Source organism: Chlamydotis macqueenii, chromosome 3 (assembly GCF_036417535.1).
Source record: "Chlamydotis macqueenii isolate bChlMac1 chromosome 3, bChlMac1.mat, whole genome shotgun sequence".
NCBI classification, from domain to species: domain Eukaryota; kingdom Metazoa; phylum Chordata; class Aves; order Otidiformes; family Otididae; genus Chlamydotis; species Chlamydotis macqueenii.
This window is the reverse complement of record NC_141558.1, coordinates 84675472-84963829: the sequence shown is the minus strand read 5'-3', so window position 1 is coordinate 84963829 and position 288358 is coordinate 84675472. Positions and strand designations below refer to the sequence as shown.

At 40.3% G+C, this 288358-nt stretch overlaps 1 protein-coding gene across 1 annotated transcript; it reads right to left on the bottom strand.

Annotated features, from left to right (window-relative positions):
• Positions 1 to 82132: 82132 nt before the first annotated feature.
• Positions 82133 to 243136, bottom strand: LRFN2 (leucine rich repeat and fibronectin type III domain containing 2). Its single transcript, XM_086745081.1, has 3 exons — positions 243043 to 243136; positions 124662 to 126054; positions 82133 to 83398 (listed from the first exon to the last, which is right to left on the bottom strand). The coding sequence occupies exons 2-3, from the start codon at positions 126032 to 126034 to the stop codon at positions 82480 to 82482; spliced, it is 2292 nt and encodes a 763-aa protein (XP_086601207.1). The 5' UTR covers positions 126035 to 126054; positions 243043 to 243136; the 3' UTR covers positions 82133 to 82479.
• Positions 243137 to 288358: the final 45222 nt, after the last annotated feature.

The following is a 288358-nucleotide window of genomic DNA, read 5'->3' as shown; positions in this document are numbered from 1 at the left end:
AATATATTACTCTTCTTATTTTTTATGCTTAAAGAAGGTGCTTAAAAAGGTATGGAGTGTCACAGCAAAGTCTTACCAGCACAATCAGTGCTAAGTTGTTGTGCTTTTTATTTGCATTTCCTTCATTCTGTTCTTTCTTTTCCTTGCAACAGACTGACTTGATTACCAACTTTGTTTTGATGAGTTCCATTTTTCCCTACAAAATCAAGATAGTAGTTTATGCCATGATTTTAAAATAAATTTTTGCTGCAAGTGTGGAGTCATCACTCTTCTTTGGTGAGACTTTCAATTTATACTTTAATAACATATGTCTTGTTATTTCAGAGGTGAAGAAAAATCAGTCCTAATTTTAGCCAGGCATGCTGGGCCCAGAAGATGAAAAATATGAGCTTTGGCCAGACTTGTGAATTCCCCTGAAAACACGCTAACTTACATATTCTTTGTCACATTCAAACTTTAGAGTAAAATTTCAGCCTTTGCACTGAGTTATGTACTTAAAAACATTTAAATCAGTTCATCTTTAATAAGCATCATTATTTCTACTACTTGTCTGGAAATCTAATTTCTTTTAAGTGTGAAAAGGTAGCATTAGTGTTTTCAGGTAATTCAGTCCTGGTAAAGGTTTCACAGAATCACAGAAGAGTGATTGAGGTTGGAAGGGACCCCTAGAGGTCATCTTGTCCAACCCCGATGCTCAAGCAGTGTCACCTAGAGCATGTTGCCCAATACAATGTCCAGAATGGCTTTTGAATATCTCCAAGGATGGAGACTCCACCACCTCACTGGTCAACCTGTGCCAGTGTCCAGTCACCATCATAGTGAAAGTGTTTTTCCTGATATTCAGAGGAAACCTCTTGAGTTTCACTTTGTGCCCAATCCCTCTGATCCTGCACTAGGCACGACTCAGAAGAGCCTGGCTCTATCCTCTTTGCACACTCACTTCAGGTATTGATAAGATCCCCCCATGAGCCTTCTCTTTTCTAGGCTTACCAGTTTCAGCTCTCTCAGCCTCTTCTCATAGAAGAGGTGCACTAGTCCCTGAATCATCTTTGTGACCCTCATTTGACAACTGTTTGGACCCCTATGTGCTAGATTTGCCTTTTTCTACTGCACACAGTCTTTCAGCATTACCTTAGCAGGCCTTGTACCCCCTCATTTCCCACACTCCTGCTTATGCCATGTCACACATGCTTGACATCATCGTATAAAACCCCCATATTTCGTGTGCCATGATGTTTCAGGCCCTTTGGACTGATAAGTCACACATACAAATAGTAATTATCCCAAGGGTGCCTATAGAGCTCCCATGAATGAATATGGGGTTTATAGTAGGTGATAAAAATAAGTTTAGGTTTCCCCAGAAGCTGACAGCGCTGTGCAGTCTGGATATGAACCACTATGCCTGGCTGCCTTTAGCAATGTGGGTATAGGTTGAAGGGAAAAAGTAGTCCTCAGAGATGTTAACTCAGAGCATGACCTCTCAGCAGATGGCACATGTTTTATAGCTGAGCTTTGGGTCATGTAGGAGTAGAAAAAATTAGCCATCCCTTGTGCTGATAACTGCTAAAGCTCCATCATCAGGGGTCCCCTCCATGGCAGCGTAAGGGAAGGCCAGATTTCTGTATGGTGTCAGCTGTGGGTCAAGGTCATAGTTATCATAGTTACATAACTTTGCCACTGAATTTTCCACAGCAGAGCAGCAATATTTGGAGGCCCTACATAAACACAGGCAATAGGAAGTTTAAATAAAGTTGCAGAAGGTGAAATGTATATTAAAATGTAAATAGAGAGAACATTTTGTGTAAGATTACGGTGAAAAATATATATGACGATTATAAAATCTGACATAATGAAACATGACAGGGTGGGGCCCTAGGGCTGAAATAAACTAGATTGCACTCTTTAAACTGCATTATGCAAGAGTGAAGATATAGAAAATGGGAAAAGTAATGCAGTAATAAAAATGTTTTAGAAAGTGAGACAGGGTGAACCAACACAGTCTTTTACCCCACATGAATCTCCTGCCAATATCATTGAATATGAGTTTCATCTTGGCCTTTTTTGTTTCAAGATTATTAAAAATTTGAAAGGATTTGTGGTTTCTTTTAACTGAGTGGAATATGTAAATAACCCCAACAAAGAAGAAATTATCATTAGCTAAAACACACACAGAGAATTTGTATTACACTGTGATCTGAGTGCTTGTGTTGCACTCCAGCCCCTTTGCAATCCACCCACGGATAAGTGTGCACCCTCATGCATAGCCATGCAGATGTGTTCCTGCTCGGATGACACAGCAGCAGTCTGATAGCAAGGAAAGAAATGCAGAGGTCTGCCCTGACATGGTACAAGGACATGTGCCCAACAGACCATGGCTTACCACCGACCACAAAGGTCCAGTCCCTCCACCTCACCACTCCTTCTGCTTTGCTCTGTAAACTTGATCACAGATGTGCTGTATTTATGACAGATCTGCTTATAAGCATGGCTGTGTTTATTGTACAGCCAAAATTTGCTGCCATGGAAAGGACTTAAAAGCTGATCTGGCCTACAGCCCAGTAATGAGCTGCATCAATCAGTTTCAATAACACTCTGGAATCGAATACATGGATCTCAGCGTGCAGGGCTAGCATTGGTGTGTTTATATGCCCATGAAAGAGGCACAGGCCTTTCCATTTTATTGACTGGGAAACTGAGTCAAAAGACAGCAGCAGCCTGGTTGTGTTGCCATGGAAGCCGATAGCAAAAATCCCTTTTACAGTCACAGAAAATGAGAGATTGAGTGAGAATTGATACATCTCAGTAGAAATGCCAAATCTGTTGGCTCTCAAGGTTTTACAACTAAGCCCATCTTTTGTTTCATTCCCTGTTAGGCACCAATAGCCTATTATGATCAGTACTTTCTCTCTGTTGCACATCTGTGATGCTTCAGAAGAAAGTGACTCTTATCTATAATGAACTGATATAAGTTTGAAATCCTGTATACTGGAGGAAAGGAAATAGAAGTCTTTAGTGAACAGAGTTTACCCTGGGGGAAGGATTTGGGTTACCTTAGTATATGCAGGCATTATTTGTAATGTGTTACCGGTGATAGAAGTATTAAACTTATGAAATGCTGTACAGTGTTTGGGTATGTGTTAGGTTACTACTCTTTAGCACAAGAGGTCAAACAGCACTCTGGAAAAAAATGTACCTTGCTTGGATTGGAAGTACTGTTCTTTAAAGTCTTGAAATCACATATTATTCATAAATTATAGGTAAAATTAAGGGCGTGAGAAGTCGTTATTCTACAGTACCTCTCTTCATCAGCAATTTCTTTCTGAACATAAAAGGATGGTGCTGTGTCAGAGCAGAAGAAACCTTTTGCTCTTTTTCCTCTTTGTATTGAGTACGGTGTTGGTATTGAGCATACAGTTGCTTGAACAGAGAGGATTAACCTTCTCCTGGGGCCAATTATAGAGCCCAGCTGTCTGCTGTCATTGCAGACCTGCCAAGGAGCCCAGCCAGGGACACATGTGGCAGGGTCCCACTGTAATGAGCATCTGTATTTCAGATGAGGGCTCCTGGCAGTTCCCAAGATGTGGATTTGGGTAGCTGAGAGCACTGGCTGGTGATTTCTGACTGCAGAGGCACACTCTTGGTCGCTCCGTACCAGCAGTCCATATGAGTGAGCCAGAGATCCAGATGTGGCGGGGTCCTGTTGTCTTTCACTGGGCTATGTGCATCAGTCCCATTATGGGTCGAGATGTGCATGTGAACACTGCTATGTGGGACTTTACCAAAATCCTAGGCATTTCTGGAGCCCTGGATCTTCAATCTCTGCTCTTAACTTTGGGATCTTGCAGACTGATGCTCTAATGAGCCCCTGACACCAGTGGTCTGAGCTCCAGTTTGTACGTTATGATTATCCCCACCACACTTCCTATGCCAGTGGTAGAAACATGGCAATGATAAAGAAAGAGTGATTATAGTCATGGCTGTAATCTCTGTATGTCTGATCAAAATTCACTTGAACTTCCTAGTGGTACAAGGCACTAAAATACAGTAATGTATAAAATCTGAAATAATGTTTACTTGACTAGCCACTGGTAAAAGTGCAAGCAAGAAATTTTGACCTGTTTGGGGAACAATCCCTACCTGACAAAAGACATAGACAGAAGGTGGACATTTCTGGAGATTTTCTGCCTGGCGGGAACCTCCCAAATCCATAGGGTTTGGTTGAAAAATCAGGGAAAGGCAGTGAACATCGTATTCCTTTCTCCGTATCTTTCCAGCTGAACACACCAAAACCATGAGTGACAAGTTCTCACAAAAATCAAAGTAGTTTAATTCTGTTGGCTGCAGATGGACATTTTAAAATCAGACATATATTCTTTGATTTTTTTTTTTTGAGTGTTGAGGGAGGGCAGAGAGTGATGAGAAGGATAAGGGAAACAATGCACTGAAAAATGTCTGTTTAATTGTGGGAATAAGTCCTTGAAAATTAAAAGGCAGTCTTGAAAGACATTGATATTAGGAAAATGATTTTGTTGCTTTAGAAATATTTCCCAGCTAAATTTCATATTCTATCAGGATATGGTGAAGCATGACTACAATACAATTCTCAAGTAACACCTTGAACCATAGCCACAGCTGTTACAGTGGACATTAACATAGTTCAAAAAGGACATTAAACATCAAGATTATTTGTAACCATCAGAGAGCAAGCTGAAACATAACAGAAGACTGCTCTCAAATCTGCTTGCAATGAGCTGCTTCTATACCTTCCAGACTCCTCTGTTAGGCAGAAGATTTGGGTCTGATTTAGTTCTTCTCTTCTTCTTAATGATGACAATGATTGGAAAAATCACTTTAAATTATGAGTGATCTGCATGCTTACATTTGAAGCACAAAGGAGTGTTTTTCCATGTGCATAAGTCTTGCTGACCCAGATCTCAATTTTTCCAGTGCTTTCCCCATGCATAGTAATAACAGGATATTCATGTTTATTTCTGGCATGTTTGAAAACTGGAAGACTGGCTCATGGTGATCTAAATGTAATAGAGCTGTCAACTGGGTTTTTTTCAGTCATTTCTCTAAACACTGTGAGAAAGAATGCCTCACTAAGAATATGGGGATTGTATGTATCAGCGCCCATGAAACATGGTGGTTGTGTTCCCACTGAAGAAGAGAAGTGCTAGTAAAAAAAAAAGATTCTTTATATAGGAACTGCATCAGAGGATTTAAAAGGGATTCTGTCTCAATTTCACTGCAATCATAAATTAAGAGTATGGATACCATGAAATGTTAAATCAGTCTGTTGACCACAGGTTGTTGATACGTAGAGTGGGGGTGAGTGTTATTTCTTCAGAGCTGAAATCTATTATGTATCTAGTCATGAGACCAGGGTTATGTAAAAAGAAAAGGCAAAGAGGAAAAAAAAAAAAGAGATGAAGGCAAACCAAAACACATACCACCGATCCTTTGAAACAGACGGGAATATTGCCTTTCCATTACTTGAATACTTCACCTGATGCATTTAGCCCACACTCCCATTTTTAATTTGTGAATCAGTGGCAAAAACGTCTCAGATTTAAAGTTGTTCACAGGTAACCTACAAATACGGTATTAAAGTCGCCCTAGAAGCTTCTAAACTTCTGAATCTTTTCACTGCTACTAACTCCATTACCAGTATATGCATCCAGAATGAAGAAAAGGGCTTTTTCTTAATGTGCCAAGCATCCAAACAATTAAGTTTACTGAGGCTTTTCTCACATACAACCAGTGGCTTGTAGAACATGATTGAGGAAGTACTTTCACAAGAAACGCTTGCCCATTGTTCTGTTAGACCACCTATGAAGTGTGATAGTTAGACAAACACCCAATTTTCTATGGCCTATTTCCTCAACTATTTCATTATCTATATAAAATTGTGATAACAGAAAAATACTTCCAGCTGCTACAAAAGTGCCTTGAAGATGGAATTTGTTGTATGAAAAACAGGTACATCCCTCTGCCAGATGCTGGTCCAGAAGAAGTAACAAATCATGCCAGTGACACAGATGGAGCTGGACAAATTCAGAACATGAATGGATGGTGCTTTGTAGCTTAGTATAGTTTAATGCCAGTATTATGAACAGGCACATGGATCAGAATAGAATTTTCACATCCTACATTTGTGAGGTTTGACTCCGAACTTGCATAAACCTAGCATAAAATAATGCTGATTGAAATTTTTATGTGGAGTTCCTAGTTACTTGCCTAGAATATGATTGCCATGTTACTATTTCACTTTCCTCTTCTTAAGGTGCTTTGCTTTACACTGGACAAAACGGACTAAGTATTCAACGTGACCATATTTTTCCTGTAAAATTTCTGAGGGAACCAAATATTTTCATAGAATCCTTCTTATAGCAGTTGTGCTTCTTCTGCTTTACTGTAGAAACCAGAAGCCCTCACAGCTGTGTGGGGGGGGAATAGGGCGTTTCCATATCATTGCCACTGAATGTACTGACAGTGCTGACTTAGTCTATCAGGACTTGAGCAGGCTAAATACCCAGACATACCTGTTAAGTCTCAAAGAAGGCAACAGAATATAAATGTATGCCTTTGTGTGGACTTATCTGCTCTGCTGAGCTGTACGCTTGCTGTAAAAATGTAGTTCCTATCCCTCTTGTGCTTGTGTTGTACTCGGTCGGATTCCAGACTAGTGTCTATTGATTATATTTTAAAATCATCATGATATTATGAAGAGAAAATAATAAGACAGAGTAATAATCATAATTAAAACCCTATTTTTTTCCTTAAGGTAGCTGAACTTACATTCAGTGGAGCTACACAGAGCGCAGTTGGGCCTATTATTTCCTATTAGATTTTCTGGCAGAGCTAGGATGTCATACAAACACTTGAAAACTGAAAAGAACACAATTACTACATGCCAGTTCTACGTTCTAGAGACAATTGAGGCAGGCACTCTGATTCGAGTATGTAACTAAGCACAGTAAAAGCAAAAGAGCCGCATCGAAGACTTAGTGGTTAATTTGCTATGTAGAAGTTAAAAGCAGCCAAGTCTTTGTCAAATTTACTGTCAAACAAAAATGGCATGTACTATACCGGAATGAACTGAAAGTGCAAGAAGTCTATAGAGTTGACACTGCAAAGACTTGCGGAGTTGTTGAGGAGGTATTTGAAGGTAGACACGAACAGAAATCCTCTCTGTATACACATTTTTTTTTCTGTATATTATACATGTGTTTGTTTAAAATGCATGTATATATATGTATCTATATGCATATATGAAAGTGTTTATATAGGTGTATATTTTGATTTCTTTATCTTCAAGCATTTTATGCCTTGCTGACTTACTCCAGTGAATTCACAAGCTCTGAGAGCAGACATGGGGCAGGAAGAAGCAAATTTATTACAATGTCCTCTGATTTCCATGCAGTTTCTTCTGCCTATGAATACAGTCATCAGAAGAAAAGTCTGCCTGAATTCATGACATACATTGCTGCTGACTGCAGCAAAAATCAGCCCTTGAGTGACTGCCAGCAAGACTATACACAGAATGAGCTTCCTGCCCATACCTACAGGTGATTGGGAGAGATGTTAAAAGCTTTTTGCATTAAATGTCTTCATTTAATTAAAACAAGTGGGGGGGGAGGAAAAGTTCTAACTAATAAAGTAGCTGCATCCTTTGTGCTTCCAGCAAGCCCAGCTGCTTGTACAGACAAGCATAAATTCCAAACCATTTTTTCATTAATGAAATTTTCCATTCCAGCTGCAGAGGTTTCCACTTTCAGCCCCCTTGCTGTGTTGCAGAGCTTATTATTATTAGTTATTATTCATCTGTCCTCAATTCAGCGATCGGATCTGTCTGTTGCTGCCTTAGGAGGCAGAGATTCTAGCCAGGCTTACTGATGGGAAAATATAAAGCAGGCAAACATTAACCATTGTGTGAAGTGCTTTTCCTGTGGGCTGTCAACCTCACCCTGGCATCAAGCAGATCAGGAATAATTTTCGAAAGACAAGGCCATTGTAGATGAAGCCCGAGAGAGACAGAATACAAAGTCATGCTGTCCTCATCCTCAGTTGAGCTGATCCTGAACACTTCTCAAAGATATGGGTGACTGCAAAGTACCACCTCATCAGAATCCCCACTAACATCCTTCATAAATTTTTCTCTCACTGTGAAAGCAGCTAAGAAGGTGCAAACACAAATATTAAGCTCTCAGCCAGACAGAGGGAACAGTCCCAGCAACTGCTATTTCCTGGCATGGAAAAACTAGCTACTACTGGTTACACTGAGAAAAAAGAAGAAAAGAGAGAGACATGGGTCAGTCTTGCATCTTCATATGTACTGCTTCCAGCTGACTGCTTCACAGTGAATAAGAAAGCTTATTCCTCATGCAGGCAATCTCTGTACAGCTTTGTAGGGCTTGAACAAGACTGGGTCCATGTGTCTGCTGCTTCTGCTGCAAGGATTGCCCTTTGTGGAAAGAAAAAGGAGAGTGCTAAGGTGCAAGTGGTGACAGAAGTGTGATGCACAACTGATTTTAGGAGTTTCTTGGCATTCTGTCTGGCCTTGGGAACAGGGTCATCTCTGCTCCCGTTCCTCTCTTCTCCCTGGGGAGCTGTTCAAAACACCCCACCATGAAACAGCATGGTTTCCAAGGCAGCTGGCTGGAAAACTGGACGGCAATCTGAAATAGGAGCCAGCTGCAGGTGACACACACAGAGATAAGGTCCTCTTGTATAATCTGGCTGATCTGGCCCATGCAAAGGGTGGAAATGCCCCCCTGCTTGAACTGCCTTTATCTGTATGTTTTATGATCTAGAAGTGCAGAGATCTGGCATTAATAACAGCAGAATTGTACTCAGTTTACATCTGGGTAAAAGCAGAGGAGATAGACAGATGAGTAAAGATATACTTATGTCACTAGACAGCTTGATTAGGTTAACGAAATGCAAACATAAATTTGATGCTTTTGAATGCCTAAAAAATGCCTGATTTGTACAGTAAACACTATGTCCTTTCCAGGTACTTGTCAAGAGTAGAGATTTGTACTAAATATCACAGTTAAAATTCATTAGAGGTAACCTGTAGACCTGAGAGAGCAAGTAATGTCTGCAGTTTTTTGGCTTGCCAAAAGCCACCTGAACCAGAAAAGAACATCCATTTGAGGATCTTAATAAGTTTTGGCATGTCAGCCAGAGACTGGTGATCACAGTCATGCTGATCCGTGTTGGCTCATACATCACCATTAATCTACTTTACTATTTATTTACTGGATTGTAAGATAACTTAGAAGCTTAAATTCCTTGTACAACCACACCTTGAAAAACTGTTCACTTATGGTCCTCTCAGCTGGAAATGGTACTTAGCAAAGCCAGGAAATGTTCAAAGAAGGACGACAGGAATGACTGAAGGGATGGCATGGCTCCTTTAATGGAAAACACTAATATTTGAGCCTGGAAAACGTGAAAACAAGCCTGCAGAACAACCCCTCATCACATTTGACATCACGTACCCATGTGTCAGTTCTACTGAAAGCCTTAGTGCTTGGCTTAGTATCCCTCAATTTAGATGTATAAAGAAACTTCCAGCGAAGTTCAAATGCACAGCCTGAAATGCCTTGTCATGAGGAACTGGACAGAAAAACACAGGCAAAAGCTCCTGTACATGGGAGGTAGATATGAAAGTAATTCTCTGCAGTTTTCAGCTAAGGGAGAGCTGGGTACCTGCCACTTTGCAAACCCACAGACTTCTGAGATTATCCTCTGATGAGCAGATGTTTTCTTTAAATAGCATGCTGCAAATTAACACTTCTCTGAAAACTCCTTTGACAAAGTCTCTGACAAAGTTTCTTCCTTAACCCTTAAGATGCTGAGTTGGAGCAATTAATGGAGTGATAGAAAATGGAGGGGCTAATGCAATGATTTCCCCTATAGTTAATAATCTCCCGTGGCAATGTGAGAGTGGGAGATAGTGTGCTTGTGATGTGGGAGCAGTGGATAAATTTTGAGCTCAGAAGCATCTGGTTGTAGCTATTTTCTCTGTTCCAAGGCAATTTTCAAGACAGTTTACATTTTTTTCTGTCCTGAATTATGATAAATATAACATCAGTCTGTGAGATAAAAATGAGGACCAACTCTTGTTTTTCTCCCCTCCTTTTCACAATGAATTCATTTAAATGTTAAAAGAAAAAAAAGAATATTCAGTGATGTAATTCACAAAAAAATCTCACATAATTTGACAAGTTTGTTTTCACTGTTTGTTTTAAAATTTTGAATTTTTCAGAATGGACCTGTCGTAGTTCAGCCCCGATCAGGACCAGACTACGCAGTCTGTCTCTCGCTCCCCCCACCCTCCGAGAGAATAGGAGGAGATGATATAAGAAAAAAAACAGCTCAAGGTTTGAGATAAGGACGGGGAGAAATCCTTAAAGTTACCGTCACGGGCAAAACAGACTCGACTTGGGGAAAACTATTCATTTATTTTCTAAAATTAGCAGGAGAATGAGACAGGGAACAAGATAACCTCCCCCCACCCCTCCCTCTTCCCGGGCTTAACATTATCTCTACTACCTTCCCCTCCCGAGCGGCACGGGGGGGGGAAAGGGAATGGGGGTCGCGGTCAGTTCATCACGCGTTGTTTTACGCCACTGTATCATCGTCAGGGGAAGAACTCCTCGCATTCCTCCTCTGCTCCAGCGTGGGGTCCCTCCCACGGGCCACAGTCCTCCGTGAAACTGCTCCGGCGTGGGTCATCTCTTCCACGGGGTGCAGTCCCTCTAGAACAGCTGTCCCAGCGGGCCCTCCACGGGCCACAGCCTCCTTCAGGCCTCCACCTGCTCTGGCGTGGGGTCCTCCACGGGCTGCAGGTGGATCTCTGCCCCTCCGTGGACCTCCATGGGCTGCAGGGGGACAACCCGCTCCACCATGGTCTTCACCACGAGTTGCAGAGGAATCTTGGCCAGGAGCCATATTAGTCCTCCCCCTCCTTCTTCACTGACCTTGGCGTCTGCAGCCGTTCCTCACAACAGGCTGGCAGACGTCTCTCAGGATCCTTTTTACATCTTATTCACTTCTCATCTCCTCTCCACTTCTTGCAACCGGGCCGGGCCGAGTCGGGCCCAGTCGGCTGCCCGGCGGGAGGCCAGAGGGTGAGGCCTGCAAGGCCCATGAGGCTCACGCCTCCCCCTCTCTGCCCCCCGCTCAGCTGCTTCACATCTTCCCTCCTCTTTTTTCCTGTTTTCCCCTACTTAAATACGTTATCGCAGAGGCGTTATCACGGGACATTCTGCCACCAATTGGCTCGGCCTTGGCCAGCAGCAGGTCCGCCCTAGGCCCGGCCGAGTCCACTGAACAAAGGGGAGCGACTTCTAGCAGTTTCCTACAGAAGCTACCACCTTAGGCCCCCCCTCACTAACAAAACCAGAACAGGACCTTTTCTGGTAAACAAGAATTAGTATTTCCCTGTGAAAAATGTCTCATTGAAAACTCCCTGACTGATACGCTACAATGCAGGAGAGACTAAACCAGCATTTTTTAATGGAAACAGTTGATATATTGCAGACCAAAGCACAGGTCACTTCCACGGTATGAAGCAAGACCTCTAGAGGTAAATCTGTGTACTTCCATGTCTTTCAATGAAGTAGTGTGAATAATGTTGGCAGCAAATATTGTCCCTGGTTTCTAAAGCAGAATTTCCTGTCACAAATAGGTTGGAGCCTAACTCTGTTAACATATCTTCTGTGTCTCCTTACACTTTTTCTGCATCAACCATTGCTATACATCTTTGTCCTGAACTGTAATAATCACGCACTTAATCAAAATATAGGTGCTGATGATTTCTCAATGTGTTTCAGAATAGTATTGATGATTTTCTTTAGCTAAACACCATTTAGCCTTTAAAAAAATTCTATGGGCACTTACCGTATCTGAGGAAGATCCATGCACCATCTTTTGTAGTATTGCCACAATGTGTTTCATTTACAATTAAATACAAACTAGACTAAGCTTTGTTCTTTTACTCCTTTTACTTCCTCCCATTTTGTTTATTTGCTCACTTGCATGACTGTTGGTGAGGGCTTCTTTGTTTTTTCATGGACCATTTTCCAATCTCCATGTCTCACAGAGCGGCATGAGTCCATAACCTACAAGACAAGAGTCACTGATGTGTAACACTGCAGTGCTATTATTCTTAACTCCCATGGACTGTATGTTCTGTATTCTCTCTTTCATCAGGTTCTTCTTCATAAAAGTAAATCACTTAAGTTCCGCTGTGCTGTTCCACTGAGTTTCGGAGGCTTTTACCGGCACAAATGGGAGCAGAACACTGCCCCTAATTGAAAGAGATACACACGTCTATCTGTTCTAATAGAAAGGCAAATAGATGAAGAGCTGCCATCAAATAATGTGTACTGTTGTGGTAGTTTAGCCCTAGTCATCACACAGTTTCTTGCTCACCCTCTTCTCTTGGGGGAGAGAATTGGGAAGAAAGGAAAACTCATGGGTTGAGATGAAGACAATTTACTAAAATAGCAAAGGAAAACTACAATAATAACAAAATGGAAGGATATTAATATATATAAAATGAGCAATGCACGATTTCTCACTATCCAATGTCCCGATGACCAATATGGCCTGTCCTGAGCAGCGATCACGGGAACGAAACTGAGCAGCAAGCAAAGGAGCAAAAGGGAGCCAGCAAGCCAGAGGGAATGATGCCAGTGAGCAAGAGAGAGCGATGGATGCCAGGAAGGCAGATAGCCCCTCCATAGGCAACCCCCACTTATATACTGAAGTTTATGGCATGGAATACTCTCTTTGGCCAGTTTGAATCAATTATTCTGTCTGTCTTTCTCCCAGCTTCCTGCAGCTGCACGTTAGCAAGACTTGGAAAGCTCAACAGTGTCCTTGGTCTGACAACAACTCATATCATCAGTGTGCTTATCTATATTCTTCACATACAAAATTGAGAACACACCAGCTACTGAGAGGAAAATTAACTCAGTCCCTGTTGGAACCAGGACAACTGTCCAAAGTCTGAGCTGTGTCAATAAATCTGCTCTTCCAAAGCTCTTTCCTTGATTATTCTCTCCCATGTTCAAACACATACATTATCAGTAGAAAAACAATGCAAGAATAACATTTTGTATAAGAAAATACTTTGGCAAAGGCATACCTCCTGTAGCAGGGTACTAGCATACTGGTAAGAACTGAAGGATCAAACTTTCTAGACGGGCTCTGCAGATGTCTTTGGCAGCTGGATTGTCAGAAGCTCTGAAGGCCTGTTGGGTCTGCAGCCTTCAGGATGTCCCTGGTGAATGTGCAGATAGAGTAACTACCTTAGGGTTGCAGGCTGTGGAGATGGGAGAGAGCAGAGGTAAGAGCAGTCATTTGCCCAGCTGCATTTCAGTCCAGGTGCCAAAGGCTGTGCTACATATGACACCCTGCTCCTTGGAAAATCCATTCCTCAACATAATAACAGAAACTGAGGAATTCTGAGAGCCTTGGGAATCTGTCTTGTGTTTTGGTACTTACAAGGATGCTGGCAGAATCCAAAGCCCTGCTTTCTCTGTGTAAGTGATGGATAAGGATCTGGCTTCATTCCTCACAACACTATTGCATCCCAGCTCAGCTCCTGGGCTCTTTTGTGCTAGCTTTTGTGTTCTGTAATATCTCCTGCTGTAACAATCACTACCTATTGATATTTTTTCCACCACATTCTCCAACAGGAAGTTTTCTTCAGGTTAGTTTATGTGCCTTTTAAATGTAAAAGCTGGGATGGGGAAATTCATTTTGCAATAGGTATACACTGGGGAGGTCTCAGATAGTCATAGCTAGCATCCAAAATAAAAAGAATCTGCGATGGAGAAAAGCGGGCAAAAAATGGAAAACAAAAGTTCTGTACTCACTGTATTTTACATCAGTTGTACTGCAGCTGTAATTATCCTCAACAGCACATTAAAAAGATTGGGACATTGAATTATAAATACATAATTCAGGTCATTCTTATAAGTGGGCCTTACTGTAATATTATGCATATTAATACTCCCAAGTCTCATCACAGCTTGAGTTTATTGAAAATAACTTGCTCTCTAGAAGTATAACTAGATGATATTTCCATGTAAATATTTATTCCAAGATGTATATCTTTTATATAGAGACCACCAAACTAAGATAGTACTTAGTAAATTTGCTAATGAAACTAGTAGAAGCAAAGTTTTGGCTTTTCCACTGAAATCAGAGTCCTGGGATCAGGACCTTCACTTGGTCTGCCTGCCTAATGTCACAGTTATTAAAAGCAAAGTGTACATTGCTGCCTCTCTCTTCCTGCTCAAAAAGAGTCACTCATTCAATACAATATATGGAAAATACTCTGCAGGTAAATGGTACTGAGCTACACCTTTGTCAAAAGCTTTTAAAAATATGCATCATCAGGACTTCAGAGACTCACTACATTGAACTTTGCTACAGTACCTAAAGAGAAACACGGACCTTTGTTTCCATTTCCAGGAAAGAAAGAACATGGGAATGCAAGGTAATTGTGTTCTTGAAGGCAATGAGAAAGTGGTGGTCAATTTAGCCTTAAGCCCAGACTTCAGCTGCCCCTTCACGCTGGTAAGGCCTGAGCCGATAAGACTCAGTCAATTCCAGCAGCATCCTCCACCAGACCTCTTGTACGTTATCTTTTAAAATAATATTAAAATAATGATCATGTATTGTAATGTACCTTTATTTTAATGAAAAGAACTGCAGAAGATTAATTTACCAGTGTACTAAAGATAGAGCAGAAAAACCTTAGGTACTACTAAGTTTTATTTCAATTAATAGCACAAACTCATCTTACTAATATGGGACACTGTGATCTCCTTTCTTTGCCTCGTGAATTTCATTGAGCTCCCAAATGAGCCAAGTTTATAGGAGCAGACACTATCTAAGTATTTTTTTTGCTATAAAGTATATTTTTATTCATTACTTTAATAACTCTTCTAAGTATTTCACATAGAAAAAATTTAGAAGACCTTAGAAGATTTTATTGTGAAGATCTTTTTCTTTGGATGACAGACATGATAGACAAATGCAAAACTGGTTTACTTTCCTGGCATGTGTGTAATTTCCCATTTTTTTCTTAGGTTTTTACCTATCCAACACAAGAGACCCCACTTTTGAAGGCTGAATTTTTTATCACAAAAGACTGTACAAACTTAACAATAAATTATCTAAAGCACTGTGCATGCAATCGCAAAACAGCATTGATAGCTATTCTGCAGCAAGCTAAGAGAAGGTCAAAGATGTGAAAGATTTATCTCAAGCTCACTTGAAATCTCTTTCCTTTGTCTGCAGTAATTTCAACTCTTTAGCTCTAATTATGCAGCTTTTTACTTTTAAAATACTTCATTATTTTCTTTGTGTACACCATTTTGTATTGTATTAAACAGAAGAAAGATGTGTTACACAGCAAAACTGCAGTGCTTAGTTTCAGTCTTGAGATATTGACATGTTCAGTGGAAATAAATTAATAATTTTCATCCTACTTGTAAAGCTCTAGTTGTCTGCCTGCCTGTTGGTGTATCTGCTTGTCCATCTATTTCAGTTTCAACTTGGACAAAACTTTTAGTTCATTCCAAAATGGAATTTTTTTTTTTAAATTACGAAGTAAGAATTTGGGAAAACTATCTGTGTCTGCATGATTCACTCAAGTCAGCGTGGACTGGTAGATCATTTGTATACATGATAACTTTCAGTATTTATAAATTAACATATATGTAGCAAGAACACAACTAATCTAAAAACAAACAAACAAACAAACAAACAAACATACAAACAAAGCAACCAACCACACTCAGCTCTGATAACAGGAAAAAACTTGTTATATTCATTCTTTTACTTCCATGAGCAACTCCCTTGGTAACCTGCAATTCAAGCCCCATGTTGCCCCATTACTCCACTTTAATATTTTATTACAGTGGTTTTAACATGTATTTTTCTCAGGTTGACCACAAAAAATCAATAAAGCAAATGTGTTCTTTACATACTAAGAGCTGAACCAGCCACAGAGCAGTCTCTGTTCATCAGATACACCTCTGTGCTTCATTAATTTTAAATTAACACACGTGCATCTCTGTGGGGAAAAAAAGGGTGAGAGAGAGTCAAGTAAAGGGAAAGAGAGAAAAATGTTGCCACAGAATCGCAACACATCAAAGCTTGCAGGAAAAAGTCACCTTGCTTTAAACTCTAGGGTTTCTTTTTCCTTTTCTTGCTCTAAAATTAGACACATCCATTTTAAAGGAGTCAAATGGGCAATCCTAAGGAAAGTAAGACAGACCAGACCTGACATTCTCTGAAGTTCAGTCAACCTGAGAGAAAAAAAAAATTATCTTCATTTTCCTTCTCTTTCTGATTTGATGAATTAAACAAAGCAAAACGAGACAAGAGAAACTCCTATTGTGAAGCACAATAGAGAATGTCATTGCAGATTTTCCTTAGATGATTCAAAGAGTTTGTTCTACCAGCATGTATCTGCATTTGTTTTATAACAGAGTGGCAGACAATAGGTTAAATACTTAACACAAAGCTATGATTCAGTAGGCTACCTCCATTCAGAAAAAATGAAGCTTAACCTCTGCTATGCTATTGGTCTCTCTGTTAGGTGTATATGCTCTCCTGAGCAGGAATCCTGAAGCCCAATACTGATTTTGTTTTACAGATCTCCCACACAAGTACAAAAATCACTTAACCATAGCTATCCTAAGGATGAAGGAACAATGAGTCATATTCTGCTATGTATTTCTGATGTGGACAGATTTCAGGGTATTTTTGTACCAGGGCACAAAATTTGTCCTCGAAGGACAAAAAGCCATGATAATTTTTTTCATATTCACTCTTGCCTCTCCTATTTATGTTAAAGACTAACTTTCTGTGATGAGTGCCATTGATTCCAGTGAGCAACCTGTGGAATGAAACAACACTCCAACTAAGTCAAAGAAGGCGAACCAAACCCTCTAGAAGGAAGTAGCTAAAGAGTTGGATGGAGGATGACAGGCAGCTACTGTGGAAAGCAATATGTAGGCTGGATATTAGAGACCATTTGTCTGAGAGATCTGACTTCCACAGGCGTAGATAGGACAAGCATGGAAGTTATTTTTGCTAGCATTTTTAGAAGTTAATTGATCTAACTTGTTGAGAACAGAGACTAGAGTGCCTATGGGAGATAATAAAATCAGAACGTACACAAAGTACCTCAGTTGGTTTTTGCCCAGTGAATATTGGTGCTCACAAAGTGGTACATTGATTGGTTTATCTGACATTGTGAAATGTAGGATTTGATTACCTTTACTATCTAACTACAACTATTGCTATTGGTTAACAACTTGTCTGGTCACTATTTGAAACAAATCACATTAATTGCCTTAGCTTCAGCAGCATTTTCACAGTTCTTCCCTGCTGTGCAAGTTTTGTGCTTGCTTATCTTCATCCATTTCTCTTTCTTTTGGTCTCTCAACTGTTCATGTTAAGGAGAAAGTAATTTATTTTTCATTTAATCCTTCAAAATTTTAAATGTTCCTTTTAAGTCTCCCTACACATATTTCAAGCAGCTCCCCTGCGGCATAAGTAATCTCTATTACCTACGAATCCAGCGAGGCCCCTAATCCCACCGCCCTCCCTTTTACTTTAAGTATCATTCCTGTTCTACAGTTCTTAAAGGTGAACTATCATAGAATCAGTTTCGTTGAAACGATTGAGTGAATTGTGTATTACAGTGTGCAAAACATACGAAATAAAATGTTCTTGGTTATTCTGTCTCCGTGGTTTAAGATACAAAATATACTGTTTGCACTCACGCTTACAGGAGATACCTGCGTGATGCTACATCTGACGTAAGTAATTTTAATTCTACTGATCATCTAGATTCTGAACTGCTTGTGCTGGCTCTTCCATCTCTTTCTTCACTAGAGTAGCTGGCTGCTGGGATTAGAGACTCTCAGTGACTTTGATTTTTTTTGTATTGTGTCAATATTTCCTGCTTATTCAAGATTAATTTAATCTACCATCACGCTACCCGAATCTCCAATGACTTTAAGTACAGCTGGGGAATTCCACAATCCTCTGCGGGCTATTATTAGCTGAAACAACTTAACTTTCTATTAGTTTTCAATAACTTGCTGTCTACTTCATTTGCTGGCTTAGTAATGCATTAAAAAACATTGGTCCCAATATTGACATTTAGGATATTTCTGTATTTACCATCTTTCAAGCTCAGAAACATTCATTTTATGGGTTCTTAGAATTTAATATACTACCTAATTTCCAACATTATATAGCCTTCTTAGTCTACTGATGTTACCTTTATTTTAAGTCTATACTAGTGTGGTGGGTTGACCCCAGCTGGACACCAGGTGCCCGCCAAAGCCACTCCATCACTCTCCCTCCTCATCTGAACAGGGGAGAGAAAGTGTAACAAAAGGCACATGGGTTGAAATGAGGACAAGGAGATCACTCAGCAATTACCATTGTGAGCAAAACAGACTTGACTTGGGGAAAATTAATTTAATTAATCCAAATTAGAGTAGGGTAATGAGAAATAAAGTCAAATCTTAAAACACCTCCCCCCCACCCTTGCTCTGTTATGGGCTCAATTTCACTCCTGATTTTCTCTGCCTCCTCCCCTGAGTGGTACAACAGGACAGGGAATGGGGGTTGCAGTCAGTTCATCACACCTTGGCTCTGCCACTGTTTTCTCCTCAAGGGGAGGATTCCTTACACTCTTCCCCTGCTCCAGGGTGGGGTGTCTCCCACAGGAGATATTCCTCCATGAATTTGAGGAGGAGGGAGGACTGAGTCCTTCCTAAGAGCTGCAGTTCTTTATGAACTGCCCCAGGGTAGTTCCCTTCTGCAGGGTTCAATCCTTCAGGAACAGACTCTTCCAGCATGGGTCTCCCATAGGGTTACTAGTCCTGCCAGCAAACCTGCTCCAGCCTGAGCTCCTCTCTCCATGGGTCCACAGATCCTGTCAGGAGCTTGCTCCAGTGCAGTCTTCCCACGGGGGTCACAGCTTCCTTTGGGCATCCTCCTGCTCTGACGTGGAGTCCTCCACAGGCAGGTGGATCTCTGCTCCTCCGTAGGCCTCCATGGGCTGCAAGGGAACAGGCTGCTTCACCATGGTCTGCACCACGGGCTACAGGGGAATCTCTGCTCTGGGGCCTGGACCACCTCTTCAGCCTCCTTCTTCACTGACCTTGGTGTCTGCAGAGTTGTTCCTCTCACATGTTCTCACTCCTTTCTCTGGCTGAAGTTGCTGTTGCACAGCAACTTTTCCCCTTTCTTAAATACATTATCACAGAGGTGCTACCACTGTTGCTGATGGACTCGGCCTTGGCCAGAAGCAGATCCATCTTTAAGTTGGCTGGCATTGGCTCTATGGGACACAGGGGAAGCTTCTAGCAGCTTCTCACAGAAGCCACCCCTGTAGCCCCCCTCATTAGCAAAACCAAATACACACAAACCAAATACAACCAGTATTTGTTTTACGGATGATCATTCTGATTGTCTGAAATGTCCTGAACCAGTATCTGTATTTAGTTTTTAACAGCTGAAGAAAAAACCACAACAATAAAACTCATAGTGCAAAAATATTATCATTATTGGAAGGATTACTTTTTTTTTTGTTACTTTTAGCATTTTGAATTGTAAGATTACAAAAAAAATTTAAGAAGGAAATAAAATACTGGCCATTAAAATTCACTGATGTGGAAACTGGTACATGGTGTACCTAAAACTGAATAGTTAGTGGCAGATTTCAGGGCTTTCAAATTCTAGTTGTCTCCCCACCCAGGCATACTGCCTCTCTTGCTGGCACATTACCAGCCTCCCTGTTACAGAACCTAGGCTGATTAAAGGCATAATTGTTATGAATGCATATGATTGCTTTGTGACAGTGAGTACAGAAAGGCAGCGCAAAGACATGGTGTGATGCACACAAAGAAAAGGTAACTGATGGCTTGGTTTAGAAGGCACTCAGCTCCTGTCTATGGTGAGGCTGAGCAGAAGAGAGACACTAGAAATAACAGGAGCTGAAAGAGGTGGGTTTCTTTTTCATTTTAAAAAATCACAATGAAGTAATTTTATTTACCTCTGGGTAATAGTTTGATTTGGTACAAGTGTGAAAGAAAGTGAAATTATCTGGGTGATTAGAATGGATTTGTAAATGAATGAATGACCTTTGGAAGTAAAATTGCAATTCACACAAAATGAACATTTCCATTTTCTTTTGTTTCAAAATGTTTCTCGTAATAGACTGTTTTGCAGAGATCAATTGCATTCAAGCAAATCTGCATATCCTCAAGAAAAAAAAAAGTGTGTCGAAAATAGGTGAAAGAATAGAAAAGAAGAGTTTGTAGGAACCAAACACATTTAGCTGTATAAAGCGCAACATGCATAAGATCCTGTTCCAATTTCTAGAACCATGAGATAACTCGAGTCATTTAGTATCCCACAAACACACTTTTATCACCACAGCTGGAAGAGAAGTGATTGGTGCTAACTACAGGCAGCGTGGCACACAGTTGGGCAGTTCTGATTCCAGGAGAGGTGTATGGTTTCTGTTCAGAGTGATCAAATGGCTTTTCCTAATGATATATGAGCAGATCCTTCATTTGATTCTCATGTACAGATTGTGTTCCAAACTCCTAATTCCTTCTGTAGGATGGGTTTGTTGTTTTTTTTTTGTTTAGTTCCCCTCCGTCAGCTGAGATTACAGATTTGGAACAGTGATAATTGCCCAGGGATGAGAGTGATGCTCACCATTTTGGGAAGCGACCAGGATCCATGGTGTCTAATGGAGAGACAGGATCACTCTAATGTCTTTAAAGGCTAATTGTAGAGACAGGAATCGCAATATTTCCTGTTTATCTTGTTCTTTGTATTTTCATGCAAAATGAATCACTGTTAGCTATACCAGCTAAAACCCAGTGCTAGCTGCCCTCTGAACTTGTTGAAGAAAAAGATACTTGTTTTCCCCTGCAAACAACATGGGGGATATATCTGACCAGTAAAAAGATGTTAGTATAAACTTGTTATCATGTCTGCGCTACTGTGACCTAGATAGTACGGGTAACGGTATTTGCAAAGATACAGCAATACAAGCATCAATGTATGTCAACAGGCAGCATATGAATGCTTTGGGGTCTTCTGGTTAAAGCCTGTGTTATAACTTGTGCTGACTTACATTTGTGACTACTGTCACTAAGGTCAGCTAAAGTAATTTTATACAAGGATGTTATTATGAGCTACTGCGAGTGCACCCTCACTGAACTCTGGAGCAAATGCACTGTGCTGGATTTATCTATATTTAGATGTCTGAAAGATAGATATCCAGTTGTGAACTAGTTACTCTGAGTGTGTGGTTAGTCTGACCCAATTTCGACTAATAGTTCAGGAGGGAATTAATGACAAATGTAGCCAGCTGCTTCTTGCAAGAAGAGTATACCTGGCTAGCTCATGCAAAAATGTCTTTGTGGGAAACATCTACATTTACTCAGATGATTCCCACCTAAGTTGTCTCTTTAAAGATTGCTTTGAATAACAATGAACAAACTCAGAGTAAAGGCACCAGGCTAGGGTAAAGGCCCAAACAAATCTTAAATTGAATTTGAGCATGTTTTGGTTTAAACATTCCTATCTGTTGCTGGCTTCTTTTTTTTTTTTTTTTTTGATATATTTTTAATCCCTATTTCTTACTTTATCTGAATTTTCAACAGAGAAAACAGAGGCAGATCAAGACAAAGGTACCAGGGAAAAGTCAGGCCAGAAGCAGCACTCTCAGCACTTATCTTCTGTAGCATTAATTCACAATAGTGCTGTCACCCCCTTAAATGTTAAAGCTAATCTAGGTTGAATCTCTATATCATCTACTGAGGCCTTGAAAGAAGGATGTAATGAGATTTTGAAAAGGAATTTCCCTTTTTTTTTCTGTTCTTGTAATAACTAGAAACTTTTCCTTCTCCTCTATCTCTTTTCTTTTGCAAAACCACACAAAAATCTGTTAATTAGTTATTGTTCCCAGACCAGAATATTTTATTTAGGTCTGTCTGTGCTGAAAGTTTCATTGTAAATCTTTAGTGGTGGTCGTATACTTGTGAACACTGCTCCAGATACATTTAATTACTGCAGAGCTGTGCTTGGTGCTTATTGGGGTTACCTGTAGTCCCTTGCCATTAAAGGTCAGACATGAAAAGCCCAGGTTTCACAGACAGAGGAACACTGCCTTGACTCTGCAAAGCTCTTCATGAGAATAAACTCGCTACAGAGATGAAAGTGACTTAGGTGGGCAGAGCACTCTAGCCGGGCTGCTGAAATGAACTTGTATCTAGCAACAAATTAAGGCCTCATGGTGGTAGTAGGACACCATCAGTAGCTGTGTTAAGGATGGTGTGCACTAGTACCATCTAATAGGCATGCAGTTCTCATGGTGTAGCATAAGAATTCGAGTGCACACAACATCATAACTTCTGAGTCACTGAGAGAGTAAAATTGCCTGTGTGTAAGCTACCTCAATCACGATCATTTTCCTGCTCCTGTGTTCTTTTACTCTTGGCTTTTAAATTGAATAAAGAGCCTTTGCAGTATAATTCTTTCCTGCTCAACAGATCTGTGTGGCAAATCATGTAAGTATGAGCTATTTTTCACAGCACAGACATCTAAGTGTTTTTATAAATTATCTCATTCTCGACTGGAATGATAAAACCTTATTAATGGCTTATTTGGGGAAATCGGTAGACCTGGAAGATATTGTCTTGTGGTACTTAGGACCAGAAGGGAGTGATTAGCGAAACTTTCTCATATAATCATGCTATCTTTACTTAGTCCTCTGTGCTATTACCATTCTCCTCAAGCCATTTTTTTAAACCTTTTTTCCCAACCAAAGAGAACAAATTGTACTTTACAAATAGCTTATACATAAACGGGAAAGGTCATTTGTGTACAGGGACTTTCCTGTTGTCACATTATCCATCACAACTTTCAGTTCAAGGCTCTGATATGCTTTTATTTTGTTGTTAGTGTGAAGCATGCCCCTTATTACTTCTGTGCTGTCTGAAGATCAGTTCCTGAACGAACAGTGAAGAGCTGAAAAACTCTGGCGTGGTAGTCAGTGTCAGAGATATTGCTGGTATCCTCTGCTTTCAGGAAAGGAAGTCACTCCCAAGTCATATAAGCTACAGCATCAAAAATGTTGGCTGTTGTACTTAAATATTAATAACACTCTCCTGTAGATTTGGGAGACAAATGCATTTGCATGACAAGGGAAGGAGTGAAAAAACTAAAAATGACACAATGGTTCACGTCCAAAATATTGCATATCCACATAGTTTCTTTGGAGCTTAGTGTGGAAAATATGGAAGTGGAAGGATGTCTGGCATGTCTAGAGCCCACTTGTTTTGCCAGTCACTGAATACTCTGACTATGTAAGAAAGGGAAATTTATCCCATTTCTGAAGTAGTGAGACATTAGGACTCTGGGCTGAGGCTGCCTTTTAGAGTAGATTTGCATAGTAATAATGTGATGGTAGCAGCGTCTGGTTTTGAGTGCAGGATCAGAAGTGTGGTTAATTTGACATCGTTTAGGAGACCTGTTCTACTGAAGCAGAGAAGATATGCATTAGCTTGAAGCTGCAGGGTGAATCGGTGTTGAAGACATGCCTAAAACTCCTGCCTGTTCCTGGTCTTACTTTGAACCACTGCATAGTTTCCTATATTTTCATTTTCCCTCCTAGCTGAAAGAAAAGGGGTAAGGGAAGGAAGACAATTTAAGATTGCTGAAAGATTATTGTGTGAAACCTCATTATCAGTCTGGGATTCCTTTCTAGGCAAAGGCACAGCTCAATTTTATTCCTAACCTTTCCAGAAGATACTCCCTCTTGTACCTGCAAACCACCTAAGAGAATTTCTTGCTCTCTAAATACTGTGCCTGCACCAACAGATTGGTAGTTGGAGAAAGACATTGCAGTGCCATTCTCATTATTAAGAAAAATGTCATAACAAACTACCTAACACATTCCTTGAATTACAAAAGCTAAGTGTACACACCATCTATAATGAATGAACCGTTTCCTGTGTAAATGCTAGGAAATTCAAGAGAGATTAGCCTGAGTAATGGAGTTAAAATCAAGCTAATTTATTTGTGAGATTATTGGCAAGTCAAAAGTCTCCTTCACAGCTTTGTTATGCGGAGGGGTGGAGAAAGTCTGTATGTTAGGCTCAGAGGCAATCAATGTAAATTTGTTTTTATCAATACACTTGGCTTTGCTGAATTAAATGAGCTATATTCCCAGCTGTGTGACTGAATCTGGATAGACCCCAATGCAACCAAAAGTCTGCAACAAAAACGTTTGGATCTGTGGAAGTGTAAGATGAGAGAGAGGAAGGAGGGCTGTGAACGTCTCTGAAACTTAATGGGGATACACTAAATATAGAAGGAAGAGCAGGATCCACACTGCTTCTTTACTTTGTTTGATGTGTGCCTGGCAACATAGGAAACGATGATCAGAACTGTGAGAAAATACTGATCCTAAGTTTGGATTTTTTTAACTTTATGCAAAATGTTAATGTCTTTACAGCTCCTTTTCTTTTGCTACCCATTCTATGCCCTTTCTTACATCTGCCTTCCTTTCAGACATTCTCCCCTCTTTCATAAATGCCCCTTCTTCTTTTCAGCCATGCTTTACAATTTCTGTTTCTTCATGCTATCCCCACTCATTGTATGTTTCCCATGACCAGTCCCACCTGTCCCCATCTCTCCCCTCTGCTATCCTCACTGCCTCATTCCCTCCCCTTTCCTTCATGGTAGCTTTGAGTGGAAAGCAAAATGACTGAATTCTTCATCCCCCAGAACCGACTTGTAGCTTTTCTGTTGACGTCAGGATTTGTAAGTAGAAGCAATTTAATGATACGTGGATACAGGATTCAGAGAACCTATATTTCATCCTTCTGACCTACTAAAATGTCCCTTAGTATACTTTCAGCTTCATAAGTAGGTAATAGGCTTTTCCACTTAAAATTTTCAAACCACTTGAAAAAGAAGTTTATTAAATTAAATTAAAATTCTGAAACAACATACATCTTTCCTTTCTTTTCAACTGAAAATATCTTATTAGTTAAGATTTTAGGTGTTAAAAAGCTGAAAAGCAATGGTATGTAGTAAAGAATGAAACAACTGGGAGAAGACTCATCTGACCAGTAGTAAGTGTCTCTGTTAGCTCTCCATTTGAGATAGTCTCTGTAGTCTCATAGTACAGTCTGTGGAGAGAGACAGTCATATTAAGATCATCATCCTTCTTAAAGCAGATATTTAAAATAGGTCAGATTAATCACACCTTAAATGTGCATATTTCTCTCCGTTGACTATAAAGGAAACCTTGAGTGACTAGCTCTGAGATTGACGCTTACACTATGGATGTCTAAAGTTAGGTAAAATGAATCCCACCCTAGCTATCGTCTTAAACACTCATCGTAACATGTAATTTCTTTTCCTTTTTCTTAAAACTAAAATTCCAAAGCAGAACAATATTTTAAGATAAAAAAAATATTTCAGCTTGACACTTCCCACAAAAATACCAATATTTGTATTGAATCTTTTATTTCCCTTAAAAATGTTCCAGTCTTGATAAAACTACTTTTTTTTTTTTTTTTTTTTATGAAGAAAGCTTTCTAAATGAAAGATGTGACCTGACTCTTCCTGGCACATAAAAAGCAGAAGAAGTATTCCACCCCACTTGTCCTTGGGCACTAGTGCTAATACAGCTTCATTGAGGCCAATTTGTGCCAGAAGTGGTGGTAATTTCATGGCCGAGTCATTAGGAGTTGGGCTAAGAACTACCAATTGATTTCACATGGATTTGGTTCTGTTGTCAGGTGGCAATAACTTCTGGTCACTATTAAACTAGACTGGATTTGCACCAGTGGCCTAAAAGAGAAAAAATAAATTTATTACCAGTTCTTTAAGCTGTCTAGTTCAGCAGAATAGCCTTGTATCAAAATATATCATTTATTTCCTTATACCTGCCTGGCAGGAGTGTAACTATAACAAACCACCCTGAACAGCAGTAGGACGTAGTAATACAGAGCAATTTAAGCATAATGGAGCTCAGAGCTTTCTAGTACCGTGAGACGACAGGTTTTGGAGGGCAAGATTAAGGTAAGGAACAATTGCTTGTCTCATCCCCAGCCAGCAGTCACTGTCTATAAACATCCTACCTCTTCGTGTTTGCTGGGTCAGGGGGGATTTTCAGAGCATTTTGAAACCTGCATTAAAACTGTCTTACACTCTGAAAAGGCCTAAGGTAATTTTTTCTGCCTGTTGTGACTCTTTTTTCCAAGTCTTAAAATTGCATGACTGATAGGTGGGTAATTTCTGAATTTCAACTTACATTCTTCATCTTGGCCAGTAATAAACCTGAAAAGAACATCTTCGTGTGGGGAGCTATTGCGGCTCTATGCATTAGTCTATGTGCTCCTTTTACATTTGTCTATTCAACACCTTTGCCATTTATCTTTCCCAAGTCAGATTGAATTAGTTGAGAGAAATCAATGTCTCCTTGTAACTTCTGAATATTTTTTCCCAGTAGAGTACTTCCCTAAAAAGCAGTTAAGTTGAACAGCAGGGAAGTCAGGAGTTGTTGTCACTAAGGTCAATAGGAAATTTTCAATTGGATTAGTCATTCAGTTTCTGTCACTTCACTTAGTAGTAGCCCAGGTGGTTTTGGAAGATTTTTTTTCATTCATTTCTCTTTCACTCCAGGTGAGGTCTCACAAGGGTGGAGTAGAGGGGGAGAATCACCTCCCTCGACCTGTTGGCCATGCTTCTTCTGATGCAGCTCATGATATGACTGGCTTTCTGGGCTGTAAGTGCACATTGCTAGCTCATGTTGAGCTTCTCATCCACCAGTACCCCCAAGTCCTTCTCCTCGGGGCTGCTCTCAATCCTTTCTCTGCCCAGTTTGTATTTGTGCCTGGGATTGCCCCAACCCACGTGCAGGACCTTGCACTTGGCTTTATGGAATTTCATGAGGTTTGCATGGTCTCACCTCTCACCCCTCCAGCCCCATCCATCCCTCTGGATGGCATCTCTCCCCTCTAGAGTGTTATTATTATTATTATTATTATTATTATTATTATTATTATTATTATTATTATCAAGATTGGAAAAGACCTAAAAGATCATCCAGTCCAACCATCACCAATACTTCTCAGCTAAATCATATCCCTCAACACAACATCTAAACGTTTCTTGAACACCCCCATGGTCGGTGACTCCACCACCTCCCTGGGCAGTGCATTCCAGTGCCTGACTACCCTTTCCGAGAAGTAATATTTCCTAATGTCCAGCCTGAATCTCCCCTGGCGCAGCTTGAAACCATTGCCTCTAGTTCTATCACTGTCTACACGAGAGAAAAGGCCGACCCCTAGCTCACTACAACCTCCCTTCAGGAAGTTATAGAGAGTGTCAACCACACCACACAGCTTGGCGTCATCGGTGAACTTGCTGAGGATGCACTCTATCCCACTGTCCATGGCTGGTGATGTCACAGATATTTTAATCTCTCCCTCCTTTGCTTATTTCATGATATCAATGATTTTCAACACTTGAGTTCTGCCAGGTGGGCTGACCTTCAGAGGAAGATGATACTGCAGAAATACAGCTGGTCTTGTTAACAGACCCATTGTCTTTCTCCCTTTTTTTTTTTTTTTTCCTGTGGAAGGTTAGTTGTTCTACTTAGTTTCTTATTTTATTTATTTCCTTAGTTTATTTATCTACTTCTGGCTCTGAGCTGTTCTTGAAATTAGACTTATTGTAACAACATAATGTGCAAACTGTCTGCTGACTGTGTCAGATCAAGCTTTATAATATTTTATGTGTATTGAAAGAGCACACACACTGCCAGTAATGAGTATGCACTGCCCTTGGGCCCAGCTCCTGCTATGTATTACAAATCTCAGAAATGCGGTCATTACTTTGTCTTAGCTGCAAAATTACTTTTATTGAATTGCAGTTAAGGTATCCTGTGGTTGTTTTTTTTTAAAGAGTTTTGCCATATTCCTTCTACTCCCTTTTCTCCTTCATTTGTGGAAATGTATTAATGCCATTTGATCCCAAGAATGCTCTGTGGCTGAATTTTCAACCAAGGTTCACAAATTATTTGACACCATACAATCTGTGAAAATGAAGACTAGTACTTACCTAACTACATTTCATATTTTTGCCAGTGTCTGAGTTAATATATCATTCATGAACTAATGTACATTTTTTCTATCATGTTTGTAATTTGTGGCTTTTCATTATTTTATGTGAATGAACCATTTGTAGCTCATACGTATTTTGCATTTGTATGACTGTTTTTTGAGTCACATATTTTGTGAGTGATCACATAGTGTATTGTAGTATTGTTTATACTCTATTATTGGTTGTTCCTTTGGGTTTAAATCAAAACCTCCTAATTCAAAGCTGACTAGTCTCCCAATAACAAATATTAACTCAAGTGTTTTGCAATTTATGTCTTACATTCATGACAAAACTTCCAAGAGCATGTGAGAACTGAATACTGCTATTTCATCTGGTCATGGCCAGTAAGTGTGCAAGTGTGACATAAGGGTAAAAAGCAAAACCAACCAACCAACCAAACAAAACAACCAAAAAAAGAGAAAACCCCAACAAACCCTTAGGCAACTGTTCATGGGAATGTTTTCCAAACTCTTCACCATACCCAACTTTCATCTATGGAGCAGATAGTTGTTTACAATAAAGGAGAAAAACAGTATCGAAAGTAGATATGTAAAGATCCTCTTTTCTATGTATGTCTAGTGAAATTCCCTTTTACACAGATTATAAGCCCAAACCTGTTTCTCATGCACTGAGATTTAAGTGATGGAAAAGTCTGTATGTATAGTTTAAGTATGAATTTAATCTATAAAAAGAGACATTGATGCAAGCCTTCACTTGAAAATAAATCCTTTCAGAATGTTAAATACTATGTCAAGAGCTTTCTAGCATTATGTTTTGAGTATGGCATCTTATTTGACCAATTATTATAGATGAATTCTTCATCCACTATATGGTTGTTTTAGGTTAATTATGATATAAATAATCCATCTTCCAATAGGCAAAATGTTTTTTATTTTCTTCTGTGACAAACAAAATAAATAAAGGAAAAATAAAAGGAAAAAATTCCTATTGTTAAAATAGAAAAGGTTGAATTTCAAATCACAATACAATGAGTTAGAAGGAATCTTGAGAGGACTTATCATCCATGCTGTTGCTCTGATGACATTAAATGTAGTTATCTGAAGCAAGTTTGTCCTTCTTGTTCTTAAAAATGTCTCATGATGGAGAATCTGTACCTACTTTGGTGAGTCATGAGCTCTATCACTAGAAGGCTTTTTAAAATGTCTTACTTGAATCTCCTTTATTGCATTTTAAACCTCTTTACTTCTTCTCTTAATCTCATGGACAAGAAAGAGAGATAATACCCTTTGTCTCTGGAGCATCCTCCTGCATATTTGCAGACTGTTTCCATATTTTCTCTCACTATTCCCTTACCTAGACAATCTTTCCTCTTAGTCTTTCCTTATAGGTTATTTTTTATAGACCTCTGGCAATTCCTGTTGCTTTCTCTGTCTCCATCCAATATGGCTATATCTCTTTTAAAGGACATTCTAAAACTGTAATCCATTTTTGTTTAACAGCTTCCATTATGAACTTTTAAAATTTACATTGAAGTATGTATTTCTTAATGACTGGAGCATAAGGGAGCTCCTATTAATAATATATCAAAGATTACAATTTTTCAGATTAGTATAGTAGTAAATAATTATTTTCTATGTCTATTGAATTCATGGGTCTTCAAAAGTTTTCTGGATTGTAAACTTGTTGCTGGAATAAAAATCAAAATAAATTAGAAGACAGATTTTCAGAGTTAACGAACAAGACTTTGATTATGATATAATTTATGTTAGGTTTGGACTAGCATGACACTAATAACATCATGGAAGTTTTTCAGTGGTGTGAAATGAACCTGAACTTCTGTTAATTTTAGGAACATCTCACCTGCTGTCCCCTAGCACCCAGTAGTGAAAGGTGCTTGTGTCAGTCAGCGTAACCGGGAGAACCCATGTGTAATTTAGCCACTGAGTGGGCTGGTGTTGGATTAGCAGGATAAATTTGTCTTTTTTATGAAGGGAAAAAAGGAATCAAGAAAGTTATTTATACAGGAAATCATACAAGTTCATTCCATTCTATGCTGCATTTGAAATCATCTCTAGTTCTCTGCTGGCACATCTTGTTTTTTTTTTTCCTCCTTTCCATTTGAGGACATTGGCTTACAAACAGTTGAGGGTCACAGCCTTGAAATAAAAAAAAAAAAAGAAGAATAGCTCTGTTTTTGTCCCTCTTGCTGTTATAATCTGTACATCGTCCTTTTAATGAGGCATAAACAGTATCTGTAGATTGTAATGGAGGGCTGCTCTGCTGCTGTACTTTGACCTCTTTTTTTAATTTATACCCAAGCGACTATGAATTTCAAGTTGTTTGCAATTCTGTTCCCCTTCCTGAGTGTTTATGGGCCATTCTACTTATTAAAAGCAAGAAAATAGCATAAGAGTCAGCCAGTTAAATGTCTAGTGCTCTTCTTAAACAGTATTTGTATTGTACTCAGTAGAATAAGTTTCTTGGAGTAAGCCATACTACAGGCACTTGATGGAGGTCCTACTTGCCCAGGTTACAATATAAAGCTCATGACCTCTTCAACTGAGGGCGGAAAAGACAGAGGCTTCCTGGGAGCATTGCTAATAATCAAAGAATCATAGAATAGTTTGAGTTGGGAGGGATCTTTAAAGGTCATGTAGTCCAACCTCCCTGCAAGGAGCAGGGACATCTCCAACTAAATCAGGATGCTCAGAGCCTCATCCAACCTAGTCTTGAATATTTCCAGGGATGGGGCATCTGCCACCTCTCTGGGCACCCTGTCCCAATGTTCCACCACCCTCATTGTAATTTTTTTTTCCTTATGTCCAGTCTGAATCTACTTCCTTCTATTTAAAAATTATCACCCCTCATCCCATCAAAATAGGGCCTGCTGAAGAGTTTCTCCTCATGTTTCCTATAAGCCCCCTTTAGGTACTGGAAGGCTGCTATAAGGTCTCATTGGAGCCTTATAATAGAATAACAGAATCACAGAATCTTAGGGTTGGAAGAGACCACCAAGATCATTAAGTCCAACCATCAGCCTAACACTACCATGCCTACTAAGCCGTGTCCTGGAGTGCCACGTCTACACGTTCTTTGAACACCTCCAGGGATGGTGACTCCACCACTTGGGCAGCCTGTTCCAGTGCCTGACTACTCTTTCAGTAAAGAAGTGTTTCCTAATATCCAAACTAAACCTCCCCTGCCACAACTTCAGGCCACTTCCTCTTGTCCTATCACAAGTTATTTGGAAGAAGAGAACAACACTCGCCTCCCTACAACATCCTTTCAGGCAGTTGTGGAGAGCAATGAGGTCTCCCCTCAGCCTCCTCTTCTCCAGACTAAATAATTCCAGTTCCCTCAGCTGCTCCTGATAAGACTTGTGCTTTAGACCCCTTACCAGCTTCGTTGCCCTTCTCTGGACACACTTCAGGAACTCAACGTCCTTCTTGTACTGAGGGGCCCAAAACTGAACACAGTACTCAAGATGCAGCCTCACCAGTGCTGAGTACAGGGGCACAATCACTATTCCTGATGCAAGCCAGAATGCTGTTGGCCTTCTTGGCCACCTGGGCACACTGCTGGCCTTCTCTTCTTCAGACTGAACAGCCCCAACTCTCTCAGTTTGTCTTCACAGGAGAGGTGCTCCAGCCCTCTAATAATCTTTGAGGTCCTCCTCTGGACTCACTCCAACAGGTCCATGTCCTTTTTCTGTTGGGGGCTCCAGAGTCAGACACAGTAATGGTGTACTGAATATAGTTTATATGCATGCCCCATTGTCCTACTGCTTACCAGCAACAGATTGCTCTTGGCCAGCTCTGTTCTTTGCTGCATTGTGTTTCTCAGAGGTGCTCCCATCCCAGGTTCTTGTAGATAAATCAAAATGGCATTAATAGAATCTATTTTGTTCATGTTTCAGGTTGCTGAAAGGGACTCATTCCTTAAAGCACATGGAGAAACAAAAATGAAATCATGCTTTGTGATGACCATGTCAGTCTAGGCATCATATCTTCATCAGAAGTGCACAAGAGGTATTTCTCCACTCTAACATATGATGGCTTTTGAGGGCAGATTGCTTGGACTTAGGTGTGTTATCCTGTGATGTTCAGTAAGATACGGAGTAAGGCCTGCGTTCTATGCCTTTTCTTCAGCTCTGGTAGTATGAAGTATTATGGCAGAGCATTATGGCTCCAATTTTGCAGAATTATGGCAAATTCTAACACAAAAGTGAAGGCATTTCTCCAGGAAATAAGGACTGCTGCATGGCTTCCCATGAGGGTAATTCACTCCTCTTCTGTTGTGGGGTAAGTGGGCATCTAGTGATCCAAGTGGAGGTAACACAAGCTCCTGCAACACTAGTTGTTTAACAAATACGATTTTCTTTTCCTTTCTAATCCACCAACTGCCTGTGGGCTGAGCTGGTCAAAAAAGTCCATGAATGTGTTCTCATTTGCTGGATTTCAAATAAACCTTTACTAGCTTGCCCTGATGAGTGCCAACACTGTTCTGGGTAGAGTGGTTGTCATTATGTGAGACCCTGGAGCACACTGGAGGTCAGGGACAGAGCCAGGGGTTTAGAATCATAGAATCATAGAATAGTTAGAGTTGGAAGGGACCTTCAACGGTCATCTAGTCCAACCCCCCTGCAAGAAGCAGGGACATCCCTGACTAGATCAGGTTGCTCAGAGCCCCATCCAGCCTGGCCTTGAACGATTCCAGGGATGGGGCTTCCACCACCTCTCTGGGCAACCTGTTCCAGTGCTCTACAACTCTCATTGTAAAAAATTTTTTTCTCATATCTAATCTAAACCCACCTCCTTCTAATTTAAACCCATTACCCCTTGTTCTATCACAACAGGCCCTACTGAACAGCTTCTCCCCATCTTTCCTGTAGGCCCCCTTGAGGTATTGGAAGACCGCTATCAGGTCTCCCCGGAGCCTCCTCTTCTCCAGGCTGAACAGCCCCAACTCTCTCAGCCTGTCCTCATAGGAGAGGTGCTCCAGCCCTCTGATCATCTTTGTGGCCCTCCTCTGGACCCTTTCCAACTGGTCCATGTCTTTCTTGTGCTGGGGACTCCAGAACTGGACGCAGTACTCCAGGTGGGTTCTCACCAGGGCAGAGTAGAGGGGCAGAATCACCTCCCTCGACCTGCTGGCCACGCTCCTCTTGATGCAGCCCAGGATGCGGTTGGCCTTCTGGGCCGCAAGGGTGCATTGCCCACTCATGTTGAACCTCTCGTCTACCAACACTCCCAGGTCTTTCTCCTCAGGGCTGCTCTCGATCCATTCTCCACCCAGCCTGTATTTGTGCTTGGGATTGCCACGACCCAGATGCAGGACCTTGCACTTGGCCTGGTTGAACTTCATGAGGTTGGCACGGGCCCACCTCTCCAGCCTGTCCAGGTCCCTCTGGATGGCATCCCTCCCTTCCAGCGAGTCGACGGCACTCCTTTACTTCCTGTCTATGTGCTAATCACGGAACTGGGATGTCTCTCTGAGACACAAATTGCTATGTACATAATCTCTTGCACTTTCACCTACACACTCTTCCTACTCCTCCTCCCCCTGTTTTCATGTATCTGCCTGGATAATGGATAATCCACTTCCTGTCACCTGACATTGCCTCTCAGTTGGTGACAGTATTGTTTAATTTAAAAAAAAAAAAATCTCCTTCTACAGCTTTTGTTTGGAAGGAAAGGTTTCTATGGTCTCCACGGCTCCTTTATCATATGCAGTGGTGATAAAATGTTCATACTTTTAAAAAGCTTTCTCCTTAGTATCTATTTTAGTCTCTTGCCAGAAGGACTGCAAATGCCTTTGTCCTCTTAGGATCATGCTTAATCTGCTGTTTGTTACCCACATTAGAATTGACCCAAGGGGCTTCTGTCTTAAAATGACTTGGGCATGATTTGTATATACATCAGCTTTGCATAACCAGTATGGAGGAATTATGTGACTTTCACAGGGATTTTGAGGGTTTTTTTAACCATCTTTATTTAGTATGATCTATTATTTTGTATAGATATTATAGATAGGGTTTTCTAGGATCCTAATACAGCTTTGTATTCCTTCCTGTGGCATAAAAAAAGAGAGGTAATGGAGTAGAAAAGAGATGAGGTAAGCAAGGAGTGAGTGGGTGGGTGGGAATAAAAGGATTAAAGAATGGAAAAATGATCTCTGCTTCCAAGAATTAGAACTACATTTTTATACCTTAGGGCTGCTCAAAAAATGATGAGTCAAAAATGTGATTCCTCTATCTCCATTTGAAGGAAATAGAGAAACAAACAACATGGTTTCACATCTATATGAAACAAAGCTGAGTCCTTTGCTAATGCATCAGCACCTGGATATTCTTACAATTATGATGAACTACATAGTGAACATCATACACTTGATGATTTAACTCAGATTCTCAAAAGTCCTAATCCAAGTGTCCCATTCTTCTTCCCAGTTGTAAATAGGAAAATTCACACAGAGCTGGACTGTTAATCACTGTACAGCGCCTTTACATTTCTTTCTTCAGTAAAAGACTCTTGAAATGGGCATAAACATAACTTAAGACAATTTTATTATCAATATATGCTCCCAAAGAACTATTAAAGGGTATTAGTATTCATTAATCACTACATTCAGACCTACTGACATGAATGAGAGTAGGTTTGAGGTTCCTTTCCAAGGAAATTTATTTTTCCTAGTTTTTTTCTACTTTTCTGTAAAGTTAATTAAAAAGATTTTTCTCCCCAGGAGCATTAATACCCTTTGCTTCCAACCAGAACATGTTTGTTGTTATTTTTCAGTTCTTCTGCCTCTTTGTCCTGATAAAAGATAAAGGTCAGGCTACTGCAACAAATAATAGAAGAGGGGCCACCCTTTCAGCAAGGAAGACCTACATCAAATGGAAAAGCCTCTGAGATATACAACTCTGAAACAGCTAGGAAGCTGACTGCATTATCTAGAAGCTCTTTGTCCTCTTTCCTAGTTTGCATGAAGAGAAAAAAGCAACCAATCTTTGGTCTTTTTTTTTTTGTCTTTTTTTTTTTTTTTAGCCTTAAAAGATAGTTTATCTGGAATGTTAAACCCAGATTAACATTATTTTATCTTCTCCAGATGGATTCATCTAACACATACTGACAGTCTGTAATTTCATGCAGCCAGTGATGGGTAGTAAGCTTTAGGTGTTTCTTACATGAAAGAATTCGTTAGAACTATTTGTTAGAACTAAATGGTCCTGGCTGCAGGCAACAACCAAGTGAAGGACAGGATAGTCATCTCTGAAACAATGTGTTGGATGAAATAAAATAGAGCTTACACAGGAATAAAAACCCAATTTCTCTGATTTGTCACAAACTTAGTGTTCTATGCACACTACAGATGAACACTGGAGAACATAGTTTTGAGAATTAGAACCTACAAGCTGAACTTCTATCCATTGACATATCAGTGTTCAGTGGACCTCTCATGGCTTTGGACTACTCTTCCATCTTCCATTGCCTCTAGAGTTTTCCCAGGTAGCACTTTCTTGGATATGCCACAAAACAGCAGTCACCGTGAAAGGGAAATGCTAGGAAGCTGAGTTAAAAGGCAGTATTTATCATTGGCCAGAAGCTGCAAACAAAGTAAAAATTTTAATTCTAGATTTTACTTATGCTTTACCATTATGACAGCCAGCATACAGCTATCACAGGTGCAAGAAATTCAGTTCCTCGGAAATATTATTTATTGCCTATAAGTTTTCCTGGCTTTCAGCCAAGGTGTTGGGGTGTCAGAGCAATTTGTTATGCATATTTAATTTTTTTTCTTTTCTTTTTTTTTTTTTTCTTTTCATAATCCTTTTCCTCAGCTAGCATGTAGGTGGCAGGAACACTGTTCAATACCTCCCTTTCCAGTATTGTACCACTGGGGTCTTTTCATCTGCCAATATTTTATCTATTCCCTTTATTTGGCTCATCCTTCACAGGAGCTCTTCAGTTCATCACAGACCATGCACTGAGACGTATCCCCTTGATAAAGCTGGAGGAGATCTATACATAATTTCACAAACATCTTGTCATTCTTGAGGAGAATCACAGTAGACCATCCTTAGGCCAAGCTAAGAACAGGAAAGCTGATCCCAAACTGCCAGGTGACTTTGGAGTACAGTCAATCCTTCTTCCAGTGGAGTGAGTAGGGGATGGTATATCCCTACACAATGGGAGTAAGATAAACGCTTGAAGAGATTCTTCCATTCCCCTTATGCTGAGTAGTTTACAGTGTCAATCTACATCAACTTGAGTCATATCAGTAACTCAGTGGGTAGCTGTATTTTTACGAATTTCAGTGCTTTGGGATAAGAAGTAGTGTGGACAAGTAAGATCGTAACTGGTTGACATGTAAGTTTTCCATTCCAAACAGCTTTGTTGCTGACAACTATCATTTGTCACTGACATCAGAGATGTATCATTAGGCAGTGGCATCATCTGACAGTGAGACTAATCCTAACATTTATTTAATTATTATAAATCACTGCTTCATGCAGGTGCCTGTTCAATGGATTTGCCCAAATGTCATTTTGCCTTTAGACCTTGGAAAAATAAGGATTTGTGGCAAGGTAGTCATTAAAGAAGAAAGGACAAAGGGTCATGTTAACGGTAAAAAACACCAGTAGTGTTATGATTATTGAAACATGTAGGTGGGCAAGGAGAGAGAACAGAGGGAGAGGTAGTTTGGAGCAGGCTGAGTTAATTTGTTTCCTGGCTTCAAATTAGATTTTGGTTCCTGAGATGCAGTGCCATTCACTAGCTAAGAAAGGAAATCTTCGCTGATAATACATCCTGTGCTATGTGGTAGGTACATACACTGCTTCTCACTTGGACAACATCAGATATCTGCTCTTGTGCTGCTTACTCTATAGTAATTCTAGACAGGGATAAGTATATACACATAGACGCACACACACTCATATATGTATAGACTATGTATATATCTTCCTTAAGAATGTATAAAATATATGAAGTCACAATGTGTGGGGACTATATTTGTCTACCAACATTTTTTCTCCTGTGGTGGTGCTTCTGGGACATCCTTTGTTGAACTATGGCAAAACACAGAGACACATATTTTAAGCTGTTTAATTGCCCTGCTAAATGGGAGCCCAGATGATTAAAGAAGTTGGGGAGGACTGTAAAAAAATACTGACTGTACTATCCTACAGTTCTCACCATGTTAATTTAAACTGCTTTCCTGGCCCTCCTTCAAACTCAAATCTCAACTCAGTGACTGATTAGAAGAAAAATTCTGTCACATACTTCTTGTCATGGCTAAGCATAGACGCTCTTTTAAAAAGCAGGCAAGATGGATGTTCATTTGAGATAATCATCAACTACATGTCTGAATTTTTTAAAAGGGACATTAGGTTTTGGATGCCTAAAGTTTTAGATGCCTGATGTTTTGGATGTCTGACTTTAAAAGTAATAAATGGAACTCATTTTCCATAACGTTCTGAGCCTGTCTTTTGAAAACTAACCTTCTGAAAGTGCCCTACCTGATTCTTGTAAAGGAAACAAACACAAGTCCCCAGATGTTTTTAAAAACTCTGGGCACGTCAAGTCTGTAATTAGAGAAATGTTGAGTTATCTCAGAACACCAAGCTACAGGCCTAAAATTAAAATGGAAGCTGAGGATGGAAGCTATTGCAGATGTAGACACTGAGATTCACATCACAGTGTCTTTACTGGGGAGTGCTGCAGGCTAGACTTGTGTAAATACATTTGCAAGCCCAGTCACAACCTGTCTTCTGTTGCATGGTTTCCCACACTACACAGATTTACTGTGTTAGTGCTAGAAGTGGCAGTGCTACCTAATAGGAGACAATGGTTTAAAACCTCCACCAGCTGACAAACTCTTCAGTTGCTATCTTGTACCAGGCTTCTTCCTTCTCCCTTAAGACATATCTGTGATAAAGCAGGTAAAGCTTGCCTCATAAGCTGTAAATCAAGGTTTTTGGAAGGACTAAGAGAACAAAACAGTAAAGAATTGCTTGAGTAGGGAAGTATTTGTGAAACACTGGCTTCTAGGTATTGCGCTGTGACATGGTAGGAGCCTCTGGTTTTCATTTGTAGTAAAATATAAATGGACAGTGGACTGTCAGAATGCCTTGCAGATACATTTTCTTTTTCTAAAATAAGTCTAAAGATAATAAGTAGATTTACTCAGAATTACAATGTCTTGGACATTGTCATAGAGCTGGTTTGGCTAGTTCCCTTCTTCCTGTGCTAGATGAGCCGTGGAGACAATGATTTACAAATTAAAATACGTTCTCATGAATAGATTTTCAACAAATCAGCATAAAGGGCCAGTGGAACCAGACAGGATGTTATTTGGTCCATGAGGAGCAGTACACTTTATAATTAGTTTCATTTACTTGTGTTCAGTGGCCACTGCACAAGTAATTTTTTATCCTTATCTCCAGAAATCATTCTCAAATAACTATCTGTATATGTGCAACACTGATGAAAATGGAATAATATGCTGCCAGTGATGGAGGACCTAGTAAATTATTCCACCCTCTGGAAGTCATCAAAGAAATTGCAAAGGCTGATATGTCGTTGTGATTATTTTCTTCCTTATAATGAAATGTCCAGCTTTCTCAGAGATTCAAAGAAATAAAGAGTTTTATAAGACAGAGTTTTAATTCTTGACAGATAAAGCTATTTTCTAAACCATTGCCATGCTGTCAGTGGAAAGGAACATGTTGATGAAACTGGAGGCTTTTGTGCTTCGTGCAGTACTCAGAACTCTGCAGAGCTCCCACTGGTTTGATCAGGTTACCGTGAGCAGATACAGGAAACTAAAATGAGATTTAAAAAAGCCTGTAGAGAAATGAAACTCGCTATTACATTACATTACATGAAAGCTACAGAAAGTTTATCTTCTCCTCTCACACACATGCATATACCTGACTTTTCTCTGTTCTACAGCCTTCCTCCTTCAGAAAGCCCCTGTATGGAAAAGTTCTTGCCCAGTCCACAGATCCTTGGCTATGTTTGTCATTTGGACCCCAGAAGGCTTGGAGGAATTTTCAAATCCTGCTGAAGTCACTGGAGGTACCTTACCATGGCACAAGATTAGCCTTTTGGGTACAGACATTGTCATTCCTTGCATGCTTTACAGTTTGAAACACAAAATGATCCACTTCTCAGCTGGCATTTAAGCATTACTGGAGTAAAAGAGAACAACAACAATAAAATGTTTTAATAAACCAGAACCAGTTACTTTCATTCATTTATTTTCTTGCAATGACAGTGAATAAAAATTTCCATTATTTGCATATCAGAATAAGTCTTTTTTTTTTTTTTTCTGAAGCTGAGAAAACTGTCATTACCATTTATTTCCTTGGATTATTTTTTCCTAGGGCATAAGCCTTTTGAGTTACCACTGCCAGGATGGAGCTTGAGTGACAAGAGACATGTTCTGTTCTTGTAAAGATAGAATCCAGGGAAATCCAGACAGAAAGGAACTTTTCAAAAGGTAACCTTCCCTCAAGATACTTTCAGTAGGATTTGGTGCATGTTTAAAAATAGTATTGAGTCCAGTAGTCTGTGCACTTTAAAGAAAAGTGCATTTTCAAAAATTGCCATTAGGGTACAAACGGAGAAAATTGGCCAAATGGAAAAAAGGATGACTGACAGCTCAGGGGCTCCCAATTTGTACACAAGATATGTAAGAGGGAAGAGGAAGTTGGATAAAAAATTTTAAATATGACCAATGATATACATGAAGACAAAGAGAAGACAGTTAATGGGAATAAGAGTTTAGAATCAGAACCCGAACTTCAGGGGAAACCAAACTCAAACACTTGAATGCTCTCAAGTGAAGAGGAGTAGATCGTCTCCATCCCAGAACCCTGAAAGGACTGGCAAATGAAATCTTCATTCAGAAAGGAAAGATTTTATAACTGCACTTCAAGTTGGCAATGGCACAAAACTGTAAAAAAGAAAATGCAATGTCTTTATGTATAAAGAGAAGAGAAGTGCACCGAGAAGGAAGAAATCCATGGGTCAGACCTTGGAAGTATGTTAAGAATTCAGAAAGAAAGAATCATTGAAGAGACCTAGGAATAGGATACTACAAGGGCTCATTAAGTGTAGATTCTGCCAGGATAATTTGACTTCTTTCTGTGATTTTTTTTTCCTATACAAAGGAAACATATCTGATCTTGTCTAGTCAGAATTATGTAAGAGACTTCAGTTATGAAGCTATGTGAGGAGTTGCCAGTTCTGTGCAGGAAGATGAAGATTAGCAAAAAGCGTGAAATCGTTAAGAAGATGGTGAAAGTCAGACCAAAAAAAAGAAGAGTACTGTTAGAAGAATTGTTGGGCTCTAAAAAAAATCACTGGTGGATTTTCTAAAAAATTTGTCTTAGGAGTAATCTGATACATTGTTTTTGTGAATGATCCTGATCCTGGAACAGAAAAAAGAGGAACAGATGACACAAACACAAGAGATATCAGCTATAGCAATTAGCTTTGGAATATTACATATGAAGAATTAGATGTCAGAAGATTCAGGGTAAAAGGAAAGTGGTAAAATGAACTACTGTTTAAGTTTAACATTATGCACCCAGGGACAAATTACAAGAATTTCTGCAGTGCCCTGGGATCTCACTGGCCAGACCAGAAAGAGAAGGAAAACTATCTGAATATATCTGTCAGTCCCAAAATGACTGTGAGCCACTGGTATGATGCCATCATTAAAAAGTTGAATGTTCTTTTTAGATGTATCTGGAAACATATGGGAGTGTTAATAGAAAAGTCGTGAGGAGGTGTTGTTTACAATACTGCAAGTGAGTATCACCACCTGCAAGAAAGATGAATCAAGATGAGAGCAAAAGAAAAAGGAAGATTGGTAAAATGATTAAGAAAATGGATACGCAGTTGTGAAAGAATAGTGAAAGAGTGTAGGCTGCTCAGCCTAGTAAAACACAAGCTGAGGAGTCAGATGATTGCTACCTAGGAATAAAACAGAAGGATAAACACCAGTAAAGGAAGAGAGCTATTTAAACTAAAGGACAGTGTTGACAAAAGGATAAAATAGATACTCATTTTCCACAATTAAATATATGCCAGATGTGGGAAACTTTCCAATCATACCAGTAATAATGTTCTACAACACTGACAATTCTGGAAAGCCGTAGTCAAGAAAGATTAAATCAACCCGAAACAGGTGCAAAAAGCAGCTACTAGATGAATAGCAGAATAATGAATTTGTTGCTGAAGTGACACTAGCAGAAATCTTGCCTTACCCATTCTAGCAAAATAAAGAGAGAGAGGGAATATTGCTATTATTTATAAATATGCCAAGAGAATAAAGATCAGGGAAGAAGAGCCATTTTAAGCTAAAAGAAAATATCAGTATGAGAATACATAGATATGAACTGTTTATTATAAATAAATTATAAATTATAAATAAATAAATTATAAATTTAATCTGAAAATGAGAAAAAACTCCTAAAGATTGAAGTAGCAATGATAAGAACAGCAAAATGAGTGAAATTATTAGTGAAATTTAGAGAAATTATCGGGGGACAAAAAAAAAATACTGCTGTTTGCTAGTTATAAGAGATTACTCTCTCTGACATCTTCAGGAGTCAGTGACCTAGGTGACCTAAATGGGCAACTTAGATGAATCTATTTTCAATAAATTCAACCATAAAGGTCAATTAGAAGAAAGAGACATTAATTTGACATTCTTCTATATGTTGTATTTTCTCGATCTTCACTTGTGCTAAGTTTCCATTTTAATTTTCATTCCATATACAGTTAGTAAAGAATCTGAAGAGTCTGCAGAATCAGCTGGAGGACAGATAATGGTTTTCTACAAGTATATAGGTCTTACACAAACTGCATAACTCCATTGTATCTACTAGAAACTACCTTGAAGGTCCAAAGCAAATGTTTTTCTTTACTTTTCTGACTCCAGAGAAGGCAATAAATTTTAGGTCACTTTTACTTCTTTCTCTGCATCATCTACTTTGGCTTAAAAAAATGATTAGAGAAGAGGTAGAAAGGAGGATAAGAGCAGAATCCATCTTATGTTTTACCACTATCTGCTCTTCTGATGGTTCATGACACAAAATTGTACAACAAAATTAGCAGATTTTTTATGCTGACATGATATACAAAGTTTAATTATGAAACTCGCAATGTTCACAAATAACTATGGATCCTCTTTTACATCATTGCCATATTTGCATGGCAAAAGCTTTTCATATATCAATTCTAATCCAGCAGGGTTGAGATTGGAAAAACACACAGGAGCAGGGTATTTCCATTCATTTCTTGAATGTCTGGAAATATTGCTAAAGTTGTCTTTCTCTGAGATTTCCAGACATTTGTGAGTTAGCTCAAGCTATAAATACACAGAGATTTTCTCCTGGTGGTTGGACACTTTGTGGAAGCTAGAACAGCACCTTAAAAATAACTATGAAGAGAAAGAAATATTTTCAATATTTTAAAAAGTAGTGTTCTGATGCCATGTTAAATTTTCAGATAGATGTTCATGTAGATCTCATTCTTGTTACTGATTTTCTCTTTACAGGCTTAGTGGATATGATGATAAGTTTATCTTTCAGTTGCTTACAATTGCTATACTTTATTTACCTTAAGAAGCAAGGGAAAAAGACTGCTTCATGAAAGCGCAAGGCCCACAGCTCTGTTATTGCCAGCTATTGGATGTGTAGAAAGAGACTTGAGGAGACAATCAAGTGATGTCAGTGGCAGGATGATTCACTGGGAACCAGTGTTTTTAAAGGTCAGGCAATAGCCTGATTATTTCCCTTTTCTTGAGTGATAAGTTGGAGTGAATAAACTGAATAGAAAACCGTTGCTCTAATCACTGTACAGTGGCACAATTGTTCATTGGGGCCATACTTGAGGCATATTTTTTTCTTATGATTGACCTTTTCCTGTGCTTTTTTTTTTCTTTTTGATTCATTCTTCAGCGATAGTAGTAAATTATAATTATCCCATTCAAGTCACTAGCATTGTTCCCCTGTGAATTCTCAGAAATTTCTGTTGATCTTTCTCTTTTCTTTGTTTCAATGGGAGTTTTTACTGTTTTGCTAGTACTCAGTTATACATGGAAGTATAGTCCCAGATATATCTTTCATCCTAAAAACGCCAGGAACCCAAGGAATCATTTTATCTGTTCCCAAATTCAGTAATCTCTGGAATGTCATGTACTGTCCAAGCATGCTTGGTGCAGTCTTCCTACACCTATGGGCAGGAGTGGAAGGACATTATCCATCCTAACTTCTACTTAAGATCTATCTAGAATTGCTTTTTTTTTTTTTTTTCATAAGGGTTTTTTTTTGCCCCTGCAAACTTGAGTCTGCTTTTCATGCTACTTTTAGTCCTTTTCAGATTATTTTAGGGTGTTTCTTTCAAAACATCAGGCATGCTTACTGTTGTCCTTTTCTTTAAGCAGTCTAAACTTGTTGTCTTGTAATCACTAGAGCACTGGAAGAAGTCAGACTCAAGATTTATGTATCCTTTTAATCAGGGGTACACTGAACAAGAGCTGTTTGTACCCAGATTATGCTTGGGCTGGATCATGTCAAGGTTTTAAGTTTAACAGAAATTGCATGATGTTGATTCATCCCTTCAAATATTTACTTACAAAAAGGGAAAGGTAAATATTTGTAAACTGATCTCTGCCATCTCCTTCCACAGACTGTTTTGAAAATAGTCTGTTCTGTAGGACTGTTATTCCTTGGCTGAGGAATAAAAGATGCATCTTCTTCACTTTTTCAGCTGAGTTACCCTGAATAGGGGACAGAAATGTTGAAGATACAGTTGTCAAAATGAATTTTGATGCTAGCACATTGTGTAAGTAGTGACTTGTTGAACCCCTACACCATTTCTGGTCTTATGACTTTCTCTGGAGAGCCTGGTGAGTTCTGTCAAGTTCACTACAGTCCGTAGCCTTGCAACAGAAATTAGGATTTATGATGCAATGTACTGCAGAATTGCTTCTAACGTTTTCCTGCAGGAAATAAAGACTGGAGTGAAATGAAAATTGCATTCATCGTTTGATTAAAACCTCTCACAGCCCATGTAATCCAAATGGCTTTATGAATTAGTGTCATTGGGACTGAAGTTTGGAGGAGGGATTACCAGAAGTTAAAAAAAGTAAGAATAAAATAAAGAGAGAGAATCAATGGTAACTCTAATGCTTACATTAAAAAAAAAAATCAATTTATCATTGCACTTAGAAACAGTTGTGTTTTGAAAAAAAAAATTCTGTTCTATGAGCAGAAAATGGCAGTACCTGTGAGAATTTTTCAACTTGCAAGTTTTTTCCCTTTACTTTCTTAAAACATTTAGTGTTAGCAAAAAATGCTAAAATTAAAGCCTTGAACGTTAAAATCTATTCTACTCCAGAGCAGCTACTGTATAGACAGCAGTAGGTTGTAAAAGTTCTTCAGATTTAACCTATCTTCTTCCCAGGCTGAAGGTTCCTCTTCTTAGGATCTGTGAGGTGTTCAGTCCTATTTATCTGTTAGGCTTTTTTCAGTTTTGCTGAAGCTTCCAACATAAAGAGGCTAATAGTGCTGGTGAAGTTTTCCTGAAGACACAAAAAAGCAGACAATATCAGTGTGCCCGGTTGTTACCTCTTTCAGCAAGCGCACACATCCAATATAATTAAAGTGGGAATTTACCTTTGCAGTCAAGGTCTTGAGGACTTCCCATTGTTATGCTTGTGTGAATCGAATATGTAACTCTCAACTATAACAGTTGCTAGAGTTTTGAGTCAATTCTTGGAAGCTCACCATAATCTGTGAGCCCTTCTCAGCATTAGCCTCCTAGCTCTGGAGAGCACAAGCAGCCTACACATTTATTTGGGAGAGCACTGTCAGGACCTTGACCTGATTATGAGTGATTTGTATTCAAAATCCCTCCTTTCTGTCTCCTGGGTGACTTTAGCCAGGCATCTTCACCTTCTTTGCCTTTGTCTATATTGCTTTACTAAGATGTCAGGTCTTCAGAGAAGGGACTGCCTGTTTTATCCAATATATATTTCTTACCTATCACCAGAATACCTAGTTAGGAATTTAAGAAAGGAAGAGATAGAAAAGTACACAAGGTCACAGAAGAAGTATTTCATGGGATCAGGAATAAAGCTATGAGCCCACAGAGCTCAATTCTGTCCTGCAAGTGTGACACTATTTCCTGATATTCCCTCCGGTGCTAAAAATTGTACAAAAAAAAAATATATGACAAAACCAGACATTTGTGAAAAAATATGGAAGCTTAATGCCATAATCCCCAAGCCATATACATCGGCCTTGATTCATATGCATTGATGTCTTCTCTCTTCTAATGTAGAGCATTGTTTTGCAAAGCAGGTACACTTCTGTCCCTTTAATGTTCAGAATTTGTATATGTAAGATCATCTACATTACAGAGATTTCTTTTTTTTTTGTTCCCAAAATCTTTCACCTCTCATGAAATGCTATTTTGCCTCCACACCAAAAAAACACTTTCATCTATTGGCACATTTAAAACTCAAGCACCACAGTCGTCAGATACTGAGAATCCCAGCTGACTGGAAGCCAACCTTAATATGATTTCGGCTATGACCATATGGCATCTAGCAAGCCTTATATTTTATGTGAAATCTAAGCCATGTCTTGAACCTCACTGGTATCCAATGACTTCTCTCTTCATACAGTGCTACACAAACTCATGGCTACTGATTTAAAAGCAAGCAGGACTTAGGTTACTTCTTTATATTTGTTTAGTATCTTAAGACTTAAGTGAATTAACGCTGTCATTGGTAATGGAAATGGCCTCACTTTAGGAATCACTTCAGTATTGTCTCATAATCAGAAAAAGTAAGACTGTGAAGCAGATGGTCTAGGTTATAGTGATGCTACTGCCAGTAGCTTGTTTGGGAAAAGTCACAAAATTTTCTCATGCTTCAGTTTTCTTTTTGCAACAGTTTTCTTTTTCCTCCATGTGTACTTAGAGATTCACTGTTTATGAAAAGACCGCTATTAGGGATTGTTTTATTATTTGCAATATCTTTCATTTTTAATAACAATCCTCAGCTAGGAGAGTCTCTCCAGATGCCATGAAAATAATTAAAAAGCACAATACAATAAAGATAAAAACTTCTTTAATTATTTTTAACAGGGCTTTGGTTGGATTACAGAATGTCACTGAAATAATAACAATATGAAATAAAAGATTTCATTTTCCAAAGTAAATGATGTGTAACTGCCTCTTAGCTGTTACACAATCATGTCTCTAGGTATGCATTTAATACGTTAAATATACCCTTGATTATATGAAAGCTTGATTATTCCAACATCTTTCAGGTTCTGCATGATAATCAAGGCTGTGCTGGAAGGACCTGTTCTAATGCCAACTGATGTCAAAGCAAATCCTAGCACTACATACTGCAGGCAATATTATGGATCTTCTAAGTCAGTTTTTCCTGAAGGGAAGCTGTGCAGCACCAAATTGGACAGCAGTGGGCTTCTCCCACAGTCTTTCTTTGATGTTTTCCATTGTAAAGAAGAATTTCTTCAACTTCTATGGTTGCAAAGAGCTATTTGGAAAATTTAAAGCAGGTGTAACTGGCCTCATGACAGAAACAGTGTGTTGAAACTTCCCCTTAGCTCATTCCTACTGTTTAAACTCTCAATAATGGCCTTGTCTCCTCATGGTTCACTTGTCATATGGTCTGCAGGACAGAATCATGGGAGTTAGCATGAGAGATTCCTTTAAAATCCTCTGCATATGGAAATATACAAATAGATAAATATTAGATAACTAGATAGATAAGTAGATAGACAGTGGATGAATAAGCATGTAGGCAAACAGTAGTAAAGATCTATTATGCCATCCTTATTTCCCTGCCAATGCAGAATAGTTTTCTTAAAGATTTTTTTTCTAATGTTTGTGCCATTCTCAATTTAAAGTACCAATCAGGAGGACCTGTATGACAATTGTCATCAAGCACTCTGTGTTACCATCAACAGTTACAAAACTTCTGCCTCTCAATTGTTTCCTACCCTCTGGACAAAGTCTGCATGATCATGTCTTTTTTCCCTCTTGTATTTCCCCAGTACTGGATTCAGCTGTGTTATTATTGGGTGTATGTAATTAAAAACAGCCTGAACAGACACATGGAGAATTGGGAGAGGAGTAGGGTGCTGATATCGTAATCCAAATACAGATCAGAGCATCTCACCTAGAATTTAATTTTCACTATCCAGTGCTTGAGGCACTCCTCTTATCTCATGGATATCTGCAGAATAAGTGTCTGAAGTAATATCTGAACTAATCCCACTACGTTCCTTTTGTGGACAATGAGAGAAAAGAAACTTCAGTAACATCCGTCCTCTGATCTGAGTTAGACATCTGCTTTAGTGGAAGTTGAATCACATTCTATATTTCCCTATTGGATAGAAAGCTCAAGTAATCAGTGAAATGGTCACACTGTAGATAAGTGCAGTCAGATGAGATAAATCCCATCCTCATATGCTCCAACTTCAGGTAGGACTACAGGCTCAAAGTTTAACTAAATGTGTATGGAAGACAAGGATCATGGTACCTAATCCAGCAGTGGTAAAAACTAAGATATTTTATTCTTGGAATTAATTGTGTTTCAGATTTGATTTTGTAGTCAAGATTCCATTACAGAATCCTATATTCCCCTCCTCCACAATAAATGCTTTCAGTTGGTCATCAGTGTTATAGGTGATTATACAAAACTCATCTACCCCATTCTCTTCCTTTAAAATGGGTATAACACTTTCCTCTAATTGTCCTGTTGTGAGGGTAAGTATTTTATGTTGGAGTATTTTATACTGTAAATGGAAATCCGCCTATAGTTCCAAGTTCTAAAAACTAGTTGCATCAATAATTCTATTTGAAGTGGGGATTTTTCCTCAAATAAACCCAATTTGACATTTTTTTTATTATTTATCATCAAAGAGCTCATCTTTATATGAGGCCTCTGCTTCAATTTCTTATTTTCTCCCCTTCTTCCTCTGTCTCTGAATACATTTAAAAGTCTAATTTAGGCTCCCAACACCATACTCAATGTTATCTGTTCCTTTAGATCCTTATTTAACAGTTCTTGTCTTAATTTCATCTCTTGCAATTGTAACTCATTATTTAGGTTATTTCTCACAAGATTGATTTGAGTATTAGGGGATCACTTACTTTTGCATTATAACAGCCACTTCAGGTTATAAATTCTGACTGTAAGGAGAAAATGTGCTTATCATTTTTGTCAGTATTTGTGTGAAACAAGACTGGGCTTGTGTTGTAAAGACTTTCAGAACTGATACAATGTTTATCTTCGTATTTTCTGCAGATAATCTTGCTGTTAAATCTCCTACATGTTGAAGTGCAGAGGAAAAAACTTGATTTTTATTGCCATTTTCCAATGTGAATTGAGCATATGTCTGAAGTGAGAGGATCTTTCAATCTCATGCCTTTGTCAAGAGCTGCTACTTGGGGGAACAGATGGTTCAGGTGATTGCTAGCTATGGCTTATATTGCTACTGTTGGGAACAATTATGGCTTCATTTTCTATGTGTTGCATCTTTAAACTTCCAAATGTTTGCTGGAGGCTGTTGCCATTTTCTGTTTATTTCAGATAGTGTATGTTACTGAAGATCCTCTGCTCTCCACCATGAGGGCTTTTGTTCTTCCTTTTTATTTGGCTTTCCCTTCACCCAAATTAAATTACTGACAGAATGAAGCATGAACTGATCTTTGTCCATGTAACAGGAATGTCTACGAAGCCTCCTAAGCTAGGTTTCTAGCTTGAATCTGGCTAGATTCATAGCAATCAGTAGCAAACACTAAAGCTCCTTCCCAATCTGGGGAGACAGACTTAGAAAATTACGATGTAAATTGCTTCCCTGCCCATTACATGTCTTACTGGTTATTTTAGGAACCATTTCAAGCAATGTGTTGAATGTTGTTTGTCTGATACTCAGTCTTCTAGATCTGGCATTCTTGTAAGCACTAGCAGAAGGGCTTTGCAGGGGTTTGGTTTGATATCAGCATTGGATTTCAGGGGAGGATCCCCAAATAAATGAATGGAGTCAACTTTGACTCCAGGATTATTAACATTGCAGCTGTTATTCGACTAGACTCTTGGCTGAAGTCAGTGTAATTGCATCAATTTTTACTACCAAGGAAATACAGGCTTTGGCCTAGCCTTGCAACAGCTTTGTAGCAGCACTGAGATGTTTACCTGTCTGAGTTATGGATAGAAAATTTGTTTTTAACATCAAGAACTCCCACACTATAAGAGTCTTCCGCAATTTCCAGAGCAGTCCACTCTTATCTGTCAGGCACCTGGGGGCACTGCCAGCCCTGGCTGCCTTCCTTCAGTCTTCCAGGACTCCCCCAACCCTGTCCATGGCCCAGGACCCCATGTCAGCCCCTGGGGAGAGTCAGCCTCTGTCCCAGCGACTCCACAGCAGGACCGGGCTCCAGCTGCCCATAGCCTGGTTTGCCTAGCCATGGGCCACCCCATGCCAGACCCACCCACAGACTCGTGTCCTGGCCTGGCCTTGGCCTGCCCAATCCCTAGGGAGGTGCCTGATGCCCAGAGATTGGGCTTCCCTGGTGCACCTCAGGCTGTCCTGCTCCCTCCCTGCCAGCCCGAAGATCCCCCGCAGCTCCCGGCACCCCTAGTCCTGGGGAGCTGTTGGCCTGCACAGCGCCATGGCACTGCCCGCTCTGGTCTTAATGGAAAAGCTGCTTACTGCTTACGTGGTCCTCACTCACGTGCCACGACAGTTAGGTTTTAGTGCTGGTTTTATATGAGTGATTGCTGGGAAACAGCTGGCACTCACAAAACGGAACACAGAAGATCTTGTTAATGAGTTGTCACCATTTTTCTTCCTTGCTTTATGGGAGGAGGGAAGGCAAACAGCCACTCAAGTCTGCGCAGAAGGGCCCGACAGCCTTCCCTGGCTTCCAGATGCTGAAATTATATTGATTAACCGCAGTGCCTTAAACTGAAACTATGCAGAGTGTGTTTACACTGTGGAAATCCACTGAGTAAGAAATGTGACATATCTGGAGGGGAATGGAAAAGTGGTAGAAAAGAATTTACCAACGAATATGTCTCTTGTCAATTATTTACCAGGCCTAAGCCTGCTCAGAGCAAGTCTCGTCTGTGCAGCCCTCAAAAGGCCAGCAGCAGCACAGAGGCTTGAAGGGCTCCCCATACTGCAAATGCTGCAAGACTTGGACTGCTGTTAGCACTGGGGTGAAAATACTTCAAGGTGTCCCCAAAACAGACAAAGTGTAAAAATGGCAGTTTCTGAAGTGACAGGATTTTTTTTTTTTTTGCAAATGCTCCATATTAGCTTCTTTGCTACTAATCTGCTGTTTTCTCAGAGAAAGTTCCTATCTGTACTAAGCCTCCTTGATGCTGAACTCGAAATATCAGCTGCTTTAAATTACAAACTGAACATGATTCTCAGATTAAAAGCACTTTACTCCTATGTAACGTAAAAGGAAGAGAAACAAGTACCCACAGGCAGCTGTGCATGAAAAGGCTAAGTTGAGGTAGGAGTGCATCAGGTTTAACAGGCAAGATTTGGTGGCTTTTGATCAATTTGTGTCAAAACCTGAATATTCTCTCATTCCAGTCTGAATATTAAGAGACTGTAAAATTTCTGGATTGGCATCTCTAGGGAATAGAAATCTTCTATTTTTTCAGCAAGTGGGAAAAAGGAGACTGTAAAGATTGCTTGCTTGGCTCACTAGCAGCAAACTTCAGCACTGCAACACACACCACTACCTCAAGTCAAATGAGCTTAGTTAGTCCCTAATTCGGGAGGAACGGGAGCATTCAGAGCATCTCTTCAAACCAGATATTCAAGTCAGTAGAGGAAAAAAGGGATGTGTATTATGCCATCTCCTCTCCCTACCATCAAAAGACCTTCTTTAGAGATGTATCTATCTTTGATTATTGGAAAATCTTCCCAAATTAGTGATGTAGGAGAGAAAACCTGTGGCCTGAACTCAGAAGTGCAGTTTATGTCCTAGTTCACCCGTTCATAATCTAATCGAAGACAAATGTCCGGAGGCATTAGGTACCTAAATAAATTTGTGGATCTGAGTTCTTCTTCCTTTTATTAGTACACTGACTCTTCATAGTTATCTAGTTTATTAAGAAAAACAGGCTTCACATGGAATATTATAAAACTAGTATATTGTTTAAATATTAAATTGGAGCAACACCTGAGGAGCCATTCTATTCTCTTGGGTGTAAAGAGGCATTCAGACAGCTACTTAAAACCACATCATGCACTCAATTCAGAGCTGTTCCAAGCTATCAGTTGCATCTGCATTCATATGTACAGCATATGGTATTTAACTACTACATTTGAACTGTTGCTATGTTATTGAGATGAGTTCCTGAGATTGTTTCCACCCTGTGGCAAATGAAGGATATGCAGGGTTCAGAGCATAACTCCATCCCAGATTCAGAGGTGTCTTCTGTCAAGCCAATCTTTCTTATTCAGCAATTATACTTTACACTCCCATTTGTACTGAGATGATAAGTTAATAAATGCATGAGCCTTGTTTGGTGCAACTAATACATTGATGATCCAGGAAAATAAAGCATCTTTTAAACTAAGAATGTTCAAGTAAACCGACGCATCGAATCTGTGGATACTAAGGCTTGATATAAAGCCAAATGGGCCCATTCGATACCCTGTCAGCTGAGATGGGCATTTAAGACCAATTCTTAATCACCATCACCATGGATGGGATTTAGCTACCTAAACAGGGATGTCTATTATTGTTTTAGATACGCAGCTGTATCTAAATTAACTGCACAACTGAAGGGCATGGGAGGCAAACAGGCTTACTTTGTTTTCCAGTTGCCAATCCAGAAAGGCCTGGTATCACATAAAACTCACATCTTGTCTGCCAGCCCCATATAAACACTTTATATGCAGCTGGGCATTCAAAACAGAGTTAGACATCTCTGTTATCTGAACCTCAAGGTCTAGGAGATACTACTGCTGCACAAGGAAGGAAAGAAAAAAACATTTCTAAGGTACCAACTCTAACAATGCTCCCTGAATTACCCGTTTTCTTGCTGACCTCATGAACAGTGAATAAATATAAAATCTTCAAAGGGGTTAGAGAAGGGAAGGGGAGGTGATGTGCATGATGCTTGCCATTTCAGAATAACAAATTGCCTAAAAGTGGAGAGTTACTTTCCAAAAGCTTTGTGTCAGGTGCAGAAGGTCAGGAGAAGACTGGAATGTAAATGTCTTCTCAGAGCTTCGCAGTTGTTTTCTATGGAGAGATTCTTAACCCCTGAGACACTTGATTCTCTTCATCTACTACTGAGACAGCATTATTGCCATATTTAGGGGAAAGCCAGATGTTTGCTTCAGCATTAGCTCTACAATATCTGATTTCTAGTCAGATGTTTTTAACTATTTGATTCCACGTTTCGTATCTGTTGAAATATTATTGAGTTATACAGTGAATATACATATATGGTATGAACTTATAGTGTATATATTGTGGGTTTGTATACACAGTGTGTATCTATAAATAGTGTGCTTATATATTGGTGTATAAAGAGAAAAAGAGAGCTATACAGCAATGATTGCATATATATTAATGATGATGTAATGGGTTACAGCCCACTGTGATTTGTATTTGTTGACACATTCCTTTCTTAGCATGTGAGATAAAGCAACTTTAATTTCCTTAGACTCCACAAACAACATTCACAAGTCAGAAAACAAGTGTTTGGAAGTCAGAATATCATCCTAAGTGCATCTGTCTCTAAAACTCAGACCAGATTCCTATATCCTGCAGAATGTACCATCACTGAGAGCAGAGATTCTTTTTAGCAGCAAGGTCGTTATTTCCTCACAGTTTTGACATGTTCAGGGTTGTTCTTTTCACCTTCTCTTTCTGGACAATCCTGTTTGGGAACTATGTCAAAAGGTCAAGAACTTTGACAAGACAGACTCTTCTTAGATGATCTTCAAGGTCGTTTCTGATATCAGAGCTTCACATTAGGTTCTCTGAGGTGGCTGGAGTGCTTTCCCAAATGGTACATAATTTTCTGAAGTTCATATATTTTGATCTGTCTGTGAAATTATATTGCAGTTATTGCAATATTTGAGTTTTGAGCCACCAATAGCTAATTACCAGGGCAATAAATTGTCACAGTATGACTTCATTATTGATTTTAATGAAAATATATGATACTGACCAAGTAAACAAAACAATACTGACTCACACAGAACTCAAGAGTTATTCTGTTCCTGCATGTAAAGCATTAGTCAGTACCTTATTGAAATGCCCAATCTGTAGGATTATCCCTGAATTAAAAGTGATAAGATGAAAACAAGCAAGCAATTAAAATGTCCAATAGGAAATTTGTGTTAGTAAAACATATGATGACTTACTAGTGCTATTACTGTCTCTAGCAAAATCTAGTTTTTGCTTTTAAAACTTTAAAAGACAGAGTCCTATGTTTAAAAATTAAGATATGTGAGTCATATAAAGACTTCTTATTTTCAGTCTCTAAGATATTTACTTTGCAATAGCCCTGAGGGTATCAATGTGTTTGAAGTCTACAGTGATAACAGAAAACCATTGGTTCCACTTTTTGGAAATATCTATGGACAGTAGCCTCCAATTGTGAGTAAGGGGCCTGTGATGTGGACCAAGGTAAATGCAAAGAATTCTACAAAACTTTTATCAAACTTGTTGTTTGGAGGAGATATATCTATCATGGCTTTTCAATGCATGGAACATAACATTTGTGCCAGCTTAGTCCAAAAGATATTACTGTGCTAAATCAAGTGGTGAGATTGTGGTTCCATCTGGTTACCAGATTTGTTTCTCTAACAGCAAGGCTAGATGTAGGAACCACTGAATTGAAACCTATGACAGGTTTGAGGGTTTGTGTATATGTATTTGTCTTTTGGTTTTGTATTTTTTCTTTGTTTTGTTTTGTGGTGGTATGGTGTTTTTCTTTTTTTAGGAGACCAGAGCAGGTAAATTCTGATGTTTCCTTTTCTCCTTAAAAAACTCTCTACTTCTTCCTTCTTGTCTTTTTGGAAGATATCCATAATGTTTGGTATTCTTCCAGTAATTAGACACCTCCCTCAACTGCCACAACTCTTCAAAGATGATAGAGATTGACCTTGCACTGCCAGCCCCTTCAGTACCATATTGATGTTCATCAGCAACAAATAAATGAGAAGGATCCCTGTCAGAGTAACAGAGTATGGGACTGGATGCTCCAATTTAGACATCTCTTGGATTCTGCCTATCTTTACTCCACAGTTTGTGAGAACCTGAGATTGACACTTCAGTGCTTTCTCAGAATATAAAACTCAGTAAATGGATGTCAAAATAAACCAGATATTAATATTTGAATGAAACAAATTTAAGTGTTGTGTGGCTTGCAAACCTCACAGATGTTATGTCAATGCACTTGAAAAGGTGCATTGCCCATAGCAAACCCTGGCTTGGTTTCAAGACAAATCAAGATGTGCATTGAAGAGGACTACTGAGGGAAAGATTACTTGAGTCCTCTGTCCAGGACCTGTGATCAGGGTTAGTTAAAATCAAGGAGGTAGATTTTAGCTGTCTGGGAGAGAGCTAGCGTGACTGTATTGAAATACACTGATGTGACCATGTGTGTTCATAATGTGCTAAAAATATGGGTCACTGGTCTAGACAAGAGTGTGGTCAAAAGTAAGAAACTGACTGGTGTTCAGAGCATCCCATTTTATGCATACCATGAGTGAGATAAATCTTATCTTAGAGGAGCTGGCCTCAGTTGTATTCCAGCTGTATCTCTCTGTCTTCCCTCTCTACTCCCCCTTCTCCTCCTCATTGAAAGTTTTCACTTAGATTTCTTAGTTAAATCTGAAAATTAACTGCGACAAGCCCAGGCTTGTGTCACTATGAGAAGTTATCAGGGCTACGTTCTTGCTCATCTGTGTTGTTGTGTGTGTCTCTGGATGCTGTTTTCCCATCTGTGAAATGAAAGTCATACTTGCACAGCTTCCGAGGTATTTGATGCTATGTGGTGAAAAGTGCAGTGCTGTCAAATGTTGTGACTGCACAGTAACATTTATGCTTGTGGAACAATGACTACATAAAAATTTAGAGCCTCACCATCATCATGCAAGATAATATGTATGAAGCACAAGGAATATAAAGTATTTGCTTGGCTGCGAACATTTGCTAATGTAACAGTTCAGATAATCCAAATGTTCTCTTTGGGCAGATGCAAAGGATATTTTGTCTATCACTTTTCTGCAGAAACAAATATTTGACTGATAAAATAATTGATTTTTTAATGAGTTCTGATAGAATTTATGGGGCTTTTTTTAAAAGAATGAAGGACTAAGCAGGGCTGAACTACGACAATGTTCTATTTTTTTCTAGTATTCTCATTTACGTTCATAGTTTAAACCTTTCATAAGAAAGACTCAGGAAGCTGAAAAAAATTAAAGACCTGAAAGATTACTTTGCAAACAAATTATAGACTGAGAAGGTTTCATTCTTAGCAGAATTCAGTGAATCAATTACACTTATTTCCTCTACCTGAAAAATAAGGTTAATCAGTATTTAACTATCTCACAAGTATATTGGGAAAATTTAACATTTATTAATTTTTCAAAAGCTTTCTGAAATTTCTTAATTAGAATACTTCAAATTGCAAAACCTTGTATTATCATAAGAATTATTTATGGTGAAGGAATTCTTCAATTTTAGATGTCCTATTCCTGTGTGTCTTTTCTAGTTTTGGTTTTCTTTAAACTTCCTGAACACAGAGGGGCAGATCTATGCATGTTTTATGAATACTGCTAGTTTCTCAACTCTTGTGATGTAAATAAATCCCAGGTATTGTGATATCATAAATGTGACCATTTTTCTGTGATTTGCACCTTTGCGTCTCTAGGAGTTTGCTGTCAATTGGAGGAGATGACATTTGATGTTAATTTTAGATGTAGCGTGTTACAGAGGAGAGGCATGTGCTGTGCCTTTTCATAAGAGATTTGTTTTTGTTTCTCCTTTTTTTTTTGTCTTTTTGTCTTACCCCAAAAAAGTCATTCAGAATATGAAAAGAAAAAGACAATTCTTTGTTTATGGCAAACACACCATTAATGTGTATCTTTGTCTTTTTCATTTTCTTTCTGATCTTGCAGTGAGCAGAGCAATTTACCTGCTAATTCATTTAAGGCTGCTTTTGTGAGCCTTTCTGAACACCTCGTAGAATAGGAAAATTTGCAAGCATAAAAATGCAAAGTGTTTCCTACACTAGCTGTTTGGAATGATAAAGTAGGCATCTCCAGCAGAAGAGTTACACACATGTGTATCACTGTGACAGTGGCTGAGCAAGGGTCTCATGAGATCCTTTTGCTGCTCAGAGTTGAAATTGTGGACAAGATCACATGTGTCCTTTTGGCTGCACCAGATCACCTGGAGACATCCTTCCCCAACATTAAAACCTTTCCTTCTTCCCTTCACCTCTTGTAGCTGTGTGTTGAGCTACTGGTTGCTAGTTTCTAACCTCTCCTAGCCAAAGTGATTATTTCTATGGCTGCCCTTTGCTGATCTTCATGGTTTTGCCTTACAGGAGCAGGTGAGACAATATATCTGGTGACAATCTCTGGGGTGAAGAATCTGTTCTTCTAGTATATCTGTGAGTGAGAAAAACAACTGAGCAAGCTGCCACCATGGGGCAGAGACTAATCATACAAACTCACACTGAGACCTCAGTACAGGCACGACCCAAATTGTGGTACGTTATCCTGCAACATGCAAAACTCTGCCAAGAGGTACCAGTTTGCTCTGCGTTTTCTAGGATGTAATACACCTATGTACTACCAGCAGGAGAGACAGTAACCTTATAGATGAATCAGACTTCTCTATTGTCATACTGTAGGTGTATAGACAAATTCTTCTTAATTTGGTACCACTGTCCTCATATACTTGTAGGCACTTCTCATTCACATTCTCTGCTGGTGGTTTCCCTGCAGGTTTATTTTCCTTCTTGCTCCAGGCAGTGATGATTGATTCATAAAGAACATAGCTGTTCTTCGCAAGGTCTGCATCAGCAATGCTATTACTGTGTGCATAGTTTATAATCCCAACAAACTTATTTAAAACATTAAGCACAAAGGGATACAGCATCTGTTAATTGGAAATCTACAGTTTGTTTTTTTTTTTTAAAAATGTATTACTAAAAACTAAGCATTCCTTCTTCTATAAGCTGAGAGGCAGGCTTTATTTGCATTATACCTTCACAAAGGATTATGGCCAGTCAAGCTGAATCATGACTGATAATGATTGATTGTTTTTTGTAGGAGTAGAAACACAGTTAATGTCTGCTCATACTCAGAGCCCAGCAAAAAGAATTTGGAGAAATGTGATTGAATATTTATGAACTAACATGGAACAAAAAGCTGTTCTGGAAATGTGTGATCTTGAGCCTCATCCATGGGTTGGTTTTCAGCCCTTTGTGAACAGAGTTTAACTGGCAAAGAGTACATGTCATGCAATCTACTCAAACTCAAACTGTGCCATTGAGTTTGAACTCTCTCACTGTACAAAATGGAATTTCTCATTCTGTGAAGTGTCCAAGAACTTAATTGTTCAATGAGTGTCAGAATAAATTGATTCAGTTATGATTTTCTGACCTACTAACCAATGCAACCTCTCTCTTCTCTGTCTAGGGATGTTCTAGGGAGAAAATCTGAAATGTTCAGGGGAAGAACATACTTTTGCCACTTTTAGCTTCTGAAGGAAGACAGTAGGTCTCATGACCTTAGCTCTGTACTGAGTGAGACACAAGAAATTTATTCCTGTGAGCCAAAACATTGCATTGAGCAGCATATTGCTCAAGGGGACTGCTCAGATTTCTCGTGGAAATTAGAAAGTCCTGATAGACCCCTATCACCATGACACATGTAGGTAGCCTTTTCTGAATTATATATTCCAAGTGTTTTGCCTTGGCCATGTGGAAAAAGAGAAGAAGAGGGTGAGAGAACAACAAAGAAGGGAAAAGATACTTGACAAGAAGGTAGGAAATGAAGGAAACAGGACATTATTAGAAGAAAAAGAATAACAGTAAAACCCAAGGTGTGTATATGTGAAGGTGCAAGTCTGAAGGTCTAATGCAGGTGGTTAGAGGGAAGCATGAAGTTAAAAATGTTAAAATGGGTTGCAAGACAAAAATTTATGCAGAATAAGTTGAAATGGATCTTTCAATATTTTCACATTATAATATATCTTTACAGAAAATGTTGTTTCATTAAAGCTGATTTCAGCTCAATGATTTGATTTATAAATGTAGAAAAATACTTTTCCAGTTTTCATTTCTCTCTAAACAAACAGAAAGTGTTGTAAAAATATTTTTAAAATTTAATTTTGAGTGAAAGAAAATATGACATTTTTGTCAATTTAATTTCGTTGAAAATATAAACATTTGGTGTTTGGAAACTTTTGAAGCCAGATTGCAGCATTTTTCATAATTGTAAAACACAGTGCGTTTGGTACAGTGTTGGGTTTGTTTTTTTTTTTTGCTCCAACTTGAAGGAAAAGTAATTCTGGAATATAGAAATCTCCAGCCAAAAGACATTCTCTTCTTGCACAGTGCCTTAGGTGCTGCAATCACTGTGAGGCTGAGCACTTTCAATTTGCTGCTCTGCAAGCTACCTTTGCTCAAAGCTTGCTGTAACTGTTCACTTGGGCTCTTGTGGCAGGGCTTTCCTGAGCTGCCAGGGTAGTATTTTTACCCTTGTTGTTTCATCCTGTTAGCCTCAAATGGTTTCCCTTGTGGCATTCTATCTGCAAGCCCACATGCCAAGTGCAGAGATGGTTCTTAAGGGATGCAACTGCCATTGTCATGGAGAATTGTTCTTCCTGCTTCTTTCCTACAGCTCATCTTATGGCTTTTAGTTTATATTGAGGAAACTCAGACCTTAGAGCATAACAAAGTAGACAGTGGTCATCTAGATACCTGGACAGGATTATCCAATGAAACATGCACAGAAGCTTAGTGTCAGACTGTGTGCAAGGCCTGTGTCTGACTAAGTGTGCTATAGTCAGCATGAAGAACATCATGAATGGAAACAGCTGATAGGATCTAGAGCAGGTCCTTATGGAAGGTACAAAGTGGTGGGGGACAAGGATGATGATGGCTACCATCATTATAATAACCTGCTGTACTGGAGACACCACAGAGGAGGATGCTTGTCTGGCTATAAATGACAGAATCTCAGAATACTTTGGGTTGGAAAGGACCTTGAAAGGCCATCTAGTCCATCTAGCACAACCTGCAAGTAGCAGGGATATCTTCAACTAGATCAGGTTGCTCAGAGCCTCATCCAACTTGGACTTGAGTGTTTCCAGGGATGGGGTATCCACCACCTCTCTGGGCAACCTGTTCCAGTGTTTCTTCACCGTTATTGTAAAAAAAAAATTCCTTATGTTTGGTCTGAATCTACCTTCTTCTATTTTAAAATCATTACCCCTTGTCCTATTACAACAAGTCCTGCTAAAGAGTTTCTCCCCATCTTTCTTATAAGCCCCCATTAGGTACTGGAAGACCAATAGAATCAAAGAATAGTTTGGATTGTAGGGTTAACTCCCAGTCAGTCACAGAGAGAGGCTTTCCTTTCCTTCTATTTTTTTGTTTCTCTTTTTCTTTTCCTGTTGTTTTTAATACCTTTGGTAAATTTGAAGTTGGTGTGTATGCCTTCACCTCCAGACCCCACTAATAAAGCTTTGTGCATTAAGCCTGTCTCAACGTCCTTCATGGAATACTTTTTCAAACACCTATACTATTCAGTAAAGGTTGACTGTTGGTAAATATGATTTATTGTAAGGGCCACTTACTTTGAATAAGACAAACACATCTCTGTCAAACTCTTCCTGACTTGACAAAAAAAAAAGTTTTTTTCTCGTAGGATGTAATAGGCACCCAAGAATTTATCTATGTCCTTATGTGGATTCTGTGTCTGTTGTTTTCTCACAAGTACACAGAGTGTGTTTCAGCTTGAGAGGAGGATTGGGCAGATCTGCACAGTCCCAGCATCAAGTGCCAACAGGTAGATTGCCAGGAAAGATCAAAGCTGAAACAGAGAGCCAAAAAAGCAAGCTGTTTCTTACTCTCCTCTTATCATTGCTTGCTTGCCCCCATACATTTCCACAGTATCTTCAGGTTTAAACATATTTTGCATAAAGTAATCTTTCCAGGTCCTCTGACAGTGTTAATGTATTCCTTAGCTAATATGGACTGATATATAACCAGTTAAAGGCCATGGAAAGGCTACGGTGGCTGTTGACTGGAGCCAGATTTTGGGTCATGCCCAAAATTATTTCACTGTCTTTGTTGCTGGTGGTCACGCAGAGAGTTTATTTGACCTGTTTATGGGAGACTACATCATCCCACCTCTGTGAAAGACATCCTTACATGCTGCTGGTGGAGTGAAAAGGATTGATCAGCTGCTTGAAGTGCATCCCTCTCCCTGCACAAAGACTGCAGAGGGGGCCTAAATGACTAATATACGCTAGGTACTTAAGTTTTAGATGGCTAAAATTAGGTAAGATGAATCGCAGCCTAAGTGCTCTGCTCCTCTTTATTGTCTGCTTTTTCTAACAGTGCTCCTTCTCTAGCCTTATCTAAAGAGCATATAACAGCACTCTGTCGTGGCAAAGCACTTGCTCTGCTCTCCCTGAAGTCAGTGGGAGTTTTTAATTGCTTTTTATAACTGCAAATTCAAGTGTAATGCCCCTTCTTATCTTGTACAAATAAGTACTAAATAGCAAAGACAGATGCTGCTATCCCAGCAGCAGAGCACAATAAAAGGCCCAGCCCATGGATCTCCCCATGCTTCTCTTGGCTGCCCAGTTGCCTCCCCACCTCAACTGTGCAGGAGATCATACAGGGTAATTATGCACGTTTATTTCCACTTCTTAACCTAACCAAGAATTGATCACTCTTACAAAGTAATTACCACCCAGGGGATGGAAATGGAGCTGCATTTTTCTCCTGATTGGATGCACCTCATTAGGGCCACGACAGCCTTCGGCTGAACTCCCTGCCAGGGTAATTGGTAGTGACAATGGTATCATTTTGCCACATAGCAGTCAGCATCGTCAGGAACAGCCAGATCAGAGAAATATGCAGGAGGACCCAAATAAAAAAGATTACGGATATCACAAGATTAGTAATCAAGTAAGACCTCCAGAAAGGCATGTCTTAATATTATTAAGAGCTATCGAGAACAATCATCTGTCTTAAGTAACAGATGACTAAGCATATAACTATGAAGTGCCAGTTAACAGAATTAGCAGCAGACCACAGAAATTTCCAATACTGGATGTAAACAGAGCTCAATGGAAGAGACAATCTGGTCTTCCCTTTGTTTTCCTCCTATATATCAGCCAGAGAAAGTTGCATGTGTGGGCTTTTTTCTTCACTGTAAATGAAATTCAGTATGCTGTTTACTTGTGACTTCAGCTAGGCCTGTAAGACCTGTTTGATAGCACTTATTGTGAAACAGAAGAAGGGGGGTACATTTAGCTTATAATGCCAGAGCTACTGTGAAACCACTGTTAAAATTGTCAGAGATGATATAGTGAGGATAGATTGACATTGCTCTTATCCCGTCTGATGTCTACTGTACTCTAAAAGCAATCTCATTTGACCTCACTTGTGCCACTTATATATGACCTTGGTGACATATAGGCAATTAAAATATCACAATGGGCAAATTGTTCACTTCTTTGCATTAAATATGGGACATTTTCTAAAAAAAAAAACCTTTATTGTTTGATTTACAAGGAGAGATGCCAAGTGTGCATAGAATCTAGGAATATTTTGATAATAATTTCCAGGATTATTCTAAGAATTTGTTTGGAATGTGATAACAACATTTTCTCCAAATTCCGTAAAGTAATACAGTTAATTCTATTCCAGTAATGGACAGGAAAATCTGTATAGTAACATTAGTAGGGCCCATACAGAGGTAAAACAGAAGATAATGCCTGTCACAAGGATCATAAAATCTGAACATCGTACTTAAAGCATTTGCCTGCACAACTTTTTACTAGTTTAATTATATTATATACAGAACTGTTCAAACAATGTGTGGACCAGCCAAAACATATGCTAAATATATGGTTTCTATTAAAGCTTTGCAGCATAAACAAACCACATAGCACAGCACACTGTCTGCCAAAAGCTGTCATGTGGCTGATATAGTCTTAAGGGACATATAATATTAGAGCTTTTGGAAGTACAGCATTTTTTTATGTCACAGATGATGGGATTGAAGCAAATAAGATTGATTAGCCGTATAGATGTCTTTATTAATACTTCATAGGAAGCAGATTTCTTCTTCTATGAAAGTTTAATATTGAAAAATAAAACATTCCTTTTCAACTAGAATACAAATAAAAACCATTCTTTAATTTATTTTTCATTGTTGAATTGTATTTTAATTCATTTCATAACAGAAAAAAAACCAAACAAATATTTTAAAAGGAAAACTACGCCTTTTACTTCTGAAAATTAGCTGAAATGCTCTGTTTTGACAGTTCTGCAATATTTTCCTGAAAAAAAAATGTGTAAAAAAAACCTCAGGAGCACGGTATACTCACATAAATTGTTTTTTATTAATCAGTAATTTCTGACAAATATAAAAAAATTCTGTCAGTTCTAGTCAATATAATTTATGTAAGTCCAGTATAATTCAATTGTCTTTAATCGCTTGTAATTGTCACTACTGTAAAAGAACTCAGTATCATGTCTTTCAAAATTTCATTGAAACTGTATAAATCATTTAACCTTCTTGATATAACATTGATGTATCTTCTCTGATAAAGGTCTATTTTTGCCCAGAATTTGGAAAGAAAAAACATTTTTCCTTCTTTTTATGACATTTTCTGAAACTTTAGTCTCTGCCTTTGTCTCTAGTGTTTCTGTTCTCCCTTTTAATTTTTTTTTTATTCTAAGTTCCCTCTCTTTGCATGGCACTGGGTCCACCATTCCCACTCCTTTGCTTCCAAATATTAGAAAGGCAAGAAAAACTTTCATTTTAAGAGATTTGAACTGTGAGTGCAAGTAACATGGAAAAGCATGCTCCCCTCTCTGTATAATTTGAGGAGGCAGGTACAGGGCTTGACTTCATGTGGAACTGTATTTTTTTTAGTTTCTCTAAACTAAACGTAATGACCAACACGTTTGTTAGATAAACATTGTTTGAGTGTTCCCTTGTGTATTCCAGTGTGCTTGATTCACAAGGGAAAGTGGGCAACTTTAAGGCAGAGCTAGCAGCTGTTTATAGAAAGAACAAGCAAAGATCACCTCCATCAAAGGGCCATTATATAGATGTAGAAGGCAGAAGTAAGGACACCTACTGCCTCACAAACTTGAGTGCTGGGCAGCCATGGTGGATAATGACAATTGGATTCAGGACAGCCTGTCAGAGATCAGCATGTATGTAGAAATAAATCAAAATAGTGATGAACTGGACAAAAAGTACAGGCCCCTGAAACCTTCTTAACAACAGGCCTGCTCTACAGCTTTTTTTTTCAGTTGCTCCCATGCCAAGGCAACAACCTAGGAAAGTTGAGAAGGAAACAGATATTTACCTTCTTTAGAGATGTGATGGGAATAGTGCTTAAGAACATATTGCCTCAGATTTGCCCATTCCCCTTCTGTACCCTTCCTCTCTGTAAAGCGATTATGAATCCAGTGCTATTTGTACTGACTGCTTTGCCTGCTTCTGTCTTTCCTTGCCTGCAGAGAATCTCACATAGAACTTTCGATATCTGCCCTGACTTTTTTTTTTTTGTGCTGGGACTATCAAAACAAAGACTGCCTGCCAAAGTGTCATCTCTCATTTAGGAGGGTGTTTCTTTTACCTGGCTTTAGAAGCTCTTCTTTCCCTAGCATGTAAGAAAAGCAACCCTTTCCTCTAAGCCATATTTCCGATGAGATAAATCTATGTCACACGAACAGCAAGGAGGGATTTGCCTATGCTGTGTCTTTAATCCAATCTAATTCAAAGCAGATGGCTCTGAGAGCTGTGCTTGAGGGCAACTGCATACAAGCCCGATCCTCCCCATTCCAGCAGCTGCTCACCTTCAGCGTGGCAGTCCTCAGCCGCCCATGCAACCAGAGGGACAGGAGGCTCCCCTGCTCTATTCCCCGCTTGCAGGAGTCCAGAGTGTCTTTTCATATACCTGCCTCATCTTATTATTTGTAATCCTCTAGAAGAGGTTAGTTACCTTAAACCTTCTTCTGTCCCTTAAAATCCCATGACCTGGAGGACATGGAGGAGGGATGCTATCTGGTTAGTGGCTTAGGGTGTACGGAGGCTGGAGACCTTAGGAAGGCAAGGAGCTGCAGGTGCAACACGTGATGCTCAGCTGAGAGGTGACATCAAAGTGACAGTGAGAAGTAAACTTACAGATTTTCTCTCTCAGAATTGGATATAATGCATCCTTGGAAAATAGTTGGTGATGAGTTTCCCTAGCAGGCCCTGAGAAGGACTGACTGCCCTAGTGGGTGTCTTGAAATCTCTAGTTTCAGTGTCCTATCACTGGCCATCAACTCTGGCAGGTTCTGTAAAAGATGAAGTCAACAGTCTCTACCAAAATTAGGCTTTATTCTGAAAGGAGAAATGATGTGGTTTCCTTCTGACTCAGTCTGGTACACAGGATGGATGGCCTCAAGTTTTCAAAAATCATGAGCAAAACTCACTCCAACCCAGACACAAGATATTATGGTGCTGAAATGATAACTTTAGCATTTGAAGTACCTTCTGATTTTCAAATTTAGTAAAGAAGTTATTTGCCTCAGTCAGGAAGGGTAAAAATGTTTGGTTTTTAATGGAAGCTGACAATCTGTCAGAATAATATAAGGATAGGACCTTTATGAAAGAACGAAATATAGCAATGTCGTGATAAAAATTACTGGCATTGGATCTATTTTTTGCTCTGAAGCATGCAGAGTGACAGCCCTTAGAATTTTTATGCCAGTAAGGGTAGGTGCACATCCTATCATTATTTACCTAAATGAAATGTATAATCCTTTTACTGAAACATTTTCAACTAGAAATCAGACCTAATGATTTAGTGGATTCAGCCCAGATACTTAGTCTGTCCCCATCAATCCAGTATCTGAACAGCTTGTAAAATTAAAATGCACTAAGAAATTCAAGGTCACTGCCTTTTGGCAGTAATTAAAGTAGTCTATCTTTCCCATTAAGAACTAATTGCTCTTTTTTTTTTTGTTTGTTTACATATGATTCTGCACTTGGTTTTGCATGTGGTCTATCAATGCTAGAAGATTATGGGATGATCGTGTTCAAAGAGATCAGATTTGAACCTGAAATCAGACTAGTTTGTGATTTTGGTCATTAATTGTTCAGAGTAATGTCAGCTATTACACAAAATTTAAATGTGTTTATGATCTCTGTCTTGGAGGGAAAAATAAATCACTTGCTCCAACAGAACAGGAATGCAAGCAGTGGCCAAAGACTAGGGAGACAAGACAGTTTTTTTAAGTGTCCTACTCCTATAGCATTGAGGACATGAAAAATGACACCAGGAGACAGATACATCTGAACAATGAGATGTCTAAACTGTTAAATAAATACTTCGTGGATCATCGTCTGAATTTAGAGATTTGAAAAGCAACCAGACTCAATAATCTCGATACTTTCATAAATCTTATTCTTTATTTGTCTTCACAGTTAGGTGGCCTAGATAACTTTGGAAAGACTGTCTCTGTCCTAACAATAATGTGATCATAATGCAAAGTTGAAAAAACATGAATCAAGTTTGATTAGAGAGTCCCTTCTCTTAAGACAGTGGGCTTCTTGATTCATGCACCAGGTCTAGCTTTTCTGACAGGTCTAAATATGCCAAATTCAGTACTATGGGATCACAAATATGACACGATAACATGGTCATTAACCCAAAGAACAAGGTAGTCAGTGTTTTGTGATACTCTGGACAAAGAAATCTTGATATTTCTGCATGAATGGCTACTCCTGCATTAAATACAAGCTGTAAATACATATCCTCTGTCACTAGCATGATGCATTGCTGGACACGGGCCATCACACTGTGTTTGTTCTCTTTCCTCAGCTAACCACTCTTGTGGTGTTACGGACTGAAGCAGAGAAAATAAGTGCATCTTATGTCACCTCCACCAGGTGTCCCTCCCTACGCGTCACCCAAATATCACTGTATTCAACTGCTGTTCCAACAATGGCAAAGAGAGTTTGTGCGTAAGGGTTTAACAACCCTTCAAATTCCCAGAGGCTGAGCAAATTAATCTTTCCCTGCTCTAGGAATCAACTCCCACTGATTCCCTGTGAGGGTAATTTGCAGGTGATTGTGTTGGACAAACCTACTTTGTTTCCCTTGATTCAGAGATGAAAGTCAGGAGTACAATTCTTTGCTATTTCATACATAAATCCCTCCCACTTCAGAGTCATCCACTTAAAAGAATACATTGGCCATATATATGTAGAAGTATATATCAAAGAGTTTACATTTCCCACACAACAGAGGCACTGAAGAGCAGAATATAATATTAAAATATGCGTCTGAGAAAAGGATAAACTCAATAATTAAATATTCAAATTCCAGTACACTAGGTGGGGAAGAACTTAGAGACTCAACACTGATGCAGTGTGTTTATTGCTATTGAGTTTAATTTCACTTTTCTTCCCCACAGCATGGAAGGGAATGAAGTAATGGGAAAATCATTTAAACCAAGCACATCACACAAACAGGCTCTTACTCATACCTCTATGAAACACTCTCCAAAGCTGAAAAGAATGTAACCTGGGTAGATGCTTCATGGCTGCATAGCAGGAGAGCTATCAGGGAGCAGATGTCCTAAAAGGCATCCCTGATACTCAAGGCACTCAATTTTAGTTGAACATAGCAGAAAACCTCATTCCCTCCCTTCAGCATCTTGGTTATGCAGTGGAGGAAACTGCATTGAGGAGCTTGAGACTTATACACTTTATAGGCAGTGTTTGTTTGATGTGCTGAATGCATATTATGTATGCAGAAGTTAAAAATCTTGTGCTATGCAGTGAACTGCAAAAAAAAAAAAAAAAAAAAAGAAAGCCCCCTTTATACCTGCCTCCTCCTACTCCTCACAAATCAAGGAATTTCCACCTACTCTCACTCCAGGTTTTTCTGCCAAGACCAATGCTGCCAGGCCATTGGCACCCTGGCAGATCACGGTGGCAGGGACCCCAAAAAAACGCAGAGTATCTCCCAGAAATCTGGGTGTTGTCCTGCTTCCGAGGCCGGGGAAAGGTTCTAACAAAATTTATATGGTTTGAACTCACTTAAAAGGCTCCTATTTGAGATGTATTTTTCTAAGTGTCGTAGACTGTCTGTAGTGATTTTTAAGCACTGAGACTAGATGTCTCATGCAGCTCAAGAGAGGTCAAAATGTTGTGAATAGGAGACCAGGTCAATATACATGTAGTGATTTGGTTTGTCTGCTCACTAGAGCAAATGAGTTTTTCTAGGCCAGCAACTTTATTTGTAGGCACCTGTGAGAGACTGTGCCGAATGTTTGTCTCAACATTGTCGAAGCATCAAAGCATCACCTAAACAATGGTCCATCAGTCAAACCATAGGACTGGAGTCTTCCTGTTTTCCTGCAAGATGATTCCCTTATCTTACACGCCAGTCAAGACACAAGACTGGAAGCTTCCTGTTTTTTCCTGCTATTTTCCCATGAACCTGAATGCAGAGCTGATTCTGCAAAATTTAGTCTTACCCCTACGTTTGCGCCCAGACCCAGGCCAGAAAAACAGAGGGGCCCAGAGACGGTATTGGGCATGCGTATTACCGCCAGGTGAGGGGTGTGGCCAAGCAAACCCGCTTTTGGAATATGTGACATGGATAAGATGAACAATAAAAGGACAGAAATGACCAACATCGGACAGAACGTTTCCCCCACCGAGTCAACTGGACTGTCGGGACGCCGCAGCTCCGTGGTGGTAGCTATTGCAACTGAAACTCTTCTCCCTCTTTCCTTTCTTTCTCTCCTTTCTCTTGCATTTGTGAACTTCTTGTCGGGTTAATAAAGTTACCTGGCACTTGACTCCGTTTTGAGTCTTAATTCTGTTCCCGAGCAATACGAACAAAACCATGCTCCGGTGTGTGTGAGGTTGGTCTAGCCACCTCTAGCCTCCCATACTTGTCTGAGGTCGGCTAGAACGCAAGGGGGCCTTCCTCCCACCCGAAATCGGAGCATGACAGCACCCTAGGCCAGATTCTTCAGTTAGGATAAATTGGCAGAAGTGTCCTTGAGATTATACCCATATACAAAAACTGAGAAGCAGCCCTGATGCCTCAAGCATTTCTTCACTATGTTTTAAGTGAACTCTGCCTTTGAGGGAGATGACAAAACAGCCAGAAAAAAAAAAGTGAGAGTTAAGTAAAACTTGAATACAGACTAATTTGGATGTTTTTATAAAGTCTTGTAGACTTCTTTTCACAAACCATTAGGTCCTAATTGCCACACTAACGTTATTTTACAGTGTAAGTGCAGCTCCCAACTCCTGATATTACGGCACCCAGCGGAATTAAAGCAGGCACTTAGCTTTACCACCTTCTCCACTGTAACCTTTTCAATTGGTGATTATTATTCTGTCAATGCACGCTTGTTCGTTATTACTTAAAGGTGTCGTCCCTTCCACCAGGACGACATGCTGCCGTGTAAATTAGGGCCGTAACTAACCCGGTTCGCTGCTGAAGCAAGCACCTTTCTTCTGACAAGCCATGACTTAAGGGCTTCTTTCCTCCCAGTGGAAAAAGCCTCTCTCTTTTGTTCCTAATAAGGGCAATGCTGAGGTGGATTTAAAAGGTTCTTTTCTGTTAAAGGGGTTTGATTGGTGATAATCTCCCATAATCTGGAGACTAGGAGCAAACTCAGCATTAGACCTCGATTGCAAATCCGCTCTCAGCCTTTTGAAATGTATTTATTTATTTCAAAACTCATTTAAATACAGTACTTTCCTTTTCCGTTTCATAAGGGACAGTAAGGAAATGTCTTTCCAATTAGGCTTCAAATTTAATTAATTATTATTAGTTAATGCTGGTTCTGGTAATTGCATTCCTCCTTCAGGAATTTCACAGCCTTTTTAGAAATCATACATTGTTGAGTTGCAAACTGCATGCTATAACTCTATGTTAGCCTCGGATTTTGTTTTCTTACTGTGCCTGTATGTGAAGTATATGCTGTGTAGTTCAGGAAACATCATCATTTTCATTTTAACTCATCTTTAAAGCTCTTAGACTTACATTCTCTAAATAAATCATCTAATGAATTTGATTTGGTTTGTTCTTGTTGTGTTTTCATCCATGAATTGATTCTGACCTACTCTAATGTTAGCAAATCTTAGTCTCATTTGCACATAATTTTGGAGAAAAATATTTTATTCTAGGATTTGTGATTATATTGCTAATTTCAGCTGTTACATTCCCTATATAGCTATTGTGGTAGATCAAATGTTATTACTTCTAGTCCCTTGACAGAAAATAATAACTTTTTCTATGGCCAAGTAATGAAGAATACATGATGAACAGTAAATAATGAATGGAGAACACTTGTACTCATGCAGGACTACTGTATGCTAACACAGGCAGTGGTAGAAGGACCATTCCCCATGCAGTTATATGAATGAAAAATAACTGACGTAAATATTTATGAGTTGAAGATAACACGGGATAGACAAGCCACACTGGTACCAAACACATTTTGAGTCCAACTGGGTTTTCACTAACAGAGGTGGTAAAGAGAGACTCATTCTCTCATCAGTTGCTTTGTACCAGGTAAAAAAAAATAACAGGGAACAAAACAACCACGGGAGACTCTTACCAGTGCAGGAAAAGACTATCCCCCAGCTGTCTTGGGAAGGGCTGCTAAACAAATCCTGCTGGGTGTGCTGAGGATGGCAGAAAGAGACAAAAATTTAGACCTGGAGAACTGCTATAATTTATACAGGTCTCTAGCACTGGCTGCATTATACTGGGGGTTATGAGGTAGGTTAAGACCAAAGGAATGCAGATCCACCTCTGTTCAGCACATTGGGGATTGAAGTTTTATGCAGAAAGCATATGTGAATATTAATGTCGAGAGTTATTTCATATTTATCTCTACTTGTCCCACTCCAGTTTTTGCTTGGGGTATAAATCCGAAATAAATCTCTACTTGAAAGACTAGAGATTTACCCTGGTGGATTTTGAAGGAGATTTGGTCTAGTGTACAGGACTTCATTCTGAACAGTAGTATGGCACATCTACACTCATCAGAAGTAGTACAGATGATGGGAACACATCACACTGCACTCTTTATATTTACAGGGATGAAGTTATGTAGATATATAAAATAAGTATATGCAGTAATTAGCTCATTAAACAGATAGAGCAGATTCTCAAAAAAATCTAGGAGAGGATGAGGCCTCTGAAGGGTATGACATCCTCTCCTCACTAAAATGAGATCCAGGTCTCTCTCCTAGAGATTAATTCTGAAGCTCTTCACCAGGTGTAATCCATATTAATGTCAGAAACAATTTAAACATAGTGGCATTAACAGTAAATCTAGCATACCTGACATAGTAATACCTTTTAGCTGTTTGAAAATTGGGTCACCAGTTTGATATTCTTAAGGTCTATACTTGGTCTCTCGCTGGAACCATGACAAACAAATGGGTCTGTTTAGTCAGTGTATTTATGGTCAATTAGTTTGTTAGTTTTGTGGTTGTTCTGAAGAAATAATCCTTAAATGGTCATCCTTGAACTACCAGTCAGGAGTAAAAAGGTAGCAAGGTCCCCAATACTGAATTGTGCTCATGCCACAAATTGTGAGAACACTGAAGGATGACAGATCCCTCTCAGGAAATTCGGGTCCTCAGTTTGTCAGTGATGAAGGAGTTCAGTTCATCTGATTGTCTTGTTGCATGGAATAATTCAAACAACTATAATTGTAATCATCAGTCACTGCAGTCAAAAGAGAAGTTGTTGCTGAGAAAAGAGTATGGCCAGAAAGTGGCCATATTCAGCTGGCCCATTCTTCTACGGTGTGCAGTTACTTCATAGCACCAGGTAACTACAGGCCGGTCAGCCCCACCTCTGTGCCTGGCAAGGTCATGGAGCAGATTCTCCTGGAAACCATGCTAAGGCACATGGAGAGCAAGGACGTGGTTGGTGACAGCCAACATGGCTTCACCAAGGGCAGATCGTGCCTGACCAATTTGGTGGCCTTCTATGATGGGGTGACGGCATCGGTGGACAAGGGACGAGCAACTGACATCATCTACCTGGACTTGTGCAAAGCTTTTGACACTGTCCCGCACGACATCCTTCTCTCTAAACTAGAGAGACATGGGTTTGATGGACGGACCACTCGGTGGATAAGGAGTTGGCTGGATGGCCGCACTCAGAGAGTGGTGGTCAATGGCTCGATGTCCATGTGGAGACCGGTCACGAGTGGTGTCCCTCAGGGGTCCGTGTTGGGCCCGGCCCTGTTCAACATCTTTGTCGGCAACATGGACAGTGGGATAGAGTGCACCCTCAGCAAGTTCGCCGACGACACCAAGTTGTGTGGTGCCGTCGACACGCTGGAAGGGAGGGATGCCATCCAGAGGGACCTTGACAGGCTGGAGAGGTGGGCCTGTGCCAACCTCATGAAGTTCAACCAGGCCAAGTGCAAGGTCCTGCACCTGGGTCATGGCAATCCCAGGCACAAATACAGGCTGGGCGGGGAATGGATTGAGAGCAGCCCTGAGGAGAAGGACTTGGGAGTGCTGGTGGACGAGAAGCTCAACATGAGCAGGCAATGCGCCCTTGCGGCCCAGAAGGCCAACCGCATCCTGGGTTGCATCAAGAGAAGCGTGGCCAGCAGGTCGAGGGAGGTGATTCTGCCCCTCTACTCTGCCCTGGTGAGACCCCACCTGGAGTACTGTGTCCAGTTCTGGAGCCCCCAGCACAAGAAGGACATGGACCAGTTGGAGAAGGTCCAGAGGAGGGCCACGAAGATGATAAAAGGGCTGGAGCACCTCTCTTATGAGGACAGGCTGAGAGAGTTGGGGCTGTTCAGCCTGCAGAAGAGGAGGCTCCGGGGAGACCTGATAGCGGTCTTCCAATACCTCAAGGGGGCCTACAAGAAAGATGGGGATAGACTGTTTAGTAGGGCCTGTTGCGATAGGACGAGGGATAATGGTTTTAAAATAGAGGGGGGTAGATTTAGATTAGAAATTAGGAAAAAATTTTTTACGATGCAGGTTATAGAACACTGGAACAGGTTGCCCAGAAAGGTGGTGGAGGCCCCATCTCTGGAATCGTTCAAGGCCAGGCTGGATGGGGCTCTGAGCAACCTGACCTAGTCAGGGATGTCCCTGCTCCTTGCAGGGGGGTTGGACTAGATGACCTTTGAAGGTCCCTTCCAACCCTAACCATTCTATGATTCTATGATTCTCTAGCACCAGATGGGCTGAGACTGTACAGTAGGTAAAAATTAACATCTTACCTGAAATCAAATGATAAATCAGTGAAGAAAGGGAACAGAGGAGGTATGAAACTTGCAGTGAGGGGGAAGGTGGTGGGTCCTGGCTAGAGATGTACAATCCTTCCCTCTCAAATAAACTCAGGCTGTCATGAGCTGATCTAGATGGCAGAAGTGGGGAACCTCCTTCTTGACTAAGATCCCGGAGGGATGTGTAACCTACATTCCCCAAGGAGGGACAAATTCCTCAACCTCACTGAAGATCATACTCGGTGGTCTTTGTGGAGAAAGTCCAATCCGGGTGGCTCTGACCTTCACGGTCCGGTGGGCCAAAGCCAGTAGCAGTACAGTGATTTGCGCACTAAGCAGCATGCAGATAACTGCAGCCCAGAAGTTGCATCCAAAACTGTATTGCTTTCATCTGTGTTCATGACTTCTAACCAATGCTAACCATTAGCCAACACTCAGTGTATTATAGGCAGTTACATTTCAATCATTTGAGTCTGTGTAGTTGTTTTGGGTATGTTTGTGTAGCAGCCCAACTATATAGCAAGCTGAGGCTCTCTGGCAGCTGTTAAAAGCGTTTGTACTAATGGCACCAGAATTGATTGCATTTTTATGCTCCTACTGAGGTTTGCACTGGCCTCACAACCTGACTTTAAAGGTCCACAATCCCACTGGGGTTTCTTTAATAAAAAGTCATCGTCTTACATCTTGTATTAAACATTACATCCTCTACTAACCTTAAATCTAGGGACATCTGTTTCTTAGGATCAAATTGGTGCCATACTGAGTGCTTCCTGTCTCATCTCCAAATGTTAGTACACAACCTGGTACTGTGCAATGGTCTTCTGGAACATGAGATCATTTTTTAGTGATGGTTAAAACCATTCAGGTGATGATGGAGTTTTTTGGCACTGTGGCCCAGTTTCATATTTGATATGCTACTGGTTTTAATGTTGTTGCTGTGCACTTTGGTCTGTGTTTAGCAACAGTGAGACACATAGGAGGTGCACTCTGGACTTCTTGCAAATGAGGAGTGCTCTTCTCTGTAAATACTCACCTGTCCATCTCCAAGCTCCTTGGGCAACCTAGACTCAGATGACAAGGACTATCTTCTTTTTTTTTAAAAATCAGACTTACAGGCTCAGAGGCAGAAACACCAAAACAGGAGGAGTCGTTCAAAGCTAGTTCTTATCCCAGTTTTAGTTCTAAATTTTGCTTTAATTGTCAGGGCCTGAATTTCGGAAATCTTTACTTCCTTATGGAGAACAGGGTAAGGACTCCCAGCCCATCAGGCTTTGGGACAGAGCTCTCTAAAGTTTTCCCAAAGCTACTTTCTCTGAAGTAACCAATGTTTAATGCTATCATAGGATACGAACTATTTATTGGACTAGCCAGGTCTAACATGTTCCTACATTGCCATGCCTCCTGTCTGTTCTGTGACCTGCAAAGTGGTCCCCTCCTGGGCATCCCATTTCACCAGGCCCAGCCTTTGTGCGTGGCACCAATTCCATCAGTGACTGGCACACATCTATCTGTGCAACAACATTTGGATCACAGCAGTCCAATGAGTGCCATTTTTCTGTCTGTACATCAGATTTATTAGCCTAATTATCTGAAGTTTCACATCTCTGAGTTGTGTTCAAAGGCAGAAATATTAACACATCCACTTTCTGAATTTCTCTTTAAGCCTCTTTACCACAAGGTAGAAAGTAAATATTTAAACATGTGCCACCCTGCCTATGCCTTCTCAGATCCTACGTTTCATATTGGTGTACCAAGAACATTGGCAAAGAGGACAAATTTCCCTTAAACAACAGTCTTTTTTTTTCTGTGCAGACACCAGTCTTGTGATTTGACTCATAAATGGTACAGGTGGCAATTAACTGCTCAGTATTAAAATATTCCTGCATTGTTCATTGCAGAGAAGGGGATAGGAATATTAATACTTTTAAAATAAACTAGTCTCACAGAAGGAACTTGAAAAGTATCACAAAAGACATCCATTCAATTTCTCATTGCATGAAAAATATTATGGGCAAACATGGCTGAGTAACTTTAACCATAATTTGACACCCATCTCTGTAACTGTATAGGTAACCAATGGAACGTTCTTCTCACCTATTTCCAAAGTAAGTTTTATGAATTTTAAAGTCAGGATTTACTTTCTCCTAGTACAGGGCATTCACTTTCAATGTTTCTCTCTCCCATCAGTTTCTCTAGCTTTGTGTCCAGGCTCCTCATACGACTAAGTATAACATGTGATGCTGCCCTCTCCTCAAAAAAATAAACCAGCACAACATTGTCAGCACATTTAAGAGCACAAACAGGGACAATGAATACAGAATAGTAGCTCCCTATGGCTGCTTGCCTCCTTGCAAAACGTGAGATTTATCTGCAGCATGTGACAGGAGAATCAGGTGAATAAATGCCCTAATATAGGAGTTGAGGCTTTGCTGTGGTCATAGGAAGTGAATGAATTCTAGCACCTTCAGTTGAGTTAATTTGAAGTAGTGAAATCTCCCAGCTGGAATGAGATGCAGATTATCAACTAATTTGCTTCCTAGAAAGAGGAGGTTTCTGTTCTCTTTCTACTATCAGTATTTTGTAAAAAATGTAAACTTTTTAAATTACCAAACTGGGAAATCTGTACATCACACGCCATACAGTTAAAAAGCACAAGATGTACGTGTGTGCATGTGTTCACGTGGATATGTATGCATTAATACAAATGCATGCAATTGCTGATATATCTGTATCTGGATATATATTTTTATCTCTGACATTTGCCATCTGTTGGGAGTGTAATACCGGGAATAAGCATCTGGCACTGTTTCGTACAGCAGGGCCTTTTGACAGCTGATGCTAGGAAATGCTGTACCTTTGGGGATTAAGAAGTAATTAATTAGGACAATGAAAACACACTGCAGAACATAAAATTCCTATATTGAAAGCAAGAGTTTCAAGGTACTCTTTGATTTAGTTTTCATCTGGCCTACAGCCTAAAACAGGGGAGGGCCCAGACGACTGGAGGGTTGCCAATGTGATGCCCATCTACAAGAAGGGCCAGAAGGAGGATCTGGGGAACTACAGGCCTGTCACCCTGACCTTGGTGCTGGGAAAGATGATGGAGTGGTTCATCTTGAGTGCGCTCACCAGGCATGTGCAGGGCACTCAGAGGATCAGGCCCAGCCAGCATGGGTTCATGAAAGGTAGATTCCTCTTAGAATCATAGAGTCATAGAATGGTTAGGGTTGGAAGGGACCTTCAAAGGTCATCTAGTCCAACCCCCCTGCAAGAAGCAGGGACATCCCCAACTAGATCAGGTTGCCGACAAAGATGTTGAACAGGGCCGGGCCCAGCACGGACCCCTGAGGGACGCCACTCGTGACTGGTCTCCACCTGGACATCGAGCCATTGACCACCACTCTCTGAGTGCGGCCATCCAGCCAACTCCTTATCCACCGAGTGGTCCGTCCATCAAACCCATGACCAACCTGATCTCCTTCTATGACCAGGTGACCTGCCTAGTGGATGAGGACAAGGCTGTGGATGTTATCTACCTGGACTTTAGTAAAGCCTTTGACACTGTCTCCCACAGCATTCTCCTAGAGGATCTGGTAACTGATGGCTTAGACAGGTGTACTCTTTGCTGGGTAAAAAACTGTCTGGATGCCTGAGTGCAAAGAGTTGTGAATGGAGTTAAATCCAGTTGGTGGCTGCTCATAAGTGGTGTTCCCCTGGGCTAAATCTTGGGGCCAGTTCTGTTTAATAACTTTGTCAATCACCTGGACAAGGAGATTGAGTGGTCCCTCAGTAGGTTTACAGATGACACCAAATTGGGCAGGAGTGTCAATCTGCTCAAGGGTAGAAAGGCTCTGCAGAAGGATCTGGACAGGCTGGATCAATGGGCTGAGGTCAACTGTATGAGGTTTAACAAGTCCAAGTGTCAGGTCCTGTACTTTGGTCACAACAACCTCATGCAATGATGCAGGCTTGGGGAAGAGTGACTGGAAAGCTGCCCACTGGGAAAGGACCTGGGGGTGCTGGTTGACAACCAGCTGAACATGAGCCAGCAGTGTGCCCAGGTGGCCAAAAAGACCAACAGCATCCTGGCTTGTATTAGGAACAGTGTGGCCAGCAGGAGTAGGGAAGTGATTGTGCCCCTGTACTCAGCGCTGGTGAGGCCACACCTTGAGTACTGTGTTCAGTTTTGGGCCCCTCAGTACAAGAAGTACGTTGAGTTGCTGAAGTGTGTCCAGAGAAGGGCAATGAGGCTGGTGAGGGGTCTGGAGCACAAGTCTTATGAGGAGCAGCTGAGAGAACTGGGATTATTTAGTCTGGAGAAGAGCAGACTGAGGGGAGACCTCATTGCTTTCTACAGCTTCCCGAAAGGAGGTTGTAGAGAGGTGGGTTTTGTTCTCTTCTCCCAGATAACTAGTGACAGGACAAGAGGAAATGGCCTCAAGTTGCATCAGGGCAAGTTTAGATTGAATATTAGGAAAAATTTCTTCACTGAAAGAGTGATCAGGCACCAGAACAGGCTGCCCAGGGAAGTGGTGGAGTCACTGTCCCAGGAGGTGTTCAAAGAATGTGTAGACATGGCACTTCAGGACATGGTTTAGTAGGCATGGTGGTGTTGGGCTGATGATTGGACTTGATCTTAGAGGTCTTTTCCAACCTTAATGGTTGAATTCTATTCTATTCTATTCTATTCTATTCTATTCTATTCTATTCTATTCTAAAACCAAACCTAATGTAATGTTTTTGGAGGGGTCCCCTCATTGTGTTTAGGGGAATTTAAAGGTGAAACATGTAAGATGTTAGTAATGTCACTTGTTAATTCCACATCCAGAATATTATTACATATCCAAAATAGCCCAAGTATGGAATTACAAACACTGAACAAGGAAAGGGGAGAGTTACTGAGGAAAGTTTCCAGAGAAATAAGCTGCAAGGGGTAGAGGGGGGTGCTGCATGCACCATATGGTGTGCTGTGGGTTACCCACGGGTTAATGGGTACAAAGCACTGCAAACAGATGTGACATTCAAGCTATTTAAAGACAAAAGAAGTTTTCTTGGTTATCAGGTGGGATTATTCATTGGCCTCCAGCTTAGAAAGTGCGTGTATCGTTGCTGCATTTATTGCACTCACTCAGAGACCTCCAAAGGCTCTTTTTGGTTATCTATTTTTGCAACTCTTTTCTAGGTGAAGAGAGAGAATGAAACAAGCAGAGTCTTTTTGAATATTATTTCCTTCTGTTTCCAGAGTAGATCAGTCCCATGGTGTGGGATATGAACAGGTTTAGCAAAGAAAAAGCTACCACCTTTTCAGTCTTGCATCGTGCAGGGCAGAGGTACCTTTCATCGTTTTGTTGTTATGCATTGCTTTACAAGTGAATTAATTCAAGTTGTAACCAAGTACTGCGTGTAGGTTGGAGGCATATGAAAGGTTATCTTCCTCTAAGGATAAGGGGAAAGCAAATCAGTCACTGTTCTTCAGAGCTGGCAAACTCAGAAAATACATTTGAAACCAGAAATATATTCCAATTCATGAAGTCTTTAAGGAGGGTATAAATTGTAAGCAAATAGTATGGTCTGCTTTGCCCCTCATATGTACGTACGCAGACATACACAAGCACACAAACTTTTATTTTCATTTCATACAACCATTTGGTTCCTAGCAGACATCAAGTGAAATCCACATCATCACTAATTTCAGAAATTTCCATTTAATTTTTTTTTTTTTTTAATAGTTTCTTGGATGATATTTTAGGGATTTGGGTTGTTTTTTTTTTTAGAAGGACTAACTTCACAGTGGAATTATATTCTGTTCTTTCAAGAAAGTGGCATATATTTTTAGAAAAAGAAAGCTTATTTTACTGTTATAAAACATGTCCAAAAATTAACTTACAGGGGTTACATACACATATGAAGTTGTCTTTAATTATTCCCACAGATTAATTTTATATTCTGTAGCACCTTTAATTTCCCAGGCTTCTCTTTCAGCAGGCTTTTGTTGATCTGTGTTGTCCTCCTTATTATCTGCTCTACCTGACACTTGCATCTAAAGCACAGTTGGTGCAGCTGCACGTGACGCTACCACACTTTAATTGTGAGACAGAGCTGCTACTCGAGATCTGTATAAATTTCTCAGTGTAGGGTTCTGAGACCAGGGGACTAGGCCATTGGAGCTAGCTCAGCTCCTCAATGATGTGTGAAAATATTTATTACTCTCAGATAGGTGGGTATCTATATATAATTTCACCAGCTACTGACATGCAGTTGCGCCTAGAAGTGGAACAAGGAAGAATCCCTACCAAGCAGCAGCACTACAGAAAAATAATCAAATCCAGAGATGCTGAATGAGGTGCACACATGAAAATGGAGGCAAAACAAAGTCAAGGTAGAGATTGGTCAGATTGTGTGTGGAGGACCCTGGGGTCACACTTGTGCATTAGCTATTAAGGCATGGATTCAGGATGTAACCCAAAAGGTACAGCTGTCTTCAGCAGCTGTCAAAGTGGTAAAGGGGACACCACAGGCTAATTTCAGAGCTCTGCTTGGCCAGCTATGTAAGCAGGGCAGTGGCTGGTGGCACCTGAAGGATGATCACAACCCAGCAGGTGCACAGGCACCAGCACCACCACGCCAGGCTGCCTCCATCTCTCTCTCAGGGCTGGCTACTTGCTGACACACCGTGGGGCTCCCTGCCTCACCTCTGAGTCCCTGAGTCCTCTTCCTCTCAAATACTGTGATCACCAAAGCTAATTGCTGGGCACTCATTTCATTTTGCTCAGTATTTACAAATTTGCTGATGTGGATTGAGCCTCACTCATTAAAGTTAAATTAATTAAAATAATTATTAACTGTAATAAATGCAGCTGTTAGATTGTGGACTTTATTACCTGGGTTCTTCTGCAACTATCCATTATTTTAAAACAGCATCGATTGGCTTACTTCCTCTAGTCTTGTATGAGAAAGTGAAAGAAATGTTTCCCTTTTTAACAAAGAAAATACTGTAGGCTATTGCTTCTGAAAATTCACAGCTGCATATGCTACTAATATTGATGATGAACTCAATCGCTAAATTAAAAACAACCCAGACGCCATGTTCAAAGCGAAGTAGCAGCATAATAAAAAAGTCCAACCAACCATGCCACAGTGTAACAAGGGAAATAAAATAATTACATGAACATCTTTAAGAGTCTTCAGTACAACATAAATGTAAATGTCATTAATAGTTAATATGAAGGTGCCATCTGGATATTTGGATGATGTAGATTCTGGCACTAGAGGTGTCATTCCTCTTGGAAAGCATGAGAAAACCAGAGATTTTGAAAGATGTTGCAAATAAAGTTTGACTGGATCTCTTTTGAATGTATCAATGTTGACAGTGAGAAATAATCTGAGCAAAAACCTAAAAAGTCAGGCCCTAACCCTAAAAAAGCTTCCTGTTATTTCTGCAGAGTTTAGATCAAGGTTTAAAGTACATTAGTGATATAGATCTGTGCAAATGCAACCACAGAAACGGAGGTGAAATGCCTTTTTACCAGATCTTTCCTCATGCATTCCAAAAAGGTCTGTATTTCATGATTTGTACTTTATACCTAAAATCCTGAGGTCAAAAATACTTTGAGGGAAAGAGAAAGCAAACATCTAAATCTTTAAGATAATTTTTAAAATAATTACTGCTCCTTACTTAGGTTTCAAAGCATACCACAGAATAGCAAATAAATGAAAAGCAGGTACTTTTCTTTTTTTCACTTTTTCTTTTTTTTTACTTTTTTCCCCAGGAATGTTTTTTACTGTACATTTTGTAGTAAAAATAAAAGAAAATAAAGGAAAAATATTCTGATCACAGGGACGTAATTTTCTAAAAATCCAAGTAGGAAACGTGACGAATACAAGATCAAGTACACAACCATGTCACAATGTATCTCTGCACCTTTAAAAAAAATACACATAGGGTTTTTTCTTTTGTTATTTTCTCTTTGCCTTGCACTCTTTCTCCATGTGTCTTTTACAAAATCATAGTAGCAATGTGCAATTTCAGGATAGTTCCCAGTAACTGATCATTGGGAGCCAACAAATAAATGAACAAATAAAAAGACAGTTGCAGTAGCCACCAGAATGCTGGAAATCACAATAAAGTTATTAAGGACAATGAAGTTAGCTGGTTGGGCCATGTGCATTTCCACAACCATAGCAATGCTCTCCAAAAACTAATTTAAGAGTCGGTTTATAAGCCCTAAAGAGCTCCTGTTCTTAGTCAGCAAGTACCTAAGTAAGGGTGAGAGCCAGGGGGACAGGAGTACCCAGAGGACTGAGGAATGGCTGTTTGTAATGCAGGGGACACATGGGAGACCCCCTGCTCCGAAACACCTGAATTTAACTCAGTTTCCTTAGCTAATTGGGAACATACTCAATCCCCTCAAACACACAAAAACTTACATTTCCTGTGATGCTACTGATACAGTCAAGCCACGTCCTGGCGACTGTACAGACAAAGAGCTTCTGTCATAATAGGGTGAGAGTCTGTGTTTGTCAGTTGAAGGGAGTGGCAGTGCGACCTTTGCCAGAAGCCATTGGTATTAATAATGTGGAGAGTCCATGGCAACTGCTTTTATCTTCCCTTTCTTTGTCCTTTAACAGAAAGTCTTGACTACTATTTTCCCATCTTTGATAGGAACACCCCTACAGATATCAATAGCTGCTGCAATCTGCCTTGAGGATTGACAGAGACTATGAAGAAGATGGAAGAAGGAGGATGATTTTTTTTTTAATTTATTAGCCCCTAGATTTAATTCTTCCTGGGACATAAAGAGGTGGTATTGGAGGTGGGTTATACAGTACATCAGAAATTTGACCTTTGTACATATCTTCCTTTTCATCTGGGGGATTTGATGAGACTGAAAACAGAAAAAAAATGCATGGAAACATACTTTCTGCTGTGGAAAAAAACAAACTCAAAAGCAGTAAGAAGGCAAAACAGAACAGAAATCATTAAATTCCTATCAAAAGCCCACTCAACAACAAGTACCGTTTTCCCAGATATCACAGTTAACACCGTGAGATTACACTGAACAATTTGCTCTGATCTGTCCCTGTGGATGCCCTGTCTGCACTTTTGAGAAAGTCATTTGCAAGGAGATCCAGATATATCCTAGCACCAGTCTTATATCCACAGAAATGTATTTCTGTGGTTAAAAGAAAAGAAAGAGGTGCCCTTTGCAAAAAAAAAACAAACAAAACCCACACAACCAATAAACAACACCCCTGCACAAAAAATAAATAATAAAAAAAAGATAAACTTGTAAAATAAAATTTGTGCTGTTAAACCCCTTTTCATCCTCTCTGTTTAATCTTCTGTGATGGTTCCACCAAGAGTCTGAGTAACTTTTGGAAAGCAATGCTAAGTACAACTAGGAAATTCCTTGAAACATTCACACATGGTTTAGTTTGGGCCAGACAAGAATGGTGCCAAATGTGCCTATTCACATTTCACGACCCTCTTTCTTTTTTAGTATCCCTGTTACTTATTTGTTTACCTATCTTTTTGGCCAGTACAACTGAAAGCTTTTTCTCCCCTCTTTTTCCAAATGCAAGGCCCTGCAGCAAACCTTTATAACACATGTGGGGAGAAGAGAATGGGGGAGACACTGGTATTTACACTGTGCTTTCCATTACCCACTCTGAGCTCCCAAAAGTCCCTTTTGCCCCTGTTAGGTCATTATCATCGTACTGCAAAAGCATGCCATTCACCGAGAGGCTCCTCTTTGTCCAAATGTTTGTTATCTTTTTAGGGTAGGTGCAACACTGAGATGTGGCGAAGTCCCCCATGTCAAAAGAATGGCTACGTTTAGTTTTGCCCTCCAGAGGCAACGTGAGGAGGCTGCGAAATTTGGACTCTGGCTGGCCCAGCAGTGGCTCTTTGTCCGAGTGGCGGGCCACTGTGGAAGTTCTGGAGTCTGACATCTCCTCCTTTTTCTGACATTTCAGTTCCAGGGAGGCAAAAGCTCCCATTAGCCGGTCAATATTGTGTTTTGACCTGGAAGGAGGCCTCCACTTACTGGACAATGTGCCCTGTTCACTTTGGAGGCTGTAGTCATCACAGTCGCGGCTATTTGCAGAGCTGGAGGAAGAGGAGATGCTGCTCCGTGCAGACTGACAGTTGAACTCCATAAGTTCATTTCTCACCACCACTTTGGGGTTGACTTGGGGCAAGACTCCGTTCTGAACTGGTTGTGCTCCATTTGTCTGTGAGTAGACATTACTGACATTAGACATCTTCCCCTGGGAATTGTTGCAGACCTTATAGCGGACCATGAGTATTACAATGAATACCAAGAGAGTTGCCACAATGATGCCTCCAATGATCAGAATCATGGTCCCACCCAGGAATTGGCTGTGCATCGACTGGCACTGAGGGTAGTCTTCTTTGGTGAAGAACTGGGCGCATCCCACGATATTGGTGGCAGTAAGTGTTGTGGCCGTATCATCCCACATTGCCAGGACACAGAGGTCATAGCCTGTTCCAGAAACAAGGTTGTTTACAACAAAGGCTTTGTTTGTAGCTGGAATCATCCTTAAAAAAAAAAAAGAAAAAAAGAAGAAAATAAATCGGTTACTGTAGACACTAAAGGAAAAGAGAGGATAACAGACAGAAGAAGAGTGTGCTGTTTACTGTGCTGGGTACTGGCTGAGAGCAGTCAGAGCCATAAAATTTAAAAAAGCATTCAAGCTTCCCAGTTCCTGTGTGTCCAACATTCCAGCATTCAGTAACACACAAGTTTTGATGGCTATCTCTCAAATGTGCAATAAAGGAAATGAGAAAAAGCAGATCAAACTAGTCTGGGTTTTTTTTTTTTTTGTTCCTCACTTGCATCTATCCTAATCTTAAATATATTAAAACCTGAACAATACCTCAGCGTGAAAATACGTGCCTACAAATATCATTTCTCTCCGAGTGTGTGAATGACCCTTGCACTTGCTGAGTCTCAACTTGGCAGTTGTCACATCACTTCATGGGTGGCTGAACATTTACTGTGTAACATCAGCAGGTTGCTTGCCTTGTGAAGACAAGGAGCTACATTTAGTTTTCTCATTCCCTGAGAATGTAAGGCAGGAAGCCACTTCTCTCCTTTTCTCCACACCCCACATACTTTCCCCATCCTCCTACTCCCCACTGTGGAAAATATCTCCTAGAAATGCAGCTATCATCTTCTTTGCCAGAAATTTCTCCCTGCAACCACCTTCCTCAGTGTGAGTGAAAAAGAAATACTGGCACTGGCAGTATGGGTTGTGGAAGTGTGAGGAGAGGTAGGAAGATGCAGGGGTGGAAACAAGAAGATTTCTTTAAAATAAAAAAAAAAATTATACTCAAATACAAATCCATTTTCAAAAAAACAAATAGCTAGGCCCAAGCTGTGCTCCAAGTTTGGTCATTTATGGATATTATTCTTTGCTGCCACAAAACCTAAGCAGTCGTTTGAACTCATGAAATATTAAGCATCACTAGCATTCAAAATTAGCAGATATGAATGAACATGGTCTACCCCCACTTCAAACTGGTGAAAATTGCAGCACATTAGTGGAATACCATGGAGAACTCCAGATTGGGTATCTGTTGGGTAGCCAAGAATAAAACACAGGAGATACCCCATGCATGTTTCTCTTTAGTGCCACATAACAGACCTGAGTGAGAGAAAAAAGATGAAATTAAAAAGAGCTCATTCTGAGTTACAGCTGCAGATCTTCAGCACCAGCAACAAGGGAGTCTTACAGGCACTTACACCAGAGCGCAAGCTGTTGTGACTGCAATTGGGATGGTAAGGCCTGGCCAGAGGAAAAAGGCATACTCTTTGTGGGAGTGCCAGGCTTTCTCAGCCTCAAATTGTCATCACAGCCAGCATAAATGACAGCTCTGCAGAGGCCCTTCTGTGCAGTGAGTGGGAACAGCCCTGCACAGAGAAGCAGCAATGTCAAGGTACTGCAAAGATGAGCTGCTGATCATCTTTGCATTTATGCATTCATGCCACTTACACAACCCTTCAGTCTGGCCACAGGCGAGGATGTGGCTCCTTTTTAAAAAGCAAACAAACACACACAAAAAAATTCTGTAAGGAAAAGAAATATCGGTGACAGATACCTGGAATATAAACATCACCTGGTAGGTTTACTCAATATTATATTTGAGATTCTTGGCACGTTTATCACCCTAATTGAGATGTTCTGCACAGACATAGATGAGCTGTTCAGAATGAGATGAGGGGTCATAAAGCAGTCCTACTGGAATACTCCACAGTTGCTGAAATGGTTTCTAAGAGTCGAAATGATTGGTCTCGAGTTATTTCTCATAGTTCTCTTCTCCCTGTGGCTCTGAGAACAGCACACTGAGGCACCTGAGGTAATGCCTACACTGTTGAATTGTTCAAGGAATTTCATATGCACACACCAAGGATGATATATAGAATAACTTAATACTATTGATCTTCAAATATATGATCTTCAAACTCTTGAACAGTTTCACCAATTACTTAATATCTCCTTCTGTGTCATCTAGTGTTATACTCCGCTTTCCACCATCACTTCCATCCATGTGCTTAAAAAATTCTGCAGTGCGTAAGTCCTTCAGAAATTATTTTGCTGTGAAACTTCATTACAAACAAGTAGCACTGTTAGCAGAAAGAACAGTCAGCTCTATAAACTGGGTCTTGGACTTGGGTCATAACTCTCAAAAAACAGAGCTATAGTACCATCTGCTAGAGTGGTTCTTTTTCCTTTGCACTGATGAAATGCAGATAGACCTCCCTACTCTCTCCAAGCAAATATCAAAGGACTGAGTTTACACAGTATATAGCTTTGCATATATTTTAAGCATATAGAAATACAGTCTTTCAGCCTAACACTATGCCAATTTAGATAGAGTGAACACTGATCACTTCAATAATTTACAACTTGTTTTCTTCAAATACAATTACACACAAGCTTCCAAGGAAATGTAACCATCTGGATTATTTCAAGGACTGGCAGTTAGCGATAGTGCCATGAAATGTAAAGCCAGTCCATAAAGCCAGCAGTGAGGTCACAAGCAGTCCTAAAGCCTGGTCAGGTTAAATGTATTGAAACTTGCCATAAAAGCTCATCTTAGCCTTTATGAGAAACTGAGTCATTTCAAAACTCAATCCGTCCTGGAAGCTACAGCTGTGATAATATTGGGACTAATAATAGCTTTATAAAAGATCACAGTTGCAATCCCAACTACGGAAAAAGCAATCAACTCTCCATATACATCTAAAATGAAGAATTTTGGATGTTTCCATAAATAAACTTCAAATGTTCTTGTAAAATATTCCAATTAATGTTATTGTAAGAGAACAGCTGAACACAGGAGTAAGCACCAAGTTCAAGCATACTAGGAGTTAAGTAATTAATCTCAGACTCAGTTTTCTAGCTTGCAGGAAAGATGATCTTGTTTTCATTAAGTTGCCAAGTTGTAAGATTATTTTGGCACTCTCTCTGTGCTTTAGCCCACCCTTTACAAACATACTGCCAGTCAGCTATGATGGATGACATCTCTTAATATTCCCCACACCTAAAATCGATGAAGATATACTTTCTCTCCTGGATATTGATGACTCCTTAATTGTCCCCACCATCGGTAGCTGCAAGATGCCACTTCAATCTTTGCTTTGCTGCCTAACAGAATGAGTCTTTTCATGGCTGCTCTGTATGTCTAGTACCATTAATCACAGACCAGTGTGCCCTGCCATTGGGACTCAATAGCTAGGAGCTGCCACAAAACTAAAAGAGGTCTTTAAAACTACAGGTCCTGCAAGGGTTTGTTCAGTCAGCTCATCAGCTAAACACAGAAGGTTGGTTTCAGGTAGCAAGAATCTATAGCCTTGTTCACTGGAGATCAAAAAGAGATTTTGAAAGTTGTTAGCTTTTGAAACTCGGAACATCCTCATGCTCACTTGTCAGCCCTCAGATAGCAAACATACTGAATTGCAGCAGTATCTTGAGGCAAGGAGCCTGGTATTGTCCACCTACTCTCCATGGCAGTTTGATCTTGCAGAGATGCTTCTTATCACAGGAATGGAGATCTAAATTTGATACTAACCCTTCCTTAGGAGAAAAAAAAAAAAGACTAACACTTGAATAACTGCAGGAGGAGATCAACTAGCAAAACACATGCTTATTTTTAAACTAACGATATGTTATGATAGGTTTTAATGTGTACAGTTTAAGGACACACCACATTGGTGCCAGGATTTTGTTATCTGATTCTTAAGGTAGTTTCTGAATCCTATCTGAAGATCAAAATACCCCAAGGAAAACTATTCATATAAGAACATGATTCTGACCTCTCTGAAAATCTTGCCTCTGAGGAATGAAACGATCATAGAGGCCTTACAACTGACCTTCTTAATTTTCAAAAAAGCCCTCTTCTCTCCCCCTTTAGCACAATAACATAACTTACTGGAAAAGGAGGAGACTTATGGCCAGGATTGGGGCATGGTATAAGAGTCTGAAATAGGAGAGCAACAGACAGATGCTCCTATGAGAGTTCATGTACAATGAAGAGCTATGAAGCTGAGATGAAAGTTTGCAGGGCTTTTGCAAACAATACATTCCCTTCAATCCATGGAGATTTACATCTCTTTTTTGTGAAAACAACAAGATGAGATCATAAGACCCTTTATTAAAAAGGAAGCCTAGTGCTAGCACCCTTTTTTTGAAGTCAACCTTATTTTCTACTATCACTGTTAAAAAATCCTTGTTGTGTCCTTGTAGACACAACAGACAGAAAGTAAGCAATTTACTCACTTCAGTGTGTGGTGATATTAAGAAAATTAGAAAATAAATTACTTAGAAATGCAGGAGAAAAATGTTTGCTGCAGACTTCACTCATAATCCCAGATGCAAGAGAGCACTGAATCTTGCAGGGAGTGAACTGTGGTGAGAATTTAGGAGACCTGAGTTTTATTCTCTATTTTATTAGTTAAACTGATATCAAGCTCTACTTTATCAGTAACTCTCAGTTCCTGAGAAATCATTTTGCTGTACTGTAAGTCTCCTCTTCTAAAAATGGGGATAATGCTAGCAATCTCCTTTCAAAAGAGGCCTGTAGTGTATGGAAGGAAATTAGTAGATATTATGATTACACTGTAATATACAAATTGGTTCTTTTCTTCTCTGTAGCACTGGGGATTAGCAGGAGTGAACTGCTGGATAATACTGTGGTTACGCAAAACAGACAAATTAGAGAAAAGACAGATTAGGCTAATTGGCTAGGCAATTCTGTTCTTTTTCTCCATCGCAAGAGGGGTATGATACCATCTAGTTTTAGCCTGAAACTGCTTTAATCATAGAACTTGCAGGGAGCTGTCAAGGCAGTTCCTCCGGGAAGGCACTTGCAAATCCCAAGACTCAGTTCTATACTGACCTGCTAGATTAGGTTGCTTTTCTCATGGTCCTTTTTTTGTATTATCCAGGGCTATGTATTATCTATACTGCAATATTATTTCTCCTTTTGAAGTGAATGCTAGGAGTTTGACATGGAAAGTCATGCTAATTTATTAAATACTTCTATTTGAGAAAATAAAAAATATTTTAAAATGTCTAATTGCTTAGGTGTGAATTTTCTGTGCCTATGTTGCTCAACCCAAACTCTTCCTTAAGATTCTCTGTCTATGTGTTGTGTCTCAGGTCAGATACCTCACAAAAAATGGTCCATATCTCTGATGGCAATTTCTCTTTTCCTCTAGAGTGGCTTCAGAAAGCTGTATATCAAAAATAGCCCTTGGAATATTAACTCCTAAACCATGCTGGAAAAATCATGCAAGGAACTACATCAAGACACTAACAATATAGATTATGAGGTTCTGGTGCATAGAAATGTTTCTGGGCCCTCATTAATTTACCAGTGCATCTGTAAGAACTGATTATGAAGTAATCGTTAAACAGTAATATTGTCACTACTCACTGTAAGTGTGTAATGAAGAGAGGAAAAGGAAGAGGAATGCCTGGGTGAAATAGCTAGGGTTCTGTAAAATTATATTCCAGATAGTTAATACAGTACTTTTCCTGTATAATAATGCCTTATCTTGAAAATGTCAATCTCACAGTGCCTTCCTATTCTTAAAATTCCCCTTACACAAAACTGAATTCACATAAGTTCAAAATATTATCCTGATTGCTCTCAGAACTAGAAAATGATCTAGACAACACTGGAATCTGATCAATTTTCATTTTTTTTTCAGTGAAAATCTCAAGGCACAAATGTTTACTCATTTCTTCAATAATTTTGTCCCCTATTTTAAAATCTTTGGGTTTTTTTTCTTTGCTCCAGCTTAACAGGTAGCTTTGAAAAAATGATGATTCCAGCTAATCCTCCCTTAAAGTATTGTAGAAGGGTCTGGTAGAGTTCCTAGCTTTCAAGTGATATGTCCACCTTCAGTCCCAGTGGAATTAAAGTCAGATGGTAGCTAAAGGGGAGAGGGAAAGTATCAGTGGTGACATACTGGAGAAAGCTGGCTAAAGAGCATATAATAGGAGTGAGTAATCGGAGGATGAAATTCACTACCTGAAGAAGGACCACACAAAGGATCCTTTAAAGCCTGGTAAATGCAGCTCAGTGGCACACAGATCTTGCTTCTCATTAGGTAGAGATAGTAATGATGTGTATTTCATTAAGGACACATAAGGAAAGAAGAAAGAAGGAAAGGTTGTAGTGAGAGAGGATTCAAGAAGAAAAGAGGATATACGAAAGTCAGTGGCTCTGGCAGTGTCAGAGAAGCTTCAAATGACTGGAAGACAAACACGTTTACACTAGTCATTGGCAGGGTGCTATCAGGCACATGGCCTTCCATGTAAATGATGGAAGAAGTCCAACTGATCACTGAATGGGCACCAAGATCACAAAACCAGCTCAATATGATTGCAATCAAAATAGGTGAAGATGTTTCAGCAAAGACAAGACAATTAGAAAGATAATGAAGTGAATCAGGGCACTGGAAAGAGTCCAGATGGCGGATAGATACTAAGAAGGCTGGAGAAAAGGGAAAAAAAAAGATCAGAGGAAGACTAGAAGGATCTAAATTGTCATGTAAATATATTGCCTGAGAGTAAGAGCAAGTAACCGACAAATTTGAACTGCACAGTTGGCATTCTTCTCTGCTGTCAACATTTTTAGTTTCCTTGAAAGTTTTATAGTGTATATTGTCATTTTTGCTGCATTTTTGTGCCAGAAAGCTCAGTTTCTGGAGCCATGGAATGCAGGAAGAATCTAAAATGTTACTAAAAAATAAGTAGGCTAACAATGAAGATTAATTTTTGAACCCTTAAAACTGCCAAAAAAGCCCTTGAATATATATCTTCAGATCATCCTAAGTCCTCAGGAATCAAAAACCAACTACAAAGTACCAAGTGTATTACCGTGTGAAATCTGACAGTCTCTTTGGTGCTTGATTCAAGATTTTTTTTTAATCTAAAAATCTGAGAAAGACAGAAGCCTACTGTGACCTATATCTTGAAAAAATGACAGTTGTATTTCTGGTGTCCTGGGAAAAAAGATAGTTGTTGCTATTAGCAACAGGGCGTAATTCCTCTGTCAGTCATGTCAACATAAGGAAGCATCAGATAATACCAGGAGGTAGCCAGACTTGTTCAGTAAACACTAACTCAACCTAGCATGAATAATTTCCTGCATTTTTTATTTTATTAGTTTTTGGGGGGGGTTTATGACATACAATCATAATTTTGCCTTCAGGTGGAACATTTGTTATTAAACACAAATCCCTTCCTGCTTTTCTGAATCTTGTCTCTTCATCACTCATGCATCCAGCTGCCCTTCAGAGAATCTGTCTTGTCAAATGAAACATATAGTACATATCATTTCATTATTATTTCCTAAGTTGCTTGTACTTTTTTCTACTCATTTGGAAAAGTGGGGTGGAAGGTGGGGAAGAGACAAGAGAGCCAAAAGCAATTGATATGTCTGTCACAAAATGGTGATCCAGAGAGATACTGATAATGAATATATCCCCTGTGCTACAGGGGAAAGGAAAAAAAAAACAAATCCAAACATTAAACTACTAGCTCAGAGAATATAAATTTCTGGTGATATCTGATAGGCTGCTGACCGATGTTCCCTGGGGATGCACTGAAGTAATTCAGCAGGTGACAGAACAAAGCATAAGCTTCTAGGGGACATTACTACACAAGACTGAGAAAGAAGAACTGTGGTACAATGTATTCTGCTCCCCTCCATTAGCCACTGATCTAAAAGGAAATACTCTTTTCTCTATTATTCCCAACCAAATTCTTGCAAAAAATAGGAAGCCACAGGCAGATAGAACTGATAAGGCACTTATGGATGAATGAAGACCACCAGAACCATCCCATAATGCCCTGAATCAATGAAGGCGCTCAGTTCAACTGTCCAGGTGCAAGCTACTGCACTGGGACAACCTCATTTTGGTTAATGTTGGTATGACACCACAGAATCAGACTTGCAAGTTCAGTGATCTATGCTATCACTTCTTTCACGTGGACATGAAAGTAGCAGGCATTTACTGCCCTGATTATTAAGTTTTATCTTTAAAGGGAATGCAGACATATGCTAGGAACATTTGACAGTACAAAAGATAAATCCAGTCACACTCAAGCTATTCAGCTACACACAGAACACCTTTCACCTCAATATGTCTGAGATACTAATTGCCTCAGAAAAAAAAATCCTCACACTAATTCAAATTCAACTAAAACATATTTAAGCTCATTAGCAGAGTAACTGAAAGCCCACACAATATTTCTGTTAGTAAATGTGAAGCTGAAGTATTTATGGAAACAATGCATAGCCGCACTAATAAATTCACTGTGTATCATGTTAATGTAGAGTTAGAAAGCTATCATAATTCACAGCAATGTTTCAAAAAGTCAGACAGTAAATTTGAGACTAATAAACAAAATATCTAAAGTCAGTAATGTATTCTACTGATAGTCACAACAGCATGCTACAAGTCCCTCATTTCTGAAGACAAGAAAAGATAAAACTTATCCACAAAAGACGTGTTCAAGTTATCAAGCAGAGTGTGGGACCTGGGCCACCTTTTTTTCCAGATTTTTACAGCCAAATGGCCTGTCCATTTGGCTGAAATGTCATGCTTATTCTCTCTGACTGAAGTAATTTTAAACTCTTATGCAGAGTTGCACGGTTGAACCAGAAAAGGTCATCCTACCGTACCAACAGAGGTTCCCAAAGACAAGCAACATTAGAAGTAATGAGCACATTTAGAAGCTCAGAGGAAATTAATTTGCCAAAGGGATTCTGCTGTTTTCCTGTCAGAACACACCTGTGAGATTCTGCTATATGCTGTCCTTTCTTGAGAGTTACAAGTGGGGTTTTCCACTGATTTCCAGGCAGTGAAATCTGTGCAAATTAAAATGATAGGATCAAAGAGAGTTGACTGGGATCCTATAGTGGTTGATAGCTGCCCTTCTTTTTTTTTTTTTTTTTCTGTAAGAGCTCATGTCAGATGAGGTGAAGAGGAGGATCTTCAGTAACTTCCTAGCAATTTCATTCATGCTTACTATGCAGAGCACTTATGCTAGATTGCAACTCATATGTCCTGCAGAAACTCTGTGTCCTACCACACAGGCTAATTTTATCTCCAGAAGTTTGTGCTGGAATGACAGAAAACCCAGGCACTGTTTGAAGTTATGTTTGCCCATGTTTTATAAATAACTGGTCAAAGCAAACTCCAGCATGCTGTTTCAAGCTCCTCTGTCACAAATTCTTTGTGCACTATTTGGAGAAGTGTGGTGCCAGCTAACAGCTGACAGGACTATTCTAACTACTGCAACCAAAAGAAAGAGTCTTCTCTTCTTGTAAATTAAGAAAATTTATTGAAAAACAATAAGGGAAAGTTTGAATGGCAAACTTAGTATCAACCAGCAAGCTTTTAGTTTCTAAGTTAGAAGAGGGAGAAAATCCTTTGAAACAAAAAATCTTTGTGAAACATGCACAGTAATGCACAAGGGAAAGAGAATCAGGATGATTCAGGGCGACTTTTGCAATAACATTGGGGAAAAAAAAAGACAGAGGAAAAAAAGCAGTGTAGATATGTAATAAAGGCATTTCCTAAAGCAGAGGTTTGACATTTTTCCACTTTCTGAGTATTGCATACAAAGCAAAGGAAAAAGAAGGCTAGAAGGACTAGACAGGCTAGAATGACATAGAGATGTTGAATTTTGGAATGCTCTACAAAAGGACAGAACACAGTTACATCCTTTCAGTTTGTAATATCAAAATTAGATAAAAGTATTTCTCAGCAACCAGAGACACCCTGCTTCTTTCAAAGCTGAGCCTGGACTGAAACCATACTGTGTGAAGAGTGACAAACACATTACTGAAAAGGAAAGTAAAATCCACTCAGCAAGAAAATAAATTTTAATTTATAATGACCCCAGGATGAAGAAAAGGAGAAGTCAATCACAGATTCCAACAGCAGCATGATATTATTTCCTAGAAATATGTTTATCTGCTGAAGGATACTAAGCAAGTGCCACAGATTTCTAGTACATGAACAAAGTGTACTAAAAAGTAGCCTACTAATTCCTTACCTGTTACAAATGAGACCTAGAAAACTGAAGGAAGCTGACATGAGTCATCTGATAGGCTAATGGTTTGACCCAAAAACTGAATATAAGCAGTCCAGAATCCCAGGCAGTACAGCCCAATAGTGAATCCATGGCAAAGAGGAAAGCATAAGCAATGTGTATTGGATTTTCTTCTTCCAGGTACTAGCCATATACTTTGCAAACAAGTATTTGGCCCTCCTCATGTTACTTCTTACTCACAGAAAGTATACAGAAGGTTTGGAAGTACTTGGAAAGGAATTAAATCCTGCTTTTAAGCAAGGTTATCTTTTAAACGACTTTACAAATGTAAGACTGCTCAAATTTTATGTCTTCTTTTTGTTTACAGAGAACTTCAACTAATCTGTTTAGGTTTGATGGTGTAATATTAAGAAGAAACTAGAATTTCTTCTCACATTTCATCTTCTTCAATAGATTAAAGTTTTACTTGGCTGCTTAGATTTACCTGCTTACAGCTTAAATTACACAATTTTGCTGAATATGGTTTTAGGATCGAATAGATTCAAACAACAATTAGCTGATCAGCAAGTTAGCAAGCTTTCACGTGCAAACTAAGTACAACAAATAGTAGGTATGCCATCAGTTTGTTGATATAGCTACATCCAGATCTGCTAGATTTATTACTTCTTTACCGTGATTACTTATTCAGCATCATATCTGAAGGTTTTTGCAGTCATGGATATTTCATTGTCCACCAGTGGAACAAAAGCTTCTACATGTTGTAGGCATCTGTATGAGGTCATTACAGGTAATGGAAAGCAGCTTGTGAATAATTTAATTGAAAAATTGTATAAGTACTGTGGAGTCGTATTTGTGAGAGCATACTGTTGAAAGTGAAAAGAAAGAATGGATTTGTCTTTATCTTTTCTTGAAAATCTTTCAAAGCAGTGAGTAATGAAGGAAGAGACTGGTAGATTGCTCTGCTTTGCAGAGTTTCAAATGTAAAGCCTGCAAAACTCTCCTTCACTCTGTGAAATCTTCTCTGAGCTTTTCTGCTGTAACTCCAGATAGTACAAGTGAATAGGACATGCAAAAATGACCCTGAGAGTTAAAAAAGGAGTGTGGAATAAAATGCAAATCAAAAATACTTAATGATACTAAACCCACAATTTTTACCTACTTGGAGAATACAGAGTAATTTGTCACCTCTGCTATCAGACAAGGGAATGCTGTCCTCATCCTGTCAAAATGAGTAGTAGTGGAAATTTGCCAAATGTTAATTGATATTTAGGAGCAATGAATATTGATTCATAACATCAAACAACATCAAAACCTCAGTGTGACCGCTCCAAAAAGACCAAGGAATAAAAAGTCAGACTCTATTATTCCTAGAAAGGACAGCAAAATAAATACTCTAAAAAAAAAAAATCATTACGTAGAAATATAAGATTCCAGGGTTCTTGGAGAGTGCAGAGAACACTGCATTCTAAGATAAGCTAGTCCTGTGACTGTTTTCCCATACATATATATATCATGAGTATTTATCAACAAGGGGATGTAACTCAGCATTTCTAATAGCCAATGTAATTCTTCAGAGGAAACTTAAGCACGTCTCTCCTTAACCACTATATGGGCTGAGTTACTTACATCTGCAGTTAAGAAAGAACAAAATCTGCTCCCCTCAGTAAAGTGTTTTTCGTTTTAACCTCAATAAACAATCACCTCAGAAGAACTGGAGTTCAGCTCAGAGTATATGAGCAAGGGAATAATGTAGACAAGAAATTTGCTCCCTTATAACGTCCTGTAAAGCTGTACTCTACCAGCAGAACTGTTGATTTTGGCTTCTCTGCAGTGGGCTGGGTTGGGAGGAGTCCTAAGCTTGCCTCTGCACCAATTAATACATGGCTGCTGGGCTCTAAGTTCCCTTCTTAAATGATGACTGAGTCCCCTTTCTAGGTCACACTAAGACAGTGCTGTCCACTTGATGTGTGGAATTTGGGTAGGCACTACCATCAGCAGGCAGGACTTCAGCAAGGCACAGTGTCTGTCTTTTTGCTTGAGAAGCGAATGAGGGCTAGACTTGAGCATCTTGACTGATGAGATGGCCTTTTCTACATTCTTGCTGGGGAAGTCAGTCAGCTTTGGAGAGAAGAGATTTATATATATATATTTAAGTTTAATTTCCTTCCTTCTTTATTTCTCTGCCTCACCAAAATGACAGAAGGAGGGAGAGTCAGAAGCAGAAGAAACGAAGCTGCAAACCTGAACAGCAACTCTAAACAAGAGTGGAGGATGTGTCCTATACCCAGGTGTCTGTAAGAGGAATGCCTACATTTCCTCAAAAAGATGCAGCAAAAAAAAAGTAGCAAAAGAAGCAAAATGGGAATGGTCTCACAAGAGCTATCTTTTGTCCTTAAAATCTGCTTTGGAGCTATCTTTGTTTCCACAGTCTCTGGAGACATCTCAAGCACAATACACCCCTGTTTCTTTCCTGATACCTTTCCCAGTGGATAGTAACATTAAGAAAAAGCATGTGTCCAAGAACCTCAAGAGCTTTTTTTCCACTTTAAGATTCAGGATTGCCTTCAGAAGAGACATTTAGTGTGTAGTCCTTTCCTGGCTATGTGTCTTTGCAGGTGTGTATTTGTACTACACACCCATGTTCAGTGCGAGTCTTTCCTAGACCTGCATTGGGAAATATTAGACTTATTGTGATGGTGCCACAAATCAGTATTTGGTGATTGAAAAAATCTACATTCAGGGATGAAGTGGAGATAGCTGTCTCACTGCAGAAAACTTCTCTGAGCTACTGCCTTTTACATAACTTGTAGAAGTTACTATCTAGTGTGCCTCATGGACAGATTAAAATTAACTTACTTCAGCCAACAGAAACTACAGACAGAGACAAAGATTTCCCACAATACATGTGTTTCTCTCTTCCACATTAGCCTGACTATAAGCCACAAGTCACAGAGTCTTGTCCTAAATTCATCTGGCTATGCACCTAATGAAGGTATAACTCTGACTCACAGTGATTAAATTCCAATAAAATGTTGAAGAATGCCTAATTGGTTTTAACACCTCAGCAGTAGAAAATAATTTATTCTCTCATGACTAAACTTCATAACTGCGCTTCAGAAAATTAGTTGCTTTTTAATGACCATGCTGGCAACTTGTTGCAGTGCCATACAAAAGGTGAATAGATGGAAATATTTTTGTAACCACCAGCACAATTTCTTGCTCCATAGTGTAAATGCACAGTGGCCTGCCATAGGTTTCACCTAGGTCTTGTTTTCTCCTGTGCACTCTGGGTTTGTATGCAATACTGGCCTCTTTATTCTCTGATGTCCCAGAATATTCCTAGAAATATTTAAATATTTCTGAATCCACTGCTCTGTGGATTTTATTTTTTTTTTTAACTTGCTCTGGAATGAATCACTTCACCCTCCCTCCCGCATGAAGACAAATGTGATTGCTGCTCCTGAACATATGGTACAGGCTAAAAAAAAGTGTTATCTTGTAGGAGTGTATCTGTATGGATCACTCATCACCACTGTCCCAATGGACAGTTTATGAGATAGCATCTTTTCTTCTTTCTCAAACTGCCCAAATTCTGTCTACTGCTTTCCAACACGCTTATGATTCATCAAGACAGAAAAGCCCACTCCCACTACAACCGGCCTTTTATATATTGCTCAGCAAACTGTGATCCACTCTACTGCCAGATACTTGTTGCACAAGATGCAAAAAAAAAAAAAAAAAAAAACCACAAAAGTTTTCCTCCTTTCTGTGTTCACCATCCTAGATTTGACTAGATTCATTCCCCATGAGAATGAAATTCAGATTCTGCAGTATTTGGTGACATTTTGTCACAATTTTTTGTCTCTGGAGAGAGCAACCTGTAATCATGTGAAAAGACATTTTGAAAGTTACAAATTTCTATGCTGCTCTGACTTTTATGAGAGATGTTAGCATGATATTTTATCCCAAAGCAGTCTTCTCAGATTACAAGCTTCGTCTCCCTCAAGAACCTATAAACATCTAAAGAGAGGCCCATGTGACAAAAACAAAGGGTCATTACTTCATGGGTGTTGTAGTTCAGCCCTGATCAGGACCAGACTACGCAGTCTCTCTCTCACTCCCCCCACCCTAAGAGAGAACAGGGAGAGAAAATATAAGGAAAAACGGCTCGAGGTTTGAGATAAGGACAGGGAGAAATCCTTAAAGTTACCGTCACGGGCAAAACAGACTCGACTTGGGGAAAACTATCCATTTATTACTACAAACAGCAGGATAATGAGACAGAGAACAAGATAACCTCCCTCCACCCCTCCCTCTTGCCAAGCTTAACATTATCTCTACCACCTTCCCCTCCTGAGCAGCACAGGGGGGAAGAGGGAATGGGGGTCGCGGTCAGTTCATCATATGTTGTTTCATGCCGCTGCTTCATGGTCGGGAGAAGAACTCCTCACATTCCTCCCCTGCTCCGTTGTGGGGTCCCACCCCTCTGCCACAGTCCTTCGTGGAACTGCTCCGGCATGGATCATCTCTTCCACGAGGTGCAGTCCCTTCAGAACAGCTGTCCCAGTGGGCCCTCCACGGGCCACAGACGCCTTCAGGCATCCACCTCCCCCGGTGTGGGGTCCTTAATGGGCTCCAAGTGGATCTCTGCTCCTCCGTGGACCTCCATGGGCTGCAGGGGGACAACCTGCTCCACCATGGTCGTCACCACAGGCTGCAGGGGAATCTTGGCCAGGAGCCGCATTACTCCTCCCCCTCCTTCTGAACTGACCTTGGCGTCTGCAGCCGTTCCTCACAACAGGCTGGTAGATGTCTCTCAGGATCTTTTTTTACATCTTATTCACTTCTCATCTCCTTTCCACTTCTTGCAGCCGGGCTGGACCGAGTCGGGCCCAGTTGGCTGCCTGGTGAGAGGCCAGAGGGTGAGGCCTGCAAGGCACATGAGGCCTGCGCCTCCCCCTCTGCGCCTCTGCCCCCGCTCAGCTTCTTCACATCTTCTCTTCTCTCTCTTTTTTTCTGTTTTCCCCTTCTTAAATACGTTATCGCAGAGGCGTTATCATGGGACATTCTGCTACCAATCGGCTCGGCCTTGGCCAGCAGCAGGTCCGCCCTAGGCCTGGCCAAGTCCCCTGAACAAAGGGTAGCGACTTCTAGCAGTTTCCTACAGAAGCTACCACCTTAGGCCCCCCCCGCTAAACAAAACCACGACAATGGGAATTCACTACAATTTTAGGCAAATACTTTGAGGACTTCAGAATGCTTTAACCAATATCCAAAAGTATCTAACTAGAACAGTCTGTAAAGGAAACATTTTATAAAATCCAGGAGACAGCTACTCTGAGTCGAGGAAATACCAGGCTCTATTCTTGGCTATAAGACAATGCTCTACAGGTGGATCTAGCTCCTCCAGAGTTTCTATGCATTAGTTAATATAGACTGAAGCCTTGGTAGAGCAATGACTACTGCAGTTGCCCACATAAAAGTTTACTAAGTCATGACAAAAGTGAACCTAGCTAGGAAACCTGAAGCAGAAACCCCTTACCTAAGCAGAAATTGCCTGTTCAATGATTGCTGGTGTGAGGAGCGCACACTTTTAAGGATGGAAGGAAGAAAAGTTCACCATGGCTGCAGGATGACTCAGACAAAGGTGAATTGGAAGTATACAGGAATGTATGTCCATAAAAGATGATACAGCAAAAATGCAAATGCATCAGCTGGTTTCATCTTGGTTTAAAGTAGAGTCATGGGGATATGCACAGTGGCCCTGGGGAGACTTTTGGTACTGAGACAGTTCGCCCATTCACCAGCACACTATGCCTTAACTCTTCTTTCAGTGACTATCAGCAGAAGTCTTTTAAGGCTCTGCTTGTGCTCACTAAACCTGGTCAAACTTGCCCAACTGTACTATCTGTGAATATTTTTAAAGAGACATCTAATACTGCAATCTCTCAACTGCAGTCCTGCTAGCATTGAGGTACCTGAAACCTTGACACTGGCTTATCAATATCACCGGCAGAAGCAGCAAAGAGGAAGACACTGATGAAAGACTCTGGTTACCACTAACCATCCCAGATAGCAATACACCCAAAAAGACAGACCTAGATCAAGCCTCTTCCACAATGACTAACTAACAGACTGAAAGGCAGAGAGGTGTCTGCAGTGCTCAAAAGATTCTTAGGTGCAACTGTCCAAGGGACTGGCTAGCAAAGAGCATCCCTATGGCCAAGTAAGAAAGAGGTATACATTTTCATATTTTTCCCTCTAACTTGCAGCCCATGCGAAGTATCATGGCACCCTCTTCTCGGTTTACTCACAAGCACAACTGTTTCTTACAAGCTGGATCCTACTGACATAAAATCCATGGAAAAGATTCCAGAGGAACAGGGTAGGAGAGGTTTAATGGATCATAGCTTAATAGCTTTCTCAGGGAATAAAGAAGGATAGAGAGAGACTTTGATCTGACCATATGCTTTCTGCACCTCTAGATATTGTTAAAGGTTTGGTAGGTTCTTTCCTACTGGAATTCCAGACCAGGAGTCTCCAAAATGATCAGTATCTGTTGTTTCCATCAACCCAACTTTCAGAACTGCAAGGGGAGGCTTGGTACTTGGAGACAAGCACTGACTGAAAGCTTGGCAGCCTTCAACCATGTCAGGTAAAGTTTTCAAAGAAGACAAGGTCATGTAATACCTATTTTTAATAGAGTCTAAGAAGATCCATTCAGTATATGACTGCTGTGACATGACTGCCAGTTAAAGTAATGAGTATTCACACTTACAAAAGTTAAGGCAATTGAAATCTTAATGCATACAACTGTAGTAGTGTACACAGAGATGTTGAGTTTATTGAACCTGCTGATTTTACCAGAAGACTTTGATTGACAGTTTGACTGCTTTTACATTCTTTCCTTTGCAGGTGGCTGGTTCACAAACATTGAGAGCACTTTGAGTAGTCATGATCGTCTAGTCCGACCTTCTGGACAGCAGAGTCCAGCATAGGCTGAAGCGATTATCCAGGGATTTTTCCACTGTGCCCAGACATAACAGTTTACTGGACATATGGTCTTAAGGATTTCTCAGAGGATGAGGAGTTAGTTACTTCACCTCCTCCTACTCATTCATATCACAAGGTTAAAATGTCACAGCTTGTTTCCAATTTGAATGTATAGGTCTTCACTTCAGCCTGAGAAATATACAATATGGTTTACATATCTGCATATTAAGCCAAACCAATAAGCAAAAAGCAGAGTTTGAGGCAGGATGAGGCAAAGTCAGCCTATCTAAAGTTGTTGTGATTTATTAAAAGAATGGATTTTGCTTTTGGAAGAGTTGGAGGATGGTATGAACTTCTATATTTGAGGGAGCAGGGCAGAGGTTGAGGAGATATGGAATATAAAGAATAATGTCATGGGTGACAGATGGTCTGTTATTGGCCAAAGTAACTGGCTAAATAGTCAATGGCTCCTCATAAAATGATTGAAGGATAGGCTTGAGAAAGTCCAAGTGGCCACAGGCAATCTACCCAAGTCCATGATAAATATGAAGACAAGTATCCGGAGTTTATTTATGGGAAAAGACCTAAGGCAACTTGTTGAAATTGAAGATACAATAGAAAAAGGAAGACTATGATATTTCATGTGTAAATGGAAAAAGAATACAGTCTCAGGTATTTAAAGACGGCTCTAAGGTGTTCAGAGGTAAGTCATTTGTTTTGTAGGTACTAACTTCCACTTGAAATGTGCCTGTGACTGTGAGGTACTTGTGTGTTATTATCACTCTTAAGAGACATAAAAAAAAAATCCCAAACATTGAGATTTTTCTGAAGGATCACATGAACACAGAAGAACATAAAACCAGTCTCTTTTCAGCTTAACATGTTAGTTACAGTTTCTACAGTACTACTTAGTTCTAAGGTGCCTCTACTATCACTTTGATCATCAGAAAGTCTGTGGGGGAATTCAGCTCAAGGGTTTTGTGCAGCAGATCTTGAATGCTTTCACAACAAGCCGTTTTCAAAACTTTTGTTGTGTAGATGAAATAAAGATAACCTTTATCCTTTGCTTTTCTTCACTCAAGGTCAACAGCAGTTCTGTGATCTACTGACAATGGCACATGATGCCCATGAAGAATATCTCATTGCTGCCAATGATTAATAGTTGCATTTCATTCTCCTCAGGGCCATAACTCACTCAAAGCTTCAGCATTTGAGAATGATGGAACATCCTTGGAACAGATAAATTCAGAAATCCTTCCAAGCCAACAAAAAATTGCCAGCTCTCTAGGAGATTCTTCACAAGTGAAGCTATAGTTTTCAGGCTAATATGTGCATGTAACACAAGAGGGAGGAAACCAGATCACTTATAGGAGAAATCGGAGAAGTAATTTAAGGATGCTTATTGTCACTTTCTACACTCTGTTCACTGTTGTTCACTTTGCAGAAAGAATCATAGAATGGTTTGGGTTGGAAGGAACCTTCAAGATCATCTACTTACAAGGGAGCAGGGACCCCTTCCACAAGAACAGGTCACTCAAAGTCCCATCCAGCCTGGCCTGGAACACTTCCAGGGATGGGACATCCACAGTTCCTCTGGGCAACCTATTCCAGTGCCCCACCACCCTCACAGTAAAGAATTTCTTCCTTACCTGTTGTCCTATCACTACATGCTCTTGTCAAAAGTCCATCTCCAGTTTTCTTATAAGCCCTGTTTAGGTACTGGAAGGCTGCTATAAGGTCTCTCCGGAGCCTTCTCTTCTCCAGGCTGAACAGCCCCAACTCTCTCAGCCTCTCCTCATAGGAGAGGTGCTCCAGCCCTCTGATCATCTTCATGACCCTCCTCTGGACTCACTCTAACAAGTCAATCAATGTCTTTCCTGTGCTGGGAACTCCAGAGCTGAACATAGTACTCCAGGTGGGGACTCATGAGAGAGGAGTAGAGGAGGAGAATCACCTCCCTTGACCTGCTGGCTGCACTTCTTTCAATGCAGCCCAGGATGTGGCTGGCTTTCTAGGTTGCAAGCACACATTGCTGGGATATATTGAGCTTTTCATCAACCATCACTCCCAAGTACTTCTCGTCAGGGCTGCTCTCAATTCATTCTCCGCCTAGCCTGTATTTGTGTTTCAGATTGCCCCGACCCATGTGCAAGACCTAGTGCTTGGCCTTGTTGGACTTCATGAGGTTTGTACAGGGCCACCTCTCCAGCCTGTCAAGGTCCCTCTGGATGGCATCCCTCCCCTCCAGTGTGTCGACTGCACCACACAGCTTGGTGTCATCAGCAAACTTACTGAGGGTGCACTCTATCCCACTATCCACATCACCCACAAAGATGTTAAACAGCGTTCGTCCCAGTACAGACCCCTGAGGAATACCACTTATCACTGGTCTCTACATGGACATCGAGCCATTGACCATAACTCTTTGAGTGTGACCATCCAGCCAGTTCCTTATCCACTGAGTTGTCCGTCCATCAAATCCATGTCTCTCCAGTTTAGAGACAGGGATGTTGTGCGGGACAGTGTCAAATGCTTTGCACAAGTCCAGGTAGATGGACTTCAGGTTCCTTAGATGGTCTTGAACCTGGTCTTCTACAGTGGGCAGTTCTTCATTCCCCCAGTCCCTGACTTTGCCTTCTACGACTTGAGCGGTGTGGCTAGAGCACTTACTGGTAAAGATTGAGGCAAAAAAGTCATTGAGTACCTCAACCTTCACCATATCCCTGGTAACCAGGTCTCCCGTTTCCTTCCAGAGAGGGCCCACATTTTCCCTAGTCTTCCTTTTATCACCGATGTACCTATAGAAGCCGTTCTTGTTGTCCTTGATGTCCCTGGCCAGATTTAATTCTGTTAGGATTTTAGCTTTCCTAACTTGATCCCCAGCTGCTTGAACAATTTCTCTGTATTCCTCCCAGGCTACTGTCCTTGCTTCCATGCTCTGTAGGCTTCCTTTTGTGTTTGAGTTTGTTTAGGAGCTCCTTGTTCATCCATGCAGGCCTCCTGGCGTTTTTGCCTGATTTCTTCTTTGTTGGGATACACTGCTCCTGAGCTTGGAGGAGGTCATCCTTGAATATCAACCAGCTTTCTTGGAACCTTCTTCCCTCCAGGCTTTATCCCATGGTACCCTACCAAACAGACCCCTGAAGAGGCCAAAGCCAACTCTACTGAATCCAGGGTAGTGAGCTTGCTGTGCACACTCCTCACTGCCCTAAGTACCTTGAACTCCACCATCTCATGGTCACTGCAGCCGAGGCTGCCCTTAAGCTTCACATTCCCCATCAGCCACTCCTTGTTGGTGAGAACAAGGTCCAGCATAGCACCTCTCCTTGTTGGTTCCTCTATCACTTGCACAAGGAAGTTATCATCAATGCATTCCAGGAACCTCCTGGATTGCTTGTGGCCTGCTGTGTTGTCCCTCGAAAAGATATTGGGGTGCTTAAGTCCCTGATGACCAGGGCTTGTGAATGTCAGGCTGCACCTGTCTGTTTATAAAGGGCCTCATCTACTCAGTCTTCCTGGTTGGATGGCCTGTAGTAGACCCCCACTATAATGTCACCTGTCCCTGCCGTCCCTTTAATCTTGAGCCATAAGCTCTCAGTCAGCTCCTCATCCAAGAAGACATCAGACAGGCAGAAGTCACTTGTTGTCCACAGTATTTGCATCTGCAGTAGTCATTTCATTTGCAGTTGTGCTGGGAAGTGCATTCTCAAGCACATGACTTATCCCAAAAGCAGCTGTATAATAACATCACGAACCAGGCTTCAAAAGGACTGCCTGTGGGAGTAGTGTATCAGTCACGTCATTTGGAGACATATCTGCCAATTTTAGCCACCAAAAGTTTTTATTTCTGATAGCTCTGTAGAACAAATTGATGTATCAGATAGAGCTGGACTATATTTAGGCTAGTGCATCATCTACAAATGGCTCAGACACTAAAAGCTCCACTTCTCCACTTTTCTGGCTGGCCAGAGCTCAAAATCTACCACTATGGAGACACAGAGTCTTGCTCCTGTCCTGGCAACATGGGGGGCCAGCCCTGCTGTCCGGGGCTGTGGTGAGTCCAGCTCACGGGTCCGTCTGAGATGTGACCCCCAAGGAAAGGGACAGCGGCTGGAGCTGGTGAGAGGAGGAAGGGCAGCCCTCCTTGAGATGCCACTGCAATCACTGTCTAAACTAGATGCTGGAGCTTAGTGGTATGTAAACCTCTCCTGGGGAGCCAGGCAGTCCCTCAACTACACCCTGCTTTTTCATAAACAAAACAGAAGGTGTGTCAGATTGCCAAAATGCTAACTGTAGGAACTCTCAGTTACACGCTGTAAAGTTCTGCTTTGAAGTTTAACAAGGCTTTTCTGGACTCATAACAGGAAAGTCTCCTGTAGTTCTCAGAAGCTGTGGTTTATTGAAAAATAAATAAATAAATAAAATGAAGTAGTTTCATTTGCATCTTTTATGTTTGATAAGAGTGTTCACAGGTTCAGGAAAAAAAATCAGCCTTTTCAGCTATCCATTTTCAAAAGCAGAGCTTAGGAAGATTTTTATTTTACTGCTTGTTTTTCAGTGAAAACCTTTAAAATTTTAATGGAATAGAATATTATTTCCTACATGTTTTTCATATGTGTTGTATAATTTCACTTTTCATCTGGGTGAAAAAGATTTACAATTTTTTGAGTTGTTCTACCTACAGATATTTGGAATTAGCAATGGCCTAATTAAGAAGAGCTTGAATGTTTCTTTGAATAGTCAGTCTCTGCATAGTTTTGGTGTTTATCCAAATCTGACTGAACAGCAGTGAAATTTCCATAGCTTCTGAGCATGCAAAATAGGACTAAAACCCACAGAAAAGTCTGTTCTTCTGCTTCCATTCCTTGCCTGCTGTACAGCAGAAGAAAATACCTCATGTTACCCCTGTGCTGGAGTAGAGAAAATACTGAATGTTTAGAGAAGTGTGTGTGTTAATCCATGTTTGGAAGCAATATTGCATTTATTATCTCTGAGACCTCATGGCAGGTTGCTTCCACCTTTGATTATCTCAAGTGTAGTTGCCATTATGCATATGACAGATACATGTGTCAGGAACATCCCATGTTGACTGACAAAACCACATCCTAAGTACATATTAATCTACCTATACTCAGTAAAATAATTGTTATCATAAAAGGTATCTCAAAATAGTGAGGTGAGAAGAGAAAGCATAAGGATAAGCAGACAGTCAGATTGTACAACACAGTCCCAAATGATTTATTTAACAAAAAATTTAAACAAAAATCTCTGCACAGAAAAGTCAAAAGTCATAGCGCTCACAATTACACTAATTAGCAGAGAGTGCCACGAAACCTCCAGCTTGATAATTATGAACAGAATAAACAGCTGAAGAAATGTAAGTTTGGTAATGGATTAAATCACACGTGGAAAAAGAGGATCTAGCCCTGACAAGTGGTCTGTGGTGACTTACTAGCTTAGCTCTATTCAACTCTTGATTTGTAGCAAGATCCATAGTGGAACAAAATTAAATGAAACAGGGATTGCATTAAGTAAAGTTACCCTTAATTCATATTTGGGAAGGGAGAAGGGGAGGAAAAATAAAGATTTTTTTTTTCCTCCAAATTGATCCCTCTGCCTTGATGCACATTTTTATGTATTCACATATGTCACCTTTATTCACATATGTCACCTGTCTCATATTGTATCTTCCACCTTCATTCCCCTGCCTTTAGGTAAATGTCATGCAGCTCTTTGCCTTTTTGAACTGTCATTAAAACAACATGTAAGAGACAGCACTGCAGATAAACAGCAACGCTTGTCACCTGATAAGTTATGCTGTCACTGTGAAGGAAAAAGCCAAAACATCATGCACTCAAAACTGAGCAAAACATCTGAAAATGTTCCTTATTGTTTCCCTGAAGTGCAACCTTCGTAAGGAGGGTGCAGCTGGGATGGGACAAGCGTGGTGTCTGTTGCTAGCATTGGAGAACGACTGAAAAATGCGATGGCTCCCAGGACACGGACCGCAGACGGAGATTTTCAGCTCCTGCAGCTGCGTTTGTGTCAGGCAGAGCTGTACAGGTTTCTGTTCGCCAGAGGGATGTGTTATCCACACCAAATCATCCCCTCCCTGAGGGGGGCTCACGTAACGTGAACAAATATTTTGCATTAGTTGGGTGTCTCTCAGACCACGTGTTCAGAGCTCTTACAGGCTAGATGCATCTTACACTAGATGCATCTAGCAAAACTGGTATTCAGATGGCAAAGCTGGTCAGATACCTCAAATGAAACATATTTTTAGTGTTAAAATATGGATTTTGGCTAGATCAATTTTTTTTTCTTGTCTCTGTCAGGAAAATGAAAGCTAAAGCTGTGGGGAGCCACAATGATCTTTGTCTCCCTGACACCTGTAAGGGGTGCTCTGCTTCCAGCTCTTGCTCTGCTCCCCCACCACATCCTTCTCTCCTTTCCCACAGACAGCCACCCCTTCTCCTTGTACACTCCCACCATCCCTTTGCCACTGCTGGGCCTGAAAGCAGGGAAGGAAGACCTCTGTGGTGAGGGAAGAGAGAGCAAAGGGAACGTGATAAATTTAGGGAGCACTGCTTCTAGGAGAATAACTCCTCAAGGGGCACCATGTATGGTGGGGATGGGGCTGTCACTCCCAAAGCTGTAACATCCACAAAGAGATTGATAGCAAAGGTTGCACATTTCCAAATGAAATATTTCAATGTTTTCTTTCCATAAGCAAACAAAGCAACTACTGTGGAGAATTTTCAGCCTGATTCTTGACAGAAACAGATGTTGCAATATTGGAATTTCCCATAGGACAGATATTCCATGGTTTATTCCATTTTAAACAGGGCTAGAAAATAAAACTAAGCTGATATATAGTTTGCTTCTTCATAGCCATTACAGAAGCTGGTTGGAGGGTCTGCTACACAGATGTTGCATGTTGCTGCAATGACTGTGAGATCAATTAGTGTGGATCTTTTTCTTTTTTTTTTTTTTAATTAGTTTTTAAATATGCTCCTTGTTCAATGTAAGAAGCAATCAATTACTTTGTGGTTCTGCCACATTAAATGACAGATTAAGGTTTGCTTTTGGTAAATTGAGGCACTAGCTTCAAAATTTCCCCCAGATAACATCTCTTGTTTGAGAACTAGTAAACGTGAGCTTGCAGCTCTTTTGAGTATATGCCTCTCTGTCATCAACAAGAAGAAGAGTTAAGCAGAAGAGAGGAAAATGGCAGAAGCTAGGAAAACACTCTCATTTGAAGACTCTTACAGATCTTGTCCTCAGGAACTTTCTCTAAGTAGGAAGAAGGACTCTGCTTCTATTCCTTTTCCTGGACTCCTTTTGCTTCCCTAGAAACGTGGGAAGGTTCTAGACTGAAATAATGTAAAGAGGGGTAGAAAACAGGTTTTAAGCTAGTGCAGAAATATACAGTTTCACTAACTGATAGACATAAAACTCGGCAAGCATGTTAATCCAGTCTTAACCGGGGAGGTATGGGGACCGGCAAATTGTCAGGAAGTGGGTCCTCGTGGTGACTACCAAAGCTGGAAACGTCTCAGCACCATGCAGCTGTAAGGTCACAGGTTGGCCACCTTAAGCTAGAGCGTGGTCCTAAGTTCATAGTAAATGCAGGTTCTTAAATGTGTTGTCAAAGTCCTGGCCTTGTTACTGTGACTAGCCACACCCAAGGGGTGCCAAGAAAGAAGAAAATTGTCTACAGCACAATCCCACATACACACAATGAAAGCAGTGGCATGGCAAAAAGTCTTACTAAGACTTTGCTTAACACCACTTTCCATAGCTGAACATCACCTAGTGACTCTAAATGGACAGCTATGAAATAGCAAAGAATGGAGAAGTGTGATGGGCTGTGTGGATTTGGACAAGAAGTTGTGGAACTTTGCTGGAGTTAAGCACCACTTGAAAAATCACACATTACAATTCCATGTTACATCAACATAAACCTTACCACTACGTGTGCTAATCAGGTCAAGGAGCAGCTATCCTTGTCTGCTTCTTGTTTTCTTTGGGTTTTTCAAGAAACACTAGACAGCTTTGATTCCATGCACCTGTAACCTCTAGTTCAGCACCTCAGCAAGCACCTAAATATTTGCCTACAGTACAGCTAGCAACAGCAGCAAGATTTATATACTGACAGACTAACCTTCTAAGGAAAAGGAAATTCTTTTTATTTTGGAGATGCAAAGGCCAAATTCAGAAAGCCTTATACTTGCTAGATAAAAATATGTTCTTTAAAGGTGTTAATATGAAGGTTAAAATAACTTTTTCTGGAGTAAAGCTATATCATTAATTTTTTTTTTCACAAAAGCCAAAATACCAACTACATTTTGCAGGAAGTTTTATGTCAGTGTGCTACTCCCAGGAGTATGCCACCTCTGCCCTCCAAAGTGCTATTCCTTTCAATCCACTTGGGTAACCAGCATATTCATAAACCCCAACGAAACCAGTTATAAACACCTCTGCTACCACACAATGAAATACAAAGAAAATTCTAGAGGAAACCCAAATGGAAGCTGCTTAAGAACTACTAAATAAAAGGAGTTACTCTGAAAAATACTTCAGCTTTGGCATAATTAGCTAATTAAGCCACAGCCAGGATAATTACCTACTATGAGAGAGCCTGAATGGGGAAAACAAAGAGAAAAGGTGAAACAAACAACAATATTATGTTTTAGCGGGGAAAAAACACCAAACAGCTAAAACCTCCTATGCTTCCATTAGGCAGAGTTTGTACAGCACAAGGTCTTGCCACCTTTTCATTCCTCTCCAACCCAGTGTTGTACAGAGGTGCAATACTCAGCCCTGAAATGGGACTGTTGCTGTCTCTCAGGCTCTTGTTAACACTCTTCACAGGCGTGAATTTTGCTCCCAGTGATTATTTCATCCTTCCCCTTGCAAACTGTCCTTCACCTTATAAAAAGTGTTAGTGTCCCCAGAGGAAAAAAACCCAGAATTTAAGCTACTAGTCATATGTACAGCCTTGTGTCCTCAATGTGGTTCATCTCCCTAAGCAAATGATACAAGAGCCAATCTTCCATCAGAGGTGCTTCTGCACTTTTTTTTTTTTCTGGCAGAGAGATTGCGGCTTCTTTAGTGCCACTGAGGGTGCAGGAGGTTTGTCTGACACTGCCCAGAGAAGACGGGGCTGTCACTGCTCTCTGCTCAGCCAGCAGCCTGTGACAGCAGCCACCCCAGGCATTACAAGGCCCTGGACTTCCATGGTGGCCATTCCTCCTTCTGCCTGCTCAGAGAGCAAGGCACTGTCATGTTGTTGTCTGAAACAGCAAGCAGAGGAGGCTGCAAAGATCAAGTGGTGAAGAAGAGAAGCAAGGATCCCCTTGGCTCCCTTCCCTGATCAGCTTCAGTGAACATTTGACTCCCTTTTAAGAAGGAAAGGGAAGAGACACAGAGAGATGAGCGAGTTTCAAACCATTTACCTTCATTCCTCCTTGCCTCTCCCATTGCCAAATCTCGGCAGCGCTGCCAGATTCCTCCCCATGACACTCTCAGGCTGTGAACCTCTACACACAGAGAAGAGTGGGCACCAGTGACCCATCCCTGCACCAGAGTAACTAAGCTGAAATTCTGCCTCTTCATACTCAAATTAGCAAGATTCAAGTTCGCTTGGACACTGCCACCCCAACTCTGCAGTACAACATGCAGGGAGGCTCAGCAGTCACTGCTGCGCATCTTTCTCATTTCGCAGCAGCCTTCTGGAGAAGAGGCACAGACGTCCCCCACCCTCGCAGCACTGGCAGAAGGACTGATTCATCAAGCCTGACTCTCTGAGGCAAGCTGCCAGACGACAGAGCTGCTGGTGGGGTGCCTTGATGCTGTCAGCTGCCCATATGTCTATTGGGCAGCTACTGCCTATGCAACCCCCACTCTGAGAAGAATTCAGAGCACGGTTTGATATATCTATATAAGAACTAATTCCACAATCCAAGTCAATTAAATAAACGAATAGATAATTAAGAAAAAAAATTCAGTTGAGCACACAGCTCTTTTATTTGTTTTCTTGTCAAAATTAAGTAAATTATGAGGTAATAAATACATTACAAAATAGAAACCTAGGGAAATTCAAAATGATGCAAGGGGAAGAGGAGGGAGGACAGATGGGCAAATTCAGCACAAATTCACACCTAAGGCTGGCTATCTCAAATTGTTCATCTCTGCAAATAAACTAATCTGTAAACCAGGAGCAGCTGAACAGGAGGGGGTTACAACACAGCCTTATCTTGCTGTCTACATGGATTTTTCAGCCAGCATAAAGAATGGCTGTAGCCTCTAGAGGATGAACCCTTTCTCCTCAGAGAACGCCAGGCTAGGTATCTCTCTTGCCCAGCGCCAGTGCAGCCCTCTCTGTTGCTGTGGCACACACAGGTGATTTTGCTTCCACTCCTCAGTGCCCTCTGCCAAAGGCTGAAGCCAATTCCTGTTTCTTTTCTAGGCAGCATTGATAACTCAAGAGTTAACTAATAATAAATGAATGCATTATATAAACCTGCATACTTTACTGATCACATTCCCTTGAAGAGGAACCTAAAAGAATAACAAAAGAAACATCTTACCCCAGTAAGGTCACAAGATTAATGGACTACCAACAAGGCATGCAATCAGGAACATGCAAGAGTAACCAGGGTAAAGGTAAATGCAGCAGGGGGAGATCGCAACCACCAACTTATTTCAAGACCAAGAACACTTACCCACCCCCCCAACCTGTAAGGAGCATGGATGTTAATTTACACACAAGTGAGGCTAATTTAAATATAACTAACCAATGGCAAATGATGTGCTAAATACTAACCAATCAGTTATTTTATTGTGATTTTCTTCCTTGTTATTATTTTGTATGAAAGACCCCTTGTATTTCTAAAAGGTGTGCTAGATTTGTGGAATGCCACCCATCTTTGTGCAAACATGAAATAAAACAATATCCCCACTCTGTGTGTGGATTGGCTTTTTGCACACTGGGTGACAAACCCGAGATTTGGAACAACAGCGGCACTTTGTGGGATTCTTGTCAAATGTTCTAGGACCTCATACGATCATGCTGTGACTCCAAGACAATAGAAGAGCTGCGGCAATAGGGCCGACCAGGTTGCTGGCTGGGCTGCTTTTTCTCTGCTATGAAAACCAGAACACTTCATTTTAAACACAGAGAATTCTCAATTGCATTATATTTTCAAGGTTTCTTTCATTTGCAGTACCAGACTGTTATCTTCAGCTAGGACTGGATTACCTTTGTACTTGGCCTTATTACAGATTATTATGGATTACAGGGTACACATCTGTACTGCCCTTATATTAAACTGTAAAACAAGACATATGTAGGGGAAAAGGGTAATATGACAATGAAATAACCCATATCATGTTTTCAAAAACATCCATTACCTCACATTTTCTTTCTTTACCACTGCAAATTTGAGCTACATTTCTCCTGTGCCCTTTTAAGAACAAAAAAAAGGATAAATTACTTTCTTGTAGTACAAGACTCCATTGAAAACCTACAAGTACAACACTCAAAAAATTACATGGAGTATGAATCTGAATTCTGCCTTGAGTTTTAAGTTCCTCAGCCTGTCTGAAATCCTCCTCTTTCATACTTCTGTGACCAAAGCATTAACACAAGGACTACTCACCACCAGCTTCTCAATTAAAGCCTCAAAATGGGTTTAAATGAGAAACAAATGTTGCATTCTCCTTGAACTGGATCACCTGAAAAGAATGATTTTTCCTCACTCTGAGTGCATTTATTTTGCTCAGAAAACCTGTCTATTACAGGAAAATCCAAAAATAACCAGGCTTGTAAGAGCTAAAGCTCATGAAGACTTATCTATTATTTATTTAGTATTGGGTTTGTTTTTTTTTTTCCAGTGCTGTCTTTTTCAGTTCTGTGTTTTTCAAATGACGAATCTTAAGTAATTTCTCTGAGGAAACAAGCTGTATCTACAGTTAACCATTGCAACCATTGTAAAAAAAAAAAAAAGTATAGTTTTTATGAAAACAACTTGAGGATACAAGCAGAAAGTCTGGTACGAAGAAGAAAAGGTATAATAGGAAATTCAGAGCAAGCCAATCTAGATAGGTGAGTCTGCAGCTACAGCAGTGAAATAAGACACTAGATTTTGACTATGTTTATAAATTGAGTTATTCTACCCTAGCCATATTCCTTGTCCTGCCTCATGGATTTCATAGATAAAATAGTCCTGCATGAAAAATTAAATGTAAAACAATGCCTGCAGTCAGAACTCCACTGGTCAGCACTGGAGAGGCAGGGAGTATCAGGAACCTGCTGTAGGAGGAGTAAGTGCCCTCCTACCAAAAATCTGAAACAAAGACAGCTTTGAAACTGGTAAAAAGGCTTTCTGCAACTTCAGAGTGGAGCTGTATGGAGTAGGGTGTCAGATGGCTGGGGAGGAAGAAGCTGTCATGGCACCCTGTCTCACCTACCCACGGCCTGGAGCCTGCGTGAGAACAAGTGGGAGCTAGGTTAAGCATAATGATCTCAAACTGGCAGGGAACATTGTAGGAACTCAATACGTTTTAGGAATGTAATATGCTTCTAAGCTTTTATTTTGTACTTATAATTCTCTTGTAAAACACCTGTGAATAAAAATAAATCATCCTCTCTTTCAAGCAGGTAGTTTTCAGCCACTACTTTTACTGTAGAGTACATCACTCTTGAAGGAGATTTCATAGTAGTCTCGGGATTACCTGGATTGCTGATGTCCTAGTTAAAATGAAGGGTGACACGAGGGGAGAGAGGAAGTTCTTAGAGACATATTTAGAAAGGCTAGGAGTAGTTGTCATGGTCTGTAATCACTGGTACTTTTTCCATGTCTCCTAAAAGGACCCAGATGTCGGTAGCTGTGACCCAAAATGAGGAAGGGATTAGAGTGGATCTTTGACGCCACCTGGAACTCAATGGATTAGCACTGGAGAGAAAATAAGTATTGGGAACCTGCTGCAGGCACTACCCAAAGCAGTGAAAACTGGGACATCAAGTGGAGCATCCTGGGTGCTTAAATGTGCATTACATATACAAACTATGGAGGTGTCCTGGTTCTGGCTAGGATGGAGTTAATTTTCACCTGAGCTCAGAGAAGAACTGGAGCTGGTGGCACCTGTGGCTGAGGGATGCAGCTGGGAGAGTTTACTCTTTAGCCAATAGCTGAGACACTTTACCCAAACTGGCCAAAGGGCTGTTCTCTACCCTGTGATATCGTCCTCAGTGTACAAAGTGGGCACCGTGCTAAGGGGAGGCTCTTGCTATTCAGGAGAGATCAGGGCATCAGCATCCACTGTGAGCCATGTAAATGACATGCTTAAGTAGCTGCTGTTGTTGGTTGGTTTGTTTTCCATCTCTTGGTATGTTTTTTTTTGTTTTTTTTTTTTTCTTTCTCTCCTTCTGTTGTTCTCTTAAACTTTTTTCTTTTTTAAAAATCCCAATCCATGAGTTTTGTTGCTTTCTCTTTACCAATTCTCCTTCCCCATCCCACTGAGGGTGGGGGAGTGAGTGAAATTGTGAGTAACTTGGTCCTGAGTGGGGCTCAGGAGATCAAGCCTCATTGCTTTCATTATTCCTTTAAGGAGAAGACACATCTCTGTTGTACGGGTACATATTTACAGTGAAGCCCTGATCAGAGTTTGATATTATTGAAGATGCCTTTCCCAAGTCAAACAACCTATTTAACAACAGTAGAAACACCAAGAATACTTTATTTTCTCCTAAAATCATGACATTATGAGGGGAAATTATCAGATTTGAAATGTGATGAAGGACTTTATTAGGAACATGTTGAAAACTAAATTAGGACTACTCCTGGCTGTGATTCTGTAGGCATGTTGTTTCTTCCACTGACTCACTAAATTACCTTGAGCAAACTGTAACCACCTTATTCCTCCAGCTGCCTCTCTGGAAAATAGTGGTAATCCCTAAAATGCAAGATTTTCAGGCTGAAACAAAGCCTGTCACAGTCAATGGTGACTACTCATTTCTGAGGGCTTTGCCTTCAGTCAAGCATTTGATCAGCTAACATTTGTATCTATCAGTGCTATTATTACTTCGCATGACTATAAATGACATGGGAGGTTGTTACTGTTAATCAGTCAGCAAGTGGCAACAGTTGTTTTTTTTTTTTTTTTTGCACAGGGCAGCACATGAACTGCTATAGGTCTGCCCTGGATTTAAAAATAGGAAAGGTAATGCTAACCGTGCAGCTGTGTGCTGGCTTCTTAACATTCAGGAATGGTATGAATCTGAATACATTAAAACTTTTCATTTAGATACCAAATTGTTGACTCACCTGAAGCTCAATCAAAATTGTATTTTAATAGTTCATTTTGGCATCAGATGTGTAGCTAGTTATTGCAATGATGAGTGGGGACAGGTCCTGGCACTTGGATTGGGAGTAGCTAAGAGAGGGGATGTGGCAGATGTTATGGGCAAGCACTAGCTCATCCCAAATTCCCCTCAAGTAAAAATGCTGAGCCTTTGATGAGCTAAATAAATAATTAGCAGCAGAGATAAAATGGGAGTACTGCTGTCTTATCCTGAAAACTGATTCTAATTTCCTTTCCACCCCGTGCAACACCCCTGGCTGTGCTGGGGTTACTTCCAACAGGGGCTGAGATGAGAATCAGGCTCTTTGCTTTTGTATTCAGCTCTTGAGGCAGAGCTCGGAGGTAGAGAGCTTTAGCATACAAACTCTCCATGCACCTCACTAAATGTTGTTTGACAGCTGCTAAACTTTGAAGGAAACGGGAATGCCTCCAAGCTAGAGAAAGGTGCTGTCCTGCCTTTCTCTCCTTGCCCTTCTCTGCTCTGCTGGGGCACTGCGGCATGGGCAGCAGTAACAGGAGCAGCCTCTCACATACTCACATAGAAGGACATATCTCCTGTATGGATAAATGGCTGTTTAGTGTTTTGCCTTTCTGTGGCAGTTATCAAACAAGAAAACATGGGTCTGGCTAGCGTCTGCATGGTCTGCCTCTGCTTATGTTGAACTGGACTGGCTCTGACCAATGGATTTCCCATCAGTTTCTGTACAAGCATCAGCTGGATGGCAGTTTGTCACAACAATCAAGGATTACTTTAGTGACAATACTAAGATGTACATCTATTTTTCTTAAATTCTTACTTATTTTCATACTTTTTAATATTTAGTTTATATTTTGTGTTTCTGTTTACCACTTCATTATCTGGTGATACATGTAATTTTTGTCATGTTCACCACGTTTCCTTTCTTATTCTTCAAAGATTTCTCATATTGCAAAGGGAAAAAGAAGAAGAAAAAAAAACAAACAAAAAACATCCCTAAAATACCCTTTGTCCCTGTACTTCTCCCATTAACAGAAACAAAATAAAAGGAAAAGGCTAGATGAAAATTTTTTCAGCAGAAGCAAATAAAACCCCATATTCCCAGAACACATGCGTCTGTGAAGCAGCTTCTTCATTAAGTTTGATGCCTTTCAGCAAGCCTGTACTTGCCGAGGTTCCTCAGGAAGTCAACGCACGCTACTGCTGCAAACTACTCTCAAATGACCTGCAGTACCAAACATCCATGTCAGACTTTCCTCTGCTCTGCTTAAATAAATTTTTCTTCCTGTTGGTTCTGTGACTTCACTTTTTTTTTTTTTAATTTTTATATAGTTGTTGTCTCAACCTGTCAAATACAAATGATTAATACATGATGATTAATGTCCTTTCTCCCTGTGGTTGTTTTATTCAGTGTTTAACTATATAAATGCTTTGACCAAATGAAGCTTTGTATCCTTCAATGCAATGCAAGGAGAATAGCTCAGCTCAGCTGTTGAAGCTGAGGAGGGGGTTTTGTGCCAGCTGTGAGCCAAGGAGGAAGGTCAGTGCCTAGCCAGGTTGGAGACAAGGGTGAAACTCAAAAAGCGGTGGAAAAGTGGCAGGTATTTACCCATAAGTCTTTATTTGTATGTACCCACTGTCCACATCATAAGTAAGGATAGGTATTCTGGCCTTTTGGAATAAATTAATCCTCTGTCTTTCCTAAAATTAACAGAACTATGTGTTTCTAACTTTCTTCAGAGAAAATAGTGTACTTTGCTACAGCATCAGGCTGTTGAGATTATTTGCCCCAACAACAACAACAGGGCAGGGCTTCCTCTGTTTTCAATCTTTAGCTGGTAGACCTCCACACAACAGGCCTTCATTTCAAGAAGCATTAGCAATATAGACAGCGGCATTCCCTCTGATGCATGGCTTGGTGCTCAGTGTGGCACTGCTGTTAGAGAGAACATTATCACACAACTTAGATGCTTCTGAAGTTTGCAACACCTTAGTCATACACTATTTTTTTATTGATATGCAACTGACAAGAAGAGTGCATGGGTATATCTATCCCAATATGCCGTGTGAAATTCAAACTCAGTTAATTACTTCATACCTAGGTTAAAGTACCCACAACTGCAAATGCTGAAGTTATTTTTTGCTCATAAAATGGAGCTGCACTACCAGCTGACTGCCAAACTGCAGCTAAGATTTAACTGAGAGGTGACAGGATAGCAGTGCTTGGGGGAGTGATCTCTTTTCAGCCAGTCTGTAAAGCACTCGCAGTAAAAGTAGCTGTGTAAATGTAAATCATTATTATATTGTTTAAGTAATCAAATCCATGGCACCATTGTTTAAATAGACTGCAGATGTGGAGCCATTTATTCATATTTTAATGCTTAGACTGCCTGCTACATAAAATATATATGGAAAAAAATACACTTTCAGAAATATATAAAATACTTCTTTTTATTTCAGTGCTGAATTTACAAGCTAGGGAGACTATAGCGCTACAGTAATTCTTAATTTGTATAGTTGTTTTAATCACTCCTAGTATGAAATACCACAAAATAAAACAGACCTAAATCTCGCATAAACCTAATGGCAGTGTCGCAGTTCAGATGCACATTTTTAAGTGGCTGCATCATTGCTTTTATTCAAAACACAGCCAGCAGGCTCAGTATGACCTAAGAAGTTCTACAAAACACTTGCAGATTTATTCATCATTTGAAATAGCGGTGAATTTATATATTACACCAATGCCCAAAACTGAGATTTGGTCCCACATCATATAGGGTGCTCTACATATTAAAAAAAGACACAGTCTCTTACCCCAGATGCCTTACTTGAACTCAAGTGTTGCAGTTATGTAATGCTCCATCTTAATCTTTCATGACTGTTCCTGTTGCTGCAGACCACACAATGACTTCAAAGAAACAGTCTCCCTATTCAGTTATGTGGGTTCCTGGTTCCACAATATTTTCTAAGGTATTTATAGCTATGAGGCAAGGCAGTGCTGTCACCCAGGTTACAGATATGAAACTGAGGCCCAAAGATAATATTTTCCATTTTTTAATATTTCAGTTCAATTCCTTATTCAAAATGAATTAAGTATGCTGGTGCCTAAGTTGCACTGACCATAAGCCTGATGCTCTTAAATGTCTTTCCCAGGAGCAGGTAGGATTTCTATGATAAATTTGGTCTCCTAGTGTTTGCTCATTAACCCTGAGTCTAAAGACAGACATGGCTTTGCATACCTCTGGTCATCTTCCATCTCTTTGTTGGACATTTGTTACTCATCCTGCATGTTTTTCCTTCAAATAAGAAGTGATTTTCAGTTGCATATTTTGCAAGAAACTTCTGGTCTTGGCTAAACGTGACGGGTACAATACACATATACTATCATTAGTGTGTGTGTAAGGGAGATCTGTACTACAGGAAAGGAGGAAAGAATGGAGAAGTTGCTGCATTTAAACCTACATAACTGTCTAAGCATATTCAAATTCACTTGGCTCTGACTTTTGCAGATTGTACTGTACTTTTCTAGAGGGACAGTTACAAATATCTTTTCTTCAGTGATTAGCTCACAGTGTCAAAGGAAGTACCCATCTGAGTGTCACTCAGGATTACAGAATCACAGAATGGTGGAGGTTATAAGGAACCTCTGGAGGTCATCTTGTTCAATCCCTCTGCTCAAGCAAGGCCACCTAGACTGAATTACCCAAGACCATGTCCAGACGGCTTTTGAGTATTTCCAAGAATGGAGACTCTACCACCTCTCTGGGCCACCTGAGCCAATGCTCAGTCACCATCACAGTAAAAAAGTATTTCGTGATGTTCAGATGGAACCTCCTGTGCACCTTCAGGTGGTGCATGCCTCTTGTTCTGGCTCTGGGCACCACCGAAAAAAAAAGCCTGACTGTCTTCTTACACCCTCCCTTCAGATATTTGTACACATTTATGAGTTTCTGAGCTTTTTATTCTCCAAGCTGAACAGTCACAGGGCTTTCAGCCTTTCCTCATATGTGACGTGCTCCAGTCCCTTAATCATCTTAGTGACTCTTTGCTGGACTCTTTGCAGTAAGCCTATGTCTCTCGTGTACTGAGGAGCCAGAACTGGATGCAGTATTAGAGGTGTGTCCTCACCAGTGCTGAGTGGAGGGGAAGGATCACTGTTCTCAACCTTCTCGCAACACTCCTCCTAATACAGCCCAGGATACTGCTAGCCTTTTCTATGGCAAGGGTATATTACTGGATCATGTTCAATCTCATATCCACCAAGACCCCCAGGTCCTTTTCTGCAAAGTTGCTTTCTAGCCAGGTGGCCCCAGCATATCTGATGCATGGGGTTATTCCCCCTCAGGGGCAGGAATTGGGATTTCCTTCTGTTGAGTATGATGGAGTTCCTCTCAGCCCATTTCTCCCGTCTGTTGAGGTCCCTCTGGATATCAGCACAACACTAGTCTCCTCACAGTTTTGTGTCACTGGTAAAATTGTTGATGGTACACTCTGTGCCATCACACAGGTCATTAATGAACATATTAAATAGTGAGACAGAGGGATTAAGTGCACCCTAAGCAAATTTGCCGATGACACCAAGCTGTGTGGTGCGGTTAATATGCTGGAGGGAAGGGATGCCATCCAGAAGGACCTTGACAGGCTGGAGAGGTGGGTGTGTGAGGAACTCGTGAAGTTCAACCAGGCCAAGTGCAAGGTCCTGCACCTGGATCAGGGCAATTCCAAGCACAAATACAGGCTGGGCAGAGAATGGATTGAGAGCAGCCCTGAGGAAAAGGACTTGGGGGTGCTCTTGGACGAGAAGCTCAACATAAGCCGGCAATGTGCACTTGCAGCCCAGAAAGCCAACCACATCCTGGGCTGCATCAAAAGAAGTGTGGCCAGCAGGTTGAGGGAGCTGATTCTCCCCCTCTACTCTACTCTCGCAGAGTAGGAGTTCTGTGTCCAGTTCTGGAGTCCCCAGCACAGGAAAGACATGGATCTGTTGGAGCAAGCCCAAAGGAGGGCCACAAAGATGATGAGAGGGCTGGAGCACAACTACTATGAAGACAGGCTGAAAGAGTTGGGGCTCTTCAGCTTGGAGAATAGAAGGCTCCAGGGAGACCTTGTTGCAGCCTTTCAGTTCTTAAAGGGGGTTTATAAGAAAGATGGGGACAGTATTTTTGGCAAGGCCTGTTGGGATAGAACAAGGGGTAATAGTTTTAAACTAAAAAAAGGATAGACTTAGACTAGATATAAAAAAAGAATTTTTTTTCTTTTAAATGAGGGTGGTGGAACACTGGAACATGTTGCCCAGAGAGGTGGTGGATGCCCCATCCCTGGAAACATTCAAGGCCAGGTTGGATGGGACTCTGAGCAACCTGATCTAGTTGGAGATATCCCTGCTCCTTGCATGGCAGTCAGACTAGGTGACCTTTAAAGGTCCCCTGCAACCCAAAATATTCTATGATTCTAGTCTTACTGTGGCATCTACTGCCCATAATGTGGCTTCATAAGAACCAACAAGTTCCATTTTCTCCATCCGGGGTAGCACAAGCTTGAATGGCACAAAGATGAATAGAACAGTTAAGGAGAGTGAAGAGGAAAGAAAAGTTAGAATGAATAAGCAACACAAATCAGAAAAGGGAAAAAATACAAAACAAGAAAGTAAAACAAGAAAAGTAAGTAAAAAAGAAAAATTCAAACCAATAAGCAAAAACAAGCCTTCCTCTAACTCTGCCTAGAAAGAGATGAAACCTTGGTTTTTTTCAGATGAAACAATTTCATTTTCTTGACAGCAGGATTACTAAAAACAGTGCAGGGACAAGTCACAGAGAAAGAAAGAGCTCTTTGGGAGCACACACCAATCAGTAGAGCAATGGTGTTCACCTGTGTGTGACACATGACTCGAGCACAGGCCCCTGTTGTGGGATCTTTTTCAATAGGAGCACAGGTCAATGCACAGAAAGGAAGCTCTGAGATATCACTAAGAGGTAAGTGCATGCTCCAATAAAGAGGGAACGTTCCCTTCTGCCAGTGATGTGGTAAAGGTAATATAGCATGTCACCTCTGAGCAGCTTCAGGTTATTGATTTGGTGCCAATGTTAGGGGTAGTCCTTGTCTTTGTAAGTTGACATTGACCAAGTTGCCTCTTTGAGACATTTGTACAAGTTATCACTCCCTTCCCCGCAGCTTCTCATTCTCACTCTGGGAAGCCATGTGGAACAGAGTGCTGATCCAGGACCATCCTCGTTAGATCATTATCAGAAACATGCATCCTGAATCCACTGAAAGAGATAAAAACCTGCTGCCAGCTTCAGCAATGGCCTTAAGACAGCAGATACAAGGGAAGGTCAGATGGGGGAAGCAGACAAACAGTGTTCCTCCTGCCAATCCTCCTTATGATGGCACTGGTGTATTCAGAACCAAACTTTAGATTCTGATACTGTTCCAGCTCAGTAAAATCAGAAGGCCCAACAGAAAACACTTGCCACTTTCTCCCACACCTTTGAATTTTCATGGGGCTGTTGCACCCCACTGAGGTCCCCTTTGCACCATCTGCAGCTTCTGCAAGAGGAAGACCACAGCTGGGATGGAAGCGAAAATGGGACTGGTGTCCTGCATAGTGATCAGAAGAGATGTCAATATCAATGGGTAGGCAAGGACTTGTGCTTTCATTCTTTCACTACCAGTACAACGTTCATGAAAAATTCTTAGCAGAGAATGCAGTAAACTTTTGTCTTTTGTGCACACAACATTTCTTACTCCTGAGGCAGGATTCCTTGAATCTGAGCACAGCCAGTGTGCCTCAGTCCTGGCACACCGATGTATCTTAACATATATTAAGTGCTCATCATTTTAGCAGCCAAGCAGTACCACATCCCATTTAGCACATACACAGCATTTTATAGAGCAGAGCACTGTATGAATCTTTTTCTCTTAGGTTTTTCTACACGCTTATTGCAGTGACATGCATCTGATCAATTAAAGCAAAACAGCTTTATTTAATTAACTCTAAGGGATTGAGAGGTTCCCTGGCTGAAAGTCCTAAGAGCTGGTTTTGATATTATAAGTGCTACTGATTAACTTTTGATGCTGGACAATTCTGTTCATCTTCCTATGCTTTAGTTTTCCCCAGTGCAAAATGTAGAGAAATAAAATTTGTTTTCCATGGTGAAGTGCTTCTGAGAGCAGTGAATGAAAAAAGCTATGCATCATCAATGAATCCTCAAAAAGCCCTGATGGGAGATTTATGGAAATAGCACTGTCCTCACTTTGCTTCTGGAAAACTGAGCCACAACCAAGTAAAGCACAAAGGGCCAGAACCTCACTGACAGGCAACAGTGGGGACAGGATAAGAATTTAGTGTTGCCTGACACCTTGACAGCCACTTGTTCTTCCAGAGCAGGCTAGCAAGTTGGCATCTTTCTCTCATTTCTGCCCATGCCACAGGATTCTCACCCCTCCATCTCCTAGACTGCACGTTTTCGCTTCTGCATTGTTCGTTTTATTTACCCTGGCCATCCTCCTCCTCAGCAAATCAACACATCCAGTCACTTCCAACACCTGACAACCTCCATGAACATCTCTTTCTGGTTGCAGGGATATTCCTGTTCACCTGGCCATATTCACTATATGGTATCATACAACTGTACACATCCTTCAGAGTATTTTTTCAGACTTCCACTGGGCTCAAGTTCTTAAATACTGTTGATTTTTTTTTTTGCCAAAAGCTTTGCCTCAGGAAAAACTGACACTAGCATTTTTTTTCTGTCATTCTATTCCTATTAGTCTATCATTACTTAGTTTTATCTTATCCTTTCATTTTACCTAACTCTACACTGTCGCAAGTCCCAAAGCTAACAGACCAGTTGCACAGTACATTAGCCAGAGCAAAACAAATTATTTGCACCAGCTAATTGATTTGATTATTTCAACATATTTTTATAATTAAGGAATGGAAGTGAATAGAACTTAATTTCCTCAGATTTTTTTTTTTCAGTATTAGAATAAATATCCTTTAAAACACTGTTCTTTGGACTTGCTTGTCAATATTTCTTCTTTTGGCAAAGAGTGACTAAGTTTGGAGCAGTTAAATAAACAACTTTGTTATTTTTGTTCTACATCTGATTGAGATAAAAGTATTTCTGGCACAATTTTTAGTCCATGACAAATATTCAGTTCCAAAACCAATTTTTAAATTAGATTTCATTGTAGGAGAAGAGTGGCTGAAAAACATTACATGAGTATTTACTACTGTAGTGGTTTTGTTTAGTAGGGGGGGGGCCTAAGGTGGTAGCTTCTGTAGGAAACTGCTAGAAGTCGCTCCCCTTTGTTCAGGGGACTTGGCCAGGCCTAGGGCGGACCCGCTGCTGGCCAAGGCCGAGCCAATTGGTAGCAGAATTTCCCGTGATAACGACTCTGCGATAACGTATTTAAGAATGGGAAAACAGAAAAAAAGAGAGAGAGAAGAGAAGATGTGAAGAAGCTGAGCGGGGGCAGAGGCGCAGAGGGGGAGGCGCAGGCCTCATGGGGGGAGTGAGAGAGACACTGCGTAGTCTGGTCCGATCGGGGCTGAACTACGACAACTACCTCTTGTTTTCACTTTCTCAGGTTAAAGAAAACTATACTATGGAAAAGAAGAAAAGATCTGGGATCTAGAGGCTGAGTACCATGACCTGACTGTGCCTCAGCTCTCGCTGCAGGCAGTAGGAGAAAGACATAGCAGTTCACAGGCCAGTAGATAGTAACCTCAAGCCTACCGAGGAAATCAATGGCTTTGACTATGTTTTGGCTAGAGATTGGTCTCAAACAACAGTCAAAACCAAAATCCCATTATTCCTCTACCAGATCAAATTTTCCTTCACTGGCTTCAGGATTCTTGTAAAGCTATAGGAGTTTATGTGTTAGGTTCTGCTTTGCCCTGAGTTCTGCCGGTAGCTCACATATAGCTAAAAGCAGACTTCAGCTCAATGCGTCTGATACTGCTGCCTCTGCAATAAAAAGGCAGGAAAGGGTGGTTTCTAGGGATTAGCATGAACATAGTTTCTAGGGATCATTAGCATGAATGTACTACGTCAATCATCCTTCCAAGACAGAAGCAAAAAGCAGTTACACTGCTTTCCTGTAATGTTTAGCAGTTTCCTGCCCATTTTTAATCCCTAACATTCATTGCTTCTTTCTTTTTCACAGTTAGGTTCACTGCAAGAGTGACTCTTGCTTTACATGATTAAAAGTCGGAGGAGTTGGAGAACTGGAGGAGCGTAATGAACATTCAGGGCTTGCTTTTGAAATTATCTCTATGTCTTCTTGCATTTAGCATGATATAAAACATTAAATACTCCAAAGTTGTCAGCCATTACAGTTGTGTAAAACAGATGTTAGTGAAGTAAGAAATAAGCTTTTTCATATAGGTGAAAAATCTTTTGCTAACAACCCTGAACCTTGAATCACAGAATAATTAGAGCCTGTGTTATGGGTAGACAGCACAAACTTACTCCCACGTATCTTCCTTTCTCACTAGTATGTTTCAATCCCACCTACAGGAGGTGGAAAAGGAAACTTCTTACTTCTAGCCTGTCAAGTTTTTCTCTTTTTGTTAAGCCTAGTAAGGAGGCTACCAGCTGCGGTACTATTGTTTCCTAAATTGGGAATTTTGCTGAAAATAACTGTTGTTAGAGAATGACTACTATAAAGATTTGTAATGTATGACTTAGAAAAGTGACGAACAGACCAACAGATAAACCAACAGACACAATACAAATTTATCAGACGCTGCTAATGCTACCAGCGGCAGTGGCAATGCTACCTCAGTTCAAAGTCAAATCAGTGACCTAAGAGTAAAAGATTTCATATTGTGCTTTTCTCCTCCTGTCATCATCAGAGACAAAACAGCAATTGCATTTACCTGTAGATCAGGACTTCATCATCTGAGCAATTATACTGCAGCTGATACATTTTTACCCGAGGGGCCGACTTGCTCACCGTCCACTTGACCAAGGCTGAGGTAGTGGTCACATCTGACACCAGGACAGACCTTTCTGGTGGGCTTTTTGATTCTCCACGATTAGACTTGCTGGAGCTGGTAATGTCCGAAAGCCTGGATTTTGGTGGGGCTGCTCGGCCTGTGCCGTTGCTGAGATGGGGGAGCTGAACAATTGAGAGCTCAATCGTTGCGGTTGATTCCCCAGCAGCATTGGCTGCTATGCATGTGAAAGTCCCATAATCCTTGGAGGTGGTGATGAGTATATCTAAGGTGCCATTATCATAGACAGCTGTCCTTGAAGAGTTCCCGATGAGACGGTCATCAGGGGCCACCCAATGAATGATGGGAGTGGGATCCCCAATGGCTTTGCATTTCAGTGTGGCAGTTTGCCCTTCTAAAACCAGCAACTTGTGAGTATGTTGTGTAATAAGAGGAGGCTCACAAACAAATTCTTCCTCTCGTACATACCAGAAGTACCTTCCCTTTAAACCTGGAGGAGAAGCACAAGTTTCCATATCGTCATCTCTGTCAAGTCGCCTTAACCACAGCAGCTCACAATTGCAATGCAGTGGGTTGCCCCCAAAGCTGAGAGACAAAGGTGGAGAAAATGGGGTAACTGCTAATGGAATTACTTGAGATCTGGCAAATATAGGGTCAGGGGGGAGCTTCTGAAGTCTGTTGGATGTTAGATCCAATCTGGCCAATTTCTGAAGATCTGCAAACGTTCCCTCTGTAATATAATCTATCAGGTTATGATCCAAACTGAGCTGGTGCAAGTTTATCATCTTCCTTATAGATTCCCAGGGAATACTTCGGAGGTTATTGTAGGAAAGGTCTAAGTCTTCCAATGTCAGCAAAAAATCCTCAAAGGCTTCATCAGAGATGCTGCTTAGCTGGTTGTTGTTTAAAATCAAATGCTGAAGGTTAATTAAGCCTCTCAAAATATCCTCTCCAATGTCAGGCAGCCTGTTGCTGTCCAGATGTAAAGACCGAAGACTCTCCAAGTCAGTGAAAGAGTAGGGCTGTATGTAACTGATGGTGTTTCTGGACAAAGTAAGGTCAACAAGTCCAGACATATTAGCAAAATCTTGTCTGCTGATATTAATAATGAAGTTGCCCCCAAGTCGGAGTTCAACAGTCCTTCGATCTATGTCTAGTGGTACAAATAGGAGACCCTTGGAGGGACACAAAGTCCCCAGAGACTCAGACAGGTTCTGACAGACACAATATTTGGGACAAGCGTTGACCATGACAGCCATTCCAAACACCAGGATGCTGCAGAGCAATTTTTCCATGGTAAATCACACAACAGTACCTGCAAGAAATTAAAAGAGTTACAAGGAACATCAGCAGTTATAACATAGCTACTTTTCCTCTCATGTTTTACCTAATATCTACCTCCAGAGAGACTGAGCAGTGTCTCCTGTCAGGAGTCACACCTAAGCAACCAGCACTCTGGGATGGAAAGATTAAATATTATAGCAACATGTTTCTTTACATAATGCATTTCTTTCTGAAAAAAAGAAAAAAAAAAGAAAAAGAAAAAGCAAAAGTGGTTTTGATTCCAAATCTGAATGGGATAGGAATTGTTAGTGCTTATGCCTGGCAATAGGGTCTTGTGATTACCTATTTTCTAGTTAGATTTTTATAATTTGTATTACAAAAATTATAATAAATAAAATTATAATAAATAATAATTATAATTTTTATTAGCTGGTGGAGGACAAATCCTACCATCAGATTGCATGGCTTACTTAAAACTCTGAAAGATTTCATTTGGAATAGTACCTGCTTCTTTGAGGGTAGAAGCTGTCTTATAGTAATTACATACTGCTGCATAATAATGTGGAATTAGTCTTAGGGTTGAAAGAGCTGATTTTATGGATAAAAATAACTGCATATTTACCCTTCAGTAATGTGCTTAGTAATGACCATGTAATTATCTGACCAGTCCTGGGGCGAATCAGTTCACTTGCCCACCCATAATAAAATTCATGATGGACAGCAAAGGAAGCAGAAATCACTTGCATAATCATCACCTAAATTCACCCTGCGCTCAGCCAGCCTAAGGGAAGGATGACATTGTCTAGCTCCAAAGAGAAGAGATGCAGGGGAAACTTGTGCTACCTGAGGCTCCTGGGAACCTTTCTGAGTCTCTCATGCTCTCACGCTGCAATTCTTTGTTGTAGTGACATTGGGGTTCTGTCCTGCATCTAGGGCGCTCTCTTGCATCCTGACCATTTGTCTTTGTACCATTATCTCCCTTTCTTTTCAGCTCTCACATGCTTTTCCAGCTTGAGCTGTAACATATGTGACTATATAAATAAATAAAATAAATAAAAAGTAAAATAAATAAAATAAATAAAATGTATTTACAGGCTGACTCAGAGGGCCAATGGTGCCTGGGAAAAGTTGCAGTTGCTGCTTCAGGTTTGGGTATATCTTACACAGGTTTGCTGACATTCTTCCCACACATGCAGGACTCAGGTAAACTTGTTTTCTTTCTGTCTCTCCCTTGCCCAGACTCTGCAATCAAGGAGGGCTGAGGAATAGGCAGATCATTAATATTTAATCCTCATTCTCCCACTGAGGAAAGAAGCAGGTTGACTAAGAGCTCTATTTTTGCAAGTGATCTCCCAGGCTTTTTGCCAAGATGGTGTGCTCTAGTCTCCAAGCCCATCACTTGTGGCAGTAGCTACAGGCACAACTCAGACTATAATTTTCAACATGGCCATTTCGCCTCAATTTAACCTACATTACCTCACCACATAACTTTGCATCACTGTCCTCGGTACTTGATATATGCCTTATCTCTTCTCAATCATTCAGGTGCTCATATGCTTAGGAATTTTTGGCACCCAAGTTTCAAGAGCAATCAGGGCACAATAAGAGAGGAGACACTCCCGTGCTTCATCAATTGCTCTTCCAGCGCCTAAGCAGTGGATGGCAGACAGTCACCTGTGCCTAAGCTGGGTCTCCTAGTGCTGTACACATGATGGGGTAATATGCAGTGTCTCATAATGACACCAATAATTAGTACTACAAGGCCACTCAAACTTTAGTAAACACATGACACAAGAAACATATTTCACAAAAAAGTCACATCGCAATCATTTACACATCATCACACAGCTGAAATGACAATTACTCAGATGTCTTACTATAATTGAAAGAAATTATAAAGGTTAGTTATTAATCCCCCAGTAAAACACACCAAACACAAAATAAAATCTATTAATTCAGTAAATTTTTTAACTCTTTATACAGGTCTTGCTCCACCTCCTTGTGAAAGGATGTTGTGGTTTTGTTAGTGAGGGGGGGCCTAAGGTGGTAGCTTCTGTAGGAAACTGCTAGAAGTCGCTCCCCTTTGTTCAGTGGATTTGGCCAGGCCTAGGGCAGATCTGCTGCTGGCCAAGGCTGAGCCGATTGGTAGCAGAATGTTCCGTGATAACGCCTCTGCGATAACGTATTTAAGAAGGGGAAAACAAAAAAAAAAAAAAAAAGAAGAAAAGATGTGAAGAAGCTGAGTGGGGGCAGAGGCGCAGAGGGGGAGGTACAGGCCTCATGGGCCTTGCAGGCCTCACCCTCTGGCCTCTTGCCAGGCGGCCGACTGGGCCCGACTCGGCCTGGCCTGGCTGCAAGAAGTGGAGAGGAGATGAAATGGATGATGTGAAGAGATTCTGAGAGGCGTCTGCCAGCCTGTTGTGAAGAACTTTTCTTGTGAGAGGAATGGCTGCAGACGCCAAGGTCAGTGAAGAAGGAGGGGGAGGAGTGATGCGGCTCCTGGCCAAGATTCCCCTGCAGCCTGTGGTGACGAACATGGTGGAGCAGGTTGTCCCCCTGCAGCCCATGGAGGTCCACGGAGGAGCAGAGATCCACTTGGAGCCCATGAAGGACCCCACACCGGGGGAGGTGGATGCCTGAAGGCGGCTGTGGCCCGTGGATGGCCCGCTGGGGCAGCCATTCTGGAGAGACTGAACTCTGTGGAAGAGATGACCCACGCTGGAGCAGTTTCAAGGACTGTGGTGTATGGGTGGGACCCCACAACAGAGGAGGGGAGGAATGTGAGGACTTCTTCCCCCGACCATGAAGTAGTGGCATAAAACAACGCGTGATGAACTGACCGCGACCCCCATTCCCTCTTCCCCCCTATGCCGCTTGGGGGGGGATGGTAGTAGAGATAATGTTAAGTTTGGGAAGAGGGAGGGGTGGAGGGAGGTTATCTTGTTCTCTGTCTCATTATCCTGCTGTTTGTAGTAATAAATGAATAGTTTTCCCCAAGTCGAGTCTGTTTTGCCCGAAACGGTAACTTTAAGGATTTCTCCCTGTCCTTATCTCAAACCTCGAGCCGTTTTCCCTTATATTATCTCTCCCTATTCTCTCTTAGGGTGGGGGGAGTGAGAGAGAGACTGCGTAGTCTGGTCCCGATCAGGGCTGAACTACGACAAAGGATCAAAAACTAGAGCCCTATGTTTGGGGCTCTGCCCAAATGTGGCTGATTCCTCTCCTGGGTAAGGTGGTTTGTTTTCTTCTCTGTAGAATATTCAAGATGACTCAGAAAGAAGAGGCTGCAGAAATGCAAGATGAGTGCTGAACTATGTATAGTATGCTCTTTATGGCAAGGTTTTCTGCATGGTGTGACGTTAGTAATTATATGCCATTATTACTGTTTCATAGGAGAGGAAAGGACTGAAGCATCTGTGTTTGCTGAACTCTGCAAACAAGATGAAAGGATGGCTTGAGAAGAGTAATCTTACCTTCAATAGTAAATAAAAGGCTACTGAATAAAATGTTTAGAGATTAGCAAGTATGTCACTGATGGAAATCTGGGCAAACTTAGCAGAGGGGTATAAATACCACTTACATTATTATCAATTGGTAGTTTACTAACAGGCAATTGGCTTTTTGAATCTTAATTATAATTGTGTTCTGCAGCTTTAATTTAGTATATTACTCTAGCAGCTGAAATGATAAACAAAAAGCAGTTTAAAAGGGGAAGAAATAGATACAGTTAATTAGTAATAAGCCCTTTCATAGCTTCTCCCTCATCTACATTCCCACCCTCTGAATATCTATTCAAAAATGTGAATGCACACTTACGAGAGCAGTGTCTCCTTTAAGTGTCCCAATTCTCTAACCACATTTTTCCCGGATGCTGTTAAATATCACAGTGCTTTGGGGAGACAGTTGACTCTAAGCATCAGAGTGAAAAGCGTTTGTAAAACAGAAAAAAACGGGGGGAGGAACAGAAGTTAATTACAGAAAATAGGGACTGCAACGCTGAGAGGAGGCTGTGAAGCAGGAGATCTAAACGGCAAAGTAAACCCTAATGGGGAAACCATCTGTGGATGGGCTTGAAAGCTCATCATCTGCCTGTGTGTGCTTGCATGTGTGCATGAAAAAGACACAGAGAGTGCAATATGTGCTTTTACCAGCAGGAGGACAAACCAGTCACAGCCGTACTAGGATGGAAATACCATGGCTGCTGTCATTCCAGTTATTGAATGTATTAATACTGAAAGTATTAATGTAAATGTTGTTTGTTTGCAGAGGAAATTTCTAGCCTTTGTGATCCGTTGCATCAGTATTTCAAGCCTCTGAGCCTTAGGTTTCTTTACAGTGTAATGCCTAAGTGACCAGTTCATGACACAACAAATAGGGTATGAACCCAAAGGAACATCGGACATTGAGAGAACAGAGGTGGGCAGGGCTCCTTAAGGAGACCATCTGGGATTTCCATAGGGTAGCTGGTTTCGCTTTTTCTCTGCAGACAGACAAAGCACCTAGGCCACAAATGAGGTGAGAATTAGTGAGTTTGCAGAATCTTAATAGTATTTTCTAAAATCTAGACTCTCCCAGGAAGTCACAGTAATTGCTAGTTGCCAAGGGGATGGATGTATAATATAAATTGTTTTGATTTCATTTCTAGTAACTTTCATATAAGACTTAAAATGAAGTGTCAAGTTTAGGGTCTGTTTTTGCTGATCAGTTTGCTCACCTTGTTACCAAAATCTGTTGTGACCTGCAACACCAAACATTTTATGAGCTACTAATAGTAGCCTTGTGATAAGCTCACCATTCTGATTTACATTTTAAAGATGTCTATCAGCCGATAAAGTAGATTTCTCACAGCAAGTCAGTAAATCTGGCAGAGTTCCTGTCTCAGTCCAAGATGAAAAATAACCCCTTTAGTCTTCTTATAACATGGATTGGTATGAATTAATATGTGCAAGAGTCATAAACCTTGGTGTTTTGTATTCAAATTTTCCTCATAAAGATACAACTTCTGAGATTTGGCATCTCATTTCAGGAATGTCTCTGAGGCATTTTTTAATTCTATATTCTTTGAGCTTTGCATATAAATTCCAATAACCTTTGCATACCACAGCACCAAGTACAAGGTAACTGTCAGACAAATAAGCTATAGCTGCAGCATACAGGCTGGGAAAAAAAAAAGAAAGACAAAAAAAAAGGAGAGGCGGATAGGTATCGACTATGATTTTACTGTCTCCAAGTGCCCTGGGACCCAACTTCCAGGGACTGTATGAATGAGTTAATACACTTTTCTTCAGCTTTGTAGGTGCTGTGGAGGAATTGGATTTTCTTTTCTGAGAGCTGGCCTTTTCATTTTTCTTAACCGTCCCTTACCTCTGTTTCCAGTGACTAGGAAATTTACTCCACCAGCTGAAAAGTTTGAAGGACTGCAGTGATGGGTGAAGTTTCCTGGGATCATGTCAGGACAAAAGTTACTCCTTAATCCCTTGCTTTGCCAAAACCTGTGTGGGAAAGGTAAGTCTCATGTTCTCCCTGATCCATGCAGATAGTTTATGCCTAACTCAGCAAGCAACGACAATAGTGGTAAGGAAAGTAAATGCCTCTGCATCTGAATCTGCCCTCAGTACTACATACATTGAAAGATGGGCTGGGTGTTAAGCCACGGCTAGCTTTGTGAGGTGTTCAGGTATTTAAAGTCAGTTATGGTATCTATGTGCTTATCAGCTCAAACCCGGGATAACTAACACTACTTTCGTTTAACTTTTGTCTTTTGTGTTTGCCTAGGCTTCTGCACTCCTTGTGTGTAAAGTTGTCCATCACCAGGTGTGCATATGTACAGTGCAACTTAGACTTTGGCTGTGCCTTTTTAGGAGGTAGTTTTACTGAAAAGAATTAATAGCTCTAATATGTGAAGTGATTGTTTTCTCCAGTCACCTTACATTTTACAAATTGTAGAGGAGGAACAGTTACAAGCACACATTTCTCCAGGTATTTGTGGCTGTCTTTACTAAGCTCCATCCATATGAATTTGACTGATATTTTTTCCATTGTAACAGAGAAAAAAAAGGAACTCTGGGTGAAGTGTAACAAATTTGTGACCCTCTGTACACCTTTTTCTTGAATACTGAAGCCATAGCAATGTTGCAAAAAAAAATTTTACTATTCCTGTACCTTTGTGAGGTTAATTTATGTGATTTGCTTCATTTGAGTGCTATTCTCTTGTTTTCACCTTTTGAAATAGTTGGGGGTCCGTCCTACCTGCTCTGTGCTCCCCAGCCCTGAAAGCAGTCCTAGTTTGGCAGTATTCAGGAACAGCTAGGCTAAAGAGGTGTATGCCTCCAAATGAAACTGACTCATAGGATGGTCTTAAAGGTAAGAACATTTCTGTTATCATTGCAGTCTTTAAAGAACTGGTTGTAACTGGATCCAGAACAGAGGTAAGGATAATCCATAAAACCCAATTTTCAAGAGAACTCACTCTGTGAAGGCTGATTTAATCTATGCAACAGATCCCCAAGGAAATAACTCAGTATTTTATTAGGCAGGGCTGTCTCACACGGGAAGATATTGGTCCCTTTCAGTCTTCCATCAGTAAAACTTGTGTCTATTTGTGTGCATTTTGTGGGAAGCTTTTATTTATTTTTCTTAATGCTTTCCTGATCTTTCCCCGACACTAGTAATGTTATTTCTTTTTCTAAGCCATTTCCAGGAAAGCAGGGCTCCACCACGCCTAACAGTTACTTGTAAAGACAAATGCTGCAACTTCAAGTGTCCCTCCCTTCCTTTTTCCTCTCCCAGCTTTATATGCTGACCATATCATATAGTATGGAATATCCCTTTGATCAGTTGGGGTCAGCTGTCCCTACTGTGTCCCCTCCCAACTTCTTCTGCACCCCCAGCCTACTTGCTGGTGGGCTGGTGTGAGAGGCAGAAAAGGCTTTGACTCTGTCAAAGCACTGCTCAGCAGTAACTAAAATATCCCTGTATTATCAACGTTGTTTTCAGTACAAATCCAAAACATAGCCCCATACTAACTAGTATGAAGAAAATTAGCTCTACCCTGGTCAAAACGAGCACATAACTTACCTAATTCCTTCACTGTTCCCAAGACCGAAGCAATGCATTTATCAAAAGCCCAGATTATCAATGCAGCTAGTCAGGTGCAGAGCTAGGTCAGGTGTAATTAACTTATAACCCGAGCATCCTTGCATCACCAGGCTATGAGCATAGTGGAACATGCATTGCTTTACATGCAGATAGATGTTTTCATCCTTTCATGTCTCCCAGTTTGCTAAGGCATCTAATTTCTTCCATTAAAAGCGGTACTTTCCATACATCCTAAAAGAACAAATCCATATGCTAATGTTCCAGCACAATTAACCCCTGCAATTAGTCACCTTTTCACATTTCAGGCTACTTAGGCCAAAAAAAAAAACCAAAAAAAAACCAGCCTTGGACACTTCTATGAAGGTTTAGCATCTGTAATACTTAAAGGACAATAGTAACCTCAAATCTTATCAGATAAATTTCAGAGTCAGACAAAAATATCAGCACCTTGATTCTCTTTGACATAGTTAAACTACTAGCAAATGCCGCTTAGGTGAGCTCTGGAAACGCACGGTGCACATTCCCTTCCTCGAGTCACTGTCTTGCAATATATAGGCACCACCTGCAAAGGGCATTTTGAGCACTAATGGAAAAAATGTATGTGCTGACGTATGTGTGTACGTAAGGATTTTCATTTTTCACAGTGGTTTTGATCCAGGAGAACCGTAATATATGTGTATATTTGTAGATTCTCTGCCAAAGATACGGACCCCTGGGTGCTGGACAGTATGTGTGCCTAATAGCCTTAGTGACCCTAGAGCACTCACATCCTAGGATGTGCTTACATTCTAGTTCCTAGGAAATGTATCAAGAGATCTTAAGTCAAGAGGAAACCAGGTGTAAGCGTATAAGATTCCACCTCACTTTTGCTAGCTTTGGTGAAACGAAGAAATCATTATAAACCATTCAGTTTTAAGATATGTGCAAAATTAGTCAAGCTTTTGAGATTCATTTGTGAGAAAGTAAAACTTAGCGAACACATTTTATGTACTTCTGAGCACCTGCCTGTCTGGCACTTCCCCACAATACATTTGGGACATTTTCATCACTTTAGATAAAATCTGAAGTGCAGAAACCTCAGAAGTATTTACTACTCACACATTTCAAGAATATAGAGTAAGTTTCATGAAAGCAAAGGAGAGGGACTTCATTAGCTTTACAAGACTTATGCAAAGGAAATAATGCATCGTGAGTCCACCTTTTGTGGGCTAACAGAGAGTCCACATGGAAGAGAGATATTATTCATATCCTGGCTGCTGAAAAGGCTTTAACCTGAGTTCAGCCTTTTTAGACAAAAGTCAGCCTGCTCTGTTGACACATGGTGCAAATCTGAGTATTATTTATTAATCTAGTTAACAAAATACGAGTTTCCACCCAAAGGGTACAGGTGGCAGTACTTCATTACAGCTTCTCTGGACTTTGATCTGGCATCATACTGCTTGAAGCTTGGACTGAAAAGACTTCATGCACACATAGAGAACAGAGTAAAAGAAATCTGTCTTAAAACTGCACTTAGCAATTAGCCTGAATTTCTTGTGCTGCAGAAGCTGGAAAATTTTACTCTAGAACAATGTTCGCCTTCAATGCCAAGGTCAGTTTCATTTGTGTGGGGTAACGTTAGAAGGGATGCACATACGCTGGAGGGGCGGTCCATGGCGACTCACGCACTGGACGCGGATGAATCCATCAGTGCAGGGGTTAGGTGCGTCCACGTACGTGGTAGGCATGGATAAGTCCATGAATGTAGGGGTAGGTGCGTGGCGGGCATGGATGGGTCTATGGGTGCAAGGGGGCGGGTGCGTTCGCGTGTGTAGTGGGTGTACGGGTATTTAACCCTGTGTTGCGCAGCATTAAATTGAAGGCTTGGCTTGACGGTATCCGTGTGATGCCCTGCTTTCCCCGGAGCGGGGCTCCGGTGCGTGCGGGGTAGGTTAGCTGGCAAGAGAGCCGGCAATTTGTATCTATTATGAAGCTTATGGTTCAATTTTTAATTCCTGGATGCTGATTGTAATAAATGGATTAATTCACTCATGTAGCATGAATCCAATAGGCATGTTTGATTTATTCACTCATTAAAAATCGTGCTACTTTAGGCAAATACCTACACAAAACACATCATTCCCAAATAAAAGCATTATATCTCAGAAACACTAGAAAAAATATTTTGAATGCTTCATTTGATATCTTTCCTAAAGTGGTATTATGAAATCTGAATAATCACACAAATAGGTTTTGTCAACATGGACTGAAACGTATCAGTGGGTAAAACTTCTGGACAAACAGAAAAAATTATCTAGCTCTAGCCAGAACTGTTGAGTGGTACATTATAACTTTAATAATAGCCAGATTTTGCTGACTAGTGGGATTTTAACTGTGAAAATAGCTGCACTTGCATTTTTCTACCTTCAGTGACTGGAAAGCACAGGCTTTATCTGCCTGATTTGTTGGGACAAAAAACCTACCTAACAACCTGCGTGTTTCTTGAATATGCACAAAATTTAAACATACAGTTACTGGTAAGCAAATGAAAACAAACTGAAGACAAATGGGCCATTTAGAAAATTCAGGTGTAGACATTTGGTAAACAGGCAGACAAGTAATACCACTTGATACCTGCAGGTGCATCTGTATTTACTTCAGATGCATGTGATGTTGCATTTCTTCAGCAGCAAGACATTAACCCTGAGTTGCCTGAGCCAACTCGTGAGAAGCTGCAGGCGGAGGGTAAGAGAAGACCTGAAGCAGCTGAGCAGTTACCTGGTGGCTCTTGCCCAGGGGAAGAAATAGTCTCTTCCCCCCAGGCATGGGGTTATGTTGCATCTATAACATGTCCATTTAACCTCTTTCCTAGAGCTCTCCAGTGCAGCCATATCTGTGGAGGGTGGTGATTTCCCAATGACAGGGACACAGGAAATGCAGAACAGCATTTTCAGCCGCACTAATTAGAAATTGCTTGGTTTGTTTTATTCCTCCAGGACTTTTGCAGTTCCATTCATTTTTTTTTGTTGTTGTTCATTTAATGCCCCCCAACATTTACCTTTGCCTCCTATTTTAATGCTGTGTGCCAGTCTCCATCAGATTTCATCTACAAACTCATGAGTCAGCTAAACTGAGCCCCTTTGCTACTTTTAGCCATCCAGTTAATTTATTTATCTGGTTCCTCACAGCAATCCTGTATTTTGCTTTATCAGCACAATAGAGGAGTTACCAGTTATTCTGTCTCTTACTCGTTTTGAACACATACGGAAGCTGTACAGGTACTAAGGAGCAGTTCTCAGAGATATTGCCTCTGGTATGAAACCTAAATGTCTATCAACAGACCATATTACTTTCAGCAAAAAGAATTGAAGGCCTGTTCTCATCAACTGCATTCAAATTCCCCGCAGCTGTGAGCCATAACAGCTACTCCTCAGGTAGCTCTTTATCCCTAGTTTATTCTAATTCTTATAAAAGCCTTTGTATATTCTTATTTCCTTCCACATCAAAGGAAAAGGGGAAAATTAAAATCATGTTTCTCTTCTTCATCTGGGCTTGTTACCTTTTTTTTTTTATTGACCCTTCATTTAGCCCTAGAGACAAACTCTGTCCAATGTTCCTTAGGAAATATTCTTTATTTGCAATACAGACTGCAGTTTTCCTTTCATGTACAATCTACACTCAAAGAAGTCCTGGTAGGAAAAACAAGGCATGCATATATAAAGATCTTTTTCTGCTGTTTCTCATTTAATTAAAATGGGTACATTTAATTGGGTACAGAATGGGGTACATTTAATTGGGTACAGCTCATATGCAAAGCTTTGGAGATGGTATGAAACACGGGCAAGGCAAACTGAAGTCCACATTAAAAAAAAAAAAAAATTGCTTAATGTCCCATATTAGGATTCCTAAGTATGTTAGGATGGGCGTTGGGTGCAGAAATCCCCCATTACAGGGATGCAACCCCAATGGTTTCTCATTGTGGTTGTCTTATAGTTTGACAAGAAATTAGCAGAAGTCTGAGAAGGAAACATGTGACCCCTGCTATGCCATTGCATGACAAAACACACAGTCTCTGCAGCCTCTGGCGTCTTCCTTCAGCATGGCAAACTTTTTACAGTAATTTCTTGGTTTTCATTTAGTTTGGACAGAAATAGATTTGTCAGTTAAATCTTCTTTTTTTAAGTCACTCTCAATTTCCAGTTCCCATGCAGGAGGATAATTTACTGTTTTCTCTGGAGGACTTAACACTCTCATTTTTTCTATTGTGTGAATATTGGGTTTTTAAAGCTGTAGACCATATCACATCTGGTTATGCAGTTATGTATTTCCAAACTGCTGTGTCACTGGACAGAAAAGAGAAAGAAGGTATGGGTAATACTTGTTCTTTCGTATTAGGTTCTTAATGCACTGTACAGAAGAGACTACTACTACTACCTCATTTTTACAAGTAAGAGGCTGAAATACCTTGCCCAAGGCTATCACCGAGTCCTTCCTGGAAAATCCAGCATTCTCAACTCTCATACCTTCTCTTTGCACAGTGATGTTTCAAAACGTAAGACATGTCATTGTGTGATTTGTTAATACAAATCTAATGTTTTAGATAGAGTTTGCACAATTATGGAGAAAGGAGAGACTGTAAGCTTGCGTCTCTGGGGGAGAAATTTGACCTTAATGATAACTCCTGGATTTCTTTACCACTTTCTTGATACATAGCCTCGAATGAGTTTCACTTTTCTTTCTCCCCTGTAAGATAAAGATGAATACGGCTATTGACTTCTACTAATCAGTTGTTTGCAAGGTACCTAGAGACTGTGCCTGTGTAAAGATAGTTTATGGGGAAGTCTGTTGTCATGGTGCAGAAAGGGAGACTGCAGATAAGAGGTGGCTTTTACAGCCCTTTCTCTCACTTAGTCACTGGTTCATTATCATCCCAAGGCTGACAGTCAACAGAAGTCAGAGGCGGTGGATGTCTGTGCAGATGAAGTGACTTCAGTCTCTGGTGCCCTGCCTGCTGCCTGGAGTACCTGCAGCACAGAAGCCCCTGAAAGAAGCTTTGCTCGCTTTCCTGACATATCACATTCTTCTACTTCAATGACTTAACCATAGCTCAGAGTCTCAGCTTTCACCAGTAGTAAGTTCATATGCAGCGGAGTATGTTTCTAACTCCCTTGGCTGTGGAGAATACTAGTGCAAAAGAGTACATAGGGAAACATCACCATGAAAGCAAATGAAAGGTAAACAAAAAGCATCTCTAGTCTATTACTTTATAAATAACAACAGTACAAGCGTATCATGATGTTTTAGTCATGCTGATGAGACTGAAGGACGTGAAAACATACAAGGTACTGCTATTTTCTTGTCCAACATTGATTAGTCTGCAGAGACCCTTTCCCAGGAAAGACACAAAATCTTCCAGGTGAGGTTAGAGGAAGGTGAGTGGAAGGCAAGATGAGGATAGCTGCTTTTCTGCTACACTTGCTATGTTTATTTATGAGGAAATAAAAGCCTTCGGTCCCCAGGGCTCTCCATACAGCACCTTCACTGGCACTAAGTCAGCAAAAATAACAAGTCTTTTAAAATTAAAATGGGAAAACATGTGATAAAATAAAACACATAAGCCACAAATATTTCAAATATATATTCTGCTTCACTTCGCAGTTTCTGCTTACCAACTACTCACAGAATGACAGTCTTATCAGATAAGAACGGCCAGCTGCTATATGCTGCATTTAAATTTATATTGCAAACAACAGGCTCCATTACCCAAGGATTTTCTCTTTGCATTCCTAATATTGCCTTTCTGCATACTTTATTGTTCCTCGTTTCTTACATGCTCTTTGCTTTCTAGTGTGTGCCAACACATCCTGGTATTTGTTTCAAAAGTTTTGGGTTTTTTCCTTAATCTCCCTTTGACTAAATTTCCTTTTTTATGCCTCTAAACACTCTCTGCTTCTCAAACACCATCTCTAAAGCTCGTGTCTCATACGTTCTTTGCTATTCCTTTCTCTCTTTCTGTTGCCCCTTCTTTTCATCCCCTGATCATTTGATCACTGCAGTTCTTTGATGTGTGAATCTTCCAGTTCAGGCCCAATTTGATTACGATTTTCAGAAGACTGACCTCTGTGGTCCCAACTTGTTCAAAACATTTCCTTCATTGATCCAGGCCCAGATCCCTGTACTGCCTGTTCTAAACTAGATGCCTGATATTAGAAGCAGCCATGTATTAGCTCTCAAGGTCAGTTTGCATATATCAGTAGTTAATTGCACTGATTCATTTGCAGTAGATACAATACACTCTTCCCTGCCCTTAGGTCTAGACGCATTAACACAAAATCAAAGTGAAACAATTAGAGGTATTCTTATACTACAACAGACACACTTGCTTCACTATTCATAAGCATCCTCAAAGAACAGATTGCAATTTTCAGTAAATTCCAACACATCTCAAAGGTCTGTATATTTAATTTCTGTTGGGTTATTATGAAAACAACATCCAACACATCAAACTTTCCCTTCTTAAATTCTTCTCCTGTCATCCACCATTCAGGAAATAATCAGAAATATGTTTCAAGCTTTAAGGTGGAAAGGCAAATGTGTGATTTCAAGAAAGAACAAGAGTCTTGTAGAACATTTACAAAGTAAAACACACTGTCTTGATGGCACCCAGAGTGTGCAGAACCTAGCTGTCTTCATAAAATGCCAGTCTGATATACATGAAAAACTTCCCTATATAGGTAAACAAACAGCTGCATTCTTCAGTAGAACAGTACAAGCTTCCTATCTGCAGAAGAAAGTTATGAAAAAGTGAAATATAATTCTTTATCCCAGAGAGGGGAAAGTGCAATATTCCAGATAAGAAAAGGGGAAAAAATGCCCTTGGTGATTGCTGCTATTCATTGCTTCTATAGAGTCTGCAGTTAGTGGAGATCCAGAAGGATGCAGAGCTCGGTGACAACTGCACAGTAATGGCACTGTGCCTGTGAGCAGTGTGTGTTCAGTGAGCATGAGGTGTGGCAAAGGTCTCTCTGAATTAGATTGAGCTAATTAAATACAGCTCTGTGCTTGACAGGATCTACAGATGCCTCAATCTACTTTGTCCAGTTCTACCCAAGGATGATGTCAGATCTAAGTAGACCAGGAAGAACATGTTATCCTTGCCTGCTGCCAAAAGCTAACAGCCTGAATGAGATCAGCACAACCATTACGCTTGACCCTGACTGAAAAGTGTCAAGGAAACTGAGCCTCTGGATAAAACCAGAGCTGCTTCAGGACCACAATATCCATTCCCCAAAGAAGGCAGCTAAAACTAGGACGGCGTATCTGCTATGGAGAGAGAAGAGGTGCTGGCTTCCTGGACTTCAATGTGAGAGGCGCTGAAATCCTTCCTTCCTCACCATGATCATTGCAAGATGTCACCTTTCATGCTGATGGAAGATTTTTTGGTTGGGTTGAGTTTTTCAGTTTAAACATGGGTGAAAATTACTCTCACCTCCCTTATGCTATCTGTATATTTATAAGCACATGGCATGAGAAATCACAAAACTCTTCCCAGAAGAAGGATGTTCATATAAAAGAAGAGATTAAAACAATCAGATAATCATAATTCAGACATAAATAAAAAATAACTCTTGGATTATTCACCCACAGTTCACACTGATTTTCCCACATATGTTCAAATGGCCCAAGAAGCACATCTCTTACCTCAAGCAAGAACTCCATAGCATAACTCCTTTCAGTCACAGAAATATTTTATAACACCCCAGCTCAACCCGGCTTCCTGATGAAACTTATTTACCCAACACACACCCAACTTGTTCTCTCACTTCTGAGTTCACTCACAGCAATGTCTGCAACACACATGCATCCTTGTAACAACTAATGAAATGGGAGGGGGAGAGAAGTGTACATCCTGCAGGGATCAGTTCTGGTTTGATATTTTCCCAGTCATGCTGCCTTAGGCCAGTTGGCTCATGGAGGATGTTCTGTCTGTCTGAATTCTGGAGATTGATCTGTCCCCTCCTTTTTCCAGATTAAGTTCTGAAGTCTCCGTTCTCAGAACCTGTGGGAGGTTTGCCCAAGTAAAAGGTGAGTGAGGATTTCAATACATGGACTTCTGAGCCACAGACTCCTTGAAAAAGACTCCAAAAATGGAAAAAAAAACCAAAAAACCAAACCTGTATAATGTACATGTGAACTAAATGATCTCAAGGGGTGTCTTCCAAACTCAACTATTCTGTGATTCTGTGGTGTAAACTTGTTGTATATTTTTATGCTACTTCTCTGAAGGACATTCTTGAACTCAGTGCAGAGCCAGGACAGCTTCTGCCCTTGTGCTGTCTGCAACGTTACCTCTCCCATACACAACTGTGAATATGATAGAGATGAGTAGCTACACTAATGGATTCTACAATAATGAAATCTATTCATAAGAAAACTAATTTCTAGTGAAGATGATTCTGTCAAAATGGCTCTTAAAGAAAATGTCTCTCTCCAGAACAGAAGCTAACAATTTCCCCCATCCATCACACTTTGTAGTCATGGCTCAGGTACCAGGCAGAGCTTAGAAGAGTCAACTTTCATGGATCAATATTCCAGACACAAAAAGGAGTCAAATTGCACTGGTGATAAACTATGATAAAGCCATTGCTAGAAATAAATCCTTTGTTAAAATGACTGAGAATGATTGCAACCAAATGATGGTCAGGTAAGCTAGAGTCCTAGACTTCTCCTTTTGAGATTATTGCCCACTTCAGAAATCAACTTAAATTGCACAATTTTTTTTTTTTTCCAGTTTAGGTAAATTGTGGTAGCAAATGAAGTCATCATCTCACTTTTTTCCTTAACCTATTGTAGGAGAGGGAGTACAATGGGTGGGGAGGAGCAGGAAAGTAGACTTATGCTCAACAGCCTAAGGAGGGATAGTGAGAACACTGATAAAATAGGCTTTGTTATGGCACGGAGATGAATGAAGGGTAGGCAATTCAGTCTCTCTGGCTTGTCCCAGACTTCCCGTCTTCCCAGCCTTGATGGTTCAGTCCATGTGGTTCATTGCAGTAATGCTTCTTGCCTGAACATGCAAATTTTCTCTGGCAAAAGGTGAACAGTAAAGATCATCTGGAGTTAATAATGTCTTGCCAGAAAAAAAAATTCTGAATACTTGTGAATACAATCTAAGGAATTGCAACATTTAAAGGAAAGCTCCATCTCCAGAAATACAAATGCATGTCTGGCGCAAAGTAGAGAGACAAAGAACACAGAGATGACACAGTCTGTTCAGAAAACAGACTGAACTTAACCAGATATATGGAAATATTTTCCTCAAGTACTGTATCTCATGCTGGAGAATGTGGTCAGACACTGCAATAAAAAATTATAGAGGAGAGCCACAGCCAAAACCTGCAACCAGAAAGGCACACCCTACATCAGTGAGCTTGCAGGAATACCTGTGAATTGCTTTACTGCTCTCCTGTACATGAGGGCCTGAGAACAAAACAAGTTTAGTTGCTACCTCTGGAACTGTGTATTTCATCGCTGCAGTGACATACAAGCCCAAAGTATTTACAGTATCTTTCATCTCATATACAGAAAGCTTGCAGCTCTGTGTCAAAGCCATCTTACAGCCAAAATAATTCCTGTCAAACTGCTTGTAACCTGACAACCACAGCTGTTTTGTTGAAGCATGAAAGAAATCTAACTTCTCTTCATAAAGTGTCTATTGCTTAAGAGCCTTTGGTTTCTAGGAGCTTACAATCCTTAAAATACAGTAAAAGTATGAGTTACTTCTTTACCAAGATGAGTCAGGAAGCATCTGGGAGCTGCTTCCCATATGATGCAATATACTGAAATATGTGATGATCTCTCAAAGAGCTGTGAGAAAATGTAAAAGGTCCCGTCTCATTTCAGGTACCTAATTCACTGTTTTCCAGCATTTCCAGACTACTACATTTGTATCACTTCCATGTAAGAAGTTGTCATTTCTGCAAGAGATTGCTGGCCTAGGGAGAATATTAACGACAAGGCTGATTTTACCAAGCTGCCCTCCACTCTCTTTGTATAGAAAGGAGTTGAATGAGAGGTTTGACAGAACATACATATAGAAAAAAAATGCAAAGAACTAGGGACTCTGTGATTCTATTTATACCTCAATTGCAGGTGTACTGTAACTGGAATCAGTTAAAATCTTCAGCATTTGACTCCTTATTTATCATTCTACGTCTAAAATGGATGCCAGCCACATCCTGGGCTGCATCAAGAGGAGCGTGGCCAGCAGGTCGAGGGAGGTGATTCTCCCCCTCTACTCTGCCCTGGTGAGACCCCACCTGGAGTACTGTGTCCAGTTCTGGAGCCCCCAACATAAGAAGGACATGGACCAGTTGGAGAAGGTCCAGAGGAGGGCCATGAAGATGATAAAAGGGCTGGAGCACCTCTCTTATGAGGACAGGCTGAGAGAGTTGGGGCTGTTCAGCCTGGAGAGGAGGAGGCTCCGGGGAGACCTGATAGCAGTCTTCCTGTACCTCAAGGGGGCCTACAAGAAAGATGGGGAGAGGCTGTTCAGTAGGGCCTGTTGCAATAGGACAAGGAGTAATGGTTTTAAAATAGTGGGGAGTAGATCTAGATTGGAAATTAGGAAAAAATTTTTTACAATGCGAGCTATAGAACACTGGAACAGGTTGCCCAGAAAGGTGGTGGAAGCCCCATCCCTGGAAACATTCAAGGCCAGGCTGGATGAGGCTCTGAGCAACCTGATCTAGTCAGGGATGTCCCTACTCCTTGCAGGGGGGTTGGATTAGATGACCTTTGAAGGTCGCTTCCAACCCTAACCATTCTATGATTCTATGATTCTATCATTCTATGAAAATAATCAGTAAAAAAATAATGTGTACTGGTTCCACCACTCTAAGAAAATTTGGTCATCAGAATTAAGCTCAGATGAGATTCCTAGCTGAGTGTCCCAATCACGTATGAAATTTTAAATGGTTTTTCCATTATTAGAAGAATAATTATAGAAGGAAGGTGAAAGCTAACTCCAGGGCTTTAAAAGCATGGTTTACAGTGGTCGCAAGTTAATAAAACATATAGGAATTATACAAGACTTGTTATTTTCTCCTATAGGATTTTTTCACTCTCTCATAACAGCAATTGTTTAAAATTACATTACTTCAAGAGTTTATTTATTTCAGGAGCTTCCTGATACCTGGTACTAGGAATCCTGGAGTGATGAGGCATGCATTTGGCTTGTGATAGCCTTGCTTTTGCAAGGTATTCATGGAAATTTCCATGGCTGGAAATTGGAAGAAAGGTAGGAGACTGGTGGCTGCTGCCAGTGGCACAGCTGCATGCCTGGAGCTTCACCTTGCCATCGCATCCCACCCTGGCTGCTGAAAACTGCACTCAGAGTGCATGCCACTAAGGAGGCAGCACATCACTGGTACATAGCCTTTAAATGTTTCACAGGGTATAATTTCACAGATGGATGCCGGGATGTTTTAGCAAAATTATTTTTTTTTTCTTTAGGAGGACAGATTGGAATAAAAAAAAAAACAAAACAAAAATGAAATATATATGTAGCAATGACTGTCTACAAATGGTTGAAACATCTGAGTGTTAAAGATGAAAAATAATTGTTTAAGACATTGCAGAGGTATATAAATAATCAGAATTTGGTGTATATAAAACAGCTGAAGATGAAGATGAAAAAGAAAGATGATCTTGTCATGCATATGTACATAATTTCACTGCTTTGTCACAGACAACTGGTCTTTGTCCTTTGTAAAGTCTCTAAATGTTCTTCTATGTGAGTTCTCTGTGCTTACAATGAAAGCAAAGACTTTCACCTTTCATTGTTTTTCTGTCCTGTCAACACATTTGAAAGCAGTTTGGGCTGAAATTCTTTCTTTTTTTTTTCTATGCATTTACACAGTATATGCAAATTTTAAACCCAATTGCTTTTGAGGTCTCTCAGCACTGCCTTAATTAAATAATTATACTAGCACAAAAAGTGCCTTATAAATGTTAAATGTCATATTCCACCTATTCTAACTATATTATGTACTTAGTGCTATAATGTATAATAAATTACTGTTTTCAAAAGATAATTTAATCTGAATATCAGCAGCCTCATTAAAGGCAAAGGCTACAATTTCAAAGAATCTTAGTGGTCTAAGAACTACAGGTATATTTCCAAAAGCAACTGAGGCACCCACAGGCTCCCTGTATCATTGAGAACCGTTGGGAATTTCACCTTTGGGGAACTAAGTAATTTTTGAAATTTTTATTTAGGTGTGAGACAGTTAAGGACTTCTGAAATTTTGATCTCAGAAGTCTTCACTGTGAAACAGTCTCCCAGGAAAGCAACGGAAATTGCATTGCTAAAAAGCGTTTTTGAAAGGTCTGGACAAAACACTCACAATTTGTTGCAAGGAAAATCCTAGAGTAATGAACAGAGACCCCATGGTAGAAGAAAGGTAGATCACTATGAGCTAACAGGTCTTCTTTTGATCTCTATCTTCAATAAGTCTTTTGTAGAGCATTCTTTTTTCCTAGTGGCAAAACTAATAGAAGAAACCTTTCTTCAGTACAGCCTTACACTCACTCTGTTAATTTACTGGAGAATAAAGCTCCTTTATTAATATACTCCACACTTTCACACACATATCAAATAATATGTCAAAAGATAAGAAAGGAGAGCAAAGAACCTGGGTGACATTTGTTGACATTTCCAACAGAGAGGAAACAAACCAGTTATGCTGTTGCTGAATGTTAAAAAGGCCGCAGAGAGTGAGTTTCCCTCACCAATACGGCCCTTGGGGCATTTTTAACGCAGTCTGATGTTGTGTTCCCTAGCAGGAGGTATTCCTGCAACACTAGGAGACAGGGATGGTTCCTCTCAGCTCTTCGGAGACCTCAATAAAAAGGTCACCAGATCTTTTATTTTAATTTACATTTTTAAAAGATCACGGTCATTTTTAAAAGAGAGTAATCAAGATACTCAGCCTGCATCTTAACAAAACATCAGCTCTGAACAGAAATCAAAATCAAAATACAAGCATTTTCATTTTTATATAAAATTTAAAAAGAGATTGAAGGTTCTTTGTTTTTCTTCTTTCTTTTCCTGCAATCATGTTAAGATCCCTTTAGAGGCTGCAACCATGAAACATCAAAAACCTTAATGTGGCCTGAGGGTGGCTCACTACAAAGCCATGTGCTAATAATACCTTACATTTACAGCTCTTTTCATCCAGAAGAACTGGATCCCCAGGCAGTGTAGATACTGTGCATGCAAGAATAATAACTGAGCCCCCTTACTGACATGCAACTGCTCCTGTGGGTCCTCAACATCCAGCCCCTAAAATGCCCCATGTCTTTAGGGCTGTGGGAGCACCTTCTGTTATGGAAACTGCATGGAGAATTTCAGTAGAAATTTCAGAAAGCAAATAAATGAGCTGGAATTCACTCGAACATGGGAACTGTGAGCCCTACCCTTGTAGAATGTGTCTTGGGCTCAACAAAGAAACAGCCACTGCTGCAGGAGGTGCCTTGGAGCCTTTTGGGGGCTCTGGCTCAGCCCTCGTGCGTATGGGGGCTCCCACCTGCCATCCTGGCAGCATCCTTCCTGGCGCAGCATCCCTCTCCCTGCAAGGCTTCCTGTATAAGGAGGAGCAGCTCTCTGACCAAGTCTGATCAACAATCTCAAAACCACAGCACAAGCCACATAATTCACATGGAAAATCAAAACTGCTTTTTCATATAACAAAGACAAATCTCATGCTACCATTATCTTTGCTTTACAGAGCACCAGCTCATCAGGCAGGAAAAGCTGATATAATGAAATATAATAATAAAACACCAGGATTACTCTGAATTCATTTTTACCATCTGCTTATCTTTGAATTTATTTTAACTTAATGCTTGGTATTTTAGAGGTAAATATCTGTTTCATTGTACACATTTTAAAAGTGGTAAAGGAAAAGGTGGTATACTAGTACACCTCAGGTAAAAGATAAACACATTTCCTCTATATGTAGGAAGCTGGCCTTACATAGATGTCCAAATACTGAACTACTCCTCGGTGATGCACATTGGCATGACCAAATTAAAAGTCAACAGAGCAGTGCTAATTTACGTCTGATGTGTCTACTTCTAGAGCTTTACTACAACAGTAATAAAATAATGATTAATAATCATCACAGCTCACATTATTTAGTGGCAGTAATAATGGAATATTTCAAAGCATTTGTAAGTTATTTGCACTGGGAATTGCACCCACAATTACATACACACATAGAAGAATCACATCAGTTATTTAGACTTTCTATTGTATGTCTCATAGGTCCAGGATCAAATACTGATTTAATCCTGTCAGTTCTAGCGTCTACACTTTCATGCTATGACTTTTCAAGTGTTTATCTATCATAACAATCCCTATATTTAACATCACACAAGCAATGCCCTTTTTCAGCCTTTCTGAAAATAATACTACCACCACTGGTACTGCTTCTATTTCAATTCTTCTTCATTTATCACTGTACCATGGCTCATGCAAATGTTTGAATTGCTCATTTTTAGGTTTAATAAACACTTTCTAAAGACCAAAGCTTTATATGTTGGATATTGAAAAAAAACCCAGATAATTTAAACTGCAGAAAAAAAAAAAGATTGTCAATCATACTTTCCTGTCATCTTCCTGAGTAAGCTGGAATGTTGGCACTCATTCTATAGCTCTAGTGTCATTTACATGTTTAATAAAGTAGCTTATTTACTGAAGTATACCCTTCCCCTTGCAGTTGTTCTATGGATTATGTCTTCTTGTACAAATTCTGTGTGTGCCAGATTTCACAGATGCTCATTCCTTTTCTTTCTGTTCTTTTCTGTATATGTGCATAACCGGAAATTTCCAGTCCATTTGTCTCAACCGGTATTGATCGTTGCCCCCGACTATGCACAGCACAATTCAGTCCAAAATTCAGCCTTATGCAAAGTCCAAGGAAACTTTCACCTAAGGAAGGCAATTGACTCACAGCTGGGTGATGTGGAGAAAATAGGGCATGACTGTCACTCACCATTTAATGCTATTTACCACCGTCTCTATCGCTGCACAGCAGAACACCTCACAAAGCCTCTCTCTTAGGTGGGGCCAGCTAAGTCTGTATCTCTCTGTGAGCACTTGATGACAAAATACACCCAAGAGACAAGCTGCTGCCAGGTTTGGTTTCTACAGTTACTTTGATCAATTCTATTTGATACTGGCTTTCACGTTCATAAGCCACCTAGCATGAAAGTACATCATCTCAGATATGACTTTATAGCTTTTAAAAGAAAGGAGGACATGGTAAATACAGAGGCTCCTCTTGAGCCTGCAGTCACTGTGAGAGCTTAGCTTGTTTCAGGGTCTGGCAGCAGTCTCTGGTGTGGACAGTGCCACATCAGTTTCTAATGGTCATGGTGGGGGCAAGGGGAGAGGAAAACACCCTGCCCTCTCCCCAGATAGATATTGTCACCACTTATTGGTACGCTAGGATCAACATTGCTCCATGTTATCACTGAGTCTTCCAGAAGGTGCAGACACCAGTCCCACGGCGGTGTCTCACAGTAGCTGCCATCTCTCCGTAGCTCCAATCTCCAGCACATCAGATACCTGTCTAAAAAACATCACCTCCTCAGTTTCCCACTTTTGCAAATGATCACTGCATTCCTCCTGTGATGGACCTGCAGCTGTGTTTCCTTTTGTCCTCATATGCCACCAGTATTGATTCTGACTGGCTGATGTATTGCAACTTCTCAACAATTAATATTTGTGTTGTGGTTTCAGATTACCGAACACCAGGCCTTTATTATTATTAGTTCTTTACTTTATGAGTTCTCACCTTTACTGAAGATTGGTCAGCTCTGTTCCTGCAGTTTTAAATAGCAAATAGCTGTCTGAGGGAAAGAATCATTATACTCTTAATAAAAATAATGGTTTGTTTATCTGTTTCATTAGTTCAGTCGAGGTTCACAATGGTTTTCCATCACATCTTATTCCAAATACACACTTCCTGTGTGTTTTTGTTTAAATGTTTGGCTTCTCTTTCTCCTTTTCTCCCCTTTCAGCCTTTTTCTGAAGTGCAGATAACATGGAGCACCTCTAATTCATGGAATTCATGGTCAGAACTAAAACATTCTCCCATCTTTTTTCCAGCTCATGTAATCAAAGCAATTGAACATCTAGAAACAAAACAATTTGTTTTATTCTTATCACCAGGTGAAATTTCAGTTTGCTTTGATCTATGTAACTCCATCTAACTCTTGGAACTTTGAGGAAATCAGGTTGAGCGTGCAGTAAGTCTAAGGTTACTGCCAGCGGTCAGTGGAATGAGATGGGTTTTTCATCATACCTCAAAACTGAATTATCATCTGGAGGTATTTATCTCCATCCTTTGACAGCAGATGTAGGCTCAAATGACTATTATGCTCTCAGCTGCAGAAGTTAGATAGGCTTGACTGTTTCGTCCTAGTAAAGGGGAGTAACAGGTAAACAGGCATTTCCCTAGGAAATAAATTTTTAAATTTTATTCTTACAGCAGCAACACTAATATTGGCCTTCTAATTGCCTCACCTTCCATCTTAAAAAGTTGTAGGTCCATATGCCAGTTTTAATTGTAGAAGTTGAAATTAATTTTAATTTGTTTGGTTTATACTATTGCCTAAAACTTTACCAGGAGTGGCCTTCTGCTTCAGGGAGCTTGGTGAACAGAGACACTAGCTGCAGGACAGTCTTCTGTGGCCTTCTATGACGGGGTGACAGCATCGGTGGACAAGGGACGAGCAACAGACATCATCTACCTGGACTTGTGCAAAGCTTTTGACACTGTCCCGCACGACATCCTTCTCTCTAAACTAGAGAGACATGGCTTTGATGGACAGACCACTCAGTGGATAAGGAGTTGGCTGGATGGCTGCACTCAGAGAGTGGTGGTCAATGGCTCAATGTCCATGTGGAGACCGGTCACGAGTGGTGTCCCTCAGGGGTCCGTGCTGGGCCCGGCCCTGTTCAACATCTTTGTCAGCGACATGGACAGTGAGATAGAGTGCACCCTCAGCAAGTTCACCGATGACACCAAGCTGTGTGGTGCCGTTGACAAGCTGGAAGGGAGGGATGCCATCCAGAGGGACTTTGACAGGCTGGAGAGGTGGGCCCATGCCAACATCATGAAGTTCAACCAGGCCAAGTGCAAGGTCCTGCACCTGGGTCGTGGCAATCCCAGGCACAAATACAGGCTGGGCAGAGAGTGAATTGAGAGCAGCCCTGAGGAGAAGGACTTGGGAATGGTGATGGATGAGAAGTTTAACATGAGCAGGCAATGCGCCCTTGCGGCCCAGAAAGCCAACCGCATCCTGGGCTGCATCAAGAGAAGCGTGGCCAGCAGGTCGAGGGAGGTGATTCTTCCCCTCTACTCTGCCCTGGTGAGAACCCACCAGTTCTGGAGCCCCCAACATAAGAAGGACATGGACCAGTTGGAGAAGGTCCAGAGGAGGGCCATGAAGATGATAAAAGGGCTGGAGCACCTCTCTTATGAGGACAGGCTGAGAGAGTTGGGGCTGTTCAGCCTGGAGAGGAGGAGGCTCCGGGGAGACCTGATAGCGGTCTTCCAGTACCTCAAGGGGGCCTACAAGAAAGATGGGGAGAGGCTGTTCAGTAGGGCCTGTTGCAATAGGACAAGGAGTAATGGTTTTAAAATAGTGGGGAGTAGATCTAGATTGGAAATTAGGAAAAAATTTTTTACAATGCGAGCTATAGAACACTGGAACAGGTTGCCCAGAAAGGTGGTGGAAGCCCCATCCCTGGAAACATTCAAGGCCAGGCTGGATGAGGCTCTGAGCAACCTGATCTAGTTGGGGGTGTCCCTGCTCCTTGCAGGGGGGTTGGACTAGATGACCTTTGAAGGTCCCTTCCAACCCTAACCATTCTATGATTCTATGATTCTATGATTCTAATATAAAAATGGGCTTTGTAGATCTTCCCTGTGTAGCTGCCTGAATATAACTGCCTGACTTTGAGAAAAGAAGCAGGAGGTGTGTATATTTGACTTAAGTATTAACAGATAGGAACTGGCCAGTGAATCATTCAAAAGTCCACTAAAAAGCAACAGAAATTCAATGTAAAAGGAAAGCTGTGACCTTTATATTTAAATCTCCTGAAGTTTCTAGGGAAAAGAACTGTGGCTCCTCTTTAACTTTAGTCAAAAGTACTGTCCACTTCAGATGCAAAGGGATCCTCTATCCCCTACTGGGACATAAAACAAGTAGAAAAAGGCCAAATCCTTCATAAATTACTCTGCTCTCCCCAAGAGTATGAGCAAATATCAACCGGCTGCCCTAAAGTACAATCTTTATCCATTAAAATAAATGTTAGCACATTATCACTTAGGTCAGTACGGGATGAGGCACAGAATTTGCTCCAGCAGCGAGCTTTTAATCTTTGGGCTTGATTCATTCAACTAGCTCTGGAGGTCTCAAATCACCTATTCCACTGATCTGCAGGAAGTAATATACCCATGAAGGGATTTAGTTCCAGGGACATTACCAGCAAGAAGCACACTGAGTTTTCTATAATTAGTATTTTGCTAGTGAAAGTTTGACAATCTGAATAGCAGTTCATAAAAAACTTTGTGAATTGTTGACTGAATACATTTCCTGGTTACTTTGGGTACTCTTCACTCCTAGTCACACTGCACAGTTTTGAGGTTGCACAAACAGTAGGACTGCAGGTAAATTCTGTGACTCTTTGGTTGAAATCTAGACATACAAAGGGTTAACTCTATTCATTCATAGTTACTCACATCACAGAAGAGGCCAAGAGGGCTGTAATGACAACACTCAGCAAAAAGTGAAAGAGATTTAATTTTCTTTTTTTTTTCCCACCTGACACTATATTTCACAAAATTACTATGATCCTCTCCCAAAAGTCTTGTAGAAACACAGTTACATGCAGCACACTGAAATAATGACATGCGCAAGGTTGATTTCCACCGTAACCTTAAGCCAAAGCTTTTTAAAACTCATGCAGAATTTCAGAGGGAAAAAGAATGAGTGCTTTATGTTAGACAAAAAATCCTCAAAAAACAGGCAACTCCACTGTTCCTTACTTTGCATTCAGATCTGTCACTCTGCCTGATAACAAAGGAGAGGTTGTCTCCTGTACAAGTATTGCCACCCAGAGCTCAATTCGAGCATGAAGACCTGGTAGATAGGAGCTCAACATATTGCTCCTCAGTTAGTTTAAGATCTCTAGGACCTACTTAGTGACAGTTCTAAAAATTAAGTAAGTCAGGTGAACAGAACCATCATTTGCTTCTTGAATTCACTATAGTGCTGTTTACGCCTTCTTGAAGTGATGGCTGAATGGGTGGATTTATTTCAGAGTGGCTGACGGCCAGTGCTCTTTCTATAAGACCTTTATATAAGAACTTGGCATTAAATCTTGCTTTAAAGTACTTAAGGAAAAAGCAAAGAGGAAAATACATATGTTCACTTTTCCACCCTTCTTCAACTTGTTTCCTGCCATCATATTGGAGCTGTACCTGACGCAGTCAGGTGAAAAAAGAGGGCTATTCATCAAGCTGTAAATTGATATGTTATTTTTCTCTGAAACTAAGCTAAGACCAATTGTTATTTCTAAGTGTGAGGGAAAAGATCAAGTGCTGCAATGTTTACAAGATAAAATTTCCCCAATGAATTTGGTGTACTGGCATCTGATGAGCCAGTTACCTCATAGAAAACTGAAATAACCAATCAAAAATCCGATTAAAACCAGCCTGCTGTGTTACAGCTTTTTCTAGTTGTCCCAGCCAATGTGTCACAACTTAAAGTTGTAGTACTTGCTTGAAACCGAAGCACTCTCTGCTTTTCAGCAAACATATTATATCTAACATGCAGCATTACCGATACTGCAATGCTGGCTCCTCTCCTTCACCCTCCCCTCCTGCCACCCCAGCCAAAGCTGTGTTACTGCTGTAACCTACGGTATCCACCAGTATTTGTGGCCTTCGCATTTAAACAAAGCTTTGTGCATTGCATTTATGATGTCCTAACTTGAATTCCCTCTACATGCTTTCCATTGTGCAGCATCAAAATGTGACATGATTTGGAGGCTGAGGAAACGGACTAGAGGTACTAGGAAGTGAAGGAAACTCATACTACCCTCCCCATACACCTGTATTTCACCTTACTGTCTCTAAGCTAAGACAAGACTTAGAATCACAGAATGGTTTGGGTTGGAAGGACCTTTAAAGGTCATCTAGTCCAACCCCCCTGGCAAGAAGCAGGGACATTTTCAACTAGATCAGGTTGCTCAGAGCCCCTTCCAACCTGGCCTTGAACGTTTCCAGGGATGGGGCATCTAGCACCTCTCTGGGTGAACTGTTCCAATTTCTATTTTCTAAAGTTAGTCCATAGGCACCTTACAAGCAATCCTATGAACTAAAACAAAAAAAGACTTAATGTATTTTATAAATCTATCAATGCAAAAAGGAATATGACAGCTGTCTACACGAGCTTGAAGAATCAGAGCTAGAGAACTTGTAATAAGAGGTCCAACGAAGAAGTGAAAATAATAAAATTAATAAGAAATTTCATTAAAATTCTAAAATGAAACTATGAATTATGGAAATCTTTTCAGGGAAAGGAAGAAGTCGGTCACATGCAACAAGAAAAAATATGTTTTCACTGACTAGTCAGAAATAGTCCTACTCTAACAAGGGATGGAGAAGAAGACTTACTGGTAACACATTTTTTGGCTTGTGCTTCTCTGGTTCCACTGCCCAGCTACTGGATTAGATTTTGAACATGAGGGATCCCACAAAGCATGTGTTATGTTCATACTCATGCACAGCCAAGTAGACTAAGGATTAAAACCTTTCTTAACTCTCCATAAATCAACGTAGTAAGATTTCTGGTATTATTTTTTTTTAAAGTTGTTTCTATTATTAAGACTAAACTGATGGGAGAAACAGATAAGTGTTGAACTTTAACTTTAAAAGGCTTTTTCAGAAGTGCATAAATTTTGATTCTTTATTTTTGCTCTTTCATTGTATGCTCAGCCTTCCTTTTCTTTTTAGTTCATAATTCTGATCAACGGTTTCAGGATTTTTTTTTTTTTTTATCTTAGGAAATGTCCATTCTTGAAATCTCTGGGAATCCTTTAAACATTGATTTCTCTGAATACATAAACATTCACTCTCAGCATTGTATAGAAGATGTAAGCTCCTTAACTCAAACAGGAAGGACCAATCTAAAATAAGGGAACATTAGCTGCAGAGTTCTGATGCACCAAAACAACCCTATAAATTTTAATACAAACTTTGAAATATTCACTTTGTATAAAATTAAAAGCTTTTTAAGGTAAAAAAAATCCACCAAATAACCAAAGACAAGAACAAGACTTTTCATGGCAGGTGAAAGGAAACAGCTGAGAAAGGAATGTGTTGCAATAAATTAAGTGATCCCTATCAATAAACTCATTCAGTTTAGGTTTTCTAGATAATTTTTTTTCTGTTCCTCAACTAAGATGTGGCATTTACTCCCCTGTGAAGCAGAAGTCTCCTTCTGTCACTTGAACAGGAACACCTCAGACAAAGCAAATCTTTTGTACAACCTACATCAACTTTGGCCAGGGAAGGTGAATATTGCTTCTGTATGTCATTATTACAAATGTTGGTGATTATATTGTGAACTAGGGGCAGGAATTATGTAACCTAATTTTAATCGCCTAAAAGTAAAGCATCTGGTTTAGAGCTGATTGTCTAAGGTGTTTTTATAGGCAAAGGGCAAACAGGCATTTCCGATAAATAATTCAGCTCATATTAAAGTAAAAAAAGGCAGAACGGATGAAGCTTTGTCGTGCCTGTCTTGCAGTATCAAGGAAATTCTAACAATATACTTTCAGCTGACATTTAACATGTTGATATCTAGGCACAATAAAACTAGCTGGACTGAGTGGTTTTTCTCTGAGACACCGCCTTCATTCGCCTAAGTATCACTTTCAAGTTAAAAGCAGCCAATGAAGTAACAAATGCCAAAGATCTAAGTTAAGAAAAACATCAAAATAAATAGCAAATAATTATGTAGTCTGGAAAGGCATAACGCAAATTATTTTGAATACATCTCTTACCTTTTTATGTAAACCAGTTAGTAAAAAAAAAAAAAATCAGTATCTAAAGTCATACATACTTATAGCTTTTATTACTTTATTATTTCACTTGGAAAAGAGGACAGTTCTGAGTTTGATGGCTACACCTCTAACCCCTGGGTGTCTCACACATATTATACAGGGAAATAACTGAAGGCAAAGAACACTCTCAGGGCACTTGAAAGCTGACAGCTATTACCTGCAATTCCAGAAAGGTCAAGACTTTCGGGAATGAGCTTTTTATTTGTTAGCAAATAAACTAGTTTCTATTTACTGGTTTAGTAGAGCCTGTTCATTGTACTTAGTGGTGTATAGACATGTTATGAGTTGCAATCATCTGAGGGAAATTAGAAGGCACATGATGTGATCACTTGCAATTTAAAGAGGGAATCATTCTGGTGAACCTGATAGCAGGGCATTAGGATGCTTAGGCTATGGGTCCTTCAGGAGATGTTACTGTCAAATGGATGCTTGACAGCTTACAGGCCATAAGTTGAAGGATTCTCATCATCATTCACAGAGCTCTAGACAAATCTCTTTTATACCAATGAGGAGTTGTCCATCCATGGCAGTGAGTTTTGGGAGCAGGCCTCAATTCAACGTATGCGCTCAATGCGCACACAAAAATCATCAATAAAATTTACTACCCTGAAAGCAGTCTTAATAGCAAATAAAGAAAATGAAAAATATTGTAAGTAAGCAGTGTCACCACCCTGAAAGTTTTCAGGAAGAGCAAGAATATACTCTTGCTGTTCATACAGTACCTGCTCTTTGACAAACAAAAGGAGTCCTGGCTCAAGGACCTCCAATCTGCCACTTTTCAGCAGCACTAAAATTCTCTTCAGAAAGTGAATGAGCTGATGATTTCTAGCTTGATAGCTCAATTATTTTTCTTTAATGTCATATCATAAATGGTGAAAATCTGACCTGCACCTCTGTTACTCCTCCTCTGAGGCACATCAGCATCACTTGGCTGCCCGTTCACGCTGCTGCCTGTTTCCTGTCCAGAGCCATAAACTTCAATACTACATAAAATGCTGGTATCACCAGCCATAAGGCCGTGAGAGGCAGTTTGCTCAGCATGCCATCTGGGAAAAAGCTTCTTTACTGTTCTTCAAGACAGCCTACAGGAACCACCCACTTGCTGCCACTGACCTTGAGTTTGATTTATATGGATATTGTAAATACTTTTAACATGTTTCTAATAGGAGGTGCAGAAGATGCTGTCTCAAATTCTTCAAGAAAGCTCTTGCATTCATTCTGATCTGAGAACTGAGCCTCATGACTACAGCACAGTGCAAATAGACCTTTGGGAGATGTTTTGAGAAAATGTCTCATCAACAAAATGTGCTGGTTTATCATAGCTGAAATCCCTGATGGAAACACTGGGAAAATGTTGGCAGGCAGATTTATGAGGTTCTACTTCAGTTGTGAGGAAAGAACAGAAGAAATCCAGGTTGGCCTTCTGGAAGGAGATCCCACTCCACAAACCTCCTGAGCTCCTGTACCACTTGGGCTTGGGTGTTCAGAAAAGTTATTTCAAAGCCCTAGAAGCTGTTCCAGAATTAAATGCTAGTTGGGATTCCTCTATTCTTTCCTGCCTTTTCCTCTGACCTTAAGGAAATAATTTAATTCCCTCTGCATCAATTTTCCCTGAAAATAAGAAAGCGATAAGAGTGTCTGTCATATCCACCTTTAAGTGATGACATAATTTTTAGCTGATCAGTGTTTGCCAAGAGAATTGAAACCTGTGAAGAAAAATGCCAACCCCTGATGGTGTGCCAAGAGGGGTAGAAGAAAAATGCTGGAGTCATAGTAGCTTTCCCTCAGTGGAAAGTTCCTGGGTTTACACAAACAAAAATTTTCCTATCAGCATTTATCACTAACTATTTGAATAATTTGCATTGCATTTTCACAGCTAAGCTCTTTAAAAATAAACTCTACATCTCCTATGAACAGTATTTTAAAGGGATTTAAAAGTGTCTCTTACAGTAGTGCCCAAGACCATATTCTGCTACATTGACTTCGGATACAGACTGTTGCAGTGTGCTGAGATAACACTGCTTCCAGATAGGGCGGTAAAAGCCATATTTTGTACCAAAAGACGAAAACAGTTTTTCAAAATTAGTTTGAATGTTACAACTAAAAGGCATTCTGGAGAGAACTTTTTCTTTCTGCTACGGCCATTAAGAATATAAGAACAGCTACACTGGTTCACACTTGATGTCCATATAGTCCATCCTCTCTACAGTGCTGCTCATGAGCAGATGCTTAAGACAGCCACATATGACATTTCTCTCAAGTTTCTCCCATTGTGCTGTATCTTGTTTATTGCATATTCCTTCCAGTAAAGATAAAAAAAAACCCCATGCTTTTCCAAACTACTCATAGCCAGGTGTCTTGCTGAACCATCAAACTGGCAGCATTTACCAGAACAATACACATGCAAAAGAGGAAATTATCTATTTTAGAATGGATGGCTATGAATGAGTCTGTGTAAGGCATTAACCTATCACCTATCATTGTTAGTGTAAGAATTTTTAAGTTGAGTATGATTATTAATTCTATAGTTCTATTATCTTGCATTAAATCATCTATTTATGTTTGGCTCCAGAGGGGACTAAATAACGTCACCCATACCACTTAGCAACAATCCCTGGCATAGTTCTTCCAAAGAATTCATATCAGACCCAGGTTCAGGACATGAAGATGCTAAAACTTTTGCAAGATTGCTCAAAGGGAAAGTAACACAAGGAGTTTCCCCATCATTCTTTAATCTGTCTGTAGCATTCCTTAATATGTCTCGAGTCTGGTCTACACTTCGGTATATACTATTGGACAAATTCCCTTGCAGGGGAACTGTTTTCACTTCAGATTTCCTCTCAAAAAACGATGCTTTCTCACCCAGGCTCTGAGAGAGTTTTTCACTACTGATTGCATGTATTTAAATAAACAACAAGCAACCTGCCAACACATGCATAGCAAGATTTTCTTCTCTTTTCTCTTTAAGGATTCTAGATTTCTTTTTTAAAAAACCAAAGATTACAAAAGAGGTTGGGGTAAAATTAAAAAAAAAAAAAGTTAAATATCAAGATAAAGTGTTTCACATCTAAGAGGACAGAAATAATTCATCTCAACCCTGAGAAAAACAACTATGTTTAATTTATCACAGAAACTGCAAGATGCTATTGACTACTGTACAGTATGTACAATTTCTGGAACAAGCTGTGGATATTTTGATCTCATTCATTCTTTCCACACTGCCACAATTTAATAATAATAATAATAATAATAATAATAATAATAATAATAATAATAATAATAATAATAATAATAATAAAAAGATCAGATGATCAGGACAATGGAGACTATCCAAAACAGGCATGAATAGCATTTGGTTGCGTTACAATAAACTTTCAGTTCTCTCGAATTGAGATGCAACTTTTGCAAACGTGGAAATGGGCTGTCTTTTATCCTAGAAAGACATAACAACAGAAGCTAGTATTGTGCTCTTTCACTGGGGCAGTTCTCCCACTCTGCTTCATCTGGGGAAACTGACGCACATTCCCAAGTTCCCAGTGGTGTGGAGTTTCATTGCAGAAAATGATAAAGCAGTGGATGCCATGAAGCCAGAAAATATGGCATGCCCTAACATGAGGTCATTGTAACTCTCATGAGATTTGGGTCTCTTCTCTTCTTAGCTATTCATCTGCCCAGTGTGTTCACTGGTTACTCTGGACCATTCTCTCTTCTCCCAGCCCTATTTTGCCTTGGGTAACTAGACTGAAAAGTTTAGCAGCATTGGTTCTCTTTCTGCATGCAAACCAGAACACAGGCAAGAGTCTCAGTTGCAACTGGGACCTCTCAATACTGCTGATAAGTAGTACAGCTTCAATTACACAGACCACACACTTATTCTAGTCTCAGTTACTCACCTGTGCAGATGCAAAATTTCTCAAAAGAAAACCTCCAGTGTCAGCCTGATAAAGTACAACAAATACTCTGTCCAAAAATTGCTTTGGAGGGGGTTAGTTGCCAGGGCAGATAGCTCTGGGCTAACTCTTTTCTTCTTTGCACTAGTGATTTTTTTCCCTGTGAAAGAAAATCCTTCTGACATTATTTTCCTGGTTTTTCTAACAACAAGCTTGTTTTGAAACATCTTAGTACCACATCCTTGTAAGCAAACTGAATACACAGAATAATCCAAGGTTTATGCAAAGGCAGCCAATGACAGTAGTAGCTGAACCTCACTCCATCAAGGACATTGTCTTCTTGTGTTATTATGAAAAATTACAAGGCGTAGCCAAGAAAACAAGCCGTGCTACAGGAGACTGACTTGCAGCACTCTGAGGGTGGAACGCTTTTCTGGCTTATCCTGCTCCTGGCTTTAAACATCTGGGACCAACACGAAGAAATTGTATATTTTCTCCTTGCTAACTGTGAAGTAGCTGACTGATTGCTTATGATTGACAAGTGTCTGATAACAGGAAACGGCAGCACGGCAGGAGTTCGATGGGTTAAGAAGAATGAGACAGGAAAGTAAATTATACGATTCTTCATTTAAATGTGTGTGCATACTGACTGAGGAATTTCAGCTTCACAATTGTCAGAAGGGCCTGGATACAGGAATTGCTGAGCACCAACTGTTATTACTATCAGTGTTTGCACTGCTGTAGCTGTTCTGAGCTGTAGTCACAAACCAGCTTCTCACTGGGTGAATGAAGCACAGAGCAGTAGCCCAATGGGCCTATTTCTCATCTGCCTGAAATCACCTTTTCACAACAGTAATGCAGCCGCACAGTTCACAGAATCATAGAATGGTTCAGGTTGGAAGGGTCCTTTAAAGGTCATCTAGTCCAAGCCCCCTGCAAGGACCAGAGACATCTACAACTAGATCAGGTTGCTCAGAGCCTCATCCAACCTGGCCTTGAATGTTTCCAGGGATGGGGCATTCAACACCTCTCTGGGCAACCTGTTCCAGTGTTCCACCACCCTCAGTGTAAAAAAACTTTTCCTAATATCTAATCTAAATCTACCTCCCTCTATTTTAAAACCATTACCCCTTATCCTGTCACAACAGGCCATACTGAACAGCCTCTCCCCATCTTTCCTGTAGGCCCCCTTGAGGTACTGGAAGACCGCTATCAGGTCTCCCCGGAGCCTCCTCCTCTCCAGGCTGAAAAGCCCCAACTCTCTCAGCCTGTCCTCATAGGAGAGGTGCTCCAGCCCTCTGCTGATCTTTATGACCCTCTGGACTTGCTCCAACAGGTCCATGTCCTTCTTATGTTGGGGGCATCAGAGCTGGACGCAGTACTCCAGGTGGGGGTCTCATGAGAGTGGAGTAGAGGGGGAGAATCTCCTCCCTCGACCTGCTGGCCATGCTTCTTTTGATGCAGCCCAGGATGCAGTTGGCTTTCTCGGCTGCAAGCACACATTGCTGGCTCATGTTGAGCTTCTTGTCCACCAGCACTCCCAAGTCCTTCTCCTCAGGGCTCTTGACAATCAAAAATTCAGACTGTACTTGTGCTTAGGATTGCCTCGCTCCATATGCAGGACCTTGCACTTGGCCTGGTTGAACTTCATGAGGTTGGCACAGGCCCACTTCTCCAGCCTGTCAAGGTCCCTCTGGATGGCATCCCTTCTGACCAGCATGTCGACAGCACCACACAGCTTGGTGTCATTGACTAACTTGCTGAGGGTGCACTCTATCCGAGTGTCCATGTCGCTGACAAAGATGTTAAACAGCGCTGATCCCAATATCAACCCCTCAGGAATGCCACAACAGTTATTCTCAGGGACCCTCATGCACAACAGAGATAGTCTTTGGAAAGCCCCATGTCAGATCTGTTGGCTCTGTTTGATCCCCTACAACTAGGCACTAAGCACTCTGAGGCAAGCTGATGATGAGAACGCATGTGGCTGGGGTGACTCCATTGGTTGGTGTTTCTAGTATTCCAGCGACAGTTTAGCCCTATGGAGACCAAATCAGCTCTCAGTAGCATCAGAGCTGGAAATGCACAATGTTCTCTCCCCTAGTCCTTATGCTGCTGGTGGTGGCATCAGAGAGATGAGCCAGGGGCCAACAGCAGGCTTTTTAGAAAGGACTCCAACAGATAAGGCCCCAAGTGAAACGTTTATTTGAAATAGATGTACCATGGCTGAGGTATATTAGGAATTAATTTTTCAAGACAAAGAGCAAGGTTGTGAAGAAAAGCTGATGAAAGTAACTGCTCTGACTCTGAAGCATCCATCATTGAACTGAAAACAGGAAAGTGAGGTTGATTGAAAATCCAAAGTGAAGCAGAAAAGTCCACTTTCAGGACCAGCAAACAGAAGGATGAAAGTAAACAAGTAACCTGGAAGGTTGCTATTATTTTATTAATGTGAATTAGATGTTAAAATGTCAAGTCCAAAATATTATTTATAGCATAGATAAAAATTTCTACTTTCCAATAAACAGTCCTAAAATGAATATTTTGTACTGAATCCTGCTCAAACTGCTCAAGCATATCATGGTATCGAAGTCATTAGGACTGTACAAATGAGTAATGGCCTTTTATTGGCATGAATTTGAAATGGCTGCCTTACTCAAGCATGCCCATAAAACACTCTTGCTACACCATCATGTATTCCATTTACTCCCTATTTAAGAGACAGGGGGAAAGGTTATTTTAGAAATACTTTTGAGTAATAAAATCTTTATTGCTACAATTTTTGTGTCTCTTATGCCTGTGAAGCCAGTTGATTTAGTTATGTCCACACTTCTGGAAGCGATAGAAAGCCAGTACTTATGCATTTTGCATACCTCTAAATATTACTTAAGTTGGAGTGTTTACAAATCGTGGGGGTGCAGTTTTAAAATCATATAGTTCACGATTTGACATGAATAAAAAACCACATGCTGGGTATATCACAGCCTCATAGTCCCTCCTTCCAATGGCACACAGCAGGTGTTTCCAGCTCTGATGACTTGCAAGGTAAGAAAACTAAACAGCCTGGGATTGAATTGAAGCCTGTTACTGTAAATTTGAAAGTTTGGGAAGGAAAATCTGCCAGAAGCAGGGAAGAACATAAAAACAGACAGATGTAGGTTTGAGATTTTTTTAAATCTACATTAGGATCACAGACACTTTCTAAGCATTATTAATATATAAATATATTACTTCGTATTTGGAACAGCAATTTCTTCTATTAAATTGAAAACAAGTACTATCATCCGGTTTATCTATTTACTGTACAATGAGCCAAATAAATATCTGCCATACTGGCTGAAAGGTTCTTATTGCTTAAAACAATACTGTGCATTGTTGGAGAAGTACTGCATTCCTTCTGTCACTCCTATCTTCCACTTCTACTGGCACTCTACTCTACTAGGTGAGTCACTATTGTTAAAAGAAGTGAGCAAAACCCTGTTCTTCTTTGCTTATCAACAAACTTGCCAGCTATATGGTGATTGTGGTACCTCCTCTGGCAGTGGCACAAGATAAACTGAGAAATCAGAAATCTTGGTGCAATTTTCTAAGTCTGAGGTTGCAATGCTGGCAGTTAGAAAAATCATTGTGTGACTTACAAATGGAACAAATTTGTTCAAGAAGTCATAGAGAGAAAAAATATGGAACCCCACACTGCCATTTTGACAATTGCTTTCCTTCTGTAACTGCACTTTAAAAGAGAAGCCAGCATCATTTGGAATAAGATATCTGCTTTTTCAGCCGACACCAGTCTGCTGAATAGCAGAATGACAAATACCTCTGTGGTTATTTAATTATTTAGGGTATAACATGCTATTTTATTTGGCAATCTGTTTGCTCTGTGGATAAACTGTAATGCTGAGTAATTTTTCCTTATGAAGGAACAAGATTATCTGCTCATTAAATAGCCTCATTGGCCCAATAGCAACATTGCACTACAAATAGAAATGATGCTATGAAAAGAATGGAGCAGAGATGCCTGGAAGTTACAGAAAATACAACACAGAACTCAGTCGCTGCACTGAGTGAGAGGACTGAAAGCACTGGGGCCTTGCAGCAGCAGCTCTGCCTGTATTGGCAGAGGAAGTTGGGCTGCCAGGGAGCTACTGAGGTCAAGATCAACTTTCCCCTTTTGGGTGGTTGGGTACGTTGGCCTGCAGACCCCTGGGTGACACTTGCGAGGACCCTGCAGGGCCAAGATCAACAAGCCTTGCTATAATTTCCTCTGGCTTCTTTACCAGTTGGTGGTTTGATTCAGAACCCCAAACAGACACGGAAGATTCATTTTCCGTAACTTATTTCCATCTATGTGCATCTTCGGATGGAAATGCTCTGGAGTTCACAGAGTAAGTTACATAAACGAGGACAGCAGGCATTTCATGATGCTCTGATTTTGCAGGGTCTGCATTATGCATGGAGATAATAAAAAGCTCTAAGCTAACAAACAGCATTTTCCATTTTAATATGGCCAAATGGTTTCACAGAGCTCTGTCATCATCATCATCATTTTACAGATGAAAAAGCACAGAGAAGTATTTTGCTTGGGGCTGTATTAGAAATCAGTAACATATCTGAAACTAATACCTAGCTTTCCAACCTCCTAGTCTAATGCTTTAACTACTATTTTACCCTAGAAAGATAAGAACATGGATAAAAAGATTTATCATTACACAAGCAGCATAGTTTACACCACCTATATAAGAAAGCAATAATGATGAGAGAGCATTTTAATAACTAACTGTTCTGGGCAGCCAGAGATTTTCTCTGAGCAGTGCTATGTCAAATGGCAAACCTTTAGAGCTAATGGACACATGAGAGTTAGACCTTACATCCTGGCTCAGATGAAAGGTCCAGACGAAAGAGCCATCTCACCCATTTTCTGCCTCTGACCTTGGCCAAAAGGAAATGTTTAGGGAAGACCTGAGCAAAAATTTATCAACATTCCTCTAGAATATTCTCAGAAGCTCCAAACATTTGCAGATGAGGGACTTTCTGAGACAGAAGATGTGGTTTGTATTTAATAGCCCAATGGAAAGGAGTGCCACAGCTTGCCTGAAAGCTGAAGAAGGATCTCCATTAGTTTACTCTGAACACAAAACAAAAAAGTTATGGTTGATGCCTCATAATATTTCTGTAAGAAGAAACAGATCAGTGATTTCCCATTCACCTTCTCTGTGAACTTCTTCTTCATTGTCACCCAAGGTTAAATGCAAAGTAAAGACACCGAAAGCAAGTTTGGTCCATTCTGGCTGCTGCTAGTGCTGGTGGAGCTCCACAAACAGTCCTGTGAAAGGAGGGACTATGTCCCTCAGATATTCAGTAAAATATCACAGGCCTTGTCCTTATATACCTTGCAACAAAAAAAACCTCACCTCTTCTTTACTCAATTTACTCAGGCTTTGAAATTGCTACTAGAATGAATCATAGAATCATAGAATCATAGAATAGTTAGAGTTGGAAGGGACCTTCAGCGGTCATCTAGTCCAACCCCCCTGCAAGAAGCAGGGACATCCCTGACTAGATCAGGTTGCTCAGAGCCTCATCCAGCCTGGCCTTGAACGATTCCAGGGATGGGGCATCCACCACCTCTCTGGGCAACCTGTTCCAGTGCTCTACAACTCTCATTGTAAAAAATTTTTTTCTAATATCTAATCTAAACCTACCTCCTTCTAATTTAAACCCATTACCCCTTGTTCTATCACAACAGGCCCTACTGAACAGCTTCTCCCCATCTTTCCTGTAGGCCCCCTTGAGGTATTGGAAGACCGCTATCAGGTCTCCCCGGAGCCTCCTCTTCTCCAGGCTGAACACCCCCAACTCTCTCAGCCTGTCCTCATAGGAGAGGTGCTCCAGCCCTCTGATCATCTTTGTGGCCCTCCTCTGGACCCTTTCCAACTGGTCCATGTCCTTCTTGTGCTGGGGACTCCAGAACTGGACGCAGTACTCCAGGTGGGTTCTCACCAGGGCAGAGTAGAGGGGCAGAATCACCTCCCTCGACCTGCTGGCCACGCTTCTCTTGATGCAGCCCAGGATGCGGTTGGCCTTCTGGGCCGCAAGGGCGCATTGCCCACTCATGTTGAACCTCTCGTCTACCAACACTCCCAGGTCTTTCTCCTCAGGGCTGCTCTCGATCCAGTCCCCGCCCAGCCTGTATTTGTGCTTGGGATTGCCACGACCCAGATGCAGGACCTTGCACATGAAGCAATGAAGCTTCCAAGATTTGGAGGGAAAGGTGGATTTTAGCCTTAAATAAGTCAATAGCTGTATAGAAACAGCATACTTTAAACTGAAATGTTTGTGTTAGGAAAGGAAAGTACCTGGCATCAGGTCTATTCCAGGCCATGCCACTGTCCCCCTACTATGCAGTGCTGTTCATAAGCAGCCAAGCTCAGGCTCAGGAATAAGGGCATCATAGTGTTTTGTACAGGCTAATGCACCTGTGATTAGAAGTGTATTCAACCAGATAAAACACTGTGCTAGCCCAGTGGGACTGTTCCTAGCCTGTGGTCAGAGTTAGTCTGATCATCTCTGCATTTCTTGGTTGTTTCTTGGTATGGACCACCAAGACCATCCTGAGGCCTTTGATGTGTCAATTTATCTAATACTGCTTAACTAAGCTCCTGTCTAGATTAAAAACAAAATTTGTTTTTCTGCAGCCCGTGCAGGTTTTCCAGGCTTCCATTTGCCGCTCTTCACTGAAGTGCCAAAATAATGCTATGTGTATGCTTTAGTATAGAAAGGATTTCTAAGTATATAATCCCATTGGTTATAATTAGCAATATAATGCCTAATGATCATTAGTCAAAAGAGGTCTTGAACTACCTGATTTTCATCCAAAACCTGTTGATTAGTAATCCCCTGTAGCTGGGCCATAACACTCTGCTGAAGAGAAACTTGCCTTGAATGTAATCATTTGATTAGCATTCATCCAAGCAAAATATCTCTTCTGTAGAAAGCAAGCATATTTCTACCTTTTGCTAGCTTTTGACAAGTGGCAGGTGTATTAAACATAGGAAATGTATACGGTACAGAGTGTTCTTCGACCAGGCACATGGAAAAATACATTCTGCCTTGACAACAGTGACACTTTCTAGTATACTGGTAAGGTATCACTGAGCTGTCATCAGCTACGCTGTCAGATGGGAAAGAGGTGATGCATACATAGAAACATAGAAAAAAAAGAGGAAGATATGCAAACCACTTTAAAAATAATTACAGATATGTTATCTGAAATTAATCACAGGATTATTGTTGCTGTGATGTTGCATTTTGTCTGCAATAAGCAAGCAGATGGCAACCTTAAATTGTGTTGTTTCTTCAAGAGAACATAGATCAACATAACAGCTACAGAAATATTTATTTTGTTCCTGTGCCTTCCCTACTGAAACCCTGGGAACCTCTTGGAGTGCATTGTATCTACTCAGGCCTGTGTAAATTAGTCAGTGTCAGCTACTATCTGTAACTACTAATGCAGACAAACTCCTAGAAGCAGTTGTATATTTCAGAAGTTGGATCAGCACATGCATGTACAGGGCATTGGACAGTGAAATAACGTATGCCAAGAGCATACAAATTCCCTTTCATTTTAAACACACTGAAATGTTACTTTCCACTGCAGATCACATTGACAGCTTACCCTTGATGGGGCTTACAGTGAATATGTTGACCCCTGTGCACTAGTCTGAGTTGCACTGAACAAGATGCATCTCATTTTCTGCTCCCTTCAACAGCTCTCTTTCCTGCCCAGCCTTACAGTGCTTTAGCTTAGCCTCTCCAGTACCTACTTCTAGCCATCCTTTTATGCCATACAGCATAATATTACTACTCCTGTCTCCCAGCTAATTATTGCTTTTCAGTCATGACATATTCACGTATCTTCTCACTCTGTTGGGAGTATTTGGAGAAAGCAGAAGTAAAGTTGGAGGTTGGGTGAATTTCCCACCTTCTATCACCTACTCCAGGCTCTGGCAACTTTTAGATCTGTTCTTGACATTCCCTGGGTATTTCAAATACATCTCTGAATCCACAAGGCAAGGCTAAAAATGTACTCGGCAACTAAACATGCAAGGAGCTACTTCCACTCCAGGCAGTAGCTACTTCTATCTGTATAAAAGTTTTCATTTCTTCTGTATCTTCTGTCTGATGGGTTAGGAGGGAATTTCTTACTCTGATGTTCATGAGGGAGCACAACCCGTGAAGCTGCCCGGCTAGGAACAGATATGTTGTGCTGTCACCAGATTACAGGACAGGAGGTTTCTTGTTTGGCAGTGCTAAATCCCTTCCGTCTACAAAAGGAGGTGACAGCAAGAACTAGGAAGAAAAGGAAGATTAATCAGTAGAAATAAGAAACAGTAGAAATAAGAAATTATCACACTCTACAGAAAGGAGCTTTCCAGAGGAAATAGGTCGAGGGAGGTGTAGGTAGGAGCCAGTAACATCTGTAACTAGTAATTTAGCCAGTTTATGCAACTGCGTGATAAACTTCATGCAGTCCCATGATAATAGTTATCTTCTAACACGAATGCCGCGCAAAGCAAGGGGATCATGATCAATGTCTGGAAGGCACAGGGTCCTTGTTACCAAGCAACATGACTTCTTTTGCAGAGCCAGATTTCTACTTTGATTCATTTCCATTTGTTTTCTGCAATTTATACATTAGCAATTGAAAGGAACAGGTACAATAAATATCAATGAAGCATCTGTTAACTCTCTAATGTTAATTAACATTCAGATCAGTGCTAACTGACACAAACAGAGAAATTAATACATAATTCACCCATAAAATTAACTCTTTCACAGATAAAACCTTTCAGAGAGAAACTTCGTTGCCTAGGCTAAGATTTAGTTCCCTAGATCTTGTGGACTATGTGGATGCTTTCTAGAGTTTTGATGCTCAAAGAGGATCCTGCCCTTTTTTTCACAGAGATGTACACATAACATGGAGACACTGCTATTAGAAAGGAAGGTGTGATGGCAAAGACAATGAAGAAGCTACTATATGTTAAAATAAAAAAAAAAATCACTACATGTCGTAGTTTCCAAATAAAACTAGACCTGTAGCCACTCCTCACTAAAATAAAACCAGGACACTACGTTATAACCTTTACTAATGGGAAAACAACTTTATCAGTGGGATTGACCATGATGCAATCTCCTTACAGTAGAGCTACTAATTAAGTTGAGAACTGTTATATGCATTACTTATCTTTTCCAGTAACCTTCTGTGAAAAAGCATAAGCTTCAGAAGGACTGTGGGTGGTTGCCTGATTTTGGAGAGTTAAACACTGTTCTGGACACCTGTGCTCAAGTTATGCCTGTGCCAATGAATTCTTAGGTGATGTTCAGCACATTTCCTAATAAAGATTTGCATGAGTGCTCACAGTGGTTTTAACATTTTCTGATCGTTCAACATGACATTTGATGATGCAGTTTCTAGAAGTGCTGACATCTTCTGTCTGCAACTGAAAACAATGGAACTGTGCCTCGAGACAACAAATTTATATAAAACATTGAAGTGACAAACTGAAAACAAAGTGTCCCAAAAGTTAAGAGATGCCTGTAACAATTTTAATTGTCATTGCCATAACTCAATTCCTAAATGCTAAAAGGAGAGTAATGGCGGATGGCAATGTGGATTGGATTTGGGTCAAATAGTTTTGCTACCTAGGGGGATCTGGAGGGTCCAGTTCAGTCCTTTTCTGTACTGTTCATCTCCTACCCCTCTCTGACAAAATCTGGTGATGTATCACATAAGCTAGAAGACAGCAGAGCTCCAGAAGGGAGAAAAGTGTGAATAAACTCACCTTTGCTGTGCTAAATGAATAGCTGGTGAAGATATAACCATGACATTTGAGAGATCAGGAAACATACCTGGAACAGCTTTTCAGCTCTGATCACGGACCTGATGTCCAGAGTGTGAAGAGATGCTCCTTAATAGCCATGAACCAAAAGAAAAAGGCAAGAGAAATATCTCACCTTCCTCAACCACGGAGTAAAAGTCGCTTGCCAGGAAGAACAATTTCCCCAGTGTGGCCTCATGGTGTCAAGAGGTCATAAAAAAGAAAGAGCAGTCTTCGCTGAAGTTCACTAGGGTCTATAGAAATCTTTCTATGGCTGTTTCTGAATCAGCTGTTAGCAGTCATGATCACTGGTGAAGGTGTGTTCTCCAGTGAGCATTACATGCAGTTGTTGCAGTGTATCCTCCTTAACAATTGACAAATGAGGGCATTTTCATATGACCGTCTCTTCTTTCAGATACTTTGGATTAATGTGTCTCCACCGATAACTATGTCTTCCTCTCAAATGAAAGGATTTTTCCCCCTCCACAGACACCAAGAAACATCTGTAAATTTTATGAGATGCAACTGTTTTTATAAATAAGCAAAACAATTCATCTTCTAAGTAGCCTTCTTGGATTATTTTTATTTTCTGATCTTCTGCATCTCCCAGTGGCTATTCTTTCATCCTTATGAGCCAGCTTGTGGTCTTCAGCACTCTGTGAAATAGAAATGCACCCCACCTACACAACTATCTAAATATACAAGACACATACATAATTTTGGGCCTTTCTTCCAGCAATAGAGTTTGTGCTGATTTGCTACACAGGACAGAGTCCTCTCAAGTCCTGGAATCACTTAAAAGAAGGAATGCCCTGTCTCAAGAAGGGAAAAATTTCATGATCAAAAAAGGACAATCATGTGTCCTCAATTCCTTTGAAAACCTAGCCACTCATGGAAGGTGTTGCCTCTATAGCCATAGGTAAGTTTAGGTTTTGTGAAGGAGATGTTGTCTGAAGATTTAAATGCATGGAAATGGATCAGTCTTATTTCTCTAGGTGTAAATGTCATCACTAAGTTTTTAAACACCCAGAGTCCATAGAAATTTACTGTTGATCTCAAAGAGGCCAGTAGTTTTTCCCTCATTCCCAACTTTGGAAGAAAGTGTTCGAAAATCTGAAAAAAACCCCACCTGAGAACATGAAAATGTTTGCTAAAAATGGCCAAAGACAGTATATAACTTTGCACATGTATTTAGTGGAAATATTGTGTGTCCTTTACACTCGCTTTCAGCATATCTTCTTGAAAATTAACTCTCAGTACAAAAAAAAAAATTATCTGAGTTAAATACTTCTTGTCATCTCAGCACCTCCTTCAGTTATTCTTGTTTATGATGATATCTTTGATTAAATCCCTAGGTTAATTTTTAGGAACAACACAGCAAACCTGTCAGCCATAATCCCTTTAGTAGTTCAATATGTTTATGAGGGTTGAAGAATGTTCAATGTGGCAGTTTAAATGTTAAGCTGAGTAATCAGTTCATTAAGAATTCGCTCGTTATGTTTGCCATCTGCAGCTGAAGCATGCAAAACTGGACTCAGATAATTTACCAGACAGCTTAATATATAAACAAGATAAACTCCTCAAACATTGATTGACAAACCCTGGGATTTTGTTCTCAGAGATAAGCGCAAATATTCACACTCATACCCATGGTAACTTACCCACTTCCAATATAGAGTAACATACATATTAGAGTATTACAATTGTACATCATATATTACTTATGTAGTATGTATACAATATGTATTACAGTATACAATATTGCATTCTGTAATGCAACCGCATTTAGTAGCCAGGGCAGGTGTGCACAACTGCACCTCCAAGATCCTGACCCAGGACAGCCTCAGCCAGTAAAGCCAGGCTTCAAGGGGTTGGGAAGGAATCTGGGGAGCTCCACCACAGCCACGAAAATCTTTGTGCTGATTACTATGGAGACCACACCACATCTGTGTGGTGGACCTGCAGACACTGACGTACACAACCCATGTCTCTATGGTGGCTTATCTTTTTGTCTGGAGGAACTGCGTCTCTCATTGCAGCAAAAATCTGTTGCCTTCTCGAAGCTATCTCAGCCTTTTGAAATCAAACTTCATTTTATGCTGTCCTGTTCTTCCCCTCCACTTTAGCCTGATGAATATCCATCCTGTATACTGAATGTTGTTAGTTGTTTTCATTTTTCCCGCCATACAAATAATTCCTCTCTTTGACCCTTATCTCACTCTCCACAGCTAACCTTATCTCTGCTAATGTTACAAAACAGCCACAACCATCAATAATTCAACAAAGCCCAGAAACAAATGACCAAAATTTCACCCAAGTCCTCAAGCTAATATTTTTCTCTGACTGAGTTTATACCTTCAGACATTTCTAACCCCTAAGATGCATGGAATATAGCAATTTAGGGAGAGTTCAAATCTCTGGTTACCTGTCTGATCTGATAGTCTCCAGACAGACCATACAGCCCCAATATGACAAATACCCTTGCCTAGACAGCAAGATAAATTTGCTTAGATCAGTTACAGTGTGAAGAAAATGGCCAGAAAAAGCGGAACCATCCCAGACTCCATAGTTTCCTCAGCATCTACCCCTTTCTTCCAGTAAAGGAAGATGTCTCTGTCACAGTAGTGAGTTAAAGACTTTTTCTGTCTGTGCTTCAGACACTTCTGAGGATAAACCTAAAACCTGAAGCAGGACCTCCTCCTCCAGCACTCCATTAGCATTCACTCAGTTCCTTGCTAGTGTTGTACTAAATGCAGAGTTCATTTAGACCTAGAAGCAGTTCTGAAGCCCTGAGTATTTCACTGATCAAAATCTCTTGAGGGTCTACTTCTGCAATAAAAATTTATGTAAGGAGAGAAAGGGGGCCAGGGGAGAAACAGAAGAGCAAAACCCCGCATCACGGCTCAGCGTGATAATCAAGCATGTGAAGGAAGGGTGTACTATGGGGAGAAGGAGGAGAGAAGCGATTATGTGGCAGAGAATGATCTTCCTCCTCAAAATGCCTCTGGGAAGGAAGAAGCAAGAAACCATGAGAATCCTGCCAGTACGCACAATGACCCTTCAAAGCACCATGGGGAACCCACTGATGAAGAGCTTCTCTCTAATGCCTCCTGCCAACTCGATGTTTGCCAAATCCCATTTGCCTCTAATCACTCACAGACAGTTGCTTGGCTGGAATCTGCTCCCTCTTTTTCTGGTGCAAAGCTGGAGTTAGGCTGCAGAAGCTAGCTTGGTGCTGCTGTATGCGAGAGTAGACCCATGACTATCTTTACGGTCCACAGAGAAATGAAAATGCTGACCGACCTGGCTTAGAAGCTGGCTCGGACAAGTCCTGGAGAAGAAGGCAAGTAGTAGGGTGGGTATGTGGACCTGCATGATATTTTAAGGGTTATCCTTGTAGGAAGAGAGAGTACACAGCTAGGATATTCCTAGTAGGTGCTCTGGGAAGAAATGGTTAATCAGAGACACAATTACTTTTCTGACAGCTCAGGAAAGAGAAACTGCTTGCTGAAGGCCGTATTAACATTCATCTCACTACAATTTCTTCCATTACTCTACCCCAAAAACAGATTTACCCTTTCTTACTCATCCAGTGACTTTTGCAAGATACAACGCACAAGGTCTGGCTGCCTTTTGGAGGAATGCCCAGTTTTCTGAAATATCCTTCATGGCACAGCAAAAACAAAGAGAAAAGGGAGTCCTTGTTAGGTGCCAGTCACTCAGACAAAGCACCAAAGCAAACCTAACCTGAATCTTAGCAATATATGTCGTTCTCTATAAGACCAGCGGTTCATCACGTCCACCTTCCTTCAATCCTTAAATTATAGCAATATATAAGGACAAGAAACTGCTTTCTGACCCTCCTCTACATACCTTCAGTGACAGAAGCAATCAGCTGACATCCTGAAGCACAACATCTGATTGCATTTTGCATGCATAAAGGTGGCTGTTATTATTGGTAAGAACAACAGTTGTTACAGTTCAACAAATGTATCTTAATCATCTTCTGCTTATGTAACACAGCATATACAAGTATTCATGCAATCAAGCGCACTCTAAATACTGACTGCCTGCAGTCTTGTTTTCCTCAATGAGGGCTGAATCTAAAAGTCTGGATAGAAAAGCATTGTGCGGAAACTGAGTAATTTGACGGAAATGGTCTCATGTTTAAATGTTAATATGTAAGATGATCCTTAATAATTATGGTTTTAGACCCTACTTTAAGGAAAGTGAAACAAAATTTCTCCTATGTCTCTGATCTCTTTTGCCTCTGGCCCATCAGTGTTATTCGCACAGATTTCTGTCTTGTTATTCTGAATTTAAATTCTTGCATGTAAGAGCAAATGAAGCCTATATGTAGCAATAACTTTATTCTGGAGTGGGAAAAAAATTAAAAAGAGCTCTGTGTGTAGATATAGAGATGCTCTGATTTTGCCTCTAATGCTTATAAATTAATTATGTCAGTACTCTCTTTAGCACCGAGGAGAACAGCTACAGACTGGTGTACCACTGCATCACTGCATTCCTTCATCCTTCCAACAGGGTGGTTTCATCCAGGCTACCTACTGAGAGAGGCTTATAGCCCATGCTAATTCCTGAGTGATTGTCTGGGAGAGTGCATGGGCCAAATCCCCTCCGGGGACCATTCTAGCAATGTTACAGTACGAGCAATTAGATTTCGGTGCCCAGGAATATTTTCTGGCTTTTTAAAAAATCCTAAACTATAATAACCTCGTCATTGCTGTGTCAAATTTGCTAAAGCTATCATGTTTTGCATTAGGGATTACTAGCAAACTGAAAACAAAGGTCACTTTTAAAATATGTATGTATATAGCCATACACACATACACAGTTCCCATCTGGAATTAGATTACTTCTCAGGAAATTGTTCTTCTACAGACTTAGAAGTATCACTAAAAGATACACTGTCTTTCATCGGTGAACAAGTCATTACCTCTTTCCTTAATGTGAAGGAAGGAGAAGAACAAACTCACTAGGATGGGGAGACAGACAATTACCAAAGTGCCCCTGAAAACTCATTTCTAACTTGGAATTATCTAGGGGGGCTTAACAGTCCTTGCTGCAGCATTTTTCATATTTACAATTTACAAAATAAATCTTGAAATGAAGGTATTATTAATGCCAAAAGCAAATATCACCTTGGCTTTTTGATACAGTATGGGGAAATTCACACAGTTTAGTTGAAGTATACAGAAGCATTCTTATTGCCTGGTTCTTCTCCTAACCAGATTTTTGCCCCAGAAGAGTTTTATTTTTCTCCATCCCTGGTTCTGACTCTTCTCTGTGTGAAACTAGGCCATTTAATTGAATAATGAGGGATTTTTCCACTGGACTTGGACTGAGAAAACGCCATCAATCCATATCTCAGGGGGCACTTCAAGTGGTTTGCAACCAAGGCTTCAGACTGAAAAAAACACTCAGCATGTGCCCACTGCTAACTTAAGCACAACATAAAACTTTTTAACCTATGAGACTAAACAAAGTTAATCTGGCTGGTTCCTTGCCATCAGCAAGTGAGGCTTGCTCAGCCACTCTAGCTCAATTTTGAGACAATGACTGTCTTGCCACTGGTGAGCAAGTTTCTGCAGTCACAGTTTCGAAGGTAGAAAAGAATAAGCTGCCTTTCATTAAACACTACAGTAAGCTGAGAAAATAGCAGCAGAGTCAGAATGGAGACCAGCAGATACGCCTGCCTGCCTTCTCCTTGCTCAGACTGCTTCTTAATGGCATAGATCACCCCAGGATAGAAGATGTCAGAGATAGGTGTTATCTACCGCACACATGGTCACCCCTTTTAAAATCCATTTAATATCATCTACTTTTGGACTCTGTCACTTCTTCTCAGTTTAACTTATTCCTGAAAGTCTTTCAAAGGGGCCTGGTTGAAGCAAGCCATGAGAAGCTAAGCCATGCATCTGCTCCAGCTTGGGTAGGTGCTGGCAGGAGAGTCCAGAACAGACATCCACTGTGCTCTTAATAAGTTTTTTTTTGTTGTTTAATGACTACAATGACAATCCCTAGGATATTCAATTATTTTTCAATGACAGAAAAATGAACAATTTAATTTCCTTGCTACTGGAATCAAACAGCCAAACAGACTGTGGCATTATTATTTAAATACATCTGGATAAACTAAAGGAGGATAAGGGAGATACTCAATACAAAGAATATCCTCTTCTCAGAGGTACTCAGTACCAGAATGACTTTTCCATGTAAGAGTATGGGAGTTAGAAGAATTATGTTACACCCATGCTCTCTCAGCTTCTGAGAATATTTTTACAACCTTTACTGGGGGTCTCATGGCTTTCTATAAAGGCAGATTATTGATAGATATCAGATACAATAAAATCATAGGCATCTTGAGCTGGGGGATATCAAGGTCCAAGAGGCAGATTATGCACAAACAGGTGTTTTTTCAGCATTTTGTGGAAGTCAAGATATGTGTGACTGGCTTTATTTCCCTAAGAGGAAATAAAGGCTTGACTTTCACAAATTTGGAAATTATGAGTCTAGAGGTTTCTAAAGCAGAAAATGCAGTACAGAAAACAGTGATATTCACACGAATGTAGAGCAGTCCCTCAGTGTTTAACCATGCATAGCAACAGCATATACCATTAAGAGAGCCGATAAAAAAAACACAGTGCCCAGATGAAAATGCAGGGTATATTTTAGAATTTGTATGTTGAATGTATTAACAGTACAGCTTGGACCATGGCCAGGATGTTAAGTCTCACAAAAGAGGCGTTACCATGCAGTTGGTGATCACAAGGATGAACAATTTTGTGCATGGGGAATCAGATCTGGTTAGTGTCCTGATGAGAACTCTTCTGGATCAAAAAAATTAGCACTTGCAAAGAGAAAAGTGGCATCTTCTGAGCTGCCAGCACCTGGATTCTCCTGTTTAATAAATTCTCTTAGACCTGTCTTGGTTACAAAATTTGCAAGGTACAATATGTGAGTAAATAAGAATTACTTAAATGACAGCTTATTTGAATGATTCTGAAGCTCTTGACTGGAGAGATGTCTGGTTTGTGAAAGGGACAATTTACCTTCCATTATCTTCAGCTAGTGAAAGAATAAAAAAACAGATGCAAGTACAGAAGAACTGTGGGAAGGGAAAATTAGTGGAAGTCACAGTAATTGAGTGTAACTACTTTAACAAAATACTGGACAAATGAGCTGGAAAAAATCTCTTGTTCAAACACTGTAAGAAACAGTCATCCTGTATTCACCTGTAGGAGTGGGCAGAGAGAAGGGCCAGAGCCATCTCCTCTGCAAAATCCATCATTAAGATTTGTGCTCTCTTCTTGGTGATGCCTCACTATTTATTTCAGGCTGCTGATGCAACTGAGTGCGTTGGACTGTGTGCAGTACTGGAGGCTAAGAATCCCTCCAAGTGATGATCCTGATTTTTCCAGTGACAGGGGCTATGACAAACCATCTGCACATCACAGGCCTCACTTTTCCCACCTGTGAAAAATGAACAATCTCTTTCATTTGTCAAATTGACAGTGTTAAAATTAGTCAGTAAGAGTCAGAGCACAAAACCATACTCTTTGGATGAATAGATTTTCACCTAGCTAATCTGTCCAATTTCTCTGGAATTGGGCATTTAATTATTCTCTAAGACTGTAATATTTACACAGTATTTTGGAAGAAGTTTTAATAATACCATCACTGATTATCTTTTTTTTTTTTCAAGGAAGCCTGACTTTTATGAGCCAGAAGAAACCCGTTCGTTAACAACGGTGTTAGAGGGGATTCTATATGCCTGCCTGTGGGATTCACAAGTGGACATGAAGATGGAAAAGAGTTCTGTCATCTGAGGCTTTCAATGACACGGTTTGAAAATAAATTTTGAATCCAAGATAATAATCTGGTATGCTGGAAGTTGATTTAAAGCCCAAAAATGGCAAAGAAGCCAAAATGTTAAAAATGTTTATGGAGTGAAAATTAAAGAAGTCCATAATAATTAGAAATATTGAAACTTAAAATGATGACCTTTTCTATTTAAGTAAACTTGATCATCTAGAAATGTTGATATTTCGATATTTTTAAAGGTTAATCTGAAATGCCTTTTTTCAAATTACCTCAAAATTGATTTTTCCATAATTTAAAAAAGAGACAAACACTATCTTTTGGGATAAATCCTACAGTTCTTTTTCTGCTTGACTGCAAATGGCTTGAGTAGGGATCCCCAAGTCATTTTTTTTATTACTGTAATTATACTTATTATGGCTTGGCCTAAAAATATCCAGGAAGATCAAGATGCCAGAGTGTTAAGTCCATCCAAACATTTAATACATTACTCTAAAGAAGCTTCTGATCTAAATAGGCAAAATGCTGGGAGAAAAAAAAAAAAAGAAATTTTATCATTATTTGAACGTGAAGAGCATGTAACACCAAGTGGAAGAAACATGTCAAGTGCATGCCAGGAACTCAGTGGCAGAGCCAGGGATGGACCTGACTTTCTGAGAGTATATTGGGTGCAAAACCATCCTTGGCCTCTGGAAACTTATGTTATTAATAAGTTACTCTGTGTAATGAAAAAAGAAAAATGGAGCCTGTGTCTGGGTGCTACTCCAGATCCAGGATTAGTTCCATACAGTAATGAGATGGCTAAGTAATTCCACAGGATTTCACCAAGGTAATCAAGTCCAGACACTCAGCATCTTACAGCCTTTAGACACTGATGAACTCAACGTCTTTGCTATTATCAATGCACATAGTTAAAGAGCAAGAAAGTAATTTGAAAAGTACCTTCTGCTTAGAGCTGCCACGATTCTTTCCCAAAGTGTGCCCTGGCCAGAAGTGCAGTTCAGACAGCAGGGGTATTAAACCCTTTCTGGTAAGAAGTTTCCAACGATGCTGGTGTATATATGCCCTTGGAGTGCCCAGGCTGTCAGCCGCAGCAGCTGCTGCTTCATTCATTATACATGAGGAGTCACAGGCAGCGTGAAGTGCTGAAATTAATCCTGACAGAGTCATGAATAAAATGTAAACATATCTTGAGAAGGAAACATTTGCAAGGAAGTTGAAAAAAAAAAAAGGAAAAAAAGGAAAAATTGATCAATTGTAGGAATGTAGGAGAAGAATGAAGCAGTACAGCCTGTAGAGTGAACACCTGAGCCTTCTTGCCTCATTTCATGCTGCTGGGAAGCAGGCTCCAGGACTGCTAACACACACCACAGTGCTGCAGCTGCCTGGGAAGACAGACACAGCAGCTCACAAAAAAAAAAAAAAACCCACAAAAAAACCCAAACACAAACCTAAAATACCCGTGTGTACCTAGGGAGTATAGGACTACAGAATAAGGCTTGCTGTCTACATGGGTTTGACAGAAGAGGGAGAAGCTGGTATCCACTTACTTTTTAGCTATGTCTTCCCATTGACTCAGTGCCTAGTTAAAAAGTGTTGGTAGTTTGGTTGGAGTTTTAAGACAAGCTATCCCTCATCTGCTTCTGGTTATTACCTCTTTCAACAGGTAGTGACCATACGAGTTCTCGTAGGCTGTTTCTCCAGTAAAACCAACCAACTAAATCACCTTTTGTAGAACCATGTAATCCATGTGGGAAGCTGTTACCTTCCCGAGCAGCTCAGAATATATTGCAAGCACTCATCTGACTCCATTTGCACTGCCAACAAGTTGCTCCCGCTCTCCCTGCCTCAGATTACCTTGGTCTCACAATCCATCAAACGATATTCACTGGGGGATAAGAAAGAGAGTTATGTGATTCTGGATCCTTGACAAAAGTTATTCTCTAGATACAAAGACTGATTATAACACTGAATTTTCACAGCCTCTTTCATCCTCTGTGGTTTGAAAATTGCAGGTCAAATATTTCTCTCTGCTACGCCCAAGCAATTCCAACCAATTTCAGTCGCAGACAGGACAAAAATCTGCATACGCAGGGCTCAGTCTAACATCACCACAATTTGTGTACGTATGTACATGGAGGGCATGGGGGTGGCATGCAGCAGCCACTCTCTGACAGCAATTGTACCTACCCAGCGGGGTACAGGAGGGAGAAATGAAAAATCGTTTTCCCAGTGGAAACTACAGGGAGAATTTTAAGCAGGCAAAATGTAATTACCTGAAAAGGAATCATACATTATACCCGTCACACCATTCCACAAGAAAATTTAAAGCACAATTTGCAACTGAGGAAGCTGAGGTGAATTTCTGAGTTTCATTAATTTGGTTCCTCCTTTTTAGCATGATGCTGACGATGAAAGACAGATTCACCTGCATGGAGAAGCAATATCACATTCTCCATGTACTGATCTGGAGGGCAAAGCTGGGAGATGTGTTGTGCTTATTTCTAAGAGGATCTCAGCTACAGATCTTCCATCATATTATTTGTACTGCTTTCACCCAACACAGCTACATTATCTATACCTTACTGGATGCATGTACGTTACTAAAACACAGTACCTAATTTCCTCTATTACATGGCACCTGGATGCCTCAAAATCCTTATGGCTCTCATCCTTCCAATTAATCCCTCCTGAGACACAGCGACAATTTTACAGGCAAGAACTGAGGCTCAGAAAAACTGAGAGTAGGATTCATCTCACCTAACTGTAGAAGTCTGAAATGTAGGTATCTGCACCCAAGCTAGGAAACTAGGCTTTCCTAAAAAGTCATCAGACAAAAACACATGCTTGTAGGGCTGACCTGCCCTAAGTGTCTGGTTTAGAAGGGAATAATTGCCTGGAGTGCCTGCTTTCCTTCTTTGTCTACAGAGAAAGATTAGATAATTGCCTTGTTATTTAGTCTCATGCCATCTAAACAGAAATCTGTACTGGAATAGGGAATTGAAACCACATCTCCTAATTCATACATTGAATTCTTAGCTAGTGAGCCATGACCCTACTCCTGAAAAAAATTATTTAAAAAAAAATTTTCAAAAATATAGTCTTAATAGGAATATTGCCTTTAGCCCTTCACAGATGTTGTGTCCCATGAGTGAATGGGTAATTCTGTGTCAGCTGCCACCACATTTTCAAAGAAACAACAGGCAATGCAGTATGTTGCTGAGGCAGAGGAGCGAGGAGAGTTGCCTCCAAGGCTTCAGTAGACAAAGTTTGCATATTAAACAGATAACTCTGAATCACAGAGAGTTTCCATTGACAAAACAGAGGAATAGGGCTAGACTGATGATTGCCTATAGACTTGTGGGTCATGCTACTAGTGCTTATCATCATATGACAGATGAGAGAGGATTTTATTTTACTTATAACACATACCTAATTATTAAATAAACAGACACAACCACAATAATCTAAACCTCAGTATTACTTGACTGTTGAACCAGTGACTAAAGAAGGAAAATTACCTACGCACAGCTTCAGGATGGAGAAGTAAAATCTCAGGGGGGGACTTAACCTTCCAAAACCTACAAGAAAGTCATTGAGTCACCAGGCTCTTCACAAAGAAGCAGGACAGAACAACAAAAAAAAAATATAGTCACAAATTGAATCAGGAGAGGTTCAGGCTGGAAAGAGTTTCAAGAGGAAACTTTGTCATGATGAGGACAGTAAAAAAGTGGAGCGGTCTCCACCCTCAGAAATTTTCAAGACACGGTTGGATAAAACTCTGATCAAGCTGGTGTGACCTCACAGCTGACCCTGTTTTGAGCAGGAGGTTGGTCTACAGACCTCCTAAGTTCCCTTCCAAACTATATTATTCTATGATTGTATGATAAAGACACTGATTATGGACTGGTTCCCATCCCCTAACAAGGCATTCAGAGAGGAAATAAACATGGTCCTTACTGAAGCTTCATGTGGAGCAAGTAGAGATCTATCTAAGCAGCCAGTAACCAGCCCTTCTCAGTCCTCTGTGTGATGTATGCAACAAAGACAGGGAGACTAGAAATTCAACATTACATTTTGGAGTCTCTAGCTCCTTAAGCAGCCTGAAAATGTGAGCAGCCAGAGTAATGAAAACTAGCTTGAGAAGTCTTTGCAGCACATGAGAAACCAAAGGTGTGGCTGGTGTGATGATGAAGGTAGTGGCTGTGACTTTTGTCTCCAGTACCTCAAGCTGCAGATAGCACAGTTTGCATCAGAGGGACCTGGCCTCAACTTTTCACAGAGAAAAATAGCAGTGGGGGTATCTGTGTCCTCTGAAACAGCTTAATCCCCTTTACAAAGTGTTTTCAAGAAAATAACTTTACTTTTCCTGTATGGAACCATGCCCTACCTTGTAGTATATCCTAAAATATATATATCAGTAATGAATTCCCTAAACAGCCGGAATTTTAATGTTTTTGGAGCTGCCTAGATATTGTGTGCTCCAGAAATCACCTGGGGTTTCCTTTGGGTGATTCTAACTCCCACTGGTTCCTGAAGGGAAGGAAATAATCTGTTTTCTTTCGTGTATCACTTTACTTTCATGGGAAATTACAGGAACGACTTGGCCAAAAATGTGAAACAAGCTATGTCAGCATTTGATACGGGGCTGGATTATTCAACCATGGTGTAAGTAAGCCTGAGTCCCTGGGGTCTTTCACTCTTGAAAGGTCCAAATAGGCACAGACATACCTCTCTTGTACCTGCAGAACAGCTGCAAAAAGCATTGAATCCATTGTGCCCTAGAGATGGCTTTGTGTTTCTACTCCTTCCAGTTTCATTAAAGCTTTTTAAATTGAGGTTTAAATCACTTGGCTGGCCAGCAGGACATCTGCAGGAAATGCAGAAGGCACGTTCACACCTCATGGGGCTTTTTTACCTGGTTTAATTTGAAAAAAAAATATCTACATTGTACTCTTTCTCAAGTTGTGCCTCTCAGCTTGCAAGAGGAGGAAAACTCCTCTAGCAGAGAAAACTGCAAAGCTGAAGAACAAGTAATAAAACCATTGAAATGGAAAATTAGAAAGAAGTATAAATAGGCTCTTTGGAGGAAAATATGTCTTCCCTGCTATAGTGAGCATGAATAAACAATAAAAAGATCATGTCAATAAGGAAAACACTTGCTAGAGAAGATCTTTCCCCTTCAACTGCAAGTCTTTCATTGGGAGGCAATGGTGTACAGGCAGAGAATTAACCTTGCTAGGCTCTTTGGATGTGTTAATCTCCTAAGGGATTTATCACCACTTTTTTTTTTTTTCCCTAAAATAATGGATATGGTATCTTGTCTAATGATGAATATTTGATCCTGACAGATGCAAGAGTAGGGAATGTGATTTTACTTTTTCAAGACCACATAAAGAGATAGCAGAAGCTCTGTCTTGTCAATTTCTGTTAAATATGCAGGGTGTCAACCAAGTTTGAAAACATATCAGCTCTTTTAAACCTTCTTAGGAGCACCTTAAATTCTTAAATTATTCAACTTCAGATAAGTGATCTGCCCATCTTAGGAGAGATTTGAGAGTTCATACTCAAACAACGCACAGCTGAACAAGATCAGTACAAAAAAAAAAGAAATTTAGCCTCTGACACATTGGTTTGGATTCCCAAATGGTACAAACTAGCAGAATTACTGTGGTGTTATGTTGGTTACACACTAAATGACTGCAACATTCAGCTTTTGGGAAGAAAAATGATATTTAATTTTTTTTTGTTCCTTTAGTTATCAATAATGAATATTTTTTTCAGAAAAAAAAAAAAATTGGATGGAAAAGCAATCATCTGCTTGTCCAGAAAAGATTGTATTTTGAATCTGCTTTTTCTGACAAAAAAAAAGGAAGAAAATATAAACATTTTAAAAGACAGTGAATATTTCCACCTAATTAAAAACTTGGGGTTTATTCAAATTATTATAGCCACAATATTTTAATCTGAAATAAAAGAATATTGTGAACATATATCTCCAAAATAAAAGAAAAAAAAAAAAAGAGGACTAAGTAAAATTTCACATAAAACCAGGCTGAGTTGTGAAGAACCTGGAAATTGTCTCTTGTGAGGACAGACTGAGAAGAAAATAATAAAGAAAAAAGATTCAAGAAAGCCTATAAATGATGATAAGATGAGCCAGTAATATAATGCCATATCAAATCTCTTTTTTTTTTTTAATTTCTTTTATCACAACCAAATGCACAGCAGTATGCTCAAGAATGCAGGTAATAGACAGTAAAAAAAAAAACAAACACCCCTCCCCCCCCTCCATCCTAGAAAATAGTGGCTTATAAATAAGTCTTCAGGCTATGACTGATAAGCAGCTGAGATTCAAGCTCCCAAAATGGTGCATGGTTGTGAAGACTAATGGGTAGTGCAGTTTAATCCCCTGTTATTAAAGAAAAATGGTGGAATAAAAACATTTTAAAAAAACGAATGTGTTTCTTCTTTTGGGGGCTCATTTTATTGCATATTTCTGGACACTTACACATTCCAGCTCTCCTTAGCTAGATATGGCATTATGTCATTAATTTAAGATTTTAGCTACATTAATGAGTTTCATTCTTCAAAATGTCCCTGTTTCTAGTGAAGTCTACTGAGATATTCAGGATTTATTCTATTTTACTTTCTAAAGGAGGTATAAATACTTTTGCCACTCTTTCCCATCAGCTTCTACTTCCTCAGTAAAATACTGAGAGATTTAGATATAATACTCTTGCCAAGTTTTAAGTTTAACAAGAAATAATTGTTGCTGGTGATTAATAGAAGACTGACATTTTCTTTTTGTGCCTTCTGTAAACTATGCTAGGATAGATTCTTACGTGCTTTATCTATCTGTAAAGCTTATCCTCTTGGGTTTTTTTAAGTGAAAGAAATCTGGGATTCATGTATCTGACAGTTCCACTTAAGCAATGATACATACAGTTTACTCAATCTGAAATATCATCAGCTGAGGGTGAAAAGTGTTAATTGACTACAAATACTGGGAGAGAAACACTTTCAGGTTCTTTAGAAGCCTTGAATGGATGAACAACAGCCACAGGTTAGCTCCCATAAAACAGAGCTCCTCATCACCATCATGGCCATCATTGTCTGAATTTCTTCAATAGAAAGAAAAAGTACATGGAATATAAGATATTTCTGAGGATAATAGTGAAAAATACAGCTTGTGAGACAGAGCATGAGGTCAAGCTTATGGCTGCAATGAAAAGAGGCAATTTTCTCTGCTCATTACATCTCTTTTCATGAAAGGGGCTTTATTCTCCATTCCCATTTTGTATTTATTTTTTCTCTCCATTTAGAATGATTTTTAGTACTAAAAATGAAAATGCAAGACTTAATAACCCACAGCATTTTTTGGATCAGTGCAATGGCCTTTGACACTGATTTTTTCAGGACTAAAATAGTTTGACTAGTCCCCTAGCTGTTAACTTACCTCCCTACCAGCAAAGGCTTACTGCAATCTCAGATCTTCGCCCGTCCCTTTCTACTCTGCCCTTAGAGAGGAAACTTTCCTTTGAGAACTTACTATGTTCCTATCATGCCTCTTCTGTCTTCTAACCTTTCAAGAGATCATCTCAGTATGTAGCAAAAATGGAATACAATGCAATTAAATAAGGTTGTAACCACACTACAGCTGGAAGAGATATGACTGTTTTCAAGCAGCCATATGAGCTGGGCTTAACTGAGCCAGCCTGATTTGCAGTTACAGAAAGAACAGGAAAGAAATGTCTGATTTTCCTTTCCACCCCATGAGCACTATCTCGAGTAGCTAGGATACCTGACTGAGTGGAAAAAGAAAGACATGGGCTTTTATGTAGCTGTAGGTCTGACAAAGTTTATGGACACCTGGAAATCATGGACCAACAGAGACTACATGCTCTGGTTGATCAGCAAAGTCACCATGAAAGACGTGCAGCCCCTAAACTCTAGCAGAAGTCACATCCTAGGATGGTTTCAATGGCGCAGTAGCCTCATCCCGATACACTTTGAAGAACTGAATTACTAATGAGCTGGACATTACCTTCAGCCACTAAGCATGAGCCTCTTACCTAGCTTAGCAGCCCTAGGATGCAGGCTCAGCTCACCATGGAGGTAAGAACACAACTTTTGGGTAAACTTTGGAATTTTGACACCTTTTCTCCCACTCCAACTGGGATGAGATGTGAGAGCTTGGTCACACATAAGTGCTACTAACTTTGGTAACATACACCCATTCGTAAAAACAGCAACTTGGACATAAGTGCAACGGCAAAGAATTTGACAGAACAGCAAATTAATGGAGATTTTTTTGCTTGGCAGAAGATAGTGGGAATTCAAAGGCAAAAGAATGACCTCAGTGGTTATGTTTCATTCCTTAGATTCTCTATGTAAGGAGAGAGAACTGCTTGATAAATCTGTATATTTACTTTTTAATAGAGTAACTTATGCTAGCCTGAAATTGCTTCAGATAAGTACAACTTAATGGATACATTATTTTCTTTGATCTGATCAGAATTTTGCTATACATATTTATCAGAGTCACTTTGCTGGTGCTGAATGAAGTTCAGTATCCTTCTCTCCCTTCAGCTGCAACTCGCAAGAGCCTCAGCTACCCTTGAGATATATCTAGGGCAGCATCTTTCCTGCACTAAAACATACCTCTTACTAAATATTAGAAGAGAAAGGATTGAGATGCTGGGTGGGGAGTGTTTTCTCTAGTTCAGTGGGCTAACTTCCCTCAGTCTCTGCATAACATACCCCTTAGAGAGATCAAGCAGATGAAACTGTGGTCCTCTTGCATTTAGGATGGCTTGGACATGGCTGCCAGGGGGACAGCTGTGCAGCATTATGGATGCTTCACTGTCTGCTCCAAGGCTTCAGAGTGGGAGTGTTAATTAAGGGAAATTCACACCTCAGAGCCCTTCCCTGCCTGTAGTTTGGTGGGAGCAGAGAGGTGAGGGAAAAGTGTGGGGAAATGCTGGTAAAACCTGATCAGATCCTTGATTCAGCTGAAGGTGCTCTTGGCAAGGAAGCTGTCGGCGGCTCCAGCTTTCTGGTACAAGACAGGTTACTGGCCTGGGGAGGCGCTGAGGGTTATGTCTCTCCTTCCTACCCTTCTTAGGGCCTGGGATTGTTCCTGGCTTAAGTCCAGCAGAGGCTGACATGAAGGCATCTGTAGCACTGATCTTGTGATACACCTAAACACTATGGAAAATTGAGATAAGGCAGAAAGAAGTCCTGATCCATGTTGTTTCTACCTAATTGCAGGTCTCACAGAAGAACACTTACTCAGTTTTGCCTTCTCAGTGAGTGAATCCATGCACATTTATTCAGATAATACAGAGGTTTCTGTCTGTTTGGGATATTAATCCTTAATTAATAGTTCATTGCTAAGGAGTTCTCTGTGTAGTGAGAACAGGGATCAGATGCTACCTCCAGTTATACTGCTGTCACTTTACAAATGTACATCTCTAACCTGGTTCAGTAGCCCATAGACTGAATTCAAACAAAGACACATAGAGATGTGCGTGTACAAATTAGTAAGTGATCCAGGCATTCCTTGGGGAATTTAATCTAAATCTTATGCATCATATAGCTGAGATGGGAAGCAGATGCCTAATAATAGATCTGTATTCTAATACCATCTGCTCCAACCAAATCCTTGTAACAAACTGTGTCCGCCCACATGTAATGCATTTCTGCAGCTTCAGCCTTTCCGAGGCTTCTTCTCCAGGTTGAAAGAATAAATCCCTATCATGTTCACCCAAAGCAAAGCATTAGGCCATCAGCCATCTGTTGTTTATTTTTGAGGTTATCTTATCTCTGCTAAGCCTGGCATGTGGTGTAATTCAGCCACATACCACTTCTTTCTCTTCTCATAGCAAGGAATTAAAGATACTCTGTTAAAATAAATCAGCCCAAATATATAAAAGAAGATGAATCTCAAATGTGTTTTTACAATACAGAGTCAACAGATATTTTATTTCACACAGAATAGAACAATTGATTATTTTTTAAAATATCCTTACTGAGGTTTGACGACTATGAAAGGAACTATCCCCTCAGTTTTCAAAACAGTAGACAGGCTCTTTCATTTCCTGCACAAACATAGTACCGCAAACTGTTTAGAAGTGTGTTTTCCTTTCTCCTGCTAGTGAGTCTCTGTTTCTGACAGAGGGCTTGATCACAGCACTTAGTCCTTACTTGTTCTGGAGAAGGTAAGCAGCTGCACAGATCAAGGGTTTATCAAGGTCTACAGGTATTCATAATGTACACTGGAGAATAAATGCTATTGAGAGCTGGCTCTGAACAACACATTGTATCTGACACCCACAACTGGCCAGCTAAGCTCAACCTTTAACACTATTCTTGGTCTAATAAAGAAGAAATCGATTGACTCACCTTTGGAGACAATGATGATGATGGACCCTAGGTATTCAAGCTGGTCCTTCTGTTAGTTGGATAAGGTGGGATGCTCCTTGGTTTCTATGGAGTCATTTAATGGCAAGAGTTTCAACAGCACTAGGTTAGTTTGCTAATCAACAGCTAGGAAGCAACTGGGACTAACAAGAATCAAGTTTTTACAGATGTCTTGTACATGATGGCTGCAGGGATTCAAAATGTTTATACCAGAAGGGATTTATTCTGGTTTTCTTTTTCCTTTGATCAAAACAAGCAAGTCCCTTGTTGTCTCCTTCTACTTCTTCCACATGCACCTAAATAAGCAGTACCACTCTAGCCAGACTTTATAAAGCACTAGAAAATTTTCAGTGACAAGAACTCAAGGTGGACGCTAAGGCTTCCCCCTCACACTGTTATTCTCGAGCATTTCTTTGCTGACACCGCTGCCTGTGGAAGGGACTCCGTGCTGTTCACAAACTAGTTGCTCCAGTCAGCCTCATAGAGTGCTGACTTACAGCACTGCCAGATTTACACCACCTCCATTTTCTCCGTCTTCACTACTTCCTTGCCCTCCATGGTAGCAAGTTCAAAGCATGGGGACACAGAGGGTGCAAGTGCGAGAGCGGCAGTGCTGGACAGCCACTGGTAGTCACCCCTTTGACAGAGCATTTATGCAGCCACAGGGTAAGGAGCTAATATGAGCAACTCTTCCTTTGAGTGCTCAAGCAAAATCACCAGCACCGAAAAGAGTTTTCCCATGCCAAATAGCTCCTACTGCTACAAAACACTAACCATCCACCAGTAGAATACTCCACCTGCTCTCCACAACCCTCAGTGCAAGGTCTAACTTGTCAGGCTTAGACCTGATCTCTACTGAGCTTACATTTAGCCTTTCCATGCCAACTCTTTGAGGGATGGATCCCTTTTTTATGTTCATTGCAAAAACCCCTGATACCTTTGGATAAGAAGTGCAAAGCACCATTTTCAGATGCTTTTGGCTCCCCAGTCACTCAGCAAATATCTGACTTTGGGTAGGGTGAAATTTTCTTGATGATCATCAGGTAATTCATAGACATCTCTGCAGCCCATGGCTGTTGCTCCTACCTTAAATGAGCCTGTTTTGCAGTGCTACCCTGGTAAACTTCCCTCACACCCTCTATTGATGTTAGCAGGAGAATGAGGCTGTCCCAGCAAGATAACAGGCTGTATGATCAGCCATGGTTGTAACAGAAAGCAAAGGCAGAGCTTAAGGACAGGAAAGGAGCTCACATGCATTCTTCACCAGAATACAATGAGTTTTGCAGCTAGTGGATCCCTTAGCTTGCAGATGTAGAGCAAGGGATGTGTGGTTGAATCGAACTCCATGGTTAACCCATGAATCACAACACAGCAGTCGTCATAAACCTTGGGGGTCAGTGTCTGCTGCTCAGAAGCTCATACGGTTGTCCCCCCTGCAGCTATGCACAGCTATCATGTTCAGTTCACCAGGCCAAATTAAGATTGTAAGATTTTGAAAGTGGATTTGATCCTATCATAAATCCTCAATAGCTACTATCCAAAAACTGAACTGTGCATCATGAATGTTAAGCCCCAGAAAGAGCATTACTTTGGTGCTCTTAAGTAAAAGTAGAAAACCCTCAATGACACAGGTAATTTTTCTCAAAAGCCTCAAGACAATCTCGCCCATTCCCCCTTGCCTTTTGCTGCCCTGTATTCTAACAGTGCTGGATAATGAGGATTGAAGGGTTTTATAACTTTCACAACAGAGGACAAGAGAAGTCATGAGCAGCTCTGACACCCTGCCAGGAGCGGCTGTGTGGCATGCTCCTTGCTTGAGAGCACAGCGTTCATGCATTGGGTTGTGATGCCAGTGTCATAATATTGTGACACTGCAAATTGCTCTGCTCACCTCACACATATTTTCAGTATAGAGATACTTTCACCTTTGCTGCCTGGTAAAAATGAGTGGGAATCTCTCAAATTGCTGAGAAAAGGAAGGAATAGCAAGAGAAAAGTGCTTCCTTGAGGCTAGAGAAAGCAAGAATGAGTAACTACAACAAGCTCTGACACAAAGTCAAATGGCAGTTCTGTAGAAGACTGCTGAGCACTAGTACATTGACTGTATAGAGAAAGTTGATTTCAGGAGGGAACTCACAGTAAACTGAAAACAACATACCATAAGTCAAGGTTATTTTAATGTTGCATTCAAGTGACCAAAGATTTTTGGCTTGTTTGCTGTTAGTTTTATCTGAGAAAGGTTAATAATAAATCCATTAACAAAAGCATCTGGGGAGATTCGGTAAATCAAGCAAGAATAAATAAAAGGATTTTTTATTACCTAATGTTTTTGTTTCACACCCAAGAAAGAACAGAACAGAGAAAATATGTTTTGTGTTGAAACAATAGCAGAAGAAAAACTGTGAAAACAGGAAATCATCTCTAAACTAAATTATTCTCATTTCAGTTCTTTGGACTATGTGAAGTACAAAGCTTTCTAATTCATAAAAGAAAATTACTGTGATATTTGTAACTGCACTGTTTTTCTTTTTTTTTAAGAAAATTGTCTGGCTTCTTAAGGATTATGATACTAGATTCAAGAAACACAGCAGGAATGCACCTATTTTCTTTGCAAATTTAGCTGAGTACATTATTCTTGAAATGATGCCACTTTCTGGTCTTGCGGTTTTTTTTAAAGCTAACCATGTATATAATACATAAAAGGAAGATGATTTTGCTGCAAATTGAATACACATGTCCTAATTTTTGGCAGTTTTTAGACCTCTCAACCGTATTACCTCCTTAGTTATCCATACGCATACCAGACTTCGAGAGCTTTGCTATTTTTTAAGAATGTTAGGGTGCATACCAATAATTATAGCAATGCTTGTCTAAATTAGAGTCCAAAGCTTTGATGTTATAATGCTAGTTAACATGCTTGAAATTTTCATCATAATTAAATCATACTGACGTAAAACACTAGCTGGTTTTGTAGGCTTTAATTCTCTGTGAATTGTGGAAAAGGTTAGCAATAATTTATATTAAGATATCAGTCCAGAACAACCTCCCAGCAATCAGTTGAGCAATTTGAGATTTGCAGCATGTTAACTGAGGTTCTAAGATGGGTTATCATTTGAGTGAAAAATTAAAGCAACTTTCTATTATTGCACTGACTCTAGATGAAAAAGATGAGATAGACTACCAGGTAAGAAAATATTTTCGGATGTAAGTGGGAACCTGGGAAAAAAATAAAAGAGGTTGTAAACCTCAGTCAAGATACACGGTCATCTTGTGTAAGAGATCCTCATTTATCTTTAAAAACTTCAAAGATCTGTCAATCACCTGTACCACAGATATTTGTAGAAGTATTTGTGAATGCAGTTGAAACATTTTGCCATTCATACAGGAAAACACTGCTGACCATAAACTGTCATTTTAGTTACTAGTAATGCTAATAAATCTGAACAGCTTCTTTCATTCTCAAGCCCTTTGATCTTATCAAATGCCTAAAGCTTGTAAACTATCTCAGCCTCTTGGGTATAAATGAATGAAAACCCATATTCTGCTGTAAATTGTACCACAGATGCAGCCCTGGGTCTTCAGCAACAAAGCCAAAAGGCTGGAGCTAAGTGAACCATTCTGCCATCACTCAGTTAAACACGTTCTCTAGTAATTATTATGGCAGACAGATACTCGGAAGAAATGGTCTTGGGACAGATTACTGTTAAATGTAAGTTTTATCTAAACAGACGACAAGTGTATTTTCAAGGCACCTGGTCCCTAGGTGTGTGCATCATCCTGCAGAAAGAAGTCTGAGTAAATGTGCAGGAAGGGAACCCCACTTCATGTGGAGAGATTGCCTACCATAGATAACTGTGAAACTGTACTGGGAAAGGCAGAAAGAGTTTCCTCAGCTCAGGCACAGCCACACAAGACACAAAAGCAGCACTGTATTTTGTGGAGGATTGATTTTTTTTCTTCTGATTGCAAGGATTTTTATTTTTTTTTATAAAATTCAACACATTGTCTGAAATTATATCTTCCTCAGGTTCCCTGTCATTTAGAGATATGTACAGATAAACAGAATGCATCTCCAAAATGTTTATGCTGTTGAACATGCTAAGGAAAATATTTTTTCTAGATCAAAAAATCTAACCATTATGTTGCTATGTTATAATCTTGCCAATAGTCTAAGCATCCATATAGCATAATTTCCATTGGGAATAAACCAGAAAGAAACAAACAAACAAAACCCCCAGATTCTTGATTCATTCACAAATACTGCAAGTCACCTCTGTTATTTGCAGCAACTTGTTCATTGTTCACACAGTTTTTTCCCTCCTACAGGAAGTTTCATCAATGTTAACAGAAGCTATGCATTTGTTAAGGCTTACCTCTCATTATCCCCGTTTCAAGTGATCAAAAGAGGAAATCAGGTGACCATTTGCACAAACAAAGTATTACAAGTACCTGAAGAGACCTCAGGTAAAACAGAAGCTGAAAGTTGTTCCTCGATATTTTTTCAAGGAACACTTCTGGGGAGCCAGCATTTTAAAAGACTGTCAGGATTTTATCATGAACAGGACAATGATGAGGTTTAGCCTTTGAATAAGGATACAGCAAGAGGCATTCTTTCTGCCATTTTAAACCACAAAATTCTGCAGTCCTTATGCCACCCACTTCATAGGGCTAAATGTCACCTAAATTAATTTGATAAAAGCGCAAATTTACAGCAAATATCTCTCAGATTGTATATATGAATAAATTGGTTGACGATAATGTTATTTTGAGAAAACCTTCTGTATCTTAATAACAGATTATGAATGACCTCTAATAAGCTAGCTTTGCATGTCTCTGCACATTCTGTGTTCTAGCATTAAAACTCCAGAGCTATACTGCTCTGTTGCAATCCTATACAGTAGAGTAGGATGCTGTGCTCTGCATAAGCTATTTATATTAAGAACCAATAAAGCTGCCCTTTGATTTCATACTCTAGTCTCTTGACTGGGGTGCAGCCATACTCTAGGAATAGGAGTTTGTACTTAGCTTATCTCAGTCTACTATAATGCAAAGGGACACATATCAAGCAAATGGCACAAGCCCTCACAACTGGAGACCAATCTAGATCCCTGACTTCCCAAATAAGGCTGTGGAAATAACACATTGAAAACAAGGAAACTTCCTGTGCAAAGCTATATTCTGCAAAGAGCAGATAGTGATTGTGTCACAGTCAGTGGACATCCAGAATTTTTGTGAAGTCACAGGCTGAAGAATATGAGAGAGACCACCTCAAAGCTGGGAAATTTAATTTTTGAGAACATAATCATCTTTCTACTTTGTGAGAAAACAACATAAATTTCAGAATGAGTCTATACACCCATCCTGAATTCCATCCATAAAATACAGAGAACCCACTTCACAACTTTAACAAGTCAATGGAAAAACTCTCATTGGCTTTAGTGGGCTTTAGAAAAGGCTAATCAAAGTATCTGACTCATCAAAATACTACTGGATATTTGGATTTTCTGAGATGGAAACTAATAATATCAAAGTAGTGGCCAGAGTGAAAATAACATCCTTGTTGACTTCTCTCTGTTAGTTTGGTACTGCATTTCCTAACAGTCAGATAGACACCTTTACTGATTTCTTAGCACTACAGAGAAGCCCCCTAAGTATAAATAAATACTTATTTATCCACAATCAAGTTCACGGGTAGGATAGGTCTTTACATCTGACAGTATTACTACTGAGGCAAAAATGATAGGTGATTTGCTTTTGATATCATTACATATCTGTTCAACAGCAAGGTGTCAAAGTATTTTAGAGCTCAGAATAGAACGTGTTTATTCAATCAAGAGAATACAATATGAACAAGGGGAGAAGGACAGGAGAAGAAATTCAATCAATTCATTAATAAGAAAAAAGTGATTCTTGGTGTAGTGAAAAGTATGGTAGATGCAGTAGTTGCTGTGTATGTGTTTGTTGTGTTCTCCACTGAGGAATAAGAGAAATAAGGGTCAATGGGGCTTTGGAAAGGGGCTTTTATTCATGACACAAAACATCAGGAATAGAGAAAAGCCTCCTCACAGATTCCTGCTCAATGTAGTTCCTCCCCCCCTCCATCTTGCCACTCTCTTTGCCTTCCTCAGCCTTTCTTCTGAGCTCTGAACACATTTCCCAGTCTGTTTTTGTCAATCACTGTTGACAGAACAGCAGCTGCACGGAAGTGTTCACGGAATTATTTTATCCTGAAAAACACCAGCTTAATGTATCTGAAATCTGCAGGAACATTATTGGCAAGAAAACATTGTCCCATTGCCTGCCTACCTGTTATTCCACTTCCTAAGGCAGATGGTTCTGTGGGACCCTGCAGGGCTTGCTGCTTGACTGCCTAGTACAGTGACAACTGGTAGACCCAGAAATCTTCCCCTCATTTTAAATGAAAGCCAATGAAGCTCAGAAGGAAGTAGTTCATGTTGGTTTTGACATTTTTGGCACTGGAGGACATGGCCTTTGACCTGCAAGTATGTCCACCTTCCAGTTCCTTTTCTCATTAAGGGGCTTATTGCAGAATGAAGTTGTAATGTGACCAGGGACGAACTGAGTCAGAAAAGTCTGTTACAATGATCTGACATATGCCAGTTGCATATAGATGAGCTAAGGGTATTGCTGGAAATATGCTTTCTCCAAACAACAGACTTGGTTAGGGAAGTTCTCCCTCTGACCACACACCTGTAATTCACCTTACTGGGATGCCCATTGTGAAATTGGAGTGTCCAAGAGAAACATTAGTAAAGAGGGAGAAGAAAACAGGCTGAGGTATGCCTGGTTTTAGGATCGTGCTGTCTGGAGGGTTCAACTGCGATCACAGACACACAACTCCACAGAAGAGTAGAGCTAGTGGAGGGGAACAGGCAGTGACTGTATATGGCTTTAGTTTCAGCCAAAACAAAGCATAACCTGTCCTGAATTATTTCTGACTGTAAACTCTCTTCAGCAATACTTTTCCTGCTGCTGCCCCTAGAACTACTCCTCATTTGTGTTTTTTTTTTTTTTTAATGTAAATGACAAACAAAGAATTGATACACATCTTAAAGTCTGGTCTTGTTGTCTGACCATTCAAGAATGATGCAACAGAAAGTCTGAACTACCCCCCTCATATCTCCCTTCACCTATTAGTGACCCATTATTGGGTCTGTGTATAGGGACGGAGGTTTCCTCCCTCAGTGTTGTGTCATTAAAAAAAATGGAAATGTCCCAAGCAATTCTGAGTCTTGCACCCCAGACAGTTACAGAGGAAACACCAAACATTTCAAACAGTAATGATGAGGTTGAACATGAGCCCAAAGGTCTAATTCTTGCTGACATACTGAAACAGATCAACTCAACTCAAAAATACAATACAGGGTTTGAGAATACTGTGCTCCAGGCTGAAATTTGTCATGTAAATGTCTGAGCCGGAGAGAAAAAAAAGCATGTCATCCACTGTTTGAAAAACAAGGATTGGCATTTCCTATTCTGAATGAATAGGAAACAAGTTAATCTAAATTTATTAAGTCTTCATTGGTTTGTGGGGTTTTGTTGTTGGTTTTGTTTTTTTAAATTTGATACCTGTAAAAATAATAAATGGATTTGGTTAAAAATATACAGCTGTATGAAAAAGTATCACAAGGTATAACTGGTTACTGACAAAAGGCCCCCAAAAAAACCTGCATTTAAATTCATTGTCTAGAGACTGGATGGGGCTCTCCAGCCAGTGCCAAGGCACAGAAGCAAAACCAGAGAACAATTCTCATTGTATTCTGTTTCAGAGATTAAGTGGGATCTATGGACTGCCTAGACCTTGTGGCTGGGTTCTCTGCAGAATTCCACTGTACAAAGGAAATAGGGGAAAATAAGACAGAGGATAAAATATACCTACAAGTAGTCAGCTGTCTTTCCTAGTATCAGAGGCTGGAAACACATCAACCACAGTGGCTTTTCCCCATTTCTGATTTCCCTAATGAGCAATGAAAAACTATAAAAATAATTCTGAACACTTGGTTGGGAAAGAAGAGATATGATTTAACCTCACAAAATGACACCGCACATGTAACTACTAACCACAAGAGTGTTGATCGCTGGCATTAGAATTCATGTTGCTCTTTTTCTAAATAGGCATTTACAGCCATTGTGCTAGCAGCTGAAGGGCAATCATTAGCAGCTCCTGCAACATGATTCACAGTCTTTTAAGTATGTTTCCCCTTTTTGCATTTTTTTTTTTTTTGGCAGCCTGCTGATAACCATGTGAATGTTGGTGTCAGTAGACCGAAATCTGTACAAAGAGAACAGAGGCCTTTGTTCACCTTCCCCACAGCCTGGCTCAAAGCCCTGCATGCAGTGCCAGGGCCCTATCACCATTCTTACTGATGTCAAGCTATACAGCCCAAAATAAAAGAATAATCTGCACTTTTACGGAAACATTCAAGTTATAGATTTTTTGGACCCTTTAGGAAGGTCAAGCCAGAAACACTTCAGACTGTGAGGCAGCCAGAGGATATGCTACCATCACAGTACAGCATCATACTTTTGTCACAGATAAAATCCTTTCATAAGCCTTTCAGAAGCCAATACCGCTAACAATGTTATTTAACTGGTCAGGGAGACTCCTGTTACTAAGGTTTTGGGACCTAATAGGGCTTTCCTCCGAGTCATTTCTTGTTCAGAAACTTTCATGACCCAAAAGTGGATTGGTTTATAGGAAAGTTTATTGTTGTCAGTTGCAACAATACAGCTGCTAAGGTACAATTGGTATCTCATTCAAAGGTTATTACTCTGAATTATTAATTACACAGTAACATCCAAATGAATTATTTAATTAGACAAAAAAAAAAAAAGAGTACTGCCATCATGGCTAGGTAGAAGGATGGCGTGGGGGCAGCAGTGTCCTGGTGATGGACAGACAGTGGAGCATCATCTTGATGTAAGACTTGTTATTTGAGGTATGTGGGCATAGACTGAGCAAAACTTGGGAAATGCAGAATAAAGAGCTGCACTGGCTCTTGACTGGCACAAGATAGCCCTAGATTACAAAGTGCAGCTGGATGAAGTAAAATAATTCAGTTTCATAGTTTTCCATCAAGCTTATATTCATGGTATTGAACACAAATAATGAAGATCTAGGGTATCAGTTGTGTGTATCTATGAAAATAGCAGTTATTGCAGTTTCTGCTGTGATTTGGGGAATTTACAACACTTCTAGCAAAGTCTAGGAATGTTAAGTTTCCAAGTAAGTTAAGGTGTAGAGGTTAGGTATTTTTCCTCAGACCTTTACCCATTCTCCCAACAAGTCAGGAAAATGTGTAAACACCTTCACATAATCAGAGTAGATCCCTTATTTACACAGAAGTCTAGCACCTCCTGGCACTTCTGACACAATTTGCAGTACAGTTCTCTAAGTGACACACCTGTCAATTTGATTTCTCCAGTTAAGGGACTGGAGGAGATCCTTAGAACCATCTGACCTTTCTGATACTTATCTAAATTGAAAACTCAAAATGCTCTGAGATTCACAAGCTGCTCATCCTAATCAATTACTCCTCTGCCAAGCTGTTAACCACATGAAATAGCCTGTGACCCAGAAGGAGAGAGTCCACAGATACACCACAGTGCTCCTGTGATTCAAACAATTCCTCTTCGGTGGTTTGGTCAGAGTTCTCTTTTCCATTGCCATATATAGGTGTGAAAACTGGCTGAAATGGCTTTTTAGGACATGGTGTCAAGATTCCTGGTTTCCTTGCCTGGGTTTAGTACCACATAACCTACAACTAATCACAGGCATAACTTTTTTTCCCAGTTTTTTGGCTAGGTTTGGATGCTGATCTTGATGGATACTGGAGTGTTTAAGTTCTCAGAGATGCTGAAATTTTTCAGCTCTTGTTGAAATCAATAAGAACCCAGAATATTTGTAACAAATATATCTATCTTTTCTATCTCACTTGGACTAACTACCCAAAAATAAAGTTACTGAAATTCCTTCAATTTTTAAAATAAATATATATATATATGTATATATATATATGCGTTTATGGAATCAGAGCCTCATTTACCTCCTCAGCAATAAACAGTAAAGTCTTCCTTCCTCACATGACAGCATGGTGCGGTTTTGCTGATACACATGCCAGAATCAGTTCACAGATGGAAGACACTAGAGGCCATGCAAGATTTTATCATTGATTTGCCTGCTTTCCCAAGAGCCAAGAGTCCACACACAGCCCTGCTTTTTCTGGCACCGCACAGTCCCTGCTGTCCGGATCCAGTAAGAAGCTGCTGAAAGCCTCTCTGCAAAGTGAGAAAGCTGGTTTTATGCTGACACTGGATTATTCCGAGATGAACCGCTGAGCAGAGCACAGCAGAGGATAAAGCTCTTACGTCTGCAACTATAGATTAGGCCTGGTAGGACAGTGCAAATCAGGGAAGGGGAAGGGACGTGCAGCAGAAAAGATGTGCCTAGAGCCCTGTGCCTCATGCGGATGGACTACTCTGCCTCCCCCGCAACCAGCTGCCAGGGTAGGTGATGCTGCAGATGCTGCCCAGGTGAGGAAACTGGCTGGATGAAAGTGTCTTGTGTGCAGGTACAGCAGTAAAATTAGCAACAATAAGGCTTTTTAAAAAATCACAACTTGTAACTCAGGAACTCACCTGGTGGGTGATCCCATATAGACTTTATCAGAGGTGTTACTTTGTACGTGGTACATATGGAAAGGTGCCATTGCTACATTGGCTGACCTGACAGAATCCTTTCACTACTCCTGAATATGAATGCAACTATGGATTTTTAGGCTGAACGGCTGCTTAGAGACTGAATGACATCTGTTACTGAGTCCCTTTTGCCGAGTCCCTTTTGCCGTCCTTTTTGATCTTAGAGACTCCTATAACTCAGTTTATTTACTCGTGATTAATGCAATCATTCCAAGCCCACGCTGGCAAATCCTTACTATCCTATCTGTAGCTTAGAGAAGGATCTGATCCACAAGGTCAACATGTAGATTTATAGGATTATGGCAATCTAGTTTGATCTGCTTTATATATTGAGTTCCTATAAGAAAAAGATATTCTCTACTTAAAGGAAGAGTTTCCATTGACTTCATGGCTTTATAGGCCTGAATTTACATATGTCAGCTCAGGGATCCTTCGTGTATCACACCATCTATGCATGCGTGTCTGAAGACACAAGCACGTGAAAGCACACACAGAGCCCTGCTGTAACGCCGTATAGTGCTGGGATGTGAAGGATCCTTGAAAAAATTGAATCGGAGAGAAAATGAAATAGAAATGAAAAGGCAACACATCTGTGTTCTGATGGAACACTATTAACTACATGAAGGTGAGATCCCATTATTCTGATAAGAGTTAGGGTTCTGCAATCATGTTGCATTCTACCTCCTAATGGCGTTCCTCTTCTCTCAGTGCTGTAACATCAAGGCCATATACCATTTCCCATGCTTACTTTCCTGTTTCTTTGACTTGTTTCAAAAATTTTGTTTCAAATCTTTGATTTCCCTCCTCCTCTTTTTCTTCAGCTACTCTGATGTCACTTCAGAGATACAAACAAATAAAAAAATAAAAAACTATCTGTGGGCATTTTGTGAATGTTTTCATCTTTGTCTCCCACCTGTTCTGCATGGCTAGAACAGAAGAGGTTGCTGTATTTGCTCACAAGTATGTGGAAAACTGATGCATGCATTCCAGCATATGCAGAGGTTGGAGTGAATATCATAACAGAAGGCCAGGAGATTTTAATAGTGACTGGTAGCTTAGGACATATTCGTGACTAATATCTAAACATACATGATGAATAATTAAAACCTGATCTCTCAAAAGAAGGTGAGAGCTCCCAAAACAGAGGCATCCTGATCAGGCCCAAGATTCTTGGTCCTCAGGCCAAGATAAATCAGGTCAATATTTGGCATACCCCAGAAATTGGCATGTAGTATGGTGTTCCGGAGTTTTTGGGAGGAGTAAAGGGGTTTGTTAGGTATTTTTTAAAAGGTTCTTTTTTCCTTCCAAAAAAACCCAACTATAGATGCCCTGCAAGCACCGTGAGGCTGTTTCTGTATACATTAGTCTCTCATTCCCAGACCCTCCTAAAACAAAGAGCAGGAAGAACTGGTGTCTACTTTATCTTTTTCTGAGGGTGTTATCTCTGATAATATCCTTGACTGGTTTACCTTCTTGCACATGCAGATGTTTCTCTCTCATCCTCCCTTAAGGGATATATTAGCATTACATAATGATTTTAAACTATTTCTCCTTCAAGGAGCTGATGTGAGCACCAGCATTCCCTCAGTGGATCCTTCTATCATTACAGAGTTGTGAAAGTTTAGAGGTGTAGTTTTTCCAGGGATAGTATCAACTCATACGTCCAGTCCCATCAACCCACCTCAATGAACACAGGGAGGAACACTTCCTTTCAGTCCCTGTTCTCTGATAACAGAGAGCCACCACTGCCTAAATACTTTCAGGGTGGTCTGCACTCTTGTTTACAGCTGGAAGTTTTAGACGCTACTAGAATCATAGAATGGTTTGGGCTGGAAAGGACCTTTAAAGGACATCTAGTCCGACTCCCAACATATGATACGGTTTTTGAAATATATCTGTCTCATCTTATTAAGTTTCTTCATTTCTCTTTTCTTTTTTTTATTCTAATAGTAATATTCCAAAGAACTCCCTGCATAGAGTTTAATGCCACATATACAGCCAGTTATCCTGTATTATTTAACTTAGTGATCTGTTTTAAAGGATAAGGCCCAATTCTTAAGTACTAATCTGGATACAAATTTTTATTTGTGCCTGAGATTTTATTTCCTTTTTGTGTAACTTTATAATTACAGTAGCTTCATAATTGGCACTAGTTATAATTGCTTGAAATTCTGTGTTCCTCCATTTTCTGATGAATTTGCAGAAAATCCACCATTCATACCAATTATAAAAGCCGTGTATTAGTTTTGTCACAGGGAAATAAAACCAGAGTCTCTCAGAGAGGAATCATGTCCAGAGCTTATGTACCAGCCTACCCAAAACACAGCTGCATTGTATAAACAGCAAATCCATTCACACCCCTGGGAAAATCAGATCACAAATAAAACTGTCGCAACAGACTAAAATCTACATCTGAATGACATACATCCCAGTGAAACAAACAATAACAATCATTGTCACCATTATTATTAACAGGCGCTGCCTGGCAAATTCTTTGCAAACGGAGTCGAATATTTCTCTATTAGCTCACTCCTTCTGCAAATAGTCCTGACAAAATCCCCCTGACAATCCTAATGTGCACAAGACATTGATGTAAGATACTGAGTTATGAGTCTCTGTGTGCTGAACCAGCTGTCTGGAAAATGTATCTTGGGGACAGTAACAATTTGAAATGCACCGCGAGATCCTTTGTCATAAATTGCCTGCCTGCAGGATCATTCCACATGTCATATAAGGACATAAAAGTGAAGTACAGGGATGGGCAACAGAATGCCCTGTAGCTGAACCAAAGAGGGAATAGCAAATCCTTTAGTCTGACCGAAAGGATCAGTGGCGAGAAAATGGCAAGCTAGCTCCTTCTGGCCCAAATGCTTTTCTGATCAATGGAATGGAGGTGAACATTTTTACTTTGGTACAGTAGATTTTTTGTTCACGAGGATGTGGTAAATGGTAAACTTAAGTTGGGATGACTTAGGGTAAAACCAGGGAAGACCCACATATTAAATTTGAACCAAGTATAAACCAGCAACACAGAGAAGGCAAAAGCTATAGCAAATCACCATGTTTGGCATAAAGCATGGTTAGTCACCAAGGTTTTGCCTGAGTCAGGAAGCCAGAGAAACCAAGGAAATTCCAGTTTCAAGATTAAGTTGCAAACAAGGGTCAAAAAGAGTCAAAAAGCAAGGAGAATGGGAACCCCTGTAAAAATGAGGGAAAGAAGTTTGAAGGGTTGGAGCCAGGCCAGTGCATGATCTCAGAAGTACAACGCTGTGCTGGGATTTGGAGATAGGATCAGGAGTAAGGTTGAGTAGGATGAGGGAACACCATGAACTAGCACAAGGCAGGCACAAATGTGACTACGCTACAAAAACTTGGCAAGGGTGAAGTACTCAGGAGAGGGAATCTCGGCTAGAAAGTAGCAAATAAGATCCATGCCACAGGCTGTATAGCAGAAGACATCATGTGGGATTCCCCTCCCTACTGCTTGGACTCAGTGGCCAGCCTAACCCTGTTACTGGAGTAACTGAGGGCACAGCCTCCTAAAAGACTGATTGCAGTCAAACCATTCATGAGTGTTTTATTGCCAAGGCAGAGCTATATGAAAACGAAGGCAATCAAATCCTGACTTTCCAAACTATTGTGCCTGGTAATATCATGATGGCATTCCATCACACAAATGAAAAAACAAAGTTTGCATAATCAGCTTTCAGCTCTTCTGTAATTTGATGAGATTGTGACTAGGAATGTCTCCACATCAAAAGGCATGAGTGCTCTGTTCATGCAGGCGTGCAAATCTTAGATTTTTGTCCTAGAATTTTGGGAATACAAAATACAAATAAGAATCCTACAAAACAAGAAAAAGCTTGTTAATGTTTTTAAATATTTTCCTACTTCTACTCAGGCTGTGAAAGTTGCAGATACTTTGTTTTCTTCTAATACTCCATGTGGATTTATACTTTGCAGCTGTACCTTAATTTCAAGTAATGTTTAACATGCTTTGCTTTTAAAACAAATGCTTCAGCAGCCTCTTGTAATGACTTCCTGAAGCTCAGTCTTTACATGTTCATCTTAGCTATCATAGTGAGAAGCTGTATAAATAAAGTTTATAGATATTCAGCTGCAAGAGGAGAATGGTCTCAGTCACTGTTCATGACACACTACTTAACTACTAAATGGTGATTTTAATTTTTTAGTTTCACCCTTCTTGACAAAAGAAGGAAATCGGGTTAATCAGTGCATTTTCTCTTATCTGTTTCTCTTGTAGGAGAAAAGGAAACAAGGTCTTCAACTTAGGAAAGAGTGTTTATAAGGGATTTTTTTTTCTTTCCCCAAAGTGCCCTTTGTGAAAATTTTTCTTAAGAACAAGAACTCAATGGCTTTGTAAAAAAGTTATGAATGGCAAATATCTCCCATTTTTCTCCATGGCTTTTCAGGCAGTGAAAGTCCTGCCTTACAAGCTGCGTTCACCACCTGGTTTCTCTGCCCTTTGACAAGGACACCAGTGATGAGCTAGAACGTGTCTGCAAGATGAAGGACTGGTAGTTGGAAGGTGAGTACACAGAGGGTGTTAGGAGCACAGAGCAGGTTGGCCACATGAACAACCTAAGCATCTCTGAAGAGACACAGAGGAAGAGTTGTGAATTTAAATGTCTGAGTTTCAGACAAAACTATTTAGCTGAAATTTTGCATGTTTACTTTCTGAGGTCACAAGGATTTTATACTTTCCAAGAAGAGAAAACTCCAACTTTTCTTCTGACAAGATCTCATAATTACCTTTTGCTTGCTCAGGGAAAACTGAAACACAGGCAAGTGTAATGCTGTGCCTGCTGGCACATCCTAATTCACTGTCAGGGCAGAAAGGGAGTTTGTGAGCCTGACTGCCAGTGAAGTGCTGCAATAAAAGCCCTCGTGCAGATATAGTCTGAATAACATAAGGTGATTTGTGGGGGTGTAACTTATTTCTCCTGCTGAAAAAGATATACTGACATAAGCACTTCCACATTGGTAATAACTGCGTTCACGCTACAGTTGCCTGGCGGTTTAATGATATCAGCACAGTTAAAAAGCAAAACTTCCTAGTGTTGACAAGACTTAATCCACATATATGAGGTAGCCATGTTTTCAACAGAAAGTAGGAGAAAAAAAAAAAAAAGTAATTTATTTTGCTGAAAAAAAACCCTGTAATTTATATGGATAATCCACTTACTCTTTCTCCTCCATTTCCCCCATTGACCTCACTCTGAGACAAAAAGTTCAAGTAAGGTTGCACCAAATTTTTACTGACAATACTGAAGTTAAATCTAACATTACAAAATTAATCTAGGATTTGGGTACACTTTTAAAAGAAGTAAATTATAATAATCAATGCCTGCTCTCTAAATGTTCTTGAAATCCCATTCTATTTGTCCTTTTATTTCTTAACATGACTGACACTCTAAAATTGAGATAGTTTGGCGTGAATTTATACACACACCTAAAATTAATTTTCCACATCATATCATGACAATGGAATTGTACAGCATCACAGATGCCGGTCACCTCTACACAAGGAGAGGCAACACAGTTGGATCATCTTCAAAGCAAAGATACTGTTTCTGTTAACAACACTCCTTTGCCAAGGGGTAAAGAAGTGTTCCCACATGCCAGGGGAATTGTGTGAATCTTATTGTGACATCTAATGCATTACAGCTTGTTACTGCATCTGAGAATGAGTGTTTTCCATGACGTTTTAAGGACACATGAATACTATGCTTCCAATCAAGGGTAGGAGGACACGTCACAGGACAGCTTGGACTCATACAGCAGGTAGGCCTGAACAAACTGAAATCCTACAGGTTAGCAAAACTCAAGAAGACTGCAGTGTACAGTGATTGCTTTGGGTCATAATCTGTCTTTGTACATTATCCTGATTTATTCTCACCCTGATGTAAACAGACCACAAATCTAGTAAATCTTAGCTCTGACTTAGACTGAAGACGTTCTAATGACTCTGGCCTGTAGGATGTCATGTTTCATAAAACCATCCCGAGCTGGTTTTAGGGAGGTTGTTTGGTTTGGATTTTTTGTTATTTTGTTCAATAAATTTCATAAGCTACCCAGAAGTCTAACTAGATAAAAACATTTCCTTTTCACATAGCATGTACCACAGCTTTTCGTTGCTTTATTTTTAACCCTATATGTACTTATAGGCACAAAGACAGAAAGTTTAAGGCAAGCTGAATTATTTCAGTTACTGAAAGAGGGGCAGAGTAGAACAGATACATGTTGTCTCCCGAGCAGGCCAGGGTTCCACAACATGGGATCATTCCCCGCAATGTATATATTCTCATTTTTACAAAGGCTTTTATAAAGCCTGTCTCGTTTGTATCTGGCTCACATTGAACCATTAGGATCTGATGTATTGAAATACAGAGAAGACTCTGATTTGCAGTGGAACTTCCGAATAGCTTTAAGAGGTATCTAAACTTACGTGGCAGCATCAGACACCTGTAATGGCTGGCAAAGTCTGAGTGCTGAATGACAACTGCTGTGTGGAGGTACAGCACTGTTGGCAGCATTCTGCTTTAGAGGCAATCGTAATTCAAAATGCACAGTGTCTGCTCTTGTGGAACCTAATGGTCCCACGGTCCTACTGTATAAGCATGGTGCCTTGGCCAACATCCCCCTTGCCAATAAAATAGCTTTTATACATCCCCAGCTGCTTATGAACCACTGTAGAGTACATCAGAGCAGTTGCTTTTGCCTGCACAGTCCCTGCAGGATTCTGCTTTCTCCTACCTGGCTTCAAAGCAAAAGCAGTCTCAGGGAAGCTGACAGAGTCACATTAGAGCAAATCCTGGTGTAAGCTGCAACAAGGTGAGCCCTCATGCTGTCCTCCCTTCGGGTGGGACCTGCTGATTTGAAAAGGGCTTTGGGGGACCCTTTCTGCAAGAAGCACATGGTGTAAAAAACTAATACATTTCTTTCCATAATTTAGCCTATTGCATTGTCTACTCTCAAATGCCAAGGACATTCTTCATGGAACACATACTCCTTTGTGTCAACCTAAACAGGGTAAAAAAACTTTAAGACTTAAAGATCAAACAATTTAGGCTCAAAACCTCAGGTGCTGCACAGAAAATAAAACACCTTTTGTGGTGCTTGGTAGATCCTGTACATGAAGAACTAGTGCTACCAGATTCAAGCTTCTCCCTTTACCAGTATTTGTTGTCCTCAAGTAAGATTTCACAGCTAGATTTCCACTCCAGAATTCTACACGGTGCCATATTCAATTGGCACACTTACTGCAGTGCTAGAAATATGACCCGGTTGGTTAAGAGCGGCACAAACCAATCAGTTGATTTACCTGCTTAACTGCCTTCTAACATTTGGCAGGACTAGTACAAACACAGTGGACAGCAAGGGGGAAAACAAAGCATCTGTTTAAATCAAGGAAGAGCCTTGCAGCTGAATGCTGCAGTAAAACCAAATAATTTATATTTCTAATGGCTCCCAGAGCCTTTGCCTCCTTTTGGTGTGTTGTATTTACTGGCCTCTGTTAGGTAGTTTAGGTTCAAAAACATTCCACAAAGGCTTGTCTTAGCTGATAAATCTCCTTGAGAGAAGCCAAATATCTTTCACTGAGTAATTTAAAATACATTATGAAGGTTATTCACTGCTAATGTAGGACTGCGAGCTCAGTTTAGGGTTATTTTCCTGCATTCTCTGAAGCAATCAGCTTTTTCTGTAGCTTGGACACAAAGATTTTCCTCCACATAATTTTTTTTTAGGGAAATCCAAGCATCTAGTTCCTACCAGCACTCACTTTTCAAGAGAAGTTGATCACATTGCATATATGAGCCACCTGAATTGGGAAAATACTTAGATCCTGTTGTCAAACAGTGCTTTTTTCACTCTGATTATCACATCACATAGGTGTAAATCTTGGATAATGTTTGGAAAAACCCTTTCCAGATGCAGTTATAAACAAACCAAACTCCTAAATTTGAGGATTACCAACAGCCAGTCTTTCCCTCCCACCTCCCAGAAAGCATTAATTCATTGTCATTGCAGGCAGGCACTCTACCCATCAAGTGACCTATAATAAATGTCACCATTCTCACTCCTGTTTCCATCACAGTAATCAAGGTCCCACTCTGCTATACGTTGTGTAAAGGATGACACCAGCAGCGCCTGTATTGTCAGGCAAATGTTGATCTGCTCTCACAGCTAAATTTCCCCAGGAGTCATGCTGCTAGCTCAGCAGCCAGCTCATCAAGCCTGTGCACTGAGGTTTGCTGGAGGCATAGAGCCTGGAGGAATCCAGCATCACGCCTATGTACTTAGGCAACTCTGGGCAGGCAGGACACAAGCTACTGTAAGTCAGATCTAGTCCAATCCAATAGGGATGGAAAACCCCAAGGCAGCTGACCCTCAGTGTAGTTAATGCCAGCTCTCATGCTCCCTCCCTCTTTGCTCTGTACACCTTTGAGTACTGTACACTCTACACCTCTTTGGTGTACTCAAAGTGCTTGCCGCCAGCCTCAGAGCAGAAGAGGCTAGAGGAGGATTTTGCATACATGCAAGAAAATGTTTGTTAAATCCACAGTACTTGCCCTGTTACTGTCAAATAAATTTTCAATCTGGATATTTAAAAGAAAGATGTGCTGCTTTTTTTTTTTTTTTTTTTTTTTTAAATGCACCTGTGGTGGAACAATCCATGGGATAAAAGGTTTAATCACAGAGGCCAAGCATTCATGGTTGGATTTAAATTAAAGTGTGTGTTATTTATACTTTTTAATTCCTTGCCTCCAGCCATATACACTGACTACTTGATCACTGATGTAATAAAAAAAAAAGGGGATATGGATGAGAACAAGCTAGTTATTAACTATGGCATTATTCATTGCATAGTGTGTCACAATAGTCTCCATTAACTCAAGGTCACTCCCCCCTTCTCATCCAGTCCCTTTCCCTTCATTTCTGTAAGTAACTGACAACTTATTAACACCTCATCAGTGTTAAGACTCCACGCTGCCCACAAAACACGTGTCTTGTGCCTGTTGCTGCTATTTGTATGAAGTTGGCACCTGGGGCTTGCAGCCAGGCATGAGGCCCTGGTTGGTGATGGTGAAATGAATGTACCTCCTCCATTCCCCCCTCCAGACACTGGATGAGCCACCCATGGTGGAGGATTTCAGTCAAAGAAGGATTAGGTAAGAAGGAGAAACAGGAGTTCCTAGAAACGCTACAGAAGCAAAAGACAGGTTTCAGTTTACATCCAGTTTTAGGTTATCATAGCTTGGATCCTTGTACTGCTTGTACTGCTCCTGATCATCACTGATAGATTAATGTTTCCTGGCTTCAAAGACGATTTGAGTATTTGCAGGATAAAGTGGCATTGATCCTTAAAGTACAGGAGATAATCGTGCTGTACGTCCCCATTCCCTGCTCCACTCAGATCCTGATGTCCTCACTCAGACACAACTGTCATCACATTTAGTTTTGGAGAAATTAAGTTAATCTCTGCTAAAAGTAGTGATACAATGCTTGGGCTACAATTTTAATGAAGGGACCCATGAATTTTTACTCAAGCAAAAACCTCCACAAGCTACTATGAAATTTTATTTTTAAAAGTCTAAAATAAGATCTTTGTAATTCAGGGGTCTGACTGTCAACTCATTTTTTTTTTTTTTTAATTATAAACTGACCCAACAGAAAGACAGAAAATTCTAAACTGATATCATGCCAAGATGCTTTATTATTTTTGAGCTGTGGGGAAAAGGATCAAATTCCTAAGCTTCCACTTGCAACTATAAAGGGTAAAAAGTAATTTTTTTTTTTTTAATGATAGATGAGATTCTAACATAATCTATTGTTTTCTGGGGCTAGGAGAAGACTAAATAGTTTTATATATATTTATAACAGTGGAATACAGTTCAGAAGGAGTTCAGATGGAAGCATGTCAGCAAACAGGTTGACTAAGTAACATTAAAAACTAAAAGATGCAGAATATGGTAGGGTTGAGTCCACCTGCTTTTAGATCTGGCTTTCAGCTGGAGTAAGCATTTATAAGAACACAATACGTATGTACAAAGCAGTATCTGTCAAAAGGATGAAACAGCAACAAGGAGAAAATTATAAGCTGGTAATCACAGTTTTGGAAGCAGCAACTAGGACACTGTTCTCAAGATCATCCTTTCCTTACATAACACAACATGAGCAATAGTGGGTACACTCAGGTCAAGAGGCTGTCCAGGGAAATACAGCATCTTAAACAGGTTTCATAGTAAATGTAACGATTTTTCAGCTAAACCCATGTATGTGTAACAGGGAAGATTTCCAATCACCACAGGGAGCCTCAAGGAATATTTAGCCCTGTCTGTGCAAGACCAACAACAACATAGTAAAGTGTCTTTAAGGCTTTCAGCATTGAACTGTGGGTAAGCATATACCTTGGTAAAACTTGTGGTCAAATTGGTTTTGGTAAATGGTACAAAACCAAACACTTTTCTTTGCCCCAAAGAGAAACAGAACTTGTACATCTTTATCCATCCTCACAGCTGGGTATTTTTTCATAACAAAAACTCCTCAAAGCTACTGTGGTTTGAAATCCAAAACTAAAATCTCTGTGGAAACTGAATATCGACATTTACAAGGAAAAGCACCATTCTAGTTTCATTGGGTATTTGCCTTGCAAGTGAGATCAATGTCATATTTACATTGAGGCTCCCACTGGAACCCAGTGTATTGTGAAAAGTCTTCAGGATCACTCTCGTAGTTCCAGTGTTTTATGTTCTGTTTGAAAGCCCTTTTCCCAGGAGTTGCAACATATGTTATATACCAGGAAAATAATATATTCTGAAACTCTTGGACAAAGAGGCCACGGCACAACCCCCAAAGGTTTATTATTGTCTTTTATCTGTCCTACAAAGTGTGACTGAGTATTCTTGAGGAAATATGGTTTTGAATAGTAGCCCCTGAGTAGCTGTTTTACTATTGGTGAAATAGATTTCATTCATACCTCAGAGAATGAAATGATCCTTGATCTTGAGCTAGGTTTGTGCATCCCTGGAAGTAAGAGAGCAATCCACAGTGTAAATACAACTTGAGATTTGCAGTTCAAGTCCACTCCCACATGGTAGCAGAAGAACACACATTCCTGTCTGACAGTTTTCTGAACCGAGACATTCTGAAGTTCCATGTTCTGATTCTCTTTTCCTTAACACTATCAGTGCAAATTAATGTAAAGGCCTGTTGCCAAATCAATTCTACTTTGCGGATTGATAAATGACGAGAAGTAAAATAGTGGAGAATTAAAGCCTGATTCTTTGCAGAGATTTATTGGCTTCTAACTCTAGCACACACATATATATATGTATATACACAATTACTATTTTTTTTCTATGATTATTACATGCAAAGACATTTCATTGGCTTAGGCATGTTTTCCTTCCCCAATCCACCACAAAAAAAACCACGCAGTGAGAAACCCTCATGAACTTCTGAAGACTTCAGATAATGACAATTTTTAAAAATCGTTTGCCTTCATTTTAATAATATTAGTAATACCTTACAGATAATTGCCTATTTCTGAACATTTTTCATAAAAATAATGTAAATTTAAGCTTAGAAAATTCAGTTTTGTTTACCTAATAATAAAATGCTCTATTCTGGATTCCTATCTTCAAACTCATAAAATTAGCAATTGTGTTCTTTGTCCTTTAATACAATACCTATTTATTTTGGCATGGATCCCCATTGAGGCATCTTTAGCTACAAGAAGGATGCAGTCTTTTTTTCCATTTTCTCTGCAAACTTTGTCCCCAAAAGTGAGAATCCAAGATTCAACATAAGTGATATCCCTAAAGTTCAGGGAGTAATAGGACCGTCTTCCTTTGAGAAAGGGGCTTTGAATCACTTTGCTGGAAGAATCATTAGCAGGGAGGTCCTTTGCTCTATTGGCTTTCCAAAGCACCTCATCACAACTCTTGTGGAAGTAGCTGTTCTTCGGTTGCCAGTTTCGGTTGCCAGCTCTTGAGAAGACAACACTGACAATATTTGTGGTGTAACTACAAGGGGACTCCAGGCTAGTTTTGTCCACTACATAAACAAGCGGATGCTGCTCTTTCCTCTTACTTTTCACACAGCTCACCTTATACGCAGTTGCAGTTTCAACAGTATAGCTGTTTTCCACAAACCACCCACTTTCTTCACAGGTTAGTGTCATGGTCCTTGACGGAAAATTCTACATAGGATTTGTAGCACTTATATCCTGTAGGAAAAGATCATATTTTGGCTCTTGACAAATGCTGTTCCCTTTATTTAGGATCAACATACTCCTTTTGGTCTCATGATTCATCCTATGTTAGGACACCAGAACAGACTACAATGAAAATGGAAGCTCAAAAACCTTATACCCAGGTTCTAGACTTCTGCCTGAGACACGCATCATGGACGTTCATTCCTGTACTCTGACTGTACTGACTGCCTGACTGTACTCTGATTGAAGTGGCTGTCGACCACAAGCCTTAAAAACCCAAGTCAATAGATGCTTCTCCAAATTAAATCTCCAAGCCTTTAGAGCGTCTCTACCAACAGCATATTTTAGCAAACCATCTACCACTACATAAATCCCATATCTGTTTCCAGAACCAAAGCCAAAACAGACACTTCAAGGGGCTTCAGGCTTTGTAGATTAACTTTTACAGTGGATTTGGCAATAGCAAACAAGTGTAATTTTGAGAAGAACAAGCAGTAGAGCGATATTCTTGGCTGGTATATGCCTCGGTCTACATACTTGACAACTGCAATGATAAATAGGAGAAGACAGTGACAAAGGTTTGGGCATAAGGCTCTGTTCATTCCTTGTTTTCTTTTTGATTTTCTTCTAATTAATCTTGAATCTAATTGCAACAGAATTGAAATAAACACTTGCCCATAAAGAAAACAGGAAAGGATAGCATAGCCCAAAGGGGCTCACAGCTGCCTATGGAGCTACAATATTGTTAAAGGTGTAGAGTATAATGTTATTTTCATTATGAGAAGAAAATCTAAAGCAATATCAAGCTACTTTCAATGCATTATATCAGTTTATCTGGGAAGTTTAGAGGGAAGATCAACATCTTTCATTATTATGATTCATGCTGATTTTTTCCACACTCTTCTGTGGCAGCAGCATGTCATTTTTGATGGACTTAGAATCTAATAAATGTAAACCAAAACTTCTTAGTTAATGACAGATAAAAAAGCCATCTCAAGCTTTCGTAGGCTCAGGTGGTCTACTACTTGCTTATTTCAGAAAGCACATCCTTTATCACGCCATGACCAGTACATCTGGTAGAGGGGAGTCTGGAACAGCTTGGCCATAAAGGACAGCAATTTCCCTGAAATGGCTATTTCTATTTAGGACAGAGTGGGCAAGTACAGTGACATGCTAAAACCACTTTGCCTAAGAGCAGTGATGCTCTAAATAGATTTCTCTCTCTGCTTCTGGTTTTCAGGAGCACACAGGTACAGGAAATTTTAATTTCGACTTCTCTGTATCACACTTTAGGGTTTTACTCTGTGGTGGCTTCCAAGAGGAATACAACATGCACAAGTGTTTGTCAAGGATACTAGATCTCCCCTTCTCTTCTCATCCAGTAAAAGCCAGTTGATCATTGTATTTGGCCTCCCTATTATGCCTGTTTCCAACATAATTATGGGCTGTGCTTTTGCCAGAGGGAAGGAGGAGCCAAAACCATTCTTACTTAAATTCTATTTTGCTGTCATGGAATCATTTTAAACATAACTATCTGCTCAATTGGGAGAAAAAGAGAGTCTGTTAAGTTCCTGATTTTTATATACTTAAAGCTGATGAGAGTACTAACTGAGGTGAGGAAAAAAAAATTCTTCACTCTGTTCTCAGTTCTTTTTGCATATAGAGAACTCCTTCCCTCAAAAAAAAAAAAATCACCCGTATTTTTCCTTCTTCAAAAATGAGCACATTACCAACCATACCAGTCTAGCTAAAGAAACACTCGAGGTAAGGGGACACCACACATACCATATGGTACACGCCTTGTTGCCACAGTTTCCAAGTGTACAGTACAGATTGTACAATCGTCTTTACAGAGCTTAGCCAGAAGAGCGCATTTCTTTTTATTTAACAGCAAATGAAATTGCCGCCTAGAAGAAACTGCTTCCTTGGCTTTGGAAACGGAAAACATTCCTGAAATCATTCTGAGGTGATATGAAAACAGGATTAAAAGAAAATAAGTGGCACATACTGCCAGGAGCAATTTCCAATAAAATTTGTACCAACTACCCTGGGAGGGAGGAGATGGCTGGGGACAGAAATAATGTTCTCCCTTTTTAAAGCCTGCCTTTCATGTTGATTTAGAGACTTCTCTGAGAAGAAGCTGGGTAAAGCTAGTTGGATCTATAAAGGCAGCACAGTCAGCTAGATCTGAATGTTAGAAGGAAAACTCCATGGATTTATGGATCTTTCGAAAAATAGCTATGAATTAATATCTCTACACAAATTCAGACTTTGTGGCTCACTGACCAGCATTCAATTAATCACCTGAGGAGGAGAGAGAAATACAATCATCCCTACCTGTTCTCTTAGGATGTTTGTGCACTTGCTGCATTGCAAATTAGAGCAATGTGTTTGGTTCCTCTCCTAAACAACTGGCCAACAGAAGCCAGGAGTATATGCTTCTTTATGCAGGTTCAGTTGATCTACTGCCACATTTATCTATCAAAATAATTCAGAAGTTATGCAGGACTGAAACCTCCAAGAGTTTCTTTCCAGGTACCAAATTCCCACAGCCACCAACACCTCCTATTTCCACTGACAGCAGCTCTAATTATTCCAAAACAAGTTAAATCATGCCTTATGCTTTCTCTTTGTCAAAGTAGAGTTTGGAAAAAAAAAAAAAAAAAAAGTGGATCACTTGGTCTTCCTCACAAATTAATCAAACCACCAGGTCCTTATCAAGTACTCTGACATTCATGCTAACAGATTTCTGCTAGTAACGTACAACTCCATAGCCTAATGAATTATGTAGTGGCTCAGAGCTAAATGCTGAAATCGAGATGCAAACCCGTGCCCTCACCCTCCTCCTCCCTGAAGTAGCCCAAGATTTACTTTTATTCTGTTTCTGCTTCTGACTTATATTTTGCCACTTCAAAAACCCAAGCATAATCTGTAGTGGAGGGTTGGATCTTAGATCACAGACATAAAAGACGGAAGAGATCATCTTTCTGACAAATTAGAATAAAGTGCCCTAATAAGAGATTAGGCAGATACTAAGTCTCTTTCGCTTGATGTCAGACAAAATACCTTGGGTTAACACTTTACAAGAAAGAAAGTATTTCGCAGTTGTTAAAAAGTCAGTACACATGCTGTTTTCACATAAAATTGGGCATGATTGGAATTTTATGAACTGAACTTTCAGGTATATTATTTTTCCCTCTTATTTTGAGTATATTCCTGCTCTGACCTTCCTCCCTCTACAGACTAATTACTTTTTGTTCATAAAGAAATTTACATTATGTTTTTAACCAGATCATAGGTGTCTGAGCAAACAGCAATTAGGAAGGTTATTGAATGATAAAGCTCTGATTTCTGTAACTTTCAATTACTGAAACAAGATTACTCGAATACTACAGGGAAAACAAAATACAAGGTTTAGGAAACATTATGTAGAACATGTGAGCATCTCTGGCAAACACATCAAATTTCTCTGGATATTCCAGAGCCATGACAAGCTTCTTTTACCTTGGAAACTTCAGTGGACCCTCTGAGGCTACTTTAGAGGATACTTTCCCAGTAAGCAGAAGGTGAATCTCATGGGATTCTTCAGGTATAGACTAAAGAATACTGACAAAGTTTAAAATTAGAAATGTAGTGAAAAGGAGACATGGAGAATCAGTTAAGGAAGAAGATTTAGTTTCAAGAATTTGTGACCTGATGGAAAGCACAAAGATGGCTACCAAAACAGGGAAGGTCAAAGTTTCTGCAGTGTAGGCAAGATGTACATTACAAATGCTGGCAGGATAGGGAGAAAACAGCAGCTGGGATTGTGGCACATTAGGCCTGTATTCAGGCACAGCTGTCATCAAAAGAACCCCAAAAGCCTCCATACACAATTTAACCCTTGAAGCTTCCCTAGCTTCTGGTCCCTGGACCACCACCACCCCCCACCCACAGGAGCACTGCAGCTCCCACTCCAGAGGGCTTTTTGGAGGGCTTCAGTATCTCAGAGCCACATATTGGTCATGAAAATGACCCCCCCACACTCACACACACACGAACATGTCTCCAAAAGCCCCTTCCCACAGTGGTGGTCAGGCTGTACCAGCCCCTAACACCAGCTGCCCCATACACACATCAGCGGGCTCTCAATGAACTTTTCTTTAGTTGCCAGAGCTCCTCTGATGAAGCTAATTTGCACCAAAAATCCATTAATTAGCAATAGGTTTAAACCAAAACAAAACCTTGCACTAAAAAGATGAGCTCTATTCACAACAACAGACACAATTGGTTTTTTGAAAGAAAACAGTCTCTGGAAAAAATAGCCTGGAAACTAAGAAAACTACTGGTAGTAAGGATAGATAAATAGTACAACAAATGTTCTAATCAAACTCCAAGTGGCTACAGCAAGATCACTGTTTTACATTTTTATTCAATTGGGTTTGGTTTTTTTTAAGGATAATTAACCCTTAATGCAACTAGCTATTGTTAATACAAAAATCCTGCTAAAAAGACTTCTGTGCTCACACTTCAATGTAATGTAATGGCATCTGTCACTTATCACTGGGCAGGATGACTGAACAAACAGAACTCCTCAATGTAAAAAAAAAAAAAAAAAAGAAAAAAGGCACAGCCTCAATCTGTTCTGTGGTATGGAGAGATCTTTCCCATAATGAGGGCATTAGTGACTCTCTCCAAGTTCCACAAATCAAACATATAATGATATTAGCATAAGATGTGGGAAGAAAAAAAACCAAACATGTTAAGGTAATGAAAACAATGTTTCCTGTGCTCTTCCGGCTTCTTTTGATAGCTATAGGGTATAAAGAAATAGTATTTTCCTCAATTTTGCGTTCATTGTATGTCTGGACTGACAATGTAGAAGGCTGATAGTCTCTGGGCAGCCCCTAGGCAACAGCATAGGCTCCCTGGAGCAGGAAGCCACCACACTGTCAAATGACGCATTCCTGGACCTGGGGAAAAAAATATCACTTCAATGTCAAGAACTGCCAGGGAGCTTAGGTACTTGGTTATAGGCATTACAGCACAGCTCCATACAACAGTTGTGTGTCATAAAAAGGGACAGGACTCAACATCCAAGAAGATCCTTCTAGTCCTACGTCTGTATGCAAGTAAATAATGTTCACAGAGTAGTCTATGCTTATTGGCTTCTCTGGACTGAACTTTCTGCATCTGTGGCCAATCCTTTACATTCCTCTGCTCTGCATTTCCAAGTCTCTTTTGTGACAACCTTTTGTTCAGGGCTCCATCACATCTCCTACTTCAGGGCTCCATCACATCTCCTCATCCCATGCCAAAGTTCTTAAAGACTTCCTTTATCATTCTTCATTGTTCCTCTCTTTCCCTTCCATCATTTTCCTGCCTTAGAATAAATTATTCAGTATGTAAATGAGAAGAGGGATAAGATCTGAAATCACAGAATCATAGAATGGTTGAGGTTGGACGGGACATCTGGAGGTCATCTTGTCCAACCTCCGTGCTCAAGCATGGCCATATAGAGCTGGTTGCCCATGATCATGTCCAGGTAGCTTTTGAGCATCTCCAAGGATGGAGACACCACAATTTCCCTGAGAAAACTGTTTCAAGTGCTTGGTTACTCTCACAGTGAAAAAGCATTTCCTGATGCTCAGATGGAACATCCTGTGTTTCAGTTTGTGCCCATTGCTTCTTGTTCTGCCCTGAGGCACCACTGAAAATGGTGCTGGCATTGCTATAAAGGTATCCAGAAGTGGATATCATCAGCTTGCTGTTTAATTGCTAAATAATTAGAAGTATGATCTCAATGTGAGTCATGCTAACAGAGATGTGGCATCTTGTTCTCTGCCTCTTTCTATTTTCACATGTTCTCAAAGTCAGGAGGGTTCTAGCAGCTGATGCCTAGTAAGGAACTCATCAGGGTGGGAGAATTCATGAGTTTTCAAGCACTTGTGCAAAGAAAAACTGTACAATTGTAAATAGGACACTTGCAAACAAGCATTGTTTGTGGGCTACTGACTTGAAATCAGGAATGAAATCTGAGCTAGTAAATTTATTGCTCCAGTTCACTTACACTCCCATAGGAAAACTAACTCCAGTAATGTTTGTGATCACCGCTACATTAGATAGAGCAGCTGCCTGTATGTCTATGAATGAACACACACAACAACAGTCACCGTGAAAGTGAAGCATACTATTGTGCTTTTGGGACTTGATTATCTGCAATTTACTCATTTTTTCTTGCCAACAACGGAAAAAGAAATAGTAGTCCACCAACACCAATCACAGGAGCTTTAAAAAAAGATGATAGAACAAACCAATGAAGGTTGGGCACTGGAATTCCCATCAAAGGAATACCATAAAGAGACCCAGTTAACATTGGATGCCACAGGGTATCCTTCAGAGACTGCCTAAGGAGAGCCATTGGACCACTGACCCTCGTGCTGAGTAGTCTGGAGAAATGCCAGTCTGGCAGGTGTGGTGAAAGATTGCAGATGCCTGCTCATTTGGGACTTGGCACAGCCTACTCCTTTAACAAATGGTAATGATCATGCACAGTACAGCTCATTTCAGATACGTTAATGGCATGGAAAATGAAAGACTATTTGCCCAGAGACTTCCACGTGAAAGTGTTTTGAGGAGATTCCTGACAAAAGCACCACAGCAGAGCTACCAGTCAGAGGTATGGCAAGATGCAATGCTAACATATCCTCCTGATGACAAAGAAAACCACTCATTTAGATCCAGCCCCAGCACTCAGGGCTCAGCCTCCACCTGCGGGGCTGGCAGCCAGGCTGGCCCAAGAGCTGGTTAGCTCAGCAGCTGCAGCCACACATTGCCAATGCACTGACATGATGAAAGAGGCTGTTGAGGATCCAGTCCACTTCCTTTGGCAGCAGACAAAGAATCGACAACATAATCACGTGTGTCAATTACCACTCTCTGCTGAACGCCACAGCGTTAAATGCTGAAAGCTGGCCAAACTTTTCCTGAGTTTTCCATGAGACTGGCTCTTCCACTGATCGGTCCGTGATGCTGCTTGGACACTGTGAAATAGCTGCTCTGCTCCAGGCTGAAGAAGCCCCCACATCACTCCAAAAATCCATCTGCCTGCTGTCATCGCTCCCTTCCTGCTGTGCCAAGCTGTGCTCCTGCAGAGGGGGAGTTGTATCATCAAGTCACTTGCGCCTATTTTTGCATTCACATTTAACACAGTGTTAAGTCCTCCCTTGTTCTCTTTGGATGGAAAGGTTCCACTGTGCATGAAATGGACAGTGTTTGTCAAGTATGTGTAAAACCCACATCTTCTCCAAATGCTGTAGAGCTTTTTCTGTGCTGCCAGAGAGGGCACAGAGAGAAGAAAGGTGAGGTGGAGCAGGGTAAAGCTACTGCAGTCCCTGAATTTTATGGGAGCATAGAAACACAGATGCTTTCACAGGGGCTCAGTGCTGCACAAGGCTGGGGGTCAGGAAAGGCACTCAGTTTTCTGCGAGTGGATGTGGGAAAACAAATTATTTGCTCCAGTGCACCTATAACTCTCAGACACTGCATAGCTCTGTAAGCAGGGTAGAGGAATCCAGATGTACAGTAACAGATGAGGGCCACCTCAAGGCTTTTGAGGAATACAGGGAGAATTTCACTTGCTCGAGGATGAAAAGTTAAGCCTCTAACAGGAATACATAACTCCAGCTAGGGAAAGATACAAGACAAAGATAAGGGGCCAAAACAGAGGAGAGATGTAGAGGGTTGAATTTGCTGTTTGCCAGGGAGAAGGATGGTGGCTGTGCTTCTGCAGCAGCAACTACTGCCTCTTTTCCATAAGCCCTCTCTCAGGCTCAGCTTTCCAGGCTCCTAAACACAGGCAAAACAGGATGGAGAATCACAAGCTGCTTTGTTGCCCCTTAGTTGTCTGCTTCGCTGGCAAGCACCTGCTTTGCCTGTGCCTAAAGCCAGCCCTGAGGATTTTGCTGGCTAATACAGCAAAACCCACAGTACAAAATACAGCACGTGGGCATAAGCAGGTGCCACGTTTCTAAGCAAAGGAACTACATCCAGAAATCTGGGGCTGGTTTCAGTTCTTTGCAAGAAAAAAAAAAAAAAAAAAATCTGGCTTCTTGCTAAGCAAGTAGCAGTGACGAGGAGGGAACCACTAATGACAGGAGGCTGGCACTAAACCATTTCTTACACTGCATGTTCCTGGGATGCTAGGAGCGAGAAGCTTCTGTCTTGCAAGGATGCTGACTGTAGAAACCAGTAAGTTCACAGGGCCCACAAAGAAATGTTATGCTTCAGTCAAACCATTAAAAAAATAAATGCTAACTCCAGCTGTAACATTATTGTTTGTAAGCATATTCTTACTGACAGGTAGTCCATATTGAAACGTGGACCAACATATCTGTTAGCTTCATTGTGCTCAGCCAGAAATGATGTGACACAGATAATCAAAGCAAAACAGGACCATTAAAAACAAGCATATCCATCTGTCAAATAACAATAAAATCCCTAGTCGCTGGAAGTTTGTGCAGCACTTGCTTTAGTTAATAGCAAAATGCTTTTCCAAGACAATAGTAGAGCAAGATAGATGTATTTTTTTTAAGTGTTGTTTTTTTTTCTTTTCCTTTTTTTTTGTCCCCCAGAGAGGCTCTAAACAGCCAAAATTAATTATCCCGAATATGACACCTTCATGTCTGGAAACAAATATCTTCCAGCTAATTAAGTAAATTGTGTGCTTTGAGGCACTTGAGGAAAAAAAAAAAAAAAAATATTCTAATTCATTTCCCCACACATTTACCTCTGCTCATCAGGCAGGAAAGGTGAGACAAAGATTCCATAATGTCTATTAGTGGGCTAAAAAAACCCAGAGAAAATGGGAAACAAACCCTGGAAAATATTTTATATCTTAAAGAAACAGGACCCAAGAAGCAAGTCTTAAAATAAATCCTTACTGTTCATGGTGAACAAGAATTTATGCCACAAAAATTCTTATTTTTTCCAAGTAGTACTGCACCACAGCAGGAAGCCAAATTGATTTGGTTATGACTCCCAGGATAAATATTTTTCTTGAGTAAGGACATATCATTTCAGACGTTACCTACAGTGCTCTTCTGCCTGAGAACGTTGGACTCCAGATTTGTCAGATCTGGAACTTCCCATAGCATAGTTTCATTTTAAGTTATGGAGAAGAAAAGATTGACTCTTGCTATAGGGGTATGAAAATGATGGAAATGACAACAAAATGTCTACAGTGTGACTGCATAGCTACTGCAGAATAGATAATAGGTTCCTGGTTTTGATATTTTAATTTTCCCTCTGTTAGTTTTTTTTTTTTTCCCCTAAAATATTTCTGGTTTGGAATAAGATTTTCAAGCCGAAAGATTTTAGAGTGGAGGGATTCCAACGAAAATAAAAAACAGAAATTAAAAAAAAAAAAAACAACCAAAAACAAACCCAAAACCCACATCATTTCATTAAACCTGATGTGAACTCTTCTGGGTTCATTTAAATGTCTAAATCCAGATGAGCTAAATTTCCTATAATAGCTGGACCTGACGAGAGACCAGCTGGAAAGGCTGCTTGTTTCTTTTGGGAGAGGCTAGTCATAAAAAAGAGCAGCAGAAACCTACATCTATTTTGCTCAAAACCACAGAGAGGGCAGAAAACCAGAGCCCGTTGATTACCTGCTAGTTCAGGTCATCATTTACACAAGGCAGGAGATCTGGTCTCTGCTCTTCCTGGGTCAGAGGTGGTACTAGAAAAGCACCTCTTGCATCTCGGGTGCCGCTACTGCCAGTCGTGCTTACTCACTTGCTCTCACTGGCCTGGGCACTGCCCATTCTTAGTGGTCTATATGCAGCAGAAGAAACCAAGAGCAAACTTCAGAGCAGCTAGGAGATGACATCATCTAGCTGGAAGGTGGGAAACAGGAGCTTATGTTTCTGGGCTACACTGAGAGGAACAGGGACTTGAATGTGGGCTGTCAGATCCTAAATTAACACCAGAGACTGGTTATCCCACCTTTCCACATGGAAGTAACAGGAATAAATCTGAAACCACAAAGCTCACTCTGCAGGGTAAAATAGTTTCTAGCCCTCTACTAAAACCTCTGCCTTTCGCCCTGGCCCTTAACTCCAAGGGCCTCCTTGAAAGTTAATATGGTTTCTTCTTTCTGACAGAAGGCAATCTTTGACCTGCAGTTAAATTACACAGTACAGATTTATCTAGCAGAAATATCCTTTTCCCTGGACTCTGACTTGCTTCTCTAATCAATGTTCATAACCTCAGGGAAACCCATATATCAGAAACACCTCAGAAAACACTTATCAGCTCCTTGCCTTCTGAACGCCAGATGAGGGGACAACGCATGCTTTAGCTCAAATTGTCTGCTCTACCGAGATTCAGAAATTGCTGTCAGCAAGTAGGACACCTGCTGGGACTCCAGGAAAGGAAATACTTATTCAACCATTGTTGAGCCGTAATTGAAGGTTTACGTTTGCTCGAATGAGGTTAAAGATGACAGTCAGGACATTTTATCTGTCCTCTGAGCCTGTACTCCTTTTCCTGTCCATTTGTCAAACCAAGTCAATCATCTGTTGCATGACTCGTCAAGCTAAAACAACAATGTATTGTTAGCAAATTAAGAGGGAATGAATTACCTTCCTCAAAGCAGAAACTGATGGAACAATTTATATTCTAGATCTCCAGCAACAAACCTCCTGGAACAGTGCTATGTGCATGTTAAGCAAAAGTTTGGGTACTTACGGTAACATCTTTTCAATACTGCTGCTAACGGGAAAGTGTAATGGACAGAGAAGGACTGTCTGTCCCAGAGAATGTTTATTTTAAATGGTCATGGCTGTGATTTGCATCTCCCTCTTCACATTAAGTAGTTTTAGAAAAAAAATTATTACTTATTAAAGATTTTATTTATTGACAGAATTCTAACGTAAAATGCCTCCATTGCACTTCATTTCTCAAAAAAAAAAAAAAAAAAAAAACAAAACAACCAACCAAAACCAAATCACCACACAAACAAACAAACCCAAACCGATCATAAACACACTTCATTGCAATCTCTTCCTTATCGTTTTGCCACCATTCCCCAGTTCAAATGAAGGTCTTTGTCTATAAGCAAGTATTGTAACAAGGATGACATACAGCACTGTTGCAATACGGCTGACTTTTTTTCCTGGCCCTTGTCACCTGGATTCATATTTTGTGACAGAAGCACACACAGAATTTAACTGTCTTTGTCACAGTTATTTTTGGCTACAAATGATGAAACTCTAAACGCTGTATGAAATCTTTTGTGGTACATTGTACAGAACTCAAATCCCATCTCAGTCACAAGAATAGAACAGGCAATGTCTCCTCTTTCAGTATTGTGCTTGTCATGTAGTCACTTTTAACGGATTTACTCTTTGTTTACCTTGGTATAGGCAGGACAGCATAAGACAATGTAAAAGAGGACATGTTACAGAAAACAAAATGCTGGAATGCAAAGTGGCAAGGAAGATTCAGCTACTAATAAACTGAAGACCAGAAAAAGAGAAAGGTGCCCATTGCAAGGCAGGTCAGAAGCAAAAGATGGCAGCATATTGCGTTAGTGTCTCCCCAGGCCTCTCCTTCCCTGTGAGTCAGCCGTGATGATGGCCATCTGTGCTCACGTTCCTGTCGAGGAGTGGAGCAATGGAACAAGCCTGGCTGTGTGCCTACCTCACTTCACTTCTCTCCTGTGGTAGTGGAGATAGAGACCTCCTGCAGTGTGAGAGCTGTTCTTTTGCTGACTTTGTGCTTTGAGAGAGCCCCTGCTGCCCTGGCTCTGCAGCCAGTAACTGAGATTGTGTATTTGCCTGCAACATCGTCTGAGTCTGCATACTTTCCCCAGATTCAACAGTCCCACAAGGAACAAGCTTTTCTTCTTACCGTGAACTAGCTTCTAACTGCAGGTTGCTTGTTTAACAATTAGCCAGAAACATAAGAAGTACCCAAAATATCAGGAAAAATGTGACTCTCTTACCCTATAGTTTGCAACAATGCCACAGATGCTTACACAGATCTATTATTCAATGTGTGGGTCTCAGCTGAGTTTCAAAGTCCTTGTGATTTTCCGTGCCGAGACTGTAAACAAGCTGCAGTTACCTATTTATCAGGCTTTGCAGTATCATAACATGGCATTGAACACTAGAACTTAGGTCACCTCGTCCCTTTTGGGAAGGGAAAAACAGAGTTAAAAGGCTGAGAAAGAAAGTTGCACATTCTTAACTTTTCATTTCGCATAGAAAAAAACAAACAAACAAACAAACAAAACCCCAAGACTTCTGATACTTTTTATTTTCTGAGATTGCCTTGTATGGCTAGAGAAGAACCTCTTGCTACCCACACCAGCATCTCCCTTTCTGATCCATCAAAAAAACCAAACATTCCACGGAAGCAGTGAGAAATTACTTTTTCACATTTCCAATAGAAACAGAAAGAGATTTTCAACTCTCAAAATATCTTGCTGGTCAAGTATTCGATGTTCCAACCTGGAGAAGGAAAACTCCATCCATTTCACTTGGTTAACTTACAAAGAACCTTTATCCCTTCCTCCAAATGGTATGGTCACAGGTGGATTTCCTACTCTCTTTTACCTCGCTAACTCTGTTGAACTGAATGAGATTAATTTCTAACAGCAGTAAACACTGAGAGATATAGAGGAAGAAAGCTAGGTACATAACAGTTATTGCCACAACAAAATAACTTTACTAAAATACCACCAGAGTACAGGGCTTCTTTCAGAAACAATAAATCAGGACTCATAAGTGAAAGCAATTACATTTGCAGTACAGCTTAGAAGACTGCCTAGCACCATAATACAAGAATTTTTACTGCTCGTTTGGTTTACTACTTGGCTGTAAATGATACTTAAACAATCCTAGAAGGATTGCTGCAAACTTCACAAGCACAAGATGTTCCAGAACAAGCCACCTTGAGTGCAAGAAGGCTGCAAGCTTCAGTGCCAGCCAGCCTGGAAGCCTAATCCACTGGGGAGATTTCAGAATGGTTCTTTATGTGTTAACTTACTAGTTTCCTGGAAGTTTATTAGGAAGGTGTAAGGTCAACCAGTGACTAAATATCAATTAATCACCAGGGAAAGATTTATTGAATTTCAGGAACTCTATAGCAGTAAAGTCCTGACATGTATCATTATTGAAATTCATTTGAGTTCTAAGTTGAAATCCAAACCAAGAGAGTTTAATGCATAAGATGAAAAACCAATCAATCAATCTCAATTCGGTAATTCGCAACAGATGCTTTACACTGATCCTCTGCTATGGGTGGCATCCTCAACATATGCTCTACGAAAAAAGGAGGTAAAAGAGTTGGGGATAAAAAACCACACAGGTTTATATTGGCTTGTGATAAGCCAAGGATAAAATGTCTTCCACTTCCAGTAACAGAACCAGAAAGCATTGATGTGCTAGGATCTGGTCTTTTTTATCCTAAGTTCATCTGTTACAATAAAAGTCTTCACAAATACAGGAAAAAAAAACAAGAAAACAAATCAAATATCTCCTTCTGCTCATTGTCTCTATGAATAATAGTGATACCAATAACACAAAAACTTATTTAAAAATCTAAGCAAAGGATTTCCTAAATTTACATCTAGAGAGTTCAAGGAACATAATCAAATAAAGGAGGGTGTCATCATACTGCAGATGGATACAATATGAAATACATTATGTCTTAGAGAGTGAATCAGTCATCACTCCATCTCTGTGTCTGTGGTACTAAAACAGTCCCAGGGACAAATTGTCTCACAACGAAAAAAGCAAGCAATTTTAAAGGGAAATGGCAATAGTGGAGCATACAGCTACACAGCATCTGAGTTGCAGGAAAAGATTTCATAAGCAATTAACATTGAATTGTTTCTCCAAAGTGAAAACAGTGGGGTAAAAATAAGGTAAGGGTGCAAAGTTAAGATAGAGATTAAGAGTTTTTGCACACTAAATTACCACTATTTTTTTTCCATCCATAATGACAACCTTGTCCAGAAGGGGATTTGATCTCAGTTTTGAGGCCCTTAATACAGACATTCATATATTAGCTAGTCATCTGGTGACCTTTGTGGATGAATCAAAAGACCTAGGCAGTTCTAGGACATGATTCATCAGGCTTACTATAGATACCTACCTTAGTAAATACTTAATCTTCTATAGCTGAGGAGAACTGCACCATGAAAGTGTCTTTCTCCTCACCAGTCCTGAAGGACTGCATGTAGAACATCTCTATACAGGCATCTAAACCTCAAATGTCTGCTGTAGGTTTAGGGAAAAGCCCCAATTAGTACATCTATGGACAGGCTAAGACATAAGTCGCTTGGTACCATATGTGCCTGGTCCACCTACAGTATGGGAGCAAAGAGTTTAGACCTGTGCTCAGGCACAGGTTTGGTCCTCTGTGAGCTCAGATGAAGTTTATTCCTAAACATAAAACTATGAACAAATGGTAAAGATGGCAAGCAGGAACAAACATCCACATCAGATAACATCTGCTTAAGTTAAAAGTATTTTCACTGATTTCAATGAGAGCAGAATTTGGCCTAATGGGAAAATATCTGAAAATCCCACAACCAGGGTGCTTTTTCCAAAGAAAGAAAATGTTATTAAGAACCAGCAGACTTGAGGCATTTACATAAAATCTTGATTTTCAAAGTTATTCTGCACCCAGAAGTCCTATTGTAGGATCAGTTAAAAATAAAAAACCAAACCAAAACTAAAAAAACAACCTACAAAAATCTGAAGATGATAGTAGGGCTGGAGCACCTTTCCTATGAGGACAGGCTGAGAGAACTGGGGCTGTTCAGCCTGAGAAGAGAAGGCTCCGGGGAGACCTTATAGTGGTCTTCCAGTACATCAAGGGGGCCTACAAGAAAGATGGGGAGAGGCTGTTTAGTAGGGCCTGTTGCAATAGGACGAGGGGTAATGGTTTTAAAATAGAGGGGGGTAGATTTAGATTGGAAATTAGGAAAAAATTTTTTACAATGAGGGTTGTAGAACACTGGAACAGGTTGCCCAGAAAGGTGGTGGATGCCCCATCCCTGAAAACGTTCAAGGCCAGGCTGGATGAGGCTCTGAGCAACTTGATCTAGTTGGGGATGTCCCTGCTCCTTGCAGGGGTGTTGGACTAGATGACCTTTGATGGTCTTTTCCAACTCTAACCATTCTATGATTCAACATACACCTATTTATATATAAAATCCATATATAAGTATAAAACCTTTGCTGGGAAGTATCACCACAAAGGTTGATGGCTCCTTTCAGTCTCCTGGTCATGCATAACGGACAGACACAGATAGTAACAGCCAAAAAAAAGTAGAACTGAGGTGAATTAAACTATCTGGATTCAGGTGTTACAAAATGAGGCTGTTAGTATCATCCCTGTGAAGGAAGCTATCATCACAAGGAGATGCCCTTCTTGGCCACAGATGGCATTATCTTGACAAATGGGGTGGGATGATTTTGCTTAAAGAGAAAGGGAGGATGGATACTTTTAAAATTACAGCAGTAATTCTAAGGCTGAATGGCAGTTTAAGTCTTCATCTTCCCTTGCAGCACATAATTGAGGCAATATCATTACCTCATTACCAGAGGATACTGCTGTAAGCTTTGAAAGTGGCCTCTAAAGAGCCACTGACACCGCTTGAAGAGTTTTGAGAAAACATTGTGTTTAGAGACAAATTTAATTATTCACCACATATTTTCTGACTCAAATTAAAAGGCCTTTGCATTGTAAGCCACAGGCAGCAGACAGGAAGAACTGCCTGGATGAGAACGCACAAAGTGAGAGCTATGACAGCACCACGGAAAAGCAGGCTCAATTATTTTCTATTGCAGATGGTGGTCCCCTGAACTGTGTCCCAAACAGAATCAAGACACAATATCTTACATCTACCCTGCAACACCACTACCTAATTCCTACCTTTGGGACTCACTTGATAATACCGATGCATATTATCTCTTCCTCATCTCCAACATCCTTCATGACATTTTTTTGCTTTTGGTCAGCTCCTGCAATTTCCAAAACCCTTTGCCTGGCTCCAGTGACAGCAACAAAACCCATACAAAGTTGGAGACAAAAACCTTCGCAGTCTGAAGAAAATTGCACAGCTCATATTGACACTGGAAACACATGTATGAATTTTATATGTACTACCAGCACCACTCCAGAACATATAAGAAGCAAAAAAAAAAAAAAAAAAATCAAATGCGTGTACGACAACTTGCAATTGCCTATTGAAGAAACAGCCTCCCCGTTTTCTCTTCTAGGTATCTCCTGCTTCCCATGCTGTCCATCTGGAATACCTCCTCATGGCCAGGTGCAGTCATAAAATGATGCTTCTCAGCCCACTTAATTGTCCTCAAGTGACAGATGGGATTTGACTATAGCTGGTAAGCCATAAGCACATGAAGCAGATGAGCAGTTAATTAGCAATGCTCTTGTTTCTGTGCAAATATCTATAGAAACTAGACATAAAAAGATAGCCTTATCAAGCCAGTTAGTCCATCCTCTCTACTAACATTTTTTTTTCTCCAGTAGTACATTTTAAAGGCTTGCTTTTTTTTTTTCCCAAAGCTACTTTTAAAATCCCAACTGACAAAGATTCTATCAGCTCCCTTAGGAGACTATTCCACAGCCTAATGAATCTTGCTGTCAGGAAATCGTCTCTTTATGTTCAGCCTAAAGCTAATTCCTGAAAAACTAAGCAGGAAAAAAACCCCAAGAGGATAAAAATCATATCTGATAACTCTGTAGAACAATTTCTAAAAACAAAGCTGAGCCTTCATGTTTCCTAGAACAGATTAGCACTTTTGTAAATGGTTGCATTAGAAAAAGTAGAAAAAGAATCAGCACAATATTCTCTTAGGGACAGGTTTCACTTTATTGTACCATATTACACAAATCTAAAGAGTCTGGCCATGAAAAACAAAACAAAAGAAGAAAAAAAAAAGAAAAAAAAAAAGAGCAATGCAGTCAGTCTTTCCTACACTCCAGGTCAAAACACAGTGATCAATGTCTATGCAAGCTGACAGTCTCCCAACTCAAATTCATTTATTTATTCAGTATTCAAAACACACAGAAGAGTCTGGAGAACTTTGGCTAAAGAACCTACTCCCCCCAGGACACAGTTATTTCATAAAATGACACAGAGTTTCCTTAAATTTTCAGAGTAGCTCAACAATATCTGAAAAAATGGTGCTCAAAACTCAGCCTAAGGAAAGCTGCTCCATTAAATTTGTATATTACCTCTACAACATTTAGCATGTTTCTTTTATATACATAGGGCAATCTTTTGATGCTCGTATGTGCTGAGTCTTAAGAAGTCTGTTTACGGCTCATAACTAAAGATGTTTAACAAAATAAGACAAGTCAGCCTCAGGAAAGGAGTGAGCTCCAGGTCCTAACAACAGTTGTCTCTTTGCCAGTCCTTTAGTCTCCTCTATCATTTTTTTCACTTGCTTTAGAGCCTTTCTTCTACTCTTTTTCTGTCTGAAAATTTTCTCTCTAGAAGGATCCTCCACCAGCAACAGCAAAACCTCCCCTGGAGATGCAAGGCAGGTGCCAGTGAATTATTGAGCCTATATAAAACTCAGGTCAGTCAGAGACTAAATACACACCAAAAATCCCAAATCAAAGCAGTACAGGATATAGAAAACCTATCAGTTCATTGGTCAGATGTCTACTTGAAGGAGTTTCCCCTATCTGCCATACCTTCTGCCTTGAGGCAGGGATTGTGTCCTATATGCAGAAGCTCAGACTCCTTCACCACCAGAAGCCTTCCAGGAGGCCTCTTTACTATACAGCCAGAAGTTATCATTATTAGACTTCCAGATCAACAGTTTCTGAAGAGAGAAAGCAGAACACTCTTTCTCCTCCAATCAGCTTAAAGAGACCTCTAACACAACTTGACCTTTCCTTCCTAAGAAGTGAATGAAGGCATACCTGCTCCAGCTGCCACAGCTCAGCAGCAAACCTCCTGGTGCTTCTACCCACACAGCCAGCCGCTGCTGCTGCCACTGCCACCACCACCTCCAGAAATGCAAGACACAAACAGAACCATTTTCACCTAACAAGCAGTGAAACACTCTAAAAGCTATCTGAATTACTCAAGCCAGAGACTGTGATTACACCAGCATCATTTTCCAAATCAGAGGCACTAAGCTAATAACTTAGGAAATTCAGCAGTAAAGCTCATCTCCATGTCCTGGTAGATCACTGTTTCTGCCCACACTTGTAAGCACTGAGTAATTAGCACCTCTTCCCACCCTGCTGAAATACAGCTGTGGGCTCAGCCAAGCACTGCACCAGGCTCTGCCATGGGAAATGTAGCAATTAGAGTATCCTTAATCACATCAGTCTGAACAAATCTGAACTGCATCATGCCTATAGTATATCCAGTCCGGTGTCTTGTCTCTGCTAGTAGTCAATAAGGGAAACCAACCAAAAAACTTAAAAGCAATTCAAGCCTACAGTGGTAATTTCCCAGAATACTCAATCTCTCAGCCTCTTAACAGCTTGTGGTCTAGCTGACATTGTTAGCTGAAGATACTGTCTTTGCACATAGAAAACCTGTGTCTTTCTTTTGTTTACTTCTCCAATTGGTCTGTAAATCAATGCAAACATTTAGTAATCCCTGCATTCTGCAGGAAAGGGTTTTCACAATCCCATGTGCTTTATTTTGGTTTTTTCTGGACCTGTCACTTGCCAGTTTATCTTTTGCTCTCTAAGACTTGTATTAGAAAAGACAAGGAACAAAAGTGTCTTTCATTGTCTTAGATATCTTTATCATATCAAGCCAGAGTAAATACCTTCTAAGCCAAGGAGTAAAAAGGTTATTCAATCCCTCTTCGTACAAAAACTGCTCCATACATACATTTTTCCAGTTCCTCTTCTAGGACCTGAACTGCGTAACATCACTGATAAGAGCACTGAAGTCACTGAACAGCTCAAGCTGAGCCTAAATGGGTTGTTGTAGACAAACAGGAAAGTGTACTGGGTGACCCTGCTTCAGCGCATGCTTAGCACTAAAGGCAATGACCAATTTACTGTCACTGGATAGTCATCTGCTGTACCACTTTTTACCAACCAGAAAAGCTCACACAGCACTTTCCAGAGATATACAGCAGTTTTACAGGGCCTATACCCCTAAACTTTTTTTTCCTAAGCTAGGGAGTACAGGAAGAAATCTCAGCAAATAAAGAGGTCTTTTTGGCATCAGCCAAAATGTCTTCCTTCTGCCATTCTGTTTCACTATACAGAAAAGAAAATAAAATAATTAATGAATCATCACTTGAAAAATCTCAGGAATTTGCAAATAACAAGCTTATTGATGACACATTGAGTAAACGATCTATATTTAATGATTACTACTGTTATTACTTTTATTATGGACTACATGTGCTAATCACAGTAACTGTCTTTGGAGATTCATTGCCACTTTTCATCTCGGCTGTAGAAGCTTTTCCATCAAGAAAAATAAGTGAACATGCTGCTGCTGACTGCATGACAAGAGGAATTAGAGTGGGACCTTAAAAGTAACAGTTCTTCACAGGCAGTGCATCTTTGTTCAACAGAATGTCATGGGAGACAGAGTGTGTCTGCGTAATTACTGGAATTATCAGTGCAACTAACAGACATGGAGGACCATCACGCTGTTCTGAGTAGCTGATGTTTGGACAGCTGAGACTGGATTGTAGTCTACAGAACATGGGACTAGTTGCAATTCAGCCAAATGACACCAAATGTGAAATGGGTGGTTGACAGCTACAGTGCAGAACCTGCTTGGTTTTGATGGCATTTTTGTTTGTTTGTTTGTTTGTCAGTGCAAACTTCAAGGCAGTCCTAGAAAAGTGAGAAGGAAAAACTGTGATCTAGTGATTTAATTTTTTTGCTGGATTTACACAAGTAATTACAAATCTTGTATAGGATGAATTCTACTTGTTTATCCCATATAAGCAGTTTGTATTTTTCTCAAATAATAACTATGCCAGTGATTCTGGGTCAGCTGAGCTTTCTAATTTTGCTAGATTGACCATTTTCACTACCAGAGGCTGAAGTTATGTTTACCTGCACAATAAGGACAGGGAGGTAAGTCCTTGGGCACTTCCTCTAAAAACTAAGGGAATAAGTCAGCCATGAGCTGGGATAAATTACATCATCCAGAACTTCAGCTGAAATGAGGAACCCCCAAAATTAAGAAGCCAAATAAATCTCAGGTGTAGTATAATAAATACTCTAATGTTGTATATGTTATATGGATAAAAGTTTCTAATCTGTCACTGGAGTAAAATATCAGTAGAATTTTTCCTAGTATTAATTTCATCAGCAATTCAGTATGACAATTCACATTATTAAGCAGAAAATATGTGAAGATTAGGTTTGCCCCCAGTTGGAAGATTTCCAGCATCCCAAGCAAGATAGGAAGCTAAGTATAGCTATTTCTGCTTTTTTTTTTTAAATAATTGCAGATGTCAGTATATCCATATCCCTCCCAAATGACTATTAATAAACCCAGTAAAAATAAAAAGGAAGATAATGCATGTGATGACTATTTTCTTCAACTCTGTTAAAGCATGTAAACAATTGCACAAAGGGGTTCGGTGGCTTCTACTTTAGCTAATGGTTGCTATTTGAGTACTCTTTTCATAACAGTCTTGCTGAAATGAAAAGCCTAAATGAAGCTCTCCAGTGGGCTTACTTGTGTAGGCATAGCTGACTCCGTTGCTGCTCCTGCACAACTCTGGGATTTGATCTGGTTTCCATCTCACCTGTTTAGCACTACCTCGCTATTGTCTAAGCCTCATCACAATGACACCCAGTTTAATGGGCCACCTGATGAACAGCTCTGCTGTTGACACTGCATGTGACCACAGACTAGTTTAAGCCATTTTTTTTTCACTTAGAGAATAGTAAGAGTAACCTAATTTACATGCCAAGGATCAATTTCTTCATATTTGCTCTGAGTCCTGAGTGGAAGACGCACTAAAAGTATACGGAGTTCTTACCACAGTGTCAGCATGCACAGTCCCCCAACACTGTGGGGGGACTTAAATTATCAGGAACTCCTCATTCCCCTTTCCCACGACTAAAAGAGATTAATTACCTGTTAAGGATAATCCCTAACATGTTTAAAAGTGGAGTAGTTATGAGTTTCATTTTTAAACATAAAATAATACAAACCGTGTACCAGCCAAGAGCACTTCCAGTATGAAAAGGACTGAACTGCCGCATGTGGCTGCTCTACCATGGGAAACTACTAGGGCAAGAAAACCGAAAAAAGAGAAAGGAGGACAGAAAAATTCTACAACGACAAGTGGTACCAGCTCTGTACAGCTATCAGTAATTCTAAAAATGTTAAGAAAGTCTGATTTTATCAGAAATTGAGAGACAGGTTTGACTTTCTTAGATTAGACTGATTAATTATAGTTTGGAGAGCATCTGTCTTCTAGAAAATGCAAAAGCTTAGTTTATGTAAAAACAGGAGAAAATGCCACATTAAAGCTTTTCACATAATAAAAAGCTCAATTTTATTTTAAAACAAAACCCACAAACATTCCAGCTGAAAATGCTAAAAAAACATAAGCAAAGGAAGATGCTACAGAATAACCTCCCCCTCCTCCAACATACCCAGTAAACTTATTTGGACAAAACCTATTCTCTCATGAAAAAAAAGTTGATTGGAAATTCTTCACCAGCTCTCATTAATTTGTGTCTCTCCTTTTGCTAATAGAGAGTTACTCCTCTGAATGTATCCTTCATCTTCCCTAGTCTATATACACTTCATAAACATCAGTACACTTACTCTTAAGACAGGTCTCTGACATATGTTAGTATTATCTCCAGTTACAAAAGCAGAAGTGAAAAGCAAAGCGCACGCCTATGGCCAAGAACAGATCTAACCATATGCACACACACACACAACATGTATATAAACATATACATTTTATGGTTTGAAAAAAGGAAATGAAAGTGATAGAAAGGAATTAAAAATTGGGTTTGAACTGACTTGTAGTGTTTTATTTAAACAGGAGGAAGATAATTTGTTTAAGCTGGACTCATTTAACCTTTCAAAAAATATCTATTGATTCTCAAGTGGAAACATAATTGTGAATTATCAGAGCATTTTATTTTAAATTACCATTTCCATTTCAGAAGTGACATAATGTATAATATTCGAAAGGTGAAAACATTTCCAAAATTAAGCAAATTATAATAATGAAAGTTGTCCTCTCTTTTTCTTTGCAATCAAGTGTGTGCTCTTGGCAAGTTTTACTAAGTCCTGCATAGACTGTTTCTTGCAGGCCTTCTTTGACTTTAAGACCGAAGTCTTAATTACAAGGTTATGCTTCCTCCAAGTTTTTTCTGTTTCTTTCCTACAATACATGAATATATATTTATACATATATATGTCGCAGGGGCTGGTACTGCCATTCCTTTCCCTTGTGAGATGCCAGCATCTACTGGATATCAACATTAAAATGCACTTACTACTATGCAGTCTAAATTTTATTTTTATTAATTTTTAATGGTGGTTAGAAGTATTGATTTCAAAAAATATTTGCTATTATTTAATCTTTATTTTTTATTTCATCCCAATTGTTTGATACATATTTGGCAAAGAAATGCATCATATTCTAGCTGTGTGTGATTTGCCAGCTACTAATACTCACGATCTGCTTAATCACTGTTCATGTTGTGTTCAGATTGTTGGTCATCCTAATCGCTTGTGATACGGGTATTGCTGCTTCTCATGACTAAACACTTGAAAGCATGGACATTTGAATATCTCCCTAGTCAAAGAAATCTCAGAAAAATTAATGGGAATTTGAGTTACCAATATCACTTAATTTCACCAAAAGCTTATCATCTATCAACAGAATTATAAGGAATCATCTTCCTCCTGAGTATCAATTTCCAAATGCCTACTGGTAAGCTCATATGTCCTTTTCTTACCTGAGATCAATACGATTTTACTACCCAATGCCCTATAAGCATTCAGAAATATCTTTTACTCTATTACAAGATGATCAAAAAAGAACTTTGTGTTGGCAAGGTAATTTTTTTTTTCTTATCCCTGATAAGACTAGAGAAATAAACAAAAAAAAAATTAAAACAATAAAAGCATCTCAAGATACGTTATAAAATAATTTTTTAGCTACAGGACAGATTGTTTTGCAGCAAAGTGGAAATTCTTCTAAGAACGACAATCTGAGATCTCATATTAATTCTTTCCAAGCAGTTCTCAGATAATGCTCTATTTAAATGCCAGAAAGGCTCTGAAAATTTGATCAAAAACTGAAGGAAGGGAAACAAAGTTCCAAAATTGTTTTCTTTTGTTCTTAAATGTTTTTGCCACCTACGACTAAAGACTCTGCAAACACGGCATAATCAACTTGCAGTATGCATGCAGCCCGGCTTCCCATCTTGAAATACTGTGACTGAAGAAACAGGTTTCTGAAAACAGACTCGATTTACTGGAGACTAAGATTTGCTGCTCAAATGAAGTCTCAAGCTGCAATTTGCCTTTTACCTAAGCCAGGAAGACAGGACATATTTAGAAGGAACATCTGGCTGCAGAGTTCATTTTTGCTTTTTATGTACTTGTAAATATAAAGAAAAAAAAGAGGGAATGATTGTGACAATGTGTGAGTGCAACTACATCACACTAAACTTGGGAGGCTTTTTATTTAGATTTTCCTAAAAGATGCTTAATTTCCGTAATATAAGGACTTTTAGTGGAAAACTACACTTCTAATGTATGCATTAAGCTCATCACAGTTCCATAATAAAACACTTGCTATAAAAACAAAAGTTGAAAGCAATTCCTTAAAACTTAGCCTAATATAAAATAAGCAAAAAACCTCTATAAGTAATAGAAAGACATAGCATAGCCTAACAAAGACCTCAGTCTCAGGTCTTTCTCCAGTGTCCAGCGAGGTGGTGGTGCAATGACCTCTATATCTGATGGCCTGTGTGTGTAACATCTACGCCAACTAGGTCTCAGTTTCAGTTAGGTCACTACGTGATCTATTAGTGATTTAATACTAACTACAGCAACATGGGAGTAGCAGGATGTGTCAAATGAGAGGACAAGATCAATGAGCCGTGCTGGAAAGAACTGCAGCAGCTGTTCCTTGGCCTGAGGGCATTATTTATTTTTAAATCTAAATCCTTTAGTTGAGATAGGATGTAGCATAATTTTGATTTTTCCTTTCTGTTGTAGGACATTGATGTAGGGTAAGAGTCACCAATGCAGAGAAATTCACCATGTTCCATCTCAGCCTTCTTGCAGGAGGATGGATTTCTTCCTTTTCTTGGCACAATCTCAAATGCATGGATGTTTCCTGAGCCACAAACCCACAGGGTCATCACAGATCTTTGTTATGATGTTCACTGAACTAGTGTCGTAGTTCAGCCCCAACGGGGACCAGACTACGCAGTCTCTCTCTCACTCCCCCCACTCTCCGAGAGAATAGGAGGAGATTTGACAAACAAAAAAAAAACCAAACACGCGGGTTGAGATTAAACAAAAAGTAAATTTAACAGTAATGACAAGAAAACAATAGAGTGATGGAACACAAATACAGTATAATAGCTCACAACAGATCTCTACATCCAGTCTCTTCCAACTAGCAGAGCCTCCCTTCAGCACCCTCCTCACTTATATACTGAGCATGATGTCAGATGGGATGGAATAGCCCTTTGGCTAATTTGGGTAAATTAACCCCAGCTGTTAGCTAATTAGTTAACTATCCCAGCCATAGGGGCTACCAGCTTCAGTTCTCCACCCAGCTCAGGTAAATATTAACTCTATCCTGGCCAGAACCAGGACAACTAGGCAGGTGAAAAATTTGTCAGAGAGAAAAAACAAAATACTAAGATGGGCATTAAATGCAGCCATTTCACATCCAGCTCTGAAGAGATGGTTCTCAGCCCATCAATTGCACTCCCTTTGGAAAAGATACCATACAAAGATGGACCTGTCACATTTTGGAGGGTCTCTCACATAAATTTGAAAGCTTATTGCTAGGTTCTACTAAGAACTGAGGAGAGGGGTTATAATTATTAACAAGTGACTCATCTGCTCACAGATGATAAAAAATGCTTTGTGTTCAGTATTAAGGAAAAATAAATAAATAGCATCCTCATTCTGCTCACCGATTCAGGGAGGTGAAAGAAAGATGGAGAAAAGACAAAGAAATGCACAAAGGGCTTGAATAAATTTTTCCCTGTTCACCAAAAGGCTAAAACAGGTTAAATGTCACAAAGAAAGCACCCCACAGTGGCCCAAGGGTGGATCAGGTATGTGCAGTGTGACTAAAGACGCATATCATAAGCCTTTCTTTAGCTTAGCCTGGCACCCTGGCTCAGCAGCAAGAAGGGTCATACCAATATCTAAAGAGACAGAGACATCTTCTAAGCTGTACCACTGACAATTCTTCTTTCTCTCTTCCTCCTTATCCTACCAAAATTTCTTCAGTCTTTCTCCAAATGTGACCCTCTTTGCCCTCAGTGCATTTGCTCTTGTAAATATCCATCGGGCTGCTCTTCAACTCCCCTGCTCTGACCCTGTGCCAGTAAGGACAGTTCTCTCCAGTTCACACGAAACTGCTGTCACTCACCCCTGGATCTGAAAGAAAATGTCACTTATTGAGGCACCTGAAACTTCTCCTCCCACCAGCTGGATGACCATCAGGTCCAGTCATGGTACGGTGCTGGGAGATTACGGACAAGGGAAAGCTCACCCTCTGTGAGACTTCTGGCCACACCATGTAACTGTGAAGCCTCTCAATAACCTTCCCCTTCACCTCAAGAAGGTATCACTGTCAAAAAGCGTCTGGGGATCTATGAATAGAAGATGTAGCTGTGCTGATAAGGAAAGGTCACACTGTCCTTGCAAAGTGGGCATCAACTGAAGAGTTCACTGCTTGGTGTGCTACTTAGTCATGTGAAAGGGGATTAAAAAATACTTACATACCTCACAGTGGTATTTGTCATGCAAATTGAGATTTTTCAGGGATAAGTACAAGATATTTTGATTACAGGCACCCTGCAAAAAAAACCCCCTTGATCCTCTTCTCCATGAGAGTTTCTGGGACCTAACATACTTTTCTACTGAACATTTTCAGAGGCGATAAGTTATCTGGCCTGACTGCAGGGAGAAAGTGCAGTCAAAAATTTGGAGAGCAAGGAACCAATGTCGTACCCTTATTTAAAAACCAATGTACGGTAAATATCTGGCAGCAGCAGTGATAACATTCATTTACAGTGGAGATAACTCATACAAAATGCTAACTAGCCATCAGTTTAGGAAACCAACAAATGGTCTCAGTCCAGATAAGTTATGTTCTATCAATAAAGTTTGGTCTTTTTCTTTTTTAGTTTAGTACACTTGTTTCACATACAAGCCATGCAGAGCTTTCACAGTATCACGTGTATTTACCTAGTCCCAGCAATATTCACAAAGGGAAGTAGATCAAATGACTACTGAAATGATTGGGAAGGTTTTGATTTTTATGTCTGAGGAGACAGACATTTTTTGTTGTCTGCTTTCAAACCAGACAGGGACCGCTCAGTGAGCCTTGACAGGCATTTTTTTTCCTCCTGACTTTTCCTTTTGCCATTTGACTGCTCATTGTTTTCGTACTGTACTGAAAGGGTAGATACATTTTTTTAAGGCTATTAACAGAGAGATCTGATATAAATTCTGGTACAGTGAGCTTTTCCTTTCTAGCACACATACAGATGCTTCCCTTTCACTGATATTACAACCCACCCATCATGCTACTGCAACAGCAGATGTGGCATGTTTTAAGACATCCTCTTTCTCTTTCTTGTTCTTAATTTTTGTCTTTAGGCTGTAACAAAAGAAGGATTACACATTATGACTGACAGGTATACTGAAGCTTTTCTGAGGAGCTTAGACATGATGAGAAAATGGCTAAGGACTTTTTGCACCTGGTGCCATTTTGAGATCCCTTGCTCCTCAGCCTGCCAAAGCAAATTGCAACTCTAAAGGCAAGAGAGGAAAAATTTCTTATTTCTTCACCAGTGTGTGCATTTCCTCCAATACTTCACATGTCTGATCCCCACAATCCATGTGGCTTGATACTGAGGTCTTTTAAAGTAAAGTAAGTCAACTCCATACTTGTGACTGGATAGTTGGAGCATTTTGTCTCAATCCTGTATGTAAAAACATGCTCAGCCCTGACCTACCTCCTATGGGTTCAAGGAAAGGGTCACACTGACAATTTTCTGCACCAGTGCCACACATTATTTTTTTTAAGGGATTTTCAGTGCAACATTAGCTCTTTCAAAACAGACAAGGTGCTTTCAGCCATCATGTACTTACTGTTGATTTTGTCCTTAATCCAGCTTTCTGTTCTGCTCAGAATCTACACTGGTATGCACTAGGATGCACCAGCCCTACCTCTCACCTTCTGACCAACCAGGGTCCGGGACCCTGGATTTACTGCTATTCCAGGACCCTCTCCTTATCTCACCTCTTTCTGTAGCACCACAGTGATAGCAGATCTGTCAGAGGATTAGAGCCCAGTTCTTTCCTGAGGAGCGATTAGCAGAAGCCTCCTAAATGCTCCATTTTACCTGTGCTGGGTTTGTGTGGCTAGGTTTTGGAAGCGGGGGGGCTACAAGGGTTGCTTCTGTGAGAAGCTGCTAGAAGCTTCCCCTGTGTCTCACAGAGCCAATGTCAGTTGGCTCCAAGACAAACCTGCCACTGGCCAAGGCCAAGCCCATCAGCAACAGTGGTAGCGCCTCTGGGATAACATTGCTAAGAAAGGGCGAAAAGCAGCAGCAGAGAGAGGAGTGACAACATGTGAGAGAAACAATTCTGCAGATGTAAAGGTCAATGAAGAAGAAAGGGGAGGAGGTGCTCCAGGCACCGGAGCAGAGATTCCCATGCAGCCTGTGGTGCAGCCCATGGTGAAGCAGGAGCAAGCTCCTGGCAGGACCTGTGGACCCATGGAAGACCCACACTGGAGCAGTCTGTTCCTGAAGGACTGCACCCTGTGGAAGGGACCCACACTGAAGCAGTTTGTGAAGAACTGCAGCCAACAGGAAGGACCCATGCTGGAGAAGTTCATGAAAGACTGTATCCTCTGGGAGGGACCCCACGCTGGACCAGGGGAAGAGTGTGAGGAGTCCTCCCTCCGAAGGAGGAAGAAGCAGCAGAGGCAACATGGGATGAACTGACCACAATCGCCACTTCCTGTCTTCTTGCACTGCTGTGCAGGAGAAGGTAGAGAATTTGGAATAAATTTAAGGGAAGAGAAGAGGGCTTGGGGAAGGTGTTTTTGAGATTTGGTTTTGTTTCTCATTATCCTACTCTACTCCCCAAGTAGAGTCTGTTTTGCCTGTGAGGGTAGTTGCTGAATGATCTCTCCCTGTCCTTATCTCAATCCATGAACTTTTAGTTATATTTTCTCTCCCCCATCCCTCTGGGGAGGGGGTAGCATGAGTAAGCAGCCACATGGTACTTAGCTGCTGACTGGGGCTAAAACATGACAGTACTGCTCATACTATGGCTGCAGCCATCCTCTCATGTCTACTCTTATTTAGCTCTTTTATCCTCTCAGCACATAAGTTTTCCATAGTTGAAAGAATGATTTCAAGAGCAGCCACTCAAGAGGTCTTGATATCTCACAGCACTTGTTAGCAAGATGCTCCCGGAATAATCTCACTTGACCAAGTAAATTGAATTCCAGGTAGGGCTTGGCAGACAAATGTTTTTCTAGTCCCATGAATTGAAATGAAAGTGCTTACAATTTCCTTGGCCCAAACTGAGATGGAAAGTATGCAAGCTGCCTAATGAGCTAGAAGTGTTTAGTTCCAATTCAACTGAGAGATTTACTTGTCATTTAGCAAAATGATATTTGAGCACAGCCTCTTTTACGGTCAAGTTTCATATGAATTATTTTCAGTTTTCATACAAAATGCATGAACTGGGAAGAAAAAATAAGATTATCTTCCAGGAAAAAAAAGTAAGATAGAGCATTCTGGCAATTTTCTCCCTAGTTTTTTTTCAGTCAGGAAAATCATAAAACTGACCATTTCCCAATTGTGTTTCATTCTGATAAATCTATATTTTCCTGAGAAAAACAAGAACATTTACCACTGAAAAAATCTCACTCATGTCTGTCTTCAGTGTAGGTCAATAGGGATTCTGCATAGGATCAGACCCTGACAGCATATCTCTTTCTTTTCTTCCATATTTTCAAATCAGCATTTTTTTTTTACTCAACAGATATTTTCTGACTTTTGCTGCCACTGCTCATTTCATATGCCAAACTTGGCATCCTGGATTTGTCACAAATACTTTCTCATGAAGATGAGGATGTCATCAGAGACTTGGATCACAGGCAGGACAGAGCAAATGACAGGAAGAGGGAAAAATTGGAAACACTGACACACAAATATTCTGAAGTACAGAGACAACCACTGCTCCTAGGAAAACAGAAATACTTCTAAATGGCACTCCCTTTTCTCGGTTTTCCATGCGGCATCACCATCAGCCTTTTAATGACATATTTACATCTTTTATTTTCATGTCAAGGTTTGGCAGCCACCCACGCAAAAGATAATTTGAGTTCCTAGAAGCAGAAGTACTGCTCAAGAGCTTCCCTTCCTCCTGTGCATCCTGGGTGGAGATGGGCTGGGCAGAGACTGACAGCTAGCCCTTCACTGAACTGCTGCATCACATTGGATGATTTGTGGGTTCTGTTATTTTTCCAGTGTACTTGGATGAAATCTTGTCTTTTGTCACAAGTTTCAGTTGATGACTGGAAGCTGTTCAGCACCTTGCAAGAACATGCGGCCTCTGGACACTGATAGAGTAAATCCCAGAACTTTGGTGAGATCCTTAGTTACAATAATCAAAGCCTACGTGCTTAAAGCACAGAGGAAACGTAAAGGATACAGCAATGGCCCATTTGGGGATTCCACAATCATCAGGACTGGCTTGAAAGAGCCATGGATATCTTCCTTCTGCCTTTCGTAAGTAATGTTACAGCTTTTCAGACCAGCAGCTAGAGGACAGTTACTCTCTCCACAAAAACAAACACGTGATAACACACTATGACAAACCCAAAGAAAGTAAGGCTGCACACTCAGGCCAGAAAGACGACTGAGTACACACTTGGAACAAACTATCCTTTTTCTCCCAAAGATGATCTTCGTAGGTCAAGGCTGAAGTGTATTAGCAATGCAAAAAGGAGTCTGGAGGTGAGCAGGCATTTTCATCACTCCCTCCCCTCTGTGTGGGTGGATAGCAAATGCAGCCTTCAGGGTTATTAGCCTGCAGCCCCTTGTCAGTCATTTAGATTCACTCTAAGTCACATGGAGTATATTCCGACTTACTACCAGTTAAACCTTGATAATTTTGAGTCATCTTCCCATTTTGTTTTTCTGGCCACAAGGATGAAAAAAATAATAAAAAATGGGGATCAGCTGGGTCTAACATTGTTACGCTGCAAGGTTCAGTCAGTGGCCAGAGTCCTCTGCAAAGAGACAGAGTGGGAGCACTTTTACAAGGATTGCCAGGGAGTTGTTAGCTGGGGTCCACTTGCACAGCAGGCAGAACAGAGGCTGTGGGGCAAGGCTACATGTGCCATTTGCACTTCCGTTGGGAAAAATGATCAGTTATGTCCCAAATGTAAATTTAAACAAGAAGCACTAATGCTGTGAAGAGTGATGTGGGGCAGAGAGGGCAGGAGAAACAGAAGCTCTGAGGATAGTCACATTTCTCACCCTACATGGTGCACCTGGGGCTGCCTGCTTGCCTGCCTGTCAGTGCTCTGCACAGCCAGATACTGGAAGACACTGGACCCAGAGTTGCCCTAAAGAAAACAGAGCTGTGCTCAGGAGAGCAGGACAGACACTGTCTCTGATCCAAGAGGTGATACAGATATTTGTTGAGATTCATAGCTATTAAAATGGCTTGGTTGAGCATAATGACTTTTTTCTTCCTGCCTCCTAGCATTGCTGTTTATTTTTCATTACATCCCCTCTCTCCCTGAGGACTAGTGGCAGTTTCAGGGAAGGTCTGAAGCTCTGCTTTGCACTGCTGCAACAAGGCAGCGACGAGGAGAGTGCACACAAAAAGCACTCTGTTGTGCTCAAGTGGCGATCCGTAGGCAATGCAAACTAACCACTAACCCAGGGCAAGCTGTAAACAAGGAAATTGTTACCAGCCTGAAACACGGCAAGAGTAAAAGTCGTTATCTATCTCTCTTCCTTCTTACCGCAAGCTCAAATTCCCCTTAGTACAGCCTCTGTACAGAGCAAGGTCCAATAGAAAATTGATGCCTTGCCTTTCTCATTCCCTAGGAACAGAACATACAAGTGACAATTGTGTGCCGTGTGCCGGACTTATCCCCAGTGAGCATTGTGTAATAAAGTTAAGAAGTGTCAATTTAACTAACTGTGACTTTATAAACTTAAGTGATGCTTACTGTTTGCCTTTCAAAGCCTCTCTCTTCTCATCAGAAGAGTTATTCTGTCCTATTAATCCCAAAGATGGAGTAGGTAAAATAAACCTTAGTCGTCTTAATATCTCCATAGCACTGCCCCAAAAAGACTAGATCAGCCCTGGCAAAGGAAAAAAAAAAAAAAAAAAAGATTCTTGCTTTAAAACAATGCTATTTTCTTCCTTTGGGTAGGAAGGAGTTACTCAGTTAAAGAATCCTTCCTTGCATACATTACCAAAACTGACCACTTTACATTTCCAGTTTACTAATCCATCATACTGGGACTTGTTGACTTAATCACTGATTTCTGCTCTCCCCTTTAGTTTATTTCTTGTTTTATTCAGTCATGCACTTGTTTTGTGATGCAAAAGTGTGTATGTGTCCATGCAAGTCAAGGCGGGACTCAGTTTCTGTTTTGCTATGTCTTGTCCTGTGCTGCTATTTAGGTGCTTCCCCCCACCCAAATTCCCAGTACACTTAGTCCTGCAGAGAGCATATATGTCTGATGACGTCAGACAGACATGACATAGCATATATCTGCTTGTGTACCCTATTCCCCATATGCCCACCTTGCCAATTCTGAATGTCCCTCATCAGTGGCATCATCTTACAATGAACACCAGCCTCTGTGACAGCAGACACTGAAGTGGGTGTCCGCTGCCCCTCCACAACCCTCACTCCCTTTCCTTAGCTGTTCCTATGCCTTCTATTTCTGCACATGACATTTGCCAAGGTCCCCACGCTTTTACTCTGTATTTTTATATACAGCAGAGTTGATCTGTCCAGTAAAGTTCTTCCTTAGCTTTGCAGGATTTACTAATTCCTCCAGAAAGCTGAAATCACTTTCACAGCCTTACTCTACAGCTCATTTTTTCCTGTATTAGAAACCAAATTATTATCCTTTCTTTTAAACCTCTTTCCATCACTGTTTCAAAACTGCCATGAAAAAAAATCCCTATTGACACTCAAAAAAAGATAAATATTCTCTTTAAACTGCCTTTTCATGCTGAGAGAAGCAGAAACCAAACTGAGGTTCATTTCTCTACATGAACCATCTTATCTAGGCTAGCACGAAAATGAAGATAAAGTTATATGTTTCTTCAATGCTTTTAAAATGCACGACAACAGATTTTTTTTTGCCATCAGAGGTAACTGTATGTAAATTATTTGTGTACATATCTATATACAGTTTATATTATACCTATATAGTTTATATATACATGTAAAGAATATCTAGTACTTACCTTTGAGAAGTAACATTTATCCCAGGTTCGGTAAAATAGTCTCAGACAGGCACTTAGACCTTCTTTCTATGCCATGCATCCTTTTTTTCAAAAGAAGATACAACCAGAAAAATCCTGGTTGATTTCTAGCAAACCAAAATGCAGACTAGATTGTTTGTCAGATGCAGCCTGATTCAGTAAAGTCCAAGTGTGTGAATCCCTGAGACTCCTTTTTCGGTAAACATCCAAAGCACAAAAAAAGGAGGGGAAAAAAAAAAGAAAGAAGAAAAAAGTGAATAACTTGTTCTTTTCTTGTTTGGTTTAAAAACCCCAGTCTTGGACAACTAAGCAGCCTGCAGGCTTTTCAAGCATTCTGATCCTAGTGCATCCCAAGGTAACACATGCATTTTGGTCCTGCAAGTCTTCAAGTTCATACTAGCAAGCCCAGCTTCTCTGCATGTGCATGTGTGTTGGGGAGGGGGGTCGAGTTGTATCGTGGAGGGGGGAGAAGAGAGACAGGGAGATACACACACTCACGCAGAGATGGAAAAAGGAAAAACAGCAAACTGGAGTGATCTCACAAAGTGCTCTAGATGGCAGAGCCTGCACGGCTTGTAAGACAAGTAACGTGCACGCACCAGGGGAAAAAAAAAAAAGAAAAAAAAAAAAAAAAAAAAAGGGGAGGGAGATAAAAACCTGAGAGAACTAGCAGGCAGCTTCAGGAATTTCTTCTTACCTCTCCTGATGATGCAACATACAGCAAGTGCTTTGTGCTGCATAGGAATCCGTGCAGGCACGACTCAGCCAGACCCCTCACTTCTGAAATAAACAAATATGTAGCATAGGAAAAGGAAGAAAATCAGAAACCAGAGGAAAGAAGGGTACGAAAAGAAGCTATTAAACAAGTAAGACTGTCAGAGAGGAGGCCTGAGTGGGTGGGAGATGAACAGTTGGTAAGGAAAGAAGTATCCAAACTCCTGGTCCTAATACAGATTGGCTCTGTAATTATGTGGCAAAGCACTGCCTTCTAAGCCATTGCGTAATAATAGAAACCTAAGCTGTGTAGACACAGCCTGACATGCTAAATCCTCAGGAGCTACACTCAACGTTTGTCAGTGGAAAGCGTGTCATTTCTCTGGGGGCGGGGGAAGCTGAGGGAAAAGGGAAAAGGTGAGAAATTTTACTGCAAAATGCACAAGCTGCAGCTGCAAAGAGCTCTCAGGTGGTGCTGATGCCTGAAATGTTATAGTGGAAGTCATATATACCTGTATCTATATAGGGAGAGACAGATAAATACAATAACAGCGTCAGCTGCATCTAGGCTATTTGGGACTACAAGAATTTTCCCTTGCTATATTTTAGTAACTTAAATGACAAAAAGAAGAGCACGTACAAAGATTTTCTGTGTTAAACATTGTTAGTTTTAATGCTGGTTGCAAGAAGTACTTCTCCCTTTGTACTGAACAGATTCGGAAGGTCTAAATAAAACCTGAATTAAGATAAAAGAACTCAGGAGGATTGATCAGCCTTTCCCATCTATTGGTAAGTTCATCTCTCCAGCCCTCCAGACATAGACACATGCTCTTCTGCCTTCCTTGCTTGAAGAGGCTCCTAGACAGAGCCAGGGAAAAGATGAGAACTGACTAAATAACAGTAGGCAAAAACCCAACTCATTCAAATTACCACACACCAGTATCAATACACTAACAGACAAAACCATTTATAATGCACATGGAAGGAATAAAAAAAAGAAACCAAGAAAGAAGCATAATTTTGCAGCAGGAATTTACCTGAAAATTGTGGCCCTGGTTCACACCTATGGTCCATCTAGTCTGGTATCGTGCCTCGGGCAGTGATCAGTGCCACAGACCTCTGAGGAATCTGAATGAATTTGTGCAGCCAGGGCTAGACAGTCAGGGCTAACCTGTTCATGGGCAAAGCTTCTCCTTAATCCCTGTTCTTTAAAGATTAGTCAATGCACTGAAGCATGAGCAGGGGAACAGTCTGCCTCTGCACATCCAGATTAAACACATAAGGTCTGATTCTGAGGTCCTTTGTAGTAGGCGTAAAGTACACCTCTTTTTAGGCATCCTAGATCTAAAGAGTAAAATCTTCTGATGCTTTGTAAACATCCCAGTGTGAAAAAAAGGGCATGAGTTCAGAAAGAGCCATGGTATTTCAGTCTGGAGAAGAGAAGTATATTTTCATAGCTTCATCTAGCCTATTTACTCTCCTCCTCATTTACTCCTTACTTCTGGTGGAAATATCAGATATGTTTCAAGAAGCCATCCAGTCCAGGTAGGAGAACCATGTCACTCAGCTAATACCTAGGTATCAAATTTGGCCTCTAGAAAGTCAAATGAGACTGAACTGAAAACTTGGACGTATTTTTGAGAATAACTGCATAGAGCAACAAGTACCTTTTCTGGAGGGGGTCATGAAAAAGATTCTGCTACACACTTCAGATCCCTTACTGTTACCAGTCTTGCTCCTTTGATCTATGCCTGTTGCATTGCCAGGTGACTCTCTATACCACTAAGGTAAAGACTGCAGATGTCACACATAAGGGAGTTATGCTGTGGCAAAACAGAGGAGGAAGGACTGTGGACAGAGCAATTGTATCTTTTGCAGCACATCCAGCTTTCCTCGGCTTTATGTGGAACAGTGCTGAAGGGCTCTTCTTGGGAGGAAAGCCAAGAGTTATAGCATTTGGTAACCTTACTGGGCACTGAAATAAATGGCTTTGTCAAAGAAAGAGTTGAGAAGCTAGTAACTGCCAAATTAGGCATTAAGAATCTCAAAAAATTACTTCATTTACTAGATGACTAAAACATTAATTTAGAAAACTAACTTTAAACACAGCTCTTGGGAATCCTGAGCCAAGCATGTTGGCTAAAAAATCAAACTGAATTTCTAATCTTTTCAGTGCCTTATGAAATAAATGTCAGTGCATCACAGACAGAGAAGACATCTCTTAATGACATCAGGAATTAATAATAGACTCTAGGACTAGTGTTTCACTGTCTGATTTGAAAGCAAAGTATTGCTTGAGATGGCAGAAATCAATGAACTCCATTAATACACTCCAAAAATCTTCCAAAAATCTTTCACTAACTACAATTTTGACAGTGTTGATTCCTAAGGAAAAAGCAAAGATCATACAATCCTGGGAAAAAACACACAAAAAAAGTATTTTTTGTGAGGCTGTGTTGTGGTGGGTTCCCCCTGTGCTAGGCCACTGTCCTTTCTATTTCTCCTTGATGCCCTTTAGACGTGTATCAGAGTTTTCTGGGGTTCACTCCATAGCTTCTTCTCTCTACTAATCATCCCTGATACATATTGTTTCTCTCCCAAGTAAGGAGCTTCTCAGTCAAGCAACCTTTTTCTTTCTTGGTCATTCTAGCAGAAGACAGCTACCACTTCCATTCCTCTCTCTTCCTCAGGCCTCCGCTCTCTCTAATCCTGCCTTAGCTCATAGTCAGCCAACATAGTTGTTTTAGCTACATCTGCTCTCATTTCCACCTCCAGGGAAATCCTATTGCCACCCAAAGAGCGAAGGAGAAAGCTTGCTCTGCCTAGGTAGTGATCATGTCACGGACCCACAACACTTTCCCCTGGGAAGAACTGTAAAGGTTCAATGTCCTGTTCCTGACTTAGATATAGAAAATATATGATATACCATGACTACAGATGACTAACTCCATGCTCACTGAACCTTTAAAACTGCTTCATTACTGAGGAGCTGAATCTTTCAGAGACACAGCAATACCAGTGCCCCAAAAGAGTGAATAATTTCTATATGAAGAGATCTCATAAACCCTTATAACTACATTCACACATGTTCCCTTATATAGTAGCAACCACCCAGCAGACAGCTTGTCATAGAAATTTTGTAAAAAGGATGCTCTCCTTTGACATACAGTGCCAGGTACCATACCCAAACCCAAGAAAAGTTTGAAGTAGGATGGCAGAGTAAAACAAAATGAAATTGAGATGCTTTTGCAACCTCCAGGACAACTTTACCTGTCAGTCTAGCAGACAACATACTGAAGCCTTTGGCCATCTGATTGACAATACAATTTAGCATGTCCATGTAGACACTGGCAATTCCCATTTCCTGCCCACTCCCTCCTAAACTGAAGTAGTCAGCACTGGCCCGCGTGACTGTTTAACCATTGACTGCCAATCAATTACACTGATTGAAGGACAGTTTTAAAAACATTCGGTCTGTGGCTCTACTGATGAAAACAGTTATCAGGAGCTGAACCCACCAGCTTTCAAACACTGAAGATTTGGGGAAAAAACAGTATGCTGTGCTGTTCAGCTCAGCTCTTTACAAATCATTGAATGGCTGTTTACACATGTATATGCCAGTACAAAATATCCTTCTCACATCCTCCACCCACACATCCCTCTGCTTTTAAAAGCAGCTCCAGCCAACAGACAAACTGAATATGCTTTCTTTCTGTTTCCTGCATCTTATCAGGGGGGAAATCCTATTCTCGAATTTCTAGACCCAGAGATCCAAGAGAAAGCAGGGGCTGTTTCACAGTGCAGTGGATGAAAAAGGATTCTTGGGGCTATTGGTGAAATCAAGGCAGCACAGAAGGTCCCTTTTGCAATGCACTGTTGCAAAAAGCATAGACCAATATCACACAGGAAATATGAAGATTAACTTCTTTAAAATACTTCAACAACTCCACAAAAATCTTTCATTGTCCATCTTGTACCTAAATGCACAAGGATTTCCAAATACTGGGAAACAGTTGATTTAGGTCACAGAATCAATTACACATTCATAATTCATCCCATTCTAAGCATTAATTTCAGCTGGAATAACCAGTATACTTATGATAACCTTAAGAGAATCCACTGTAACTTTGTAGATGCACTGTAAGAAGGTCAGCATAGTATTTTTGTTCCAGGGTTATTATTCTTTCCAGGTTCTACCTTTACAAGCAGGGAAATCCTTGTACTTCTATTTTGCATAATCACATGTCCAGCTCAGTGAGTGAAATTTAATGCCCTTTGACTGATGGGTTAAGACCAGAAGGGATCATTATGGCCATCTTATTTGACCTTCTGCATAAACTCAGTTATAGAATTCTTCTCTGTGGTTCCTGCATCTATTTTCATACTGTTGACTGATATAGAAAATATCTTTCATAAAGACAGCTTCTTGATTTAAAGATTTAAAGTGATGGAGCATTTATTCCCCACGCTCTTTATAAGCCTGTCCAACCTTTAATTGCTGTCATTGTGAACAAAAGTCTGCACCTCATTTTGTTAGGCAGAAGATTCTGGTATATTATCAAAAGCCCAAAGCGATAATTATGAATTATAGCTGGGTATCTCCTGATCAGAAAACTCATGAGGAATAGCAGAAGTTTCTCCCAGATAAGTGGATTTGTTCCACTAGGGGCTAAAGAGTGTTATTTGAGACCAGTGCAATCTATTTACTCAACAAATAAACAAACTTCTTGTTTAATGACCATCTGTTTCAGCACAGTATTCATCAGAATAAAGAGACTACTTTGACAATGCTTTCCCAATTCTTGTAATTTGATGGAAAGTAAAGCATTAGCTTCCACAGTACATCTGGAGGCAAAAGTACTCTGCTGCCTGCCCATCAGGAAGCCGGATCTCATCCTAGTGGGTCTGCAACCTCTGGCTTTGATTCTTTTTGTGTGCAGAACACGCCCAGGCACCACGGAAATACAGGCAGGCAGCAGATGCTCAGCGTGCAGCCAGTGCAATAAAGACATGGCACAAGAGGAGTGTGGATAAGAGACTTCATTTTATATTTTGACCCTTGCCATATAGAATAAGGGATATTAACATTTCTCACTATTGAAGGAGGTTATGTGGACTTGTCATGCAGAAGCGGGAGGTGGAGAGGAGGCTCCTATTTGGAGCGGATGCTGGTAGGTTGCGATCCTCTGTTGCAATTCCACAGGTAACAGGAGTAATGTAAGGGAGGTGAGGCTCTCCACTGCCCTGGCTGAGGCTTCCTGCAGCGACTCCTCTACCAATCCCACATTTGCACCAGCTGCTAACTATTTATCTGGATGTACTGAAATGAGTCTGTTGTATGACACAGATCTTGGTTTGGTTCTAATCATGACTTTAAAAACTATTTGGAGGGATAACCTCTAAGGAGATGGGAATCGTGAGAGATTGGGGACAGGATTTGTTAACCAGGGATAATGTTGTGAAGCCAGTCTTATGCTGAACATGTGAGAAGATAGGTGCTTTAGCATATAATGGACAAGAGCCCATATCCAGGACAAGGTCAGCCGCTTAAGCTGTTTACAAAGCATCCTGATGCTTTCAGGTTTGCATGCCTCAGCCATGAAAAGGAATAGTTACAATTTTGTATGTAAATGAATAAAAGTACATGGAGACAGTGAGAATGTTCTGGCCAAACCCTTGTTTTCTATCAAAACTACAGCCATTACCACAAGTAAAGTTAGTATTTGCTAACAGATGCCACATTATAGTATGAAGGTGGCAAACGAGTCTCAATAATCTGCATTGTAAATTGTGGGAAGAAAGTACCATTCTGCCCAGTCAAAAAGCACGTAGAAAGCTTCTGTGGTCATAATTATATGCAAGCTATTAGGCTTGCCAAGGATGGGGCAGGCACTTAATAGGAAGAATCCTAGACCTCTGAAAGGAGTTAAGATTGTAGAATAGGGTTTGCAGTATGTGAAGCAAAAGGTGATATTTTTCTCAGTGAAGCTTAAGCATGATGCAAAAAGTGTTGTTTGTCTTCCCAAAACAAGTTTTACAGGACTTTTACAGGACACAAAAGCAGCAATAATCCATATAGAAAACCCACAAACTAGGCAGCATGACTTGGAACCTGAGGGATGTGGACAGTTTCATGTAGAAAAGAATGGGAAATGGAAAGGGGAGTGAAAGCCTTGGAGACAATGGCACCCCATAGAAGGCAGTGCATGGCCTCTGCCTGCTATGCTGGGCCCCAGCTTGGGGTGAAGATGAGCTCCTTCCCACTCAACACTTCCTTCCTGGTTTTCACCTGAGACCCTGGTAGCCTCTGCAGGACATGCAAGAGTGAGGTGAGGAAACCAAAAGGGGCTGAAGGCATCTTTTCCCCTTCTGTGCTGGGCAGTAATTTAAATACAGCCTGATGGCTTTAGCATCACCAGGCACGACAAATCATTTTGTAGGGCATCAGTGAAGTGTGCAAATATTTTTGAATGCCTTCCCACCATCTTGTACTAGTGTATTATAGTGAATGTCTTGAACCTGAGGTGGGTGCTTCTAAATAAATAAACATAACAAGAACTCCCTGCTTCACAGCAGCTAACTAGAGATAATCTCTACAATTGTAAAAGCTGTGAAACTGAAAATGTTAATCGCTTTTGTGCCAAAGGTTTCAAAACAAACAGTGTCTTTAGTTAGAAGATTGCATTTTGTAGAATCCAGAACAATTTCCCTCACAAAAATAATAAAAGCAAAAGCCTTCCCTTGGTAATAAAACCATAATGTTTCCTGAATGTCTGATGAGAATGCATTTCAGGAAGCATGATGTGCTATCAAACACCATATTATTTCTCTTTTCATGTGATATGTGTAAGTGCTTTTCTCTTATGTATGCAGGCAGAAGAAAGGGGCATTTAGACATATAAATATATATATGTTTCAATTTTAGCAGAGCATTCCTTTTGATCAAACACGCCACTGATTAGAGAGAGCATAGAAGAGTGAAGATAGAGGCAGACGTTAAAGAGTGGAGAGGCAGCACTCAGTGCTGGGATCCACGGCGCAGCCCTCCCCTTTCCAGTGTTTCTGTGGGGGCTTAGTGATGGCTTCAGGACCACTTCCTATCACTGGCTGCACAACAGTACGGTGCACAGGCAGACGCCGAAAAGCAGCTGTGTCACTCTCAAGTAGCCTCTCTAGCTGGGAACAAGGTCTGATCATTTATACAAGGACCATGGCTCAGCCACAGATGGCATCCAAAAACGCATTGGCCAGAGAGCAAACGGTAAGAGCTACACCATGACTTGGCACAAAATATGGTCACAGAACAGGAAACTTGCTCTCAGGTTTACATGATTAAGACTTCCACTCAATTCTTGGATCATCCAGTTACTCATAATTGGAAACTCAGTTGTTGGTGCAGGTGTTTACCCTTATGCATTGACATTGCATTTGGAGTCTTGGCAAGACAGGCTAAAAGCGAAATTATCTGACAGAAAACTGCACACCCTTCTTCCTGGATAAAGGGGACACCCATGCAAAGACGATAAGTTAAGTATCTAACTGCCACTGCTGCCAGTAACAGCGAGGTGCCAAACCTGCTAAGGCCAGGAAAAAGAGTCCACTCATCCACATTGTCAGGCATGCAAATATCCATGGAAATTTGATCTGAGTTGTCAAGCCACTGACATTTCATGGGCCAAAGCCCTTCAAATCACACAGAAATGTACTGCACCTTCCTCGGTGGATTTTGGATCAGACCTTACTGAACCTATAAAGCTGGCCATATACTTTGTTCTTTGATACATTTCCTTCTCTTTGAATTGTGTATTTTAATAATTTAGCCAAACAGGCACATGCCCTGCAAAGTACATTCATTTTATGCAGCAGGACATCACTCCCAGTGCTGCAACCAATGAGTTCAGGGAACCAACCCACTTGCTGTCAATCTAATTTATCTGCCCTCAGGTGCAGTGCAAGGGCTGAGACACTTAACTGCAAAGCTAACCCAGCTAGAGATGTTACGAAGCTTTCCAGAAAAAGAAACAGCTGCACTCTCTACCTGTCTACCTCTAGCCAAGTTATTTATTTAAAATGATTTGGTATCTTTTTTTCTTTTGGTTTCCAGCTTGAGAAAGAGATAGTCCTAATCTAAAATTCCAGCCTAAGCTTTAGCTCATTCACCTCTTTTTAACCCCGATGTGAAATCAGTGGTTTCGTCAGATTAGGTTTTTAAAACTATGCAAGTAAGATCAAGCTCTGAGACAAGTAGGAATGAACTTAACATGCAGAGTCCCTCGGAGAGTAGTTTTCTTTACATCCACTCAGAGAGGAGAAATCGATCAGGGGTAAAAATATTTCAGAGGCTTGGGCTCTTCTCCAGTGTACTTAGGCTGTCTCAACCTGAAATTTCCCTGAAAATTAAAAATAGTCTTCTTTTTCTCCTAGAAACAGTTTAATATTAAAAACAGACCTTCTTTAAAAATATTGCTTCTACTGATTTTCGTATGAAAGTTATCCGTTTGGTATAAGTTTCCAACTGTACTACTGTTTTTTCAAGATGGATTAAGCCACAAGCTGTATAAAAGCAAAACTGTGAAAATTAAATTGACCAAATTAAATTTCATTGAACTGTGCAAATGCCAATTTTAGTTCAGTGCTATATCTAAAAGACTAAATCAAGCCTCAAAGTAGCACTGAAAACAGAGTCAAGATCCCAAGTGTGCTGAAGTTCATCTCAAATACATGGCAGCTGTGCATTTTTCACATTGAGTACTTCCCTTTGCAGACACACAAACTGCTATCCCTGATGGCAGCAAAGGAGCCTAATTGTGCAAATTATTTAAGAAAACCAGAAGTGCATGTGTTTATCAACCAGGTTCAGAGCATGAATGAGGAAAGTTCCTTTGGTGGGAAGTAATTAAACTGAAATTGAGGTCAAAGACAACCTGGAGAAACAGCATTTTGCTAGGTATTGTCAAGCAAATGGAGTGAGAAAACTTCAAAAAGGTCAATAACCACATAATGATTAATATTCAAGCTCATACCTTCTGCTATTAACTCCAGCTCTAGCCTGAGTTCCTGATTAGGAGTAACACCACCAATGAAAAGCTAAGAATGCACGTAAATCTTGCCACATTTTTATGCTCTCTAGAGTCTGACTGAGGTTTCAGTGAAGATCTGTGACAGGAATAGATTTGAGAAGGCTTTATAGAAAAAAAAGGTATAATACACATGCAACCTTTAAAAACCTTTAGCAAGTCCTCTCCTGTGTTAGTCTTGGCCAGCTCTATGCACATCACGCAACTTCTGCACTAATGACACTATTTCATAAAACTGTTGTCAAAGGTATTTTAAAGAAAATGAGGCAGTTCAGATTAAGTCTGAATTTACTGTTTATGTTACAGAAGATGGTCCCAAAGGGAAGATACATTCAGCTGCAGGTTGGATGTCCAGATTGCAGAGTCAAGTTGTCAGACTCAGGAGGCCGCTGCAAATCTAATTTTCCTGAAGAACCTGACATAAGGTCTTTATCAACAGCAGGAAAGGCAACATTGTTCAGCTCACATTCCCCCTTTGAAAACTGCTGTTTCTTATCACTTCAGTTATCTAACACCTGCACTTTAATGCAGCAGATGTGTAAAACCTGACATGGTAAATAGATGCAGAGTATGCATGCAGCCTATGTGCTGTGCCCTCTATGCAGTCTCCTGAAAATAAACAATTTTAGTTCTATCACTGCAGTCATTTGGAGCTCCCCTGGATGCCACCCTGATAAATAACCCATAGAAAAACCTCACAACAGATATGATGAGCAGGTAGACTCTCTCCACCTCCAGATTCTAGGTACAGTCAAACAAGAAACAGTAAGTTCAAAATGGCTAAAGTTTGGACTATTAAACTGGATAAAGCAGCAGACAGCAGAACTGATACAATTCTGCTATTCAAGACTCACGTAGAGACTAGGGAGTCTAGGGAGCATGAACTAGTCTGAGAGCATCTACTTAAGTATCTCAAACAGTGATGAAAAAGATGCAAAAAGCAGTAGTTAAGGTTTCATGGTCTCCACCCTATGGCTTCTGCCTTTATCAAGAAGTGAGCTACAGACCCCAGTAAAGCCATCATATTAGTGAAGGCTCTGTGAAACAACTTTGCAGGTGTTCACTGAGTGGTGAGTGACTTCTCCTTGCTCCTGTTCATTTTGTGAAATAAACTGCACACATGCTTGAGTGGGGAAGGAAAGGGGAGGCCAGGTCAGATGCACATCCTCTGCCTGTGGAGATGATTATAAGGAGGCTAATAAATCTGGATTTTGTTCACAGGTCTGCCCACCTATATCTGTATACAGCTGCAGCGGTATCTCAGGGTTATAAAAAGAATAGCCATCCACTCCCTAAAGATCCAATTCACCTCTGTACAGAGAATCAACACGCTGACTCTATCTTACACCTGTTCTCAATGACTTAGCAAATCAGTGACCCCATGCTAGCTGTTTGCAAAGGGATGCACATCGCGCTTGAAAGGTACATCTCACAGGGAATTTACCAACATGCAATTGCCTCTTGAACGGCTCTGGCCAATCTTACGAAGTGAATTACTATTATTTTTACATGTTCTATATGTGGAAATCTAGAATTTATTTAAGAAGTATTTTCCCTCAGGAAAAAACAAACCCAAACATTTTTCTCCTCCTCTTATCATATTCTTTAAGCAGCAAATAATGCCATAGTTAAAGTTTGTTTTCATGACATTTTCTGAGCCTGTAGAGTTTAGTAGGACCTAGGGAATACATTTTGTTAGACCTTATATTAAATTTTTGTTGTCATTCCCAATATACTTCTATTGCATTGATAGCAAAATATGTTCTCTCCTTCTCTCTTGCCAAGCATTGTGCAGTAAATGAAGTGCCTTTTCTCTATGTAGAAGTAACTAAGAGTGCTAAACAGAAAGGTTGTTGTTACTGCCAGCCTAACTTCAGGTCAGAGCAAGAAAAACAAAATTCACAGCAAGATTTCAAGCCTACCTTTTCCCTCCTTTGAAGAATAGATGTGCTGTCATTAACCACAGCTTAAGCCTTAATTAACTGAATGTTGCCTGCATCCCACAGAAAGGGCACAGGCACATTTGGTAACTTATGCCAGGGTGTGTTCTGGGGTGTTGGCTGTGGCTTTTCTCGTGTTGTTTGCTTTGCTTTCATGAATGGAAAAGTGGAGTTCCTCTGATGGGCAGGGTAGTGCCATGCCGCACTCTGCCATACACCCAGAAACACTGCTGGGGCATGGAGCCCAGGTTGGGTTGCGGAGGGGTCAGGACTGCCCACTCCACATGAAAAAGTCGCTAATGATCTTTCCTTCTACCACTGCAAATTTAATTGGAAAGAATCTATCCAAACTGCTCTGCAGAGTTCCTGAAGGGAGAGGTGCTGGAGGGGCTCAGCGACCCTTGTCACTCCATGTGTGCCAGTAGTAGCAGCACAGGACCTGGTAGCATCAGCCAGGGAAGAGCTGGGAGCCCTCTGCTAAAGGGTGTCCATGCCTGAGGTACAAGACACCAGGACGCTATGAAAGCACATGCCTCCATGAGTGGTCCTGTCTAAGTTGCACCCAGGCATAGATCAGTGATAAGCACAAACCTGACATCCACACATTTCCCTTCCTTCACTGAACCTGAAGCTGGGAGAATTCATGGTGGATTAACTCCTACTCTGCCCCTGGTTCAGGGCTTGACATTCTCCATGGGAGGGGAACAGGGGAGATGGCACATTTCTCCAAAATGTGCTGGTACCATGCAAGCAATGTAGTGCATGATAGTCCACATAAAGTATCAGGCAACGTACCTGACAATTTCAGTTTTAATTCATTTTAACACTGACAAGGCTGCCCAGGATGAGAGATCAAAAGCTTTGTAAAATTAGGTTGTGCGAGTGTTTGGCTCAAGGCATCTGGGTAGCTTTAAATAGCTGTTTAGGACTGTGACTGCCACTGAAGAAGTCCTGAGCTGAATTAAGATCAAGTTCAAGCTTCCTTCCAAAAGCAGCCAAGCCCCTGCCTCCAAAAATTGACTTTCCACTATAAAGTGACAAACAATGCCTGAAGTGCTCTGCCCAGCATTATATTCCTTCTAGCTTGAAAAGGCTGGGGCTTGCAGTATGCAGCTTGATGTTTCAAAATGCAGAGGAAAACAAAAAACAACAACCAATCCCTTACAAAGAAAACTGCCAATACAACACAGTGACCTCATGTGTCTGTGCTAGTATTTCCTCAAATTATAAAAGTCCTATATTGGTAGAGCAGAAAATCAAAAGAGGAAAGAAACACGCAATCTGAACTACAAAAAGAAAAAAAAAATCTTAAGGATAAGTGTCTTAAGGATAAGGGGAAAAAATATCTTAGGGAAAGGGAGCTTTACAGACAATATTCTTTCATCTTTCCATCCTACTTTTTCCCTCTCCCTATTTTGCCCCAGATAACTTAGCCAACTGGTCAATTAGATCCAACAAGCAGACAGAGGCCTTAAAAGTACAAAGAAACTACAAATGCCACAAAAAAAAGAAGAGTAGCTGGGAGGAAGAGTAAATATTTTTGTCCTTGATGAAAGCAAGGTCTGCAGTGCTACCTCACTAAGTGCAAACTTTATAAATGCCCCATCACAGGAAAGACGTTAACTGGAAGTTGCTCCTCTGCAGGCACTCAAGTACGGCTGTACACAAGGATCCAGTGTGCACACTACTGAGGGAGCAAGCTATTTTCTTCTGCTTTCTGGAATACTCCTATATATTATGAAAAGCTTTTCAGCAGAAAAAAATAATTCTACATATTGCAAAGATGAATGGATAAGCAGATGAAAATGATCTGTTCAAGATGCAGAACCTTAGCCAGAGTTAGATATTTGACCTGAATCACCAAAACTCTGCTTCAGTTTGTGTGATGGCAAATCAGATGTGCTGAAACTTCTTGTACGTGAGCCATTGGACTGCTGAGAGATTAAAGTGAATAGTGTATAAAATAGGACTTGATAACCCTAGCAAAGAAGTGCTCCAGAAATTAAACAATCATGAATTTGTAATGCATTTTTAACCATCAGATCCGTGTTTTCTTTAAACATTTAACTAGAACAAGTGCTAGGTGAAAGTTCTGAGAAAAACTGTGCACTATGAGGACTGGTATTCTGAAAACAAGTGTTTCTCTGTTTCTTCTCAGAAGTCACAATGTTTGCTTAATTCCTGTCCTTTGCTTTTGTCATCTGAGCAGCCACTCTAACCTCAAAAGCATTTCAGTACTCTGCCAGAGACAGATGAAGCAATGTGTCTGTGCCCCATCTGCAGGAGTGTGATTTTCTTTGGAGCTGGTAGCACTCCACAAAAGCCACGGCAGACACCAGTGTGATACTGAATCACAGGGTGTCCCTCTTCTTGCTTTCCTGTTATTTATGCAGCATACATGAAAAGTGTTAGCCTGTTTAGGTTTCAGCACTAAGCGTAGAGTTCAGGTGCAAATCTTGAAGAAGAATCATAGCCTCAGAAGTTGAACATTGATGTTAATGGGCTTTAATATTCAAAATGTCATAATGGAAGTGGAGCTCTGCAATTCCCCATCCCTCTCTTCTGCAGAGCATTTACACGAGTGGTTGCCCTTTAAAGCAGTATGCAGCCTACTTACCACAGAAGAAACCAGCCCATCAGTAATGGACCCTACGCTTCAAAGTCTGTCAATGACAAACAAACAAAGCCATTTCCTTCATCAAAGAAAATTATAGTTGTGGCCCAAGACATCAATTAATACATGTGGACATATATTTTCTTTGTGAATTGGGACAATATTGCAGGCTATTTGCTGTTCTTGGGTGTGGCAATGCTCTTCTCCCCACAAGCCCAGGACATCCTAAAGCTGTTCAGCCACAAGAAGATCTGATGATGCTTGATGGAATGACAGTCTAACAGGGAGTCGAGTCCCACAGACACAGAGTGAGACCGTGGAGGGTCTGGTACTACCACATCCATGAAGCATTTCAGCAGCACAGCATTGCTCAGTTCAGCGGCAAACTGTCATAAGCAACAAATTACACAAGTCTTATTTGAACAAGATAATTAAGAAAAATGATTGATGCAGACAGGAAAAGAGCAACACCTTATTTTGATTACTTGTCTTCACACATACGTGTATCAGAGGATCTAACTGTGGATAAGGGAGCTACTTACAGAGGCTGGTAAGGATCCTATTTCCAGCCCCTTCTTGCTGCTGTGTGCAAATAAACTTTACCTTGTACCCTTAATTATGCACTGCAGAACCTGATACATAAATAATAGAATCATAGAATACTTTAGGCTCTAAGGGACCTTTAAAGGACATGAAATTTGCCCCCCTGCAAGAAGCAGGGACATTTTCAACTAGATCAGGTTGTTCAGAGCCACATCCAACCTGGCCTTGGATGTTTCCAGGGATGGGGCTTCCACAACCTCTCTGGGCAACCTGTTCCAGTGTTCCACCACTCTAAATTATTTTTTTTTTCCTTATATCCAGTCTGAATCTACCTCCTTCTATTTCAAAACCATTACCTCTTGTCCTATCACAACAGGCCATGCTGAAGAGATTCTCCCTGTCTTTCCTATAAGCCCTCTTCAGGTACTGGAAGACTGCTATAAGGTCTCCCCAGAGCCTCCTCTTCTCCAGGCTGAACAGCCCCAACTCTTTCAGCCTGTCCTCATAGGAGAGATGCTCCAGCCCTCTGACCATCTTAATGGCCCTCTGGACTCTCTCTAACAGGTCCATGTCCTTCTTATGTTGGGGGCACCAGAGCTAGATGCAAGACTCCAAATGGGGTCTCACAAGTAGAGAGGGAGAATCACCTCCCTCAACCTGTTGGCCACACTTCTTTTGGTGCAGCCCCGGATGCAGCTGACCTTCTGGGCTGCAAGCACGCATTGCCAGCTCACATTGAGCTTCTCGTCCACCACTACTCCCAAGTCCTTCTCCTCAGGGCTGCTCTTGATCCATTCTCTGCCCAGCCTGTATTTGACCTTGCACTTGGCCTGGTTGAATTGCATCAGTTTTGCACAGGCCCACTTATCCAGTCTGTCCAGGTCCCTCTGGATGGCATCTCTTCCCTTCAGCATGTTGACCACATCACACAACTTGGTGTCATCAGTGAACTTGCTGAGGGTGTATCCCACTGTCCATGTCACCAAAGATGTTAAACATAGCTAGGCCCAATACCAACCCCTGAGGAACACCACTCTTCACCAGTCTTCACTTGGACATCAAGCCGTTGACCACAAGCCTTTGACTGCGGCCATCCATCTAATTCCTTATCCACCAAGTGGTCTGTCCATCAAATCCATGTCTCTCCAGTTTAGAGATGAGGATGTCATGTGGGGCAGTGTGGAATACCTTGCACATGTCCAGTTAGATGCTATCAGTTGGTCGTCCCTTATCACCAATGCTGTAATTCCATCATAGAAGGTCACCACATTGGTCAGGCACAATTTGCCCTTAGTGAAGCCATGTTGGCTGTCACCGATGACCTCCTTATTTTTCCATGTGCTTTAGCATGGTTTCCAGGAGAGTCTGCTCTATGACCTTGCCAGACACAGAGGTAAGACTGAGTGCCTTGTAGTTCCCCAGGTCTTCCTCATTTCCCTTTTTAAAAAGTGAGATTATGTTTCCTCTTTTCCAGTCAGTGGGAACCTCATCAGACTGCCACAACTTCTCAAATATCACAGACAGTGGCTTGGCAACTTTATCCACCAGTTCCCTGAGGGCCCATGGACTTGTGCACCTTCAGGTTCCTTAAATGGTCTTAAACCTGCTCTTCTCCTACAGTGGGCAGTTCTTCATTCTCCCAGTCCCTGCTTTTGCCTTCTGTGACTGGGCAATGTGGCTAGAGCCCTTGCTGGTTAAGACTGAGGCAAAAAAGTAATTGACCACCTCAGTCTTCTCCATGTCCTGGGTAACCAGGTCTGCCATTTCCTCACAGTGAGGGCTCAAATTCTCCCTGGTCTTCCTTTTGTCCCCTAAGTACCTAAAGAAGCTTTTCTTGTTGCCCTTAACATCCCTGGCCAGATTTAATTCTGTCAGGGCTTTAGCCTGCCTTACCTGATCCCCGGTTGCTCAGACAGTTTCTTTGTACTCCCCCCAGCCTTCCTTGTCCTTGCTTCCACCCTCTGTAAGCTTCCTTTTTGGTTGTTTTTTTTTTTTTTCCCGTCGGTCCAGGAGCTCCTTGTTCCTTCATGCAGGCCTCCTGACATTTTTGCCCGACTTCCTCTTTGTTGGACTGCATCTCTCCTGAACTTGGAGGAGGTGTTCCTTGAATATTAACCAACTGTCTTGGGTCCCTCTTCCCTCCAGGGCTTTATCCCATGGTACTTTGCCCAGCAGATCCCTGAAGAGGCCAAAGTCTGCTCTCCTGAAGAGTAGGAGAGGGTAGAGAGCTTGCTACACGCATTCCTTGCTGCCCTAAGGATCTTGAACCCCACCATCTCATGGTCACTGCAGCCAAGGCTGCCCTTGAGCTCAGTAAATCTCATTCTTATTTTTGGTAAGTAACCTGTACTCTGTTAAGCAAATGTGATTGTTTAGGCTACGATTGAAAAGATGTCTATGTAAAAACCGTTTTCTCTTTAGCTTTTATGGAGTGGCTTTAGTTGCAATTTATGTTTTTTCTGTCAAGAAAAAGTCATTAATTTCTTGCAGTTACAGTCAATATCTGATATCATCCTGCCCCCTTTATATTAGTGTCTGACATTTCTTTATTTTATTCATACCAAAGTTGGTTTTTATGTTGCCTGTGCAGCAGTCAGTTTAGAGGAACTTTAAATCAAACAAAATATTAAAACATAAACATGAAAATAAAAGTGAGACAGAATTCTTTCATAAACTCCAAAGAGGAAAAAATCAGCAGATGTCTGAAAACAAGGAGGTCTCTGTGAGGGTCTTGCAGCTGCCCAGGTGGCAGGTAGTAGTAGGTCAGGTGGTAACATGAATAAATACATTTCCCTTGAATTCACTGGAGTTTCATTATCTTAGGAAACAGAAAGTTAGGTCATTAACATCTGATTAACCACCTTATTTTAGTGCATTTATATCATCTTTACAAGTCCTTTCATACGTGGATATTCATGTGGGAGCATTACCCATTCAAGGAGATGTGTAGTTATTTCAGTTTTTCTGCACCATTCATTCAGGGGGACAACAGGCATTTTTTTCACACTGATGACACAGAAACCACAAAGTGCTGTAAGAAAGGTTTCCTCGCTCTTCAGATCAATACTCCGTCCAATAAGTTCACTAAATAGTGAGAAATCTTTGAAAGGATTTGTTTACAGGGAATAGTAATGATAACTAATATGTAATTTGATATTTTTAAAAATAAATTCTGTTGACATTCAGTTCCAGTCATTCTAAATAACTTCTCCAAATACAAAATCTCATAGTGGATATTCAAAACCTTTAGGGTGGCCTATAGCGAGAAAGGTGAACTTTTAAAAAGTTTTGAAATAATATTCCTCACTAAGGAGATGGTTCTGGGTAAGGAAAACGTTTGGTTTAATTAAAGGAACAGTGTAAGATATGTACTAGAGGGCTATTTTGGGGAAGCTCAGGTGAAAGCAAGGTGAACCCAGAGAAAAAAAGAATGCTGAAAATGACATGAAGTGGCAAAAACTCCAATACCTGAGAAATATATGAAAAGGGACTCAAGAAGCTTGGCACTGGGAAACAGGACATAAATGTCCACTAAGAAGGAAAACAGTGCCAAGAGATGAAACTGGGGAAAAAAAAAAAAAAAATCAGTCCACTGGCAGAACACTTTGGATTTCAAAATGAACTGACTAGGATGGGATTTGTAAAGGCAAAGAAGATTTTTGCATTCAGGGCATGCCATTAAATATGCATCTACAAACACTTTCAGCCTGCAACTTTTGCATATTAATCTTCACTACAAAGCTGTACAGCCTTGACTTACATTCTGTGGCATAAGTCATTGCTTGGCTAACGCACTCATTAAATAAATATGGAATTGTCACAAGTAATGGGCTAATGTTGTCTGCATTCTCACTTCTAACAAGCACATTGGACAATAACTTTTCAACATTAATTGAACAGAGAATAGGTATAAAGTTTCCTAGATAACATTTTTGTTGTTGTTTCTAGGCAAAATATTTCTAAGTAGAAGTAGAATTAACAATTGTTTCCAATTCCTTTTATATTAGAGAGTTTCAGTTCTCTAGAAGTTCTTTCTAGAATATAATACACAACAGAATTACTTGGAAGGCTAAACAGAATAATAAAAACTGGTACTGAAATCCAAAATGATCTCTCTATATTCACTAGTATAGTTTTTATTTTTCACCACTACTATCAGACAGACACCTCTGCATTGAGGAGCAGAAATATTCAACATTGCACAAGTTTGCTTCAATAAACAAAATGTACAACAAGGATACACATGGATTTACTTGAGAAAGATCCTCTATCAGCTCAAGCTAGAATTAAGGCAACTGGAAAAATAATGTTTACTCTTTCCTGTTCTTTGCTAGACCTGAATCTTTTCCACTTGATCAGTCTTCCTTTATGTAGGACACTTAGAATGCTGTGGGAGGAGAACAAGAACCTTCTGGATGGACCACAAGATGGGGACTGGAGGAGCAAATTCCCTCCCACTGTAAGAGAAGATCAGGTTCATGACCACCTGAGGAACCTGAACATACATAAGTCTACGGGACCTGACAAGATGCATTCCAGAGTCCTGAGATAACTGGCTGATGTAGTTGCCAAGCCACTCTCCATGATATTTGAAAAGTCATGGCAGTCAGGTAAAGTCCCAGGTGACTAGAAAAAGGGAAACATTGCACTCATTTTTAAAAAAGGAAGAAAGGAAGACCCTGGGAGCTACGGACCTGTCAGCCTCACCTCCATACCTGGGATCTGATCATGGAACACATCCTCCTAGAAGCTCTGCTGAGGCACATGGAGGACAGGGAGATGGTTTAAGACAGCCAGCATGGCTTTACCCAAAGCAACCCTTGCCTGACCAATCTAGTGGCCTTCTATGATGGAGTGACTACATCAGTGGACAAGGGAAGAGCTATGAATGTCATCTCTCTGGACTTCTGTAAGGTTTTTGACACAGTCCCCCACAACATCCTTCTCTCCAAAGTGGAGAGATATGGATTCAATGGATGGACTGATCAAGATAGATTGATGGTGAATTGGTTGGATGATCGTATCCAGTGGGTAGTAGTCAACATCCCAGTGTCCCAGTGAAGAACAGTGACAAGTGGTGTCCCTCAGGGGTCTGTACTGGGACCAGTACTCTTTAATATCTTCATTAATTACATAGACAGTGGGATCCAGTGCACCTTCAGCAAGTTTGCAGATGACACTGGACACACCTAAGGGATGGGATGACATCCAGAGGGACATGGATAAGCTCAAGAAGTGTGCCCATGTGAACCTCATGAGGTTTAGAAAGGGCAAGGCCCTGCACCTGGGTCAAGGCAGCTCCCAATATCAATACAGACTGGGGGGATGAAGGGATTTAGAATAGCCCTGCCAAGAAGGATTTGGGGGTACTGACGGATGAAAAGCTGGACGTGAGCCGGCAATGTGCACTTGCAGACCAGAAGGCCAACTGCATCCTGGGCTGCATCAAAAGAAGCATGGCCAGCAGGTCGAGGGAAGTGGTTCTCCCCATCTGCTCCACTCTCATGAGACCCCACCAGGAATACTGTGTCCAGCTCTGGTGCCCCCAACATAAGAAGGACGTGGACCTGTTGAAGCAAGTCCAGAGGGCCACAAATATGATCAGAGGGCTGGAGCACCTCTCCTGTGAGGACAGGCTGAGAGAGTTGGGGCTGTTCAGCCTGGAGAAGAGAAGGCTCTGGGGAGACCTTATTGTGACCTTTCAATACATAAAGGGGGCTTGTAAGAAAGATGGGGAAAAACATTTTAGCAGGGCCTTTTGTAAAAGGACAGGGGGTAATGGTTTTAAACTAAAAGAGAGTAGACTTAGACTAGATATAAGGAAAAATTTTTTTACAATGAGAGGGATGAAACACTGGGACAGGTTTCCCAGAAAGGTGGTAGATGCTCCAACCCTGGAAACATTCAAAGTCAGGTTGGATGGGGCTCTGGGTAATGTGATCTAGTTGAAGGTGTCCCTGCTTCTTGCAGAGTGGTTGGATTAGATGACCTTTAAAAGTACCTTCCAAACCAAACTATTCTATGATTCTCTCTGCTTACATGGAAGACATCTGATGGTTAGATAGGGTCTTATCACCTGTTCCATGGTATTTCATGAAACTTGCAGAGTTTTACAAACAATCAACATTTCATACTAAATTACTGAAAAAATATTGAAACAATTTCCTAATAAGATGGAGTTTTGAACCATTTTCCCCTCAACTATTCTATTTAAGGAATAAGTAATATTTGCAGAGAACTGAGGGGACAGAGTGGTGATACCATCTTACTACAGGTCTTGCTACAGTAGGTTCAGACAGTCTTCAGGCTTGTGCTGATGATCTGTGACATAGCAGAGAAACAGGATTTGCTCCTTCAGGCTGGATGGAAGAAAGTATAAACAGCTGTGCCTGAGACCATAAGTCATTTGGCAGCTTACTGACAAGATGTGCCCTTGACCATTGGATTATGTCAGCCATGTTGGAACAGGATGAAAACTAAATGTCTCAGTTATGTTTATAAATGAACTCAGTAAGGCTGTTTACACTTTTCCATATTGTTCTTCACAGATTTTTTTTTTTAAAAAAAGTACTTTAAAATTCAAATTTTTTTTGTCCCCAATCAAAGGGAAAAGAAGTGTTGATGCTAGAATTTCTCCAGGGATAAGAAATGCAGTTCTCCCAATATTTCTACTCCACAAACCTCTCTCTGAGATATTTGCTCCCATCAAATATGGCCATGGTAATATTTTCTGCAACAGAAGAGGTGCCTAGCTGCACTGTGCCAAGACTGCTTGTAAGTGACATTCAGGAAAGCAGGAAGGATAATTTGTACAGTCACTAGAGAGAACACACAGGGCTGCTTCTCTCCAGCAAGGGACTCACCTCCTTCATGATGGATTAGGCAGCACAAAGCAGGTGATCATAAGGCTGGTAAATGACAATGAAAGATTCACAAAAGATGAAAGGTAAAAAGATTAATAAGAAATGCAATTTTAGCAGAGTCACAAGGTCAGCTGGTGAGACTTCATGTGCACGATAATTAGCAGGAGGAAGTATAAATATTTCGCAGCCTTATTGTCTCTCTTCTCCTCCCTCTGTTACCTTGGTCCTGCTACCATTTTGGGTTTCACATAGCATCCACAGTAACAGCCCAAATTTATTGCACATACTACAGAAGGAAGTGATAAAGCAGGAATAAATTATACATATGATGAGATAAATCTATTTCTTTATGTCTACTAAACCTCCAAAACTAGGACTTGCTAATACAGCTATAGTCCTGTGTTCATTCTGTGTGAACGTCTTCCAAACGTACAGCAGAGGGTACATCCACATGGACAATTACATGTCCTTATAATGACTAACTCCTACATGTCTCTTGTTCTTTCAATTCACCTGCCAAATCACAGTCTGAAATCCTAAATTAGGCTCCACAGAAAGAGAATGACAAGAGTCGGTACACTAATAGAAGGCTTGTTGTGAATGAGGCTCTGAAGAAACACGAGAGTTAGTTGCCTAATTGCTAAGCAGAGGAAGATTTCTAAATCTAATGAGAGACTGCAACTTTGAAGCCTTACTTAGTAAGCTAGGTTCTCAAGTCATGTCTTTCAGAAACAGGGCATGGGTCTCAACACTTCTTAAAAACACTACCCTACTTTAAAGCATCTTCTCAAGAGAAGGAAACAGTACTCCTCTTTATTGAATACTAGACTATGTTGCATGTATTAGAAATTTCTCCAGAGCAATGGGGAGATAACAATGTCCTAACCACTCAGCTGCAGGCTAATATGGTAGGGACATTACACCTTTCTTATTAAGTGATTGTACTTTGCATTAGAAAATTGGGTGCACTGAAATAAACAGTGTCAGAATGGAACTACCAGTTAACCCAGCTCCCAGGGGAGTTCTGGGATCTTGTCTGTGCTGTAGAAACTGTATGTGTATGTTAGCTAATTAAAGTCTTGGGGAAAAAAAAAATCACAAAAGAAGACCACAGAGTTGAGGCAGTATAGAAATCATCTTTCTTAGCTGCTCACCATTACATACAGAAAGAAGACTAACTCTCGTTTGCGTAAGGAGAATGAGGTCCTACAGATGTGCAGAAGGCCAGCCTGGCAAACTGAACAAGGTCAGGTTGGGTGCGGCTCTGAGCAATCTGATCTGGCTGGAGATGTTTCTGCTTCTCGCAGTGAGGTTGGACTAGATTGTCTTTAAAGGTCCCTTCCAACCCAAACTGTTCTATGATTCTATATTGTAGGGTCAGTTGGAGAAGAAAAGCCACAATAGGTTTTGCTGTACGTGACATCTATCAAGTTATTCTGGGCAGGCAAGAATAAAGAGACCTAAGCTGACAAAAGAACATTAGGGGAATATGGGAAAGATGCACTAGAAACACTAGATACCTATGAGATGGTATTTAAGCTAACATCCAACTTAAAATCATTGGCATTTAAGATGGAATTCTCTGGAATACTATACATTAATGAGGAAATGTGCTGTTGTAGTTGTGAACATGGTGGTGTGAACCACCACTGCTTTATCTCCCAGAACAAGAGTCCAGCAGATGTTTGCAAGGTGAAAGAGGCATGGCAGATCCCAGTTCTCCGCTGGTGGGCAGTTCACTGAAGACTTTGTCTCAAAGGCACTGTTTGGAGTAACCTAATAGTTGCTTCAAGTGTATCAGGGCTAAACCATGTCAAAAGTTGACACCATGGTTTGCTCCCCATTAACACCCTGCTCCCTCTCCAGCCTTGCAGCAACCAGAACTATGTCAACTAGGGAAAGACTGGTACTAATTCCTAAAGGAGCAGGAAAATAAAATTGGAGAGTTTTATATACATACATCAGCACCAACCAACAGCTCCCATGTGTATATCTCTCCAGAATGACCAATTAAAACTTGGAAAGTGATCATTGGGAACACCCTCAAAAAGGAAAAATTAAGGGCGCTGCTTTTATAAAGCAACTACAGCAGTTTCAACAAATGGTACAAAGAACAGCGCTGAAGCAATTGATACCAGGTCTGTGGTGAATGGACAGTAGAAAATGAAAACCACACTAGGAGAGACTGAGTGGTTGGAAAAAGCCAGATTTCTAGTTAAAACCCTCAGCGATAGAAGCAAAAGAGGAGATTGAAGGTAAAAGAAATTTGGTCCAGCTCTACTTTGGAGGGTAATATTGGGCATGAAAATTACTAAATGTGTGGAGAGGATCTTTAGATATACAGAAAGAAGAAATGGGATGCTAAAATATTCAGGATGCAGATAGGTAAAGACGTGACCCATCATTTTCCCTATCTTGATTTCCACACAACAATTGCCCAGTACTTATTTTGCCTCATCTATTTCATAATGAAGGTAGAAACTAAGCAGTTGTAAGGATTAAATGGGAGAAAACAAGCATTTTAGTTTTGTAAGCCTATTAGAGCTCTGAGAAGAAAAAAAAACATACTGATAGAAAACACATAGAAGAACCCTAAAAATTAAAGGACTATACTGGTTCAAAATCAAATGAATATAAGCCAGCACAGGTTTACTTCAAAAGAAATTTAGAAGTTTTGTAACCAATGGAGATGTGATGATCTGGGACAGTCTTCCAGTTAAAATAGTGAGAATTTATTGCATTTTAAGATAGAGCCCTGTAGGTTTCTGAGAGAGTTGAAATGTTGTGATTGCTACAGCAAAATTGTTTTGATTGCCCAGGAAATCAGGTGGTTCCTCTCCAACATTCTTACTGCCAAATCTTCATCCAGTGTTAAATTAAGAGAGGTTTCAGGCTCCTTAAGAGCTACAGCAGGAAGATGGGCACACATGCCACGTGAGGAGCCACATCTCTCCTGCATTTCAGTATTTTACACATCTGGTGCCTCTGACACCCTAAGTCATCTGCCTGTCTGTTATTTAAGGAGAGCATTGGTACAGAGTTGCTCAGCACACTGAACCATCCCCATTTTAAATAGAGAGGGAGTAGGCACATGGGATGTCTCCTTCAAGTTCATCTAATTCAGAGTTTGAGGAAAGAAGAAAAAAAAAAGAAAAACTACAGTCCTCATTTCCCTTCCATTTTGTGATTTCTTTTTCCTATCTGACTGTAAAGTAACATCAGAAAAAGGGTCTGTTTTCTTAGTGAAGCATTTAATTTCTAATTATATTTTTCATGTTTAAAATTAAGAAATAGAGTGTTATATATTCTGGGAATTAAGGAAAGCGGAATGTCTGGCATTTATGGGCCAGTTTTTTGCAGTCTTGTAGCTCAGCTGTAATTGTAAAGAAGCCATGCATACTATGACAAACAAATTATCTCTAGGATGTTCATCTGTCAAACAAGTTGATTCACATCTCATCTGCTTTCTGAATGAGCTATGAAAATGAGTCTGTTACATTACTTCTGCTGTCAAAGGAGAGGATGAATTCAACCCCCTTTAAAGTGACAGTGAACTTCTTACTGTCTCAGTCTGAAGAGTGAGTACATAGAGTTTGACTTTATCTGCAGGGAATTAACCTTATCCCATATGTAAAGAACAAGGAGATATGTCCAAAAGACTTTCAGATTTCATCCTTTGGGCCTAAAGGAAAAATTCATTTAACTTTCAGCTCATGTCTGCCTTCTTGAAGTTTTCAGATTCAATTGATTGTGAAAGGTGTCTGATCAACAGCACTGTTTGGAAAGAGGCAAGGTCCCAGTGCTCCTTGAGCACTTGCTTTAACCAGGAAATTAGAATTCAGCAGCTTGTACAGGGAAGGAGGGCACAGACGCCAATGTGCTTGGGGAGGAGGAAGATTTAGGAACCAGCTGCGAGAAAGACCTGCCCATTTCATTTACAGAAGTGACTACAAAGCCATCGTGATTCAGGATAAGACTGAACTGATAAACTGAAAATGAAGTAAACTCCATTTTTTTTCCCTCTATCAAACCTTCACCCAGTCTTTATTTTCACGTATTTTCTTTAATTATTTATCAAAGTTCCTGTGAGCTCGTCATCCTCCTCCCAAAAATCTCTAATGCCATCCAGAAGCAACAAAGCATCTGGATCAGGTTAATACAAACATGCACCTACCACAGTCTCCCATTTCCATTGCCCTGTGTCTATCATGCTACCTTTCCTGTTCTTTCAATCTTTCCACCTCTTACATTTCACTTATTCAGCCCCTTGTTCAGCAAACCATGACCTGCTTAGGGCAGGGATCTACCTGTCTTCTGAAGATTCCACATTCATAAATATTGCAGACCAAGTTAAGCAGAAAACAGTTCCCCAAGGAGTGAATTCACAGTGATAACTTTGTGAGGGTGCCTGTTGGGCAGAGATCTAAACTCTGATGATGTCAGAGGTAAAGACAATTCTGCTCTGTCTGAACATTCATAAACCTTTGTGGTGGGGCATCAGTCAGGGGCAACAGGCCAGAGAGTGGCACGGAGGTTCCTGAGCTAAAAGAGCCAGGAAATGGTAAACATACAACCCAGTATTGATCAAGCAGCTTGAGCCAGAATCTGTTCATTAAATGCACTTGCTTGCTAATGAACCTTATGACAACACTTTCTCCACCCCTTCTGTTGTAGCTGTGTGATTAGAAGAAAGCAATAGAGAGCATGAGCACTGTGCTCAGTGAGGACTGTATTCATTCGGGAGACAGTTGTCTGGGTAACAGCCTTGTTCCCTGAACTATTTTTGCATTTTTAGCTACAACATGGGGATGTGACCACAGTTCCGGACTCCCCTCTCTCAGGAGATCTTCTTTTATCTCCACAGTCCCCGTCCACATTCCTATTTTTGCCATAAATCCTATATTCTTCAGCAGCTCAGATTTTCATATCCTTGCTCAGTAAGTGAAATCAGTTATGACTACTGTGATTTGTGCAGTGTTCAGTGTGGTGAAGGTGCTTTAGATATGGCAGACCAAGTCCTTTAGGGTCACAGTCAGAGAAACATTTAAGTCTCAAGATCTGAAATGGTTTCAGCAGGAGACACGTGCTGAGAGATTCAACTCTGTCAAAATGGATGCAGATTTGAACATGCAAAAGAAAAGAGCACTTTACATCTTAGCAGCCTTAGTCCTACAGACAGCCAGACATTAAACAGGAGTTTTCTGGGTCGCAGTGCTGATTTTTAAATGCCTAAGTCTTTTTCTTAATCTGAGTCAATGCTGTTTTCAGAGGTATTTAGGCACTTGTGCTGTGGAGCACATCAGAATGGGTATTCTGAAGTCATGAAAATTCCTTTGAAAAAAATATTATTTTGAAAAATGTACTACAAGTACAACTATTATTGTGACCTCTCATCCTCCTCTCTGTTCCCCAGCCTTTCAAATGCCTAGGTAAACATACAGTCTTTGCAATGAACTTGAAGGACATCTCTTCAAGTATGCTACAGTAATCTAATATTAATGTAACACATAGAGACTACAAGAACAAAGTTGGGATCCATGGAAAAGAAAAAAAAAAAAAAAAGAAAAAAAAAGAGATGAAGCAAGACTTTCCTAGGACCTGCTGCTGCATGATTTGCTGGTGAATAGTAATGTACCACAACATCTCAGTGCTGGACAGGCATACTCAATTAGGATGTTTCCCATCCTCAGTACTCTTCAAAAAGAAAGCCAGTAGTAGCACTCCCCTTGCTATCTGTGAGGTCAGGTTCAAACCTGCTGCTGTCATGGTGGCTCCTATATTATTTTCTTCTTTTCATTTTTGCTCCAGATGTAAAGAAAGATGGCTCAGGTCTCCCAAATCAATTCCACATTTCCCACATTTCTGTGTTTGCTCTATTTGCTTTTTCTATTTGAACATCTGCTACAGATCTGTGGCCTGAATCCATCGGTCAGACTCCACAGTCCCAGCCTCAAAGACTGCAGTCAGGTAAACTCCAGCCAAGGAAAATTGTTCATGGATAGTATACAGTATCATAGGACTCTGCCCCTCCTCATATCATGATGTTGATATAAGCCTGGAAGACTTCCTGAAATCAGTGAAATTACAGTAGTCGCACTCAGCAGGGTGAAGGAGGTTAGCAACTGAAGTAACCTCTCATCATCCTGTAAGGCTATCATCTACTTTACTGTTTCCAGGTTAAAAGATTTAATTCACAGTAAGATCTGTCCTTAGGATATGTCATTTCAGAAACCTGCATAAGCCAACTTTACAGTTTCTTTTCCTATAAACCCAAATGATAGCTTTAATTTCTTCCTCTTGTTTTTAAAACTGAGAAACTTCCTGTTACAAGCTAGGCAAAAAATATGGAAACAAATCTCACAACTGTATTACCAAAGTCCCCTGTATTACATAGTCCCCAGGGCAAAATTCTCACTCCTCTTACAGTATCAGCTTTGCTTGAGAAAGGACCTTTGGTTTGTCCTGCACGCAGACACAAGGATCAGGTCATTCATTCCTTAGGAAGATATCTCAGTTGCATTATTTTATCTTCTGAGACACACAACAGAAAATAAGGCACCTGGAAATGACAGGAAAAATACGAGGTGAAATTTTCAAAACCACTTAGTAATGATTTGAGTTTTCTTTCATTGAAAGTATGTTTTTTATCTTAGTTTAGCCCCCCTCAGGACCAAGCTACACAGTTTCTCACTCACTCTCCCCACCCTCCAAGGGAATGAGGGAGAGATAGCGTGACAAAAGGGTTGAGGTTTGAGATAAGGAGAGGGAGAGATCATTCAAGTTACTGTTACAGGCAAAACAGATTCAATTTGGGGAAAACTATTTCAATTTATTAAAAATAAAACCAAAGCAGGATAATGAGAGACAAAAAAAAAAAAAACAAAAACCAAACAACTTCCACTCACTCCTCCCCTCTCCTGGACTTAACTTCATTTCAAATTATCTCCTCGTCCTTTTCCCTCCAAGTAGCACACAGGAAATAGGGAATGTGCAGTCAGTTCACCACATGTCATTTTCTGCCGCTCCTTCCTCCTCGAGGGAGAACTCCTCGCATTCCTCCTCTGCTGCAGAGTGGGGTCCCTCCCATGGGCCACAGTCCTTCATGAACTGCTCCAGTGTGGGTCGGTTTTCCATAGGGTGCAGTCCCTCAGGAGCTGGCTGCCCTAGCGTGGGCCCTCCACAGGCCACAGCCTCCTTTGGGCATCCACCTGCTCCGACGTGGGGTCCTCCACAGGCTGAATGTGGGTCTCTGCTCCTCCATGGACTGTACCACGGGCTGGAGGGGAATCTCTGCCAGGAGCAGCATTACTCCTCCCCCTTCTTCCTCACTGGCCTTGGTGTCTGCAGCTGTTCCTTTCACAAAAAATACTTCACAATCAGCTCAGGCAGACGCCTCTCAGGTTCTCTCACATCTCCTCTCTTCACCTCTCTTGGCCAGGCCAGGCCAAGTCAGGCCCAGACAGCCGCCCGGTGGGAGACCAGGAGACGGTGATTGTATTCACCACACCAACAACTGATTTCAGTGGAAGGGGAACTCTACCCAAGGGTCAAGCCCTTTAAAATGTTCTTCCCCTTGTATATGCTCAGATTTGAGTATTTGTTTACAGAAATGTTTCACTGATTGGCGGCATCACAAGCGCTGAAGAGGTTGATTTAGTATTTCCCCAGAAACAGCTTTTCCTAAACATGAGACACCACGAGAGTTTTGCCACAGCTCTGCTTCTCTGCAGGCAGGAGCAGAGACACTGACTTGTACACCACAGTGTACTCCAGCACACCCAAAATCATCGAATTGAGGTCCTTACTTCAAATACAGACTTCAAGTAACATTTTATCATATGTTTGCATAGTATATTATGGACCACTGACAACCCTTTGCCTAGAGGAACCTGTAATTTCAAAGACAGCCAAATGCTAATTAAACTGAAATGCACCACTTGCCACTACAAGTCCCCTCTGCAGTAGATCTTTGCATGAGCCCATTATGGCTGTACAAAAGGCATGGAAATACCCTGGTGTTCAGAGCCCGCATCAATTAAAACACAGAGATTAAAACGTCAACGTTATTACAGAAAATGAAGGAACCACAGACATTTAGGTCCTTGGGCTCCAAAATGTTTAATTTAAAAAAAAAAACCAGGATGACTGCCTCTGCAATAATGTAATATTATTATGTTTATTACTTTCTTTGTCTCAGTAACAACTTTTCCTATAACCATAGATCTCAAACTACTCACATTACTATGATGATATAATTTGCAATGTTTAGCCATAGGGTAAGCACAATTTCCTTTATGAATTGCATACTTACGTTCATACAGCAAATTCTTTCATTGAAAGTCTTGCTCAAGTTTTACAAATATACTTGCAGTTCATGGACACTATCTGAAACGATAAGTCAAATTGTCTGTCTTAAATAATTAAATCTCTTATTTAAAATGTCTTCTGTAAGTGGAAATAATATCTAATGATTATTCAGTAACAGCTATGCTGGCTTTAGGTGGAAAAAAAAAATACGGACTTGGAAGTGTGAGCATGCATCCTGGAAGCACTGTAATCACTGAGGAATTCTTCCCCTGCTTATCATGTTTTAGTAATCTAAGTTTTTATTTAAAACATTTACTATTCAATTAGCATTTATTTGATTATTTGTTTAAAGACAAGAATCCTAAAACTGTGAACTAACTGTAATTAGCCAGGTACCATCAACCTGGTCAAACACATGACTGAGAATAACAGAATAGCTCAGTCCCTTAGGAGATATTTGTTGCAATGAGTTTCTGACACTGAAACATACAGAAAGGTGTCCTCATGGCTCCTGATTTGAAGAACCACTTAAAACATCAAGAGAGACAATTTTACCCTATAATCTCAAAATGGTAAGATCCACTCCAGCGTCCCATCCTCTGCATTCAACCCTAGATATCAAAAATCTGCATTTTTCTTTATATAACTAGAGTGTATAAGGTACAATTAATATTTTTAGTGAGAACTGAATATGGAGACTCTAGGCATGGTTTAAATCCAGCATTAAAATAAACACAGGATACTGAACATATAGCTCATTTCTGTAATGATCATATGTACAAAAGTCTCCTCTGTAAAACCAGTAACCCTCAAAAACTGTAATCTGCCATAACAAGATGTCAAAAAGTTTCAGGTGCAGAATTAAAATACAATATGATGTAGAAAACAGAGACTGTAGTAAATGGATCTGATATACAAGTTAGGGCTTCTCTCAGCTTCAGAAAGCTTCTTCAAGTCCAGTGTCAAGAGAAAATAGGAAGAGTAGGACTTGTTCCTTCCCCAGAGGATGAGCTCAAAGACAGAGCCCAGAGCAAAACCTGAACTCTCCCAGAGTGGCTCCCATCCAAGTACTGCTGCTCTGCTCATGCTAAGCCCTTAAATTGCCAAGTACTGACCCCCAGGACTGATGGAGGATGTGTAAAGCAGAGGGGATGACAGAAGAGCTCTTCTTGCATATAGTCCTCAGCTGACACTTAAAGAACACTGCAGACGCTTTCCTAAGATAGCAAATTCTTATGCAGGTTAATACCAAGCTAAGCAAAACTAAAAAGCTGAGACATTTCTCTATTTTAACATAAAATCCAAGTGATTTGTTGACTGCTTTTTATGTAATGATGTTAAGCACAGTAATGTATGATTCTGGATGAGCACATCTCTAGTTCAAACCATTGACAGCAAAACAGTTAAAAAGTTCTACCAAAAATAACATTTGGCAAGGCATGTCAAATGACTTAGAAAGCAAATATCGTCACCAGGGCTATGAATTGACTTTTTCATGCAAAATACTTATTAATGAGGAAAAATAGTCTGGAGCTTTTGTTAGAAGAACAGTTCAAACAATAGAAAATTTTTGTTTCAAAGTAACAACAAGTTCACGTTCTTACACATGTCAACATGGAGAAGGCTTACCTCTTACAACTAAGGTCAAATGCACATGCAGCTTTACTCACACTACCTGATTTCTGAGGATAAATACAGAAGGGAAATCCAATCCTTAAGCCATTAGTTGTATTTTAGTTGGAACCAGAACTTGCTGGCTGTTCATATGGCTCCTATTCCTATGTATCTTTTAATTTCCATGTGATAAAATACATAGCAATATTCTAAATATATTTTGTATATAACTGAGTTCAACAGTATTTAATTCCATGAATAATTAAAACATCTAGTTATGCTGACCATACTATTCCAGGCAATGAAAAATAATATGACAACATTGCTGTTTCAAGAGGGTGCAATCTAAGCAGCTACACCAAGAAATGCTAGGACATACAAGCACAAGATTGAAAATGAAGGTAGAGAGAGATTTCAGTAATAACCAAGGACTGCAATGTAAACCAGGAGTAAAACTCTTGCTTTTAAACTCCTACCTGCAATGGCTGAGGTGAACAAAATTATAGTCTGTGTACTAGATAGAAAAACAGATAAACATTACATAGCCAATCCCATGGTTGTGTAACAGATTTTAATCAATGGTAACAAGAAATGCAGGTTGGATACTTTACCTCTTTCCCCCCCCACCAAGGGTGAACACATTTTCATACTGATGTGTCTATTTTTTGATACTTAAAATTTCAAATATGTAACACAAAATCCATCTTTCTACACAAGTTTTGGATAAGACTTCTGAAGCAATTTGTCTAGAGAAAATCAGATTCTGAAAAGATTGACATAGTTTAGCAGCCTTTGAGCAGGTAACCCCCCACCTCAATCAATGATTAGCACTTTTCCTGCAAATGTAACTGAAAAATCCTAGATGTGACCACTAGTACACTTCCACAGGGCCAGTGAACACCTCCAAGTCAAATTTCATCTATCATGATACAGGAGCACACAGTTTCCAGGCAAACAGAACACTGTAGATTATAAATAGTAAGTGATTGCTTTCTTGTAATTGTTTCTTTCTTGTCACCACTTGCAAATGTGAAACTCAGTAATGTAGTTGTTCAGTACTTTGAATGTGGCTACCGAAGATTATATACCACAAGGTAAATCTGTTGGGTTTTTTTGTTGTTTTTTTTTTTTCTCTCATATGTACAGCAGTACTGCTTCTGATTTTTGGTTTCATGAAGGGGTCTACTGATTTACTAGAACATATAATAAGTTTCAGAGCCATGTAATCCAACTCGTAACAATATCTAAAAGTAATTTTACTTGGCTGTGGAAACACCACTTCAGAAACTGTTCTTCACTGTAATTCATCTGTTCTTTCTTCCCCTCTCGATCCCCAAAAGCAGAAAAGGTTAATGACAGCAACTTCAGTAGATGATCATTTTCCTTTTCTTAAAGTAGTATCTGTGAAAATGATTCAGCTGCAATTACTGCCTCTGTTCTAAGCCCTGTGTGCAGAATAGTTTCTACATTTTATCTAACAAAAAGTCGGCATAAAATAACTAAGCAGTTCAGGAGCAGGGACTGGACCAGAACTCAAATTTCCCCTACTGCCCACTCATCTACAGCTCTTAGACTTCATGCACTGTCATAGTCGGTGAAGCATAATGAGCCAGAAGGAGTGGACTGAGTCTCTGAAAAACAAGTGTAGTGGTTAGCAGACGCAAGGGAGGTAGGAAGTGCGTGTTAGAGCTATCTCCAACCAAACAAAAATTTGGGCTCTCGTTCTTCCTAGGCAAAAAGCCTCACCAGAGTAATACATAAGGAATGCAGACACTGGCCCTTTGTCTGGTGTTTGTGTTTTTAAGAAGGATAGGGACAATTTAATGCTCTGAAGTAACTTTTCTGGGGACATTCAAATGGACAGAAGTGCCTTACCTCCAGAGCAACAAGGAAGAGCAAGAGGACCTCTCTCCTCAGCAGAGCTGACTAGCCCCAATGCAGGACCTTCTTCCATGCAATGGCCTTTCCAGATCTCACTCAACCCCTCTCCTTCCACAGGAATTGAGTCTCCTACAGGATACAAATCATAACTCTTTGCAGAGTTCAGTGTTTAAGCACTGAAGTCCATCACTGATTCCACTTCTCACAGCTCCCTGGCAAAACCCAGCTTGCAGGCTGTAGAATCTCTTTGACAATGAGAATTTGGTTGCCTTCATGGTACAAGGACCCTCAAGGAATACCTGTTCCTGTTCACCTGGGAAAGCATGGACACTATTCACTCCAGTATTGCTGCAGACTGGATGTTACAGAGGTACAATAATAGTCCCATAAAATCGAGACTTTATTAGCATTGAGGTTGTGGTGGTTTAGCCCGGATCACCACACAGTTTCTTATTCACCCTCCCCCTACCCAGTGGGACAGGGGAGAGAAATTGGGAAGAAAGGAAAACTCGTGGGTTGAGATAAAAACAGTTTACTAAAAATTCTAAAAACTACAAAGCTAACAGGATATAAGGATATTAATATATAAAAAATATGAAAAATGAACAATGTACAATTTCTCACCACCCGATGTCCGAATGACCGACGCAGCCCATCCCGAGCAGCGATCACAGGAACGACACCAAGCAGCAAGCAAAGGGGGAGAGCAAGCTAGCAAGGTAGAGGGAACGATGCCAGCAAGCAAAAGAGAAGAAAAGGATGCCAAGGGTGCCCGAATGGATACCCGACAAGAATGTCCAAAAAGAAAAGGAATACCCCCTCCCAGGGCAACCCCCACTTATATACTGAGCATGACGTTTACGGCATGGAATACTCTCTTTGGCCCAGTTTGGATCAATTATTCTGTCTGTCTTTTGCCCAGCTTTCCGCATCTGCACGTTAATGAGACTTGGAAAGCCAGACAGTGTCCTTGGTCTCATTAACAACAACTCGTATCATCAGAATGTTTTTATCAACATTCTTCACACACGAAATCCAAAACACACCGGCTACTGAGAAGAAAATTAACTCCATCCCTGCTGAAATCAGGACAGAGGTCCACATGGCAGAAAGGTTGAGCTGAATCATCTTTTGATCTGTGATATTCCAGTAGTGCTTTATAATCTAAAAGACTTTTCTATTTATAAGTTTATACTGTGGCCTTACAGTGTATTTTGTGCTCAGACTGGTCAAGGTGGGTTTTTTTTTGCTTTGGGCCTTCTGTGTACTTGCAGCAGAGAAGCAAGAAATAGGACAGGGAACAAAGGAAAAAATAAAACCACAGATCTTCAGAGTTATGTGGTCTATAAATATACTTACGACACAGGTGCCAAACAAGATTGTATGTGAGCTACCACACAGGCATCTGTTTTGTCCTGCTAGTTGAAACTTTTCTTCAGGTAAATCCAGTGTAGCTGAAAAGTACCAAATTAAAGAAGTAGGGAGTTTCAATCATCTGAAGAAACTACAATATGAATAGCTGCGGCGTGGATCTCTTCCGTGCTGCCTGTTCACATCTGCTGACAAATTAAGCAAACAAATATTTGGGGAGAGATAAGGCACACACGACCGGAATCTCATAGGCATAAAACTGTACTGCTCCTTCCAAATTAAAGAAAGTTCTAAACTTATTTTCATGAAAAAAAAAAGTACTAATGAAATATAAAATGATGTTGAACTTTTTGGAGTTTGGAATGTACTCTTAAAAACTCAACCAGTGTTCTGCTGTTGACTGTTCTGCTTGAATAGATTTTCCCTTTGGCCTCAGTCTCAGAGACAAGGAAGAAAAACCAAATCACCTTTCCATCTAACAGCTCCTAAAGAGGTGTTAAACCAGGAAACTACATAAATAAGGAAATGAGCTGCAGCTTTTCTCTGCCTCTATTAGGCACAAGATTTGGATTAATTCAGGCCTGTTGGGGAATATAAGTCTATTGCACTTCAAATAAAGAGTCTGGTCTCTTTGTCTAAAAACTGAAGAATCTCCAGATGAGGTCAGCTCCCTGACAGTATAGAAGTACATACTACATTGGAAAGAAAAATTTAAAAAGGGACAAAGAGCACACAAGGGATTGCTATGAGATACCTTCCTGAAGGTATTGTTCTGTAAGTATGTTATAACTGTAAAGAAAAAAAAAACAAAAAAACAAAAAAAAAACCAAAAAAAAAAGGTGGACAGTGAAATAAATGCCATGAGACTGTTCTGAGACATGCCAAATGTCTGCATATCAATTCCCAGTGCATGTCACCATCAGTCATGTCATTATCTCCCACTATTTCTTTGTCCTCTGGTATCCTCCAAAAGGCACAAATGAAAATCTATTGTTATTATAGAGTCCCTAGTCCAAAGGAAGAGTCTGCCCTAATTAGTGCCCAAATGCTGTACAGAAGAAATGCAGAACAGTCTTAAGTACAATTGCTGTACTGAGAGACATATATTTCAATTTCTTGACATTTAATGACCTTCCAGGTCAATGCTCACAGAATAGCATGGCAAAATCTTGTTTTAAATCTTCTACCTGGTCATTTTGTCAAGTTTCCCCTGCTTCTTCAACTGTGAGTATGGAACTTCTACTCATTATTTCTCATATTTTCCCTGTCATTTATGATTATGTAGGACTATATCCCAGTCATTTCTTTTGTGATCTAAAGTATCGTTTTCCAACCTGAATAATATTGGAATACTATACAGTACTCAAAATGTGGGAAAAGGGCTATAGAATAAGGGAACAATAAAATGTACCCTGGAATAATGATGTATTCTGTTTTGTTCTCTATTCCCTTCCCAAATCATTGCCATCTTTCTAGCTGCCATTTCAACTGGTGTTGATATTTTGTTTCAAGCTTTTTACAAAAGCTCCTATATTTCTTTACCAATTTAGTACAGCTGTATAGATGGAGTTACCTACATCCTCAGCCGCCTCACATTTTCATTTGCAAATATCAGCACCAAACTTAGCTTGATGATTGATCACCCAGTTCATCAGTATCAATCTGTTCTTCTGTAGCCCTTCTAATCCATCTCTAATTTATTATAAAAAAAAAGCAAACAAAAAAACAACAAAAAAACCCTCTGTATCGTCAGCAAATATTGTTATATCACTGTTCACTTCTTTGTGCAGGCAGCTTACGAATTTGTTGAGCAGCGCTGGTCCCAGTACAGATCCTAGTGGAAGGCATTGGAAATTTCTCTTGGTTTTAAAATCTGACTATTATTCAACCCATGTAAGTCATGGTTGACCAGATAACCTACATCTTTGACTCCTTCTGAGAACTCAAATATATGACTAAGATATAGCCTCCATGTATAAAATATATGGCATATATTCTCTCCTAATATGTCATGTTCATTCATATATGTGCTGTTAGAATAGCAGTTATGAGGCAAATAACCAGTAGTTTAGATCAGATTCACAGCACTTCAGAAAAAAGAATTTTGTTACATGTCCAGTCCTCAGATAATAGAACAAATTTAAATTATAAACAAATATAAATTATAAATAATTATAAATTTAAATTATATATGATCACTAATAGTTCACATTCTTGAATAATGCATTACTAAAAAGAAAGCCCAGAACAGAAAATAATCTTAAACAGACATATCTGCAGCTCTTTTTTTCCTTATTTTTCATAGTAGTCTTACAATGGCCATTTACTTCCATTGAATTACTCATGGAATAAAGCGCTGTTTATCCTGAATAAGAGAAGCACAACCTTGTCTTTAATATGGTTCGTGTCTATCCAATACTAGGCATATTTATGCTCTTGACTTCTTAATAGCAAGGAACTCCAAGCACTCTTCTGTGATTTTTCTGAGCTTTTTGACCCTATTTAATTACCTGGACTTTCTCTTTAGAAAAAGGTAACAAACCAGAGGTTTCTGACTGACGCTCAAAGTCAACAGTACTTGCTTGCTCGTAGTGGCAAGAAGAAAGATTCAAAGAATCTGAAAAGATCCAAAATGAAAATTGGAAATTTATCAGGGGATTGGAGCTATCAGCTTGTTTTTGTCAGACCTCAACCTTACTGCAGGTCCAGTTAGCCATGGCGGATCGATTAGGGTAGTAAGTTACATCTTTGTTATATGAGACAGGCTTAGCATTTCCCTACTTAACCTTTTGTGCCTTGCAAGTCTCTTCCTGGCGAAAATAAGGCCACTCACTGCAGCAATTGGAAAGTAAGAAAAACAGCGAGCATGAGTTTGGGTTCTGTTACAGCAAGGGTAAGCATGGGGATCTGATTGCATGAAACACCAGGAAGTGCACAAGTAAAAGGAACATCACAAAATAGCTGTCTCAGTTCTCCATTCCCATCAATATCTGTTTTGTGAAGGATGGTAAACAGCAGTGTGAACGAGGAACACCGGTGTTCATTACAACCTGGTGAGGTGGGAGACTGATTTATTCAGTAACGTGAATTAGCTGTGCCTGTTAGCAGCTACAGCTGCTGAAGAACAGCATCTTCAACTGAAGCTCATGCAGGGTCCAGTACATTTACATATGGAAAGAAAATAAATTTGATTGTACTGTTTATCACTGAAAATCTTCCTGGGGAGAGAGCAATACCACAGAGATAAATTAAGAGAAGAACTTACAAAGATCTCTTATTGCTGACTCCACAGTCTGTCAGAGCACCTGCTTTGCTTCAGAGAAGTCACATCACAGGCACTGAGCACCACCAAATGTTTTCCACACTCAAAGATATACTTTAAAGGTGCAGATGATGATTAGGCAAGTGTTTCTCATAGAAAGTGAACGAGATTTGGTACTGTGTTTCTCTGTGCACTTTTAAAAATCACATTGAATCTCTGCCCATGAAAAGAGATAAATCAGCTAGGACCTTGATTTACCTCTTTCATAGGGCTGAAATTCAATGAAATAAAATGTCTTTGTGCAAAAGACTGACCTCAAAACTCAAATCTCATCAGCTTTATGAAAATCAGTGCTTTGCCAGTACATATTTTATTTATTGTATACCTGCTTTTATTATATTATTCAGCCACAGTTCTTTTCAACTTTCTTAATAACAACAAGGAAGTACCTTTCCTTAAATTGTCTGTGCCACTAATTCAGGAGGAAGGGTAGTTTTGTTTCATTGAGGGCAGGAAATAGGAGGTCTCTACATGGAGTCAAAATCCCTCATAAGCTTTGTCCCGGAGTACTTTTTGTATGTGCTGATCAGTTTCCCCATTTCTACATCTTTGTGTTCATTCACCGTTTTAGTTGCTTATTGATCTGATCCTCACATTTCCAAACCACAAGCACTAGACTCCCAAGCATTGCTTTAACAGAGTTAATTTCTCAGAAGTTGTAAAATCCCATTTGACACAAGGGAGTATTTATTGTTTTATATGGAATCACACAAACAGCCTGCAGAACAAAACAAATACTGTTTCCAAGCTCTAGTTTGCAAAGCGGGTAACAGAGCCTGCAACTATGATTAGTTCTTTACTATAGTGTTAGCTTATATAGAAACTTGTCCTTTAAAAAAAAAGAAAAACCAAAATATTCTGTTCTCTCTATAGCTTCCTAGTAACCATGGAGCAATGTAAGAAAAATAAAACCATCCAAACTCAACATTGACAAGAAAAGCTGTGCTATTTTGTCATCTCTTGTATGACAAGAGTTACTTTTATGACTTCACTAACACATCTTAATGATCAGTATTATCTTTACATGCTAAACAATAGCTCCTTTTCATTGCCATTATATGTCCATCCCCTTTTTCACCGTGTTACATTTTTCTCACCCATTACAGGTTTGTCTTTCCAGATTCAAGCACATTTTTGTTATTGCTTCCATGCAGTTCCTGGTATAGATGTTCACCATTTACCATCTCACAAACTATTTTATCCAGCAGAATTTTCTAGTAACATATACCACAGACTCAATGCTGAGCACTTCAGTATCTTTGCAATATTTACAATCAGAAGGTTTTAATTACCTGTTTGACAAGGACATTTCCTTCCATGATTTATGAGGTGAATAATCAACTTCTTGGGTACATTTTACAGGTGCAATTGACTGTATCAGTCAATAGTCTAACATCAATACAAGTATAGGACACATGATAAAAACCACTGAGTGATTCCTTCATGTAATAACCTGTGTTCCACAACTTGAAATAACTCAACCATTCCCAAGGAATAAGGAAAGGAAAAAAGCAGCAAAACAAAACATTTTGCTCTGTTACAATTCTGTTCACCCAGTTGTGTTAACGTCTCATTTACTTACTCTTCTGAAGTTTTAAAGGACAGTCAAAATACCTTCAATAGTGTTTCCTAAATAATTTCAATCTTCATTGGAGCAAAATTTGACCTCATTAAAACTGATCAAAATTCCCATACATTGTAAAGCTAGAAATTCACTCAGTGCAGAGGGGGTTTACACAAGCAGGAGAACAGCTTAGATGTCAGTCAATTACTTTTAAAATAAACTTTCTCCTCCTGCACCAAGCATTGTTGTTTAGCTGCTATTGTCCCTCCACAGATGATAACAATTATAATTAAACTGCTGATGTGTTTGGCAAGTTCTGCATATGTGTGTGTTGTTAGCTTATGGATCAAGCTAGGTAAGAGAGGTATACAGGCAGGTGTGCGGTGAAGGGTAGATGACAGTAAAGTACGAGAAACTAGTGAAAGTAATCAATAGATGTCATCCCAATATTGATGCTTTTCTACAGGCTCACCCCACAGTCCTTTGCCCACTATGATACATGTGTGTGCAGTGTGCAAAAAGCATGGAAACTGTTTAGTATGAATATGCCTTTAGCAGCCCACCATGTGACCATGTGGTAAGGTGTCGTAGTTCAGCCCCGATCAGACCAGACTACGCAGTCTCTCTCGCACTCCCCCCACCTTCCGAGAGAACAGGGAGAGAAAATATAAGGAAAAACGGCTCGAGGTTTGAGATAAGGACAGGGAGAAAATCCTTAAATTTACCGTCACGGGCAAAACAGACTCGACTTGGGGAAAACTATTCATTTATTACTACAAACAGCAGGATAATGAGACAGAGAACAAGATAACCTCTCCCCACCCCTCCCTCTTCCCAAGCTTAACATTATCTCTACTACCTTCCCCCCGCCCCGAGCGGCACAGGGGGGAAGAGGGAATGGGGGTTGCAGTCAGTTCATCATATGTTGTTTCATGCCGCTGCTTCATGGTTGGGGGAAGAACTCCTCACATTCCTCCCCTGCTCCATTGTGGGGTCCCTCCCACGGGCCACAGTCCTTTGTGGAACTGCTCCAGCGTGGGTCATCTCTTCCACGGGTGCAGTCTCTCCAGAACAGCTGTCCCAGCGGGCCCTCCACGGGCCACAGCTGCCTTCAGGCATCCACCTCCCCTGGTGTGGGGTCCTTCATGGGCTCCAAGTGGATCTCTGCTCCACAGTGGACCTCCATGGGCTGCAGGGGGACAACCTGCTCCACCATGGTCGTCACCACAGGCTGCAGGGGAATCTTGGCCAGGAGCCGCATTACTCCTCCCCCTCCTTCTTCACTGACCTTGGCATCTGCAGCCATTCCTCACAACAGGCTGGTAGATGTCTCTTAGGATCTTTTTTACATCTTATTCACTTCTCATCTCCTTTCCACTTCTTGCAGCCGGGCTGGACCGAGTCGGGCCCAATCGGCTGCCTGGCGAGAGGCCAGAGGGTGAGGCCTGCAAGGCCCATGAGGCCTGCGCCTCCCCCTCTGCGCCTCTGCCCACGCTCAGCTTCTTCACATCTTCTCTCCTCTTCTTCTTTTTTTCTGTTTTCCCCTTCTTAAATACGTTATCGCAGAGGCGTTATCATGGAACATTCTGCTACCAATCGGCTCGGCCTTGGCCAGCAGCAGGTCCGCCCTAGGCCCAGCTGAGTCCACTGAACAAAAGGTAGCGACTTCTAGCAGTTTCCTACAGAAGCTACCACCTTAGTCCCCCCCCTCACTAACAAAACCACGACATAAGGTATCTTTTGTCCTATACTCAGCCCCATCTCACACAACAGACACTGAGAGATACATACATGAAGCTACATTTGACAAAACGCTCGGGGAAACTAGGATTTTGCTAAAATGAGAACAACTGTATGTATCTTATATTCTTTTGTTTATTGTCTTGCTGGCATACAACTCCTGCCAGTACAAATTACACTTTAGGTTAAAATTAGAAATTTGTGTGTAATCAAAGTCTTTATTCTCAGAAGAACCTCCTGGGCCTCTTGAATTTTCCTTTGCCATTGACAGCATTAACGCCTTGAATAGAAATACTGCATGCTCCCATGACATAGTCATTAATTTTTATCTGACCTTTAATTCCTTCAGCACAGGCCTTTAAAACCAGCATCTTAATTCTACTCTCAGTTTGCTGTGGTTTAGCCTGAGTCGCCACATATTTTCTCGCTCACTCTCCCCCTCCCCGGTAGGATTGGGGAGAGAAATTGGGAAGAAAGGAAAACTTGTGGGTTGAGGTGAAGACAGTTTACTAGAATAGCAAAGAAAAACTAAAATAATAACAGAATATAAGGATATTAATATATACAAAATAGACAACGTATGTTTTCTCACCACCCAATGTCTCAATGACTGACACAGCCTGTTCCGAGCAGCGATCATGGAAGCAAAACCAAGTAGCAAGCAAAGGAGCAAAAGGGAGCCAGCAAGGTAGAGGGGATGATGCTAGCAAGCAAGAGAGAAGTAAAAGAAAGAACAGGATGTCCCTGCCATGGGCAACCCCCACTTATATACTGAGCATGACATTTATGGCATGGAATACTCTCTTTGGCCAGTTTGAGTCAACTATTCTGTCTTTCTTCCAGCTTCCTACGTCTGCACATTAGTGAGACTTGGAAAGTAGGACAGTGTCCTTGGTCTCATTCACAACAACTGGTATCATCAGGGTGTTTATCAACATTCTGCACATACGAAATCCAAAACACACCAGCTACTGAGAAGAAAATTGACTCCATCCCTACTGAAACCAGGACAGTTGCATTAGTTTCATGATACAGTAGCCAGGTTTGGCATTACTCCTGTGCAACAAAGTTAGGAGTTTGTTTTTTTTTTTTCTGCAAAAGAACACAATGCTCCTGAGAAGGGCAGACAATTTCCAAATGTGTCTGTGACGTATACAAGATGATAAGTTCTTCAAAATCAACTAAGATCCTCTTCATATTTCTGAAATTCAAACTTGGCTGACTTGTTTGGGTTTTTTGGTTTTGGTTTTTGGGGTTTTTTTTTGTTTGTTTGGGGTTTTTTTGTAGGTTGTCCCCCTCCACAGTCTTGTAGGCCACTTGGGACAGTTGAGGGAGTGACACCTCGATTTGCTTTGCCAGCAAAAAGCTCCAGCGTCAAAAAAAAAGCTGTATGCCTCAGGATTTGAAAATGGGATGTTTTAAGAAACCAAGTTCTAAGTATGGAAAAACCAGCTAGCTACTCCTGAGATCTACTGGGAATTGTGATTTCAGCAGCTGAGGTTGAAAACCCAAAGGGGCTTCAATATGAGACCTAATTTAGCAGTTCACTAGTGGTGGTGAAATGAGCAGTATTTTTTTTTTTTTTCCTGAAGTAGTATGAGATACAAGTCTCTTAGATCTTTAGGACAGGAGAGCCATCAAGCCACGCCTGATCTTCTAGAGTTTTGTGAGAGTTGAGAGAGACAGCAGGAGTAGAGGGGATTTTGCAGGTTGCATCAGCCTATCAGTTGGGAACAAAGGATCAACATAACAAAGGTCGCTGTGGACTCACAGCACTGTATTGATAATTCACAGTGGATCTGAATGAGGCTGCTGCTCAGATCTGAAGAGCTATGGCAAAACAGCAGATGCTGATGGATTATTGTTAGCTACATCTCAGACTGAAGTTAATTAACAAAACCTTAATGACACCTGTCCACATGATACCTAGTTCTAATGCTGCTATTAACCACTCAGAAGCAGAAGCGATACATTTCCTGAACAGAAGAGACAGAAATCCATTATGAAATGCTGACTTCTGCCTTTAGTAATTGTTGTGAGGTCGCAGCTCTTTTCAAGCAAAGTCTAGCCTAGCACAGTCGATCCTTTCTATTTCAAGAGAAACTTCACTGCAGTAGAAGCAACTTTCTCTGGCCTCGATGCAAGAGTCTCTCAGTTCAATCCCAAAGTTCTGCAGCACTCAAGAAAACATAAGCGGCAAGTCATTTTCTGTAGTAAAGCAGATAACAAAAGATAAGGATGAAATATGAAAGAAAAAAATAATGTGTTGATAATGAGAAGTATTCAAAGTGATCCATATGTATATCTGTACCATCCTAGAAGACACACTTCAAGACTACAATGTTGACACTTATCAGTAAGCACAACAATGCTTTGCACTGACATGTTGCATGGAAAGTCACCTTAAGTTTACACTCACCATCTCAAAATCCCCCTGTAATTTCATCTAGAGAAGTAATTTTTACTTACTCATCTGAAAGGGGACACAGTTTTTGCTTTTAAACTACAGAAACTGAAGTGACAGAAGGTCCAGCTGGTAGATGGATATTGAGAGACTAATTGTATATCATACATAGGATCCCACTAAAACAGTACAGAGAGGAGGAAAAAAAAAAAAAAAAAAAAAAAGGACGAGCAGGTGATAACTGCAACTGATCAGCTCAATCCCCATCACTTGTTATTATGTCAATCAGACAATGTAAACGGTAACACAGGTGGTAAGGCAAAGTACAGACAGATATAACTAGTTAAAGAGGAATATGTAACCAGAATGCAACTTAATGTATAGCGACACCTTAAATCACCTCCAACATAAGAATTGCTTCATTTTAAAACATAATTTGGAGGCGCTGAAGCCAAAAACTAGGAAAAAAAATTGCTTGAATAGCCAGGCCTACAATAAAGGATTTCTTGACTAGCTCTGAATTCAAGACCCCTAAACAATACAGCCACTAGATTTTAAGAACAGCTAGGATATCTCGTGGTCTCTGGGTCCAGGTTGCCTTAGCCAGGGAAGGAATAGGATAGCTTGTAGGCAACGGACAAAACAGACAATCTCCAAGGTCTCCAACACTAGGTTAACACAAGAAAAGGTAGCTTGACTGTTACTTCCAGTCTGACAAGACCATAGTCCATGAACTCTTGAGCTGATCCACAGGCACTCTGTACAATTTATTACCATGGTGCTACATGAAGAAGGATTACAGGATGCCAACTGTCGTGACTCATTATGCAGCTTCTAACTCAGCACATAAAGGCTTCCTGCAATATTCCTGAAAGTGAGGGGAGATAACACTAACTTTATAAAGCACAGCTCTTTAAGATGTTGTTTACTTAATACACAGTTGTCAGACACATATGTGCCACTCTAGGCATCCAGTCCCTAAGGAATTAAAACTACAGTAGCTTTTCAAAAAGCATTGGCAAAAAGATTCTGCTCTCCCTGTGGGCTCAGGACTCATAATCAATTGGCAGTCAAGATACTTAGTGTCTCTGATCAGCACAAGACTTTCCAGAAAGACGCATAAAATGGAGGACTTATAAAATAAAAAAGTAACCAGAATGCTATCTTGTAAGGACCTGCCAGATTGCCTGCTTTAGGACCCAAAGCAATTGGAGAATTTTAGTGTAAAACCACTGGAAATCTGGTCTAATCCTCTTAAAAGTCAGGTAATGCACCTACTGGCACACCCTGAGTAGTATTTGAGCAGGAGAGAAATTGCTGGATAAAGCATCGCACCAATCTGAT

Coding starts and splice junctions, on each gene's coding strand:
- LRFN2 (XM_086745081.1), bottom strand. CDS start 126,034: ATGGAAAAATTGCTCTGCAGCATCCTGGTGTTTGGAATGGCTGTCATG. Junction 83,399..124,661: donor GATGAAGTCCTGATCTACAG/GTAAATGCAATT, acceptor TTTTTTTTTAAG/GATGATTCCAGCTACAAACA.